Source organism: Psittacula echo (assembly GCF_963264785.1).
Source record: "Psittacula echo genome assembly, chromosome: 9".
Taxonomy (NCBI): domain Eukaryota; kingdom Metazoa; phylum Chordata; class Aves; order Psittaciformes; family Psittacidae; genus Psittacula; species Psittacula echo.
This window is the reverse complement of record NC_137745.1, coordinates 16,409,965-16,672,256: the sequence shown is the minus strand read 5'-3', so window position 1 is coordinate 16,672,256 and position 262,292 is coordinate 16,409,965. Positions and strand designations below refer to the sequence as shown.

General features: G+C 43.7%; 9 protein-coding genes across 16 annotated transcripts; 3 read left to right on the top strand and 6 right to left on the bottom strand.

Moving 5' to 3' along the window:
* Window positions 1-20,739: 20,739 nt before the first annotated feature.
* DCP1A (decapping mRNA 1A) lies at window positions 20,740-61,262 on the top strand (the record flags this gene model as incomplete). Its single annotated transcript, XM_080625512.1, has 10 exons — window positions 20,740-20,874; window positions 21,923-21,963; window positions 23,550-23,677; window positions 33,459-33,525; window positions 40,434-40,572; window positions 45,134-45,253; window positions 49,291-50,046; window positions 52,577-52,642; window positions 54,542-54,757; window positions 56,338-61,262. The coding sequence occupies 10 exons, from the start codon at window positions 20,740-20,742 to the stop codon at window positions 56,416-56,418; spliced, it is 1,749 nt and encodes a 582-aa protein (XP_080481638.1). The 3' UTR covers window positions 56,419-61,262.
* A 9,796-nt stretch (window positions 61,263-71,058) lies between these two features.
* Window positions 71,059-95,185, top strand: TKT (transketolase). Its single transcript, XM_080625232.1, has 14 exons — window positions 71,059-71,182; window positions 76,479-76,596; window positions 78,148-78,261; window positions 78,904-79,001; window positions 80,651-80,842; window positions 81,517-81,635; window positions 83,082-83,275; window positions 83,739-83,903; window positions 85,147-85,303; window positions 89,140-89,270; window positions 90,644-90,727; window positions 90,908-91,001; window positions 92,720-92,842; window positions 94,909-95,185. Exons 1-14 carry the CDS (start codon window positions 71,076-71,078, stop codon window positions 95,094-95,096), a joined length of 1,884 nt encoding a protein of 627 aa, XP_080481358.1. The 5' UTR covers window positions 71,059-71,075; the 3' UTR covers window positions 95,097-95,185.
* A 4,465-nt stretch (window positions 95,186-99,650) lies between these two features.
* TMEM40 (transmembrane protein 40) lies at window positions 99,651-113,575 on the bottom strand. 2 transcript variants are annotated; one of them, XM_080625779.1, is made up of 14 exons: window positions 113,060-113,575; window positions 112,638-112,694; window positions 107,742-107,798; window positions 107,023-107,159; window positions 106,282-106,435; window positions 104,996-105,103; window positions 104,273-104,326; window positions 103,355-103,390; window positions 102,941-102,973; window positions 101,560-101,622; window positions 101,166-101,237; window positions 101,009-101,083; window positions 100,223-100,285; window positions 99,651-99,765 (listed from the first exon to the last, which is right to left on the bottom strand). In XM_080625779.1, exons 1-14 carry the CDS (start codon window positions 113,190-113,192, stop codon window positions 99,746-99,748), a joined length of 1,062 nt encoding a protein of 353 aa, XP_080481905.1. In that variant the 5' UTR covers window positions 113,193-113,575; the 3' UTR covers window positions 99,651-99,745. The 2 variants fall into 2 exon arrangements, with proteins under 2 accessions (XP_080481905.1, XP_080481904.1); XM_080625778.1 differs by lacking the exon at window positions 99,651-99,765 and having other exon boundaries at window positions 99,951-100,285.
* A 2,524-nt stretch (window positions 113,576-116,099) lies between these two features.
* Window positions 116,100-119,705, bottom strand: BRK1 (BRICK1 subunit of SCAR/WAVE actin nucleating complex). The gene is made up of 3 exons (XM_080625396.1): window positions 119,518-119,705; window positions 119,351-119,433; window positions 116,100-119,276 (listed from the first exon to the last, which is right to left on the bottom strand). The coding sequence occupies exons 1-3, from the start codon at window positions 119,633-119,635 to the stop codon at window positions 119,250-119,252; spliced, it is 228 nt and encodes a 75-aa protein (XP_080481522.1). The 5' UTR covers window positions 119,636-119,705; the 3' UTR covers window positions 116,100-119,249.
* On the bottom strand, window positions 119,668-159,229 carry FANCD2 (FA complementation group D2). 4 transcript variants are annotated; one of them, XM_080625388.1, is made up of 44 exons: window positions 159,104-159,229; window positions 158,580-158,681; window positions 157,731-157,847; window positions 157,060-157,127; window positions 155,553-155,656; window positions 154,887-154,947; window positions 153,726-153,778; window positions 151,672-151,750; window positions 150,803-150,927; window positions 149,772-149,859; window positions 148,998-149,102; window positions 147,791-147,891; window positions 147,212-147,320; window positions 146,478-146,513; window positions 145,944-146,087; window positions 144,771-144,905; window positions 143,279-143,410; window positions 142,897-143,004; window positions 141,540-141,649; window positions 140,143-140,203; window positions 139,312-139,437; window positions 138,224-138,297; window positions 137,995-138,135; window positions 136,765-136,865; window positions 136,352-136,467; window positions 135,409-135,517; window positions 134,433-134,531; window positions 133,699-133,808; window positions 133,084-133,230; window positions 132,090-132,206; window positions 131,258-131,386; window positions 130,391-130,506; window positions 129,499-129,612; window positions 128,813-128,940; window positions 127,395-127,494; window positions 126,911-127,033; window positions 126,030-126,123; window positions 125,414-125,485; window positions 124,953-124,991; window positions 124,256-124,330; window positions 123,385-123,459; window positions 120,942-121,088; window positions 119,890-119,964; window positions 119,668-119,799 (listed from the first exon to the last, which is right to left on the bottom strand). In XM_080625388.1, the coding sequence occupies exons 2-44, from the start codon at window positions 158,656-158,658 to the stop codon at window positions 119,719-119,721; spliced, it is 4,323 nt and encodes a 1,440-aa protein (XP_080481514.1). In that variant the 5' UTR covers window positions 158,659-158,681; window positions 159,104-159,229; the 3' UTR covers window positions 119,668-119,718. The 4 variants fall into 4 exon arrangements, with proteins under 4 accessions (XP_080481514.1, XP_080481515.1, XP_080481517.1 ...); XM_080625389.1 differs by lacking the exon at window positions 129,499-129,612; XM_080625391.1 differs by lacking the exons at window positions 154,887-154,947; window positions 155,553-155,656; window positions 157,060-157,127; ... (1 more) ...; window positions 158,580-158,681; window positions 159,104-159,229 and adding an exon at window positions 153,224-153,333 and having other exon boundaries at window positions 153,726-153,970.
* A 59-nt stretch (window positions 159,230-159,288) lies between these two features.
* EMC3 (ER membrane protein complex subunit 3) lies at window positions 159,289-164,446 on the top strand. The gene is made up of 8 exons (XM_080625395.1): window positions 159,289-159,702; window positions 159,830-159,887; window positions 160,644-160,737; window positions 161,396-161,500; window positions 162,193-162,274; window positions 162,425-162,504; window positions 163,090-163,172; window positions 163,996-164,446. The coding sequence occupies exons 1-8, from the start codon at window positions 159,431-159,433 to the stop codon at window positions 164,122-164,124; spliced, it is 903 nt and encodes a 300-aa protein (XP_080481521.1). The 5' UTR covers window positions 159,289-159,430; the 3' UTR covers window positions 164,125-164,446.
* Window positions 164,447-166,571: 2,125 nt separating this feature from the next.
* Window positions 166,572-205,199, bottom strand: USP4 (ubiquitin specific peptidase 4; the record flags this gene model as incomplete). 4 transcript variants are annotated; one of them, XM_080625392.1, is made up of 22 exons in its annotated part: window positions 166,572-168,708; window positions 168,832-168,920; window positions 170,064-170,167; window positions 170,852-171,001; window positions 171,679-171,794; window positions 172,426-172,496; window positions 172,605-172,820; window positions 173,809-173,897; window positions 174,457-174,648; window positions 185,351-185,445; window positions 185,907-185,990; window positions 186,230-186,454; window positions 186,831-186,989; window positions 188,810-188,983; window positions 191,824-191,941; window positions 192,565-192,708; window positions 199,268-199,329; window positions 199,511-199,656; window positions 200,720-200,846; window positions 204,351-204,481; window positions 204,785-204,912; window positions 205,030-205,199. In XM_080625392.1, 22 exons carry the CDS (start codon window positions 205,197-205,199, stop codon window positions 168,607-168,609), a joined length of 2,892 nt encoding a protein of 963 aa, XP_080481518.1. In that variant the 3' UTR covers window positions 166,572-168,606. The 4 variants fall into 4 exon arrangements, 3 of the variants coding, with proteins under 3 accessions (XP_080481518.1, XP_080481519.1, XP_080481520.1); XM_080625393.1 differs by having other exon boundaries at window positions 186,831-186,910; window positions 188,821-188,983; window positions 205,030-205,151; XM_080625394.1 differs by lacking the exon at window positions 192,565-192,708 and having other exon boundaries at window positions 205,030-205,151.
* A 3,891-nt stretch (window positions 205,200-209,090) lies between these two features.
* Window positions 209,091-210,415, bottom strand: LOC308225131 (glutathione peroxidase 1-like). Its single transcript, XM_080625645.1, has 2 exons — window positions 209,804-210,415; window positions 209,091-209,705 (listed from the first exon to the last, which is right to left on the bottom strand). Exons 1-2 carry the CDS (start codon window positions 210,050-210,052, stop codon window positions 209,352-209,354), a joined length of 603 nt encoding a protein of 200 aa, XP_080481771.1. The 5' UTR covers window positions 210,053-210,415; the 3' UTR covers window positions 209,091-209,351.
* Window positions 210,416-238,533: 28,118 nt separating this feature from the next.
* On the bottom strand, window positions 238,534-239,863 carry LOC308225190 (glutathione peroxidase 1-like). Its single transcript, XM_080625757.1, has 2 exons — window positions 239,252-239,863; window positions 238,534-239,153 (listed from the first exon to the last, which is right to left on the bottom strand). Exons 1-2 carry the CDS (start codon window positions 239,498-239,500, stop codon window positions 238,800-238,802), a joined length of 603 nt encoding a protein of 200 aa, XP_080481883.1. The 5' UTR covers window positions 239,501-239,863; the 3' UTR covers window positions 238,534-238,799.
* Window positions 239,864-262,292: the final 22,429 nt, after the last annotated feature.

Below are 262,292 nucleotides of genomic sequence, written 5' to 3'. Positions count from 1 at the left end.
CCAACAAATGTCCAGATAAAAGAAGAAAGCAGGACTGAGCATAGAATCAAAATATCTCTTGTACTCCAACAGTAAGCCTTATACTGTAGGGTAGCATAAATTAGTACTGCCACTGAAAGAAACAATATAACTTGCCCCTCTGTTTCGGCCCATTTGCTCCTGGCTCAGCCTAAATACAGGTACCCATATAGATACAGACTGACCCAGAGCAAAGAACTGAGTTAGATTAAAACTAAGATGTGATGATGGGTCAGTTTTAACTTGGACAAAGCCCTGAGCATTCTCATCTGAGATCAGTACTGATGCCTGCTTTGAGCAGGGGGCTGGACTGGGTGACTTCCCAAAGTATCTTCCAACGTGTGAGAATCTCTGTTCCTATGGATCAGCTCATAGACAAAGTTGGAGAAATTTAGGACCACTTCTTGCAGTAACAGAGCTAGCTAATGCTATGTTAAAGTGTGTATAGAATTACAGTATTAGTTATTAATTTTTGTATTTTATTATTTTTTTTTTTTTTAGTTTTTAGCGGGTTCAATTACTTCCATAGAAAAGAGTAACAAAAATATCATTACTGTTACACAGACTTGGGGCATTGCATGGTTTATTCACCCCCTATCTTTGTCAGTATATGCTGTGGGACTTCGCACAAGCCATTTAATTTTGCTTCAGCATCAGTGAAAATGCTTCTTATCTTTAAAAAGCACTTTGAGATGAACTGTACTATCTGTGCAACACATGATTGCTATTATCTCAGTAAATTTTTATGAGAATTTAAAGAATTCCAGTAAGTCAAAAAAAAAAAAAAAAAAAGGTACTTAGTTCCAATGTTCAGAATTAGTTATAACAAAGACTGTAAGATAAAAATTATATAGGTCACCTAATCCCATTGATTTTGTTAGGGTAGCATCTACCTTGACTTCATAAGTGAGTGCAGGTTTGGACTGCGATGTACTTCCAGCAACTCTTGAAGAAGGGCAGCAGTGCATCCTTCATAATGTATGTTTGAGTGTTGGAGAAAGTCTAGTGCATCATTCTTAAAGCAGTGCAAGTACTGAACATGGGAAAAAATACATTTTTTATATTTTTTTTATATTATATTTACTTATAGTATGAGAGCTGTGACTGTTGTGCGGCTCTGATACAAGGCATCTATTATTCACCCTTTTCAGATCAACCTGTTCCCTTTGTTTAACACTACCCTGTTAATAGAGATATATATATTTGGAAATATTAGGTTACAAGTATGCAGAATTAACAGGAGAAGAGTCTGGTCTTTTGAAAATGGTGGTCTTCATTTCCTTCTAACAGGACACTAGAATGAAGAGTATTGTCTTCATCTTCTATCTGACCATACAGCTCCCCGAATCAAAACATAGTGCTATGTAGCCTGTTGCTTCCAGGTCCCCACTGCAAAGTCTGGCACAACTCTTCTGTGCCACTGATGCCCCAGATACCACCTGAAGCAAGATTTTTAAGTGGGGTTAAGTATTCTTGGGCAAGGACCTTAGACTGCACTGACTCTTTATACAAGGGTAAAGCTTATAGAGAGTAAGAAAAAGAGAAAATGGGTGGAAAGTCTTCAAGGCAGCATTCAGGTTGGGGGCTATATTTATCCACTCACTAGGCATGAGGAGCAAATAGCCTGTTCTTACCCACAAGTAAATAGGCAATAGCTGCAATACAAAATGCAAAAGATGACCTCTCCTATGAGTGAAGGATTACTGAAGCTCAGACACATTCTTACATTTTTTTCAGACCTCAAGCAGCTGTTTCACATATTTCAATGAGTACAGAAAGGAAAGAGTGATGCTCTTAAATACCAGTGTGTATGTTAACATGGGAAGAGGAATTATCAGGTGGAAAATAAATTATAAGCTCTTCAAGCGTAGGTATTAAAACATAATGCTAAGAAAAGCACTGCAGTGGTCTATAGTAACAGTCCAAACATTACTGTCTAAAAATGTTACAGAAATGTTTACGTAACCAGATCTAGGGACCTAATCCAATGCTCACAGACTTCAGTGAGACTAAAAATCTTGACACAATGTCTTTTTTTCTTTAAATAATCCCTTGGAACTGTAAAAACAGTACTGTGCTACGTATTTGGAAGCCAAATGCTTTCCACTGACAAAAAAGCCCAGAAAAGCCATCATTTTTTGAAGTTACTAATGCCTCTGAAGGTTAATTAACATTTTTTTAATTTAGCCTTAAGGTGAAAAGAAACATGCTTGGTTTTTTGGTTTTTGTTTTTTGTTGTTTTGTTTTTGTCTTTCATTCTTTTGATTTTAAACAATGTGTCACTGACACACAGTTCTTTATGCGCTACACATTTCTTCTGACCTGACAGCTCTCACGCTTTGATAGTCAAGGCTGCAAGAGGAAAAGCACTGCTTTTTAATAAGGACACAGATCTTACTTTAGCAGCTCTGTGGCAAACCGCCTTTAGTTAGAGTAATAAATTGTCTATCCTTTGGGAAATTCAAAATTTTTTTTCATCCTAAGTGGATACAAAATATTGAAACTCCAAAAAGTTCAGTAAAATGTGAATCGCGCTGTCTTTAAATTTGGAAATATCAACCAGACCCTGTTGAAATATTTTTCCAGTAGTATTTAAATATCTGAAAGTTTGAACATGAAAGAAGATCCAAATGGAAAATGGAAATGTTGAAATAGAATATTCAATTTTTTTCCATATCAAGTCCTTCTTTCATATTACCAGAAGATATTTTTAATTAGGTATTTTCCAATGGTAAGAATTATTTTTTCTACATTTTCTACATTTTTTGGAAATTTTTATTGTTATTAGCTTTCAAAGAAACTGTAAAATTAAAAAGAACTACCTGAAGCTGCCCTGACTTTTAGCAATATGTCTACACTTGCACATGTTTTATAAATCATACAACCCGTATCTGTCAGCTGTATCAGGAAGGAAGGAAAAAAAAGAGACTAGAAGTAGCTGCTACTATTTTAATGCCTATATCACATTCAGAGACTATGAAGTTTAAAGGTGCTTGAAAGCTAATGTAGTGAGCATTTTCTTAAGTCACTATTTTACGTTAACAGAAAAAGGAATTACACTGTCACTCCTGAAAAGATATGAACAAATATTTGTTGGTTTACAATCTTCTTCCTCGTGAACTGCTAAAGACACATTAAAGTTGCTTTTATTCCAAACAGAACTTCCACATCACCTGTTTTTACACAGCTAGTTTCAAAGCCTTAAATGACCTACCATCCAGTCAGAAATGTGTGTCATATTATTTAGTACCTATTTTTGTGCTATCCTCTGAACCCCAGATTTTCAATTGTGATTCTAAGTGCAGCTGTAAAACATCTGTAAAACATAGGGAAACAGGCTAGTTTAAAGGCACCTTTGATCCCCTACCATGTAGAAAGATCTTGTTGAAAATAAAGATGATATGGGACAGGACTATGAAGATAATCAATTCACTGGAGAAAGAAATAAAAAAGACTCCTAAGTTTGGCAGTCTTTCTTATACATATGGAGTGCCTGTGCATCATAAAGTGTGAGTGAGATCAGTCAGCATGTTCATTACTAATGAATAATGGGAAATACAAAGGAAAAATCAAAGCTTGGATGCAGTGGTCAGTGACAGCTTTGATGACTTTTTTATCTCAGAACTTTCAGGTGTGCTTTCTAAGGTATCAGAAATAAAACTGAGTTACAGAGTTCCCAATGCAAGATGCAAATTTTATGCAACATAAGGAATACAAGGAAATTGTTCTTCTCAAAGTCATCCTCATCATGGCTTGACTTCGCGAACGAAGATTTGGGAAGGGCTTTACCCACACTTACTACAAGCGCACTGATGACTAAAAAGGCCAATGTGGGATAGGCAAATCTGGTTGCAAAAAGCACAGTGAAAGGTCTCCTTGGGTGGTATAGGCGGGGCACGATTCTTTCTACGTTGTCTTTTCTCCTTGAGACTAATTCTGCATGTGTTCCAAAGGAGACAACGGCATTATGTATGGTGTGTCTCCAGGACTCCTGATTGGAGGCCAAGGTAGACCACTGGTGGTAGTCAATATGACCAAGGCTGAGGTATTGTTATTTGAAACAATACCTCTTCTCAAAGTAATGATTTCATATATGCTGCTGAAATGCTTGGAAGTGTGCATCAAGACAGTGTAAATAAAACAGGAAATAAAACTTCAGCTAGTTTAGCAAAAAAAAAAAAAAGCAGCTCCAGCTGTCAGTGAGATACAAGTGCTGCAATAGTAAACACTCTGATGACAGTCCTTTGGATGTTCATAAAGAGCAAACTGGCACCACTATCTGAAAGTTTTCTGAATTCAGTATTATTATCTAATATCACTTAATCATTTAGCTAAAAGCATTCTAATAGGCTTTAATAACATTGCAGTTAGGAGATTTCTTTACAAATAAGAAAGGAATCACCATTGTTTCAAAAGATCATTACTAACCCCTTCTGCCTTGAAAATTAACTACTCCTTTAAATAATAATAATTAAAAAATTATTTAGAAGACCACGAGGTCCTGCTTCTCCTTAACCTCTAAGCCTACTTCTGTTTTGCTATTCATATGCAAAATGTTCTGAGCTGACTCAAGGTCAAGCCTGCCAAAGCCCAAAGATGATCTGGTCTGTGTTGTACACGCCCGTGATTTCTGATTTGTAACAAGAGGATGGTGCAATGTTTCAGCTCTGTTCTTCAACGTATTTTAGCTACAGTGTGAGTTAGTTGCCTAGGTTATAAAAAAAAAAAAAAAAATATTTTCTGTGCTATTTACTGCTTTAATATCGTAAAATTGTGCGATGAAACAACAGTAAAACTGCCCTACCACGAACAATTCTCGAGAATGGAGAGATGTTTACTGAAAGAAAAACTAACAGACATCAAAACTTCTCATATAGATCTCTGGCTATTATATACAAATATCTAAAATGCTAGTTCATTTCTTTGTACCATACACATTTCATTAAATACAAAGCTTCATGATTTTACACAAATTCAAAATGTTACAGAAAAGTTCTAGGTAAAACTAAAATGTAAATTATTGTATCAAATAGACTACAGATTTTTTTAATTCTTCTATATGACCATACCATGAAATAGCCATATGCATTTAAACTGGAGTTATCAAGCCAGGTCCCCAATTTCATTATATTTGCTTGTCTGCCTACTACTTCACAATAAGGGGTTTCTTCAAATTAATCTTCTGCAGCACATTAAATTATTCGGTATACTAAAATATGGAGTTAATCCTTGTTTTCCCTGCAGAAAGGCTGCAATAGATGAACTGCAATGTTGTGTAGAATGTTTTAACAGTTGTGTGTCAGTTTTGTAGGAACCAAGTATTGGAAAGGAGCAACTGAAAACTGGAGTGTATTCCTGCCCAGTTAGCACAACCCAGCATTAAAACTTAACATTAGTATTACTCATTAAGTAAATATACACAGGAAATACCTGTGTGTACCTTTTGTGTACTAAGATACCTTAAATATGCTGCAAGGATTGTTCCTAAAAGAACAGGGTTAGACCTAACCGTTGAATCTACTGACCTTCCATTTTCACAATTTATACAGTAGTATATTATATACATATAAACAGCAAATTATCTGCTAAGGCATCAATGCAACAGAAAGCTTGTGCTTTTTTGAAATTGCAGAGAAGAATGACTATGGTACATAGCCTCTCTTTTCAAAATAACAGCTGTCTCTACCCTGCGGGAAAGAGGAGAAAAGAACTTGGGGTTTTGAACTCCAGCAGGGGTTTAGCAAAAAGGATGAAGAGCTGGCAATTTCACAATGCTGTCTTAATACATACCTGTTCACACTCACCAGTAGATTATCTGTTTTTAAAACAACATCAGCTGGGGGGGAGAGAGGGGGAAAAGTGTGGTGGTGTGACTTGAACTGACAAAATGAAGTGTTGATTCCAGACCATATGTACTGAATTCTCCCTCAGAAACTGAAAGAACAGTCACTGAGCCCATCTGGTCTCTGTACCACAGAATAAAGCCTCCTTTGCTCACAACACTTGGTGCAGCACATGTATGTGATTTAACTTTACCTTCCTGCAATTATCTTCGTACATTCCCCAGAAAGCTTGTCTTATCCACTTGACAGCTACCAAGTGATCTGGGCAGACCCCAGCACTCCTGCTGAGCCAGTGGCATGTTAATGGACAGCCGCACCACAGATGTGACAGGGGAGCGAAGCAAAAGGTTTATCATGCATTTCCTCCACAGATTTCCCAAGCCACTGCACAAGCATCAGCACTTAGTGGGGCTGGTTCTCCCTGTCTAAGCAGTCTTCCTAAAGCTTCCTGAGAACAGTGATTTCTGTTTGTAACATCATGCTGCTTTCCCAAGAAGGCCAAGATTGCATTAACTGTGGAAGAATAAAATAGAGTCAATAATTCCCACGAAATTATGCCACATCCTTGCTTGAGGAACAACTGAATCTAACTCACTGAGCTCTGTGATCCAAGATCTCCAATTGAGAATATATGCCCTGTATTTCTTTACATCCTTTTTTGCTATTAAATATACCAATTAGAGCTTTGTTTTAAAATACTACTGGGGCTGCCTAAATAGTCTTGTAGTCATTTAATAAATTACTTGGCAAAGGAGTGAATTTAGCCAAGCATCCACTGGTGAGGAGACTGCTAATTAACTGGTACCCAGGCAGGCAGCAATTACCCTTCTCCTCCCAGACAAAAATAATATCTCTATTCCAAATACATGTCCAGAAAGAATTAAGAGCTCTGAAACATACATCTCTTCCATTAGGAAGTGATTTGGAATGGAGTAGCAATCAAACCAAAGACCTCAAATCATTTGAACTAAATACAAAACAAGATAAAATAAAGAATCTGTGCTTTATGAAGGGAATGAACTGGCTTCAGAAATAAGTTTCCAGCTGGGACCAGATTGCAAATGCCTTTATTCACTCTGCAGGAGTAGTTATTCATGCAAACAGTCCCTGTAAAGCCAGGGAAACAAACTCACATGAGCATGTAGTCATGGCTGTGAACATGAAGCTTGCCATCTGACCTTCAAAACCAGCAGAATTTTGTGGTGCTTTTACTGAAAATACTATAGGGGTGTTGGGGATTACTTTTATTTTCCTTGAATATTTGTTTGTTGTAATTTTATATAAAATGTCTTAGAAGAAAATTAACTGATTTCATTTTAATTTATGGAGAGTTTTTCATTCTGACACATTTGATCAAATAAAACAATTTACAAGCTGGTGTCTCAGCAACAGATTTGTAGCAAACAGGATCCTGGAATTTATCAGGCTTGCACTCATTCTGACTTTTTGGAATGTCCAGCCATAAAGCTGGCTTCCTGTGGCCAAATGGGCTGAGGCTCAGCTGATGGGCACCCACTCACTTGCATGGAGGCCAGGAGCCACCCTACAGAGAAGTGTGAGCACAAAGGCAACCAAGTGACTACCCATGTCGAGCAAGAATCAAGGGTTCCTGGAGGAGTGTCCAAACATCTCTGCATCCTCAGTTTAATGACCCATGAAAGAAAGGATGCACTTAGAACAGAGCTGTTCTGATCACAGGAGTTGTGACTCATTTACATAAAGGCTAAAAAAGAAATGTAAGAAGTATGATTAGTGCCCTAAGGGAAAGATTTCAAAAGCACAAATAAGATGTAAGTGCCAAGCTGCAATAAGCAGTTAGAGCTAATATCCAAAACCAGAATCCAAGCCTAGGATGAGAAGTGACTTGGCACCCAAAGACCAGCAGTCAGGCTAAACATGAAAGGTAAAAAGCTTGAGTTGGAAACCAAGATACAAGCCAAAGGTTAGGACTGAAATAGGTCCTGGATGCAAGCCGAAGGTCACAAAATGAGCATTTTCAAATAGCCACACACCTCAGCCACTAACTAATCAGAGAACAAATTTAGATGCGCCCTTAAATAGCACCAGTGGACATTCATAGGGATGACCACAGTCATCATGACTGGACTTGCTGAAAGGGTCAGCCCAGCCACCAGCCCTTAACAGCCCACCACTGAGCTCAGTGTGGGTCATTTAGATCCAGACTGAGGCTCGTAACAGCTCCCCTGATGACATAGATGACTGAAGCCCGTAATAGCCAGAGGCATATGTTTGCAAAGTTTCCCATTGACAAAATAAGTTACGGATATTTGTAATTTCTGTCTTTGATAAGCTCAGTGGAAGTGAAAAAAAAAAAAAAAAAAAAAGCAGTTCCAGATGAAATATCAGAAAAAACTGAGCCCCAAGGAAATTGTAGAAGCTTCAGAAATCTATGAACTAACAGCAGATCTTGCTACAGACCTACATTTTAGTTACATTTTTCCTCTACTACCATTTTGCTGATTATAATAAAAGGATACACACAAGCCCTGCTGCTACTGTACTCCTATGGCTACATACAAATAAGCAAGCTACCTTCTATTGATAATTTTTCAGGGTAAAATTTTCTAGTACTTTTTATATTTCTAAAATTTTCTAGTATTAGATTATTTCTAATGAGAAAAAGGTAACAAAAATATAGAAAATAAACCTTTTATGTATAAATTAAAAGAATAACTTCATCTTGATATCACATTATATGCCTCATTAGCATATCCTCCAGAGAATGTTTGACTGGCTTTTGGACCCTTTTAAGAACTACTACAATGTTGCTTATAATGACAATTAAGAGATATTTTAAATAATAATCTCAGTGAATGGTTTGCAAATAGGCTATATACTGGAGTGCATTTTTGCAAACATTAATTGTTAAATTCAGGCTACAGATGAAAATGAAAAACAAACTTAGAGACATAGACAATTTCTTTAGCTTCCTCTCTGATTCTTTGTCAAGGTTATAAAGAACTAATGGGGATTACAGTAAGTTTAATAAGCCTGTCTGTGCTCTGCTGACATGATGGTAACAAACAAAATACATTTGTACCAATACCTTAATTATTGTATAATTATTTTTTTCTGTCTCGAAGTGTTTGACAAAGTGTCCTTATACTGGCAGCCATGCCTACCTCCTAAAGTCAGTGTTTCAGTTACCAGCTTTCACTTGCACTGTATTTTGCTTAGTAAGTCTCCCATTATTTAAAAACAGTTACTACCCTTCAAACTTCTCAGCAGCTGGCATGGTGCCACTAAGCAATGGAGAGCACTTTGCAGAAGTGTGACCATTAAATAAGCACCATGAAGTAGGTTAGGGCCTATAAAAGGCGTATCTGAAGTTGAATAAATGTAAAAACCCTGATATTACACAGTATTAATTTGGGGGTTTTCTAAAGGAGCAAGAATAACAGATTATTGCTCCTTTAACTTAAGCATTCCCCATGTCTGTTTGTAAGCCAACAGCATTGCCTGGCTGTCATGTCAAAGAAGCTCATGAATCACATGGTGGTCCCAAAGTCCTAAATATTGCTAAATATCAAAAGTTTACACAGCCTACTTAGCCAGTTCCCCAATAGCTGGAACTTGAGTCTAAATAAAAGAAAAATCAAAGCAGACCTTAATGGGAGAATCTTCAAAAAAAAAAATATACACACATGATATTTCCAAAGTCAAACAGGCTCCTTCCCAGACAAATATATAAATACATTGCAAAGACATGGCTGTCTTCGCCTGCTAAGTCCTTCCTTCAGCCTGAGCTCCCCTGCGACTCCTGTGTGGATACTCTCACTACTGAGAGCTAAAGCAAAGTGCAGGAGGAGCAGCCTGCCTTCTCCCTTGGCTGGTCTCACACTTCCCTTCCACACACTGCCGGTACACCAACAGCTCTCCCTCCATATTCAGCTCACCTCCTAGACATCACCACTCATCAGTTATACAGGTGACAAGTTTGTCAAGAAAACTGAGCTAATGAGAATTTTCTTTAAGGCAAAAAAGATGCCAGCTTTATCTCAGAGTGAAAAAATTTTACAGAGGCAATTTTTTGTTCTATTTTTGGCAACTGGTTTTGAATTTTTTTTCTGTTAGGGTAAGCAGGGCACTCTGGTGATTTCTGCCCTGTAGGATAGTTCATCACTTCAGGAACTCAGTTTTCTTGATTGGCAGGTCTGTTTTGTCATAGAATCTGAATAGAATAGAATAGTTAGGGTTGGAAAGGACCTTAAGACCATCTAGTTCCAACCCCCCTGCCATGGGCAAGGACACCTCATACTAAAACCCTGTCACCCAAGGCTCTGTCCAACCTGGCCTTAAACACCGCCAAGGATGGAGCACTCATAATCTTAGCCACAGGGCTCCCCAGAGGATCTTCAGCAGACAGCTTTATGGCTGTCTTTTGAGTGACTACAGCAAAGGAATTCTCCATCAGCCAGAACTTAATTGGTGAAAAGAAGCCAAATAAGAGGTTAGGATCTCACCTAGTTTATTTACTTAGTCATGATATAATTGAGATTCACTTTTTGCCAAGTATGGTGACTCCTTCCACTTAGCCTGTCTTCCTTACACCCTGGAGGAAGGCAATCCCATCCCAAACTGGGTGGATCTGCCTATGAGTTTCAGTTCAAAGCAGAAACATGTTATGGATTCTTGACTGCAACTGTTAGGGGCAGAATTTGGCCCTAACATAATACATCCTGCAGAAAGCTGACAAAGTGAAGAGCAAGAGGTACAGGAGCTTACACTAAGAAATAACCACCACTGTGCCTCAGGTCTCTGGCTGCAGGTGTGCATCTCTCAGTGTGCAGCCCAACACCAGTAGGCAGGTGAGCACCCAGAGAAGGCTTTAGGTGGCAGGGAGGGGCCTAAGGAATTGACCCTGCCAGAGCATGGAGCAGAGCTCCTGAACCTGCTCCTTTGCCAGGCCTGCAGCATTAGGATGACAGCAGTTAGTGCAGCTACTATCTGCAACTTCTACCAAGGTCTTGTGATAGATACATCAGCAATCCTTCAGGTCTTCCCTGGGACTTCCCAGCTATGCCTGCTGTTCCTATTACTCTTCAACAAAGTATTTCAATTAAATTTATAATGATGAATAAATACATTGTACTCATTTTATGTCTGGGAAAATGAAGGTACAGAGAGCTGAAGTTGTGTAATAACCTATGAAATGAATGCAAGCTTCTCATTCTCATTTTGATTCCCATTCCCCTGGCACTGGGCAACCTAAGAAGCATCAAAAGCAATCAACATCATTTGGGTGTTTTATATTACATTTGTTCCCAGTCATGTCTGAAAAGCTCTAGAAGCTATTTACTCTCAGAATTGTGTTGCATCTTCTTTATTAGTACTGTACCACATCAAGAAAAAGCTATCGAAAAATACACATTTGGTCATAAAAAATCGAACCTATTTTAAAGATGATTGCTCTTATAGGTGCATATTCTGCAGGAGGATCAGCTAAAAATATTTAAAAGGAAATCTAACTTGTATTTTACAGCAAGATTTCAGAGATAAAGAAGCATATAAACCTACATTTTAAAATGTATGTGACAGTCTCAATATCTAAAGGGCTAGATACCTAGAGGTATCAGAAGTGGCTCAGGAACCTTAAAGGACACAAAAGGATGCTTACAAGAAAACAAAAACATAAGCACAGAATAATGCCATAAAACAGACACAGTATATGTAAGGCAGATAACTCAATAATAAAAAAATTGGCTGAGTTAAAAACTGCCATAGTTCTAGTAAAGTAGTTTTCTCAAGGCTCAGGATATCTACTATGATGCACAAGTATTCCTGATGTATTTCTTAATTCTGTATAGAGCAGAACCTTGATAATCTAATTGCCTTTTTTTTTTTTTAACTCTGCAATCTGTAATCTGTACAAGACAACTTAGGAGAACAGGCTGTTCTGCCTTGTGATAGTAATTGCATGTTGTTTTTCCTAATGTTATTATGCCAATAAAATGGAAACTACATGTAAATTCAAACAAGCAATAGAGAATCCTGATGATGAACCTTTGCTACTGCAACATTTTGTCCAATTCCTACTTTACCACAATGGAGATTTGCAAAAAGTTCATTTTCAGTAATGGAAATAGTACAGTTCTAATATATTCAGCAGCACACCTTGAATCTATTGTTGGATAAAATATAACAAAATCAGCTAAAGATGCATGCTCAAAGCCCTATATATTGCATTAAGTATATAACTCAATAGAAGTCAGGCTATACACCAATGTCTAATGTACTTACAGAGGCTGTGATCATTGAAAGGTTTGTATCCAAAAATAAGTTGCATTTAAATTTTTGGACAAATTTAGTCAGGAAGAACACATTACTGGATATTTATGCAAAATGCAGAGTCCCAAGAATAAAGTTTTGTCTCTAGTTCTGACTTACATAAGTGATAAACTTCTTTCTTTACTCTGTTCAGTGACAGATTATAACTAAGGGTGAACATGATATGATTTCTGAGCCAAACCTGTGTGCTCTAGTGAAAAAAAAAGTTAGTTTTACCTATCTAATTTTACTACCTACCTTCGTCAGAGAAGAGATGTCATATTTTGATGCAAATTCCAGCAATTTACATGTTTCAAGCTGGCAGGCAATGTCTTCCTAGAAAAAATTGCCACCCTTCCACAATCCCCTGTGAAATGGCAAACCAGGTTAGAAAGATAGAGGAGATTGGATTACCTGTCTGCGCCAGATCATTGTTTCTAGGAGATAATCCATAAATGATTAATCCTTCTAATGTTATTGAGCAATGTAAGGAGGGCTGTTTGTGACCTATTTCAACCTCTTGCACTGTTGTTGTGGGAGCAGCTTTACTGTATAAATTGAATTGAGCATTTTCATTCTCTTGGTTTTATCGATTTGCAAGTGTAATTTAATGCTTTTTCTTTGTTCAAATTTTTTTAAAGAAAGTCATCCATTCCTGTTTTCCTGTCACAGAATCATGACTGCAACCATTACATGACAAAATGAGACCAATGTAATTTCTAGTTAAATCCAGATTTAAGTATTGCAACATCTGAGAAACTCAGGTACTCCACAAAGTAGTTATGTGTTACCTCTATTTTAAGTACAGCACAGAAATAGGAAAAAAATCTCATACCTACAGCTGGGTAAGCCAGCAGTCCCAGAACTATTCTCCTATACCTTGTCACTTCAATGTGATGACCCTTCAAAACCAGGAGTCACTTTACACACCATCCTATCCCCCTGGACTGTATTTGCAGATGTAGTCAACCCTGTTGACAAAATCAAGGCCAGAAGCTGTCACCTTTGGTATGAAGAACTGTAGAAACACATGGTTGGTTTATTTAATAATTCTCACTTAAATAATTGACTTGGCAGAAATGAAGGGGTACTGCTCTCCTGGGAAAGGTGGGAGAGAAATGACACAATAGCAAAATGGAGTAATTACCTTAACTAAAAGGCTCTGCACAGAGGTAAGAACAAGTATGTAAAGATCATCCTTGACAGGTATTGTATCATCTTATCCTAAAAACCAACACTGAAGGAGACCCCAGAACATCCTTCAGTAAGTTGTTATATTGCTTAACAATTCCTATTGATCAAGATTGTTAGGATCCGGACTAATTATTTTTGCTGGACATTAACCTGATTTTATTTTGTCCTTTGCCTGTTAAGTATGAAGAAACGATTTTTGCAAAAACCTTTCACATATCAAATGTTTAAACTGTCTTTTTTTTGTGGGTTGTTTTTTTTTGTTTGTTTGGTTGGTTTTTTTCTCTTTCTTTGACCGAGCAATATAATACTTTATTTTGTTTTCTCTTACAAGGCATGCATTCAAAGTCTTTTGACATTCCTTTTTCCACAGTGTTCTTAGTTTGTCTACAATTCCTTTTTAGTGTATCACTCAAGTAGGACATTATGAATTGACAAATTCATCATGGAAATAATTAGCAAAAATAAAGAAAATTATATTAATTGTGCATTTGGTGGAATTTTATCCTGATGACAATCAACAAGTGTTTTAACAAGTTCAGTTTTGTTGCCAGAGGAAGAAGGATAAAAGGAAACTAATTTGGTGACCAATAGATAGTGCAGAGTATCCAAATATTTAAAACTTTCAGGTAAAAAGGAAATATTTTGCTGCCCTATAGACCTGTAATGTGTAACAATTCACAAAACTTTTCCTCTAAAGATTTTTCACAGCTAAAAATAAATATCTGTCACCATGAATATGCCTGTGGATGCAGCATTAGTGCAGAAAGAGCACAGTGCAAGTTGAAACAACTATGGAAATCTTATGATTCATTTGGCACTTTTAAAGAGCAGAGTAATTGCCAGGAAAGGTAACTTTTCTTTATGTACATACATACAGTATAAACTGCTGTTGCATGCAAGGCCATTTCTGTGCTAATCCTCAAAAGGTACATTTTTTACAAATCTCATTTACAAAGAGATGGGTCAGAATTTCTAACTGCAGCAGTTTTCAGTTATCTTCTATAAGCTTGGAGAATCATCATTGGAAGAACTATTTGTACAGTGAGGTATATTAAGGCCACTGAGTATCATGAACTGTCAGCCTCACCAATAGTAAAGATCAAATGTGCATTCACAGTAAAGCAAAGAATACAACTGAAGTAAACACTGTAATAAATAATAAGCAAATAAAAATGCTCAAGTAATGCCTCCTGTGAAATAAAATGAGTTTCAAACAAAATGGCAAACCTTGCAAAATTCTAGCATCCCCTCTTGTTGTTTTAACCACTTTAAAACAGAGAGAAATTCATCTCATAAAAAAGACAGGCTAAAGATTTGGAGGCTTGTTCAGCAAATTAAATTGAAAATAAAAGTTCATTAAGTTATTGATTAAGGAAGTTATTATCATCAGGACAATTTGCCCTATAAGGGTATATAATAGGACTAAGCCCAAATAAACAGTCTGTAGAATTACAGTCATTACCACTGAAATTTCAGGTATAGGTAACAACTACTATTTTTATTAGCAATTATTAATCAGTAGACCAAGAATTGCTTGTTATTACAATTCAAGGAAAAACATTTAAAAGCAAACTAATAAAAAGTGTGTCACTTGCAAAATATGTCATGAAATCAGAAACTTATGACAACTCTTTCAAGTGGAAAACAGTAAAGAGAATATGAGTTCTATGAGTCACTCAGATTTGCTGGACTCCACTGGACCTTAGTTCAACTTTAAGAAATAACAGAAAATGCACTGACTGGGAATGCTTACTGCACTTCTCCACCATATTAACAGCAGCAATATATTCTTTCCTGATGATATTCAGCCAGCAAGGGAAAAACAAAGGGACTGAAGACTGAAATAGACTTTCTATATGAAGTCTGAAAGGAGTGACTGCAGACCAAATGAGCTTTGCGAATATATAAGGAATGTGCTGTGTAAAAAAAACAGAGGCCAGAAAAATAGTTTGAATAACACAACTGCAAACAGCAGAGCTGATATCAATAGATAGACTAGACTGAGCCATGTTGTTACAAGCAAATGAAGGCATAAAATAAGGTCTTTATTATTTCATCTACCTTAATATTAACATATATCAAGTAGATGATAGCACTTGGGGTAATAAATCATCATATTCTGTCCTATAAAACCCTAGCTGAATAACTGAAATACACAACATAATGTTCTCTTAACTTGTTGAAACACAAGTGGAATCTGTCCCCGTAATCACAGAAAAAGCATCAAAAGGGCATCACCCCACTTCTGCCTGGTTCAGTGCAAGAATCAGGAACAGAGACTGACAGATGAACATCTCCCCAGCAGTAACTGCTGAGTAACTTCAAGAGAGAACAAAGATTTGCAATATATACTAATCACAGAACAAGCCTGAATGGATACAAGATTTCAGTTTACACTGAGGTCACAGCTTGAGTCTAAGTATACTGTATACTTTGGTGTACTTCAAGGTTGAGGAAGCAGATGGCAGACCATATGACTCATTTTTGGTACAAATTATTTTATTCTGAGGCAACAACAGTGAAGAAGGGCAAGGAGAATAAATTCACTAAAATGCAGAACTGGAATTAGCAGATGAGGAAAACAATCCATAACCAGAAACCCCAGCTTCTCTTTCTTTATCGATGCTCCTCATGTTTCAATTTTAATTGAAGTTGAAGCCAAGGAGTTTTCACACTTGAGAACAATTCACAGCAGCAGACTGTCCTTTGCCAATAAGCTTCCTACTTTGAAAGGGACCTTTGCTTTACAATAATCGCGCAGAAAGGAGGGTTTGCTGTAGATATTTAAGATGCTGTTTAAAACCAGCTGTTAGAAAATTTTTTCTCATTTTCATTCTGTTGCATTTGAGCCCTTAGAATGTTGTCTTTTTATGAATATTGTTTTCAAACTTTAAATTCCTCATACAATCTTTTCCCTAATATGGAGTGTTAATGAATAAGAACCAGACATTTTATATCTAAATATTTTTGACATCATTTATAACTGTCATTGCCCTTGATGGAAATAATTTTATGTAGTTTACTAACAGAACTAATGAAACCTCAAACTTTGTGGGGCCCTCCTGCGGTAAAACCCTTAGAAGAGGATGGAAGATTAATGAAGCTCTAAGACATTCTGTATGATTTTTATATTTATTTATATTTTTTACTGATGGGAGGTCTTGGGATTCGGGGTGAGTAATTGGGATGAGGTATACAAGAGTTTTGTGTCAAGATTATATATATTCTTTTTTTTAAAAAAAGAAATCTCTTTTTATTTTCTAGCAGAACTTTCTGACATTGGAACAGACAAATTAATGTTCTTTCCAAAAAGCTTAACTTCATATTGGAACTCACCATTTCCACTGCTTGTCAGGAAGACTTTCTATGGAATCACACAACTGCTGCTGGATGCTTACTTATAGCTTGTGCATTATATGTCTGCCATTGTGGGAGAGAATTATATTGTAAAGATGTATTAAAATAAGAAGTATGTCTACCTGCAGTGGTGAAGAACATGACCTGTCCACACAGCTTAGTAGAAATTCTTCACTTTCTCAGAGGGTCAGAAGCTTTCCACAAAATTGGTTTTGTTTAGAAATTTACAATCCTGTTTTTTTCTGTCAGATAACACAAAATGCCACAGAGGTAGCTAAACCTCAGTGGTCTGTCTTGGAAGTCATTCATGTCTTAGCCCTAACAAATGTTCCACATTTTCCTGCTCCTAAAACCCACTAATGATAAAAAAATAAAAAATGAAAATGCAGGAACAAAGCTCAGTGCACTGCATGTTACCTTGTTCTTGTTCCAGGAAACTTAAACATGTACTGCATAGAACAGCTGATGTATACTATACCTGAGAAAACTATGTTAGTATAAAAGTCTATATTACAAACATATACCATATTTATATACTAAAATATACTATACCTTTAAAAACATTGAAAATTCCATATCTCATGCAGACTGTAAACTATTGCCAAGTTAATAAATGGTTAAAAGGATGGTGTCATAGTCAGGGGTTTGGGTGTCTTGAACATGGGACCCAAGTTAGTAGGCCAGGTCTAATGGGGGCTGGTGGAGCTGGTCTGACAAAGAAGGGGAAGAGCGGTTTTGGTAGGAGGCTTGCCAGACTGGTCAAGGATGCTTTAAATTAGATGTGTTGGGGGAGGGGGGTATAGTTTCATCCCAACACACCCAGTCAGTTGCCAGCACCTATAATAAATGCTCGGAGCAATGCAGAGATATTCCAGCCGCTCCAGCCAATGAGCCGGCTTCATTTGGAGCTCAGCTCAGATGCCTCTATGCAAATGCCCATAGCATGGGGAACAAAAAACAGGAATTAGAGATGTGTGCACGTCTACGGGGGTATGATATAGTAGGCATTCAAAGAAACATGGTGGGGTGGCTCCTACGACTGGAGTGTTGGAATGGAAGGTTACAGGCTCTTTAGAAAAGACAGGCCTGGCAGGCAGGGAGGGGGAGTTGCTATTTATGTTAGGGATAGGCTGGAGAGTATGGAACTCTGCCTGGGGACAGGAGAGCAGTCAACAGAGAGATCGTGGGTCAGGGTTAAAGGGAGAACAGCTATGGGGGACATTATTGTGGGGATCTGTTACAGACTGCCTGATCAAGAGGATCAATAAGGGGAAATCCTGCCTGACCAATTTGGTGGCCTTCTATGATGGGGCTACAAAATTGATGGACAAGGGCAGAGCAGTTGACGTCATCTACCTGGACTTGTGCAAAGCATTCGACACTGTCCCACACGACATCCTTGTCTCTAAATTGGAGAGACATCAATTTGATGGGTGGACCGCTCGGTGGACAAAGAACTGGCTGGATGGCCGCACACAAAGAGTTGTGGTCAAAGGCTCGATGTCCAGCTGGAGACCAGTAACGAGTGGTGTCCCTCAGGGATCGGTGTTGGAACTGGTCTTGTTCAACATCTTTGTCAGTGACATGGACAGTGGGATTGAGTGCGCCCTCAGCAAGTTTGCCGATGACACCAAGCTGTGTGGTTCGGTTGATACGCTGGAGGGAAGGGATGCCATCCAGAGGGACCTCGACACGCTTGTGAGGTGGGCTGATGCCAACCTTATGAAGTTTAACCATGACAAGTGCAAGGTCCTACGCCTGGGTCAGAGCAATCCCAGGCACAGCTACAAGCTGGGCAAAGAAGAGATTCAGAGCAGCCCTGAGGAGAAGGACTTGGGGGTGTTGGTTGATGAGAAAATGAACATGAGCTGGCAGTGTGCGCTCGCAGCCCAGAAAGCCAACCATATCCTGGGCTGCATCAAGAGGAGCATGACCAGCAGGTCGAAGGAGGTGATCCTGCCCCTCTACTCTGCTCTTGTGAGACCTCACTTGGAGTATTGTGTGCAGTTGTGGTGTCCTCAACATAAAAAGGACATGGAACTGTTGGAACAAGTCCAGAGGAGGCCACGAGGATGATCAGGGGACTGGAGCACCTCCCGTATGAAGATAGGCTGAGAAAGTTGGGGCTGTTCAGCCTGGAGAAGAGAAGGCTGCGTGGAGACCTCATAGCAGCCTTCCAGTATCTGAAGGGGGCCTACAAGGATGCTGGGGATGGACTGTTCATCAGGGACTGTAGTGATAAGGCAAGGGGTAATGGGTTAAAACTTAAACAAGGGAAGTTCAGATTGGATATAAGGAAGAAATTCTTTACTGAGAGGGTGGTGAGGCACTGGAATGGGTTGCCCAGGGAAGTTGTGAATGCTCCATCCTTGGCAGTGTTCAAGGCCAGGTTGGACAGAGCCTTGGGTGACATGGTTTAGTGTGAGGTGTCCCTGCCCATGGCAGGGGGGTTGGAACTAGATGATCTTAAGGTCCTTTCCAACCCTAACTATTCTATTCTATTCAGATACCAGATATTGATGAACACATGAACAAACAGCAACACTTCCAAAGTACTGGAAGATAATTCCTCAGGCCTGTGACCCAGCTCATTGCACTTCATATGCTAGCCTGGAGTAAACTCAGAAGCCTTTCTATTACTAACATCAGTATATAACTAAGTGCCTCTTACAGTATAAATAATACACAGATCGTAATCAGTTCAGTTGAAACAAAGAAGCTATTTCCCATTATAGCATGCCCAGATGTGGAGAGACAACTCAGAATTTAACTGAAAATCTCATAAACCATTGTCCTGGGTTCAGCAGTAGCAGTCATTTTTTCTACTTCTTAGTAGCTGGTGCAGTGCTGTGGTTTTGACTTTCGGCCTGGGAACAGCGCTGATAACACCGATGTTTTTAGTTACTGATCAAATGTTTAGTCTGACCAAGGACTTTCTGAGCCTCATGCTCTGCCAGGGAGGAGGGGAAGCCAGGAGGAAGCAGAGACAGGACACCTGACCCAAACTGACCAAAGAGGTATTCCATACCACAGCATGTCATGCCCAGGATGTAACTGAGAGTTACTCGGAAGGGCTGGTTCACTGCTGGGTGGGGCTAGTTATCGGTCAGTGGGTGGTATTGTATTGTCTTGTTATTTCTCTTATCATTATTATTATTGGTGGTAGCAGTAGCGATTTTTGTTATACTTTAGTTACTAAACCATTCTTATCTCAACCCATGGGAGTTGCATTCTTTCAATTCTCCTCCCCATCCCTCTGGGAGCGGGGGAAGGAAAGAGGGGGGAGTGAGTGAACGAGCTGTGTGGCTGGGTTTAAACCACGACAGCCATGCTCAAAGGGCCAAGTACCAGGAACAGAGCTGGATAAGCTGGCTGATAGGATCCCTTCTTCGTCAAAGTACGTGAAGTCCTTTCCTCGCAGCGCTGCATGAGCTGAGCGATGTATTTTTGGATGGAGCTACAGCCAGCTTAAGTTGTGGGGAAGCGGCAGGGAGGGAGTACAGCTCTCTTGTTTGGCAAGGTATGGCAATGGTATCTGAGCATCTCGTGGCATGGGAGCATGGAGGCCATCGCTCAGCTGTGCCAGCTGCCATCGAGGAGCTTGGCCAAACCCGCAGCTGGTGGAGGCCCAGCGAAGGCGGCTGCCTACCGCCTGCTCTGCTGGTGCCATGGGGAGACACGCCACAGCCTGGCTGCCACGCATCTGGCTGAACCCCGAGAAGCAGTTGGGCCGGGGCTGCCTCAGGCACAGTCGCTGTCCAAGCCCCACGGCCAAAGGAGCTGAGAGGTGGGGAAGACGAAGCCCACGGACACGGGGAAACGGCTCCGGATCACGAGAGGGCGGGAAAAGCTCCCCTCCTGCGAACTGGCGGGATCCTGCTGCCGGTAGTTACTGCGGCGAAACCCTGGGGACGGCTAGTACGTGGGCGGAACGACAGGCACGGGGCTTGGCGTTCCGGCCGGCGGCGGGGACGGGTGCACCGGTGACACCACGTGGCTGCTTCTTGGCCTCCGCCGCGAGTGGTTGCTGGGAGTCAAGATGGAGTCGGTAAGCAGAGCGGAGCAGGAGATCAGTCTGGCGGCCCTGCAGCAGCACGACCCCTACATCACCAGCATCGCTGATGTGACCGGGCAGGTAGCGCTCTACAGCTTCAGCCCGAAGGCCAACGAGTGGGTAAGTCCGGAGAAGCGGGCCCGGCTCTTTCAACGCCCGGGTCGGACCGGGTGGCGGCGGCGCAGCCCTAGGCAGGGCATTCGCTGCCGTGGCCGGGGCTCCGGTCGCCTGTGCTGTCGCTCCAGCAGCCGCCCGGACCGGGACCTGCTCACGGGGTTCCGGCGGAGGCTGCTCTCGACCAGAGGGAGGTTTGGGATTTGGGTGCCTGACCCCGCCGGGGTGTCGGCCCCGAAGGGCGCCTATGCTCGGAGAGAGAGACGGTGCCGGCGCGTCGTTCGTCACCTCTGGGTAGCTGTGACTGAAACAGCAGTGAGGCTGGAGGATTCTTTTGCTCTTGGATGCCGTTGCTGCGTTTACTTTTTGTTGTTTGTCTTTTAATTGTAATTTGTTGTTGTTGCTCATGTGTGTTGAACAGACCCCTGATTTAGGAGTGAGATTTGAGAGGTGTTAGTGTTTGTCATAGCATTAAAATGCGATTTTTGCTTGGGTACCAGTTTTATCATAAAACTATAAAAATGAAAATATGTGGAACTTCACATTGTCATGTGCAGCACTGAGGCTGCACTCAGCTTTTGTTGTTTGCAGGTCACAAGCACATGGCAAAGGTTGCCTTGAAAACTGAAGTATGAAAGAGCTATAGTCCGTAATTGTTTTGGTGTTGGCTCTGCTGTCATTGCTGTTGTGGAATACTACCTGTCTAATATTTTTAGACTAATGGACTGTGGTCCATATTTAAAATAAGTAGTTGTGAGAAAGGTGTTCAGCTGTGACCCATGAGGCTCAGCATAGGAAGGCTGTAAACTACTGTATATCCCACCATCAGGTTGAAAACATGAGCAAAATCTTCTGGAAATTGATTTAATTTCCTACCTTACTTATTAAAAACAAGTCGTCTCCAAAAGTAAGAGATCATACTTTTAATCTTATGATGTCAAACCTTATGGAAATACAAGGATATTGTAAATCTTGGTAATTAAAACGCTATACAAAAGTTATATAACTCTGTGAACAAGCATATGCCTGAAATACAATTGCTGTCTTTTTTTAGGAGAAAACCAACATAGAAGGGACCTTGTTTGTGTACAAAAGGTAAAGGTGCTTTGTTGCTGGTCGATTGGGGTTTTTTGGGAGAGGGTGGGGTGGTTCCCTTCCATAAGAAAATAAACCTCAGGTGTCTTCATGTGTGGCATTCATAGTGGATTTACTGCATGCAGTAAACTCATAATTACTAATTTGTCCAGCTGTTAATGTCTATATACTCACTTGAAAAAGAATAAACTCTGCTTATAAGTGAATAACTGACAAAAGCACTTAAAAATGCTGCTGAAACATTGTGAAACTTGATGAACACTGCATACATAGCCACACAAAAACCTAGTTCATTTTGTTAATGCAGGAGCATTTGTTAATGTATTGAGTTAAATGTTGAGTCTTTTTTGTCTCCTGAAATCCATAAAATTGATTGTGAAAGCAGTACAGATGGCACTTTAAATAATCTGTCCTAACTTACTCTCAGAATATGGCAGAAATTTTTGTAAATAAACAAAGTTGTCTAAAGGCTGGAGATCTGCTAGTGTATAGTTTGGGGGGGTTCGTTGATTTTCTCATCAAAACCATGGAAGAAACTTCCAATTATATAGGATAGAGAAAATGGGTACAAGGGGAGAACCAGCACATAAAACCAACCACTGATTTAAGTTTTAGATTACGGGCAAATAAAAAAATCTAACAAAGAAGTCTCACTGTTCAATGTGAGACACATAAATAATGCAGACCTGACACAGACTGCCACAGGCTAGGTCATTGCAGTATTTTATAATGGCACTGTGAAGGGATACAAGTAACCAGTTCCTGCCTACTTTACTTTAGCTCCAAGCGTGAAAATACTTAGTGTAAGAAAGCCAACCAAACTAAAACAAAACAAACAGACATAAAAAGCAAAAAGTTTCCCTGTGGCTGTTTATTTTAAACAAGTTCTGTTATGCACATTAAAAGACTGACTCATGATGGTAAGAATTGCTTGCTCAATCCATAGATTTTGTTGCTGGCCATTCAGTAAAGGTGGCTGTATTGTTACAGAAATCTTAACATTTACTGTCTAATTATATCTGGTTTTTACCCTCCCTTCACCATGCTGCTTTTGATTATGTCACTGCTTACAGGCACAATTGTGTGTGCTGACAAGACATTCATGTGGCAAGAGAAAACAGCTCTAAAACTGACTTGAACTTGCAGTGCTTGCTTAATGTTTTGTTTTACTACCTGGTGTCTAGCAAAAATCTAGATAATAAAAACTGTTTCACTAAGCAATTCTAAAATGCCTCAAAACTATCTCATGTGAAGTATTGAACACACTTGCATTTTAATCCTGGACCTGCCCTAGTTTTGGGTTTTTTTATAGATTTTGGTTTTTTTGAGGCATATCTGTGATTCAGCAGTTTAGCAGTGTAGAACTGTAATGTTAATCCTAATCCTACTTTGAGGTAAGCATAATTTTAAATTGAAATGAGTCAGCATGCCAAGAAATGGCATAGACAAACAACTGAGCTTCAGGACTGCTAAAGCTTCACCTAATAAAGCAGTAGGGATTTGAAAATTAATTCATAAATGCTTCAGAAAATAGTATACATTGATGAAGGTATTAATTCTTGGTTTTGTTTTAATTGAAACAATAGGTCAGCTTCTCCTTATCATGGCTTTACGATAGTGAATCGACTGAACATGCACAACCTGGTTGAACCAGTAAATAAAGATTTGGAATTTCAGCTCCATGAACCTTTTCTTCTGTACAGAAATGCTAACTGTGAGTTTAACTTTCTGTAATCTGTATAAGTTTCATGTTCTGTTTTATAACCTAGACCATTTCTGATTACTGCAATGTCTGTTTCAAGTGTAATGTGATGGGGCAGGTTCCAGTGAGATGTCTGTTGATGTTCTAAGGGCTTTCTCTTTTGCAAGTTAAAAAATAAATATTAGTTGGTTGCTGCTTCAAGAATTTGAGACAATTGCTTAGTTCTCGGTTGAAGATTTTCTCCCCAGTAGGTTCTGGACTTGGGAGATAGATGTCTATGCAGAATTTCCTGGAGTCTAGACTCCAGAAAGTTTGGATGTTGGGATAGTTGTTGTACAAATGAGTGGTAAAATAGTAGTCAGTGTCTTCTTGCTGCATTTTGAAATCAAATGTTGGACTGTGTTGGAACATCAGTCAAGCTTCAGAGTCCTAGTGTACTGTGTTCCAAGTAGGTTCACATGAAAAGTCCTGCTACTCCAAAGAGCTCAAAAATATAAATTATGTAGCCCTTACAGAGAGGAAGAGGGAGTATGTGTGTATATGAAATTCACAGTAGGTTAAGTAGATAAATAAAAGGCACCCTACAGAGTAGAGGATCCCCGATACAAAGGTACCATTTCATGTCGTCTTTTCTAGGCAGAGTTCTTCAGACTAGTTTGTTGCTGTCTTATGACACTTTCCTCTTACTCAGTTACTCGCAGAATGTGCCTGTATGCTGTTTAATTACAGTACTTTTCAACACCATATCTTCTTCCTGTCAGAATATGCCCTTGAATTACAGATAGAAACACTGCTTTGGCCATGCTTCAGTGTAGCCGAAAGAACAGTAAAGTGTTAATCCTTTCCTGTTTCCCCCTTGGAAAGCCTCTAGGGTCTGTGAGCAATAGTATAGATTCTGTTATGGTGACAAAGAACAGCATAAGTGGTCTCCTCTGTTTGATAATCTTGGCAATCCTGCTTCTGTATGCGTCATTGAGAGGAAAAAGTCAAAACTTCTCAGGAATTTGAGAAGCCTGGACGATTAGGAAAGTAAATGACTGAAAAATCGTGGCTGTCAGGTGAAGTTCCCAACGACTGGAAAAAGGGTAATATAAGCCCCATTTTCAAGAAGGGGAAAATGGATGACCTAGGGGATTACAGACCAGTCAGTCTCACCTCTGTGCCTGGCAAAATCTTGGAGCAGATTCTCCTGGAAGGCATGCTAAGGCACATGAAAAACAAGGAGGTGGTTAGTGACAGCCAGCATGGCTTCACTAAAGGGAAATCCTGCCTGACCAATTTGGTGGCCTTCTATGATGGGGCTATGGAACTGATGGACAGGGGTAGAGCAGTAGAGATCATCTACCTGGACTTGTGCAAAGCGTTCGACACTGTCCCACACGACATCTGTGTCTCTAAATTGGAGAGACATCAATTTGATGAGTGGACCACTTGGTGGATAAAGAACTGGCTGGATGGCCACACACAAAGAGTTGTGGTCAATGGCTCGATGTCCAGCTGGAGACCAGTAACGAGTGGTGTCCCTCAGGGATCAGTGTTGGAACTGGTCTTGTTCAGTATCTTTGTCGGAGACATGGACAGCGGGATTGAGTGTGCCCTCAGCAAGTTTGCCAATGACACCAAGCTGTGTGGTTCAGTTGATACGCTGGAGGGAAGGGATGCCATCCAGAGGGACCTCGACACGCTTGTGAGGTGGGCTGATGCCAACCTTATGAAGTTTAACCATGCCAAGTGCAAGGTCCTACACCTGGGTCAGAGCAATCCCAGGCACAGCTACAGGTTGGGCAGAGAAGAGATTCAGAGCAGCCCTGAGGAGAAGGACTTGGGGGTGTTGGTCGATGAGAAAATGAACATGAGCCGGCTTCAGTGTGTGCTCGCAGCCCAGAAAGCCAACCATATCCTGGGCTGCATCAAGAGGAGCATGACCAGCAGGTTGAAGGAGGTGATCCTGCCCCTCTACTCTGCTCTTGTGAGACCTCACTTGGAGTATTGTGTGCAGTTGTGGTGTCCTCAACATAAAAAGGACATGGAACTGTTGGGACAAGTCCAGAGGAGGGCCACGAGAATGATCAGGGAACTGGAGCACCTCCTGTATGAAGATAGGCTGAGAAAGTTGGGGCTGTTCAGCCTGGAGAAGAGAAGGCTGCGTGGAGACCTCATAGCAGCCTTCCAGTATCTGAAGGGGGCCTACAAGGATGCTGGGGATGGACTGTTCATCAGGGACTGTAGTGATAAGGCAAGGGGTAATGGGTTAAAACTTAAACAGGGGAAGTTCAGATTGGATATAAGGAAGAAATTCTTTACTGAGAGGGTGGTGAGGCACTGGAATGGGTTGCCCAGGGAAGTTGTGAATGCTCCATCCTTGGCAGTGTTCAAGGCCAGGTTGCACAGAGCCTTGGGTGACATGGTTTAGTGTGAGGTGTCCCTGCCCATGGCAGGGGGGTTGGAACTAGATGATCTTAAGGTCCTTTCCAACCCTAACTATTCTATGATTCTATGACTGGCAAGAAATGAGGTGAGGAAGAATACTGCATTGAGTTGTATGTTTTAGCAGGTTGCTTGGTCTGGGAGGGAGAAGGTGGTGGTGGTGGTGGTAGGGGTAGGATGGCCGATGAGGTGACAGTAGAGGAAAGAAGTGCCATTGTGAGATTGGAGAGTTGTGGGATAAGGGAAGTAAGAAGTTGATTCATTTGTTTTTTGAAACTGCTGGTGGTATCAGGGGAACAGGAGCTACTGTGGAATTAACATGGTGTATGATATTGGGAGTGATTAGAGTATCACTTATAAAGGAAGCAGTCAAAGAAGGGGGGCTGTGTGTGAGTTCATTAGCAACCCCTGAAGCTAATTATGTGCCTTTTTTCTTTGTTGATGAAAGCTCCCTTCTTCCAGTGGAATGCTATTGTGTAATATCTATGGGAGGTAGGATAGAGATGACATAGAAGGTACAAGGAAGTAAGACATTCATACAAACATGTGCAAGGAAATTATTATAGACTTTATAGACTGGATACAGGAAATAATTGCACTATCAAGGAGTTGAGAGTGTCCTTTCTTACCACCCCCCCCCCATCCTCCATCTTTCCCATTTTCTAAGGCTCTTTTAGGGACTTTAGTCAGAAATTATTCTTTGTTTCATCACTATATCCTGTCTCCTGGAAGAGGGTGGAAGCATGTCCAGAAACGGTCTGTGCTGATTGCAGATTGAAAATGCTCAGTGTAGTTAGCATGTCATAATTTATTTCCCCAAGTGTCACAAATAAGCAGATGATCAGGTTTTGTGTGTTCTGCTAGTGTTCATTTTGTTCAAATACAAGCTTAAATGCATAGAAAACAGTATCTAAGCTTTTTATTCCTTAAGATTTCAGCACAGCTAACTCCCTTATGTTTTGTATTTTGCTGTGCTTGGATTCTCTTTCTTATGTACAGTTTCTAAAACTTTCTGACCTCAATTCCCTGAATTGGTTAGAAAAAAACAAATTATATGATTGAAATCTTCAGTGTTAAAGCTGTTTGCCTTTATCTGCAGAGTGTTCATGAAACTTAGCAAAAAAACCAAACCCCAAAAGCCAACTAAAGAACACCCCCACAAGACCTCTTTGGGATTAATTTGGATTTGCAGATAAATTTCAACATGTATGTTTTATTTGTATGCATAGATTTGGAAGTATCCAAGTTCTCTTCATGCGGAAGAGTGCTTCTGCTCAGCTGCCTGCTGGCATGAAAAACTGGCATTTTTGGACTAACTCAAACAGGTTTAAGCCAGGAGTTAATGGAATGTGTATCTTGAAGGGCTTAATGTGAAGTTCTTTTGAAATCCTTTAATAACTGAAAGAGGAGGGACTACTAGGTTGTACAAGGAAAAATTACCTCTTACACAGAGGGTTGGCAATGGGTTGTCTGTTGTAGTGGGATTTGTTGTTGGTTGGTTGGTGGTTTTTTTGTATCCTGCTTGGGGAAACCAACTTGGATCGCTGTAAACTCTTAAGAGTAAGTTGTCCTGTGAAGATTACTGAATGATTCAACTGATGATTCTGTTTCCTTACAGAAGATTCCTTACAGATTGGGAATGGTTCAGACTATCTGATTAAAAACCTAACATAGTGTTCATTAATATTTCTCTTTGGCAGAGTCAAATATATTTTGTGCCTATATATTTAGGTTGTAACAGGATCAGTGGCAAATCTGGGTTTACACTTCCAAAAAGCATGGCAGAAATAGTAGAAGATGATCAAAGCAAAATTATGGCACCACATACACAGGGAAGGTTCCATGTTAACAATCTTTATAACCTAATATGATACTAGTGTTTTATAAAAACTTTGCTCTGGGATTCTGTCTTGACTTAAGATAGTAAGGGTGAGGTTATAGTTATATTTGCCAGATACATATTATTTTATATATACCTCATAGATATATATATCTATATATATTATTATATGTTATATTTACCAGATTGGATCTCTGACATTTCTGTCTTGAATAGCATGAGATCTGTTCTGAGTATATCATGTAACATACTCCAGTCTGTGCAGAGCTTCTGACAAGGTATGTGAGGAACTTTGCAAGCAGTATATAAATATTATTTTTGCATGGCAGGAAGCTGTAAGAATGAATAGCCTTTCATGCCAGATCATAATATTTTTTTTGTAGGTTTTATAATTCTTTTGTAGTTTTATTTGTTCAAAGCTTATTTTTAATATGCAATGGAATTTTTGGTTTGCATACCTGAACAAACTTCCGTTAAGCTGTAGACATGAGATCCTTTATCCCTCTGTTTTTGCAAAGTGGGATATGAAGGAGTCTCATGGATGTTCTGGAAGGAGAATAGAACAAGTGATACAGTGGCTTTCTTAAGTCTAACTTTTGTTTTGTTCACTCAGTGGAATGGAAGATATTTGGGTCTATTTGTTACTCATTGTTCTGGTTAGATGTTAGACACATAGAGGTGTTTTTCCCAACCTTTCAGTATTTTAACCATTAATTGGGAAATCTTCCTTAAATCCAGATTTTTTTAATTTTTTTTTTTTTTTTTCCCCCCAAAGTCAGTCTGGCTACATAACATGGTTCAAGCCCCAAAAGAATACCTAACCCCAAGTCTTTGAGAAAGGCTGTATCTACTTTAAAAGTTGCATATAATGCTGCCTGAAAACTTAGGCCATTTATTCATTATTCATTACATCAGATCTTAAAGCACGTGGTCTGGGGTGTGGCTGAGAAGCCCCGAGACATTATACCAGTTACAGTGGTAAATAGGAAAAAAAGGTATTCTGCTTTTCATTGTTAGAAAGAACTGAAGAAAGCAAATATCTCTAAATGTGAACAAATAAATTGCCAAAATGAAATTGTTTTGCTTAATGTAACATTTTTTTCTGATTTAGAATTCATCTTAAAAGGTAGATTTTATATTTTCTTTAGATTATACTTCATACTTAATGTGCTGTTTATTATTTCTTAATCTGGAATGTGTGTTGCTGGATCCCTGTGATCTTTGTATAACTTTCCCTGTGGACACATGCATGTTCTTTAGAATATTTGTTCATGAAGCATTGAATCTTACTGGCCATTTTTTTAAATGAACCTAAGCTTATTGCCTTTCGTCTGTGTTTTATGAAGTCCACTAAACTCCAATTGAAGAAAAAAAAATACAGTTCTGCCAGTAAAAGTAATAATAGACCACTCTGAAAGTTCAGACCTGTAATATCGGAGTTTGGTGATGATAGTTGATAGTGTGATTAATAATAGCGGAAAATTAGTTGAAGTTTTAAGCAATGGTCAACTTACCTCTTAAAGTCTGCAAGAAGTATTCCTCTTAAGTCTTTCTCACTTACAACTTTTCTGCTGTGTCGGTAGTGTTGGTCTTGCTGAAAAGGCTTTCTAATCCAAGCTAGTTCACTTGCAAGGTCAGGCAGATTGATTTCCATGGTGCTGAAAAGACAGATGCCAAGTGTGGAACTTGGGTATTAAAATAAATGGCCCTTGTTTGGTGTGGGGTTTTTTTGTTTTCTCTCGCTTCTTATTCCTGTCCAAGGATAAGAGTTAGTAAACCAAAAATAATGGATTTTGGAAAGGCTTGTGTGTTTAAGCTGTAAACTAGATTACAAAGTGCTGTCTCCTGGGCTTGTTGTATTAGTATTAATTACCCAAAGTTATATTCAGAATGTCAAAAGCAAGAAGAGTTCCATAATGTCAATTAAAATTATTTGAAAAAGCTCCTGAGTGATTTCAAACCAGGGCATCTTTGCTGGTAAGGAAAGTCTCTCGTTATCACCTCTGTTCCCAGCTGGCAATGCAGTAAGTATAACATATCTCTGCGCTTGCTGAAGCTGAATGGCACTCCAGCAAATGCATTAACCCAGTGGTTCAGGCTGAGATAAGAAGGGAGCCTGTTCTTAATGCCTCCACAGCAGAAGCAGCAATGAAAGCTGTAGGGGGGGGAACCATTGAAAGCTGTTAAGTTCTAAAAATACTTTGTTTGACCTGAAAGATGGCACTCTAACTGGAAGGGGATTTCCACTCTGGTTTGGTGTAGCAAAGTAGCAATCACTCTTTTTTCACACTGTACTTCATCAGGTGGCATTTGTTAAAGGATTCCTGGTCTTGCTTGCCACCTGCTGAATTACTCCAGTGCAACTGCTTGTGGGACTGTGCTGTGAACTATATTTGTGAGATGCATTTAGATATTCAAAACAATAAGAAAGGGAGGGGCTGCTTTATTATTAATTCTGGTGATTTATAAATCTATGTGGCAGGCTAATATTTAAATTGAGGAAAATCTGAATAGTGAATGAGGAATCTCAGTGAAGAAGGTATTACAGCAGATTGACTGAGGAGAGGTGACATTTCAGCTAACCTTGCTGTTAGAAGAACCATGAGCTTTGAGAGAGATTGCTTTGTGTACTTTTGTCTTAAACTCTATTTGAAGTGTAAAATGATGCATATACCATGTCAATGATGTGTACACATGCTTTTCTTTATAGATGATTTCCAGTAGGATGGGTTTCAAATTGAGTCCTTTGTTTCTAGCGACAGCTTGAAAGGCTGTTATTTGTCCTCCCCTTCTAGTTGTTACTTTTCATTGAATAGCAACATCTAAATTGGAACTGTAAAATAAAACTTCTGTCTCTTCTGTCAACTCTTCCAGCTAGTTAAGGTAACTTTTAAACATCATCTTTTTGAATGAGATGAAGCCCTGTCTGCACAAATGGCTGAACTGCCTAAGGCAAGAGAGTGGTAATGTCTGGAATTGCTGAAACTAGCAGTGCTGATGAGTCCCATGTGCACGTCTGCCCTGGTATTCTCTGACTACAGTTTCATGAACATTTTAACAGTTTTGCCTTACTGTGCTGCTCCCAGCTTCTTGTTTCTATTCTCTCTCTTGTGCTACATGGCATGTTTGTGAACTAGAGGCACAAATAGTATCAAGGAACTATTCTGGACTAAAATGTATCCAGTTGACATGAGGGAGGAGTGAACTGGGATAGCATGAGTTAATGGCAAAGTTGTGGGAATGTAAAAGTGGTGACACCACTTTTTTCTGCTTAGTTAAAATGCAAACTGAAGTGAAAGTACAGCTTTGGGACGCAAATTCATTTTATATTACCAAAGAGTGAGGCCCCCACCTCACTGTTGCTTTTTGCTATCCACAGTCTTAATTCAGATCTGCTGTCTGAGCAATATTGGTACAGTAAGCTGACTGCCTGCGGGAGCAATGGGAGCTTGGTGCTGAAGAGACCAAGACTTTCCTTTTGGTGTCACCCCACTGTTAGGTTTGAGCAGGAGGACTTCCATAATGCTTTTGTTTTCTCAAAATCTCTGTTTTCCCATAGCAATTTCAATCAAGTTTTAATGATTGACCTGGTCAAGCTTGGAGAGAAGTTGAATGTTGTGTTTAGATAAATATTTGTGGGTCAGTGTTTCTAATAAGAATTGCATACGTCAGAGAAGAGTGTAGATGAAGATAACTGATGACTTCTTTTCATTTTATAAAGTCTGATTTGTCTGTGGTATGGATTACTCATTACTTCTTGTGTGTTAAAATGTATGTGAATCCAACTGAAAGATATTGCTGATGATGATTACAAACTGCTTCTACTTGATTACTAAAGATGCTGCCCAGCATTCAGTGTAGAAAAACTGGATAAAAAGTGTTGAACTAAATTGAAAAAATGAGTCGCATAATTTATTGGCTTTGTTGGATGAAACTCTTAGAAGAATTGCAGTTGAAAGATATGCCATTAGACTTATGAACATTCAGCTGAAGATTTGCTGGGTGTAGTAGAAAGATCACATATATACATAAAAATAGGTAAGTACCAGCTCTCCTTTAAATAAGGATGTTCATAGCTAAAATTGCATGCACGCATAAAGTATGTCAAATATAGTAATGGAGTTGGGAGACACATACTTCTAGAGCAAGGGAGCTGATTGATCATTCCTCTTTTGAAAAGAGGGAGGTAAACATTCCAGCCTGTTGGACCGTATCTAAGTTAATGCCCAAGTTTACTTGTTCATAATCTGCTGTACATTGTTGTAGTACTCTTAATGTTTTGCCATGACTCCCTCTGATTGCTTGCCAGTAATACAAAGTGGAAAAAAACCTGATAGTCTCTGTACCAAACAGAGGTTTTATTCTACTTCTGGTCTTGTGTAGGCTTGTTCTGGCAGAATTGAGTGTGACTTTTATGATTTGTCATATGAAGATATCATTATAGGTTCCTTATCTTCATTTCTTCAGCAAATATGCTTTTGAAGAAGCTTTCTTCTCTTGGCAGTTTGTCTGATAATGAAGTCGAGGAAGGGAAAGAGCTTTTCTTCAATGCTGAAGTATGCTACATGACTACAGAAGTAGCTCAAATTAGAAACATTTTCATGTTTCTATCCAGTAGACAATGCAATTGTATCAAACTGTAAATATTAATAAATATTTCATAAGCATTGGCTACATGTCTGAAATGCTTTTTTAATTGTTTCATCTTTTGTAAGATGAAAGTTCCTTAAATTGTGCTATATAGATTTGTGTCTGTGATTTGAAAAGCTTTGTTGTCCGTTGCTTAAGCTATAACCTGAAACAAACACCCAGATGAATATAGTTGTTAATAAAAAAATGAAGTAGAACTTCAGTTTGTCTTAGGATATTGCTATAGAAATTAAGTGTGGGCATGACTGTTTGAGGGTTTTGGTCCAACACAGTAAGCCTAGGATAACTGGAACGTCTAAGGAAAAAAGTTAGGTAAATAATTGCTGTCTTTGCCATGGCTTGAAATGATTTTGAATGGGCTTTGAGATTTTTGACTGTACAAGTACTTCTTTTACAAAAATAATTTGGAGAGGAAACTACCAGAAAGCCTCTGTCTAAACTATCATACTGTAATTCCAACTTTAACATTTTTGTTGACTTTCAAAAATTTGATAAATTTAAAAATGAGTGCTTAAAAATTAGAAAGGATATTCTTTAGCCTAGTTTAAATGGTGAAGTCAGTAATTCCAAACAGAAGGTCACAACTGTAGTGAGAAGACATCTGATAGTTCAAACTTAATTTTTCTGTCACTTTTAGTTACAAACAGTATCAACATTTTGTAGTTATTGCATTTAAACTGACTGAATTGGATTTGTGTTTGCACATGTGCTATTTCTGATTACTTTATAAATACTGGTCAGTCACACAGAATATTGAGTGGAAACTGATGTAATTCATATGTTGCAGATCTAAGGGGTTTCCTACTGATTTGATTTTTTTTTTTTTTTTTTTGCTTAAACCTGTCTTACATTTGCACTTTTTTTTTTATCTTCAAGTGTCAATTTACAGTATCTGGTTTTACGACAAGAATGACTGTCATCGAATAGCAAAACTCATGGCTAAGTAAGTACTGTGGTCTTATTCTGTAATTCTTTTATGCAGTACAGAAAAAAGTGAACCTAGTGAACATGTTTGGGTTTCTTTCTCATTCCTTAACTAATATGGTAACAGGGTTTTTAGTTATCAAAATGCTGGGTTTCTGATAAAAAAACTGCAGCCTTAAAAGTTTTAGTCAAAGGATAAAAAAATCCGTTTAAGCATTAGTTTGCATTTTCCAATGAAAGCAAGTGTGAACACTGTTTATTTTATTTTGTATGGGGATGCTGGCAAAAGATCACTCTGCAGAAAGTGTAATCAAATGATGGCCAGTGTTTTTTTAATTTTGTGATTTATTTGGTGGTGGGCTTGTTTTTGTTGGGATTTGTGGGGTGTTTTGATTTTAAGGGTTAGTTACTATTTCTGACTCAAGTGAAGGGTTGGAGAACAGTGGGAGAAGTAGGTGGAATCTTACAGAATTAAAACAATGTTGGGAGAATAAGGAAAACTATGAAATAATAGGAGCCTGTTGCTAATTTCAGGATTGTTTGATTTTTTTTTTTTTTTTTTTTCCCTTTCCTTCCCCTCTAGAGATAGTTGGTTTGTGAAGCTGCCGTGTCACTTGCTCTTATTTGTAGTTTTAAGGGCTCCTGGAGATGTCATGCAGCAGGAAAATTTTGGAAATGGTCTCAATTTAAAGAAACTTTAAAAGACTCTATTTGCAGTAACGTGGGTTTGTTAGTTTGAAGCTGCTGTTGCCACAGCAGTGTAGGTAGTGTATCTTTACTGTAGATGGTTGCACAGCTGGAGGGCTTAAGCCTGGAGAACAGCAGGGATCAAAGGAGGGTGGAACTGGATGAGTTGATGATGTGGCATAAAGTCTTTGAAATGCTGTGACTGGAGGCTGTTCTTGCACCTTTCTGTTCTTTCAGGGGAGCTGCCTTGCAGACTAAGCCAAGATGTTTTACTAATAGAAGTGGATGAGAATTAGCTTCAACAAATCTTCAGTGTCCTTACAAAAGGAAAGAGCTTGAATTGTTTGATAGAGTAGTTACACTAGGAAAGAAGCAAAACTGCAAAATGCAAATGTACTACATAGGATATCTTGTCATTCCTTGTTCTCTCCTGTGCTTTTCTTCATTATTTTTCCTGAACTTTCATTTTCACGAGGATGATCAGGGGACTGGAGCACCTCCCGTATGAAGATAGGCTGAGAAAGTTGGGGCTGTTCAGCCTGGAGAAGAGAAGGCTGCGTGGAGACTTCATAGCAGCCTTCCAGTATCTGAAGGGGGCCTACAAGGATGCTGGGGATGAACTATTCATCAGGGACTGTAGTGACAGGACAAGGGATAACGGGTTCAAACTTAAACAGGGGAAGTTTAGATTGGATGTAAGGAAGAAATTCTTTACTGAGAGGGTGGTGAGGCACTGGAATGAGTTGGCCAGGGAGGTTGTGAGTGCTCCATCATCCTTGGCAGTGTTCAAGGCCAGGTTGGATGAGGCCTTTGGTGACATGGTTTAGTGTGAGGTGTCCCTGCCCATGGCAGGGGGATTGGAACTAGATGATCTTAAGGTCCTTTCCAACCCTAACTATTCTGTTCTATTAATCAGCATGTTGTGTCTTGCAAGTTGGGACATCCTGAAGACAGACAAAACTTGAAGGCAGGCCAACACTTTGACTAGTTTTCATATACTTAAGCAGAATTTCTTGGTCTGGGATTTTTGCTTTGGGTTGTTTTTTCCCCACAGAAGCCATGTAAGGCAAGACAAATTATGGATTTTGATATAAAATTCTTTTGCTAAATTCTTGGTTTTTTCTCTCATCCTTATAAGCCTATACAGTTCCTATTTCCCACTTCTTCCTCCTCCCCTCCCAGCTGCATTTAACTTCTTGCTCTTATTTGGCTTTTCCAAATACTGAGGTCGATTCTAAGGGTTAATTGAAAACAGTTGTGTGAAACTGACTCTTGGAAATTGTTACCAAAACAAAGAAAATGTCTGTTGTCTCTCCTTTGTATAAGCAGAGCATCAGATGGCCATGGCTTTCTTCTTTTAATGCATCTTTTAAGACAACAATTAATGTTTGAAGTGCGAGAAAAAGCTGAACTCTTTGAACTCTACCATGTTCTTATTCTGTCATAGAATCATAGAATAGTCAGGGTTGGAAAGGACCTTAAGATCATCTAGTTCCAACCCCCCTGCCATGGGCAGGGACACCCCACACTAAACCCTGTCACCCAAGGCCTCATCCAACCTGGCTTTGACCACCACCAAGGATGGAGCATTCACAACCTCCCTGGGCAACCCATTCCAGTGCCTCACCACCCTCTCAGTAAAGAATTTCTTCCTTAGATCCAATCTGAACTTCCCCTGTTTAAGTTTGAACCCGTTACCCCTTGTCCTGTCACTACAGTCCCTGATGAATAGTCCATCCCCAGCATCCTTGTAGGCCCCCTTCAGATACTGGAAGGCTGCTATGAGGTCTCCACGCAGCCTTCTCTTCTCCAGGCTGAACAGCCCTAACTTTCTCAGCCCGTCTTCATACGGGAGGTGCTCCAGTCCCCTGATCATCCTTGTGGCCCTCCTCTGGACTTGTTCCAACACTTCCATGTCCTTTTTATGTTGAGGACACCAGAACTGCACACAATACTCCAAGTGAGGTCTCACGAGAGCAGAGTAGAGGGGCAGGATCACCTCCTTCGACCTGCTGGTCACACTCCTCATGATGCAGCCCAGGATGCGGTTGGCTTTCTGGGCTGCGAGCGCACAGTGCAGATGGAAGTGTCGTATGGCAAAACTTGAGTTCATTTGCTATTAAACCTAGTCCATATAGCATGAATCATGGGCTAGAGATGCTTCAGGGATCTTTAAAAGTGTAACAGGCAACATGTCAGTCTAGCCATGGCACAGCAGTCCATAAAGCACATCTCACCTTTTTGCTGGATTCTGTAATATTCTGGAAATAACTGTAACCCAGCAGGGTCCTTTAAAGTCAGTCTGGGAATAATCTAAGCCTTTTTGTCATCTCCTTTGTAAGCTACTGTAGCCTGCCTTTTCTTGGGTCCCTGATACCTGTGTTGCAGCTTTACTGAAACAGAGAAGCAGAAGTGCCAAAAGTAGTGTTACTGCTTCGCTCCCGTTGATGGTGTAGCTATTCATACACTCTTGTGACTGTAGCATCTCAGCCCCCTAGAAAGTTTATGAGATTACAAATTACTTTGGAAGGTCAAAAAGCTGAAATGCATTTTTCAAATGTTAGAACTTTTTATGCTAGGTGTTGGAATGACTGTGGATTACAAGTATCTTTGAAACTGAAATTAAAGGTAATGTATCAAGCAGACTTTGGAGAACATGTATTGAGCTTTGTCACTTCAAACTTATGCAAGTGGATCTAGAGCAATCAAAAGTGTACTTTGGATATTGACCCCAATATAGACAAATTTTATTGAGCTGGCTAGGACCTCACTTTAGTATGATTTTTAGTCTTTGCTGCTATCAACTTGGTCAAAAATGATATTAAGTGACTTTAGCTAGTGTAAATGCTAGTAGTAAGTCTTTCATTATCTGAGCACTTTTTTCATAAAGTCATCATCATTATTGGATCACCAAATGTCTCAATAGTTCTATTTCTTTTTTCCTTTAAAGTTGTGTATTGATTTGGGGGTAACAAAAATATTGGCAGAGGCTATTTCTGTACTCAGAAAGGTATTTAGAATAAGTCTATTTCCTTGTATTTGTTGAACGAAATCACACTTCGTTTGGTACCATACATGTTACAGCTTCTGAGTATCTAAAGGTTCATATTAGTGAAAATGAAATGAAGGCGTTCTAGTTGCACGTTACTGTAGGATGGAAAAGCTGCACTTCTGAGGCTGCTGTTAGAAACTTGCTGAAAAGTGGATTGATACTATTTTGCTGACATCTGTTTCTGCAAACATCAAGCTTTTTCTCCCCCAAGATGTGTAGAGGCAGTCAGAAGAAAAGTGAAAATGCTGATGCTTTTGTTGCTTCTCTGTGTGAGGGAGGCTGAAATTGCAGGAATTATTTCATCCTGGGATGAAAGATGTGTTTAAGAAAACTTAAAATATACTCTTTAACTTAATAGAATAAAATGGAATCTTAGAGAAGAAAAGCTTCATTTCAGCATGTGGTAGCAAGCTCTGTCAGGCTTAGTTCAGTATGTTTTGAAATAAATATTTACATTGTCTTCCAAGAGCATTAATTTTGTTCCATAGTTTTGTCTTAGGTGGAAAAATTTTTGCGCTGTTTAGGTGGGGGGTTTATTACTGATAGGAAAGAGTACTGCCTTTATTGTACCTCTGAGCTTCAAAAACACAACCATATAAGGCTTCAAGGAGATTTGTACTCTTTTTCCTGCAGCTTAACTTGACCTTATTGTGCCAGACTGAGTTAACAAGATTGCAGACCATCCATTTATATTTTGGTGGCTTATCTTTCAAAAGAAAAGTAAGTTAATGTTCATAGGATTTGCAATCACAGACTTCAGTTCTCACATTCTCTCTGTCCACTCCGTTCCCTTCAGTGAGGTTATGCCAGGTATATTTTCAATGCTGTAACTGCAAATATTCTTACAGAAACTGTCACGGCAGTGACTGTATCCGTGGAGGAATGTGTGCCTCTTCCACTGCCTGATATAACTGAAGGAAACAGCAGGCCTTGCTTAAAAAAAGATTTAATCCTGGATTGTGTAGAGAGCATGCTCAGTGTACAGATTTGCATTAGTTGACTCTTTCCCCAGCAGAGGTTTTCGATTTACATAAATTTTTTCTTAAAAAAAGAAAAAGATCTAGAATTTTCTGAAACTAAAAAATATAATGGGAGTCATCAAACTCCTGACTTCAAAAGGAATTAAATTGGGTCAAGGTGATTGTTTGGGGAATGAGCATTCTAGATGCAGTAGAACAGAAACCAGGGTTTTCAAATCTTTGTGAAACTATTGCATTCTGATGTGTAAATTCATAGTGGGGTTTATAGGTTAGTTTACAGGCTTGTTTTTACTGTGTTTCAACAGTCAGACCCAAACTGGCTTATGAGATACAGGCAGCAAGCTCAAAGTGGAACAGTATTGCGGGGAGTTTGGGGGTATAGTGTTACATATTGACCCCATCACCACCATCTAACTGTAACCTGCACAAGACAGAAGATGGAGGAAGAGCTATTAGACACTTCATCTGCATGAGATAATCTGTTCTTAAAAAAAAGAATGTTACGTTTAACTGAAGTATTTATTTTTCTGATACAATTATGCCAACATTTAAAACCTAAGCAAAGTATTCTGGTATTCTCTTACCTTGCCCTTTCTCACCCCTAGTTTTGGAGTTGAATTTAGACAGGTCCTAAGTCAGGGCTGTATGATGGCGTGGGGTGCTGGAACAAAATGTTCTCTCAGGGTGTCACCATAGAAACATTTGCACAGTGTTGAGCTGCTTCATCCAAACGAGCAAATACTGCAGTTCTTAGAAATTGTCATACAGTGTAGATTGGCCTGCCTGTTCTGAGTTACCATTTGCAGGTGAATGCTTGCTTACAGACAGAAAAAGCTGTGCTAATAATGAGAAGCTGGTATGATTTAAAATTTTCAAAGTAATTTTGAAGAAGGGTTGAATTATTAGAAGCCAAATCCAGTCCTTCTTCAAATAAACACAGCTAAACTAGTGATGTGAAGAGGTTTGGTTGCTAGAAAACTGAAAAGAAACTTCCAAAACTTGAACTATTCCTTTTTTTTTTTTTTTTTTTTCCCAGAAATGGCAACATAGAGGTGCATATAAATATCTAATTACAGTCTCCCAAATCTACAGTTTGTCCTGAATCTGAACTGACCCAAAGAAACCAGAGGCTGGAATGATTGGCACTTTCTGTGATTGTTATGATGGCACCTTTTGGCTCCCCCATCAGCCATTAGTTCCACATCTTGAGAAGTCTCAAGTGCCACACCAGCTCCAGAGCTCTGCCCTGTTTACAGTGCTGGTTTTTTCTTAACATATTTCATTAATGCAGGCTTAAAAAAGAAGAGATTACAGGCTGGTGTGTGTTTATTTCAAGAGGATAAGCTTTAGTGCATTGCACAACCGTGTATATCTTGTGAATTGTGAATGGATTAGGAATAGAAGTATATGCTGCCTTTACTTTTATTAGGGAAATGTACCACGTATACGTCTTCTTGGATGTCTTAACCATCTTTTAAATTGAAGCGGTTTGATACTTGAGGCAGGTAGGGGTGGAGTAGAAATGGTGAATAAACTGTAGGCACCAAAGGCCAGAGGAAAGGATGTGTTGTAGACCTGCAGGTAATTGGAATGACAACAGTTAAAGAAGAAAATGGTGTCGTTCGTCCCAGAGCCTTAAGTGCAGTAGTAAGGGTTGACTTGCTGTAAGCCTCCTTGCTGGCTGGCTCCCGAGACATCTGGTGTGAGCCAGCTCTCTTCTTTACCACTATCTTTGTGGTGTTGTATAATGGTAGGCCTTGTCCTGAATCAGAACTGTGTTATAATTGATTTTGTTGAATAACATAGCTTGACTTGGCTAAATATGGAAAAAAAGCATGTTGAGAAGTAAGTCTGTGGTATAATACATGTGCTCTTTATATATTGTATGCTTGGATGTCCACATATTTTATTGTGAAAATGTCTAAACATGACAGTTTCACAGAAGCAGTATTTACTGTAGGCAAACTCTGTGAGAGACAGACCAGTGCTGTCTGCAGCGGAGATAAATCGTACAGACTATTTGACGACTTGTATAAACCTTGTAGCAAATGAAAAACCTGTGTAACTTTGGACAACTATGTGTTAGGCTTTTATTCAGGCAGAACAAAATGTGTTTATAAGCTGGAAGTACTTTTTTCTTTACTGCTTTTTGCAAGATGTTAACTTCAGATAAAATTCTGAAATTGTGTTTCTTCTTTGCTGTTACAGAGTGGTACAACAGGAAGCTCAGAGATCACAACAAGTTTCCCAGGACAGAAAAAGTCCTACCAGAACCAATGGCTGCAACGAAAACAAGCCCATTGACATCCTGGAAATGCTTAGTAAAGCCAAGGATGAATATGAAAGAGTAAGGAAATGTCTTATTCCCTCCCTTTTCTTTCTTTTTCCCTAACCTTATGACCAACTAAAACCACTACTTCTGCTTCTGAATAAAGGGCTTAGGACATCATATGAAGTGCACTGTCGTAGTGTTCCCTGTGATTTCTGAGAGCAAAATGATAGAGAATAAATCTCTCTTGTCCTATGCAACACACTCTTACGCAAGATTGCAAAGTAATGCACCTTATCTGTAATTTAATGAGCCTGTATATTGTGATGTTTGAATTGCCCCCTTTTTTAGGGGTGGGGGAGAAATACAGTTTTAACAACAGATACCTGGAGATGCAGACACAACAAAATGTTTTTTGAAAACAGCTGTGTGGGCTGCTTCATGTCAGTACTCATCTACTGTCTTGTTTTGTGAGTTTGTTGTCAAAGAAAACAGGAAAGATTAGGTATCTGTGACACTGCAGATGTTTAGTACCACTGACCACCTCTGCTTTTGTCAGCCACTATAAGTAACATTAAAAATAAGGGATTTCAAGATGACAACTTGGGTTTTCATTTTTTCCTGCATACTGAACATCACTGGAGGAGATCTGCTGTGATTCATGCCATAATGGAGAGCATTCGTTGAGCTGCACACTAAAATGTTTTGGCAAGTTGAATAATATAACAGAAGCCCAGAAACTTTGTGAGCTATCCCCTGCCTGTGACACAAGCACTGATGTAGAATGACTTAGAGAGAAGGGATCGTATGGGAAAAATTCATGTTTTAAAACAGCTTGGGACTTATATGTTGTATGAATTATTAAGCCTATCTGGAGACTAGTTTTTAACATACCAGCTGTGTTTTGTGTAGGGAGCAGGCATTCTCTGCTCTTGTTTCAGTAGCCTTGTTTTAGAGATGGATGTCTTGTTCCCTCCTTCAAGTACACTATGCTAGGAAAGAGTCTCTGATTTCAGGCAAGATAGGTTGAATATCCATCATGTGATCCAAATTTTTTTTCTGGGAATATGAAAAACAACTGTACCCAACAGTGTGTGTCTCTTCTTATCTCAAAAGACATCTTCTAGTATTAGAGATCAGAGATTCATTCATTCAGTGTATTTGTAGACTCTGGGAAGCATATTTTTAATAGCTATACATGAAGTATAACAATACTGTTCTGCTGTTGTTCTGTTTCCCAGTTGACTGCTTCTCTCCTCTGTATCTGCTATTTTAATGAATTAATTGACTTCAGAAGGATGAGTCTGGTATCTTTAGCTAGTGTTAAATTCACAGATTTACGTAATGGAGAGTATTAGTTCTCTTAGGAAAGAGCTACTGTGTGTAGTCTTAAGGACCAAATTCATACATCCAGGACAAATATAAGGGTAATATGTGGGATTAAAAAACCCAAGGATTCTGAACATGCCTCTCCCGGAGTATAATACTACAAGAATGTGCAATAGCAAAATAATGTGTATGATGTTGCAGAACTGTGGTATGGGGTTTTGTGTCTGTTCTGGTGGGAGAAGAGTTGGCACATGAGTATAGTGCTTGATTCCTTACAGAAGTCTCTTGTGCAGCAGAGTTCCTTTGAGTACTTGAGGTTTGAGTCTTTGTAGGATTCTAGATTGTCAAAGGAGAAAAGAAGAAATGTGTAGATTAAGCCTTGCATGAACCAGTTTAACTTGTCACTTTCTGATGTAAATGTGACAAACCATACAATGTGTGTGACCTGGGCTAGATAGTAGCTTCTGAAAATCAATGATGTGTGTTTTCAATGCTTTAAATACAGAATTAAAAAAAAAAAAAAAAAAAAAAAAAAGAAAAAGAAAGAAAAGAAAAATAACGAATGCTTTTGATTCTCTGAGCATCAGTGCTGTTCAGGGAGAAAGTGTCTTTGTACAAAGGCCAGCATTGTTAAAATAGCAGCTTTTGTAGGGGCACAGGAGGAAGCATCAAAACCTGAATGATTCCTCTGTGTTGTATCAACTGTGATAGGTTTGAAATAGTTGAAGGCTTTTGGGGAATTAAAAAAACACACACCACAGGAACTCCCTGTTTTGGTAGTGCCCTCTTAGGTAGAGGTGAAGCCTTCCTCCCTCTTTGTCCTTGTAGTATTGGATAATACATGTTTCCAACAGATGGCTCTTAAAAATGACTTGAGCTATTCCTGCTTCTCCTCTCCCAGTTCTCAGGTCTTTTCCATGTGAGAGTACTGAAAAGCTTTTGCTAGAAATATAGTTCCTAAGTATGATGTCTGAATCTCAGTAGACAAATACAGATAAACAGGCAATTGTATACAGATTTTGTGGTGTAATACAATAGGGAAATCTGCAGGACATGGACTACAGTAGAGCTGCTGAATAATTGGGGGGTTTGTGTCTTGGTCTTCATTTGTTGATGGGTGTCTTTGTTTCTTGATGCTTTAGAACATTAGTATAACTAGAATAATTACTTAATTTTCTTTTTGTGTAAACTGAATCTCTTCCAGTATAATCCCATGGCCTATGACTGTAGTTATGTAGAAGTTGCCAGATAAACAGAATTGCACAATGTTGGTCACATTTCAAGCAAACTTCTTTGGAGGAATGTTCTGTTGGTTGCCTCAGCTTTAGCAACAAACCTCTGGCACATTAATTTTGGAATTCCTTGTAGCCAAAGTATGTCAATGTTAACTTAAGTAACCAGCTTGCTTTGAAGATGGCTTTGAGAGACCTTCCCTGTCTTAATTTTTTTATTACTATTTTACAGCAGTCAGTAATTATGCATGAATTTGTATTTAGGAGTAGAAAGTATTTATCTGCCTGGTACATTCCAGATGGATCATACAATAATCCTTGTGTGCAGCCCACATGTGATTGGCAGAATGTCAGCATGAGAAAGGGGCAGAGAGAGTGAAAGAGATTTATGAAGGTCTGAGTGATTTAATCTAGGATTCCAAAACAGCTTAATCCTTCAAGTACTCACTACATCAAGTCCATATGTGAAGATGAATGAATTCTGAGATTTACTTTTTTTTTTAAAGAGGTGAATGGATGCTTTTTATAGTGTAGTGTTTTGTGAATGTGTTTCAGAATGAGCACAGAAACATACTGCAGCGCCTCCTCTAGTGAAAAGAAAACTATGTTTTGTTTGATTTTTTTTTTTTTTATTTGATTTCTTTTTTTAGGGTTTTTTTTTCCATGTGTGACCACAAGGCATCTGGCAGTTCAGGCACAAAAGGCTTTGACCTTCAAGTCAGTGACTAAAAGTCAGAAAGATGAAGTTTCTTCTCATCCCTGTCCCTAAATCACAACACATAGTTTTGAATTTTGTATTTATTGTTGTCAACTAGAAACTGAAAAAAAAAGAGTAATAAAGTTCAGTTTTGTTTTTAACTTGTTGGTAAAAGTTCAGCTCATATTTTATTGCTGTAAGCAGCCAGAGCAATCGTGGTGTCTTATGCTAATGTTCAGCTGCATCAGGTGCATAAGCTGTAGTTTACCTATTGAAAGCTTGACAGTTCTACAGTTTGGGTGTTTTCAGTGGTGATTGAAACTGTAATACAATTTTTGTGTTTGTTTATGTGTATATTTATTGAAGATTAAAGTCAACTTGATCTGTAAGCATACTGTTTGTTACAATGTAGCTCTTGTCTGGTTTCACCTTGTTCACAGAAAACCAAATTAGCACCTTCTGAAAATATACGTGCATAGTTAATTACAGCCTGTGGAATTAAGTTGGTGACAGGCTCTTTTCCCAGCCACTCAGGGTGATTTCTGAAAGGATTTTTTTTGTTAAGCTGCTTCTAGTTGGGGTTCTTGAATTAATGAAGTGTAGCAAACCTCCTCATTAGCAGCTACTGCAGATATAGGATGTAGAAAAGCCTGCCTTTTGTATATCATTTTCCTTCTTGGCCAAGGAAGTGTGATGCCAGTTGTCAATTTTTTTTCTTTTATAATATAAAGTAAAAGCTTTATGACAACATACTAAATGGTGGATGTCTTTGTATAATCTTTGTTTCCTAAAATTCATGAATTCCGCAGCGTCTTACGGACTATGTACAGAGTACTGATTTCTGTATTTGAAAGTGTCATGTGAACAGGATTGCAGTAGTGGGTAAATGTGGACTTAAAATCATGAAGACAGGCTGAGAAAATTAGGGCTGTTCAGCCTGGGGAAGAGAAGGCTGTGTGGAGACCTCATAGCAGCCTTCCAGTGATCTGAAGGGGGCCTATAAGGATGCTGGGGAGGGACTCTTCATCAGGGACTGTAGTGACAGGACAAGGGGTAATGGGTTAAAACTTACACAGGGAAAGTTCAGATTGGATATAAGGAGGAAGTTCTTTACTGTGAGGGTGGTGAGGCGCTGGAATGGGTTGCCCAGGGAAGTTGTGAATGCTCCATCCCTGGCGGTGTTCAAGGTTACGTTGGACAGAGCCATGGGTGATATGGTTTAGTGTGAGGTGTCCCTGCCCATGGCAGCAGGGTTGGAACTTGATGATCTCAAGGTCCTTTCCAACCCTAACTATTCTATGATTCTATGTATTTGGGGGGGGGGGGGGAGTGGTGTGTTTTGTTTGTTTGTTTATTTTTATTTTTTTTTTTAAACCCACAGAATCAGAATAATGATTTAAGTATTGTATCAAGGTCTGGAATGCAACAAAATGCAAATCCTCCAAAGCCAGAAAACACAGAGCCTTCAGAACAGAAAATGTCAAAACAAGTGCAAGAGCAGGTAAGTGCCATCCAGCTGTAAAAAAGGTGCTGCTGCTTTTTTTTTTTTTGCCCCCCCCTTTTTTTTTTATTTATAAAAAATAAACTAATGTATTTGGAGACCATTAGTATCCTGAATTCTGTCTTTTTGATTTAGCATTTAATATATGAGGTTCTGTCCACATTACTGTGAATATCCGAGTTTATATGGGCTAACTTGGATTCTGGAAGAAGTCAGTCCACGGTAACATGCAGGATCACTTGCAGAGCCAGGAGGCAAGAAAAAATTCTCTGCCACATTATTGAACTGAACATGGCATTATTTGCAATCTTTTACACATGAACTTAAGCCCTGTTTTCTCACATTTGAGACATAAGGTTTGTCTGTGTTGCCTTCAAAGTTGCCTTCAAAGCTGCAGTCCTGTTAACTTACATCAACAGTGAATTGTTAACCAAGAATTAGCTTCAGTCATGGCAGCACCAAATTCTCATTGTCGTAACTGAAAGTGTGTTTATCTGTCTTCTCCCACACTTCTGTAGCTTGCATTGAACCTTTGCTTGTATGACTGTTTGGTAATAGGATCAGTTGGCTTGGCTGATTCCTTCACGCTTAGCTTGTAGAAAAAGTGTGTGTTGCTTTGCTTTGGAGTTTGTTGTTTTGTTAGTAGCAGGGGAATAATGTTGTTTGGAGGTTTTTTTCTCATGTTAAGAACTTTCTGACAGTATATTCCTTCCTCTGCAGGAAGGGAAACACTGTTTAAAAAAATAAATAAATAATCTGAGTGTTGTTGGGGAGATACGTTGCTCAAATTGTAGTAATACGGCTGTTGAGATCTGTTTCAGATAAGTGTTAGAGAAAACATGTTGAATTTGTATGTATCCAAGTATCTACAAATTCTAAAGCTTGGTGTTACTACTGTAATAAAAGTTTAAACTACAGTAAAAATGCTAGTGAAAAAAACTCTGCTTCAGGTAAATGTTTATCAGCAATGGGAAACTTGTTTAAAAAATACTCAGTATCATCGCTGGAGTGGTGGTGATGATTTGAGTTCAGTATCTGGCTCCATTTTCTAGCAAGCATTTCTGCACAAGGAAGCTGTAGCTTCGTACATGACTTCTTAAAGATAAATGTAGAAAAAAAAAAACTTATGCAATAACGAAATTTTCTGTAACATGGCCCTGCGTACAGTGACACCCAGTGGGCACAGGTAGGTAAGTAGTGGTTCTCAGGAAATACTCCTCTTTAGTAAGCTGCAAGGCCTGCCATAGTTTACTGTTGTGTTTCTGATGTAATAAACCACTGTGTCTGAAAAATGCCCTATGAAAATATGTGCAACCTCACATTTAGTATTGTAAATGAAATACTTAGTTTGTGGTAGTAATAATTTCTAGCACAGTTTATGGTGAGGGTGTGGGCAGCAGGAATCTGTTTTAGGGGATGAGGTAGTAACAGTTCATGGATTAAAGTAAGGGGTGGGGAGTTTGCTGGGGTTATTTGCTGTCACAGTCCCCTCCACCCCCTCAGCAGCACCTCTGTTCTTGGATCAGTGTGACAGACTGAGCCCTGGCAGCCAGCTTAGCTTACTGCATGCGTGCTCTGGAGACCTGCAGCAGGGTCACCTGAGGCTTTGATTTAAAAGATGTTTTCTTTTGGGTCACTCCATGTAGACAGAAAGCAATCAGCTGAAGTGCCCCACCTGACAGCACATGGAGTTGCAGAACAGAAATCAAATAACTAGTAAAGGAAAAATTGGAAAGAAAAATTGCTCTCAGGTACTTAAAAGAGGAATAGTGAATTTATGAAACAGGTAAAATGGAATATTTTTAATTCTGTTGACCTAATTAAAATAATAGCTGCAGAGATATTGGTAAAATTTAATTGGTAACATAACTGATACATTTTTTTTTTTTAAGCTAGTTAACTGGGTTCAAATATATCGCAAATGTGTTTGATCTTAATGACGTTTTTAATAACATGAACAACTGAAGGACTACTGGAAAAACAGTAACAACTGTTACAGGCCAACTGTAAAAATACAGTTTTTCATCTAATTGAAACAAGTGACCAGTGAAATTAAATAATAGTATTTATAGGTAAGTACTGCGAGATTCATAAACCCCTGCACTCAAAATGTCCCACTTGCATATTGAATGACTAACTTAATCTCATGCTAAAGATATCACAGATCTGGAAACAAAAAATAAATGTCTCTTCTGTGATAATCTCAAGTTTGAGATTTTTATCTTGGCAGTTCAAAATGAAAACTGGTTGTATCATGAGATGTTTTTGTGCCAGCAATCAGCAAAACTGAAACAGAACATCACGAAGTGCCAGCTCTGACTGTTAATTTGTTTTTCAGTGTATCTGAAATTATTTCTGGAGAAGCCCTCTGACCAGCGCTCTGTTCCTATCAAGTAAACTGATTGTGTTGCCTTTTTGCAGCCCTTGCTGAAAGGGTCTTCATAACACACTGAGCTGATGATACACTCAAAGTACACCTCAGCTAAAGATGGGACAGGCAAAAGATTTATTTTATACTTCAGGCTGGAAATTAACTTCATTTTTGAAACTGTATTCGCATAAGGGGCTAGTCTGACTTGGATCAGATCATGGTAGACATTTCTGTTTATTACTTAACTCTTGTAATATAGCAATAAAGGAAAGGTAGTTTTAGATTTTAGATTTTTAGAAAAATAGATTTATCATACTGAAGTGAAAAGCTGAGTATGAAATGAGATGGAATAGTGATTTTTCTCTTACTGGAATCTTTACAATTGAAGGACAGGTCTCCAGAGCAGTAAGATCAGTGGAAAAAGTAAGAGCAACATTCTAGGAAGAATCCTAACATCATTAACAAGGATTATAAACTACAGAATGTCTCAGCTGCAAAATGAAGTTGGCCTGAGTTTAGGCTAGCTAAAACTGAGTAACAGCAATGACAGTAGAGGTTAGTAACCTGGGCAGAAGTCAATGTGATTTCAAGCTCAAGGTTTGGTTTTTTTTTTTTGTTTTGTTAAGCTACTTTCATGCAACCTGTACTGCCATACCTTCACTGCTCTTATCTAGTAAAATTAGAGCTAGCATAGCAATGTCATGGTGCAGTAGCTGTCATTGTGAAACAGCATCTTTGTTTAGACATACCATCAGAATGCCCTGGAATTGTGCTGCAGGCCATTCAGTCTTCTGAACAGAATGTTGTATTTTAGTCTAGCTTTTTTACATAACTTCTGGTTCTGTGCAACCTTTTAAAAGAAGAAAAGGAAAAAATAAAGGGAAATTTTGAGATGAAGGGTGTTAATAGATATTCCTTTTCTCTTTAGTGAAACATGTTTTAAAATATTATCAGCAAAATAGTAAGAAGATTATATCCTTAAAATTGGTTTGTTTTTTTGTTTGTTTGGGTTTTTTTTAAGTGTCGGTGTAGGCTAGATGTATATTTTTGGGAGATACTAAAGGACTGTTAGATGTAACAATGTGTATACATACACACTTTTCAAGGAGATACATATACATGTGTTCAGGTTAATACATGGGTTTTTACCTAGTGCAACATCTGTTGCCATGTTAATGAAAATGGTGAGAACTGTCTAGGCATGTATTGCTAGATGAGCTGTGTGCTTTCAGGTTTCTCTGTTCCTTTGCCATCTTTTAGGCCATTTAGTTATTTCCAACTCTATAAATTCTATGTGGATTTTGTTCAACACCTATGTTCTTCTTCTGCACTGCCCCCAAGGGCCTGTGTAGTTAGGACTGATTGATAGATGATGGTGGGTGCCATCTTAATGAGAGAATTTATAGCCTTTCCCCTTCTTTACTTATAGTGTACAGTGCATCCATAGAGGGCTGTAAGAGAAAAACCTTACGTAGACAGGATGTTCCTTGTAAAAGAAAGGGATTTCAAAATCCATGTAAATAGAGCACACTTGATATCCAAACTGTATTTTAAATGCATTTGACCTAGTTGTCTTTCATAGTTTTATTGAAATTGTAACAGACAGTGTGAGATGCACAGTGGTATGTATGTTCCTAAACTGAAAACTTCTTTTTTCTCTTTCTAGCCAAGGCAAAAACATCTGACTTTGGAGGAACTGTTTGGAACCTCTATATCAAAGGAACAACCAGTAGCTCTGTATCCCAATCCAGAGAGAATGGAGAAGTTGCAGACAGATGCCTCTGCCAGAGAGCAGCACAATTTGTTCTTGCCTTTTAGTTTTGACCAGTCAACAGCAATACAACAATCATTAGGGAAATCTGAAAGTCCAAGCATTAAAACCAGTGCCAATCCTTTGAATCAGCAAGAATGTTTAACACCTATGCTCAGACCTCCAGCTTCAGTTTCCCAGCCTGATATAAAAAATGTTTCAAGCTATTCAGTTTGTTTAAGCCCTATTCTTAATTCAGCCTCAACAGTGGAAGCTGCCTCTGCTCAGATGCTTCCTGGCCTCAAACGAAACAACAGTATAATGCAAGTTATGCAGCAAGCTGCCAAGCAGATATCTCCACTAGTGAATCAGCCGCCATCTGAAGTGAACCATGGTCCACAAAATCTAATGGCTGGCCAAAGTCAGCTTACAGCACCCTTGACGTCAGCAAATACAGGAACTGTCTCAAATACATCCCATACAAGTGTTGATCTTCTCCAGAAACTCAGGTTGACGCCACAGCATGACCAAATGCAGCAGCAGTCTCTCGTGAAGACTTCCTTAACGCCAAACATCTCTGCCTCAGTTGGCCAGCTTGCAACACCAGAAAGCTTCAGAGAATCTCACAGTAAGCCATCAACCTTGAACAGCAAGATGACCTCTCCCCTTCAGGTATTCTGTGGGCTTTTGTATCCATAAAGCTTTAGACTGTTCTTAGGCTATGTGTTTGGGTTTTTTTCCCTGGAAAATGTGCTGTTATATATTAACCTTTTAAAAATAATTAAGGACTTCCATTGTGGGATATTGATTGAATTGCTAACTTGGAAATCCAGTTCCATTAGATTTTAGATCATAAGCATCTGCTATCAGTAACAGACCTGCCTACAGAAAAGGAGGCTTTTCAAGCTGGTGCTGTTAGGGGATGAATAAGTCCTAAAGAATTCATCTGTACTTGTGCCAGAAAAATACTATTAAGAACTGATAATCGGAGAAGGGACAGAAAGTTACAGACTGATAAGTGTTAGGAGAGTTGATGATGTGGATGTCTGGCCTGTACCTTTTTTGAAGGTACAAATGAACAGTTTCCTGTTTCTGCTTATTTTGCTTTGGATGTTTAGTACTCCTTCAATTTTTACCCCCTTCTGCTGGGATACTTGTGGGCTGCATCTAAATACTGTTGGTTATTTAGTAAAATAGATTGTAAACTGATTTATTTTGTCTTAATTGATAACCCTGGTTTACTTTATACTAGTATTGCTTACAAAGGACCTCTTAAGCTTTATTTCTTGGAGGAAAATCTATTGTCTTTGCCTTAATATCAGCCAAAGCAGTAAATTTGTTTTGAGAGACTAAGTGAAAACATCACTGCTAGTCTGTAAGGTTAATGCCTGTGGCTTTGTATTATAAATTATTTCCTATCGGTTAGTGTTCTGTGCTGTATGATTGGCTACCTCAGTAGTAAGGACATTAATGAGTTTGGGTTATTGGATTTAATTTTTTTTCCAAAGGAAGTAACTTTCTGTAGTGCTTTGTTGCATTACTGTTTTATTTTATAGATGTTCATAGAGTCTAAGCCAGTGCTTGATCATGTCTTTCTGCATCTTGGGTACAGTGATAATGCAAGAATAAAATACACCAAACAAAACTACTTACAGCTATATCTGCATGAATTGCCTTGGGTTTATCATTATCCAGTTTTGTTTTGGTTTTAACAAGATCTTTGGTAGCCATGTCTGGGTCAGCTGCTGCCGTTTGCTATTAATATGGTGATGACTTCCTCATAACAGAGAGCCAATTAAAAGCTCAGTTCTTCAGCCTGTAACTTGTACTAAGCATTATTTTAGAATACCCTGTATTTAAAATGGGTGCTTTTCTGCCCTCAGAAAAGAGGGAGTTATCACTGTCCTAATGTATAAGAAATGGGTGTGTGTTTATTGTGCTTTCTAGTTACCTTATTTCTAATCTACTGCTGTTCCTGACATTTTTCAAAATGGCTGTTACTGGTAGGTGCCAGGATTATTTTACTAGAGATCACCTTTTTGAGATGTCTGAACTGATTGATTTTTGTCGAGGGAATACAAATTGCAGAAGTACAAACTGAGCAGTTCTCTTGATCTAATATTGAAGAACTGTATGTTCTGAGCAGTATTTTTCTTTAGTGTAATACTAAACCTTGGTACAGATTTGCTGAAGGTTGTAACATCTTTGAGCATTTAGAAGAACAGGATGCTTTTATCCATAACTGCCCTTGACTGTGATTTATTCAACATCTGCTGGATAGCCTTGAAATTAGTGCTTCATAAGCTAACCCTTGTTTTCTTCCACCCTGTCCACTGTAGGCACATATTTTCATTAGACAAAATTCTCCATAGTCCAAATATACTCTCAAACTAGCAAGATTTCTTAACTTTTAATTCTTAAGACTTAAAGAATTTGATCTTGTGCTTGTTAACACTTCAAGAAGCTAACTTTATTTTTGTCATCAAGGCCTATCAATTCCCTGAGTGTTTTTCATTGTAGTTCAAGTAAGCTAAGAACTGTCTGTTGCAAAGGGGTTTTTCCAGTTCTGTGTTGCCAAGAGGTATTCCGTATGGCTATAACAAGTCCTTTGAAGAATGCCATAGAAATTAAAAGTATCTGATCTACATGACTTCTATTGTGTTTTCTGATATTCTGTAATATTTGAATTTTATTATATTATAGTATTGAAATCTGACTAATGAAATACCTGGATGCTGTTTGCAAAGCTATGAATACTTTTAGCAAAAATCTAGCAGAAAGCAGCATCTAATCTTTTGCAGAGGTGATTAAACTCATAGAAAAACTATACTGAACTTAACCTTCCTGGCAATTTACCAAACTGGTTACAGGGTTCTCAACTCTTCACTTTTTTAGCATCTGTTTTGTTCCTAGTTTCAGTGTTTTAATGTTTAGATTATTTTTTTAACTGTAGTGGTGTTTCTTCAGAAGCATTTTGTTACGGCTTTACAGGTTTGCTGTAATACTGAAAGTATGAAATATAAATTCAAATATTTTCATCTTTTTCCAACTTCCCATTAATTATATCAGTTCTACAAAATGGAACAGATTATATCTGCTGTCTGAAATATGCATTTTTGTGCTTTCATAAAAGTAGAGAAACCACCCCTGGAAATTGAGCTGTGGATGCTAAACTGTCGATTATGCTTTCTTTTCATCTTAGCCTGTACAACAAAGCAAGGAATCAGAAGTATTTCCACAGCCGAAGACTTTGTCTAAAACAAGTCAAGTAAGTGAATAAATACTTCTGCTAATTGTTTATTGGGTTTCTTAAATAAAAAAGAGGAGGGAGGTGTGAAACTGTGGTAAGCAGTTGGTATCTTAAGTAGTCGTTAGCCTCTGATCATTTTTGAAGTGCTGTTATGAAGCATCAAGCTGCCATCCTGAAGCAAGTGAGAGTTTCTGTAGCCTTCTGTGAATGAGTACACTTTTTATTGTACAAAAGCCTCTTATTGTTGGTGCTAATGTAGAAATTACAATACATTTTTTATCTGAGTCTTGCATTGAGTTTGCAAGGCTCAGGTAAGGTTAGCTTGCACCATCTGAACTGGTTTTATTATCTTATAAGCAAGCAGTACTAATGCAGGAGGGTTTATTAGCATTAGCCCAATCTTCAGCACCCCAGAGGCATAACATGCAATCCCTGCCTTGCTGTGTCTCTCAGTTTTCCTGAGAAAGCTTGTATTTTATGAAAAAGATAACAAGGAAAAAAAAAAAAAAAACCAACACAAAAATAACAATTTCTAAGTGCAAAATTTTCTAATAGCTAGTTTTAGTGATCCAAATACAGATTTAGCATTATTAGAATTGCCTTTGAATAACAGTTCAAAAATAACTGGTAATAGTCAAGTCTTCAAAAATTTTTAATCACTTTTTAGTTATGTATTCTTTTCAGGATACCATCTGTAACTTAATTCTGCTTTTTCTTTATCCATCCCCTCCATTTTCAAATCTGTTAAATTGCCTCATTCTTGTCCAACGTGCACTGCATAAAACCAGTTCTAGTGGCATGCCCAGATCTGATTCTGAAGGCAGTAAAAATGGTCCTGCTTAACGTAAAATGCTGTTGTAGCTACCAGCCTGCTCTAAGACAAGCTATACAGTCTGTTTGTGACACAGTAAATAATTACCTAAATAAAAGCATTTTATGTGAATTTCGGAATTTCAAGAAATGTGTATGTTGTATGGTAAACTGCATTTGTGGTTATAAATGTGTTGTCTTCAGCTGAAATCCCATGCTGTAAGTCTCCACAGTTTTGACTGTAACAAAATCAATTTGGTAGTTCTGCTGTTGTTGCTGTTATATACACATTAACTTTAGATGACTTTGCACTTTTTAATTCAGAAGCTTTTTGATTTCGCAAGGGAAACTTTTCTGTATTAAATATCTATGTATCACATTCAGTCTTAATTTCTTTTAAGTGAATAATAATTGCAGTTATTAGGAAATGTCAGAGTTGCTCAAAGGTACTGTTTATTCATGTCCACTTTATGCAAATGTAGTATTTCTCATACATTTGCAATTTATGCTTAAAAGGAGATGTGGTAAGGGCATTGTGTGGATGTCTGTAATGAAATGCACACAAACCTGTGGAAGAATGAGGAGGGAAGATGGTCCTCAGAATATGATGTTCCCTCTCCCCACATGGGAAAATGTACTTAGAATGAGAATGTTTTGGTGTACTCCAAATGACTTCATCAGTCATTTTAAGTATCTTTGAGATACTTTACTTCCATTTATAAGTTTATGGACGTATGGGAAGCGGGACTGGACTTTGTATAAACTCCTAAGGAAATAATAACCTGCAAAACAACCACAGGCTCCTTTTATTACCAAGGTGAAAAGCTCATCTTTTATTCAGTGTGTTCATGTTTCAACATAAGGAGGAAGGAGTCTGGAGACAAGAATATCAAAGACTTGTTACCTTTTTCAGCTTTTAAAATGAGAATTACTAGTAATAGTGATCTTCATAGGTAGCTATTTCTTCATGAAAAGCAGCTATTCAGCAGTATCTGACTTAAAAAATAGTGGCTACAATTTGTTACCTGTATGCTTGTCTCTCTGCCCTTTATAACTGCATTCATTCATACTGGACACAGTGCTTATTAACTTTCTGTTCTTTTGCAGGTTGCACCTCCACAGTTTGTTACAGCCACAACTACAGTAACGCCTTCAATCCTCTTGTCTCCTAGTGTTTTTCAGCAATCGGTTACAAAACCTACTGAAGTGGAGAATAAAGCCAGTTCTTCGCCTTTAACACTTGGAACAACAGACATTCAGGCTATACCTCCTACTGTTCTCAGTAGGTCTCAGCTTCAAGAAGCACTGATACATCTAATAAAGGTCCTGTCTTTAAAGAGCTCAATTTCCTAGGGATGGGGTTCTGAGTGCAGTAGCCAGTCCTGAGAAATTCTGTACCCCAAATAACTCATTTTGCCCTGAAACATCACAGTTCTTCCTTACTGTTGAAAGGGGTATATTATTCCACACTGTACACATAGTATAGCACAGCTTGCTCGTTTTGGTGGTAAGATGTAAAACTTAATAGGAAAGGGCTGTACAAGTGAGGAGAAAGTTGCACTAGCAGAAGCCCTGGTATGGAGTTGGGTTGGTTTTATTGTCTTTGTAAGTGTTTCTTGCTTTCCCAAGGAAGGCTTTCCTGCTTCCAGTTCCCTAGATCTGTTCCTGATCTTTACCTAAAGTATGTGTCCTTGAAATGGAAATTGCAGAGGTCTAGTTCTGTTTCTAGGGACTCGGAAGTTCAGCTGAATTAGATCTGTAATGTTGTGAGTAGCCATGTATTGAGATCATTCTGACCTGTGATGTCATGGTGAAGTTGCCACGAATGATAAACTTTTAACTCGGGATTTAACTTTTAACTTTGTTAACTGGGGATTGTCTTGCCCCCTCCACACTGATGTTAGAGCTTACACCCAAAACCCAAGTCTAAAAATAACAAACGGTATCACAGTATGCTAGAGATTGGAAGGGACCTCAAAAGATCATCTAGTCCAATCCCCCTGCCGGAGCAGGAACACCTAGATGAGGTTACACAGGAATGTGTCCAGGCGGGTTTTGAATGTCTCCAGAGAAGGAGACTCCACAACCCCCCTGGGCAGCCTGTTCCAGTGTTCCGTCACCCTCACTGAGAAGAAGTTTCTTCTCAAGTTTAAGTGGAACCTCTTGTGTTCCAGTTTGTACCTTCCCAGTCATGAAGTTGTTGGGACCAGAAAGGGCCACTACCAGATCCCATCATTAGCTGGGCTGTCTGCTTTACCTGTGTTGTTCCTTTTTGCATAACCTTTTCATATATTGGTGTTTATGGTTGTTTGTTTGGCTTTTAACTCTTTAAAGACTTCAGCTAGCTTACTTCTAAGTCTTGCAGCTGAGCTCAGCTGCCGGAAATCTTATTCTCATTAGAGATGCAGCACACTGATTCTCACCCGGTAGTCTGAAGAACATTACTAGTGACTTTAGAGAGATAATTGGGATATTTGTCTCCAGTCTTATCTGTATATAGAGATAGCTGAATGAAGACCAGAATACATGTACCCTGCAGTATGGGAGTGCTTGTGCAGTGCTCCAAGCAGGATACCAGTTTTGCTGTGCAGATCTTCTGAAAAGAGTATTACATCTTCAAGCTAGCTGATTAGATACTAGTTTTGTAAATTTGTCATTTGAAATATTGTTACATATTGTCTATAGCTTAATCTAATTCACTTCCCAGTCACCCAGTTACCCCTGGTTTGCTTGGGTGAGCATCCAGTGTGCTTGGTGATCTCTTTAGCTGTCTTACCACCTTCATGGTTCAAAATCTTTATGTAGTCGAAAGAGCACTGCCTTTTGTACAAGTATGCAGCTAGTTCCCTTTGCACCTTTTAAGTAATGTTTCTAATATGTTTGGTTTTTTTTTTCTCCTGCAGAATGATTCCCATTTTCTCAGCACTATACATGAAGTCTACTTGCAAGTCCTAACCAAGAATATGGACAACATTAAGCTATAACTGAAGCTAAATCTACTTAAAATATATCAGTTTTAGAAACTACTATGCCTCGAGTATAAAAATTAATATTTTTGTAAAAGAATATTTACTTTTCAATGTCTTGAATTTGAACCTCTTAGGAAAGACTATTCCTTAAATACTTACGAAAATAATGTTCTCAGAAGTGATGGAGGTTTTCACTGTGATCATCACCAGCAAACCTTTTTCTTTTTTTTTTTTTTTTTGTTTTCTTAACTAGGGAGGGGACATAAGTTGCATTTGAGCTCTCATTAGCATGAAGTGAATGTGCAAATGTTTGCTCTGGCTTTCATTCCTCGCTGTATTCACTGTCTAAGGATTACAGACTCAATGCTATTTAAACCAGCAAATAGTACAGTACACTGCACAACATTGGAACAAAATTCAGTTATGGGAACCTAGTTGCAGTTTGAAGGACTGAGGAAAAGCAGAGCAAAATGCCTTGGGATGAAGTTGGCAGGTGTGGGGAAGGAATGGATCTGGAAGGCAGGCCTTTGCAGCTAAATCTTTAATGAAAAGTTTAAAAATGTGATTTGCTCAATACATTGACAGTCTCTAGCTAATGCACATAAATCTATCTTTTAAATATTCCATTAATCTTATTTGCTTCTGCATTGCTGACATTAAACAGGTACCCAAGTGAATGAGGCCACTTTCATTAAAAAGGCAAAATTTGAAATATGCAAAATCCTCAGTGATTGTATCTTTTTTTTTTTTTTTTTTTTTAAGCAACGGAGCAGTTCTGTTGAGTGTTGAAGTTCTCTTGTTTCACATTTATAGTTAGGAGGGCGCTGCTGGAAAACCCTCTTCCCCTTTAGCAGTGTTTGATACAATTGAAATACTTTGTTTCCCTTTTAGCTTAGGGATGGACCATGTCATAGTTGGCTTTCATTCCTCAGTTGTGTTGGAACTGTAGTATTGAAACTGCAGATGGGGAACAAATGCATGCTTTTCTTCTGTTGCCTTCTCCCCAGATTGTTAGTGTAGACTTCATAGTCTGAAGTTTCTCTAATTAAAATGTTACTGCTTCATGTATGTGATTTAATAATTCCCTATTCACTAACATACAAATTTAACTGGATACTTTCCCACTTGAAGTCAGAAAATTTCTGATAGTTTCTTATGCTGCTCTGGTGGTTTACTCATGGCCTCTATTTATTTTCTGAAGGCATGCAAAGGTAATTAATAAGACTTCAGCAATAGTAGTTTTTAAAAATGCTTTTTCAAGTAGAAAAGTTTTGGTTTATTGAGTAAAAAGATAATCTCTAGTGAGTTGTAATGCACTGCTGCTTTCTTCTCTCTCAAGCACTATTGAAATATCGAGAAAAAGATTGTTTGGCTCCTTACAACATGTATGTGTGTATATATCCCATGGATTAGTTAATGTTGACATAGTCAAGGTGCATGGTCATTTCATTGGAAGCTAGTAATTGAGCTTTAATTGTGACTTGTTCACATATCTGTATGCTTTAGATTCAGCAAATATTTAAAATTTTATGTATTTGATCTATTTTAGGTTTTTTCATAGCATTTTAGTGGAAAATATATTTTGTTTAGCACTACCTGCCTTCTGAAAAGCTATTCTCAGCCTCTGAGTTCAGTGTTTCCAGTTAAAATATGTAGTATTTTGTTAAGAAAATGTGCAAGATTCAGGGAAATATGCTAACGTCATGCACATTCATCAAGAATTATATTGGCTTTAATGGTAGCATTTCAATTCAGCAATATAAACTCTGCCTTGGTAAGGAAGATAGGAGCTTCCTGCATAAATTCTAGAGGTATAATACTGTGTATGCATATAAACAGTGAGACTCGAATGAGACCTAATTTAATTTGTTTTGTTGGGGTTTTTAGGAAAAGTTTTGCTAAAAGGGACACACCAATGAGCAGTTCCTCTAAACAAAAATGGATAGCCTAAACCAAATAAAGAGTTGCTTTTTCTCTGGGTTTAGGCAAAGATGAAGTCCATAACTCTCACTTCTTATGGACAGTTTCCAGTTTCTTCAGAGGAAGAATTGATAAAAGCTTGTAAGAATAGACATACTGGAAGCTGATAGTGCATATCTGTACTGTTTGCTAAATGCAGTCATATCCAAAGATCTATAGATGATAGGAAGGAGTTGTATTTTGAGTTCTTCAGTCAAGTACTGTTGACAGAAGTAATACTGTGTGGAGTAGCAGTGCTGTTACAGAAATTTGACTCCACTTTGAATATGCTTAACTTGTTTCCAGCTGTCCACCAACCCCCACAAGCAGTTGGCTGATCCTTACTTTACTTTGTAGTCTACTGTTAGCAATACATTATTGTTTACTTCCCTTCCCTTCAGTTTTCAAAATGAATTAGAAGAGAAACAGTTGAAATCATAGTCACTAAGCATTTTTACTACAAGCAAACCTGTTTGTCTCAAACACCTGCACACATTTGTTCTAACCTCTCAATGTGTAGCCAACAGGCACCAGAACCAACCGAAGTGCCATCCAGTACACTGCAGAGATTGATGGCAAGTGCCAGGGCAGTGGGTTTAACAGATAAACCTCTTTAAAAGTTGCATTGTAAAACAGAAGCTCAGCTACACTGTAAAATTTTAATATATTTTTTAAAATGTGGACTGTTATTTAACTTTTTATCCCCAATTATTTTAACTTTTTACCCCCAATTATTTTAACTTTTTGCATAAATCTAAAATTACAGCTTGTTGAAAGTGCTTGATTCATGTTATCCTCACATAGGGATAACAGTGTATAGCAAGTTGTTGCCGTGGGTCATCACAAGAAATAACTGTGACCATTTTCAAGTTGGTTTTTTTGGGGGTGTATTTTTGTTTGGGTTGGGTGAAACTGCTGTCTTAATGGGATTTTACCTATTAGTTCTGAGAATTAAAAGGTCATTAGTTTAGACTATACTCCCTAAAGTCATTGTATTACCTAAGCTTGTGTTTTGTCTCTAGTGTTGTCACTAGGAAACAAAAATTTAAAAAGGCTTAAACCTAATAAAAGACAAGTTTCTAAAACCTACAGCTGCTGAATTGTTCAGGAAAAATCAAAATTCTCAGTTTTGTAGTTAGACTTTATCTGCTGTTATTTAATAATGCAAAGTTTGTATGAAAGGTGCCTAATAGCCATTACTTTAGAAGCAGTTTCGTCTTTCCAAATTAAACAGGATTTGCAGAATGTTTGAATAGAGATAAAAATATTTAAGTGATTCATCTTAACTTCATATAAAATGTTTAATTCTGTGTATAAGCACTCGATATTTAAACACTGCTGGATATATCTTTTTTTGCTTGCATTTCTAATTGCTTCCTTTTGGTATGTTTCTGAAACCTATTATGTCATGTGTAATCACTGATATAATTTCTGAAATGTTGTTAAAAACAAACTTAATTTGGGACTTGTTTTTTTTTTACATCTGTTCTAAACAAATCAGCCACCTTTTTGGCAGGTATTTGGGTTGCTTTGTACAGCGTATCTTAACAGGAGGAATGTGTGCAATATGTATCACCTCAGTTTTCTCTGGCAACATTACAAAAATGTTAAGATGCAATATCTTCACTTCAGAGATACTGCAATTTTTCCAACTTGATTTGGTGGCGTATTTATTCAGTGTATGGGCATATGGTTAGTTGTGGGATTTATGTACATTATGTGCTTTTAGTGTAAATTTCTGAGTTTTATCACTTTTTGTGGATGCATCAGTTGTACCCATTCGCGTGTTCCTTCAATCTGAAGATCATGGGGAAGGGGGGCTTCAGGAAAGATTTCTGAAAACCAGAACAAGAATGATTTTGAGTCAATAAATGTGGATACTGCATCATTAACATTTTTGGTATGGATTTTATAGCACCTATGTATGTTTGCAGTTATTAAGTTATTGCATTAATGTGTAAGAACAAGCATTTTTTCATCCAAAATTTTGTACGTTTGCAAATATATTTTTGTAATAAAACTTCAAAACAAATGTTTCAGCACCTCTTAAAATCTTCCAATGTTGCCTTTTATTTCTAGACCTCTAGTAGTCTCCTAGAAGGGTAAGTTCAGATCTTATTTAGGGTTAATATTTTCCAAAGAAACTTGAACTCCTTACTTCATACTGGGTGCAGAATGAAATTGCATTTGTTCTCTAAAGAAAATGCAGCATGCCTGCTTGAAGGACAGTTGAGAAATAGTCATTTGTAACAGCTTCTGACCATCCACTGTATTGCTGTAACTAGGCTTGCATTTTGAATTTGATAAACAGACCAATTTCCTTTATGTTCAGAAAGATGGCTGCAAGTTCACTGTCATAAGTAGAGCTGCAACTGGGTTTAGTGCCTTTCCTGCGCACTTTGATTTATTTTGTTTTTGGTTTTTTTTTTGTTTTTTTTTTTTAATGATTCTCCTTCTTACCCATCCAGATGTGGTGTATGGTACTCAATGGACATTGGTCTTTGATCATAGATTTGGTAATTGCAGTTGTCCTCTTACAACATCTGGCTTGTATCATGCAACTGATTGATCCAAATTTCACAAAGTAAAATAGGGAAGCTGCTGAGGAGGAAAACCGTAGTGAAGTTCTGTTGGAACAGATCTTGAAATTAAACAAAACCTTATGCCAAAGTCTGTTAATCTTAGGTAGATTCTTATTCCCTTTCTAACTACCCAGAAGAGTCGGATATTGCAAGGCATTCCATTTGTTAGGACAGGCCACTGAAGAATATTTGCTGCTCAGGTTAATATTGAACTGGCTCCTGTAGTATATAAAAAAGCAGATTCCTTTAATAGAAGACTACCATGCAAAACAGGTACAAAAGTCATGGATTTACTGTAAGGTAATAGAGAAAAAGTGGAAAAACCTAAGGCCTACAGTCTATCTGCAAATTCAGATGTGTTTGAAAAATACTTGAAGTGTTTTTGTCGTTGTGGTTGTCATTAACCTTTTTGTCTTCTCTGGACCCAGGTATTCCTGGTTACTGTTAATCCTCTGAAATGCTCCCCTTCAGTGTGGAAATAATACTTCTGAATTACTTTGTGTAGCTGCAGATACACATAGGCACTGTACAAAAAAATTTATGCAGACAAAAATCTTTCTGATCTTTTCTCACTATTGTCTGTGCTACAGTCATGTTTTCTGAGAGTGCATAAGAACATAAAAGTCAATTCCTGCTATTATGGTGATACAGTACTAGATAGAATCAAGGAGTAAGCATTAGGCTTCCTAAAACTCATCCACTAAAGCTCAAATTTTATTTGCAGGCTTGCAGAAAGAAATAACACAACTTGCTTTTAAACAACATTGTAGCTCATATTCATGGGCCAAATAAATGAAAGACAGTGGATTCATGCATCTGGTAAGGATTCAACTGTACTTCTCTGTATACAAGATACTGGGAGGGGGGGTAAACATTAGGATAGAGGATAAGAAACCTGTCATTCATATAACTTTTCTTCATTTATGAATAGGATGCAGTCAAATCACTAAATACAATCTAGTATGGCTGAGGTAAATTTCTCCTAGTAACCTATCCTGAAATTCAAAAGATTTGAAATTATAATGTATATTAAAAAATTTTGCAAGTTATTTTCAGTGCCCAATAGTGGAATTCCAAGTGTGAATCAGCTTTTTTCTTTTATCCAGATTTTAAAACTGAGGGATTTACTTTTGAACAGACATGCTAATTTAGGAGAGTTAAACTTTGGTGATAGAACTGTAACTGAGGTATGGTTTTTTTTTAGCTGTGAAGCTCATCCTCATCAGTTAGGCAACAATTTTTCACTTCCTCTTAGAATCCTTCATGTGTGACTCCTAATTAGGTTCAAAAAGCATTGGGAAAAGAGGGCAGTGAAGAGAGAGTATCAGTTACTGCATTTTTTTTGAGAGAGCACTTGCAAGCAAATGAAAGGGAAAGGACCAATAAATAGAAGATCCCTTAGAAGTGAACAAGGGAAGGAATAGCAAAATAGTGTAAGTAAATGTGAAAAGGAATGTTATAGACAAGTGTGGCCTCTGAAGGTATTTCCTGAAGCATGGACAAATTCAAGTTAGTTTTTTGTACCTGTACTACTGTATGTTGTCTTCTGGTATTCGCAAAGCTGAAATGTGGCTTTCCTGAAAGAATCTAGAATATTTCAGGGTGTCTTCAAAACCAGCCTGGTTATGTGTTATTTCCTTGCTCTAATTCTTAAGGTAGCAATACATACTTTGCCAGGTCTGCTGTGGGGCTTTTTAACCTCCAGCTGTGAAACAGCATAATGGAGTTGGCTGATTCATAGTGGTACTTAATTTTTGTCTTTACTTCATGGCTTCATGTTACAGCTGAAAATATGCTACACAGAGCAAGGCTGCTCATACCTAGTTGCCCTTTATCTTTCATTTTAAATAGACCATTAAAAATACTTCTACCATAATCCATTCTTTAAAATTCAAGAAGCTCCGTTTTTACAAAATAAACCTTAGGAAATATAGCCACAGAAGAATAAGGAGGTTTTTATATGCTGGCTGAAATGAAAGCCTTTGCCCTTAGGCCTTACTTGAAAGCATGCAGGTATGTGATGTAAATGCACAAGTTGTGTTTCTTTTCTCCTCATAAATAAGTCAAGAAGCTCTAGGAGTATCTACAGAGCAAAGATCTCCCAGCCTGTGTCCTGCATGCAAAGCTCTATGTGGTTCTAATTTAGAGAGCATATGGCTTGCACATCCTGCTTGGCTTGTTGTGGCTCGTAAGAGGGATGGTAAAGGCTTGACAGGTTATCCATCTGACTTTCTTGTGTAGGCTTCAGATTTATGGATAATGCTAAATGCCTTCTCTAGTTTACTTTGTAAGTATCAAATTAGTTTCTGCTCTCAGGGCAGAGTTCTCACATGTAACAAAATAGCTATGAAGGAAGCTTCTGCTTCTCAATTCTCACAAGAGTGGAGATACAAGGGTGGAAGTAAAGCCTACAGGATTTGGATGTGTGCAGAATCTGTTGTGGTTTACAGCAAGCCCTTCTCCTGGTGTAATCTTTGAGACAGAGGTCACAGGGCACCTATTGTGAGGAGAAATCTCAACTGTCCAATGCTTGAATAGGAAAATCCTGCCACAACAGGAGCCCTTAAAGAAAACCCAGAGGCTTTGTTAGAAACACATGCAGTACTTTTAACAAGGGGTTGAAAATAAATATAAATCAATATTCTCCAGATATGAGGGAGAATGTCTGAAGAAAACTGCTAATGTAAGAGATATATGTGCAAGTAATACAGGTTGCATACTATTTAGTGGCTGAGCCTGCTCCCGTGATGCAGTTATCTGTAGCTTCATTTTAGGTAAGAGACAGACTGATGTTACTACTAAACCTGTACCTGTTCCCATGCAATACGTGTCATTATTTCTTGGAATTTTTGATGCTATGTTGCACAGAAATTTGAGGGTTTTGTTGTTTTGGGTTTTTTTGTTGGTTGGTTGAGTGGGTCTTTAAATTTATTAGCAGCTGAATAATGTTATTATTGAAGACCAGCAGAACAATCTGCTCCATGTATAACTGAAGTCACTGTGATTTTGCACATGTGGAGGGATGTGCTGGTGATGCATAATGGTCTGCATCATTAGGGAATGCTTTGGCATAAATCCATCTCATCCACTCTTGAATGGTTCCCTTCTTGAAGGGCTTCTAAAGCAGCTGTTCTTTCAAAGGGCAAAAAATAGTCAAAGCCTGTTGTGTTGCAGAGGACAAGCTGAAGAAAATTTCTTTCCACTTCTTTCTTTTCATACATATTACAGCACAAATCCTGCTTTATTGGGTCATAGCTGTCTCTCCTACATTCTTCCTAAATGTACACAACCTATGGAAGCATTGCTATTTGAGAGATTTCTCAGCATAAGTAATTGGTTATAACTTTATTCTTTTACCAAATTCAGTTATTTGAATACTGATACTCATTTAAACAGAGTCTAAAGTGACTAATATTAAACTCCCCAGCTTGTTTGAAGAGTAAGTATTCTGGAAAGTGGATTATTAAGAATCAAATGGAGAAAGCAAAAGTGATGAAAGAACTGTGGAACACTGATGTATTCAGTAGGCCAAGCAGAGATGCAGGCAAATACCTCAAACTTCTACTATATAAATATTTCATATTTATGTTGAGATAATATGAAGAAATTGCAGCAAGTGAAAGTTCAGTTTGTAAATTTACAAAAATTTTGTAAATAACAGTAATGTTAGCAATTAGTTAAACTAATCTGAATACCCTCAAATACTGCTGTACTAGCATTACAAACTTCAATTTAAATATTCATAGAATGGTTTGGGTTGGAAGGGACCTTAAAGATCATTATAATCTTGTTGCATTTTTAGCAGAAATATACTTCCCTAAATAGCAGCAAAGAGCGGAGCAATTACCAATGCCAGTCCCAGTGTTGGTAATATTACATAGTCCTTTTAACACTGTAAAACATGCAATGATTTGGTTTTTCTCTAAGCTATGTGTTACATAAAAGATGTCTCTTTGTATAAAACTTGTCTCATCATTTGGCCTATTTGGTTTAATTTGAACATTATTCATGTATCATAAAATTGCAATCATATTTTGGAAACTTTGCATATTTTGGTTTGGTTTCCGGTCTTTTTCCTAAATAACATTTTATTTAGAGGCAGTATAAAAATTACTATGATTTTAAAATTATTTTTATTGAATGTTTGGCTGCCTGTAGCTCAAAAATAGTCTGTTCATTATGAAGCTTTCCATGAACATTTTGCCTTTTGCAGATTACTTTGTCAGCTGTATCTGAGGAGAAGGTTATAGTTGAGTTGAACTATGAATATAGTCTGGATTTATATAACTTATGTCTTGCTCTCATGGACTTCAAAGGTGAATTGATTTCTGTGTCTGGATATTTCTGGGTCAGGTGCTGCATAAGAACCTTACACTTTCCAGGTTGCTGGTTATAGCTGTTGATAGCCTGTGTAGCAGAGACAACTGGTGTTCTATGGAAAGTTCCAGTATAGGTTGGGGAACGACCTGTTAGAGAGTAGTGTAGGGGAGAGGGACCTGGGGGTCCTGGTGGACGGCAGGATGACCATGAGCCAGCACTGTGCCCTTGTGGCCAAGAAGGCCAATGGCATCCTGGGGTGTATTAGAAGGGGGGTGGTCAGTAGGTCGAGAGAGGTCCTCCTTTCCCTCTACTCTGTCCTGGTGAAACCGCATCTGGAATATTGTGTCCAGTTCTGGGCCTCTCAGTTCAAGAAGGACAGGGAACTGCTGGAGAGAGTTCAGCGCAGGGCAACTAAGATGATTAAGGGAGAGGAGCATCTCCCTTATGAGGAAAGGCTGAGGGAGCTGGGTCTCTATAGTTTGGAGGAGACTGAGGGGTGACCTTATTAGTGTATATAAATATATAAAGGGGGAGTGTCACGAGGATGGAGCCAGGCTCTTCTCAGTGGCAAACAATGATAGGACAAGGGGTAATGGGTACAAACTGGAACACAAGAGGTTCCACTTAAACTTGAGAAGAAACTTCTTCTCAGTGAGGGTGACAGAACACTGGAACAGGCTGCCCAGGGAGGTTGTGGAGTCTCCTTCTCTGGAGACATTCAAAACCCGCCTGGACACATTCCTATGTAACCTTATCTAGGTGTTCCTGCTCCGGCAGGGGGATTGGACTAGATGATCTTTTGAGGTCCCTTCCAATCTCTAACATACTGTGATACTGTGATACTGTGAAAAAAGTAAAGGATGTTTAAAGTGGTTTTTATGCTCCAGTGAGAACTCCAGAGCTGATCATTATTTCACAGTCTGCTGAATATTGTTTTCATAGGGTGTTTACTTGGGTGTGCACTTGTGCTTAACTAAAACCATTTGCTGTCATTGACGAAAGAACGGAACTTATTTTGAGCCAGGTGTGACACTATGGAGTGAATCTCTGGAAAAGTTGCAGCATCAGATTTAATCTGAGAATTTGCTGTATTCCCATAAATCAGACTATAATGATGGGAATTCCACCATATAACTTGTCATTTTTTTAAGGTACCCTGCAAATGAAATGAAACCATGTACACTATAGGAGATGTTCAGGACTAAAATCCATGCCAGCTGACTGGCAAATTGCCTTTCAGTTTAGAATCCATACAGTGCTTAAAGTGCAAATGCACAGCCCATTGTTCTCCTCCCATTCTTCCACTCATTTTCTTTACTCATTGTTTGGATTCTTTAGATGGTGAGCTACCTAACCATTCAGTGTTCTTACTGGAGTTTGATTTTGGAATTCCTTTCGAGAACAGTTTTTAAGGTAAAACTGGGGACAAAGCAAAAGAGCCTGAAATTTCAGCAGTTCAGAGCACATGCAGCTATTGCTTGGGTAAACAGGGTTGCCTGTACTTACATCAGCAATGCATTTTTGTGGTGTCTTGGCAAATGGCAGCCATAACTCGGCTTCTGTGCTTCTGCTGCACATAATGCTCTGTCTGTGAAATGTGTGGAGGAGGGGATGGAAAAATGCCATTGTCCTGTGTATGTATTTAAGAAGCTGTCCAGTCTAGTAGTCAGTAGTGAAGCTAATGAGATGTGATTGTATAGCCTGAAGCAAGACCTGTCCTTACATTTGCATCCTTGTTCTAATAATTTCTTATGTGGTTTCAGAGGCAAGTGCCAAGAATGTAGAAGAAATGTGGGCTCTTGTACCCAGTGTATACCATGACTTTAGCTATTGCTTTACAGTTCATCACACTTGGTCAAAGTTGCAGAAGTAACATGCCAATTCAGTAGATCAAAGTGGAGGCACTGACACAAGGTGGAATTTCATCCAGTGTACGCTTGAACTGCTGTTTTAATAACACAATACAGTACATAAGCACTCGGTGGTGCAGCATGTGGATTCAGGGAAAGGAGGGTGAGTTGCAGGCAGTAATCTCCCAATGACATTATCTAAGCTAAATCTATTTTAAAGTCTTTCTACCATCCAGATAACAATGGAGGAAACAAAGTAAGTTGTGAGCCACAGTAATACTGGTCTTATGCAGATCATCCCCCTTATTTTCTTACAAGAGGGAAAAAAGAAAGCACCATATGTCCAGCCCCTGAAGGCAATTGGTACAATTGTTATTGATACAGTACATTTGGGAGAGTGTTAGGGAGCCATCCTTACAATGGAGATTCAAGAGCAAATATTCACTTTAATCACAGGGACTTCATCACAGGCCTTACTCTTCAAACAGAGAATTAAATCAGTCTGGACCAATAAAGCCAAAACTGAGGCTATGATCTATTTGGCTTATATTTAAAAGAACTGTGAGGAAAAACAAAGGACATTGACTAAGGAGCAGAGAGTGACTAAACTCTGTTTTAGTTGACTGTTTCCTCACTTTGCCACTACAGATGATGTATGCAGACAGAAACAGTAACAGCCTGGCAATGCTTATGTATGTCTACTAGAAGCAAAAATATGGTGCAGAAATTACTTGGTTATTCTCATGATACCTGTTTCCACTATATTTTTCTACTGTTTATACTATAAGCCATCCAGAGAGATGAAGTACCTATAGCTCTAATTTATACTTCTTTTTTTTTCTTCCTGATGGAAATGTGTTTTGGAAGTTTAGGGAAACTTACTGCCTATAGCTGAAACTGGAAGAGTGTAAGCCATACATTCTTTATGTATCTGCAGTCAACACTATAGCCATTATTTCACTTATGCTTAGCTTCATTTGAAGAACTTACTTCATGCACTTCTTCTAACCCACAGATAGACCAAGTTATCCTGCCTAGCCTTGCTCAACTGACATGGTTATTCATGTCACTGGGATGGTTGTTGAGCCATATGTCAACATCAGTCTAAAGAACAGTGTTTAAACAGCAGAGCTGATAGAAAACTTGCCATTCACTTCCGTAGCACAGCCAATATTTTAACAACTGCTCTTAATCAGTGAGTATGGAGCAGAGCTCACGCTGATAAATGCTGCTGTGCTAGTAACATAGTTCTGTGCCTTCACCTACATCAGCAGATGGGAGATACCAGTATAGCAGGTCTACAGAGCCCGTAAGACTGTGCTGAAGACTCAACATATGCACTACATTTGTGTGTTTGAATTCTGCCCCAAACTCACTCTTGTCTGTCCTGTTGGACTGAATTAATGGCTGGGGCATATTAGCTGCTTTCTCAGACTGCATCTTCTGTTTCATATTTATTTAAAAGGAATCCAGTTCACAAGCTCCAAAACTGCTCAGCAGGGCAAGGCAAACCACAGTAATCAGGAGATTTATTCCAGAACAGTACTTCTGGCTCAAGCCAGTTTACACTTACCTTCTGACCATATGGCTGCAGACGGAATCAAATGTAGTGTTGCCTTGAGAAAGACCAAATGGTAGTGGAAAGGATGCAAGTAAGGACAAGGAGAAGAGGGGAAGTTACGTAACTTCCTTGAAGAGGTGGGTAATGCTCACTCTACAAGATTAGAATTATTTCAGACATATTTGAGGCTATGGCACAGACAGATCCCTAGCAAGATATCTGCTGGTCTATAGCATACAGCATATAAAGTTCAGTTGAGGATCTTTTAATGGGAGCCTAAGCTTACTTTTACTTCTCCAGTAGTTAAGGTAGGTTTTATAGTAGAAAATCTGAAAGGAGGAGCCCTAAATTAGTAATTCTCTTGTAGATTCTACTTGTAACTCTTGAGATCCTTCATAGTCCCTTGCTGAACATATTCCTTTGGGTACCATCTCCCTGGGAGGACAAAACTGTTGAACTGAAGTGGATTTCAACAGGAATATTGTAGGGAAACTGCTACTAAGAAGGCGGTAAATTCCTTCTATCATGTGTGTCATTCTATCATATGTTTCCTCAGCTAGGATCTCTTTGTTATGGCTTCCTACACCTACTAGCTAATTTCTAGTTATTGAGTATTATTTAATTTCCAAGGGGGCATTGCTCTGCTGTTGGAAGCCCTTGGTATTATAGGCCACATCTGCAGAGTTCTTAAATTTAAACCAAGGCTTATGTGATTCTCATCAAGCTCTTCCATATCCCAATTTTATTGTCTGTATCTCCTCAAAGTGTATCACTGAAATTAAAAGATCGGGGTAACTGGTTCTGCAAAAGAAAAGGAAGTAGTTGGCATACCTAATTATTTTAAAGTAAAATATAAATGAGAGAATAGGAAATGGCAGTTGCAGCAACTAGCCTTTATACAGTGCTCTGAAATTAACTGCACTTTGCTACTGTCAATTCCTGTTCTTTGACTTGTTTCTTTGACTTCTCGCTGGCATACAGCCTATTTCCAGTCTAGTTTTTCTTCTGAGTTTTTTTTATTTAAAGAATTTTTTAAAAGACAAATGATGGAGGAGTTAGAGGGAACTGTTAAGCTAAGGGAATGGTGCCTTCTTTTATTTCTTCCAGTAAACTGGTTAGTTTATGGAAGAAAGTGTTCCCTTGCCTTGCTAAGTGTTTCACATCCAACTTTTTAGTTGCAGTTTGTGAGGTGTGTATGGATGGATACTCTCTAAATAAAGGTGGCTTCCTTTCAGTCTGAAACCCAAACTCTTCAGAGTCTTAAAGACAAAAGTGTAGATTTTCTAATGTAAATGACACACACCACTAGTGTCTTCTGAAATTAGATGATTGCCGCAATTTGCTAGATGTAACAGCTTACACTTAAAACAGATTTTAAAGTATATTAATACTTTTAAATTACACAATACAACCTTCTGGACAAACTACCAATGGACATAACACTGAAATACATGGGGAGTGTAGTGCAGGTATGAGCAAAATGTGAGGTATTTGATATTTTTTGGTTGTCTGTTTAAACTTTTTTTTTTTTTTCAGATTGTCACTAGTGCTGCTTGAGCTTTCTAGAACACATTTGAAATATTCAACTTTCTGGTTAGGTTTGTAAGCTTTAATATCACTGTGTTCAGAATTGCTAAAGAAACTGCATTTCGTGATTGATGGCTGGTGAAGTCCATCTTTTACGCAAAAGTGGGTTTGTCAGATTTTTAAACATATAATTTTTTACAGCGCTGGGGGCAGGCATTCACACTCCGCATGCACACTTGTGGGTACAGAGTCAAAATTCCTTATAGTCAAGCCTTTTACATATTCACAGGACTGAGACGAAGATGAACCCCAACTCCCGACCGCAAAAGTTCCTTGTTCCTCTTTGTTCCACAGTTCCAGGAAACTACATACTTTCCCCTGGCCTACACGATTGTGCTTAGGCAGGCTACAATGCAAAAAGACAAAGCAAGCTTTGCTGAAGCAAACTACTTCTCTTACTGATCCCAGAAGAACAAAGTTACCGTTCAGGGGCGCTGGATGCAGTCAGTTCTCTTACAGATAGGAGCAGGCTGGAGCCGGAAACCCAATGCAGCGTTATCAAACAGCGTTCTGGACAGTGAAAAAACCCTGGCCTCGGGACACCCCCCCCCCCCCCACTTCACCGTCCGGGGCTCTGAAGGGCCGCCGGGCGAGGCGGGGAAATAGCGCCTGCGCGTGGCCACGGGCGGACGCCCGGAGCGCCTCCTGGCACCGTCGGGGGGCGCCCTGGCGCAGGCGGGAGGTAGGGCGTGAGGCCGCGCCTTCTTGTACGCTGCCTGTGCCCGCCCCGCGCACGGCCCGGTGAGCCGCGCTGCCTGCTGCCGCCGTGCCTGCCCAGCGCCGCCGCCTCTGCCGCCCTGCTGCTTCGCCTTCATGGAGGATTACCACAAGCCCGACCAGCAGACCCTGCAGGCCCTGAAGGACACGGCCAACCGGCTCCGCATCAACTCCATCAAGGCCACCACTGCGGCCGGCTCTGGGTGAGTGAGGCAGACGGACTGCGCCCCAGCATTGGCTGCAGACCGGCCCCGCAGCTCACGCCACTCCGGCAAGCCGCGCTCCCTCATCCCGGGGCATGCATCGAGGCGGAGCGGCCGCAGGAGGGGCTGCGCCGCGTTCCCTTAGCCCATTGTCCGCTGCCTAGGGCCACGCTGTTGGCTCCGAGGGCAGAGATCCTGTTCCCTCGCCCCTGTCCCTGTTTTATGCCCGTTTTGCAGGACACCGAGCAAGGGATGCTGCGGCCCATCCGTTCCCCGCGGCTGCCGGGAGGACTGAGGCTGCCGCAGGGTGGGACGTGGGCTGCGCGGGGAAGGGGATCCAGACGGTGGGGGTGATGCTGCTGTGGTCACGGCCGAATCCCGCTAGAACCCCTACCCCGTAACACCCATACTGTCCCCGGCACGTCGGGGGCCCGGCGCGGACCGGGTGATGTGGAGGTGCTACACTGGGAAATGGCGGCTGTGGGCCAGCAGCGCGGTGCGGTGCCGTGCTCCCGCGGGTAAAGGCCGCCCGGTCCGGGGCCGGCGGATGTTGTGACTGCGGAGAGGGGCCGGGAATGAGAAGCTGGTGCAGGGCTGGAAACCAAAGAATTTGTGCTCGAGGCACAAACGGTTTCTTTTTCATTCCGTGCCCGTCAGTTGGAACTAATTCCGCACAGAATTTCAAGTGAGCCCAAGTGGGATTATCTGTGAAATGCCCGCGGTCTCCAATGGGCAGTTTATTCAGGCCCCTGGACAGGATTTAGCGGAGGCTATGATGTGTGCAGATTCCAGAGTTATCCTTTCTTTGATCGTGCTTTACCTATGGAAAAAAATCTCTGCAAACAATCCGCATTTACTCATGTAAAATTAAAGCCTTTTTTTTCTGCTTGAATAACGTATTTGAGTGCTTCCACGTGGAGTGCCGGCTTTTTTTCTTCCTTTTTTAATATATCCCATCTTGTTGCAATTTCCTCCTTTGGACTCCTTTGAAACTGGCTGTAGCGTTAAAAAAAAAAAAAAAAAAAAAAATCCGAAGAAATCCTGGAATCCTTCTAATGCTGAGGTTTGTGTGGAGAAGGTGGTGAATAAAGTATTTTAAAGCTGCTTCTTTGAATTGCCTTACAGTGCCCACCCTGTGTCTGGCATGGGCTACCCACGTGGCCCTTTCTCAAGGCTTACAGAAATTGAACTTTACTTATTCCTTTTGCATGCAGCAAATGGAAACGCTGCTTTGGTTCTTAATGTAAAATGCAGTGGGGACACAGAGAAACTCTTAGCCAGCCACAGGAGCAGGTTTTTACAAAGCCGCGGCTTGTTTGTTCCAGTCTGGAAAGGGAAGTGCAGAATACCCGACAATTGCTCTTTTAATGCTTGATTTGTTTCAATGCTACAATGTAGAGGCAATGTTACACAAGCCTGTGTGAAACTGTAAGTAAGAAAAATTGTGCTAAATCTGCTTAGTAGAGCTTCAGCTTCAGTGTTGATCTTCTAGAGTGTATTTTAAGCAAGCCCCGGAGCTTGGATGATATCACTTGCTTTATCTACAGATAAAATTATTTCTGTTTTGTCAGATGTGCTATAAAAGAATAAGGGTCTTGCTACAGCCTTCTCTTTTGTGGTCCATGAAATTCGATAGTAAAACCATTTTCCCTATACTGATGAAGAAACAGTAAAAGTAATTTTACTCAAGATTTTTATTCCTGTTTCTTGTATGCTACAATACTGAGTACTTCTTGCGCAAAGGCATTTCATTAATTGCTCAAGTTTATTCTAGCACTAAAGTTCTGTAGAGTCTGAAATTATTACACAAGCAGATTATGAAAGATGGGTTCTGCAGGGCAGATTCTGTTGACAAGCCATATATTTTCTTAACTAGTAATATTTGGTTATTGAGATGATGGTGTAGTAATGTGCCTATAAGAAAAAGACATTCAGAGTCAGTTGCGGTTACATAAATTGTGTACGTTTCTAAAACAGCTTCTACACATTATGAATGTGTGGTCCAAAACCTGAATGAGACAGTAAGATTTGTTTAAGTTGCTGGTATACATTAGAAGTGTAGAAAAATGTTTGAATGCAAGTTAAATTTAAGTAGAAGCTTACAGTTAATAAGAATTGTCATGCTTGCATTGAGTCTGTTAAGGAAATTTGTGTTTGTTAAAGGTGCAGTTTGTAAAATGAAGGAAATACTTGCAATAAAAGCACTTCAAACAAAACGGGACCTGCCTGCTACTCTCAAGGAAGTAATTTCCATAAACTATGACATATGTTGCAACACAGGTGGTTCCCTGGTAGATCTGACCCACCAGTTGTTGCAGTTTCCACTTGTTCTAACTTCTGTTAAGTTGTGGCCTTTGTCTAGACAAGACCAGGCAGTCTGATCCTGAAGATGCTCAAACATAGCACTTTGAGTACTTTATCAGGCACAGTGGAAAAATGCAGTGAGCTGGAAAAAAAAGTTGTGCTTAAAAAGCCCTAGGTGGGGAAATGTTTGATTAAGTTGTAAAGATTGAACTTACTTGCTTTTGGGTGTGGAAGAGTTTTTCTTTTAGGTAAGAAGTGCAGACATTTTAATCAAAACTGGTAGAGGCTTTTTGGTAGCTAATGATACATTTCTGATACTGTGAAACTGTTACTGGCTTCCTAGAATTAGATATTTAAATTCTCAAAAGTGGAAGTTGCAAGGGTTTCTTAAGAGGCAGTTAAGTTTCACAACATGTGGTATCATCTTTTATTGCAGGTAATTTTCTTTTTTTCTTTTTTTTTTTTTTTTTTTTTTGACTTTTGTCTTTCAGTGTTCAATTTTAACATTCCACCACTCTTCTCTTTAGTTGAAATGTGTAGATGGAGCTAATATGAATTGATGTAGAGTAATAAAAAACCCCCACAAAACTATGTTGGAGTAATTATTTTACCCTTGATTTGTGCGGATCTAGAATTTTAGTGTTCCAGTGTACTTTAGTTCGGTTTTCTACTAAAGGGATGTATTTCAAAGTTGAGGCATTTCTTCAGTAGAAGCTATCTGGCAGAGAAGCATGTTAATGGGGCCACTGCTGTAGAGTTCTGGATTGTTCACCAGTTGGGAACAAAATGTGGGAGATTGTGTGACGATAGTGGCAATGACTTGCTGTGTCTTTTTCTCCCCTTGTACAAAGTATTCCATATACACTTTGCTAGGCTTAATAAGGAGTTCTCTTAACAGAACTTACTAGAAGAGTATGAGCTAAGAGAAGACCAGTACATGTGGTTCATATGGCTTTATTTAAAGAAAATGGTGTAGTTATTTGTAAAATTATTTCTGGTATCCAATATGTAGTTAAATTTTTGCTATTTTTTGTTAGTAGAAAGTCATTTAACTTGTAGTTTTAACAAAGTTTAATATTATTATTTTATTATTTTCAGGTAATTTAATAAATTTTTCTACTTTTTTATTTCCACATGCTACCATTTTAGGTTGTTTAAAACTTTTTTTACCGAGACCAGGAGTTCATAGAAGTATGGTTAAGTATAAAGTTAATAAAATTAAGGGAATGAAAGCTTTAAACAAGCATGTAAGGCTTATTGATTAACTCAAATACATATATATTTACTAATATGTTTGAACCATGGTTTAAAGCTAATACTTTTGGTTCTCTGTGTGTGAGTACTTACTAAGGGATGGACACTAACCATAATTCAAATTATGCTAGTGTTTTGCATGTTTTTATTCTCTTATTACAGCACTGTTGGGGGTGGGTGGAAGGTTCATTACTACAAGAAGAGAATATTAAAGTTTTACTGAAAGTGTTGTCTAATCCTAACATGCATGGTAAATGTACATGCGGGAAAAGAAATGTGACACTTTCATAATAAGTTTGTGCTATTTTACAAGAAGGGTCAAATATTTTAAGAATATCATGTTAAAGATGAAAAATAAATGTTGGTAGAAGAGAAACCAAGATGAGACTGCACGTTATTGTCAAGGCTGGTGCAGATTTCTGCAGCCATAACCTTTCTACTGTTCATCATTCACTGTTCTGTACCTCAGTAGCAATCACTGATCTCAAGAATGATCCTGTTTACACCACTAAAATCTGAAAAATGCTACTTTCTGCACTCAGTAGAGGTTTTTAAAGAGACTTCTAACTCCTTATAAGCTTTATCATGATTGAAAAGGCAAGGCTAATACACAGGTGGTCAAGTATTGCTGTGCCTTCAAGGTGTGTAAGAGCTACAGTCATCGTAATTTAAAATCACAGTGAAGTAGATAAATAAAATCAAATGTATGCCCTCTGCTACACTTCAGATTAAATACCTACCTTGTCTTGGAATGACTGAATATTTGGCACTTGGAAATAACTCTTTTCATGTAACTTTGCATTTACTTGTTGCTACTATATGGAATACTTTCTTCTGAAATGAGCCTTGTGTATTTCTAAGCCAAGTTATTGTTGCAAAAGTTATCCCAGATAGTTCAATGGGAGAGACTATTCCAGATACTTACAAATGTTTGACAAACCAACTAGTTCAGTATTTCAGCCTCATATAGATGTAAATGTAGAAAATGTTGGTTTCTCTCTTAGCCAAAGGTTAAGCAAATTAGTATTTTACAATGTGCTTCTTTCTGGGTTTTTACTGGAGATAGCAAATCTTTGCTTCCAGTTTCAGTAGAAGATGAAGTACAAGAATTGTATTACTTAATGTTCTCTTTAGAAATCAGCATTCTAGTTCTGTCTGCTTTAGCATGGTAAAAGAAAATGGTACCCTATGTGATACAGTTCTAAATATTCCAGAGCTTTCTGCAAAATATAATCTTGCATTACCAGTCCCTGCCTCTGCAATGGGGCCTGAATAAGTCATGATGCCACGTTTTTAATTCCTTTACTCAGTGAGTGGCTAAAATACTGTAGAAAGCTGTATTTGTTTCCTCTGCACCAGTGTGAATTTCTGCTGTCAGATAAATCAGTAAAGTATGATTTCAAGCACAGGGTCATACTGCTTCCTGTGCTTCACAGTCACCGATTAGTATGGTGTTCCTTGGCATGAAGAAGAACAGATTACTCCAAAAGATACGTCCTTGAACTGTCACCATGCTCTGTCTTTTAATACCCACTTCAACTAGATAAGAGGGCTCCCTTTGTCTCAAAGTACAACTAATTGTCGTTAGGGTAATGGTAGATGGGATGGGTTATCAAAAACACTTAACACTGTGTATAATGCTGAGGAGTAGGGGACTTGGTAAAGTGGTATTTTAAAGAGATGATCCTGAACAAACAATAATGAGAAGTTGTAATCTTGGGTCTGTCTTGACTTGTAGCCACCCTACATCATGTTGCAGTGCAGCAGAGATTATGTCTGTGCTGTTTTTCCATACCATGAAGTACAAAGTGCAAGATCCCAGAAATGCCAGCAATGACCGGTTTATTCTTTCAAAGGTAAAACAACAACTGTTATGCTATACTGTTGCTGTCTGCTAGCTGTCTATCTAAATTAAATCAGGTTGTCTTCCTTGACTTAATGCTTACTTATGTTTACATCTACTCAGAAGTCTATTGGAAATATTTGAGAGCTTGGAATTTGTTTACTTCAGAAAGACAAGTAAAAGCTGATTAAGTTGAAGCATAACAAAAATATTTAAAAAGTGTCTGTATAATGTGTCTTGATAAGTCTTAACTTCACTGACTTCAGTTGTTCTAGTATTAAATAATAAATGTTATATTCTCTATGAAATCTATCAAGAAATATTAACAACTGCTATATTTAGGTTTAACCAATTTTCTAATGAGTAAGTTGCAGTTAGCTTTTGTGCTCTACTTGTTAAATGCAGCTGTGCTGATATGCCTACAGTCACGTCACAATGTGCACTGATTACTGTCAGCTTTTTAGGAAGCATTACATGACATAGTTATGGTAGGTTAGTGAGTAGTTGGCATTCCTACTGTGCCAGTATGATATTAAAGTCAGTACTATTTCTGAAGCCAGTGTGGTTCAGAAAACAGATAAAACTACAACCTGGACTGGCCATTAACGTTTCTATCTTTTTTGCATTGTGCCCTTGCAAATCACAAGGACGTTTTGATCATATGACATAAAGGCAGTTGAAGGACCTTCATGAAACATAATGATGTGAAAAATGGCAGATTAAGTACTCCAGTGAAGCAGGTTCCATCTTTGAGTCAAGTTTCTCACATGGTGGCTTACAATAGTGTTGCATAGCTGATAGTGTATATCTGAAATAAGTAATTAGATAAGAAGCAAACAGCTAATGCTGAGGTGGTTAAGCAATGACAGTCGCTTCTTCATGTTTGCCTTACCTGTCTCTAATGAATAGCAGTTTCTTCCCAGAGTTGATAGATGGCTTCAAACCTCTGCAGGCGTTTTTGACTTCTAACAACCCCACAAGCAGAAGATAACTACTACTCTGCAGTTGTTCAATCAGACCTGGCTACAAGGATCCAAGTGTTTAGAGCTTAAAATTTTTCCTGTTGTCACTCACTGCATATTACCTTGAATACATATGTATTGAAGAAGATTTAATGGGCTAATGCTTGCTCATCCATCTGTTTACACTAGTTTAGTGTACAGGGAGGGCTCTGTTTTTGAAAGTAGTACCTAAGCAGATTGAATCAAAGAGGTTTATATGGATACCAAAACTACTTCTTGGAATTGGAAATGCATGGCTGCCAGAGGCCTTCTTAGCCTTCCATGTTGATTTTCTTGAGGACATCCTAAATAGCCCTTGAGAGTGCCGCATTCTTTCTTTTGTAGTCAGCTGTCTGGGGTGCTCTAAGCAAGGGCATGGAGGACTTGAAAACAAGCATCAGTATGAATGTTGCATTGTAAAAAAAATTGTGTTTTATAACTCAGTGTCTTCCTAGTTGACATAAGAACCTGATTCTAGGGTTTGTCAGTTTTGCAGAATTTTGTCTTGATACTAGGATATTGTGAAAATTGTGCTTTGCTTAAAGTTTATGTTTTTTTTCTAGGGTCATGCAGCACCAATTTTATATTCTGTTTGGGCAGAGGCTGGTTTTCTACAAGAAGCAGAATTATTGAACTTGAGGAAAATTGATTCTGTCTTAGAAGGACACCCAGTGCCAGTGAGTGCTTATAACCTTTGATATAAGATGGTGGATTTTGTAAAACAAGTAGCACATATATCTTGCAGCAATTCTTGGTTGCCAGCTATAGTACAAGAAAGATAAAGACTTATAAGAAGGATGGTGATATTTACAGCTTCACAACTGAATAAGTGTCTGTTTGAATGAGCATGTAAAAATGACCTTTACTGTTCTAGTAAAGTTCCCCGACAGTCAATATTTTCCATTTAAAACAAGTTCCTTCATGGCTTTTCTTGTCCTTTGAGAAGCTTTGAGTTATTTGGTCACCTCATTGGTCTTTCTGTTCCCAACCAAAGGTTTCAATTGGTCTTTTTTTTTTTTTTTTTTTTTTTTTTTACACAAAATCATCAATTCTTAACTGCTGCCATCCAAAGCATAGCTGAAAAGTTCCTGGGCCATTGGTAGCCTTCCCTCTCAGAGAGCCTAGTCAGCTTGTGATACTGATCATCAAGGTACATGCGCTGCAGGGAAAGAAGGGGAATGGCAAGATTTGGAGGCACTTATATGGTATTGTTATGCCTGAGAAGCTAAATTTTGATGTACAGTGAACTATCTTCTAGCACTGGAATTTAATTTCTCTATTTCTTCACTGTACAATAATTGTTGTCTTTTCTTTCTCAGAGACAAGCATTCACTGATGTGGCCACTGGATCCCTTGGTCAGGGTCTTGGTGCAGCATGTGGAATGGCATACACTGGCAAATTCTTTGACAGAGCCAGGTAATTCCATCATCATGTATTTCATGATTAGAGGCAGTCAATCAGAATATTTTGTGAAAAGAAACCATGTTCTTAATCAGGAAAAAATAAGACCCAAACCTTTATTCTCCATTCCCAAATCTGATCTCAAATTGAGGTCCATAATTACGGATTACTAGCCTAGATTACAAAGCCATTGCCAGTGAAACTACCAAGTATTTAAAGATTAGCAAAAATTAGTGCATACATATGTCCCTTTTTATACCCTTGCAGCATTGCAAGGTGATGTTCCGTAACAGAGAAGACAGTAAGATGTGGAGCAGCCTCTAATTTCCATTAGACATTTTGAGACTGGTATGTGTCCCTTTAGAAGGAAGATGCAGACTGGAGATGCATCTGTTCCAAATCAGGTGACTAATAATGGAGAACATATATCTAGATAAGGAACTGTTATGGTCGGTAATAGCACCACTGAATCATAAAGTAAGGCTTCAAAATGTTATCAGAAAGGCACTCAGCTCCACAAATACAAAAATGACTGCTTCTGCCATTTTTTTGTGCACAAGAGAAGTAGATGTCTAAAGGCAAATCTGTATGAGGAGGAAAATAGCCTGATATAGTTGATATATTTTATGTGACAGTTCTAGAACATTCAAGTACTGGCTGCCCAGTTAGTGTGTTCTACACTTCACTAGCTTGAAATCATTTCTGTGAAAGATGGCTTGCTGATTTTAATTGAGTTTAGCAGATGCTACGTGTGGAAAAAATCTAACCAGTGCTTACATGACAGAAGAAAAAGGTGGTCTTAGATAACAGTACTGGGGAGCAGCTTATGTGGAAGGAGTTCAGATTTAGCTGAAGGCAGGTGGGATTCACATTAGAAGTCTATTATAGCTTAATGTCTAGTTAAAAAAAAATCATTAACAGCCATCTTGGTTATTTTGTTTTAAAATTTTGTATTTGACAGCTGATTTATTTTAAGTTCACCTATAAAGTTTTGTCATACAAAAAAAGAAGGTGGCAATAAAAAACATACATTGCCTGAGTTCCATAGAAATCAGGCAGTACTGCTGCTACCTGAGTTTACCTAAGTAAAGATCTTCAGTGTTTGGAGAAATCGTCTACAAAGTCATACCATGTTGGTTCTCTTTTCCAGGAATTCTGAATTTGGTTATGCAACGTGCTTTAATTTGTAGCTGAGTTCATCTGCAATTTATAGATTTCCTGAAACTAAATTCTTAGTCGTCCTTCCAGAGAGTATATGGGAGGAAAGAAGCAGCAGACAGTAATCTTTCATGCATTGTTGACGATCTTGCTGAGTCACAGTGAAAGTATGTAATGGGCCTGTTCATTCAGGCCTTGCAATAGAAGCTTAAGATTTGTTTTTTGGTTTTGAGAGAAAATTTTAAAAAGGAGTATAGTATTTCTCATCTTATTTTTTTCATATGTAACAGCTCAAAAGTATTTACGTTGAGTAGCTACGTAAAATTATCTGATGTGAATGCACTGAGCAATGGGCATTGAGTTTGGAATAGAAAAAAGCAGTGAGTTCTCTCTGAATTGTTAGAGGGGTTTTGCTGTTGATTTAACTGTGCTTACTTGTGAAACCTTGTTTTGGGGTGTTTGGTTTGTTTTTTATTTCTTTTTTTTACTTTAATTTCTTCTTCTAGCTATCGAGTGTATTGTCTGCTTGGAGATGGAGAGTTGTCTGAAGGCTCTGTTTGGGAGGCAATGGCCTTTGCTGGGCTTTACAAGCTCGATAATCTGGTTGCTATATTTGATGTTAACCGTCTTGGACAAAGTGACCCTGCTCCTCTGCAGCATCATGTTGAGATTTACCAGAAACGCTGTGAAGCCTTTGGGTATGTGATCAGAAGAAGTTCGGTGTCATCTCCCATTTGAAGCTGTATGATTCATTTGCTTTGCAGAAATTTTTCATGTGAGCTTTCAGCTCTCAAGGATATTATCACCAAGAAGGATGGTCTTTTGTAATGCCTGATAGTGGCCATCTTTATTACTATTATTACAAAATTCTACAGCAGGAGAATTGGCAGAATTTTTTGTTTAGAGGAAGAAGAAAAGGATTGCTTACTCAGATAAATTTTTTAGAGGATTTTTATCACATTAAAACCAGATTTTGCAACTTTGTGTGACTAAAGGTACTGTCATAGCAGAAAGAAGGTCATGGAAACAATTACTGAACTTTCACTGTCAGTTTTTTAATTGATTTCTAGATGTCTGATTTGCTCTTGTGATTAAAAATGGCCATTATGTGTGAAGAAATGCAGGATAACTTAGCAATCTGTAAGCTGTGAATTTTGCTAGTCCCTCTGTGACTTATTTTGCATTATAAAAGAGGGACTATGGTATTTTATGATCTCAAATGAATGCTATTTCATGTTTCTGGCATAGTTTGGGTCTCTTTAAAAGACAGGGCATTGGAATTCTGTTAGTATTCGTTATTGTTATTGCTAACTACCAGAGACTGTCACATGCTAAAACCCTTTAGAAACAGTTGATCTGTTTGTGTTCTTAGCTGGCATGCAATCATTGTCGATGGCCACAGTGTGGAGGAACTTTGCAAAGCCTTTGGCCAGGCCAAACATCAGCCAACAGCTATCATTGCGAAGACTTTTAAAGGCAGAGGCATATCAGGTAATAAAACATCTATTGCTTTGCATATGCATGTATATAATAACATGTACATAGTGCTGCAATAAGGGTGCAATCATTAAATATAGAAGTTTAATGTTTCATACATTAGAAAAAGGTTGGTGTTCTATTTAAGAAGTCTTTTCTAGTCTGGAAGACAGCTAGGGGCATGGGAGAACATTGGACTGTATGTCTTGAAAATTGCCCTAGCACAAGCGGGCAACCTTCTTGGATTGCTCTTGATCCCTAGACTCACAGAGACTACTCTAAGAAGGGAGTAACTTTGTCATGGAAGCTCCCTCCTCCTGGTGCTGCAGACAACGGGGTCTGCTTGTTACCAGCCAGGCAGTGTAAATGCATAGAAAATGAGGAGGGATGCTACGTTTACAGTTTTGACAAAACTGTATGAGACATGGTGCATAAGCTACCTCATACTGCTAGTTATTTCATATGATCTGATGTGTAATTCGTCAAGATATAGGAGTAGTATAGAAATTTGAAATTTTTTCACAGGTTAACAGCTGTTTGACTTTTGGAGTTTATGTTGCCTCTAAAATCCTTTTGTAGTTTTCATGTAGTGTGAAACTTGCCCAAATGTCATTTTCTAAGGGACAAATGTGTATCTACACATTTGAGCAACAGCATGCAGGAATTCTTTCAAACTCTTATACTTCTCAGCAACAATAGTGCTAAGAAAAGGATTTGGGTTCTTGGAAGTGAGATGTGTGCTAGCTAATGAGCACTGTATCCACAGAATGGAGTAAATGCATATTCAGTGTGTCAAGGGTTGCCATGATTCTGTTCAGCTACAGCTTTTAGCAGCACTTTATGAATTTGCCTTTCTGACCAGATAAATATTAACAGGAGTAAATATATTTATTTCTTTTCATTGACTAAGCAAGGAGAATTCGTTATTCATAGCAATTTACTCAGTGAAAAGCAGCATATCAGCCAGAGAGGTAATTTTGCTGTTAGTGCTGGGTGCACTAAGATAAAAGTCATCAGAAGCTATTAAAATAAACCTGTAAAATGTCAGGTCTTGTTTGAATTAGACAGCTGGGTTAAAACTGTTGCTTGAAACTTAGCTGAGTTTAATTAGACCTCACTGTTGAAATTTTGTGTTAACTGTTAACACTGATTTACTGCTTGCGACGCTAAAGGACCAGGTTTCTTAGGTGTCAAGTTAAAAATAATTTCAGAAGATGATGCTGGAATTCCATCACTAGTTCAGAATATATGGAATTTTACTATTTCTCTTATGTATTTGAACATGTCTGTCTTAATGCAATTGAGTACCATTGTAATTGTTTATAGTGAGAATAATAAAGCAATTCTTCCTTGAGAGACTGTACTAGACTGTTACCCACTTCTATCTGGGTAAAATCTGCAGCAGAAAACTTAAGTAGTTTTTATATTTTCCTTATCTGTAATGTACTTTTAAATGCACAGGTGTTGAAGATAAGGAAAACTGGCATGGGAAGCCCCTCCCAAAAAACATGGCTGAACAAGTCATTCAGGAAATAGATGACAAAATCCAAAATAAGAAAAAGCTTTCTCCAGCCCTCCCAGAAGAAGATGCACCTGTGGTAAATATTAGGAACATTAAGATGCCATCTCCACCAACTTACAAAGTGGGAGAAAAGGTACTCTTTTCCTTTTTCACTATTTGTCCGATATCTTAATGAGTGGCAGAAGCCTTTGGGTGTTATCCCTTGTCCCGTTTTCAACTACCTACTTCTTTTCTCCTATTTTGAATATCCTGGTAAACACCTACTTCTGTAATCTGACACACAGACAGTCATCTCACTGGGTATTATCTATTAAAATATAAATACTCAAATCACTCTTCTTCATTTTGTGATCATTATCAGTTATCCAAACTATGTTATGCTTATTTAAAATTGAAGAAACTCTATGAGGTTAAGTGAGTTTCCATGATTGGAAACCAAGGTTTTCAAAATCTCCTAGCTAGATTGGTAGGGTGTTGCTGATTTCAGCACTGATGTCTGTCCTGATTGGTTTAAATTGTATGTGCATGCACTTATGAAAAAAAAGAGCTGCTAGAAACAAAGTTATAACAGTACTGCTATATTTTTCTTTTCCTAGTGGGCTACCCGCAAAGCTTACGGTGTTGCACTTGCAAAACTGGGCCATGCTAATGATCGAGTGATTGCTTTGGATGGAGACACAAAGAACTCCACCTTCTCAGAGCTTTTTAAGAAAGAACATCCCAGTCGCTACATTGAATGCTACATTGCTGAACAGAACATGGTAACGGGTTTCTTGGGTTTATGAAATACTGGTATTACACAGCAGGATCTGAGGTCATTCAGAGTTTTCAGAGTGGTATTTTAATATTTGCTCTTCATATGTGTATTCATGGATATTTAATTTGACTTGCTCACTTTTTAGGGAAAAGCTAGGCTATGGCAAAAACTGACAAATGTAATACAACAGGAGTGCTTCTGATCTGTTGTTCTTTCCTAAGTCACTCTTTTTATTTTGTTGGTCATATTGTCTGTTTCAGGACAACACAAGGAGATGGCAGTATGTAAACAGTAATACTTTCCAAAGTGTGATTTGTAGAGATTTAACTGAAAAGGCTTTTTAGAGCTTGGGTCTTTTTATTTCGCAAGAAAAGGAATGTTACAATCTGGCAGTGAGTTCCAGGCGAGACTGAGATATAAAGGTGAGGACAGAGAAACAGTTAATAAATTTAGCCTGATGTCTTTTGTCAAAAAAAAAATGGAAATAATTTGATAAGTCATCTGGTTGAGTCTTTGGTTGCCATCTGTATCGGTTCACTGAAGCAAATGAAATTAAAGACATAAATTCAGGCAGAAACTTGTTGCTGCCTTTAATGATTTATAACCAAAAAACCATGGACTGTCTCTTGCAAACGTTATACTAGAGCAGTTTCATGAGCTGGAGTTCGACATTTTGGATCTACAACAGCTTAGGAGAAATTTGCTATAAAAAGCAGACTAGTTTCTATGTAAAATAAATGTATGGGGTAATTGTAATAAACAAATTGAGGGCCTTGTTCTGATTTCCGTCTTGCTGAAGAAGGGCCCTTTTAGTAAATACCAGTCCAAATAACACAGGTAAATCCATTCCCACTTAGTAATGATATCTGATGGAGATAGTTTCACTATGTCCTTTGTATTGAAAGTGTAAGCCTTTGATCCAGGAAAAGATAGAAGGGGATAAGTCTTAAAACTCTGTTAATGGCTACTTGGAGCTGATAAAGAAAAGAAGCACTAGTAAGCATTAAAAATAACAGCTAGCAGTTGAGGCAGGGAGCAGAAGAGATGCTGGAGGATAGATGCTGGGAGAACTGCCTCCTTTCCTTCTTGTAAAAGTGAACAGTTAGGAGCAGGACTTAACAGAGATTTTTAAGCTGCATTGAGAGCTTCTCGCTGAAGTTTTCGGTAGGAAGTCCCACAGCTGATCTCTTGGAAAAAAAGTGATAAATGAAGAATTCACTCTTCTTGTACAATCTGCCTCTTTTCAGGTGAGCATTGCGGTTGGTTGTGCCACTCGTGACAGAACTGTTGCTTTTGCCAGCACCTTTGCTACCTTCTTCACAAGGGCATTTGACCAGATCCGCATGGCTGCCATCTCTGAGAGTAACATCAATCTCTGTGGGTCTCACTGCGGCATTTCTATTGGTAAGGGGCACTCTTGGCTTATTTATCAGCAGTTCCCATCCATTTAATGTCAAGCAGTCAAACTGATAATGCTTTGTGGAGACAATCAATAATATAGCTGTGATGGTATAACAATGGCACCATTTATAGAAAGAAGTCATGTTCACAATTTACCTTTATCAGACATGTTGTATTAAGAAAGGATGAGAAGGATTTCAAGCCTTTATCAGCTCATATGCCTTTTTTTTCCTCTTTTATCTGTTTGGCCTGATAAAAATAGGAGTTTTTCCTTGCAAGCTTTTCTTCTCCACAAGTATAGAGTGATATAAAGGAATTGGATTGAAAATGAGGAGCTTAGGTTCTTTTCTATCTTTACAGCTGATGTCCTCAGTGATAAGAATAGTCATGTACTTACTGTACCTTTGTTTCCCAGTCCCTAAAATGAGAAACTAATGAAAGTTATCCTTGCACAGACACTCTTGTCCACCAGTCTCAAAAGCACTTTGCAAGGGAGAAATATCTTTATGCCTTTGATCACCAATTTTAAATAATTGATTCAACTTCTGTCAGTATTTTTGACTACTGAAGCACTTGGTGTGTTCACTAAAAAAACCCAAAACCTCAAAATACTAATGAAATCGGCACTGCAAAACTGTTAGATAATTCAGGAAATTGAATTACAGGATCATAGAATAGTTTGGGTTGGAAGGGACCTTTAAAGGTCATCTAGTTCAACCCCCCCTACAGTGAGCAGGGACATCTTCACCTAGATCAAGTTGCTCAGAGCCCTGTCCAACCTGACCTTGAACGCCTGCAGAGATGGGGAATCCACAGCCTCTGGGCAACCTCTGCCTCACCACACTCATTGTAAAAAATTTCTTCCTTATATCTAGTCTGCAGAAGTCCACATGGATGACATCCATAGCTCTTCTGTTGTCCACTGATAGGCATGGTGGCTTTCAACTCCTCCTGTTTGTTGCCCATGCTGCATGCATTGGTTTAGCAGCATTTCAGCTGGGCTGTCAGCCATGTCACCTTCTTAGAGCATCTTCATTCCTTTGAGGTATTTCTCTGATGTTTCCCTGTTGGCTTCTATTACCACAGGAGCCCCAGCTCCTCTCTGCAAGACTTGCTGCAGTGTAGCCAGCACTTCTCGAAGCAACAGGCTGAGAAATTTTGCTAGCAGTACCTTCTCTGGTCTTTGGTTTCCATCATAACTATTTGGGAAGTGTTAGATCATATTGAAGTTTGATTCTGATTTGAGGGAAGAAGATAGTTTTGGGCTTTTCAAATGAAAAGCTTAGACATAACTCAAGAAAACAGGAGTAGACTTGTATACCAAGAAGGAAGATGACAGTAGACATTGATGCTGGAAAAACCACTAGGCATTTGTAGGGGAAAAGAAAGACAAGGAGAGCTGACAGGGGTAGTAAATTAAGGCTCTTTGCATGCTAATTTTACCTGTAATACTGGTAAAGATTTAAAGGTGCTTCATAAAAGTGTGTAGTCTTATCCAGAACCTCAAGCTTAACTTGCAGTGGTATGGAGCATGCTTTAGTAGTGGAGACTGTAGAGTATATCAGATTATGGCTTGTGTTTGTCATTAAGGGAGGGATTCTATTACAAGCCTCTTTTCTTTTTAAAATCAGTCCTCGCATCTCATCGTAGTCTAGTTTAATACGGTTTAAGTCTTTTAGTGAGCAGCAAAGGATCTTGATGCAAAAGCCAATTAGCTTTGATCTTCTCTCATGTTAGAAGACAAAACTCCTTCAGGTTACCTGGATTGTCTCCTAGAACTGCACTTCCAAGTTTCAATTTTCAGCACTTGAAAAGTTCTGCTGGGAGCTGTGATTGTGAAGCACAGGTTTATGAAGTTGTTTGAGTTACAAATCTGGTCCAGGCCTCAACTGTGATTCTCAAAAAAGGATTTGAACACCCAAAGTTTTTCAAACAAGTTGTGAAAGAAAGGAATTTAGAGAAATCTTTTAGCAGTTAGAAAATTCAATTTTAAATGGAAGGGTACAAATAAAATGTACTTCCTATTAAAATTTGGGTCTGCATGGAATTCAGAATCCTGACGGGATCTGTGGTGAAAATCGAAGTTTTATGAATGCAGTTCTAGATAGATCTGGGCTTCTGCTGCATTGAAATTTGGCCCCATTAAATCTGTGAGAAATAACTATCACAGTGACCTTCTGAACTTGTACTAAGTTCACTCCTAAAGCAGTAGTTGCTGACAGACCAAAACATTAAAGATGTTTTCAGGGTCATAAGAGAATAATGTAAAATTGGTATTTTCCAAACTGAACATATAGGAAAGAAATCATAGTGTAAATGTGTCAAAAATAGAAATATCAGTTGTTTAGGCAGTAGGTTTTATATTCCAGACATTTTATACTGTTCATATTAAGCACTCACATTTTTTATTCAGCTATAAATGTAGGCTGTGCAGATGTAATTGAAAATTATTCTCTGCATTACTTTAAAACCACGTAAATCAGGATTTTTGTAAAGATGCACTTCGAGCCAAACTCAGCGTAGTGCTAGTCTGTAAATTACTAGTATGAGCTGTGAATGCTGCTATTGGCACTGTTTTGGCAAAAGTAGGACAAGCATGAGTGCTGTCTTTATCTTGAGTAAGATTCTGATTGAGGTACATGTTAGTTTTGTTCTTAATTCTACTTTCTATGAATAGATTTTGTGGGTGCATTTTAGGAAAGGAAAATGCCCACTGAGGTCGCACTCACTCAGTCAGAGTGCACACAGAGTTAGAAACTGATGTTGAGGACTTTTTTTGACATCGTGACTGAAACGCTTTTCCTGCTTTGTGCCTACTTTATTAGTAATGTGTAGTGCAGAGTTCAATGATTAATTTGTTTAACACGTTTAAAGTTCTTCAGAGTTTTTTGCTGCCGTCATGAAAATACTCTTCTTCCTTGTGAACTCATCCTTCTTGAGTAACAGGTAGTGGAGTCGGGTGCATGTGGGAAGGCTTATTGCCCTGCTTCTGCTCTGCAGGCTGTGACATGCCTGCATTCAGAGCTCTTTGCACGGTTAGTTTGGAACAGTGCCATTCCCAAAGCACCGTTATGTAAGGTCACTGGGGGGGGGAGGTGGTGTGGTGGTTGTTTCTTTAGCTATGAAACTCATGGCATCCAGCACATGTTCTGGCTAACAAGTCTATTTTATAGATCTGCAGTGTAAGGTGCTTGAGTTGTTGAATTAGCAACATGGATGCCTTATTGCTCTTTGAAAGACTTTTTGTGGTATTGGAAAATACATACCCTTCATTTAGTCTTGAGCCTAAGAGTTTGTGAGTAGTTGTACCAAGTGGACTCTCCATTTTTGATGGGACACATGCAATTCTTCCACATTTCCAGCAGTTTAAATCTGGAGAAACACTATTGTCAAATACAAATTTTTGCTTGTGCAGCATCACTATATACATGTAGTATGTGTCTGAATAAAATATATTTATAATAATATAATAAAATATAAAATCTGATATTTTCTGATATCTTCAGATATTTTGTGACTCTCTTTCTATATCTGTGCCTTCCTACTTTGGTTATCTTCCGCTTGTGTTGTTTTATTGTTACGCTTTATTTCCCATTTTTTCTTTTTAACCTGAGTTCTCTTTCTTTCTAGTCTCTTTCTATCTTTATTTACTGTTTAGATGGTTCCGAGGTTAAGGAGAAGATGATTCTTTTCTCAAGCAGGTACACTTGCATGTCCTGTGTGTGCCTGATTTTATACTTTTTGGGGTTTTTTTCTGGTTTACATTGAACCTCACTGCTATATTGAGTGAATGTCAAAAATGCATTTACTCTTTTGTAACCCTGGTTTAATTCTTTTAGGTGAGGATGGGCCATCTCAGATGGGACTGGAGGATCTGTGCATGTTCCGGGCTGTTCCAAATGCCACTGTGTTTTACCCTAGTGATGCTGTAGCTACTGAAAAAGCAGTGGAAATAGCTGCCAACACCAAGGTTTGCATCGCAGCCTTTCTGAGCCAGAGAACTTTACTTTTGTTTGTTTGGTTGGTTGGGTTTTGTTTGGTTGGGGTTTTTTTACTATTTTTGTTGTTTCTGGCATGTTTCTTGCATGTTTCTACCCACATAAATTCTTTCAAAGGCTCCAGCATGGCAGTGGGATGTTTTCTTTGCGTGAAAAGGCTGCAGATATTCTGTCCAGGCTAGCACAGAATGAACAGTCTGGAATGCTGTGGGCCAGATTTGGGGAGATTTAAATGATTACACAGCAATTGCAGTTTGGGTCTAAATTGTCTTCGAAATAAGTGCAAGTGTAACTCTTGATGGTCTTTAGCAAACTTATAGAAAATACACTCCTAGTACGGTGTCTCTTGGGTCAAACTTGAAGCTGGATATAGAAAGATAAATTGATTTTGAGGATTTTGATCATGTGCCCATACAGTGTAAGGTTATCTATTAGCTTAGTGAGTCTACATTTTTGGAGATATTGAGAGCTGGTGCTTATACTGGTTGATGGGCTCTCTGGTCATCTTCTGCTCCTCTGTTGCCAATGATGGATTGCAGTTAAATAGGATACTGGCTGAAGAAGACTAAGACTTCCCGCGTGGCTATGGCACAGTTTCTTATCTCTCCTAAGCTTCAGCTAATTTTGCAGAGTAAGGGTCAAACGTCATAATTAGCATGGGTCAGGTTATCTCCTTGATCTTTGATACTTCTGGCTGCAGTAGGAGTTTACCTTAAGAAAGGAGCAAATAATCAGAAAATGTTTAGTCTTGATAGTACAGCTTTGAAGTGAAGGAGTGTGAGAATTTGGTGTGTAACAAATGTGAGGAGTGGTTTGTGGGGAAAAAAAAGAAGAGGGGAGGAGAAGATTGTAAGGTAATGTGAGGGAGGGATTAGATCTAAGCGTGGATTGGTTACTTCTTTTGGAAGGGCATCTGACTGGCGGAAAGCATTTTTCCTTACTTTCAGCTGAGCATTTCTTCTTTTGCTTTAAAGTAACTAGAGTAAAATTTGCACGTGTATGGCAAAGTTCTAAGATTCTAATTAACTTGAGTAGAATTCTCCATTTCCACAAGAGAGCAAAAGAGAAATAAAGATCTTGGAATCTGAAAGAAAATTGTAAGTTATGAGCATACTCTAAGAGGTTATTAACTCTATTGTAATGTCTGAAACAACCAGCTGTTGAAAAAGGACTAATGGGAAGTGAGGAAGGAGTTACTCAGTAGAACCAGAGGTAACATAGAAGAGTGGAAACAAGACAAATAGAAAAAGTTGTTTTGCTGTTATTTTTTTTCACAGGGTTTACAAACTAGAATGTCAACACGTTTCTGTTTTTGTAACTTATAACATGTTTACTTCGGAAACAGGGCATTTGTTTCATAAGAACTAGTCGTCCTGAAAATCCTGTCATTTACAACAACAATGAGGACTTCCATATCGGGCAGGCAAAGGTAAATATTGTTCAGATGAACAGAATCAGAAAAAAATATGTAAAGTTGCTCTTATAAAAGCCCTTTTCCTTCTAAAGCATTCCAGTGCCAAAGATTTGATCTTTTTAATAAAATATCCAGAAATGTTAGAAATATCAGGGAGATTTACTGTTAAAAATACATGGAAATATTTTCTTGCAGGTGGTTCTGAAGAGTAAGGATGACCAAGTGACTGTGATTGGAGCAGGAGTCACTCTGCACGAGGCTCTGGTTGCAGCAGAACAGCTGAGAAAAGGTGAGCAGATCATGGGGGTAGTTCTTTGGTTTGAGTTTCATTTTCCTTTTTTATCATATAATACAGCAAAGAAATCAGTACCATAACTGCTCACCCTTTGTACTGGTAAACATTAATTAAAGTGTTATAGACAGCTAGTCACCTGCTACGCTGATACAGTGCAGCACAGTGTCTATCTGCCAATCTTGCCTAGTTGAGTGGGGTTTAGTTATCTTACCAGCATTAGTAGCAATGAAAATTAGCAAATTGATCAGATCAAAGTCTTCTTAGAATTACTAATCTGCCTGGCAGAGAATCTCTGCAGGCAGAGTTACACAGGAAGTGTGTGAGAAGCAGGGTTGATCCTTTCCTGGCATGTTGTCTGGGCAGGATAAGGTACCAGCACAGTAGAATGCAACTGGGCTGGGGCCAGTTAATAAAATGCAGCTTGTCAGCTGAGCCATAGCTGCTGTGTGAGCTCTTACACAATGCTGTTGATATACAGTGCCTTTGTGTGTATATGGATCAGTGCTCACTTGGGTTTCTTGAATAAACGTATCTACTTTTAACTAGTGTGGGTGGCAATAATTCTGTGATAGTGCCCAAATGCACTGACATCTTACAGCAAACATAAATATCCTTCAATAAAATAAGAAGAGAAAGAAACAATCAAAAATCCATCTGTGAGTCAGTAGCCTGTGCCCAGGAGGAGATTACCAATAGTAAGAGATAATACAATTAATGCTGCCTGTATCTTATGGGTAGTTCTGTATGCTGTATGTAAGTGAACAGATACTTTGTACAACTGAAGCCATCAGGCTTAGGATATTGTGAAAGTTGTATTTTTAGAACTATTGTTATTTTTCTGCATTTACCACACTTTGATGCTCTGCTGATCTCAAAATGTGAATAACCAACTATGGAGAGAAAACCTCTTAGTGCAGAGGCAGAGTCTAATACCTTAAATATATTGGCCACTACAGAGCCTTCAATCACAAAACTGTCAGCGTAATACAGAGCTTCTTTATGTATAAGAATTGACTCAGTGTTCAGACGGACAAGACCAGAAAAAACCTCATGTAACTTACCATTCTTTATAAACAATCACCATTTGTACATAGCTTTAACGAGCAATCTGGGCATGCCTTGTGACGACAGGACAAATTCTGCGTTTGATGGCGACATTAAGGGTGCCATGATCAGGGCTGGGGCAGTTCTAACAGGCATACCTGATAGGTGGGCAGCTGCAGTGAAGGATTTGGAATGCATACAGACTGAAGAAGCAGGGGGAAATTCTGCTTGGATTGACAATGAAGTTAAAGGTAGAATGAAGGTCTGGGGAAAAAATTGTGATTGACAGTTTGAATAAGAAGGATTTCCTGGTGACTGAATTCTGCTCTTACCTGTTGGCAAGGCCAATTAGATTACTGTGCTGCTGAGAGGCACTCCTGGTGACCAGAAGTCACTTACCCAGGGCTTTTCTGCCTCAAGAGTCCTGTCCGTGGCATGGACAGATACTACTATCTCACCAGGTGCATGAAGAAATAATATACAAAAATTGGGGTTGGCTGGGTTCAGTGGTAGACAAGCCATTGGTACAGATACCTGGGGTACCTGTTCGTGTAGGCAGGTTTCATAATGGCTCTGAAAGATTGCAGAGGCTGCCTGAACCGCTTGCATTGTCTTTGTCTTGTGTTCTCCAGACTCATGTTGCAATTCATTTTGTTCCATTTCTGCAGAGAAAATTTTCATCCGTGTGATTGATCCTTTCACTATAAAGCCCCTGGATAAGAAGACAATACTGGAAAGTGCAAGAGCAACCAAGGGCAGAATCATCACTGTTGAGGACCATTACCATGAAGGTATGCTGGGTCCAGGAGGTCACAGTCCACACAGTTATTCCCCAGGGGTTGGAACCTCGCAGCTTCTAACCTGAGAGAGAAGTATGGGACCTGATGCTGTCATTTGGTTAAAGCAAAAGAGAGGTTTTATTCTTTCTTATTACTCCTAACAATTATAAGATGACACTGAGGATTGAAAGTTTCCTCAGATATAATGGGTTAATCAGGACTCCTTTCTGATCAGCTTGTGTGCCCTTCCGTGTGCTTGGTCCAAGTGAAGTCTTGAGTCATTTGTGTTCACTGTAAGTTCCTGCTGTGGTGCAGCGATTCTGCATGAAATGTTCTCAGAATAGCTTTTACAGCAGCTGTAGTTGTCGGAGTTTAAGTTCTGAGAGAGACCATTGCTGTGCAGGTTTGTTAAGTTTTTCCTGTATCCAAAAGGGCAATTCCAGGTTGCTTGAAATCAGATGATTTGGCAGTTTTCAGTCACTCTGGGATAAATTCCAGAGTGAATCTCATAGAATTGTCCTCCATTGACCCAGCCTGCCCAGATCCCTCTGCAGACCCTTCCTACCCTCCAGCAGGTCAACACTCCCACCCAGCTCGGTGTCATTTGCAAACCTACTGAGGGTGCCCTCAATCCCCTCATCCAGATCATTGATAAAGTTATTAAACAGAACTGGGCCCAGTACTGAGCCCTGAGGAGCACCACTCGTGACCAGCTGCCAACTGGAGTTAATTTGGTTAATCTGCTGCTGCTTGCTCTTTGACATGTCTTGCTGACACAGGTTTTCAGGAGCTTGCCTGTGCAAACATGTCCCGTGAAGATGAGACTGTGTGCGAAGAGCAGCGGTTGTGAATCTTGTCAGGCTTGATCTTCTTGGGGGAGATGGAGAAATTAGCAGAGGGGCAGCTGTGAGCTATGGCATTAGTAGGTATCTGTGATATCTACTAATTGAAATTAGTAGATATAGTTATGAGAATATTATCCTAATTTAAGGAGAGTGTCACTCTTGCCAGGTATGTGAAGTGAGCTGGTGTTTGCCATAAGTACTGGTTACACAGTACTTTCATTCCAGTGTATGGATGATAATAGCATCACTGAGCCTCACTGTTTTCTAGCTTATCTTACAACTCTGGACAAATATTTTACTGTAGATTTGCAGGATATCAAAATCATCACACTCTGAGGTAAGGAATGTGCAAATTATTGTGGCATGGCTCTCTGTGTGATGCAGCCAAGGAAGGTCAGGTGTACAAACCTCACAAGCCTGAGTGTGTTGCAGGCCCACATCAGGTTGATCTTACCAGCCACATCCATGGAGGTGGCTCTGGCTGGAGGCTGTTTGACTGGTTTAAATTACACTATGTCTAGAGCTGTGAAAAGCCTGATAGACCCTAACTGAAGTGGTAGGACCAAGGTATCTCTCCTACCAGGTCTCAAGAGCACATGCTCTTGACACTAGTCCTGTGCTTTCTTCTTTCCTCATAGTCCTGCTTTCAGTGTCTCTCCTGCTGCCACACAGTTCCCCATTACATCCTTTGTATGATTATGATTCAGTCTGTAAATCCCTGATAATGATTTGGTCTGAACTGAGCTCTAAGCAAAGGCTGTGAATATGTTGCATAACTCAGAGAGGTGCCTAGCAGCATGTACAGGCATTCTGAAAAGACAGAGCTCTTAAATGCCATAGAGATTGGTGGGAGTTCAGCCTTTCAGCACATTAAGTACTTGTAAATACTCCTCAGTCTAAATATATTTTAAACCTGGCCCTCTGTAGCTGATGCTGAAGTGGTGAGGTCTTCCTGACAGCTCTGTGCCCTTTGGAGGTACGTGTTTCTCACTGCCAATTTGCAAGTACTTCAGAAATGGCAGGCTGCTTGTCCTCAGAATGCCTTGGAAATAAGGAATTGTCTTCATTTCAGAAATGGGCAACTCAGACATATATTGTGATTGATGTTTCTCATAAGCTTGTGAATTGAGGATTTAGGTTGCATGGACCTTTGAATGAGATATACATGCAATCTGCATGTTGCCTGTGGTAACATGCCAAGACATGTCTTTTTTAACTTCCTTTTCTCCACAGGTGGCATTGGAGAAGCAGTGTGTGCTGTAGTGGTGGGTGAGCCTGGGATCACAGTCAATTGCTTGGCTGTATCTCATGTACCACGCAGCGGGAAGTCACCTGAGCTCCTGAAGATGTTTGGCATTGATAAAGACGCCATTGTGCAAGCTGTTAAGGTGTCAGTGTCCAAATCGAGAAATGCGGAATAGTTTGAAGCATCTTGTGCGATTACAGAACAGTGTTCAGAGAAGTACTGTAAGTTTAAGGCAGGCAAAGGTGCTTTATGTAGAGAGTTCTAATAAAAATACCAGCTAAAAAAAACCTTCTGGGTTTTAATCTCTGTTTTTGCCTGCGGAGTTTTGTGTAGTTGGGTTAACAGTCATTGGAAAACCTTCAGGTTATTTAGTAGTGTGTGGGCAGCAGCCCTTTGCCTGCCTGCTATGAGCGTTTTCTGCTTTGCAACTATCCTTCCCTGCTGTGAGCTTTGGCACTGGAGCAGTTGGGTGTTTGCTGAAGGTCTGATTGGGCTGTACTTCAGCAGGGAAATAGGTGTTGGCATTGCAGCCTAGAGTGAATGGAGTAACTTGTTCGGGTTTGGTCCAACTTACTGCTAAAGATTAAACTCATCTTGAAGGGGGTTCTGAAGAGGGTGTTAGTCACTGGATAGTGAAAAGCAGGAACATGGATTGCAGGAGGAGAGGAGCTTGTGACTTTGCTTCCACTCCTCCTGTTTTGTCCTTGCCATGTAAAGCCAAAGGTGAGGAGTGAAATACTGTACATGCTGGGTAATGTCAAAGCAGGGGGAGATGTACCAGGGGAAGGGGGAGGCCCAGTGGAGCTGTGGGACTGAACGATGAGCTGTGGGCACGGGACCACAGCTGGACCTGGAGAACGGAGTCTCAGTGAGCACAACCTCATTTAAGGGGGTTGAAAGTCTTCTGAACAACTTGTATTTTTGAGTGCTTGGCTAGTGTTGCAGTAAGGGTGATGCACGAGACCATAATAGGAGTGTTGTCACTGGGCAGCAGACAGGATGTTTAAACTGCAGAGATGGACTGGGGAAGGAGCTGAAAGAAGAGCAGGAAATTCCCAGATACCTGAAAGGATGCAACTAAATGTGTAAGTTGATCTTTTCTTTGGAACTGACTCTTATGTGAGCTGCTCTAAGTTGGGAGAATTCATCTCATATGATGGGTTCCACTGAATAAGTTTTAAATGTTTTGCTAGTTTTAAATGTTTTGTTATTTTACCCTTAAGCAGCTTGTTTATGAAAAAAGCAAATTTGAAAATATATTTAGTTCTAAAATATTTCTCATTCTGACTATTCCGCAAATTACCTTTCAGAAAGATGTTGCACAGCAAAGGAAACTCTGATTTTCATCAGAGCAGGGTAACTGTGCATTGACTTTCTGTTCACACAAAAACCATTTGACATTAACGCCACCATACTGGGCTGAGCAAGACTATTTGCAGACTAGCAACACAGAAGATATAGTACTTTGGTATGACAGGATTTCTACAAAGACATGTAAATGAGAATATAAGTATTAAAAATAAATTGTATTCATCCTTACTTGGCTTAACCCCTCCATGCTAGATACCTGCTGGGCTTTGTGGGTGCAGGCCTGCGTGCAACTGTTGGCATTTCTGGATGTGCAGATGGAACTCCAGTGAACAAGAACAATCCACACTGGTGCTTAGAATTAAGTGCAACTGAAAAGTAAGTGCGTGCTTTAATTTTCTAAGGAAGGCTTGAAATTGCTTCTCTAAAACTCTGGGTTGTTTGGGTTTAATGGCTTTTAGATCTACATTTCCTTATAGTTCCATGTTTTATGGCTCTCTCTCTATGACTTGGTGCCTTCATTTTTCTATAGGTATAATTGCGTTAGCCCTACAAATATAATGTGCAACATGGCCCTGTAAAATGAAAGGGATGTTAAAGTTTCACTTTCTTTTACTCAAAGAAAGAAAAATGTTGGGGAATGAGTTAAATCAAGCACTTATTTTTCCCCTCAGAAAGAGAGATGAAATTTGCTGCTCTTAATAATCTCATTCCTGCACTGTTATTGTTACTGCGTGTCACATCTCACCCAGCTTTCATGGGGTGAAATGATTATACGCCCACTGTATTGAGTTCTGCCACAGTAAATTAATCTGCTTCGGTGCTGTTGCACTGTTAGGGCTCAGCTGTGTAAGCAAGAGGCTGATGTGTGCCTGGATTGTGGCATCACACAGGGTGAAGGAAGAGGAGGCAGCTTTGTGACTGTCAAGATTCCTACTGAAACATCCAGAAACAGTAAAGGATAATACTGGTCATTGTGTTGATTTTGATACACCATAGGCAGACTAACATGGTTGCATGAGGGAGGGAAGGAGAATGAGATCCTCAGGATACTGAGGAGAGTGTGCAGCAAGCTCACTGCCCTGAACTTCAAGAGAGCAGACTTTGGCCTCTTCAGGAACCTGCTTAGTAAGGTTCCATGGGATATAGCCTTAGAGGGCAGGGGGGCCCAAGACTGTTGGTTCATACTGAAGGATCACCTGCTACAAGCTCAGGAATGTTGCATCCGCACTAGAAGGAAGTGCAGCAGGAGGGCCAGGAGACCTCCTTGGATGGATAAGGAGCTGCTCAGGAAAATTCAAAGGAAAAAAGAGGCTTATAAAAGGTGGAAGCAAGGACAGGTGGCCTGGGAAGAATACAAGGATGTTGTCCGGGAAGCTAGGGACCAAGTTAGGAAAGCTAAGGCCCAGTTAGAATTAAACTTGACTAGGGATGTTAAGGATAACATGAAGGGATTCTATAGGTACGTAGCGAATAAAAGACAGACTAGGGACAATGTAGGCCCCCTCCGGAAGCTATCGGGAGAACTGGCTACCCTGAATTTGGAGAAGGCTGAGGTTCTTAATGACTTCTTTGCCTCGGTGTTCACTGGCAAAAGCTCTGACTGCACCACCCAAGTCTTAGAAGGCGGACGCAGGGACTGTAAGAATGAAGACCTTGGGGCCACTGTAGGAAAGGATCTGGTTCGAGACCATCTTAAAAACCTGAACATACACAAGTCCATGGGACCTGATAAAATCCATCCACGGGTCCTGAAGGAGCTGGCGAATGAAGTTGCTAAGCCACTGGCCATCATATTTGAAAAATCATGGCAGTCAGGTGAAGTTCCCGAGTGGAAAAAGGGAAATATAACCCCCATTTTCAAGAAGGGGAAAATGGATGATCTGGGGAATTACAGCCCAGTCAGTCTCACCTCTGTGCCTGGCAAAATCTTGGAGCAGATTCTCCTGGAAGGCCTGCTAAGGCACATGAAAAACAAGGAGGTGGTTGGTGACAGCCAGCATGGCTTCACTAAGGGGAAATCCTGCCTGACCAATTTGGTGGCCTTCTATGATGGGGCTACGGAACTGATGGACAGGGGCAGAGCAGTTGATGTCATCTACCTGGACTTGCAAAGCCTTTGACACTGACCCATACAACATCCTTGTCTCTAAATTGGAGAGACATCAATTTGATGGGTGGACCACTCGGTGGATAAAGAACTGGCTGGATGGCCGCATGCAAAGAGTTGTGGTCAATGGCTCAATGTCCGGCTGGAGACCGGTAATGAGTGGTGTCCCTCAGGGATCGGAGTTGGGACCACTCTTGTTCAACATCTTTGTCGGTGACATGGACAGTGGGATTGAGTGTGCCCTCAGCAAGTTTGCCGATGACAGCAAGTTGTGTGGTTCAGTTGATACGCTGGAGGGAAGGGATGCCATCCAGAGGGACCTCGACACGCTTGTGAGGTGGGCTGATGCCAACCTTATGAAGTTTAACCATGCCAAGTGCAAGGTCCTACACCTGGGTCAGAGCAATCCCAGGCACAGCTACAGGTTGGGCAGAGAAGAGATTCAGAGCAGCCCTGAGGAGAAGGACTTGGGGGTGTTGGTCGATGAGAAAATGAACATGAGCCGGCTTCAGTGTGCGCTCGCAGCCCAGAAAGCCAACTGTATCCTGGGCTGCATCATGAGGAGCGTGACCAGCAGGTCGAGGGAGGTGATCCTGCCCCTCTACTCTGCTCTTGTGAGACCTCACTTGCAGTATTGTGTGCAGTTCTGGTGTCCTCAACATAAAAAGGACATGGAACTGTTGGGACAAGTCCGGAGGAGGCCACGAGGATGATCAGGGGACTGGAGCACCTCCTGCATGAAGACAGGCTGAGAAAGTTGGGGCTGTTCAGCCTGGAGAAGAGAAGGCTGCGTGGAGACCACATAGCAGCCTTCCAGTATCTGAAGGGGGCCTACAAGGATGCTGGGGAGGGACTCTTCATCAGGGACTGTAGTGACAGGACAAGGGGTAACGGGTTCAAACTTAAACAGGGGAAGTTTAGATTAGATATAAGGAAGAAATTCTTTACTGAGAGGGTGGTGAGGCACTGGAATGGGTTGCCCAGGGAAGTTGTGAATGCTCCATCCCTGGCGGTGTTCAAGGTCAGGTTGGATGAGGCCTTTGGTGGCATGGTTTAGTGTGAGGTGTCCCTGTCCATGGCAGGGGGGTTGGAACTAGATGATCTTAGGGTCCTTTCCAACCCTAACTATTCTATGATTCTTATGTGTTTATATTTAATGCAATTAATATAACCCTACATCCAGATTTTCTATGAGCTCTGCTGAGTCATGAATCGCTTCAGAAAGAGTAGGACCCTGTACTGTTTCAGCTTTATTTTTGTGGGGAAGGAATGATGTCTTTCTATGGTTTAACATTTCATTATTTCACATTAGCCATTAGGTTTCTGTGTTCACCTCATAAAGCAGCTCTTTTAACACTAGAAATTCGGACAGCAGGATTCTGTGGAACTCTCCTGAAATACTCCTCCTAGTCAGCCTTCCTCATACCTGCATGATGACGGAAAAGATGAATGTCAGGACTATTGTTTGCAAATTGCCACATATCTATACAGCTGTTCAGCATTCTTCATATTCTGTGTTCATGAACACAGATAAATACAAGCCTGGAGTCTGTCTGAAGACCCAGCATGAGAAACCCACTCCCTGTTTTCAGTTGAGATATAGAATTCTTATTCAGGCATTGTCAGGAAATAGTTAATATCCCACACTAGGCAGAGTATTAAAAATGTGAAAATGCTCTGCCACAAGGAGAGTCAAGAATATTTTTTCAACCCCAGGCAGCTGTAATGAACTAGAGTGAAATATTTTTACATTTTTTTCTTTATTTTTAATTAGGAAGATTGGAAATCATAATTTGGAGAAGTTCATCTTAAGACTTTACTAAAATGAAGCACCCAGAAAGATCCAAGGGCTATGCATGCAGTCAGTAACAGGTCACCGTTACCTGTTAGCCTGAATTTGTCAATCAGAGGGACAAAGCTGTTAAGTACGCTCCGAATTCGGTACACTAATGGCGGAAACAAACACATTGTGTCAAGGTGAGCCAAATAGCAACAGAAAACATAGAAAAATGGCAGAACCCAAACACTGGCATTTGCAGTATCAATGAACCCAAGATCCCTATTTAAACAAGCATGTCTGCAGTATCATTAATGAGAAAGTTGTGACCAGGCTGATTTCTGAGAACCAGCCACAACCTACCAAAAATGTTAGCCCACAATTACAGCAGTGACTGCTGTTCTCAGTTGGGAAGCTGTGACTTGCTGCTAGTTGCACCTTTCTTGCCACATCCCATGGGATTGCTGAGAATGCCCATATTTTTAATAGTATTTTCAGTAGCTGCCACCATCCTGGTTCAGCCACCTCAGTGCCAGGGGGTGAATGGCAGCCTGAGTGTGCAGCACCTTATAGAGCGTATCTGGGAAGGCTCCCCTGCTGCTAAAATTGTCTGTTGTCATGGCAACTTAGCATTCAGCCATTGCTGCAGGAAGAGGTGACTCAGGGTCTTATGATCATTGAGAATGAAAAATGAGTCAATCTTTCCCTTCATTGTCACTAAGGCATGTTTGTCTCTAGCCACACTGGAATGGTGGATGAGATGTTACAGGATCACTCCATGGTGACGTACAGCATCACAGCATGAGGCATTCTACGGATTTGCATTGCTCAATTACTGTGTGACCTTGTACCTTAGTGCAGATACAGAGTTGGCTGCTGTAGATAAACTTACCTAGACCAAAGTAGATTCCGGTGGTTTCCAAGGAAGCAAAGGTGACCAAACCAGTTCCAAGAGAAATAGTCCAATCTAAGGCAACAAACTAAAGGTTTGGCTTTGATCACTTTTCCAGTGTGCAACAATTTATCATTCTGTTGAAGTCTTGCCTTACCTTTGTAGTAGTAGTAGCAAATTAGTAAAGCTCCAATTGCAAAGCAAAGAATTACAAAATGAAAGAATTCATCTGAAATAGAGAGGGGAAAATTAGGTCACAACTGCAGGCATGGCCCTTACAAATACACCTTAAGATATACTGTATCTACGGCTCAGTTAATACAGTCTATTTCCACAAGATGTCTTGTACACCAGATTCAATTACAAAACATCCATGCACGTGTTACAAGAAGCTGTGATGATTTTCATCAAGAAGCCTTGATGCATTTCAACAAAGTACTCATGTCAAAAACAGAGGGTTTTTTTGAACCAGAGATCTTATTTACGGACTAAGGTTTAACAGGGTTGACATCAATTGAATTAAAAGAAAGAAATAGATTTAAAAAGGTTACCATCCTTCCGTATGCCCATCCATCGAACTGTCCACTGATGGAGGCGAGTGTTCTCGTCATATCCTACAAAAAAGAAATGCCTTTTATCACCATGGAATTCTGAAATCGATTCTCAGAACACAATAGATGTAAAACTGTTCAAAGGAAAAGATCTATGAGCCTTTCAGCTCAAATTATCAATTTTTAAATCACCCCAAAAAGCAGGTTGGTTGTTTTTAAAAAGGCATAATCAGATGGTTGCATTAACAATACAGAATTATTTCAAAGCACTCTTGAGTCTTTTCTATCTAGTCTGAGACAACTGGTAGTCTCAGAATTAGTGGGAGTAAAGCAGTAGTACAAGGAAGCTTCAGTCTGATTCTTGGGTGCTTTGCACAACCACAGCCACCATAATACAACCATCTTCATTACCAAGCATATAAGAACCATCAATCTACTTATGCCTGATGCTGCAGTATTTCTGTACCTCCAAAATTAAGAACTGTAGCTTAGCTAGCTTACTGGTACATGGAAAGAATAACATAACAACAAGCTAGATATTTTTAGAGGCTTAAATAGAGAGTGTTTTGCTCAATGCCAGTTGTGTGCAGTTGCCAAATTGCGTTCTTTTTCCAACTGTATTGTCCCCAAGAGCTCAATGTTTTACCAGATCGCCAATGACATGTGCAGAGCAGGCTTTTTTCCTTTTTCTGTTTGTTGCTTACAGAAGACCCCTGGGCAGGCTGCTGTGTGTCAGCTTTGGGAGTTGATTCATCACTAGTTCTAGGTGCTGATTTCACTTATACTGGTCTGCGCATACAGGCAACCGCTGCCTGGCAGTGAACTTAATTTTCTCTAAAGATGTAACAGGCGAGTACTGGAAATGTATTCCAAATGAGCTATAGGCTCTTGCTGCTGTGCTTTTAAACCATGAAGCAACTCAACTTTGCCAAAAAAGTCTGGTTTGGGTCACCTGATACTGGAGCCATATTTTTAATTTCTTGATTATTTCAGCATTCTGGATTGAACAAGTTCTGGTTTGGGGACAAACTCAGTTATTTGGTTATTAATGTTAACATAGTGTTGCACTAGCCTGACTAGTTCCTCTCTGCACTTGTATAAATGATCCACAGATGCAGAATTTATCAGAATACCAGTTCATGCTCGGTGAGTTCTGTATTATTCTGCCTCCTAAATGCAATAGTCCCACTGCACCTTTGTGTCATGGGATGACTTGCAGGGTATTTCTTCTATTAATGCATTTTAATAACTATTCTCAAATTTCCACCTTTTGATAAGGAAACATCTGGGTATCAAGGAGCCATCATCACTAATCAAAACTTACAAAAAAAACTTACAAAAAGCACCCACAAAAAAAAAGCTTCTGCTTGTTTGTACTTACCACCTGCAATTGAATCGTCTCTTCTGGTAATCTCTGAAAAGCAACATAGTTTCCTTATTTCTGATGGTAAAATACAAATACCTTGTTTCCCATCATTATCAGCACTAGCAAGCACAGGCAGTATTTGCATATTTGGTGACTCAGTATAGACAAAACGTTACTTGAAAGTGCTAGGAAATTAGGGAAGTTAAAAGAGCCCAAGAACAGATAACAATAAAACTGACTTGTCACAGTGATCCTGGGTCCTTTGAAACAGTTGGGCAGTAAGAGATTGATGAGCTCCGTGTCCAGTTGCTAGAACTGAAGCTAGAACCAAACTGGACGGGTGTTTTTTAATATATAAGCACAACAGAAAGAAGAAACTATAGTTAGAGTCTTCCTTTCAGGAGGATGAGGTTATGTGGGAATGTTTACCTGGATCTGTGTAGGGAACGACCTCTGCTGGTACACCTAAAATATTACACATAGATGATACTGATTAATGCCCTGATGAATACACATAGCTTGCCACCAGTCCTAGCCCATGCACCTCTATTGAAATTAGTGTGATTGTGTAAAAGTGGCAAGGCAGATCCCAGTTCCAGCTATTCAAGAGGGCATCTTAGCAGTGGGTTATGCAGTATGAAAGCAGGAAACATAAATGGATTATTAACCCCTCACATTCCATCTCTCAATATCTGGGGTCAGGTAGAATCAGACTCCTGTGAGAAAAATTAGATCTCCTAAAGTCAGTTTAAATGAGCCAGCCTTACATCTGAGCTCAGATCAATTTAAGACATTAAGTGACTAAAGCTTTAATTGTTTTATATATGTGTTTCTACACCGTAAGCTGACAGCTATTTCTGTGTGTTGACACAGCACATTTTCTTCATCTGCATAGTACTTATTTTCCATTTTTCCTTTGGGAGGAAAGGAAAAGCCTTGGGAAGGAGACCCAAGGTGTGGTTCTCACTGATCTCTGGTCAGTGCTGAGGGCTGACTGCAGCCCCCGTAAGTAGTGGCTGTGACAGGTATTTTCAAAGCTCTTTTGCTGCATTTCAATGGCAGTGGTGCAGATCCAGGCAGCAGGACTTCTCCCATCACAGCAGGTTTTGCTGTTCTCCTGGTTAAACTCTAAGCACAGGACATGGGTAAGCATTGGTATGACTTGAGCTTCATCTTGTAGGAAATGCCTTTCCTATGGCCAGATTCTGACTGGTCATTTTCCTATGTCTGTACAGGCTAATATACCTTTGCTCAAAATCAAACCAAAGAATGCCAGAAATTATCCATTTTTTCTTGTTTATATTGGTTATCTTTAGTAAAAACAATACTGTTGTGACTTTGTCCTACCTCCAAGTAATTGGCCTTCAGTCTTCTGTCTTCCTAAATCTTCCCCATCACTATCTGGGTAGACAAAGTGGGTTTTCATCAGATTGAAGAAAAATGTGCCAGCAGTATCAGAAACAACAGCACTATAGCTGTTTGCTCATAATATAATAATAGCTGTAGGATATGTAGGTAAAAATTAAGGCTTTGAAATGCAAGAATCGTTGTCAGGTGCTTTTGCCTCACAGCTCTCTGCCAAGCTGTCTGAATAGGAGAAAACCAGCAAAATCTGAAGTTGGAATAATTTGTATAAAGGGGTGTAGCGAGAAAGTTCTTACTTGAAACAGGAACATCAGCACTGTTCATGTAAGTACCATGGCACTGGCAGCTCCTACAGTACACTGACTGTTCTTTGCCTCCCCCTGTAACACAGGCTTCAGTTGGACTATAAGCACTGAAGATCATAGAAGTTACGACTTTTTATTTGGGAAGAAATCTTGCAGTAGAATTCCATGTTTCTGAAACCTCCAACTTCCACAAGAACAGGAGGCAGCCACTATTTGGCGATAATGAATCTGGACCTACTGATTGTTTTCTCTGTTCTCTCTTTTGCACAATTTCTCACTATTTTTTCCAGAGTTCTGCAGAATTGCTACAGAACTGCTGCAAGTCTGATGTGAATCTGTCATTGAAAGTGCAATCAGATTAAATTACGTATCAGTGAAAAATAAAATAAATCCTCTTTACCTTGTGTATCTTCATCTGTGGACTCCTGGGATGAGTTTTCAGTCTTTTTATCCCCTTGTGAATGCACAAGATTCCTTTCTAATCTCTTCAGGAGTTTCAGTTTTTCATCTGTTTTATCAATAGAGAAAAAGGTATTAGAAACAACTGTTCACATTTACTCTCTTTTACAATGACAGAGTTCACAATGGTTGAATTAAAAGTTGTCTATTGGGAAATCAGACCCTTAGTCTTATTTCAGCCATGGTTTTTGCACACAAAGAGTAAGTACAAAGCATTAGAGATTAAAACATCATACACACTACTGTTTAGACTTCCCTAAAAGAGTGTGGGAGATGCCTAAAGTTTCATATTCGTGCCTTTAATTTACTCATAATGCTACCTCTATGAAAACTCCCATTCCCTGAAGCAATAGCAGCTGCAGCTGAAAGATGCTTTAGTTGGAAAATAGTTGCTCACCCTTCCCTGGGTTACTTCTCCCTTCACCCTGACTTCTCCAAGATTGCCTGTGGTCATGCCGTAGTGCCAGCACCCTCTTGTGGCATAAGAGCAGAGCCCTCAAAGCCAGCCAGGCCAAATCACTGGGAGGAGAAACCTCCCCTTCATGAACATGTCTGATCAAGGCAAAAAGGGGAACAGAATCTCCTTAAGGGTATCCAGTTAAATTCGGGGTCATCTTAATGAGTGTAGCTTTGTAATCTATTAAAAAAAGACAATTAATGATTTTATGGACCCTGTGGAACTGCACTTAAGTTTCTTACTGCACACCCAAGCATGAGAAATGCAGTGGAGTCTATTTGACCCTTGCTGCCAGGTTTAGCACCCTGAGTGGCTCTATCTTCTATCCATTAGATGTGCTCCTACAGTCACTCGCAAAAATATTTTCAGTGGCTCAGCTTGGATTTCTCACCGCTCTGAGAGCTCAGGGAGGTCCAGGCTGGCTGGATAAAGCCCGTGCAAAAAAGTGTCCAAAGTGTCATGAATCCAGTTAGACAGGAAAAACCAGGACATAACTTTGAGTCAGAGAAATTTCTTTGGCATCACTATGCCAGGATATCCTCTCTCCCTGAATACATGCGGTTTTTTCCCTGAGAAGAAGTGAAATCAAACTAAAGTAAAATACTTTCTTTGGCTCCCATTATCACCATGCCTGACTTTCCTAAGCAGTACTTTAGACATTTTAGCTGTTCACTAATTTCACTTCCAAGCATTTTCAAACTAATGTCAAGTCCCACTGGCACTGCAGTAATTTTGACAAAATAGCTGACGTGCAGCTGGGTAGGACTCACCCTTTCCCTTGGAGCTGGGCAGCTGCCTGTATTCAGATGGGTTCCTTGTCTTCAGCAAGAGGTAGAGAACAGTCATGGCCCTCACTCCTTCCTCCTCTATGGCTCTCAGGCAGGTTTCACAGCCTGCAGGTGGGACATTGCAGTTGTTGACGAGCTGAAAGAAAAGTAAGTAAATGGCAAATAGTCCTACCAACAAAACATTACCTGTAAAAACATGCCCCGCTATATAAATGAATGTATCCTGCCCCATCTGTCGGAAAGGTAATCGCCTGATCCTACTACACAACAGGGAAATCAGGGACAGAGTAATGCCAAAGATGGGAAGAGAATGCAAAATCGATTCAGCAACTCATAGCTGAGCCATAAACTTGAAAAAACCCATTGTGTACAACAGTGAACTGTCTAAAGAGCTAGAGAAATACAGGGTGTGATAATAGACATGGAATCTCTGCAGTATCTTACAGCAAAAATGTCACTAACAATGGTCCTGCCTTGAAAACTAAGCTGGACAGATCCTGAGGAGTTTACACAAAGGCAGTTATTTTTGCACACGGAGAACAATGAAGGAAAAACCAGGGGCCTGAGTCTCATTTATCTAAGTGCCGTTCTACAGCACTTCCATATTTTAGATACGTTTTAGCATATCAACTAATTAGATTGTATGTTTTCTCTCTCCAAATTACAAAAGTATATCTGTATAACAATGTGTTTCAAAGGAAGCACGTGTCTTTAGTAACTTACACTCTTGTCTTCAGTACTCAGGACAGGTGGGTTGATAGTGGCTAAACATTTTACAAGTGATTCCCAGAAGGACTTGTTTGTTTTCTCATGATTCTGCAAGTAACTGGCATCAGCAGTAAAAGCCCTCCGGAAAATGTCTGGGAGGGAAAACAAGCAAATCACTGTGCAGCAATAGAGGTGGGTTGCAGGGCAGTGTTCTTACCATGCTCAGCACAGATATGATGACAGACATCAGACTCTCAATACACTGCCCAGCATCCGCACATGAGTGTAGAGGAAACAGCAGTGCTGTGTTACATAAAGCAACTCAGTCTGGCAGAAATCAGTAGAAAAATTTCAACAGCCCATACAAATTACTGATGCCTTTGTCTCAGAGAAGCAAGGGAAGTATTCCTGGCTATTTAATGGATATTTATTCTGACCATGCTGTTTTACAGACAGGCAGAAAGGGCTGGATACCAGGTTATTGAGACAGCTCATCAGGCATTTAATGCACAACAAAATCTACTTCAGTCATCTGAATTCCCACCAGCACACACCCAATGCCTGATGAGAAGCCTGTGGAATTGCTGGGAACTGACTGCTGGTCTCTTTTTACAAGCAAGGAGATGGAGTGTGTTTTTAGAGGAAACAAGTTTTCTTGACTCATAACCACTCTAGCAAACACTGCTGTGTAGTGTGAATGAGCCTAAGCTTTGATCTTTGTGCACTACACTTACCTTGCTGCTCTTCAGTGAGGTCTGGGAGTAGGACATTCAAGTTCTCCATCGCTGTGCCTGTTCAAAGAGTTAAAAAAAGTGTGTTAGAAACAGATCACTGGTTTTCTGAGTTAGATTTGATTTTTTGCAAACGTGGCATCTATCTCTAGGCACTTTAGTTTTGAAATCCCTTCTCTGTTGCAATGGGAGTTTTACATCATGATTCATTTACCTTCCAGCGACACCTCTGAGTGAGTCTCGCTGAGCTGGCCTTTGGTTATTAAGGAAGAACAAATGTCTGATCATCATGAGTAAAACGAAAAGAAATGACCTGATCATTCATGTTGTTTTTTTACAACGACCAAGATGTCTAATTAACTACTTACAACAGATAGAATCACAGAATAGTTAGGGTTGGAAAGGACCCTAAGATCATCTAGTTCCAACCCCCCTGCCATGGAAAGGGACACCTCACACTAAACCATGTCACCCAAGGCCTCATCCAACCTGACCTTGAACACCGCCAGGGATGGAGCATTCACGACCTCCCTGGGCAACCCATTCCAGTGCCTCACCACCCTAACAGTAAAGAATTTCTTCCTTAGATCCAATCTAAACTTCCCCTGTTTAAGTTTGAACCCATTACCCCTTGTCCTGTCACTACAGTCCTTGATGAAGAGTCCCTCCCCAGCATCCTTGTAGGCCCCCTTCAGATACTGGAAGGCTGCTATGAGGTCTCCACGCAGCCTTCTCTTCTGCAGGCTGAACAGCCCCAACTTTCTCAGCCTGTCTTCATTCAGGAGATGCTCCAGTCCCCTGATCATCCTCGTGGCCTCCTCTGGACTTGTTCCAACAGTTCCATGTCCTTTTCATGTTGAGGACACCAGAACTGCACACAATACTGCAAGTGAGGTCTCACGAGAGCAGAGTAGAGGGGCAGGATCACCTCCTTTGACCTGCTGGTCACACTCCTTTTGATGCAGCCCAGGACACGGTTGGCTTTCTGGGCTGCAAGCGCACACTGAAGCCAGCTCATGTTCATTTTCTCATCGACCAACATCCCCAAGTCCTTCTCCTCAGGGCTGCTCTGAATCTCTTCTCTGCCCAACCTGTAGCTGTGCCTGGGATTGCTCCGACCCAGGTGTAGGACCTTGCACTTGGCATGGTTAAACTTCATAAGGTTGGCATCAGCCCACCTCACAAGCGTGTCGAGGTCCCTCTGGATGGCATCCCTTCCCTCCAGCGTATCAACCAAACCACACAGCTTGCTGTCATCGGCAAACTTGCTGAGGGCGCCCTCAATCCCACTGTCCATGTCTCCGACAAAGATGTTGAACAAGAGTGGTCCCAACTCCGATCCCTGAGGGACAGCACTTGTTACTGGTCTCCAGCCGGACATTGAGCCATTGACCACAACTCTTTGCATGCGGCCATCCAGCCAGTTCTTTATCCACCGAGTGGTCCACCCATCAAATTGATGTCTCTCCAATTTAGAGACAAGGATGTTGTGTGGGACAGTGTCAAAGGCTTTGCAAGTCCAGGTAGATGACAACTACTAAATGTCAACTGCTCTGCCCCTGTCCATCAGTTCCGTAGCCCCATCATAGAAGGCCACCAAATTGGTCAGGCAGGATTTCCTGATGTGAGTAACAGGCCCTGTTCCATTCACAAAGCAATGTTTATTCTGTGCCTTTTACATCCTTATACTTACAATGTACTAATTAGGGAAGATAGATAGTGAAAATAGTTCATAGGAAAGCCCTACAAGATTTAGAACCCTTGGCACCCAGAAGACTTTGACACTTCAACATCTGTTCTTCCCACGCTGTCATGGAAAGAAGATTTCCACTAACTTTAAGTTTATGAATTACAAAATTGTGTCCATCTCAGATTTCTGGTATTTTCACAGAAACAAAGCTTTCTGACATCTCCAAAATTCAGTATTTCCTTTTGTTTTGCTAAACTCACCCCGAAATTTTGGGTTGAGGCTGTTTTATTCTGATGATGCATTTTTTGTGGTTCTGAACAGTTGCCTCTGCCCATCATGGTCCAGTATCCTGCTCTGACTGCATCCCCTCTCATACAGCATCTCAACTAAGATACTATTGTACTAAGAGATGCAAAAATTCTTGGGGAGCCTGAAATAGTTTCCACTATGCAGGGCGCAATAGAAAAACCGTTTATACCCCCACACATTTTCTTACAATACGACTTTTGAGTCCATTCAACAAAACACTTCCAATCAAGCAATTTGATACCTAAGTATTTCCTTTTCATTTTCCAGATGGAGAACTGTTTCTTTTCCAACAGGCAGTTTCAGTTCTTTAAAGCCCCATCAGATCAGTCAGAAAAATATTCTAATACAAAACCCAAACCAGGCCCAGAGAATACCTTCAGAAGGACAGTGTAACACACAAGCAAACCTATCTTCATTCTGGAAATAGAACAACTTTTTAGTATACCAGTTCTGAGATAAAAGAAATTGGACACAGAGACTCCAAAATAGCTGCAAAACCCATGCCTCCTTTGGAACGAGGGCAGAGGTCCCATATTCCTGGTATGTTGGTTTTTCCAGGGGCTTTCTTCTTTCCTAGCCTGCAAACGTGCTCTTCAAGTGATAAGGTCCTTAGTGTGAAACTCTTTTTAGCCACTGGTTTGCTGTTTGGTTCTGGGAAAGTTACACAACCCCTTTATCCATTTTTAAAGGCTAAGCCCAGAAAACTGCTTATCTGCCTTCCTAGGTCTACTGTGAGAAAACAATTTAAAATCTTAAATAAATTGTTCCTGATAATGACTCTATGCAAGATACCTAAAATAGCAGATAATACCTTGTATTTAACCACCTGATAGAATACCTGGAAAGACTGGCAACTTTTTGGACAAACAAGCTTTGAACTCTATCAATTAGTCTAATAGAATTTTTTACCTCTCCCACGAGCCCTGCCTGACTTGCAGCCTTTGCTGCTGCAGCTGTGGCAGCAGCACCGTGTGACAAAGGCTGGCAATGTGAGACTGTGAGCACCCCATAGGGAATGCAGGAAATGCATCTGTCCTCTCTGCCCTTGTAAGCAACAGCCGATGTTGAAACACAGGAACCCAACATACCACACCCTGGATAAACTTGTTTCTGGCTGCACAATAAAGAGAGTAATTTCTGTGTCATTGTGTATCCCTAGCTATGGTTTTCAGCCTTTCTCAGTATCTTTCTTGTCTCCCTATTTACTCATACCTTGCAACAATGTTTGCTTTTGTAAGCTATACCCTTTAGGCCTCTCTGTGGAATGCATGGTTGAAACACCAGGCCTAAAGGAACAAGAATTACTTTAAATATAAAAATTTCTTTTTTAACTGATGAATTGCCTTTCATAAACATATTTATAAACATCCACATATTTTACTATTGAGTGAAATTCAGGAGGTTTGTCTTTGGTGCTCCCAATACCTAGTGAAGGCCACTTCCATTGGCACATTTGATGCATGTTGCTATTCCTGTGACATGAACCTGTCGCAGCAGCTGCCTTATGCTGGCTTTGCATCATCCCAAAGACAAAATGAGCAGGTAGGCACTAGCAGATCTGTCCCACTACGCACAAAGAGTAGATTTAACACTGAAGGCAGATGAAACACTGTCAACCTTATTTGCTCTCAGACTAATTTACCTTAAAACCAGACTGCTCAGCTGTACCAGCAGCAGAAGCACATTTGCCTAATGCATTTATGCACCCCATTATGATAAGCCCCTATTGCCACAAGAGAAGCAGCCAGCATCTGCTCCCATCTCCCTTTCTGTGCCTCCAAGCAAAGCCCAGTCACCAAGGTTTACATCAATAAGGAAGTTGGGTACCTAATTTCTGTTAGACTATGGACAATTAATTCCCCTGTGGCTCTTCTGGAAAGAAAATCAGATCTAAACAAAGGATAAGTACAGGCACTTAATTATTGTATGTTTTTAAAGTGATTTAGTTGATTATACTTCATAATGAGAGAAAGATGATGATAGACTGGCATTCCAGCCTCACCATGAGCTCACTGAGGAATGACACAAGCAACAGACATCATCTTGCTTTCCTCCACAGTAAATCAGAACTTAATTGCAGTGAGGTCTTTTCAACATGGCAGAATAAGATTTGTGTGCAGTCAGACTTCTCCTAGTTGTTTAAAAAGTGAGGTTAATAACCACTGTACACAACAACTTTTTGCTTAGCTGCTGATACATATCTGAGTGAAATTGTACAATGGGATAGCAAAAAATACAAATAAAGTGAAATAAAACTGTTTTGCTTCAAGACAAAAACCAGATAATCCTAAACCTTTTTCCTTTGGAACTACTTTCACCTTTTATTTTAAGTTACATGATTACAACAGATCTTGCTAAATTTCACTTTAAATATAAACACTAAGTCCCTCCCTGCCCTCTTCTCACACCAAACCAAACCAACTTTATAAAGCACACCTGCAAGTCTCAGGTAGATCCTAGCAGCTGGTTCCACAGACGATGTCCTGGAGGGCTGTGGCTATGGTGAAAGCTGGTAGCTTCTTCCAGCAAGACAACAAAAACTGATCCGCACCAGCTCAGTCTGAAACTGCTCCTACTCTAGGCTCCTTGGGCAATGCCAGCAGCAAGATAACTGCTATTCATCTGCTTGCCTTCCTGTTGTCAAATACAGTTGAAATGCAACAGAGAAGTAGCAAAACTCAAAGACCTCTGTGTGACTGGCCCCGCGGAGTGGGGAGTAGTCATAGCCCATCCACCCCTTGCCACAGCACTGGCACTTCCTCCCTCAGCTCTCACAGCAAGCCCAGACATGGTGGCCACGCTGCTGCCAACCTGAGTTGGTTTGCTGCCTGTTTTCCAGCTGTGCTGGAAAATGAATGTCAGTGCTCCCATATGCATTTACATACACCATTTGAAATTACCTGGTTTGTATTTCTCCTTATGCACTGCGTGCTCCTCTCTGTAGTCCTTGGAAAGCTCTGAAGGGAAGAAAATGAGCTCATCAGAAGCCAGAAGAGCTCATGTTTGTAGTCTGAGTAAAGTTAAGGCAAATAAGTCTTCATCTACACATAAAGTGCAGGGATTGCCACAAGGATTTTGTAAAAAAACAAAACAAAACGATTTTTTTTTTTTTTTTTTTTTAAAGATAAATCCAGTCAAGAAGACACAGAGGTTACAGGGAAGCCCTCTGGCTCACACCCACAACACCACAACCCCTTGTAAAGCAGTGTGATACCTCAGGGAGTTACCAACAACCCAGCAGTGTACCAAGAGCCAGGACACAACCCTGAAATGCCCTTGGTCTCAACCACACGATGCTCCCAAACCCCTCCCTGGCAATTACCTGCAGGGCCATGCGGTGGTTCAGGATCCCGGGGCAGGCATGTGATAGCAGGTGGGCAGGAAGGCATCGGGGATAGCGTTGGGGCCTCACGTGGCCGTCCTGACTCACAAGGAGAGCAGTGGCTGCTCCACATCGTCCTCTGCCCAGCGGCAGCCACACTCCAGGAGTGGTGGGAGGAGCTGAGTGCCTCTACTGAAGCAGCCGAGGGCTGATCCCACTCGTGTGCTGCAGAGGAGCTGGGTGGCCTCCTGGACTAACACAGCAGTCCAGACTAGCTGGGACCCCCAGCCCTGCCTACAGCTGCTCCAGCACCGTGACCCTTTTGAGGCAGGAGGTCTGGGTCCACGGGGATTCCATGATGGCAGTTTGGAGGCCCGGGTATGATGACCTCCTGCTCAGAGTGTCCCGAGCCTCAGGCAATGCCTATGCAGGAAGGAAGGAGATAGGTGGGTTTCATACCACACTCATCAGGAATTGGACGTTACCAGCAGAGGTCAGGTCCAGCATGATCTCCTGCTGTGTTTGCAGCTGGCTGGGTTAAGAACAAAGTGGAGCAGCCTGCACTGAATGCCGGGAGCCACCCAGGTTACGAGGGGCAGTTTACTGCTCCTCAGTTTACCATTTACTCCCAGATCCACTCTGCTTGGGCCAGCCCTCAGCCCTTGGACACAATCCATTTCCCCAACCTGCTCTGCTTTAGTTATCAGACAGGAATCTCAATACCTGCATCAGCTGAGGCAAAGAAAATACTAGTGTTTCCTAAGCAAACCTCCCCAGCCTAGCTTTTGCTTTCACTATGACCAGGAGTCTCTCACGCCTCACCATGCACCCTTAGACTCCCACCTGAACCTTCGTCAGGTACAAAAGTTCACATTGAGGCATTTGTCAAATTAAGCTAATGGCTTCACCTTGGTGCAGTGTGCAAGAGCAGGTTGTGCACATTCCCTCTGATCTCCATGTACCAATTCTTCTGGAGTGACTGGGACATAGAGAAAGTAATTTGGACTTCTTGTAGGAGGTGTGCATTGAGCTTTTCCTTTGACAGTTTGGTACTTCTTTTTGATTGTTTGGGGGTTTTTAAAGCAGGGAGTTTCACCGGTTTTCCGTAAGTGCCCATTCAAGTGCTTTGTCTCACTTACCCTGACGTATTTAATTATATGTTATGTTTAACACTCAAAGCAGCTAATACCATCCCATCTGCTTTTGCTGGGAGAATATTATCTAATTTATTAGATTGCTTTATCATGCATTACGTGTTTACTTTGCCCTTTGCTGGGAACTGTCCTGTGAGTTATGCTAACGGTGAAATGGTGAACGTATGCTGGAAAAATCACTTCCAGGAGAGATTTAGAGACACAAAAGCAGCTCTCTGCTTGACAGTAATTGGAAACAGTGTGTGTGCAGGTCTGTCACCCAGGCAGATTGCATAAGAAATGCAGAAATACTCCTATGTGAGTGTAGGAGGGGCCCAGTGCTGGTACATATTCAGAGCAGTAATTGCTCGTTTAATCATCACATTTCTGACAGATTAAAACACTCCCATGACACGTCTTGCCCTACCCTGCTTTTATCCAGAGGGTTGCTTGAATTAGTCCCTTCTTGTGCATTTACTTAGTTGCTACTTTTTTTTCCCTTTAAATAAATTCTGCTTAAACAATTGTTGTGAGACAGCAAAGTAAGAGTAACTGAGGATTATGCTTCCCTGCCAGCTGCATCTTGCAGGCTACAGCTAGTCAAGAGATACCTTCCTGTTATTAAACTCCAAACACCTTTGAGAGAGAACAAGAACAGAAAAGCAACAAGTAGTAAGTGCACTCTCCTAACCCTCCACACTCTCACTGAATGAGTAACACCCTCTTATGCTGGGAGATCACAAGAGAGCAGCCATTTTGCCTTTGGCTCAGCTGAGAGGAAGTCCAAGGTTTAGCCAAGTAAGTTTTTGCAGAATCACATGGGAGTGGGTCCTGTTGTACCTTCCTGCTTTTGGAGATGATGTTTCTCATTCTGTCCCTTCTGTGGAATTACCTGCTATAATAACTTATTACCCTAATATTTCAAACCAATTGTCACATTTTTGCTAGAGCCTGTTAAATTTAAGAGCTAGGCCTTATTTAATTTTTAGCTACAAGCATTAGTTTCTTATCCTATACAGATCTTTTAGCATCTCTCCTAAACACCAAGAACCAAGCAGAACACTGTGCTTACCTCTATGGCTGATTGTTTCTTATTGTTTCCTTAAACTTTTACTTCTAGTCAAAATTACATTTTCTTTAAATTTGTTAGAAGCTTTCTAATATGATGTGTTGTAAGTGATGTTACAGCTGTATTCTTACAGTAAAATTTTCTTATTTACATTTAAAATGTCCAGTGTCTAATCACTACTGAAAAGTGGAAATAGAGACTGAAGATGCACAAGATGAAATTTGTGCATGCTGTAGACTCTACTGACAGACTCCAGAGAAACCTTGCTCTTTGATTCTCGTTACTGCCAGTGCTAACACTGCTAACAGCAGACTACTCTGCACTTTCTTGAGCCTCACAGGTTTTCATTATTTGGCTGAGCTACGGAGCTGTTAAGCAGCTGTCCTGTGTCTACAGTCTGCCCTGCAGACTACTGAGCTGCCCAGCAAAAGTGTCATTTCACAGCTCAGATTTCTTGTGGAAATGTGCAAAGTTTTTTTACACAGAAACTCAGCACATAAATGGCAGTCTGTCTTAAAGGCCAGAGAGGGGAAGGAGGCAGTGCCACCCTGAATGTCACATCTTCTCCAGATGCTCAGCCCTAGAGCACAAACCCCAGCTGATTAAGGCAGCTGCTGTTGAGAGTTTCTGCCTCTCTTATACTTGAAGCATTTGTCTGAAATGCAAAACCAGCCTGGTTCAGCAGGAGGAAGGCAGACCTGGCTCAGTCACTTTCCATGAGCTCTTTCTTTCCCTAACCAACCTCTACAACAAAAACGGCCTGGAGTTTTGGAGCTCAGGAAAATGCACTTCCTCAGCTCACACCAAGGTCTTTGCAGATACTGAAGGTAACTGGGGAGAACATTTTCCAAACCCTGACCAGAAACATGCCAGTTTCTAGTAAGTTTAAATTGTAGTTTATTACATTCCTGGTGGTGAATTTGAATAATGTCTGTTTCATCACATCTATAATCATGTCATCAGTGCAATTCCATTGTTACTACAGAAAATATCTGCCCTGCTCCCAAAAGGCTTGGGGTGCCAGGGATCTGAGGAAGAGGCTGCTGAGAAGTGGGGAACAATTAACTGCTCCCAGCTGCTGCCTGGCTGAGCCCTCAAGTCCTGCAGCAAGCACAGGGCATCAGCACAGAGTCTGAGGGCACCCTCCTGATACACCCCTCACCAGCCTTCCAGAAGCAATCTGCAACAAGACCTGCTCCCACTCAGTGTCTCTCCTCTTCCTCCAGTTCCCTGGGGTCCCCTCCCACCTCCATCCTCCTGGTCTAGCAAATTGGAAAAGATCTCAGTGAATCTGAAACCTTCCATACCCCTGTGAGTTTCCCAGCCCACTGACAACTCAGCTGTGTCCTAACACACTCCCCTCTTGAAATCACCTCATATCACTGAATTATCAGGTTCAATCACCTCAATGCAGAAGAGATGAAGATACATTTGGTTTTAAACACATTTCCAAATATCAAGGCTCTATCAGCACCCGTACTCAGAGAGCCCAAAGGTTATTTACTAGAAGCTAGGATTATTTGTGAAATCTGGTCCAAAAATATGTGCTTTTGACGGGACATTACAACCTTTGTGACATACGCAAAGCTTCTCCCTCTTGTGCTGACACCAGAAAAATAGTACCATAGCCAATACTGTATCACCTCAGCTCCTGCCCAAGATCAGAATTCAGTACTGCCACTCATTCCCAAACTGTTACTCAAATGAGGACTGCAGGATTGCTCTTGACCAGTCCGTGAGGTCAGGCTGCCTGTCCTGCAGGCAGCGAGCACTAGAAGCCCACTGCTACCATTTGAGTGCAAACCTTTCTCAAGCTACAGATGCAGCTCACGCTCTAATGGAACTGCATCATTCTGGCACCTTCCTAAGAGGTTTCAAACCAGCTTGTTCCGAGCCCGAGCTCTGGGAAAATACCTCAGCTACCAACAAAAATAGCAGCAAGGGTGTCCAAGCACCCAGCTCTCCCAGGGCAAAAGGAAAGCACCCTGTCAGCCCCTGCTACATTAAACGTACAGCAGGGAGAACAGCACCACTAACACAGCAAGTAAATCAATCTCCTGATGCAGAATACACAAATCTACTCCAGAAAAGTTTAATGTGAGTTCCTGGAACATCATATTCTGAAAAACACACAGTACAAGAAAAAAAAAAAAAGGCAAACAGAATTCCCCAGTCTTTAAAACAATCAGAGATCAAAGCTCCATCTACTAACAAGGCTGCACACCAGACCAGCTACCGTAAGCAGCAGTATCAGTCTAAGCACCAGGAGGCTTCCCCCCCTCCCAGAAATGGGCTGGAGTGAGCAGCACCCAGACCAGAAGCCTGGTCTTGCAAAGCCCAAGGTAACTACTGAGACTCTCTGAAAGGGAAAGGAAAAGGGCAGGACCCCAAACTGCAGCGAGCTGCCCAGCATCCCTGCTGGGGGATGAACCAGAAAGGCTGATCCCAGTGCTCCAGCTCTACGACAGCACATGTCTGGGGAGGAGCAGTACCCTCTGGAAGACAGAGCCCTACACCAAAACAGGTTTGGACACACCAATTGTATGGCAACACCTATTCCTGCAAGAAACACTGGGGTCAAAGGGAAAAAGGCGCAGCAGCCTTACAATAGCCTGTCAGAGAACCAGCAAGTGATCAGAGACACAAATCATACTACTAGCTGGGATCAAGAACAAGAAACAGATCTCGGGTGAAGACGTCAGCCTGGTACAGACCCCATCCCAGTGATGTCTGTGGTACCCTCTGTCTCCCATTCAGTCTTTGGGTTAAGAATCTTAGGATAATCAGGACTAGGGCCTCTGGTAGTCTCTTCCCCCTCAAAACCCACACACACCTTCAGTCAGAGATCAGTCTGCTCAGGGTCTTGTCCAGATCCACTCCAGCACATCCAGAATGAACAGCACACAGACCACAGGCATACTATTGATGCACCTGGGCCAGAGAGCAACTGCCTCTGAGGAAAGAGACAGGTGCCTTCCCTCTACCTGCCAGTCCTGTATGACAGCACTCAGTCTCATCATTTGGTATCACCCCCGGGCAAAAGTGCAATGATCCATGACTGCTACACTCCTTTAAGTTCTGCAGGGTTGCTATAAAGCAGTTATTTCTGGTGGGACTACACACCAGAAGCAGCCAAGCCTCCTGGATGTGCAGCCCAATTTGACTGTAAAGTGTAACTGGCTATGTGAGCTGACAGAAACACTGGAGGAGCACTGACTCAATGGAAAACACAGAGCATCCTACAGAGAACAAACTGTGAACTCAGAGGAGGGCCTATGCTGAGGAACAACCACCTGATGTCAACTGGAGAATATACCAAAACATTTAAAGCCTGCTGGGAAGTAAAGCCTTTACTGACACGAACTCCATGGACTCCCCAACAACCTAAATATGACCTGCAAGTCTACAGCTCCAGATGCCCAGCGAAAAACTGAAACACACAGCAGAGTGGTGGGAAGGGAAAAGAGTTTTCCTTCTACTTGCCACTTGCCTCCCGAGAGAGAAGGCACTCCCCTATGGCATGTAATGGGCTCCAGGCTAGGTGAACCTGTCCCCACACAGCCCTAACAGCATGCACACAGGAAGGCTGAAACACTCTCCAAAACCATCAGGATCAACAGGCTTCCTCCTGTGACCCCAGCAGGAGCACAGAGCACCTCAAAGGCTGGTCAGGTACTTCATGGAGCTGACAGTAACCAGGCCTGCAGCCCCTGCAGCGTGTTCCCTCCCATCACAGCCCCCATTGTGGCGAGGAACACAGGCCCGAACCCCACAGGTCAGGTAGATGGAAGGGCTGACTCTGGACATCCAGGATGGCGGCAGGGAGCCAGGCACACCGGGCCCAGCCCCAGGCAGGCAGGCAGAGAGCAGGCAGGGCAGGAGCACAGTGGTTTATTGGCAACACAAGCAGAGGCGGCGGTGGCGGCGGAGGCAGGCCCCGAGCAGGGCAGCGGTGCTCCGGTGGGGCAGGAACCGGGGCCACCCAGGCCTATGTCAGCGTCTCACCCTTGGTGACCTGCGGGAAGAGGAAACGACTCAGCCAAGGCTGGTTCAGAGACCGAACAGACCCCCCCCCGCACCGCCGCATACCCGGGCCTCGATGTACTCGATCCTGCGCTCCAGCGCCGTCAGCTTCTCGTTCAGCGTGGCCAGCCGGGACCGGCACGACATGTCTGTGGGGAGGCGGCAGTGAGACACCGCGAGCGGGCGCCCGGCCCGGAGACACCCTCACCCCGCCGTCGCCCCCCCGCGCTCACCGAAGGAGTTGAGGAAGTCCGCGATCTTCTTGATGGAGCTGGTGATCACCTCAATGTACTCGCGGTTAGCCCAGTCCTGGTGGATCTCCCGCTGCACGGGGTCCTCCTGCACCGACATGGCCGCCCCGCCGCCACAGCCGCCGCGCCTGCGCACCGCAACCCCCGCCCCGCGCCTGCGTGCCTCCGGCCCCGCCCGCGCCGTCAAGGCGCCGCCGGGGAGCCCGGACGCTCCGCTCTGGCCCCGTCGTCGTCGCTGGGGTCCGTGGTGCTCCCGCTCAGCTCCTGTGGGGAACAACGCCGTAAGACGCACACTCACGCCCCGCCGCCTCTGCGGTGTAACGAGTTACAACCGAGTCGCCCGAGCGGCGGTACCTCAGCAGGACTTTCTGCAGAGTCCTCCTCATCGGAGCCCCTCTCTCCAGAAGCTTGAGACAGGATTTCTTCTCCCTAAGGTGAATGCAGAAAACCGGTACTGAGCTTATGCAAGGCAGACAAAGCATGCCAGGGTGGAAGAAAGCAGCATTTTGTTACCATCTTAATAAAAGCTTTGAGTAAAAAGCAAGCTTTAGAATCATAGAATGGTTTGGGTTAGAAGGGATCTTAACGATAATCTAGTTATGGGAGACACCTTCCACTAGACCAGGTTGCTTAAAGCCTAATCCAACCTGGCCTTGAACACTGCCAGGGATGGAGCAACCACAGCTTTTCTGGGCAACCTGTGCCAGTGCCTCAGAACCCTCACAGAACTCTTCACAGAACTTTTTTCCTCAATATCTAATCTCAGTCTCCCTCCATCAGGTTAAAGCCATTCCTCCTTGTCCTGTCCCTACAAGCCCTTGTAAAAAGTCCTTCTCCAGATTTCTTGTCGCCCCTTTTTAGGCACTGGGAGCTGTTCTAAGGTTTCCCTGAAGCCTTCTTTTCTCCAGGGTGAACCAACCCAGCTCTCAGCCTGTCTCCAGAGCAGAGCTGCTCCAGCCCTTGGAGCATCTTCATGGCCCAGATTTGTTTCGACTGTCCTGCTTCTACAGTGAAAGATGAATAAACCAGCCAGAACTGGCTTCTGTTAAATCCACACCCCAGACCACGTGAAGAGGTGTTCAAGTGACCTGTAGCCCTGTATCTTTTCCCTTCTTTGCATGCAGTCCTTGTTACCAAGCAGAGGAAGTACCCCCACCCCTTCACCACAAACAATAAAACCTGACTGCTTCAGTGCAAGAGCTGGGCTGCAAGGAAGGCCCCAGAGACACAGATCCTCCATCCTGGAATAAAACACTTCCTCCTGTAGCACTAGACAAGACTGTAACACAGTCACACTGAATTTGGGCGTTTAGCCCTACCCACACACAAGGGCACAGTTGTATGGGCAAGATGAGCACTGTCCTGTCCCAAGTTTTAATTGCCCCAGGCAGGACAGTGATTCTCACCTGAAGATCCCGATTTTTAAGGACACCCATCCAAAATGCCTCCTGGCAGTGGTTGAATGCCAGCATTGCCTTCACTCGGTACACAAATTGTTCCAGAGACTTCTTCAACAAAGGCACGTGGTTGGTCAGTCCAATGTCTTGGTGAATCTACGTATGAACAGTAAAACATGGCTGTGATTGATTCTTGCCTAAGTATTCTGGCTATTTAAAAACCCACTGGTTATATAGGTGAGAGGGATGGGATGGGATCCCCACAAAGCTCACCCAGATCATGTCATTTCTTGGCCAAATTCTTGTATAGCTTTTGTTAAGCAATAAAACTCAGATAAGCATTTTTCTAGCAATAGGCAACCACACCATTCCAGTCCAAAGCAAAAAGCAATAGTACAAGTGGCCAAACTCCAAAACTACCCACTAGGAAGGGAGATAGCCACAAGCTGCAAGTTAATGCTGCAGGGAGTTTCATGTCAGGATACTGCCTAATTAATTCCCAAGCACAGAGAAGAAAGAATGAAAAAGGTGTTGAATAAATCACTGCAATGATAATCTTTTATTGCTCAGTGCCTGATGCAATTCCTTTACACTAGCTACATGGAATGTGTGTATGCTATAAACTCCAAAGGGAGCTTGTCCAGACCAAACAAGCACTAGCTTTTAGAGAACTAGGACAGGAGAGAACACATGGAGTTGCTGTAAGCAAAGCCCAGCTGAGGAAGGGCAGCTATGCCAGGTATTGTATGAGATGTAGCTCTCTGTGCGCACCTCTTTTGCTAGGCTTTGATCTGCAGTACACTATAGTCATTGCTAACAAGAAAACCTGCCAAGAACCATAAACAATTATTATGTGCGTAAGTATTTTCCTCTTTCATAAGCATACTTTGTAACCTTTTTTCAAATCACGGAAAACCTCACTAATGACACAATCAACGATCACAGTGCTCCCTTGGTCTTGGAACCTGCCCAATTGATTGCAGGCAGTTTGGAGACCACGGCGTTTGCAAAAATCTGTCTCCAGAAACTGTCCTTATGCCCAGCATTAGACACAGAAACAGGAGAGGCTCGATGTGAGAGGATAAATGACAAATACTTAGGAAATTATAAACAAAGCCCATTCCTGTTCTCTGGTGTGTGATGCTCTGAGCAGTCCTATCGAGGGAGAGCAGCAAACCCTAGGTAGCACTGCATGGTACCTCAGTGAGCAAGTGAAATCAAGACTGGTTTAACAAATGTTGGTGTCAACTCCTCTTCAAACAGGTTTGGAGCATTCATTGTATACATTTATTTGCCTAGATTCAGCTGCTGCCTCCTCATTCTTGCAAAAATGATTTGGCACAGAGACCTAATCAGATTGCAACAGATAAAAGGGCAGTGGTAAAACACAGGTGTTCACTAATTGCAGTTACATGCTAACAGGGACCATGGGCCATGGCACTTGAAAATGCTGGTCAAACGTGAAAGACAAGACATCAATCACAAGCTACAGTGATATTATCCTGTTTACAAGGTGAACTGTGACTTTAAAGCAGGCATGAGGATTTCACTGCAAACATGAGAAGGGCTTTTTAACATCTCCAGCATTTGTGCCAGATTCCGATTCTCCCCTATGCTGATAGCTGCAATGGCATATTCTGATCCCCAGCTAGGCTTTTATACTCCTGAAGCTATCTCTGGACTAAATGGGTAGCAGATCTAGCTTGGAGAACCATGCTAATAGCTGACTTTCTCCCTTCAACAAATTTGGCAGAGCCCCTTCTCGGACATGTGTTCTTCAACGTCTTAGGAGTCTAACAGGAACAAAGGAGCACAGATGAAGTTCTCACTAACTGCCTTTCCCATGTGATTCTCTTTCATGACAAGCACTGGCTCTCCACACTGTAAACAGGGTGCTAGTCCTCTCCTTCCTTACTGCCTCAAACCTTCTACAGAGACTGTCAGACTGCACATTCCAACGTTCCTCCTCTTTGTCCTCTTTCCTAGTATCAATGTAACAAGGCCAGAAAGGCACCTCAAGGGGATTTTGAGTCTTTCCCTTATTCACCTCCTGTAGCCGATTCTTCTGATCCTCAAGACTGTTGATCTTTGCCAAAGCTTCTCTCCCATATTATCAATTTGGCATCTAGACTTCATGCAAGGTCTCTAATATCTTGGCTTGTGTCCTCAGAAACACTGTCTTACAGAGGCCAATGCCCAAAGATGTCAAGAGCTCTGCCCTAAAAAAGTATGCTAACCTGACCAGACATCCAGGTCAGCTACTTCCAGACCAAATACGTAACTTAGGGCCATTAAGCCAATGCTATTGCTCCTCCTCTCAAGAGTTTTTGCTTGTATAGATACTGCTGGAAGCTTGCAAGTAGAACCAACCTATGCCTCGGATGGGAAATAAATCATTCTTAGGACAGGAGTTTGTCCTGCAATTCAAACTTACCTTGGAATTCAATCTTACCTTGGAATGGCCACACATGTGATGAAGTTGTCTGGTACTCAGCTGCAAGGTTTTCAGCAAACTCTGCACATCATCCTGCAATAAATAAGTAGACCAGCACATCATTCTACCAAAGTATTTTTCTGTAAGGGAAAACAATAGTGAGACAGTGTTCCCACAGTCCCAGCAATCCTTCCAAAGGGTTATGCGATAGAGATGATGCACGTATTCAGGAAACATCAGACAAACAGGATTAAGCCATAGGAGCCTTTCACTGTGCATCTAAGCAGCTGGTAATAAAAGTATGACCTCATGTCATAAGGCCAAGCACTTTGAACTGAAGTTGTGAAGGCTAAGCCAAAGACTGAGTCTCACTGGCTAGGCTGCCTCACAACAAAGGAGGGGGAGTAAGTGAACTGTTCTTGCCATGTAGTACAGCAAGGCTGGCCTCTCCATCTGCACCCATGCATATTGTCCTGCTCAAAGCTCCAGGAATTATTGCAAATGCACCAATGTCACTGTCCATCTGCACCACAAGCCCTCACCAACCTGACCACTCAAATGAGCTTCCTATTCTGTGACTGACACCTTTGTGGTAACTGATTTCGAAGGAGACAGAGATTGAAAGGGCTTCTTTTGCCAACAGTGAAGCCATCCAATGAGAAGAGGGTTGACAAGTTGGGAAACAGTGATCTGTTTGGTGAGAGAGCACTGGCTGTGCAAGTAAACAGGGCACAGCACAGCTGGGAGACATTTGATGTGTTTGTCATGAGGTGTCTGTCATAAGTGTCACATGTTGGTATGTTAGCATGACAAGACAGGACTCTTCATCTAGCAAGAATCAGTCCTGCTTCCCAGCTGGCTCCAAGACAGCTGTCTCCAAAAGGCTTACCCTGTGCTTTTTAAAGCTGTAGTCCAGGAGAGGCATGGCAAGCTTCAGAAATGCTTCTACAAAGAGACGGCCATACTAGAAAAGAAGGATAAATACATCAGAAGGGTAGTTCAAGTTCCTGTTCAAAGAACCATCACAAAGTCAGGTAAGATAACGACACATTCTTTCAAGCTACCCCAGAGACTATTCTCGCTTAGTAAAAGACTATACTCGTGAAGACTGTACTGGAATATATAGGATCAGTAAAGTGTCCCACTTCAATCACTGCAAAAAGAGGTAAGAAGGACAAGATCTCATTGTTGTACACATCCCTGGCTGTATTCACCACAAAGTGGGAATAAAACTGAACTAGCTACAAAATGTTAAAATCCCTATACATACATATGAGTCAGAAAAGGGAGAGTTGCAGAGGGACACAGGATCTCTCCGGGCTCTGAGGGAGACCTGTCTGCTGTGATGTCTCCTCTCATTTGGACTGCCAGGGGGAAAGGAGAAGAGGGAAAGGGTCTGAAGTCAGGAATGCCAATCGCAGTAAGTTCACTCTGGTCGAGTCACATGGTGAGGATTAGTGGAAGACAGTTAAAGGTCTCTGCTTCTTTCAGACAATTCAGTAACCACCTCTACTCCACTGAAGGCAAGGATTCAAGAAAGCTGGTTCTTAAACTGCTCTCTTCAGTTATTTTGAATTCTTGCTTACCTTCAGGCAGACGCCAAGTACAGGCCTGCTGTCAAATACCTGCTTGGTCGAGAGGAAAAAAGAGCCAGATCAGTCCACAAGTCTGAAGGAAACAATGTAAGCACATCAGCCAATTTGTTACATATTCAAAACCCGCCTGGACACATTCCTATGTAACCTTATCTAGGTGTTCCTGCTCCGGCAGGGGGATTGGACTAGATGATCTTTTGAGGTCCCTTCCAATCTCTAACCTACTGTGATACTGTGATACTGTGATACTCTCACTACAGTATGAAATCTGTTCTAAGGCAATCTTTCCTCAAGTTTCAACAGGGACCACATAAGCATGTGAAATGCAGTGCCTGTCAGGTGGAAGTACTTGGCAGGATGGCTGTTTGGTGATCTTTGTGCTCATGAACCAGGGTACACTGAGCTTTGCTGGGAACATGAAGGTAGAACCAGAAAAACAACAACAATCTCACCTTGACCAAGTTAATGAGGATATGGAAATTTCGCACAGCGATGTTCCACCGCAGCAGCTTCTCCAGTTGCACCTAATGGGATGCAAGGGGACAAGAACCCAAGATGGTGTATTTCCTCTCACCTTCCTGGATGCTCTCTCAGCATTTTGCTGCTGTTATTGTTGAAGACAGAGGAACAAAGCTTCAACACAGGAGATCTATCACAGCAAAAACACTTAATGGCAATTCCAGCCTGATCAGTGCCCACATGGCTTAAAATGCTGAGAGTTAACACACCTCCTTGCTCTCAGAACAGCTCCTGGTTGCAAAATAACTTCATGCTCCCACATGAGTGTGCAGACCAACTGCACAGCTCAGCATTTTGCAGAGTACTACTTGCTTTCTGGTTATAGCTTCTACTGGATATACTAGATTTTGACATGGTACAAACCAGTGAAAAAGGATGCTACTTATATGTCACCCTGTATATCAGTTTTGGCTGATGAATGAAGCTGTCTGGCTGTATTTCCTAGGCAAAGTTCAGAAGATCCTTTCCGGTTTATATATCTTTATTGTACTGTACAGTTTAACTTAGGTCTTCTTCCCCTCAAAGAGTCCAGTGCATTTATTTTCCTACCTCACTTGAGTCTGATGGTTTCCCAGCTGGGATGCTTTTCACTGAACTCTCTAGCTGAGCCATCATTACTCTGAAGAAAATCAGGAATGTCTGCCTGTGGAGACAGTGAGAGCAAAATTAAAAGCCAGCTCTGAGCACCAAGACAGGCTTCTTGTCCCCAGAACAATGTGGAAAACTTGAAGGTTACTCAGCTGGGCATTCTTTTCAATAGGAAATTGCAGGACTTTTCAATAGGAAATTGACTGTAGGACTCATAAGCATGTCCAGCTCAACTCCATTGCTCAGGCAGATGGAGAATCCTGGGAAGTCACTATCACTTCTCCAGTATGAACCACAGACACCTCTCACTCTGTAGCTCTGGGGGTGCACAGTGAAAGGTTTTCAGCTCTTCGCATAAGATGATTTTAACAGTTCCAAAGTGCAGGAATTTTGGCCATCCCTGGATAAACTGCATTTCCAAATTCTTATAGCAGGAACAGAAACACCCTGAGCTTGATTTTGCACACTGCATATCAGCCCAGGATTGCCTATAGGCACCCCAGGCCTCTAAGGCTGACTTTTCGAGTGCTTTATACCACCACAGTAGCACAGAAAGAGGCAGCGTACCTGACAACAAATAGCAGCCCATTCTCCAGTTAAAATGGCTCACAAATAATAAACTCAGCACTGTGTGAATGTACAAAGACATTCCACCTTAACATAAAGTTAACCATGTACTAACTTGTTGCATGCTGCCAAAAAATGTTTAAAAAAGCCTAGATTAGCCCACAGCAGTATTAACATGAAACCATAACAGACCCAAAATTAAGAAAACTAAATACTAAAAAGCAGAAATTGCCATTATTTCTCATGCAATTCAAAGTTTCTACTGATATAGTTACCTGGTTAGAGTAGGGTAAGTAGAAGAACATCCATCTTTGGCAGAGCTGATCAGTTCAGGGACACCAACACTGGAGATTTCTTCTATAACTTTCAGGATGTTATCTGTGTGCTCCAGGTAGACACTAAATCCAAACCCAGCTTAGTTAATCAGTAAATATTACACAGAATAACACAGCAAGTTCTTAAACACTGCCCTATTCACAACACATGGCCTAAAACTCATTCTTATGCCAAAGGCAATCATATGTACGAAATCCAAAGCAATACTTAGAACTGTCACAAGTAATGTCATTGAAAGCTACCAAACATGTTTCTATAGCCAATGGCTAATGGAATTCTTCCTATCACTCACTGTCTGTCAATGCAATGTAGGCCAAACTGTGCAAGTGTGAGGGTTATGACTGAGAGGGGTCATTCCTCTGTAGCAACAGGAATTATCAGAAAATGAGTGTCTCAGCACTGAGGCAATGGCTTGAGCCTTACCAGAGCAGAGTATGCAGTGCACTGTTGAACTGGCTGCCCTTCTCTCGATCTCCACTAGGTCTCACCCATGACTGGCAAAGGAACTGCTTTGCTAGTGAAGCTGTAAAAGATAGAGGGATAACTTACTGAAGAAAGAATCCAAGACCGTTTCTTTCTTCCCTATAAAGGCAGTGTGTCCAAATGGCTTTTTGAAAGGTTGCAGTACCGCTACTCCTCAATACGCCTGAACTTTGGTAAGTCAGAATGCATTTCCCATAAAAAGCAGTAAGAAAGCAAGGACACGTACCATAACAAAATATACGCACATCCAGTGTGTTCTGGTCTGGAATAGCTGTTCACATGAGATCCATGAGCCATCTCTGGACATTTCTTCCTGACAAGCTTATATTAAACCTTATTTGTTTGGTAGCTCCTACAGTGTGCCAACCCTTTCATTTTAATTAGGCAATATGCAATCCTTAGGCCATCAGTTTCTAGAAATGGAATTCCAATAACAAGTGGCTTGACTTTTTGGCCACAGTGCTGTAACAATAAACGTGAATAGCCAAGTTTAAAGTTTACAGATTCCTTAATTCAAAACTGCTAAGAAACCTGTTTCTCTCTTGCAGAAATGTTTCAAACCAGGAAATTATTAGTTAAAATTGGCTATTCCCTGCCATAAGCAGTGGGCAGTTCTAATGTGGGACTTTTAAAAACAGTAAAATAATCTCAAAGTAGGGAAGTCACAATTCCGAGTGACTATGGGGTTCTGAGGACAAATTCTAGAGATGTCTCAGTATGACAAGCATGGCTGAGAGAGCTGACTGTCCAGAGTCTTTATTTCAGTGTGTGACAAAGTGGAGACCCAATATTTTTCTTGTATATTCCCTGCAAGCATGTCTTATCTGTTTGAATGCTGTTCCTCTTACATAACAGGTCCTAACTCATGAGAAGAGCTCTCAACTGGAAATGTTTGTTGCACGGAGTTAAGAGCATGTAGGTTTTCCTCTCTCTGCTCTGAAGTAACAGCTGTATTTGAGTTTATTTCCATAATTTTTAGAAATGAGCTGTCATAGACATCTGTACTTACACTAGGAAGCTACATCGAATTAAGTTGATGATCACCTCCATAATCAGTGATTAAACTCATACCAAAATTGAACAGCAGGCTTGTTCTTAGAACTCTAAAAAGCTGTGAAGTTTTGGTTTTCAAAAACACCAGCTAAGAGACTGAGGCAAAGCAAAACAAATACCAAAGAAGATCCAATATATTTACTGCTATTCCTTTCCTAACAGCTAGGACTGTTCACCCAGCAAGATTACTAGGACACCATGGGAAATCTCTCCCTCAAAAGATGCCCTCCAGAGAGAGAACCCAAGATTTACAGGCAAAAACAGCATGAAAATGGATGTCAGATTAGAGGTGCTTCACACATTACCAATTTTCTCTTTCTTCCAGGCAGCCATTGGTTTCTCAGTGATGGCGATCAGGAGCTGAGTGAGGATGAATGCGCAGTGGAAGTTGGGAACACTCTGCTGGAAATTCAGCAGGTAGTGAAAACTCTCACTGGAGATGACAGGAAAGGTAAAAGGTAAAACTAATGTAGACAATCTCCCAGAAACATACATAAAAAGGAAGTATTAGACCACCTCGGATATGAGGTCTCCCTAGCCCACTATCTTGTCTCTGGCAGTGTTCTCCTGAAGAAGTGGTAGTCAACCACTAGTAGATAAAAATTCAGCCACTGAGAAATTTCTCTCAAGCCCCAATCACATTAAGTCCAGCAACATCTTTATATATTGCTTTTGCTTAGTGTTCCTGTAAGCATTTTAACTATCGAGAATATACTTATTCCTTCTGTGAATCCTACTAATCTCTTCATCTCAAATAGCATTCAAACATTGAGATCCATAGATTAATGCATATTTTATAATCCAGTAGCTTTTTTTCATTAGGTTTGACTGCACTGCATTCAATTACATACAAACCTCTGTTTGAAGCTAGCTAGCTCAATGCTAGCTCTATGAGAGGTCCCAAACATACATTTACCCATAATGCTCACACAAAACAGGGGAAACTGCTTGAAATTCATCCCTTTCAGAGCTTGGGAAATACTGACTCTACCTTATCAGATCCTCAAGAAGAAGAAATTCTGTCTCTCCTGGTTTTAGTCTGCCTGCAAGCACCTGGAGAGCTGACCTTAGCAAGTCAGTATTTTCAGACTGAGAAAAACCATTCCTGAGGGGGGGAAAAAAGAGATCCAGTTCATCATCAGACTAGAAGGAAGAGAGATATCAGATGCAAAAGCATCTCTGGGCATATTTTTGCAACACTAAAAATAAAGAAGCTGCATATGCAAGAAGAGCTCCGAAATATGAAAGTTATAAGGGGACACAAAAGAACGAAAACTGAATGGGAATGAAAAACCTTCTGCACACACAACAGAAACTTTTCAGTTCACAAAAAGCTTCTATGATGTTATCCTGGATTATATTAGCAGATGTAGAGATCAAACCCAGGTGCACCAGCACTACTGAGTTTTACACAAATGCAGCTAAAATGCAGCAGCAGCACATGGCTTTTAGTCAATGAAGTACAGATTCATCCTTTCCCATTGACAAAAGAAATTCTTTCATTGCTCAGGATTCAGGCAGTGACAGTTCAGCAAAGGATGAGGGAACCTGGTAAGAAATTCCAAGACCCCTAGGAAGAACAGGAGTTGCACAGCTAGGTCTGCCAGTATGCCACTCATGCTGGTCTTGATCCAAAAGCACACTGAATTCTATCCAGTTCAGTGCTTCATCACCTACAGTTTTAGTTCAGCTCAGGATCAGGCAGTGAAGCTTGACATAACCATAAAGTGCTTAAAAGTCTTCAGCCATCGCAGTGTGTTGTTCTGTAAGGCTGACAGGCCATTCACTGGGTACAAACACTTTAAAGATGATGAACAGGAGGAGGAAGCAATAAACGGACTTTGCTCATTTAGGTGACTATATACTTTTTTGTTTAAACTTACCAAGCAAATAGGGAGCAAAAAGTTAGTAACAGCTGTTGGTAACAAGAAGACATCAGCATGTGCTCCTGGATGTTCATTCCTGGTTCATCTTCCACACCCCGATTTTGTATAACTGCCTTTAATACAGAACAAATAATTCATTAAACACTAATCCAAGGAAAGATAATGGCACAAGAATCCATTTCCATAATTCCATGTTGTCCTGGGTTCAGCAGTAGCAGTCATTTTTTCTCCTTTTTAGTAGCTGCTGCAGTGCTGTGTTTTTCACTTTCGGCCTGGGAACAGCACTGATAACACCGATGTTTTTAGTTACTGATCAAATGTTTAGTCTGACCAAGGACTTTGTGAGTCTCATGCTCTGCCAGAGAGGAGGGGAAGCCGGGAGGAAGCACAGACAGGACACCTGACCCAAACTGACCAAAGAGGTATTCCATACCACAGCACGTCATGCCCGGGATGTAACTGGGAGTTACCCGGAAGGGCAAGATCACTGCTGGGTAGGGGCGAGGTATCGGCTGAAGGGTGGTATTGTATTCTCTTCCCTTGTTATTTCCTTTATCATTATTATTGGTGGTAGCAGTAGTGATTTGTGTTATGCCTTAGTTATTAAACTGTTCTTATCTCAACCCATGGGAGTTACATTCTTTCAATTCTCCTCCCCAACCCTCCGGGACCAAGGGGCAGAAAGTTGGGGGGTGGAATAGACTGCATGGTTCTGACTTATGGCCTGGGCTTAAACCACGACACATGCTTAAAAAAAATTGAAGAAAATTAAGCAGCTCTTTTTTCCCCACAAACAAAACTAAAAATACCTTTAGAAGTGACAACACTTGATAGTTTTTTGAGACAAAATTGCTGCCCACTCACCTGGAAGTAGTTGTGCATGTTCTCCATGTGATTGCACAGTGGCTTTAGTAGCTTGACTACACACATAGCAACTTCCTTGGGGGATCTCTGACACAGGTGGGAAAAGCCAATATCCTTGTAGCTTCTTTCCTGCAGCAAATAAAAAAAAAAATTAATTTCATCAGCCTTACTTGAGAATAACTTCACATCAAACTCTACCTCTAAGACTGCTTCTGAGCAGTGCAATTCCTGATGTCAATATCCTCTATGAGGAAGCATCACAGAGTAATAAAGTTGGTAGAAAGACAAGGAGAGAGAACACTGAATCTGATAAGATTCCATCAGGTTGCAGTGAATTTCTCATAGTTTAATGCAGTGGGCCACACATTTACTTTACTCCTGAAGGCATCTGCCAGGAATTCAAGGAGTCACTGCACTCAGGTGTTATTCTAAAGACTGCAGAAAAAGCAGAAGCATGGATGCAGTAGCTTCTGTTGGATACAGCAGCTATCTGGCCTGCCTAAGCTGAGCTGCCCCTTGAACAGTAGAGCCAGGGTCCCCAGGGAGGAGTAGGAAAAGGGTTGCTTGAGTTTTGAGGCTGAAAGGCTTTCTATCTGTTATATACCCCTTTCCTCAGACATGCAGAGAACCAGATGCTACAAACATTTCAGCAAGGGAAGTGGTACAGAAGTCTCTTTTGAAAGAGCAAGTGCTGCTCTGACACACAGCTGGACTCAGACTGCCAGTTAACTGAAAATTATTCTGAAAACCTTTTCTCTTGGGAAAGACCTGGAGGAGGCCACTGATGTGGCTCTGCCTCTGCCCTACACCCATTGGCTGCTGCAGTACTTGCCTTCAGAAAGGGCACTCTCCTTGTGGAGCTTGGGGTCAGCACATGCTCCAGCTTCCAACACAGGTCATCCAGAAGGAAGCTAAGTTCAGCAGGCCCCATCTGCACAACTTCACAAAACTGCAATTACGAGAACAGTCAATCCCAGGACCCAGATGTAATTGTAGTGCCTTAAAGCTCAAGTTCACCCTCTCCATTTCCAGTTATGACTTCTGAATTAGTTAACCTCAGCCAGGGACCTATTTGATAGATGCCATGGTTTTATGTCTCCCCCATTGCAGGTATGGAGCATCAGTTCTGGTAACTTGAAGTGTGAAGCAAGCCTGGTGCTCTGAACACAGCTGAGGCAACATCAGTAACAGAGAACTGATTTACATACATTGACACTGAAAATTAGCTCCTAAAGATAAAAAGAGGTTTAAGTCCAAAGAATCACAAAATTCACCAGTTGAATAACAGTCAAGAAGTAATTTGAAATAATGGCACAGAGACTTGTCAGTCTTCGACTGGCCTGTGACCTGCATGCACAGACACAGCTGTCCTTGGAACAGGCCAGGCTGTACTCCAGCCTGCCACGGCCTTTTCACATCTTATAAATCTCACTGTAGCCTAACACAATCAGACTCCAGATGGACTCAGCCTGCCTACAAAGCGAGTAACGAAAATAAGCACTTCTGTTTTCCACAGCAATGTAGTTTTATATAAGATGATAAACAGGACCCTGCTCACTGAGGGCACATCCATGACACCGGTCCTAAACTTGTGCTGCATTTCTGCTCTGTTTGTGCCTTGAGACACTCGGCTTTTTGCAACACAGGCTTTACTTCAATACAATAGGGTTTTTTTAATAGGCAAGCTTCCTCTTAGCAGTGTTCAATATTAAGGCCCCTTTCTTTACATTAGGTCTATACATGTTAATGGAACAGAAAGGGCAGGACCTCTGAGAGAGGCAGTTACATAAAGCCCTAGCAGTACAGTTTTACTCTGTTCCATTTACCTCTGTATGCATCTCTGTGTTCAAAACAGACTTTGTCAGCAGCCCGCAGTGGAGCACAGTGAACACCTCAAGGTCTAACTCTCGGAAGTACAGGCGATAGTTCTGCAGCTTTGCCAGAGGATTTTCTGTCTCTCTCTCAGTTGCAATCTGAAAAGTAAATGGCAAAACTAAAATTGCAACCTGCAAGACTATAAGACTTTCTAGCTCCAATAAAGCTATTTCTTTTACAAGGATTTCAACATTTTGTGGCAGGCTGAAGAAAAGACTAAGAAGAATTCACAATAGCCAGTAGAGAGACAAGCACTAGAATCAGAAGCATTTTAATTTTGAATTGTACAAGTCATTAAAAATTTCCTAGGGAAAATACTTAGGAAACTGGAATAACCTTTGCCATCTCCTTTCTGTGGACCTGTGGCCATTGTGAAACCCATTCTGGACTTGCACCTTAAGCACCCATAAGCACCACAAGGGGCAGGTGTCAGAAAGCAGAACTGAACCCCTTAACTGAGATTAACTTTTGAAATTAACAACCTCTCCCTCAGAGCTCTTGTTTATACTTGTATGTCATCTTCCCTAGTCTGTCTTTCTTGCAAGTTCTCAGGGGTAGACACATACCTTCTCCAGCTCAGAGAGCTCAGTGTCAGGCTGGTTTCCCTCAGAACTGTCATCTCCTTGAGAACGATCTGCAGAGCTGGCTTTGCTGCCATCAGTACTTTTTTTCTTTCCTTAAAGAGAAAAGCAACTTCAGAAACAAAGGCTACACTGTGCTCAACACCAGACAGCACCTGAAGCCAGGGAAAAGGCACCAGGTTTATTTTAATCAGCTCTAAGAATGCATGGCTCATGCACAGGTTATGTGTCATCCATAGGCACGATCACAGTCCAAAAGAGAGTCAAATGCATTTGGGGCTCTCACACAATCAGCTTCTCTTTTATAAAATCACAGTAAGAAATTAAAGCAAGTCTATCTGTTCTTGCTGTGGTTTAAACATTACTAAGTGACTGCAAAAATGAGTGGGACATCATCTTAAAAAACATCTGAACCCAAATTTAATGTTTCTTCCTCAGACACGTTATTGAGAAAGGAAGAAAATCTGGATAAAGAAAGTAAGACACAGCTACAGAAGGGACTTGCAGGGATACCAAGCCAACAGCTTGAGCTGTCCTAATGGCTCAGCATTAGTCCTGCCCTTCCATTCACATCTTTATTCTGTTCCTAGGCACACACACCTGACACTTGCCTTGCACTTACTCAGGAAGCCTGATCACTGGTTAAGCAGTCAACTTGTTAAGATAGCAAAAAACTAACCCAGCAAAAAAGTAAACAAACACTTTTAAATTTCCTTTACCAGTCTTTTTTCTTACTGGACCAGCAGCATTAGTGGATGATACAGCCTCCAGGGCTTCAGAATCAAAAATAGCTGGTGGTGGGACATATCCAGGGGTTGCTGAAAGAGCCAAAATATAGAAATTTGCTCCTGAATGACAAAATACGGGCAAACTCTAGAGGAGGTACTATATGTTTCATCATTGTGGTGAATGTCCATCTGCTTTTATGTTTAGGTGCATTTAGCTCAAAACTGCACTGGAATTACAGCACTTCGCATTCCTCCGGCAAGGGAGGAAAACAAGTGCTCAGATGCTGAAGGACATCTGTCCATGTTAGTGAAGCCTGAAGGGCTGTTCTAGCACATCTGAGCCCTTTCTGTGCTGGCCTTGCAGTGCTCTCTGAGCTGCAGAAGGGTGTTGTGGCTGCACATTTCAGATGAAGTTGGTCTGCTGGTTTACAAACACAGCTCTTAATGGATAGCTTGTGTAAGGGTATGTGGAAGATGATAGTGTATTCGTCATTACATTTATCTAATCAAAGAAATTTTCAGTGTCAAAGGTGATAATAGTGATGGGGGAAGCCATAAACAAGGACAGACACAAACCTGGTAGACAAGAGATAATGGAAACAATGCCAAAGACCAAAAGTCTCCAGCAGTTTGTAACTGATGTGCCATTAAGAAACTCCAGGCATGGCTTTAGTTGGACACCTGGACTACAAAGTCCAGGTGATAAAATGGGAGGAAACAGAGGAACTTGACGATTTGAGATATTCTGATGGAGAGGGAAGGATAGAACTATGCAAATAAATGCAGGAGTGTGCAGGAAAGTGGGACGGGGAAGAACTAAGAGGGGAATAGGCAGAAACAGTGTCAAAGGGACTGGCCATCAGTAAAGCACTGCTGGTCAGTAGAACTGACCAGTGTGCTCATCTGGCTGAACCCCGTGCCTGAGCAGCCTGTGCAGGCCCAGAATGTACAAAGGTTTCCTACTCACCTGCCAAGCATTTCCCAAGCACATTCTGCAGCTCTGTGATGTTCTGTAATCGAGTCAAAACTTTCCCCTTCATCTCAGCATCCTGTTGCTGGCAGAAGGCATTTACAACCTAAAGATAGAAACCAAACTCACTGACATAGGGAGATTTGTATCCACTTTTTCTTTCCTGAATAATATTCTCAAGTCCTGAATAAGCACACAACACAGCACAAGTAGCCTGTGTGACCAGATCCAGACTGCATGAACAAAGCTCTTCAGAAGCCCATGAGAACATGGACATAATTGGTGCAATCTACAAAAAGCAACAGAACAACTACAGCTCAAATATTAACTGAAGAAGAGGAATTAGCAGGCAACACATTGTTTGCTTCTGTGCTGCTTGTGGCTTTGGAGAGCCCCTGGCACTTTCCAGGTCTTCCAGGAAAGAGGCAATCCCAAGAGAAGAGCAGGAACAGGGAGGACTGGGGATGCAGAATTGCACCAACTCTAACAGAACTCATGTTATCAGAATCCCAGCAGGGAGCATTCCCACTGACCACCAATGTTAGCAAATACATGGGCAAATCTGCTTAAAGGCATCACATTTCACCCTTCTGTAAACTCACAGAGGTAAAGAAAAAAGCACAAAATCACAAACTTGGAAAAGCCACAGTCATCACAAACTGTGTACAAACTGCAGCTGAGAGGCAGATGAAAAACTCACATCAGCAAGGCAGTTCTTAGAGCCCCTGACCAATGAAGCAGAGCTGCTGGTAGCAGCAGGATAAAGGATAAACGATAATGAAAAGAAAACACAGAGAGATCATCAGGACTTTGCTGGAGAAGGTTTTCAAGAGGCAAGACTTTTCTTCAACAAGAATTGTACCCCTGAAGCCCAAGATTAGTGTTTACAAGCGCTACTCCTTAGTGCCACTCCAGCAGCTGAAGACAAGGCTCTACTCACCTCACGAAACCAGTTGAGAGCATAGAACAGGAGCGAGCACAGAAATTCCCGTTCCTGCTTAGACAGAGAGTCCAGCTTCCCTTCAACCTCCAGGTTTGTCAGGTACAGGGGGCAACCTCAGACAGAGCAGAAAGAGAACATGTTGGACTATGTTTGCTACCCACCCTTTGGTCTTTGTGTGGACAGTTTCTTACCAAAGCCTGTATCAATTCCAGTGGTTATCTGGAGAAAGCCTCATCAGCCCCTCTCAACAAAGCAATTGTCTCCCCTGCCTCCCTTCCACTTTGTGGACAACAGAGCATCCCACCCCTTCACAAACTGCACAATTCTTCCTACAACTGCAGGAAGTCTTTGCAGATCTAGGACAGGCACAAGTCAGCAGCCAGACTCCACAAAAGATCTATTTCCCATACCTAACAGGGCATCGATCTCCTCCAGGCTTCCACTGTTTTGCTCTGCAGTGTAGAACCTCAGCAGTCGGAAACAGGGTGACAGACATAGTGGTGACACTACCCTTGGGGGGAAAGAAAAAATACATGGAGCAGGTCCTATGTTTTATATATCTCCAGAATGTCCACCACTTTCTCATTATATCTTATGTCCTCCCTGTGCTACTTTGCATACACCTTCTACTCTGCTTCTTGCCAGTCCCAGCAAAACAGAGCAGGTATGCACCATTATGGTTAAAATAATAATACAAAAATAAAAGCTGGATCACCAGTTTTCTGGAAAAGCAGATACAGGCAGAAAACCAGCTGTAATGAATAAAAATGGGGTCAGAATTAGTGCTGGTAGAAATCAAATTTGAATAAGTCAGGATTAACTATACAAAATTGTGTGAAGCACAGCTGTGAGCAGTGAAGAAACATCCCTGAATGTTTTCTAGCACGCCACTGCTCACATTCTGAGTGAGGAAACTAACATTTTTCCATAGATGCATGTAAAGAGCTACCTGTTCTTTTATTTTAAAGTGATCCTTTTGTAACCAGAACTAAAATACCAACAAGATCTTACAACAATAAAATTACATAGGATATGAAGGTGCTAGTTAAAAAAAACCAAACAAATTCACAACTTATTTTTCACTTTGATGCCCTACTGTTTAACTACACTTTTCTTATTTTTTTTTTTTTTTACATAATCCTGTTCCATTTTCCAAAGACAGAGCCCTTATTTTTCACTCATATTTCACTTGTGGCTGCGTGTGTGTGGTTTTGCTCTGGAGCACAGTCTATGTTGTCCAAGTACAGCTGAAAGTGAGAAAAACAGTGTACTGTTGATACACACTAAGTCCTTAGTGACTCTATTTGAGAATCATTGCTGAAAACATGAATTTTGCCACCTCACAGTTGCCTATCCATCTCAATCTGGCATTCAGTATCACCATAACACCAGAAGAAAGAGCTACTCTTCTCATATACATATCTCATTTACCCAAGATCACCTAAACAGCCTGAGCCAGGACAGACTGTCATTTCCCAATCATCTTTCGCCTCTAGGCCTATCTAAACACATCGAACAGCAAGAGAAGGAAAAGAACACTGAGAACTGTTAAATTCTCTGCCCAGTGAAGCAGTGAAGTGCACCAAATGAAAACAATTCCTTTACCTCTGCAGTCATGCCATAGTTTAATGTCAAAGTACCTTCTACTGTGGCTGCTCATTCCACCAGTGACCCTTCCAACATTACTCTGTGACACCAATGGTAGGAGGTTAATGGCAATTGCTCCCTGAGTTTCATCTTCATCCAGATTATACAAGGACTTCACTGGGAATAAGAACGAACTGCAAGGAAAGACAGACAAGCTCTTGTTAACAAACTCAGTTCTCAGTGATAGAAGCATTACAAATGCTTAGCCTGTGATGAGCATACCCATCCACTGTGGGGCTGAGATCCACCACAAAGTCACTGGGAAAGTCCTCCACCAAACTCTTCCCAAACTTGTCCTATAAAGAAAGGGAAAAAAATCTGCTCACCAAAGGGGCTCTGTGAAGAAAGCTTCAACAGCAGCAGCAGCAGAAAGCACAGAAGGTAAGGCCAAATAAAAGTATCCTGGAGCAGTCACAGCAATGAAGCCAACTGCTTGCAAGGAGAGCAAAGGGCTGCCTTTAGAGACAAAGCCAGGAAACATTGCTAAGCATGCAAAACCAGTTTCTCCCCTGTTCTTTGGGTATGGGCTTGTCTACAAGTTCCCCAGTGATGCAGAGACAGAGCAGCTGGCTAGAAAAGGAAAGCACACATGGGAAGTTCTGGGTCCTAACAGCAGATCACCAGAATGAAATGGCTGGAAAATGCTCGCAAGATTTTATTTCACACAATGTGTCCCATATACTTCATGTGTTAGAAACAAGGGAGATGTAAAGTAAAAGGTTTGACAGAGTATGGACAGACAATGAAAAGACCAAAAAAGCCTGAACAAAAATTGTAAGAAGAACCTTAGCTTGCTCTGCATTTCAGTCTTGCAAGGAAGAAGGAGAAATGGCTTGTACCCTCCTGCCAAGTACAGACCACATACAGAGTCCCCAGGGAGAAGAAAGAGCTGTTCAGTGGCCTTCACAAACCTCCTCCTATTACCACAAATACCACTTATTTTTTTATTACCATAAATGACTGTGGCTTTTCCAAGTCCTTAGCCATCAGATAGCCTTAATAGCCTGACCAGAAGCCAATCTCAATAGTAAGTTTAAAGTTCTTTCAGATTCTACTTTTATCTATGAATCTTTAAAACAGGCTTTTAAAATGTCATTTAATTTCCTTTAAAAGGTTTCCCTATTGTCATTTAAAAGTCAACATAAAGGAAGTTGTTGAAGCACAATGAAGAATCTGCCACAACTGAGAAATGCTGACAGCTCAAAGAGGACTTTTTATCTGATCAGTCTCTTATAGACCTTGAGCATGCCTAGATCATATTTCTGAAGAATTAATTTAAATTATTAAGTTCAATCTACTATGCAACATACCAGGAGCTGCAAGTCCAGATTCCCCTTCTGCTTCTCAATCAAACTGGCAAATTCATCATAGTACAGAGCCAAGACCTCTGGTGTTTGCTCACAGCAGAAGCCCACAAGGTCCAGCAAGCTAGAAAGCTGAAAGGAGAGAGAACAGTTTGCAGAAATGGGCATGGTAAATGGTTCCAACTCAAGCTTTTATCTTCAGTCCCTTTGATACTAATTTACTCTGAGGCATATCCAAGCTTCAACTCTAAGCAACAGCCCATGGTGTTTTAAAACTCAGTTTTAAAAAGGAACATGGGTCTTTTAAGACAATGGTCCAGCTCCACTATGAAAAAAAACTAAAGAGTCTGCCCAGGACCACTCTTAAATAGAGTGCCAGCCTAGAAGAAGGCTCTTCAATGGGAATTAAGGAAAAACACCAAGGCCCAGCCAACCCTGTACAGCAGAAGTACTCTCTTAGATGGCTGAAAGGCACTGCTGCCAAGCCAAGAGGAAGGCAAAGGTTGCCTTTGGCTCACTGAAGCAGGTTGTCCTGTTTCTTCCCTTTGTGTCTGAAATAACATCTGGATAGAAGACTTCCACTAGATGGCTGCAGTACTGCTTGTCCTGGCCTAGCAGCAGGCAAGATCAGCAGGTGCTCTCTTAATACAGACCTCTGTTTCTCCAAAACCCTTCTTAGCAGATTCTTGTCTCTAGAGTCAATGGATGAGAATCCCAGGCTCAGTACAGCTAACTCCCAGACACATACACTACTTCAGTTAAGACTGTGTTTCCAGTCACACTTCCTGGCTGACCATATCCTCTCTCTCTCCACACTGCCCCATTTTTGGTACTCACCTGCTCATCACGCTCGCTGTTCAGCTCCAGTCTCTCCAAGGAACTACCACCTCCTTCATTCCTAAAAGCAATTGATAACCTTACTTTTGTTGCACAACATTTAGATATGCAATTCCCACCACACACACAAGGTTCTCCCTCCAGAAATTGGAGAATTATGCATGAAAAAGATGTTCTTTGGGACACTATTAGGAAAAGACCTACTGCTGTTTGGGACCTGTGGGACAACACCCAACATCAAGGATGCGCTTTTTTCTAGCTTGTTGAAACCTAGGCCCTCTAGTCACCCTCTCTTCTGAAAGCCAGATGAAGCCTCACCTTACCATAAGCCTAGTATCTGTAGTTGTACATTAGGATAGCTATTCAAAGTTCCTGCTGCTTACTTGCAGGGTTCAGAAAGGTATATTTTCCTCTGATCTTCCCTGGCTTTCAAGTCTGTCTCCTTCAATTTTTCTCTGAGGAAATCAGACAGGACTTCAGTAGGTTACATAATGATCTAATGTGATGCAAAGATATTTCTCAAGTGCCAGCAGACAGATTTTTCTAATGTGTTTGGATCAGACTTGAGTGGGAAGGAATTTCTCTATAGGTCAAACAGGTTTCCTGGGGATTTACTCCTTTTTCCAAGGTATAGAACATGCTCCACCTGCTGAGATCATCTGTGTGCACTTTACCTGGCAAACTCCCTAACAGACCCCACAGGCTCTTCTTTTGTTTGTTTGCTTTGCAGGTTTTCTTATTGTTTTTATTCACTTTCTAAAATTTTCTAAATCTCCTCTTGAAATAACTATATTAGCAAACACTGCTTAGACTTGAAGTAGTGCCTTTAAATTAGCAAGTCTGATGTCAGTGCTATGGCAGCAACAACACAGAAGTCCAGTCTCAGGGCCTGGAGCTAAGATGGGCTTTTCTCCTTTCATAATAAATAGCAAAAGTATTTTATTAAGAAGTGCAAAATTAGGGAGCTAAATAACACTTCCCAACACCAGTAAAATCTTTATTTCTCAAGTGCTTAAATCTTCACCACAGCTCTTAGCAGTAGGTTACCTGGTTTACTGCTGTTCATAAATCATTTATACAGTATATTGGAAATTGTCATGCCAATGCCCAGCACAGCAGGAGTACTCTCTTTACTTCTGTTTTAGTTTTCCCAAGCAATAGGTCCTGGTGGTGCTAGTTAAGACATCCATGAACAGACATTCACAAGGAATTCAGGATGTCTTTGAGATTAGCAGCAGGTGAGGGTTGTAACACCAAGCACTGCAGGAAAGTTTTACATTACTGGATTAGACCAGCATATACATGAGCTCAGAGGCAATGCCTCCCTTCCTTTGTTCTACTCCAGGATTGGTCTAAACTGAACATGTTAAATTCACCTTTGCTACATTCTCTCTCACCTTTTTAATGCCACACTGCCTATCATGGTAACAGCACCAATAATCCCCATTTGTTTGTGGTTGGGAACTGTGCTGGAAAGCCATTTCCTGATCACCATGTGCATATCATCCTAAAAAGAAAGACACAAGACCATGTCACCATATTGTTGGCATCACTCACAATTCTATTGGCATCTTCACGTAATAGCATCTCTAAAGGCTGCAGGGGGTGGTTTACTGGGATTACAGCCTTGCAAGAGGTACATGCACATTCTATGATTTCTGTTATTATGAAAATACTGGTCATAACTGGATCACTAATGATAGACTAAGAGACCTCCTGTCATAGAGAGCATGAAGCAGTTGAAGAAGTGTGATGCTTCAAGGAAGTTGGGAGACCAGTCTGTTGGATGAGAAGTCTTAATACTTGTCAAAGAGATCGAAGGCAAAGCACAGAAGAGTGTGTAGCAAATCATCCACAGGAATCCAAGTTGTACCTGCACTGCTGGCAAAGGAATGCTAATAAAGAAGTCATCACCTTGAGGGAGGAAGATGAACAGCCGAGGCTAAAACAGGGCAGGCATCAAGCGGTCCAGAATAGTGTCTCTGACAAAGGGGTATGTTCTGCCTGACCTCTTAAGCTGATAAACGGCAGAAACCTCACCTAAGCAGGCAGAGGGCTGCCAAGTGGGTCCTGAGCAAAGCTAAGGGACAGCTCAGCTTCCTGGTATCTAAATGAAGGTACCAGAAAGTAACTGATTTCAAAGCACAAGCTCTGACCAGAGAGAGGTCTTGAGACACAGGAGGTGAAGTATGCTTTGCAACCTACCAGTCCCAACAAGATCAAACTGGTAGCAAAGAAAATGACAGTACATGATTATGCTATCTTTTCTTGGCCTTCACTAGGCAAGATGCCTCTGGAATGACCTGTGCAGTGCAAAGACAAGTGCCTAATCTGCCCATATAGGTTCTCATATCCAAGAGGCATTGGTTTTAGAAGCACAGTTAAGAGAAGGCAAAGAGGAAGCTGGCTCCCAGGATACCAATTTCTTTGGTGATCTGCCCCTGGAGTCTTGGTATCACTGAGGACAAACTGCCAGCTTTGGATCCCCACAGTTACAAACTCTCAGCTCAGAATAAATTCTAGAGCTTACACTCCTACCCTTCTTTTTGCAATTTATGAGGAGGACAGGCAGAACATTTCTTGCTAATATTAATCACTTTTCATAGATAAGGCCATTATTTGCACAACACAAACTCTGGAAGTTAAGCAAAAAAGGACCAAGGCACAACCTGAACTCCCTTCTGTTGTGTTACAGAATAGAGTTAACCTTAATATAGCTTCCTTAATATATATTAAGGAATATATATTCCTTACCTGAATATAGCTTCCTTCTTGCCTCTGGCTAAATGCTAGCGTGCTGAGAATGTAGAAGAGCTTCCGGACCTGCCATGGGTGCAGTTTCTGTGTAGAGTCTAAAATGGTCTGTAAGACAGAAGCCACAGACTAACTCAGATGTATCAGGAATCCCTTTCCATATTCCCAACAATATATCAATTGTTAACTACAGGGAAGACAATTAGGTTTACCTTTTTTGTATATGCAGGGAAAAGCTACATTCAGATTAAATAAACATAAATGCAGAACTATTGCTCTGGCCTTAATTATGGCTGCTCATTTTACCAGAGGCTGAACAGGAAGAACAAGCTGACTACCATAACAATATGGGGTTTTTCATAGCTCCCTGAAATATACATACCTTCACGAAGGTGGCATAGCGCATCAGCAGGGATGTGTGCAGTACCACCAAATCAGTAAGCACATCCAGAGAAACATCCAGTTCTGTCTCATTTCCACTGCACACGTGAGTTACCAAAGCACTGACAACCTCCTAAGGGAAAAGCCCGGAAGAAACCATAGGTAGTATCAACAGAAAAATGTCTGCCCTGTTCTGCTCATAAAGAATATGTTGTTCAAGCACTATAATCAACCTGAAACTCAAACATATTATTCTAAGTCCCTTCTCAGTTTGCTCTTTAATTCCTGATATCCACAATATTGACCTTCTCCTTGAGAAAAGGAGTTCTAAAAGCTCTCCTGATTCCATAATGTAGCTTTTCACCAACTTTTTCTGCCTGCTTGCTAACACTTCTGCAGATTCTGCTTTTTTGCTACCAATATACAAGACTATACACATCTATGCTATTTCATTAGGCACACAGAACACTGCACCATACCCCAGAAAGATATCACCTCTAACTTCAGCAGTTCCTGTATCTTCACAACCTTTATCAACAGCACTTCAGAACTGCCTTTTTTGTTTCAAAATATTTTTATGGCCTTACTTCAGTTGACTTCTGGACATGGATCTCATTCCACTCCCATCCACTGCCTGAGGCTCTGAGTCTTTCCTATGTCACTAACTGCTAATCAGCCATCCTTAATTGAAATTCTTAACATCTAAAAGTATTACTTTAAGTACTTTGAAGTATACAAGGTATGCCTTCACCTCTCAGGTTTTTCCCAGTTGCTTTTTTTTGTGCACCTCCTTATTAAGTTTGCTGTAACAAGTAATGCAGGAATGCAAGAAACAATCTTAATTATAAAAATACTGTGCTCCAAAAAAGTACAAATACATTCAAAAGCTTGTGCAGGCTGTCTTAAGTCCCCAAATTTTCTGTCAGCATGTCTTTAGGAACTCATGCTCTGAGCTGAAAGTCTAGTCTGTGATTATTCAGAACTGCAGCAGGAGTCCAAGCTGCTCAGAGCATTGAGGGACATCTATGTAAGCTTTTTCATCACAGTAGGTTATCGAAGTAAAGGGGAAAAAGTTTCAATAAAAACTATAACAATGGCGTTTTAAAACAGAGGATGCTCAAAGCGACTAGGTAAGACAGAACAGGAACAAACCTCCTCTGTGATCCTGGAGCCAGTCCTGACTTCCTGGCTAGATCTCAGTCAACTTGTTTGCACACAGCACAGTCCCCTCTGATCCCTAAGTATTTTACATTCTGTCTCTTCCAACCCTTGTCTATTTGTTCCCTGCTTCTCCCAGCACTCTGTGCTTGAGTCACTTGCTACCAGAGTCTTGCTGTGATTATTCCCCATCTTCTGCTTGGCCTAATCTACAGCACAGACCTCTCTCCAAAGGCTTCCAACTGCCTGAAATCCTCTTCTCATAAACAATCATGACAAACTTTCTAGAGCAAATGCAAACACAAATACAACAGATGCCATCCATCACACTATACCTGCTGGCAGTAAGAATCAAAGGCTGCAAAAGCTTGTTTGTACATGCAGCTACCAAAGGAGACCACAGCTGGGTGTCCAGAGTGCAGAAAGGTCTGAGCAACTGCTAGGATTGAAGGGAAGAAGTCTTTGATAACCTGAAACACAGACATCATGAAAAAGGACATTATTGCTGCTTGTTTTCAACCCACCCCTTTCTCTAAATGAAGAGTGTCTATAGCTCATCCCAAAAGCTTTGTCTAGTTTAGTAGGTGCTTTCCTGCCTTCTCTGACTGTCCTCTCTCACATACATCTGCAAAAAGAGCAAGTAAGGCACACTGGGATGGGTTTCTCCAACCTTCTCCACATACAGGATTTACAGACTGGTTAAGAAGCCAACTTGCAAAGTTGCAGAGCTCACAGCAGCATATCCCTTAGGGATGACATGAGGGAAGTCACATTACAGCAGAGTACCACTAAATATAAGCCACAGGACAGAAACACTCTTGGTCTTACTTTACCAGAAGGACTCTGCTACATCAAGATACTAAAACATCTAAGTTAACTTTTAAACTCAGATTATTAATCACACATAGTGCCTTTGAACAAGAAGTTCATTCTTATTCAGATGTGGGAATGGCCTTATTTCCTTTATCTTATTTTGGAAGGGAGTTAAATTAGGACTGAATTAAACCCATTTAGAATAAAATGTGCCCACTTAAGGCATTATTATAGTTCAATTAATTCATTTTAAATTCATAACTTTCTCATCTGTCCTCTACCTCCAACAAGGAGTACTGCATCATTTTTCATTGATCTTTTCCATTTTCTCAAAGTAAATGGTAACTTAGATTACAAATATATGCCCAATATATATATTTAGACCTAGAAAACACTTGGAAAATGGTTCATGTAAAGACAGGAACTTCTAAAAATAATGTGGGAGATAACAACATGCCTGGAACACACAGTGGAGATCTTGGGCTAGGTCGCATCTCTTAGGCTGAGAGGTTTTGCACCAAAATAAAAAGCCCATCTAATTCTGAGGAAAGCTCATCTCTAAAACCCATGTGACAGTTACAAGAGAGGACATGTGCCTTCGTACACTGACCTGGGACCAAAAATTAAAACACAGAAGTGTACATAACTGGAATAAATCATCATCTGACAAGAGGTAAAAGAGAATCAGCACTCACAAGTGAATGATTCTGGAAGGCATTTTGCATCAGTTGTTCTGGCATGCAGCCCAGTTGGATTTTGCTCTTCAGTAATTTCTCAGCTTGCTTCCTGTACTTGGTGTTTGTAGAATGGATTAGCAGCAAAATCATCAGATCCAGAACCTTTCAGAGGAAATAGCCACCAATCATTACGCTGAAAAGATATTGAACAGTGCAGACAGCACTTTGAAATCAAAACTGAGAAGGAAGTCAAGAGCTCAGAAAGTCCCAACAATCAGAATTGTAAAAAACCTTATCAGCCCAGCTGGACAGAATTAAAGCAGGACAACTCTGTCCCTTAACATTTAGAAGGGATTAACTAAGAGTTAAAAAGAAAATGGATGGCTGTTATACTAGGAACAAGTCAAATGCCAAAAGAATCACCCCTGAAACATCACTGGCAGTTTCTGCTCCAACTAGAAAAATCTCTTCATTTACAACCACGAAAAAAGCCCTTGAGAACACCAGCAAAAGAGGACACTCCAGAGACAAGTGCAGAGTTAGAAGTATTACCTTATGGTCAGATACAGACGCGCTGTTCTCAATAGCCTAAGGGCAAAAGAACCAAGAAAGCTGTTACGCTACAGCACACTACTGTATTCCAGAACCAAATCAAAAAAAGGCAGACACCAAAAGAAATCCTGCTCACAGATTTCTCTCCTCTACAAAATGACAGCTGTCAAAGCCAGCAACTGGATCTTGCCAACAGCAGAGAACCCAGAAGGCACGCAAAAAAACAGCACAAAAATTCAGCTTGAACAAGGGCGCTCTCAAATAACATCAGGCTTGAAAAAAGAATGAAGGTACTTAGTAATGAAAGCTGAAAACAAGAAAACGGTCTCCTAGTTTATACTGAAATGCAATTTAAAATTAAATTTAGCCCAATACCAATTGATTTCTACCTGGACATTTTCAAGCACCTTAAGGCTTCACACAGCTCAATCTCACCATATAGGTACTCATTTTTGCTCTCATAAACCTGCAGAACCAGGTCTATCCTCCACTTCAAGATTTGAGGTCTGTACAGAGGAGCTCAGGGGCCATCCTGCAAGAACTGCGAAATTAGTAACTGAGGAAGAAAGCAGACTCCTGAAAACGCACTGCTAATCTGGAACACAGAATGAAATCTGTGCCAGTAAAATTAAGGGCTAACATTTGTCTTTTAGTATCACATTTGATTACAAGAAAAGTTCAGGCTCAACCTAGGAGTCTGAATAAGGAAACCACGACTGAAGCATGTATCTTACCTTAATCCATGCTTCAGAGACCTCTTTCTGAAATCTCACAGCTAACTTGATCACATCAAAAATTAGCTTCACACAATTCTGGCTGGTGGTTACTTGGCTCATGGAAGAACTGTAAATGATCAGAAAGGAGACTCAGCCATTGTAAATACTGTAGTAAAAGGAACAAGGCAGCCTAGCAGTCACAGCAATTACTTAGAGCAGCCATTTTCTAACAGGAATGCTCTGGCAAGGATAGGAAGTTTCAGAAGGGGTAGAAGCAGAGGTCACAGAATCAACCAAAAACCTACTGAGATTCAGATGGACTGGCAGCAACACTATTATACATGGAGGTGCTTACCCCCATGCAGACATGGATGCAGGTGGCTCAAAAGGAACTACATGCAGGGCAGGGGAAGTTGGCTGGGCAAGGACTAACCAATGTATTATATTAGCACCAAGTGGGAAGGAATAAAGGTGTCAGCACAGGATAAATTAAGCTCATGTATGTAACCATGTGTGCCAGAGAGACCATGTAAAGAAGAGCGGAAGTCCTCTCGTCCCATCTTACCCTTGGAAAATCATGTAAATCTGCTAAAATACCTGGCCTGGACTTGACTTTTAACCTTCTTCTGGGAACTTAGGATCTTCAGGGGCAGATCACATGATGACAGATCCAAGTTCTTACGAAGATCAGAAATCACCTGTAAAATATAAAGCCCTGCACATATAAGAGAGGAACAGGAAAAAGACGAGAAAAAGAAAACAATCTCAAAGAATAAGCTGTTTTTTTTGGGGGGGGGGTTAAGCTTTAAAAATAAACCAGCAACAGTTTGCTCTTCACCCATCATGTCACGATGTTGTAGATGCATGCAGAAAGCAGGAAAGGATTTCCTACAAGTTACTCTGTGAAATTCCCACCTATATCTGCTGTATGTTGCTGTGAACTAGTTTTATCCTGTTTGGCACCTGAGAAAGATATATGACAGCTACAGGAATTCTGTGGGATGTGAGTTTACCAGTCTGACTGCTGTCAAATTGCACTGTATCAGCAGAGACCAGCTTGTTGTTACAAGCATGCTGTTTTCACAGTGGTCTCTACAGACTTGGGCAGATCCCAATCCTCATCCGGCACTAGGCTGAGGCTTCCTCAAAGCATGAAAAAAACCATCTTCAGCAACACTGGCTCAACAAAATGTATCTAGTTAATTTTAAAATTAGTCTGACTACATTTCCTTAGATAAAGCAACTTCAAAACCTGAGGAAGCTTATCCCTTAGAATGAAAACTGTCCTCCAACAGGAGAACTACCCTTATAGGAATGTTTCCAAAACATGAACTCAGTGCAGAGAACAAGAGCATTATCAAGTTGCAGTCCCATGGATACATCTGGAATTTAAAACCCTTAAAAGTTCTGTACAATGCACAATTCTTAGACAAAACTCAGAGGCATAAAGCTGCCAGTTAACTACAGCTCTTCAGTCTGAGTTTAGCTCAAGAAAATTTGACTGCTTTCAGTTCTTTATGATGTTTACACCACCAAAAAAAAAAAAACCAACTCTAAAAACAAATGAGAAAACTTTACAATAGGCAGCAGAAAGAAAGACATTTCAATTCCCAGGCCTGAAGGCATAACCAAATCCCCATCAGAAGACAGATACAGTTTCTAACATGTGCTTTGATCTTTTGCAGTATTAAAGATTTTGCTTGACAACATTAAAGCATACACCTCTGTGTGTGAAGCAACTGCTCTCTGTCTAAACATGCACTGGATTATACAACTTACTGGTCTTTAAAGCAAAAGACTGTACCTCTACTGCATCTGCTGCTTTGACATTATGGAGGATGAATTTTACTACTACAGGCAAATCTTCCAGTTTTACAGAAGGCACAATGGTCATGGCAGACTGCCGCACCTGCAGAGAAAGCAACACTGGGTCAGCTGTAAGACCATGGTTCACAGAAACAGTTATGTTAGTGGGAAGGAATCTCTGGAGGCTTATAGTCCAGCCTTGTGCCCAGAGCAGGAATATTGTCAATACTAGATCAGACTATGTAAAACAGCAGTTAATGCACTCAAATGAACCAATTTTATTCTACACATAGGAAGCCTAACTGCAATAAGTGCAACAACCCAGCATGCTCAGAAGACCCAGGGCTTATCATGTCTTCTGCTTTTCCCAGCATTCTGCAGAGAAAAAACTACGATTGTGCAATTATTTAATCACCAGTCTGCCTTTACTTAGCATATAGCAGTGGTCAGTGTACTTCAAAAAGAGAAACCATGACAATAAACAGGTTTAAGACAGACAGTACAAAAATTACTGCAGCAGGATAAGGCAGATGCTAAAATACAGGTGTTTGAAATTTCTGAATGTGTACTGTAACAGCTAGAAAACGTCTCTCTGCTTCTCAATGAACAGTTTGAGCTTCCCTGACTCATTTTCCATTTCAGCAAGCTCAGGACTTTTGAAGGCCTATAGGAGTCAGGCTTAGCAAAATACTTTGAATGACCTAACAGTTCTAGGTGTTGTGTTGCTAAGCAGGGGCTGGGTTCTGCTCAGCTGCTCAGTAAAAACTCTCACCTCAGCCATAAGGTCTGCATCAAGATCCAGACGAGAAAGGGCATCCAGGATTGGAACTGTCAGCCGTCGGCCCTGTTTGAGTAAGCAGCTGATACACAAGAAAAAGAAAACAAATAAGCCTCTTAATAGAGCCATAAATGGATCTCTAGTAAATGATTCTAAAAAACCTCAAACTGACAACAATGTACGCCACTGGTATCATGGAAAACTTATTTCCTAAATTGTCACTCCTCCCTGAACATGCCAAATTGTGATTCTGTGGTTGCTGATCAGAAGCAGATAGGAAGAATCTACTTTTTTTCAAATCTCATAAAAACAGGGAACATAGACAAAGGTCTGGTACAAGCCCCAAACAAGAACTTTAAAACTGTAAAGCCCTGGGTTCACAATGAATAGAAAAAATAGTGAGATTGCTGGTATATGATTTAACCACAAACATGACTTGGGCCTGACACCTTCTAGCCACACTTCTGTTCCATGAACAGGCCACTAGCAAAGTGTAAATGAGACTGCCACACTCAAGCCAGAGACTGAATCCTCCTCATGTGCGACCTCCTCCCCAGTCAAAAGATTGGTCTAAGAACTGCAAACATGTAATGAAAGGCACAGTGGGTCCAACCAGAATCAGTTTCATCCATCATCCTCTTCCCAGCACTGGTCAATAGGAAACAGAATACGAATTGGACAAGTATTTACAAATGCTTCCTATGTAAACTGGTCTGGCTTTCTAGCAAGCTGTGGTTTGGCACCTCCTTGACCAAGGGACTGCAGCTACAATTCAAGAGTGTAATAATTTTTTTAGATAGAAGCACTTTCAAAGCATTTTGACCTCTATTTAAGAATATAACAGGACAAATTATACGTCCTCCAATATTAGCTGGCCCTGAATGTTACAAAACCAGGCTGTTGTCCTGCTACTTCAGTCAGTCCTGGTGCAGCCAACATTAATGCACAATGCCCTTTTCTGCTGAGTGCAAGGGGAAAAACAAATCAAACAACAAAATAGAAAAGCCCCAAACAATCGTTTGTACCTGAGCTCTCTGGCAACTTCACTTTGCTGGGAATCCTCCAGGATCTCGGGTAAACTGGTAATAATATCATGCTGAACTGGCACTGGAGAGACACTAACCAGCTGCATTAACTTCTTGACGAGATCCTGAAGACCAGAAGAATACTTGTAAAATGCTGAGGCTCACTGTGAGCAAGTGGTTCCTTAGTAAAGTAACATTATGTATACAAGGTCACTCTTAAGTCATTTGTCTGGATTTCTGCTAACTGTCCCTTAAATCATTGTCCTGTTGAAGTCGTGAATCATAGCACATACTTCTACAGAATAATGACATTTTACAGGTAGGATATAACTATCTTGGTGAGCAAAGGAAAATGGTAAACACAACAGCAAACTCCTCAGCGTATAGTGTGACTTCTTGATGCAGTTCATTTTCATTCTGGGACTCTCTAGGAAGAGCCGTCCAGTACAAACCCATAGAGACCAACTAACTTAGGGAGCGAAGAAAAAGAACCATCGAAGCAGGAACAGAGAATTCATCTCCAAGACACTGGCAGGTATCCAATATCTCCAGTTAAAATTAAACAAGGGGGGATTGTAACTTCCTACCAGCAAAACCTTTAAAATGGGGTCACACATGTGGACACATACGCACAGATACATATTTATGAAAAAGGAGACTTAGAGCAAGGGAAGAAGAAAGAGTAAAAGGGGATGTTCAAGTCACTGAAAGCAATTGTAATAAACAAGAAAGAATTAAATCTCTCCTTCAGCATGTGAATATGAAAACATCAGCTCTCATTAGCATAATAACTGATCTCATCTCACCTGAGAAGCATTCCAGAAGCTGACTGGAAAGAGCCTACATGTGATTGCACTGTTAGTACCCACCTGGCTGTCAAGAAGCTTGTCAAGCCATTTAAACTGACTGATGATGAGCTGGGGAAAATCTGTTCCAAAGGTGCCCACACTGAAACAGCAGAAAGTGAAACAGATTAGTCAGACCTACAGACACTCAAAAGCTTTGCTGCTGCTCAGCAAGACCATGAGATGCAATTAAAATTAACCAACTATCAAAACAATTCAATGAAAGTATCATTAACACACCTACAGATTTTAGCACTACCCAGGAAGAACCCTACTTCTTATTACTGGAATACTAGCAGCGTGTTTCAATACACCACCAACAATCTAAGGGTACAGAAAGCAAAATATACAATGTGACTTCAGATCTCCGGTGCCTCCTACTATGAGAGTGGCTATGCCAGCTTAGCCTAAAGGTCCTCTGGGGCCAGCATCCCTGTCCCCAACTGCAGTCAGTATTAGATGCTTTTGGGTAAGTTTTGTGTAACAGGGCATTCACAGAGCAATCCTTTCACAGAGTATCCATTCAGTCTCCAACAATGAGCAGTTCAGCAAATCTCCAAGGCAGAAGCTGGTACCCACTCCATGAGTGCTATCCAGCAGTACATTTATCCTCCCTTGATTTCCCTAAGCCTTAAAAACCAAAATACAACAAAAAAAAACCACAGACCCCTGTGTGTAATTTCTAACCTCTACATTCTCCAGCACTGAATTCCACAGGGTGGAAAAGTCTGAAACAGTACTTCTGTTTTTTTTCCTTGCTGCCTTCCATAGTTAGAAACAGTGGCTAAACCTTCCTCAGTTACCTTTCTTAAATCTTTCTTGCTTTTACAGACATCTGCGATTCTCTGCTAATCATCTCCCTTGAAGGCAGGCAGAATTCTATTTAGAATATTTTTCCCTACTTACATAGAAACTGCTCTATTACATTTTTGAGACAGCTTGACCAGAAGTGCATGCAACATTCAAAATGTGGTTGTACCACGCATTTAAAGTGACATGATGTTTTGCATTTTTCCCAGCTCCCTCCCTACTATTTTTTTTCCTGCTTTGTCTACCACTAAGCATGGAACTGATACGAAAGAGTAAGAAAAAAAAAGAAGCATCCATACAAGACACGTTTCCTCAAGGAAAACACTGAGTTTGTCATTGTCTTTATACAATCAGGATTAATTTTAGTCTGATTTTTTTAAGAAAACAAGGTTTATAGAGCTGTGCTCAGATGCCCTCCCTCTTCTGTAACTTCTGGTCACACTGGTCTGGGAGCACAGATGTAATAATAAGCTGGCTGCTGCCAAGTCATATGAATAAACCAAGTTCTCCCTACCCTTCCTACAGGGAGTCAGTACATTGTATGTCCTCTGTCCAGGCCCTGACTAGCATTAAGGTCTATAGGTCAGATCTGGGAGAAATTGGTGGGTCACACATGTGGTTATACATTAGTTGTAATGAATGTTGTTTCTTATCCCATAATTAAACAAAACAAAAATCAGTAGGAATTCCACTGAAAAAACTCTGTTGCTCTTTACAATTAGACTACATTACTCGGGGAATTTGTTACCATAAATTGTTCTCTCACTTTTCATTTCCTTTTTCATTTACAAACATGCTGAGCAATCAGATCTTCATGGACCATCCCTCTCCTTCTGCAATATGGACCACTCTCATTTCTTCCCTTCCCATCTTTAACTGGTCATTAATGCATAGAAAAAAAAAAAAAAAATCACTTCACTCTTCTTACAGTCTAACAGGAGACAAGTGTAACAGCATCCATTTTTAAGAGCACATTTAATAGCTTGAACACAATCTGCATTTTTAAAAGGAGGTCTGTTTGCACCCAGCAGCCTCCTAAAATTACCATCCACTTTCATCTTTTTCTACATCATGAAACACTCCATAGTCCCTTTGCTGAGATACTTCCCAGCTTGTGCCAATAGCTATGAAGAGTGTAATGAATCATGAGGTATGTCTGTATTTCACCATCCAGGTAAATCTGAAGTAACTGTTAAAGTCAAACAGCTGCTGATTGTCCAAAAGAAGAAATATCATTTCAAGGCAGAGGGAAGACAGTCTATACTCACATATCAAAAAAGAACTCAGGGATCTTTTCCAACAACAGTGTTATGACAGCAGGCTGGAAGAAAGGCAAAAGGACAGTGTTAGGATGATGACTTACTGCTTGTGCTGCAGAATTGCCACCAAACCTGATCTTTCTCAAAAGATTAAATATGCAGAGAATAAAATACACAAAAGGACCAATACAAATATTTCCTGTATAAGAAATCTCTTGCCAAATGCCAGAAAGGAGACATACAGCCTGGAAAGAGAAACCCACAAATGCTGAGGGTGATATAAACCATCCACATTATCTAACAGAATCAGGGCATAGGGGCAGGATATCAAATTTCTCTGGAAGCACTCCTTCCCAGACCCAGCTGAGTTGCTTTTCACTACACAGGAATTTAAAGCATCAACTTTAGACAAAATTGAAAACAAGGCCCACATGCATTTGCCATTCCCTCTGCAGGTCTAATTTCCTCCTCTCCCTCCCCCGCCTTTAATCATGGCCCAAATGCAATTCCAAAAATGTATTTAAGACAAGAACTCTTAAAACATTTTAATTATAAGAGGATTTAAATCCACAGCTGCTTAGATTTCCCATGCCTTGGCAAGATAGCTGTCAACTTCAATTCCATATACCTCTTCATGCAACTTGCATACAGCTTAACAGACCCTGTTCTTGCCAGCAGGTTGCTCAGCATCTTGCTCATTTTTAAACACTCCCAAGGTTCAAATTCCTCCAGCAATGGAGTTTCAATCACCTCTCTAGCCTATCTGTTCTAGCACTTAAAGGAAACATTCTCCACAGTGGAAATGGTTATATACTATCACAATTTCCTATGATTGACCTAAGCTGTCATGTCTCATCCTGCCCCCATTCACCTTTGAGAAGAATCTCACTCTATTTTCTCTATACCAGGCAATTATGTATCTGAAGACCACAAAATATCCCTTAACCTTGTTTTTAAGACTGAACAAACCCAATTCCCTCTGTCTCTTCTTGCATGCCATGTGCTCTCTGCCCTGAGCATCTTTGTATCTCTGAAGGAACAAATCAGACACTATTCCAGATGCAGCCTCCTCTGCCTCACAATGAGTTCTATTAATCCTCTACTTGAGAAGGCAAAAGAATCCCTAAATATATCAACACCATTGTAAAGAGCAAACTAAGGTGTCCATACCTGTAAGATCTTAATTCCCAGCAACAGTTTAATGAGGCTGTCACAATATGAGTGTAGAGTCCTGCAAGATGAAAGATTCCACCACAGTTGCAATAAAAACATAAAATCATAGAATGGTTTGGGTTGGAAAGGACCTTAAGATCACCTAGTTCCAACCCCTCTGCCATGGGCAGGGACACCTCACCTGAGACCATGTCATCCAAGGCAAAACATGTTTGGAGAACAGGCTGTAGTTCTTCCCACTACACACACACTTAAAAACTGCACTTCAGCTCTCAACAAGGTTGCTGTCTACAAGACTAATGTGAGATGGAAATGCAAAAGTGTCTGTGGCCAAGCTGCCTTGCCTGCAAAAACTGTCAAAAACCAGTTGACCTTTACCAGCCTTGTCAAATTGTTTTTCCCTTGTAGAATTTGATTCTTGCCATAAAATGCCACAGAGACCAACAAATACCCCAGGCAGCCAGTAAATACCATGACTTACCTCTTTAAACTTACTGCTGCTGAATAGCAGCGTATTACACTAACCACTTCTGCATAAGAAACAAGTTTCATTGTGTATCAGCTGGAACTATGGTCTTTCCCTGCACTCTGCTCAATGTTACATGGCATTTAACTAGAGACTGGCTCTGACTGAAAGGGAAGACAAAACACATGTTCTCTGACCTTGAACCCTCAGTCTGTGTGGGAGCACAGGGCAAGAGACAGTTCTTGAACTGGTTTCTGTCCTTGATGTGAGATTCCAAACCACTGACAAATTGCTTCACAACCTGCAAAGCACAGAGAAGTTAACCACTTCCTGAAAAGACACCCCCCTCAACTCCTGTGGTTTAGGAACAGATGATGAGGACAGGGAAGAGCTAGCCAGGGAACTGCAGACAGACAAACTGCTAGAAGGGATGCTAGATAATACATTAACTCTAGTCTAAACCATTTCCAAAAGGAAACACCAACTGTTTTACAAAGTAACTCTAAAGCAACAGTCTTATATTTTACTTTCATTTAAAAGAGGTTTGCCTGTCTTCCTGTTCAGCTGAGACAGAAACATTTGATGTAACAAGAGCTGCATCCAAAAAGCAGTTGCAGCATTTGATTTGCAAATCAAATCACTGGCCTCAGGATTCTCACAATGGCCTTGACTGCAGAGGAGTATCAACACTGGCAGTTTTAATGCTGACAGTTCCAAGCCAGCACAAAACCAAACACAACTTCCACTAGAAAGCTAAATAAATTACTTTTCTCTCTTAAGAGTCTCTGACTATTGAATAATATTGCCAATGAATTACTTTGACAGGGCATGGTGGTGGAAGTACAGAACTTTTGCTTGGAATTTTGCAAAACCAATCTTGGAACATTCAGCTGATATAATTTTCTTCTTGGGAGCTGGTACAGTGCTGTGCTTTGGCTTTAGTCTGAGAGTAAGTTGATATTATACTCATGTAAGACGTTTTAGTTGTTGCTGAGTGCTGCATACACAGAGTCAAGGACTTTTCTGCTCCTCACCCCAGCCCACCAGGGAGCAGGCATGGCATGGTCCAGACAGCTGATCCCAACTGGCCAAAGGGACATTCCAGACCATACGGCATCATGCTCAGCATATAAAAAGGGGGGAAAGCTGGCTAGAGGCTGCTGCTCAGGAACTGACTAAACATCGGTTGGTAGATTGCGAGTGGCTGTTAGTGCATCACCTGGTTTGTATGTTTCAGGTTTTTTTATCATTGCCACTATTTTCCCTTCCATTTTTGTTCTATTAAGCTGTCTTTATCTCAACCCAAGAATTTGAGCTTTTTTTTTCTGTTCCCTCTAGTTCTCTCCCTGATCCCACTGAGACAGGGAGTGAGCAAGTGGCTGTGTGTTCTTCAGCTACCTGCCAGGTTAAACCACAAGCACGCACATCAAGGCTGGTTTAGCAAAGGCACAGGCTGGTCATCTCTTTCTGACTGTTCAGACCTAACAGCTGAGATGAGACAGAATAGCAAGACAATGAGACCAAATGACTGGAACAGCAACACTGACAGAATTAGGGAACCTGGACCACAGAAACCCAAGATATACTGCTGTGCTCCACACTTTTGTATGGGACTAGCATAAACAGGTAACTGCATTTGCACCTTTTGCTACACAGCAAGCAGCTTTAAAGCTGGCTCCTGCCAAAGCATAGTCCGCTACTCACGCCTGGGTAAGTTGGGTGCTTCTCCAGGGCTAGGCAGAGCTTCTTCTGGAAAGTCATCTGATCCACAGCTAAGGAGAAAGTTTAAAAAGAAAATAAAGAACCAGATCATACAACATTATAACATCTGGTACACTGAGTACAAGCTCTTAGGCCCACCTGCCAATACTTCTGCATTTGTTTTACTGAGAAGTCCTGTCAGCAAAAGCCTAAATGGCATTACCACTTATGCTTCCTCCAGTCTGTCCTGAGAGTAGCTCATAGCACTAAAAAGGCTTAATATACAAATTCCTGAGGGCCTTGTCTGAGCTGAAAGGCAACAACATGTTTGTTATCCTGTTTCAAGGCTCCTGCCTCTGAAACTCAATACTCACCACAGATGCAGTCTAATCTTATTTCATATACCCCAAATAATCTTTCAAAAGCCTTTTGAATTTGCATGTATACACAAAAAAAGTTGCCATAATGAGTTTAGGTGCTGCACTGAATTCAGCAGGAACTGTGTAATTCAAGAGGCATGTAACAAACAAGAGGCCAGGTGTAGGTTTTCTTGAACTTTGGAACAAGCTAGCTCAAGCATTTTTGCTCTGCAAGTAAAAAGCATCTTGACTTTGTAGCAGTCATCTTTGCAGATTTTCAGACGCAAGCAGAGACAGCAAATGTTAAACTTGTACCTATTTCATTCTGACCCTCCCCAGCTTTCAGTACAATTCCTGACGTTCTAATGAGCTCTTCAAAAATTCCCTCAGTCTCCACTTCACCAGGGGCAGAAATCCGTGACTTCTTTGTTTCTGAGAAAACAAGACACTTTACATCAAATATACTCTGCAATAAAAATAACAAGGACCCTTCAAATAAACAACTAATTAAAAATTAACTTTCTAGTAAGAAACTAGAGGAACACAGGGAAAACACTTATGGGACCAGAGTAAGCAACTGTACTGCTATTTGACAGCGGTCATTATCCAACTCAGGTGCCAATGCAGGTTGTCCCTCCAGCATGTCACCAGAAAGGAACATTTCCTACCCCTTTAGGTGATCCACAGCCAAAGACAGCTAAGATACACCTGCAGTGGCATACTCCCATGGGAGACATACCCACCAACAGATTATGAGCACATACTTTCCTCTGGCCTGAAAAGCACAAATTTGATACAGGCTGTCCCACTGGACCCCTTTCTTGGGTATCAACCCATCTGCTAAAGCTGCAGATACAGAGAGAGGTCATCATGGTTTGATTTACAGATACCATTTTTAATCAGATGAGATTAATCTGCAGACTCTGAAGGCAGTGAAGCTCAAGATAGCAAACAATGAACAAAGGTATGAGAACAGAGGGACTAATAAGAAAAGATACAGCACTGCTTTTAGTGTTGTTTTATTGTGATTTTCTTTTTTTTTTTTTTAAGTATTTAAAAAACAACAGCATCATTAATAATTGGCATCACCAAAACTGTCATTTTGGCCTTCTGCCTGCCTGGGAGCCACTGCCTCTCCCAGAGGGTCTCCACATAAGACAATACCTGAAGACCTAGTTGGCAGATCTGCCTTGCCATTCTCTCCAGAAGCCTCAGCTTTCGACAGCTTCCTTTTTGAAACCATGGTAGCAAAACCTTCGTTGGTGCCTATAAAAACGCAGGAAAAAGACAAGTGAGCAAACCAGACATAACTTTAATTCAGATTTTTGCAAGCAAATCTAGAATGTGCCAGCAAATAGCAAAGGGAAATGCTCCACAAATTGAAATTACTCACAGAAAGGCAGATTGCTGGTTAACCAATACTGCACCACATTTTTCTACTGCTGAGACTGAGATTTTAGAGCTGTTCTGTTTAAATAGTGGAATACATCACTTTTGCTAAAATTCAGCTCCTCATAAAGCAAGGCTTGGCTTTGAACAGCTGTGTGGCCTTCACCTGCCCAACCACGCTAGCTGACCCCCGTGCTCCTCACCAACTGCAAGGTCAGCTCTGTCTACACAGACCTCCACCGGCTTGCCCTCTTCAGGTGGGTGGCAGTGGTTAAAAGGAAATAATAAACCTGGCTCACCTTTAAAACTTAAAAGAAAATGCACGATGAGCCTCCAGCAGCTGCTCGGGGCCCGAGGAGCAGACGGGCGGGGCAGGGAAGAGCGGAGTGCTTCACTCTTTACTGTGCCTGTGCCCAAACGCCTGGCAGTTTCTGTGTCTACCGCAGAGCGGGGCGATCCCAGGGCGGGGTCGAGGCAGGGCACGTCGAGGCTCAGCCACCCGCAGCCCGTAACAGCAGCTTCTATGGGAGAGGCCTCCACCTGCAGAGCGCTGAGCCTCGGAGGGACGCGCGACCGCAGCCGACTCCCTGAAAAGACCAGCCCGCGCTTCCCGCCACCGACACGCGATGACGTCCATTCCGCCGGTGGCGGAAGGGCTGGTCCCGGAAGCGGAAGCGGCGCCAGGGCCTGTGGCGGGCGGCCCGGTGGCGGCCGGAGCCGGGCCCAGTGGTGGTACCGGCACGATGAGTGAGCCCGAACTGCTACTGGACTCCAACATCCGGCTGTGGGTGGTGCTGCCCATCGTCTTTATCACCTTCTTCGTGGGCATGATCCGGCACTACGTGTCCATCCTCCTCCAGAGCGACAAGCGGCTCACGCAGGAGCAGGTGTCCGACAGGTCAGCGCTGCCGCCGGGCCCCTGCCCCTTCCTCCGTGCCCCGGCCACTCACGGTGCGCCAGGGAGGCATCGTTGGGCCCGTTCGCGCCTGCGGCCGCGCCGCTAACGCGACCTGCCTCTTTTCCAGCCAAGTCCTGATTCGGAGCAGAGTCCTTCGGGAAAATGGAAAATACATTCCCAAACAGGTAGGGAGCGCCGGGAGTGGCTTTGTGCTTCGCAAAGAGGTAACTCGGAGGCGCGCAGCCGCGGCAGTGGAGGGCCGTGGTTCGAGGTGTGCTCACGTATCCCCTGAGATCAGCAGACGCGGCTGAGGTTCCCCCTGCCCAGGAGCGTCTGGAAGTGCAGCCGGGAGCAGATGCTCCAGGAGACATGGTCACAGGACCACTGCACGTCTTTTCCCTCATATTGATGTTAGCTTCCACTACTCTGTGTTTTAACTGCATGCTACAATGAAATCTGTATCCAATCTGTTATGTTTAGTGTCTGCCAACAGATATATAGGGATTTAATAAAAGCTTGGGATAATGAGGTAGTTGTACAGTGTCAGCTTGCTGAACTAAAATTCAGTTGCTCATCTTGGCTCAGTTGCTGCCAAATATCTATATTGTAAAATCCAGAAGTCACTTGGAGGGAATGGTGATGTCTGAAGTACCAGTCAGTATCAGTGGTGAACCAGTAAAAACTTTGCAAAAAGCACTAAAAGCTCGTTAATGAACATAGATTCTTATTTAAATAATTCTTAGAATTATCTTAAGAATTTTAGAAAGGCAGAGAGCTGGTGCTCTGGAGCCAGGGAAACAGAAGTGAGCAGCTTTAGAGCATACGGGCACTGAAGTACCTCCCCAAGAAAGATGGATGTGTTGTGAAAGAGCTCATAAGATGTCTGCATGTCTGAACAAGAAATAATGTTTCTGTTCTGTCATTTCTTCTGGTGCTTTCAGTCTTTCCTGACCCGGAAATATTTTTTTAATAACCCAGAGGATGGATTTTTTAAGAAAACGAAAAGAAAGGTGGTGCCTCCTTCACCAATGACAGGTATGTTAAGGTACCATCAGTGCTGCCAGACAGAAAAACTCAACTTTCTACCAAGGCAGGAAGGTGAATCAACTTTGCAAAGAGCTCAGAGGATGTGAGGGAGAGGGTGGGACTGTGCCCCTGGGTTTTGGGGAGAAGGAAGGAGCGAGATCCCTCTCTTTGGTAGCAAGGTGTCACTTCATTTTGCATAACTTCAGCCTTCAGCTACCTGCAGCATTTCATGAGACCACAAGTACCTCAGTGTTGCCAGAAATGGGAAGTCCTGCTCTCACTCGTATCCTTGTGTCACCTTTTTGCACCAGCAGGACCTTCTCTAAACTGATGCAACTTATTAATGTGGCCAAAGACCTCAGCAGCATATTAGCTAGAAAGTTAGTTGTCCCTTTTTTAGCTAAATCTGCCTACAGAGGGGTCAAGCAAGTTCAGTGATCTGGAGCAAGGGATGGGGTCAAACACAGGCACAGCAGCTGGGCTCAGACATGGGAGGAAACACACCACCCTTTTGAAAGCAGCAGCCACCATAGATCTGGGATAGATGGTGGGACAGAACTGTTACCTCTCATGCAGTTTCTTAATTAAAATACTTGACCTTGGTGAAGTAATGTTGCTTCCCTTTATTGTGATACACTGCTACTACACATCAAATCTGTGATTGCAGATCCAACCATGCTGACAGATATGATGAAAGGGAATGTAACCAATGTTCTGCCTATGATCCTCATCGGTGGTTGGATCAACATGACATTTTCAGGATTTGTCACAAGTAAGTGTCTGAAATAACATGTCTGCTGTGTTTCTGATTATCTCGAGGGTCTGAGCTGCATCAAAGATTTGTTCCTCCATCTGAAAGCAGTCGACTGGAAGCAGTGTGAATGTGGCTTTTGGTACTGCCACTATTCACTCTGTGAGCTGCACTGATTCTCCTGCCCCATAGCAAAGGAGGGAAAAGAGTTTTCAGAGTACTGGCCACAGTCACAAGAAAATAGCTCATGTATTCAGGAACAAGTGTAGTCACAAATCCAGTATTTAAATTTATTAAAACTGCCTAAACTTCAACTTGATACAGTCGATTTTCCTCTCAACCTGTCCAGGGAGTTGGTTACTGTGTAATGCAGGATATACACATGAAAAATACTTTCTTCAGTGGATAGTTCTGGGGTGTTTTTTCCTACTGTTCAGGTGGTAACTTTTGCCTTAACAAAGACATTCCTGTGAAACACCACCCATGAGGGTTTGGTCATCGGGTTCAGTCCTTGGGTTCAATTTCAAAAAGTCTTTTCATACTGATACAAATACAGAGCTAGAGGTTTTTCAAAAGTACTTGTTAACCTGATGTAGTCTCAATACAATGCATACAAATACTAGATTTAATAAAAGCACTATCTACTTGCTTTGCCATTTGCTTTGCAATTTTGTAGCATCACTTTGTGAAACTGGGCTCTTTTCATCCTGCAGCAAAAGTCCCATTTCCTCTGACACTGCGTTTTAAGCCGATGTTGCAGCAGGGAATTGAGCTGCTCACTTTAGATGCGTCCTGGTAAGCCACATCCTCAGCAAGCAAGGTCAAATCATCACTTGGAAAATGCTGAATGTGTTAATAACCCTTGAATGGTCTGTGCATGCTTCTGGAATGAGGTCACAAGCCAGCTTTCAGCTGAAATCAACCATGCTTGTTCTGATTTATCAGGGTGAGCTCTGCTTCATGGTACTTCTTGAATGTGTTTGGACTCAGAAGCATTTATACTCTCATCCTGGGCCAAGATAATGGTAAGACACCATAATTTCTGTGAAAGAGCTGCTTCTCCTTCCCTGGGATGACTTCTGAGGGAGGCTGGGGAAGCATTTCTAAATTTCCAGCCAAAAAGCTCTTGAAAGCCTCTCGCACATCTGTGAGGTTACTCTCAGATTATGGCCAGGTTTGACACCACCTGCAGCAAGTATCCAAATCTTCTGTATCAGCTGTTGGCAAACTGCTCATGAACTTCCATGGTAATTGACCCATGTTTTCCTTCACATCAAATCCATGTGCAGAAATTTTGTTCTCAGGCTTGCTTTTCATTTTAGCAAGTATCAGTTTTAAGGAAAAACAGATTTTTTAATGCTAGATGTAGGGCAGGACAGATACTGTTTCTGGAGGTATTGGGAATGTGGGAGACCATGTTTCCTCAATTTGCCTGCATATTTAAGGTGAATTTAACTGAGATGTAGGGGGTGGGAACAAGAGGTCTTGTGAGAACTCTTTCTGGCACATTAGTATTGTATTCTCTGTGTTTCTGCAACTTCCTGTAGTTAGAAACAAGCCTGCTGTTTAGATGACACAAAAAAAATCAGCCTCTCATTTCTCTTTCGCAGCTGCAGATCAGTCCAGGGTGATGCAAGAACAAATGACAGGGGCAGCAATGGCCATGCCAGCAGATACTAACAAAGCATTTAAGGTACTATATTCCCCCTTGCAGTCCCAGTTGCTGTGAACTTGCAGGATGGTAGGTTGTACGTAACTTGGCCTCTTCCTGTGTCAAGTAAGAGAATTGCTCTGGATTGCTGTTCCTGAAATTAGAGCTTGTCCTGGGTCTGGCAGAGCCCCAATACCCTGAAGTAAACCTGATCATTCCTCATGGAAAAGGTGAATTCATGTGCCACTGTCTGCTTTGGCAGAGGAAGATTTTTTCATTTCTCTCGAGATCTAGTTCCAAAGCAGAAGCTGACTCCCAAAAAGTTGTGTGGAAAATGAGTAGCAGGGGACATCATTCTCATATTTAGGATGAAATTCTGGTCTTGGGCTGCTGTGAAAAACTGGTGCAATGAATAAAGCTCTGCACGTCCAGGGAGATTGTTGGTTGGAGAACAGTCTCATGAAGCACATGAAGTCTGCGATCAGTTGCAAAATTTTTGACCTGTAACTATTTTTATCAAATGTCTCTGCACTAAATAATTAACCACAAAGCACTTGAGTCTCCAGAACAGAATTGGCTGTTTCTAGAGACAGCTGTTTAGAAGAAATGGACAATTCCAGCTTAGACGGTTTTCAAAAAGCAGATAATGTAATTTTTCTAATTACTATGACATATTGATCAACTATCTAATACCCAATTAAGCATAAACTACTGATTTCAGGGAGCTGACAGGATTGCCAGGTTTTTAATAGAACTTGGGTTTTGTTGCCATTTTTAGGGTAAGCACTGTTTTGTGTAGTTCTTGTGTAACTACTGTAACAGTGTGTTGCTCTTCTTTCTCTGCCTCTGTTTATTGTCAATGCAGACGGAATGGGAAGCTTTAGAATTGACTGATCATCAGTGGGCCTTAGAAGATGTAGAAGAAGAGCTCATGGCAAAAGACCTCCATTTTGAAGGCATGTTTAAGGAAGAACTTCAGACTTCCATCTTCTGAATTTGAGAATATGCATTTGTCTCTTCTTGTAAAAGTAATTTGAAAAGAAATCTGTTACTTAAAACTACATAATGTATTTTAGAAAGGCTGGGAATAAAAGAAAACATGTTCAGAACTGCAGTTACCTCACTCTGAGTCCCAGGACTAAGGATGTTGTATTTAAGCCAAAGGCTCTTCATGTGGGTTCTAGCTGGGATTCTCTTTCTCTTCCTAGGAAATGTATGCTGGAGAAAAGATCTAACATTTCTAACAGACAAAGAAAAGCTTGCTTAAAGAACTTAAAACTTTATGAGACTGAAAAAGTAAAAGTAGTGCCCATGTTTCTGGTTTTAACTGTTTGTTTAAGCAAAGGCATAGCTAGGTATCATTTGCTTTTGAACATCATTGTGTTAGCAATTCAAAACTGACCTGGCAATGAAGTAACACATTTCAACAGCAGCAGAAGGATTCTGCTTCTGAAAGCAGTGCTTGGCCTTCCTCTCTGTACTCTTTCCTGTTGTAATAATAATTTGGGTTTGAAGCTTTCTCAGAAGAAAACAAAAGCAAGAGGGAGATACTCACCATTTGCTCACGGCAAAGCACAGGACAGCTCACCTTCCTCTCGTATCTGAGCCTGCACCCAGTGATGCAAAATCCCAGCTGTTTTCACCTGCCCTCCTCAACCTGCTGGTGAACACACCCGTGGTCACAGGGGCAACTTCTAGCCCCCTCTTTGCTGCTTTCAGCACTGGGCAGAGCAGCTCCTGAGAGGTCTCTGGGCAGCAGAGAGCCAGAGGTGGCATTTCTGTGCAGAGGCAGCAAATACATAGACTATTTCCCCATTAATTTAATCCCTTCAAGTCCATTTACAGACACCTCCTATACAGAGCCCTCCTGCCTGCCAGGATATACACCCAGCAAGGGTGCCTGGCTGTTCCCTGTGGTCCCTGTTCAGTTATATACTGTGTCAGGTTGGGAAAATAAACACCTCAGTTTAAGCCTCCTGCATCTTGGGACTGTAGAGAACAGAAAGCAACTTCTCCGAGCTTGTCCTTCTGCAGGAGCTCTTCAGATCTCTCTGCCCCAGGGAAAAGAGTCCTAACCTAGTGAAATGCTTAAACAGAAGCTCTTTCATACTCTTTGGCTGTTATTTTCCCCAACCTCTATATTCTGAGCCCTTTTTTGGGGGGTAAAATTGCACACCCTCTTCAAAGCGGGAGCTGAGCTGGGACTGAGACACAGTCTGTTTTCTGTTACCAAATTCATCTCCCCTCTGAACAGGAGCCTTAGCTCAGAGATGTTCGTTTCTGCCTCAAAGACCTCTTTTCTGAATGTTCATAATTGCTTCTCTGACAATACAACCTGTTTTTCAGGTTATTTCTCCCTTCCTTTTGCAATGGGAATTTCATTTCACTTCATTCCCTTGGCATTCTTGCATAAGCTGTTCTGCACTGACACACAACACCCCAACACCTTCAGTCCGAGAGATGCCACTTTCCTTCCCCTTTGTCCCATGATGGGTTTCATGCCACTCTGGGGAGGTCAGCATTCCATAGCAATGCTTACCATCTGCTGTTCTACATTACAGCTCTTCCAACTCTATCTGAGGCTCCAACTATTATTAGGCCCCTATGTTGGTGGAGCTTTAATTGAGTTTAAACAATACATTGCATTTAGCCTCAATTTATTGGTTCCATGACAGTATCTCCTGATACCCCTGGAGAAAATGGACAGAAGGAAGGCATGGCTTCCCCTAAGATCTGCAGAGGAAGAGGAATAACATGGAAGCTGCAGCCAAGGCTGCACAGTGCCACGGAAAGGCAAGGGGAGGCTTTGCTACAGCACCAATTATCAGTAACACAGCACCACAGGTGAGGAAAGCCAATCCTGAAGTGAGCATGAACTTCAAGGTGTACAGAGCAGTGCAGGCAACAGCTGCCTTTCTCTCAAATCCCTCCTGGCAGAGCAGGAGGGGTTGGTTTCACAGGACTTGCCCTCCCCCAGCCAGAAGAGCTACTGCAGCACCAGGCACCTTCCAACCAACAGTCTCAGGTCACACAATGGAAGCTGAAAATATAACAACTCAGTTTCAGTGCAAAACACTCTTTAATTTTCCTCTTTGTACAACAGAGCCAGCCATTTACAAAGTGCTAGTCTAAAAAACAGGTCTGATATTACAGCACACACACCAGCCAAAGCCCACCAGCTCAGGGGCAGAGAAAGTAAGAGCTAGGCCACTTTTTCTGCAGTACAACAGTCTGTTCAGCATCTGGGCATCAAGGATTTAACCCTACTAATGTGTTTGTTGGTGTCAGCACAGGTGGGGGAGATGAGGATGAGAACAAAGGCTATTTCAGATTAGGTTTTCTTTTAAAAAGGTCTTTTACTCCCCTCCCTTTCCTCTCCTCCCCATTTTGGAATGCCCACGTAATTTTCTTTCAGGGTTAAAATGAACAAAAACATGATGATCAGAGTAACTCAGTGCAGTGTTACAGCTTTTCGGATGCTCCCCTCAGTAACATGTTAAAAACCAAAACCAAACACAGAAATACAATATGAAGAGTTGTAAAAATCCCAAACCACCCCCAAACCTGAATGGCAGAAGCAATGAAGCAATTAGGACCTCAAAATTTAAATTTCAATGCTTTAAAAGCAAAATTCCACAGAAGAGGATCACAACACTAGCGTGCCAGGTAAAGACAGCCCTCCTCTCACCTTTCAGCACCCTAGCCAGGGGCTGCTAAGTGCACCCCCCACACACACATTGTTTAGAGCAGAACACAGCAGTAGCTGATTGGACTTTGCTCAGCTGCAGCACAGCAGAGGTGCAGGCACAAGCATGCAACAACTTCCTATGGGGCTTGTCATCAAGAGCTGAGCTGAAATACTGGGAGTTAAATGGATGACCGCTGTTCCACTGACCATCAGAAGATCACTGTCAGCAAAGCAGCAACAGGGACTGTGCACAGAGGACTGAGTGGCACTAAGCATGCATTCGGAGGGAAAACACAGAGCAGTAGCTTGTCTTAGCCTTTTAATCTGTCAACACACTTGGCTCCAAGAAAGAAAAAACCCTCCTGTTTGGTTCACCACCTTGAGCAAGATCTTTTCCTGAAAAACACACACTAAAGCTCTATGTTCTTCCCATTTCTCACACTGAAGACCAGTTCTCCACTGAGGACTGACCTGATCTAGCGCTCACCAGAGATCCTCATTCAAGAAGAAAGCCGAACTTGTTTCCTACAAGTAATACAGATGGTAAAGGAGGACAGAGGGAAGAACATTTGTCAGTTGTACCAAAAGTATGGAGTGGAACTACTGAACAGCTGAGGCAAAGGGAGACCTCAGACAGAACCATCACAGCTGCAGCCTCACAGAAGATGATGGGGTGCAGGACCTAAAGGGCAGTGCTCAAGTGAGGAGAAGAAAGGCTGAACAAGCAGTCAGGAAAAAAAATCCAAAAGTCACAAGAGAAAAGGCTGAAAACTCATACAATTCATTGCACTGGGCTGTCGTCCTCACAGGCAACAGCTCTGGGGACACAGTGCTGAGCTTTGCTGGCGAAAAAGCTCCAAGGAGTCACATAAATGAGCAAAGGAGGATAAGAACGCTGCCACTGCACAAATCATAGCAGAAGTGGTAGAGGCAGAAAGTGCTTACAGAGCAGTCTGAAAGCAAGGGGTGTAGGAGATGGATGGAGAGGAGAAGAAGTTGCCCAGCTGTGAAAAGATGACATTTTCTCTGCAGAAGATTGGGAGGCAGAGCAGCTGTGTCCTGTGTCACTGTGCAGATCAGCCTGCACACATACCATACTATAGGCAGGTACAATCTGCTTCCAGCAAAGTTTGCTACATTACAGGATTCAGTGTTCACATGAAAGAGGCAGTCAAAACTGCCCAGAAAAGCTTTAGATGTATCAGTGAAGGGTCACAAGAAAGAGAAACATTTGCTGCTTTGCAAAGTGACCAAGGTACAATGGCAGAGACCGCAACAGACAGGCCAGATGTACAGATTTGAATTGAACTTTCAGGCAGAGTGCAGCAAACCGCCCTGACACCAGCAGAGCCCAGCACCAACACCAGAGCCAGCAGGAAACCCCACACCGATTCACAGAATCATATCCCCTGTACTGCTCCCCAGGCCCCCACGAGGCTCAGCTGTGAGCTGGCCTCCAGCTCAGGCTGTGCTCTCCCAACCTCAGCTGCAACCCTCAGCCACAGCCCCAGCTCAGCCCTGACCCCTGCCTCTAGCCACACAGCTCAGCCAGATTTTAAAAATAACCTTATTGAAGCTCCAATATATATTATTTTTGGCCTCTAAATACCCAAGTGTCAGCACCTATTCCTGGCTCTCCAGTGCTACTCTGCAACCCCCAGCACACAATCTCTCAGTGCTAGGATTTTCTGCTTGACTCCTACAAGAAGGAAGAAAAAATTCAGGTGCTTCAGGCATGGCTTTAGAAGAGCAACTGCTAACGTGGTGGCTGAGCACTGGAGGTGATGCTTAGTTGGTATCCATGCCGTCATACTCTTCTTGGGGAGGAGATGGGGCAGTATGTTCCTCACTGCTTCGACGCTGATAAAACAGCACATACGCAGCTTTTGTCTACCAAACAAAGAAGAAAACCACCTGAAACAATCCACACAGCCTGGCTGGAAACATAATGCCCAAAGCAGGAAACCACACTTTGAGCACAAACACAAGACTGGCCTCAGGCCAAATACTCACCACTATTTGGTCTTCTGAAGCCATCGATACACTGCTGTCATCAAAATAGTACCACTTGTCATTCACCTTGTTCTTTGCATAAGCAGTGTCTGTCAGGAGAAGAAACTGTACCTCAGTGCTCCAGTGAGGACTGGCAGGTAATGCCCTGCCAGCTGCGCTGCTCAAGACTCAAACTGACTGTGCATGGGAGGTCAGGAGCCAGCTTTGACACTAACTACCCCAAACCTAGCTCATCAACATACACATCTTCTAGAAAATGTTAGCCGGTCCATCAAATGCCAGACTGATGCCCTGATAGGGCAAAAAAACTGAGGAAAGAAACTACAGTGTTTTGTTCAGTGTTTGCTGAACCCAAGACAATCCCCTTTGAGCCAGAGCTTTCCCAAGCAGTTTAAGACTGCATTTTCACATTTTTCAGATGAAAGAGAAGTTTTCCATTGATGATGGATCTGATCTAGTGCTTGCAAGATTCCTGACTCAAGAAGGAAGCTGGATTAAAGTCCTACAAAGTCTCTTCCAACAAAGACTTTAGTGATGGATCTCCAGTCTCAAACCATATCCCTCTTCAGCTAATGCTATTCTACAGTGGCGTACCCTTAAGTTGAGCACATAAACTGCCAAATGAATGGGGTTCATCATCCTCTCATAGTAAACCACTTCATGACAAGCACACCCTCTGCTCTGTCTTCCTGGCCTATGCACAATTCCTGCTCACCAGACCTTGTCTCTCCACTACTGAGGAACCTCGCAAGCTCCTGCTTGGCTGCAGGCAATCTCTGCTCTGTGACACTGCACCCACACTGGACAAGCAGCCACCCTCTAGCATGCTTAACAGCAAGAGGCAGAGTCTTGGAGATGAGCTGACAGCTTACACTGAAGACTCGCCCCAGCACTCTCCAATCAAGCTCCTTTCCACAATTTCACATTTGGCATTGAAAAAATCTTTAGTCCACTCATATACTGGGGAACACCACCAAACACTCTAATGATTACTATAACCAAGGTCCCACAGGCATCAGAGTCAGATCTTGTACAGCTGTAGACTACACAAACTAGCTAGCTGCTCTGCAAATCCTAATGGGAAGGACACAACCTCCAAATACAGAACACAGGTAAGTTTTGTCTAGACACCCTTGGCAAGGGCTCCTGCAGGTCTCCAGTGCACAGAGCTCTCCTCATGACCCTCCTGCCTGCATTTCCTGTGTGCAAATAACACAGAAGCAGTTACTCACAGTGGCCCACTCCCATGGCTCCATAATGATTGGAAACTGCAATGAGGTCGTAGACATATGAGCCTGCTCTTGGGTCGCAGACAAACTCAGACATGTTTAAACCCCTGAAACAAAAACCAAAAGTATCAGTGCACCAGTAACCAGTGCGTTCTAAAAAGTGATGCAAGACACCTGCGAAGCTCTACAAGCCAAGCCACATGGGTAGAGAAGGGCTGCACTCTGCTGGTCTACAGCCAGATATTATTAGTGTAAAGATAAAATGTGTTAGCCCTCCCACACAGGGCAGGTCCTGATAAACACATCAAGTGCTGCTAAAACATTCAGAGGGAGGTGCTGAATAAAATACAGTTCAGAGTGCCCCTGCGTAAGCATGAAAAGTGAGACAGGAGTAGTAAGGAATACACTTCATCCTGCAGCAGGATGCTGTCAAGCAGCAGCAGAGGAATGAGGAAGGCTTTCATCTTGTACTTGTGCAATCCTCAGTACAAGTGCAGCTCTGCCCAACAAATTTGCTCTCTAGAAGTTCTTCTGGTTCAGCAGTATCACACGGTTTTAACCTGATTTCAGAAGACACCCGCTGGCAAGTAGTGTTCTTTGAGACGTGTATAACTGATTAAGGTCAACAAAAAGCAAAAAAACAACCAATGCAACTCATGCCTGCTCTACTGCAGTTGAAACCCAGAACACAAACCTGTTCCAGTTACAGCTTTAATAACAAGCCTGCCCACCAGTAACACTGGGAGTTTTTTCTCAACCAGACTCTTCCTAGCTTGAGGGAAGAATCCTACCTGATAGGGAATTCCACAACAGTGTCAAGTTTATCCCTCCAGTATCTGCTGTATGAGAAACGTTTTAAATGCACTACCAAAATCCTGGGCAAAGACCACAAATCAAACTTCTTTGTGGCCTGTTGATGTTTCTTACAGTTAGGGCAGTACCTGTGGAAGGAGTAACAAACAAGGAAATGAAAGACTACATTAAATGAAAAGCTTCTGGCCTCCCATTAAGAAACGCCTCAACAGCACAGTAGTATTTCGTAAGTAAAAGTATGGCTTATAGGTCCCACTGCTAATTATTATCCCCTGACCCAGGTAACAGTTGCAAATACATCTATAGCATGCAATTGGAAATTAATAATAAACTATCACCTACTACAAGTTATTTTCTTACACAGCTAGCAAGCAACATCCTAAGATCTCCTGCACACACAGTAATCACGCTTTGGTCACTTAGGATCTACAGGTCAGGACTGGCTCAAGCTAGAAATAAATAATGGGAGATGAAACTTTAAGGTAGCCACATGCTTTGACCCTTTATTACCCCAACTGCTTCCTCTGACTCAGTCTGGAAGACACATATATGCTGGGGAATTAAAAACTGCTTGATCTTTGGAAGCTACATGCCCACTGCTAGACTTGATTTTTTGGTTTTCTTTTAGTAAAGGCAGGAAGCAAATGCTTTTCATTAACCCACATCTGCAGCCTATCGAGTTAGTGACTTAACAGAACTGACAGACAGGTGAATACAAAAGGACAGACCTGGGAAATTATCAGATTCCCATGGCAAATACTGTGGCATTTTACAATAAACCTGGCAGGCAGACAGAAGCTCTTACCATGGGTCATGTTCACCAAGTGTTTCCATAGTCGTGAAGAGCTCTATGCAGTCTCTGAGGGCTACCACAGCTTTCTTCTTCTGCGGCTGTAACATACTTCCATGTTTTTCAAATGCCTAGTGAAAGAGACGAATGCTTTATTCAATTCCATGTAATCTTTAATCCCTGACATCATGGAAAGGAACATACTTCACCATGCTGCCTAATATCTGTCCGTTTCCCCCCTTTCTCCCCCCAATCATCTTGAGCTGTCAAACACTCATTCTTGTGGTACAAACAGTCCATAAGAGTAATACAGTGTGTCCTTACTTCAAAGTTGGTGGATTTGGGGTTTTTTTCAGGGGTTTGGGTTTTTTTGGCCAAAGAGTATCAAGAAATTATTGTCACAAAACACGATTAATAGAACCCTGGCAGAAAGAACACTGAGCTCTCTATTAGGCTTTGTGAACTTGGCTTCAGGTTTCTTTAGAGTTTTGAGGGTTTGGTTGGTTTGGTTTGTTGAGTGCACTATGAACTAGACTACTTAGCTTTGAAATTAAAACATCTACTTTTAGAACACACTGGAAACAGATCAGCAGCTACAGAACTATGTATCTTGTCATTAAAAGACTTAAAGCAAACATCTCTCATGCTGGTGACTCCAATTTTTATTAAGGGAGCTACACCTACATGTCATCATTTATTGTCATCTTTTAAGTACTATGCACATTCACATACAGATTGTTTACAAATAGAGCATACTACAACCTGTGCCTCCTGTTCATCAAAAAGTAGCCTCCGTGTATCAGAATCCCAGTCAATAGCAAGTGCAGAAAAAGCTACAAGAAACACAAAGACAAAACACCAAAACATTTATTGCAAAGGAAGAAAGAGAACGAAGGGGGGGAAAAAAAAAAAAAAAAAAAGGACAAGAAGACAATAATTACCATTCAGTTTTAAGATTTTTCCTTCTACAATGGAGTTTATTTCAGAGGTCCCAGATGAATTCACAAGGCTAAAAGTAAAATGCTGCTTCTTGCAAGGCTGCAGGTCTCTTGCTGACTCAACCTGCATACAACCCTCAGAGTGGCAGGGATCAGCTTCTGCCAGCTTGTCCTTGCCTTCCTCTCCACCATCCTGATGCTCCATCTCTTCAATGTCACCTGACAAAATTTAAAACAAGCACAGTATTCAAGAGCTTCAGTGAAAGTTTAGACTAACACATCACGTGAACAACTGTTCACATAAGCCTGTTACAACACAGACTGATTACTCAGAAAGAAATGGACAGACACACACAAAAAGAAATCAGTGCTTGCCAACCATATCTGAAGTTGATTTTTTCCCTTTAGCAGATGCCAGGTAACGTGTTGGACTTTACATCCTAGTATCAGACATGATGGACAATGCTCAGTTCACATTACGTTAACAATCACACCTTCTGAGAGCACACCCTAATAAAACATCCCAAGAGAGAATCAGCAAGGTTGCAGTCAGGTGTCCTTACAGAAGGGAATGTGTAAATCTCCAGGGAAGTTATTTCCATTCTTGGGGAAAAATGGGCAGATTCTTTTTCCCCATTTAAAATTTCCATTTAACCTGTTCCAGCTGTTACTCACTGTAGCACAAGCGAATCATTTCAAAAAGGAAAATGAAACATTCACTTGCAATCAGCATTAAAAGCCTTCTTTAAGCATCTAACCTAGGAACAAGACCTTGTGTTTCTCGAGCCATGAACACAAAACACTGTTTCCACTTTATTTCTCCAGATTTTGTCTTTATGACTTAACAGGCCTGTTTTCATCAAGCCAAAGGGCATTATTAGGAAAGGGGTTGCCTCTGGAGGGAGGCACCTGAACACCTAATAGGAAAGGAAGGACTTCCCTCTTGTTGGTCAAGATGAATGTACACCACACCTTGCTCTCTTGCTGCTGCTTACGCACACCTGATCTCACTTGGAAAGAAAATGGTCTAACAAGAATTCTCACCATATCATGCAGTCATCCTATGCAATATTTGTGTAATATCTTACGAATCATTGTGAGAGAACAATCTGCTAGAGCTTAAGTCAAATACACACAGTAAAACCCAAATGCTCATAAAAAGCTGCAAGTGCTGAAAAGCTTCCAACCAATGCTGCAAGGACTTTACCTTCAACCACACCATTTGAGCCATTGCAGGTTCCTTTGTCTGTGCAGGGGGTAGAGTATTCTTCTGCCAAAGGGAGTTTCACATAGCGGCTAAACAAAGAGGGAATATGTTTATCACACAATCATACCAAAGCTGTTCATCAAAACAGCAGCATCCCTTCTCTGTCATCAGTCTATGCTGCCCAAACCCCCTCAGCAAACCAGAACCCAACCCACACAAGCACCATTTAAAGATCAAGAACTCTCAGAATGAGTCCAACAAGAGCAATTCAGTAAGTCACTGTTCACAACTGCTTGTTCCAAATTTTACTGGCAGCAGATGGAAAAGGCAAAAATAAGTTATGGTGGCCCCATCTGAGAGCCCTGAAACGTGGTTTGAGTTTTTGCTTGCAATGCTAAGCAGACAGCTTCCCTTGTGACTGTCACCAGCATTATCTTCCAGTCTGCTTTTACAGAGCCCCAGAAACAGGACGCTGAAATGTCCCTGGGGCCTCCAGACACTAATGCCATGCAAATCCTGGTTTATAAGCAACATAAATCAAGTACAATTCTTCCCATTACCAAGGATGCAGTAATCCTGTTACAGTGTAGCTGAACAAGCGACCACTAGAACTTTGAATAGGATTCAAAGGTAGAAGACATGACTTACTTGATCTGCTCCAAAACCACACTGTACAGGTGATCCACAGTGAGCTTATGTTTCGGCACAGATATTAACAGTGGCTGACCAAAGAGCACAGTCCCTGAAGTATTGCTGGATTGCCTCATTGTCTTCTCCCGAAAGTAAACAGAGAGAGTAACATACTCTGAGCTGTCCTCACTTGGCTTGCAAACTTCATACCTGTTTGAAAGACAGGTATTTCCTCAGGTTATTTCCACTGCCAAGAAGCACAGCAGGTAGAACCAATATGAACTCTGTCTAACAAGTCTCTCCACTAGGTCATCCCGAGAAGGACAAGAAGGGTTGTACTCTGTCTTCATGCTACAGAGAAGTTTCCTGAACATTTTCCACAGCTCAGAATGGCATAGGACGCAAAGCTGCTACCAACTCAACTGCCACCTTCCCTCTGTCTTTACCCCTAATTCACACCTCTGGGGCTACTCACCTCTCAAGACATTACCCTGACAACCACATGTTGCTTCAACCAGATCCCAGCATGAGTGAAGAATACTAAATGCACTTTGAAATCCCTCAGACAATGTTTGTTCCCTCTGGAGAAAGAAACCCTCTTGACACCTTGGGTCTTGCATTCTCCCAGCCTCTTATACAGTTAATGGCCTGAGCTCGTATCACTGAGCAACCGATCCTTCAGAAAACTAAGTTTAGAAACTTCTGCTTTACAGAAAAATGCAAGGACAGTAAACACACACACATAAAACAAACCAACATTCTGGAAGAAAACAAACAGCTCTGGATAACAGTGAGGAGACTGAGACAGCCTGTGCTACAAGGCAAAACGGCAAATGAGGTATTTGCAGATGTCAGGGTCAAAAGAAACCATGTGGTCCAATACTATCACAATGTTAGCTTCAGGGCTACTCATTACAAAAGATTCATTTTCAGGAATGCCAAGTCACACTGTTCTTTAATTTGGCAAGTCACCTGCTTCAGACTTATCTTAGAAACTGAAAAAGGAAGATTTCATGAAAGATGTCACTATGCACAACGATCAAGACCACAATCATATATCTGAAGGTACCAACTCATAACAGCTCTCTTACATTAAACAAGCCATTTCCCTTCTCTCAAGAGCCAAGAAACATTTTCATTCCCATGTTCAAAATGCCCTTGTAGAGCAGGGAGAAGAACAAATTTCAGAGTTGTAGTTCCACTCCATCCTACTTAAACACAAAGGGATCCCAGCCTGGGGCTTGTACTGAATCAGTAGAGTACATGAAGAAAAATAACCTTCCAGAGAGTCCCAGCCCACAAAGAACATCAGAGATGAGTCAGCGTAAGACAGCCCATCACAAATGGCTGTTGACATTTTCTAGGCTGTCAGTGCTGTTGAACTGGACACTAGCAATGGATACAGTCCACACTTAATAGTTTCCTGAGAAACAGCACCACAAAGACATGAATTATTTTACTTAGTACTATTTAAACAACAAATGACCATACTTGGGTCCCAGAATATCACCTACAATGAACCCAAGGTCCTAATGACACTGCTATAAAACAGATCAGTACACAGCAAGCACACGTTCCCTGACATTCTTGTGACTGCCTCTCACACCACCTACACTGCGCTCCCCAAGCAGTAATTAACACAGCCCTCATCTATACTCCACTCTCGTGCACCTAGATGAAGCCCTGTCCATGCGATGGAACAGATGGAACAGAAAGGAAAAGCTGAGTATTACCCACAGGCAGGTGTCACCTGTCACAAGCAGCCGGCATACTGTACACTCTGCAAAACACTCTGCAAAAGAGCATCTCACACTTCTCACTGAAATGTAACAGAATTGGTTACTCAAGTGTCCTTCTACCCAATCCACCTCGGAACAGCTTTTACATACTAGTACTAAGAGGCAGATGTATCAGAATCAGGATCTGTCATTTTCTGAATCTCTTGAGCAACAGTCACCTCTAAGGAAAAAAAAATAAACCTAAGATACTTTATCTATAGTTTAAGGAGGGATATAGATCTAATAATGGGAATTAATAGATAATGGATTAGAAATGGATAATGCACTGTAATTCTGTATCTTACAACTTAATGGAAATAATAGAACATAAAAATTATGCTACATTGGACTACACAACATAGTTTTTGATGTCAGTCATTGGCTCAGCTGCCACCACACTGCTGGATATCGAGTCCTTGCCTTTATCATTCATAACAACTCTGAAAAAGCTCTGAAAACTGCTAAGAAATAGGGTAAGACTTGACCAGTCTTATTCAGGATTATGAAGGCCTGAAGATCTGTGGTTATAATCCAGAAAGGAGGCAGTGAGCAATGAAGTACGTAATTTCCATTCCCTCATAAACTAAAGTTAAGCAAGTGCACAGGAGCATGAAAAGCTACAGAAAGACAAGGCAGAACTACACAAAAACTACAGGCACTGAAAGCAAAAAGTGCTCTGAGCTGAACACCAGGCTATTATGTATGTTGCATGCTACTGAAACATACCCCCAAGTGCTGCTATTTATGATAAATTTCTCCACTTGGAAAACACTACGTGGACAAGTCAGTCTGTAGCAACAACTAAAAAAAGTAGTATGTTTTGTAAGAGAACAGAGAAGTGCAGAAAATGCCACTGCAGAAGCTGACACACAGATCCATCTGAACAGGATTATCACTGCACACCAACCCAGAGATGCTGCTGTGAAGTTACAATAGGTTCAGAAGCTGACAACAAGAATTAACAGAGGAAAAAAAACTGGGTGAAAATGCTGTGTGTATTTCTAATCTCTTCTATGTAATGGAAATATTACTGATCTCTTTCTTTTACGATCCCAGAACACATACAACAAGTAAACTAGGAAGTAAGAAACTGCAAATGTAACTTCTTCAGATAACAGGTTGTTTGCCCCATAGAATTCAGTCATAGGATTTTGACAGTCTTACACAGAAGCAAGGTAAAAAAGGATGAGGGAATTCAACCAGCAAGATTTTTAAAAAGCTTATAAAATACAAGCTCATTTTGGAAATGACACAAACCCCTAATTTCAAACAAGAAAACACCAATTCCAGCAAGCGAGAACAAACTTCCTGTATCAGTCTGCAACAAGGTCTCATCCATCTAAAACATTCCATACAAAACTACTGGACTAGCTGGTTTGCTGACTTAATTAAGTTCAGTAATTGTTGTAGCCCCAGTCACGTTAACCAACCTGACATTTCTGCAGCCAGTCATGGTTTCTCAAGACCACAAACTCATCTAAAGAATATACAGCATGTTGTAAGAGAAGGCAGAAAGCATGGTATATATGGCAAACTAAATATGTCTTGTTCAACTATGCACACTTTTATAGGTTAAAGGTGACCTGCAAATCAATTTGTGAAACTTTATCAAGGCAAACAATACATATTATATGCCCCATTAGCCAGGCTAAAAGAACAGAAGTATCTAGTTTATCCAACCAAACATTTTCTTCTTAGGCCTTCAGAACTAAGAAGAAATACAGGAAGTGATACCCTTGAAGTGGGCTGTGGGGTTCATTCTTGAGTGGTGCTTACCTGACCCCTTGTAGGCCGGCTCCAAGCTCCAGCAGGATCCCTGGGTGATGTGACATCACCAGCATGGTGCATGGGAGGGTGTTACATTGGAGCGGGAGCCGGAGGTCCTAGTGGGGCTGGGCTTCCCAGAACCTAAGAGAAAGAAATAGTAAGCGTTTCGGTTATGTGCTGAATGCTGGTCTCTGATTAGCCTGGAGAATGAGAGCATTCAGCACAAACACGGAGCTAACAGCATCAAATTGATTTGCAGACCACCTTTATGGAAGTGACTTCCTGACCATTTGCCACAGATCTCCCTGTCCTTTCCTGGGAACAACATGCCTTGAGAGGAACATTTACAATGCTGTTGAGAAGCAGGCTAGTCCCACTGTTCTTTGGCTGCACTGCCCCTACACCTAGTGCCGGTGATCTTGCTTCAAATCTTATATCAAACACCTTTGTTGCTACAAGCATCACGCCTCTTATCTGATGCTAAATATTAACACATCTTGTATCAGGACTACACTAAAATTCCAAGCCTGCCATAATGAGAAATGGGTGAATCCAAAGCCTCATGAAAGTACAGGCTTGGAGAATTCTAGCCGCAAATTCTCCTTGCTTTCAGGTGACCTAGAAAAGAAAATGTATAGTTTTGTCCTTTTGTGTAAAAGGAGTCAGGTTCATTTTGGGATACATCTGAGTTGAAGTCACTTAAGAAGCCCAGTAACATTCACATTTCTTCTTTCTGAAATTTTAATATCAGAAAGCACAAAAGGCCAGGTAATATACCACAAGAACTGATAAGCCAGAAACTGAGCAGCTGAAAGGGAAAATATATCTTAGCCATGCAGGGCAGACTTCCCCTTCTTTCCCCCCCGATTACTCTGTAGTCAATATATGTTCCAAATGGAGTCTGATTCTCACCCCACCTCCCAAAGAATCAGCACCTCCCACCACTTGGGACACAACAATTCACAATGTATGTCTCATGAGGTCCAAGGTGCCTCGCAAAAATCACAGAAGGCTGAACATGTCTTCCCTCATATCCATATGGTGAAAACGAGACCAAAAATACAGCTTTTCCAACCACTGAAATCACCTAAAAAAGGTGCAATATTCTATACAACCCATATATTGCACGTTTCACAAATATTTATCTGTACTACACTGTAACTACAATACCTGTGGCTGCAGACCATGTCCTCTGTCAAACAAACAAAAGAAAAACAGTAAAGCACATTCCAACTATGCTACTCCTACTGCAACCTCCTGTGTGATTTCCTGCTCAGTGACATTTACAACAGAAGCAGTACTCTGCTCAGTAATCAAGCAATACAGAGCCATAAATCAAAAGCTGAGACTTAACAGACATTGGTGTCGAAAGCAAGGCAACAAAACAAAAGTACTTTTTTTTCAATCACATCCCTGCTGGGGCACAGATCTTCTACAGAATTAGATCGTTCCTTGAATTTTTAATTGAGACGTATGTTATTAGCCGGCTAGTGTGCAATACTCCAAAATCAGAAATCTATCAAACCAATGAGGATACTGTCGTCATATGGAGGCCCAGCTCTGGCTATAGCTTTCAACAAAGCAAAGCTGGAGAAATACTGCAAGAGACTGACCATTTATATTTAAATTTTTCAGTCCTGAGACAACTTAGGGAGATGCCAATAAACGTACAGAAGGCAAAAACTGCCAGTTTAAGTTAGTTCAAGACCCTAAAGCTTCAGAACCATTGAAGCAACTGATTTCTGTTACAGAAGACAGTCACCTAGTGATCACAGTTGGAAGACCTACTGGACTCCATGCAAACGCCTGTTAAGATGGGGACAAAGAGAGCAAGTAACAATGGAATAATGTGACGGCAACTGTTCACGAAACCAGAGGCTGGAGGCCTTGTAGCTCCCTCCATCACCACACACTCATTCTTTGCATTTTCAGACTAGCAAACAACCACAGATGATTATTAATACAATCTTGTTTTGCTTCCCAGAGGAAGAGAACTTTTCAGGTGAGGAAAATTTTACAGCATTATTTAAACACTAGCAGGAGGCATGGAAGGGTGCTGGCTTCAGTTTATCACAGCTTCTCCCAACATTCTCTAAGTGTGGCTGTCAAAAAGGAACACATGAAAAGACCTGCAAGCAAACCCAAATGACAAGACTAGCCAACAAAATCTCTCAGGAAAACACTTCAAAATCAATAGGACCTACTGACAAGTCTGCAATTTTAAAATATAAGTTTGGGGAATGTATATGTAGGCAACCTATTTCTGAATATACTGTACTGATTTAACTCCATTTTTAATTGCTTACTTCTTTGCACTTCATTTTCTATCCAGTAAAAGAAACTTTGTGTCTAACTTCAATTACTTAAAATAAGTAGTGACATTTACATATTAGTTTGCCAACAGGGAAGTCTTGCCACTAGACATTACTGGAAAATAAGAACAGATGGTCAGTATATAAAAGGGATGGAATCAATAAAACATGAATTAGGGAAGAGTTCAAGTATATGAGACAGTGAATATCATGCTAATTTAAGTACAAGAGATGTTTTGATTCTAGAAAACTCCCCATTTAAATACAAACTATTAACTAATGGTCCCCACTCATATCCCAGGTTGTTTATTATACATCAACTTTAAATACATCTAGTTAACATTTAGTACCCAAGAACACACCCTGCAAAAAGCACCACAGTTACCAGAGATCCCTCTCCAGTTTGATACCTCTTACTCAGTTTTGCTGCACTGTGTGCACAAGATCCTGAAACGATGCCGTTTTCCCTAATGGATTTGTAACATAAGTAATGCTACCAAAAACATCATCTTTTCAGTAACCTCTGTTCTCCTAGTACAGAAGCTGATACGTTCCAGTCTCACTACACAAGGCAATAAAGTGATTCAAACAAATCTTAGGAAAATTTAGGCTTTCAAAACATGGTAGGGAAGCAGCTTCCAAAGAGTTCCTTGCTTATAAATCAATTATATTATTTTGTCAGCCCAACTTACTGCTTTAGAAAATTTCCTTAGGAGTTTATTTTGTGGCAATATCCAGTATAAATGAAGTGCAAATAAACTTCTGACGAGTTAGCATGATTTATTAAGTCTTTGTTTGGTTATTTATTTCAATTGTGAATTTTGAGTGAAAATATGGGTCACTATAAAACATTACAGTTATGCTTTTGAATAAAAAGCAGCTGTTCCCCTTCATTAATCAATATAAAGACAGTTTTCTTTAAGGAACAGAAGAGATACACATTACTCTGTGTAACTAGTGATACACCCCACAGCTATGTCACCAGCCAGGACAAAAGGATCTTGTCCAAACTGAACATTTTGTGGCCTACAGAGGCACACAGAGCCACCCTTCAAGTTATAAGAAGCAAGTCTTTTCCTGACACTTGCCTAAAGAATTGGCCTTATATTAAAGCCAAAAGAACAAAATGCTTTTTACTGGGCACTCAAGTCTTTGTAGTTGACTTTGGGAAAATAAAACGCTTCTCAACTATACACTATTTCAGTCACAGATTTTTAGTTTCAAGTGGAAGCAAGTCTGTTCTTTAAAGGGGGAAGATTCCAAAAAAGATTTTTTTTTTTTTTTTTTTTTTTATAAACAGCAAGATATTTGGCTGTAATCTAAGAAGGTAAATTGTTGGGGTATCAGAAACTCCTGAAGTTGCCAGCAGCATCAATCTGAACATACAACTACCATACGCCTCAAACAGCACCTTCAGGAAGCCAGCAAGCCCTGATCTGACTGCTGATAACTTCTGCCAGAAACGTTAACAGCTTGAGGAGCACTTGAGAAGCTTGTTTAATCTGCCCGAACCCCACTCTTGAGCCATTTCCACCAGGACTGACATGTGCAAAGCAACACTGGACTCCATGCCAGAAAATGAAACAGTTACTAGAACACTGCCCTGCATCCTGATGCAAGTTATCTTCTAGTTCCAGCTACATCAACCAGCTAAGGTTTAAGAAAGATATGAAAACATAACACGTGCAGTGACAAAAAAAAACCCTTCAGCATACCCCTAATGTCATCAGTTTGCAAGAGCCCAGTGAACCTAGTCTCAAACTCAACCACATCCTTCCAGTGACAATTGTCAAAGTTTCTCTTAGTTCCACTACAGTCTCGCGGCCTGCTTACCTCAGGCTCTGTAAGTAAGTAACAGCAAAAACGCAAAAATCCCTAAAGAATCAAACTTGCAGTTCAGAAATACCAAAATGAAGACCCACTCTGATCAATCGCACCTTGTACTGATCTTAACACAGAACTGCTACACTGTCAATCCCTCCTGTCACACTCACTTCAGCAGATACAAGACCTTAATAGATGGAAACAGAGTATAATTTAAGAACCTTCACACTACTATTACCATTTCTTGCATGACTGAATTAAATTTTAAAACACCTATGAGCAGACTTGTTATAACCAGATAAAGTAAGCAGATTGTCAGCAATAAAAGTAATATGCATTTGCCTTTAAATAGCAAGTTCTACTCTTTATGAAAAGCATTTCTCTGTTGTGTTTGAGACAAGACTCCCTTTCAATAAAAGAATGCTGTTTTTTAAACTGTAGGTTAGAATATTACTTTACATATCTTTTTTCCAGGCAGCATCACCTATTAAAGGGAGCTCCTATGAGCAGATTTCTCCTAATTCTTGCCCTGGTGCCTGGTTGCTTGCTCTTGCCCCACAGTGCTGAAAACATCTTAGAGGGTGTACATGGAAAAACGGGATTACCAAAACTTCCTCATGCTACTGCCTCTCTTGCTTGGAGGGTTATTTTTAACCCAGGTCAATTCACTGTGACTCACAGCATCACCTCATTTACAGTTGTGCCTGCACGTAAAAGGAAACGATGACTGCAAAGGAAAATACATGTGGAACTGCTGTTCAGCCAGTGCCCCCCACCTCCTAACCCAGAGCAGACCTGATTCAAACATAGCTGTTTTCTGTGGAGGGAAATGCAACATGTTACGCCTGTAGGAAAGTGGAGGAATTTTGTAATTACCATTGTAATATCAAACTTCTTGATTTTTTTTTTACAAAATTTTACTAGCTTTGGAGGTGGAGCTTTACTCACAATCTAACACTTTACAATCATAGAATCATAGAATAGTTAGGGTTGGAAAGGACCCTAAGATCATCTAGTTCCAACCCCCCTGCCGTGGGCAGGGACACCTCACACTAAACCATGTCAAACAAGGCCTCATCCAACCTGGCCTTGAACACCGCCAGGGATGGAGCATTCACAACCTCCCTGGGCAACCCATTCCAGTGCCTCACCACCCTCTCAGTAAAGAATTTCTTCCTTAGATCCAATCTAAACTTCCCCTGTTTAAGTTTGAACCCATTACCCCTTGTCCTGTCACTACAGCCCCTGATGAATAGTCCATCCTCAGCATCCTTGTAGGCCCCCTTCAGATATGGGAAGGCTGCTATGAGATCTCCACACAGCCTTCTCTTCTCCAGGCTGAACAGCCCCAACTTTCTCAGCCTGTCTTCATACGGGAGGTGCTCCACTCCCCTGATCATCCTCGTGGCCCTCCTCTGGACTTGTCCCAACAGTTCCATGTCCTTTTTATGTTGAGGACACCAGAACTGCACACAATACTCCAAGTGAGGTCTCACGAGAGCAGAGTAGAGGGGCAGGATCACCTCCTTCGACCTGCTGGTCACACTCCTTTTGATGCAGCCCAGGATACAGTTGGCTTTCTGGGCTGCGAGCGCACACTGGCAGCTCATGTTCATTTTTTCATCAACCAACACCCCCAAGTCCTTCTCCTCAGGGCTGCTCTGAATCTCTTCTCTGCCCAACCTGTAGCTGTGCCTGGGATTGCTCCGACCCAGGTGTAGGACCTTGCACTTGGCATGGTTAAACTTCATAAGGTTGGCATCAGCCCACCTCACAAGCGTGTCGAGGTCCCTCTGGATGGCATCTCTTTTCTCCAGCGTATCAACTGAACCACACAGCTTGGTGTCATCGGCAAACTTGCTGAGGGCGCCCTCAATCCCACTGTCCATGTCACCGACAAAGATGTTGAACAAGAGTGGTCCCAACACTGATCCCTGAGGGACACCACTCGTTACTGGTCTCCAGCCAGACATCGAGCCATTGACCACAACTCTTTGCATGCGGCCATCCAGCCAGTTCTTTATCCACCGAGTGGTCCACCCATCAAATTGATGTCTCTCCAATTTAGAGACAAGGATGTTGTGTGGGACAGTGTCGAACGCTTTGCACAAATCCAGGTAGATGATGTCAACTGCTCTACCCCTGTCCATCAATTCCCTCACAAAACAGATTTCACAGAAGCCAAAGGTCCTTCCATGGCATCCTAACATGCCACACCTTTAGCTGCAGCTGAAGAAAACAACATTACAAGAACTTGCTGAAAAACTCAGATACTACATCTCAGGAACAAGGTGATAACAGCATGACAGAATAGCATCAAGCAGTACGTCACAGCACCCCACTCAGTGAAAGGTACACACTGCACCAGAGCGTATCAGTGCAGGACTTCACATTGACACAATTTTATGAAAGCAACATCCTTGCACTGGTTTATTCTCATATGAGGAAGACTGGACTTGTGATGAAGGGCTGGATTTGACCTCCTCAAGTCCCAGGTTCAGGTGTGAGCCTCAAAGGCTGTTTTGCACTTCATGTGCAGCGTTTTTCATTTTCCAGCTCCAACAGAGGAACATGACTTTTTGCTTTCCTCACCGGATTTCACAGGTGACTGGAGACATATCATCCCATCCACCACACATACACAAAACATCAACCACAACCTAACCCTCAGCTTTGCTGAAATTCCTCAAAAACTGTAGTTAAGACACAAAAAGTGTAAGCATCAGTCAAGAGCCTACCAAGAACCTCCAGTCATGGTTAGCTGAGTGCTATAACTATTATGATGGGTTTTGGAAAGGCAGAGTACAACAGCTTAAACTTCACACTATGCTAGTAACAGCTCCAAGGTTTTTGGCCCATCTGGAGCATAAGAACAGTAAGCTTGAGCTCGCCTAATAATGCCAGTGAAAGTGTAACTGTAATCCAGACATCCAGATCACAATCTCAGAAAAAAGCTTGGAGAAAGTTCCAAGCTGCAGAACACAGAGCAAACACAAGCTTCATTGTTATCCAGGGCCATGACTTCCTTTGCATTAGGAAAACACTGAACACCAGACATGCCGATCTGCTGCTAGAAGTGCTGCATTACTGCTAAATCTATAAAAGGTCTACAGGAAGGCTTATGTTTGAGAGGGAAAAGGTAAAAATAGGAGTAATCAGGTTTTACATCCTGAAACCAAAGCAATGTTTTGTAGCACTCGTCACATCATGGCATCTTCTCACTTTACTCACACAAAGATGTCATCTTTTGGCATGATATGATTTAAACCTTCATCCATTTGGAAGATTTTGTGGAACCGATGATTATACACGTCTGTCACCACCATCTAGAACAGCAAGTGATAATTGCAAAGAAATTATAATAAAAGCTTATGTAAGTTTAAGCAAACTAACTTGAAATTAAAATAACATTTTATTCCTATTCTTTATCAGAATTTTCAGCACAACATCAGCACTGTTTTCTGTAACAGCACCCAGCAGCTAATCAGCTGTATTTGTTACGACAGATCAGAAAAACAAAGCAAATAGACTGGGTCCACAGAGGTATGGAAGAGATGCAACTCCAATAGCTTTCTGCCCCTTCTCTTACATCTCTGTACTGCAATGCATATATCAGAGTAAGCAGAGATTGTTTCATGCATCTTTTTTATTTCACAATCAAAGAAAAGCATTCAAACTTGTTAGGGTTTCATCACTATTCCATTAAGTGCAGCTTATCACTAAAAGCTAAGCCACCAAAATGCTTCAAGAACAAAAAGGAAAAATTACTGTCTGCATTTACCCTTACATTTTCTGCAGGAACACCAGAGAGTCTGGAAAGCGATTCACACAGATCTGAGATGGCCCCCATCATCGGCACCACAACCCGGTACTAGAAACAAAGACAATATCATGCTTATACCAGGCAAAATAAACCTAGTCTCACGAACTGAGATTTTATAAAGCCACTTGATTTCACATGTTCAGTTCCCAGTTTTTGAATAAAAAAACCCCATCCTACTTCACCCAAAGGTAGACAACAAGGTCCTCTACATCACTTGCAAAGTCTCAACTTTAAAACCTAAGAGAAAGACTCAGATTATTTAAGTTTTTGTCTTCAACATGCCTCACCTGGACAGGCCTACGCTGTGGGTCTGCATATACCAAAGTGACTTCCATAAGACGATCTCTCCTCAAGGGCAATGGAAGGGTTAAATAACAGAAAGGATCAAAGGTCACAGAAACTTTAGAGCATTTGGGACAAACAAGAGTAGATTTGAAAAGACCATGAAAAATATCCACAATGATAGAATCATTCCTCAGCCTATGATTCTCCCAGGCCTCTTTTGCCACTGCCTATAAAAAGAAAAAAAAAACAAAACATTAAAAGCTATTTCTCACAAACACTCAGGGATCTCACAAGCACAGGGATTAAAGAAAACTCAGAACATTGATACTGATGTCAATATTGCACCATAAGCACATCTTCCTGCACAACAGTACAAGAACACACATTCTGCTGTAAGACTGAACAACAGCAATATGTCACGAGGTGTCATGAAGAGTGAGCCAGGCCATAAAGCATGACAGGGTTCTCCCCTCCCAGATAGACTGCTTTGCAAGGACAATGTTTATGTGGCCGATGAGCTGGAAGGCCAGGAAGTGTCACAAACCACAATTAAACTCCCTGAGAAGCACTACCTGCCCTACCCTTAAGTAAAGGGCACCATACCGAATCAGGTCTGCCATTGGCATCCTTCAGCTCCAAGTAGGGCTTCTTCTTCACTCTGTTCAAATCCTCATGCAAGCCATCTAGAAGAAAAGCCAAGAGCTCCTGAGAATCTTGCTGCTGGTATCCTGAAAACTGAGGGGCAAATCTGCCAACCTGCGTCTGAAACATAGAGACAAGAGTCAGAAGGGTTGAGCATTACCTATGTATGAAAGACAAGCATAAAAACACTCATGTCCTGCCTTTTGCAGAGATCAACTCCATGCTACCTTATGCTAGCAGCAGATCACAGTGAAATGGATTCTAATGCAGTAAGGATGCCAGTACAATTTTCTCAACTGTTTTTATTTGCCCTCCTAGTGTTGAGAGGGAAGAATGCATTCAGTGCTGTGATGCGAGAAATCTAAGTTATTAGTATTAATTCAGGAACCTCCAAAACAACTAAGCACGCAAAACCTATCTGCCGATACAGATGTTGTACTTTAATTTCTCTTTCAGAAGCTTACAGTTCTCACAACGCAGACTTGCTGTAAGACAGTACCCTGAAGCAGGTGGACTGGAAGACTCAAAATGTTTGCAGAAGATATTTATGAGCTAACAAAACTGGCTTAAAACTAAGATTGAAAATCTCACCACAGTAATCTCTAGGTACTCTGAAGACTGTGATATGAAGCTAAGAAACTTAACAGCCTGAGCTAGCAAGAGCCAGAAACAGCATGCCCTTACACTCCTCTTATCTCGCAACACTGCCATTTAGTGTTCCTGCTTCTGAAACAGCAGTAGGAAGGGATCCCAGACAAAAACCAACAATTAACTGAAGGAATGGTCAGTCCTATGACCATCACTAGTCTTCCCATAAACACAGAGTCCAACAGACTTGCAAAATTATGCTTAGCACATTTTGAACACTCAAGGTAACAACTGCAAGGAAGCCCAAATTGAAGGGCTGCTTATATAATGCAGATAGTTAACACTGTCACTGAATAAGCAATAGAAAAATCACAACTGGTACTGTACTAGGAAATAAAGAGTAATTCCTATTCCAGCCTTAAACAAGAACAGACCACATTAAGGCACTTTTACTGATGTCCACCATATATTCATATATTTCCTCTGAATGGAAGTTTACAGACCAACTTTCATAGTGGTGGATGATTTGCCAGCAACTACAAGTCACAGAAATTAAACATCCTGTTGATCCAGATCTACCTATGACTCCAAAGAGGGCAGATTTCTATAGCCCATCAGACTTCTGCTCCAGGTCTCAAAAGCATATACCCTCAACTGCAAGACTATACCACACAAAACCTAAACAGTAACAGGACACACATTTACATTAATATCAGATCACTGCTTATTTCATGCATTTGGGAACTTAATCTTTCACAGCATACCGAGATTGCACTACAGAAGCAAACTCTTCGTGTTCCTTGGATGCTTTATTCACTGTTCTGCACTGGAGCATCTTCGCATTACACTTAAAAGACATAGCTACAGTTTTTCTAGAGGTTCATATGCAACTGCTATATTGCATTATTTCAGCTGAAAGCAGCTTTTTACACTGAAGCACTGGGAACACTGCATCAATAAATAACATTATAGACAAGGGGATGCACTTTGTTCTCCACTTTCTAATTTTATTTTTTAAAATTATAACTTTCCTTTTCCCACTGATTAAAGTTCACAGCAATTCACATGACCTTGCCTAGTTTTGCGGCAAAGATCATTTTGATGCATCTGTAAACAGCTCCAAGGCTGCAAAGTCATTTACCAAGTAAGGCATTTCACATTAAGGAGCAGTAACCAATTCTGGGGTATGACTACTAGAAAGTCTCTCCCTGTACCCTGAGAAGCAATTGCATAAAACGTGAAACAACAAATTGTCATTGCTGCTTTCCTAACACTAGCATATGTGGAAGGCATATTAGCTTCTGCTGTTTCTTCTGTCAAAAAGCTATGCTACAAGAAAACAGAGTACTTACTTTAAACATACGTGGTGCCACATGTGACTGTCTTCCAGACCACATCTGTTTAATGAGCTCTGCGTAGGCTTCTGCAATTTCTCCTCTCATCCCCAGTGGATTGTTGTGATTTATTTCAGCTTCATACTTGTCTTCCAGAAAATAGTCAGTCAGAGGAGGGGTATTGCTTAGACACTGAAAAAGCATTAAGAAAATGAATTTACTGCACAAGACAATAAATCAGTGACAATAAAATAATAAACCCAACTTTCACATTAGAACATGTACTAAGTTACTAACAAAACCCAAGAGACTGTGGGATACTGTAACCATTGCAACTCAGAGCAGGGCTAAAATTAAAAACCACCTCCACCAGATACTGCAGTCAAAAAACTAACAGCTCATTTCTGAAACATGGTTTCTCTCACAGGTGTCACACAGATTTTTGTCCTCTGCAGCATATTTGCCCCCAAGTGTAGGCTCCTCCTCCAGAGCAGACTCCACTGGTTTATTTAGCTTAAGGCATAGGCTCCACAGCTCCACAGCCACTCGGTTCTCCTTCAGAAATTTCTTTAAAACTGGCAGCACATTTATCTCCTTCCATTCCTTCAGTGCAGAATAATTTTAAGTACTCATTTAAAGTTAGTGTATTTAATAGCTCAGGAAAGTAAACAGCAACCAACCTTCTGGGGAAAAAAAAAAAAAAAAAAAAAAAAACCAAACACAAAACCCAAAACCAAACCAAAAAACAAACAACCAAAAAAACCCCACAGCTGCAGACTTTCGGAAGGAAGATATCTGCTCTTGGTTACTGTCCCTCCACATTTTGTTATTTTGTTTGGTAACTTCCATTGACACTTCAATTTGGCTAGTCTCTTGGTGTAATGCTGAGATCTGGCAAAAAAACAAGCCTGCAAGTGCCAGAAGAGTAAAGATTACAACCACAGCCCTGCCAAGACTCACCTGTTCGTATAATTAATGTATGCAGACCTGTTTTTCCACAGGTTACTGGGGTGGTAGGGCAGGCAACCTTACATATGAATTACATATAAATCTGCACAGAACAAGTATGGAAGGTCTTTAGAGATACCACCTTAATGTCCTCAAGCCTATATCCCATATTCAATCTCCAACCTTGAAATTTTAATATGAGGAACAGTGGGAAGAAAGGTGTTTGCTCCTCCAAGAAGTGAAACACAAGCTATGTTTTAACCTACAAAGGACCAAACATCATTAAAAAATACCCATCACAAAGTTAGCTATTTAAAGATAGGAAGAATACTACTCTATATCTACTCTTCTGGCAGTGTTCAAGGCCAGGCTGGACAGAGACTTGGGTGACATGGTTTAGTGTGAGGTGTCCCTGCCCATGGCAGAGGGGTTGGAACTAGATGATCTTAAGGTCCTTTCCAACACTATTCTGTGAATCTACGATTTATATACTCATTAGCAGTGTATTGTGGTACTGACTGAACACATCCCGGGAAATCACCATAAACCTCAGGACACAACTAACACAGGAAGTAGTTTTGCTAATTCAGTAGTTCAAAGATTTTAAGCTTATAGCAAGAAGTGATGCTCGGATAAGTAAAGTAAGACTTCGATGTGAGAACAAAGCTAATTCTGAAGTATGATCAAAATTACTAGGGCTTCAAGGCACTGTAGTATCAAGAAATATTAAACTGGGCTCTTTCTGAACACCTGAAATTTCAGGACCTGTAGCAGATGCCTGTACAGTGCTTCACCAATTAGATGTAGGTACACAGCTCTCCCAGCAGTTACATACGGCAATCCAGAGAGAGTCAGCAGTCATGCCCTTTAGCCACCTCCACTGTCACTGCCCTGATGTGTAGCTTGTGGAATTTATTTCCTATCAAATTCTTCCAGTTCTAGTGTCCATGTGCTAAGTATCTTTCTCTGGACAGATGACACTAAAGTGCTTATTGATTGCTATGGTTTGACACCAGCCTCTCACTGGGAAACTGTTGCTAACAAAATTCCACAAGCCTCAAAAAATTAAGTCAGAAATTTGCATTTGAGAGACTGATGTCTAGAAAATTAAAGCCTAATAGTAAATACAAGAAAGTTTTTCATCCGATTAGTTTGTATGCAAAAATTAAAATTAAAGCGTGTTTGGATTAAGTTACTTTGACAATTAAAAAAATAATTCTAAAAGTTGTCTCTTAGCTGTAAAGTTCAAGAGAATATAATGCGGTGTAAGGTTACCATGATACAACTAAAAATAAAGTCATGCTGAACAAACAAGTAAGGCAGCCCAAGTTTATTCTGGTATCCTGAATACAACATGCATAATGCATTATAGTTATTTTAAGACCTGTTCTAGCTTTCAAAGCTACCACAGAATGACAGAAGTCATTACACAGCACTTGGACCACACTAAAGTTCATACAAGTTGGCTCATATTTTGTTTGAAATTCTTAGCAAAAAACTATCCTTAACAAGTTGGGGTTTTTTTAATGAACCAAATAAACCTAAGAGACTAAGTTAAATGAGTATGCCAGTAATTATTATCATTGCATAACTGACACAACCTTAACACCCACACAATGACCATGAACCCTTCCTGTGGCTTTTCACACTCCTCATTTTGGAGGAATCTTTAAACATGGACCCCAGAACTGCCTGCAGTGACCTGCTCATATTACTTGTGCGGCCCACACAAGTCACAACGTCCTCCATGTCAGCCCATCTTTGTCAGAGCACAGCACTCGGATTTTACAGTTGGGCATCTGTTTAGTATTACTTCCCCCGCAGTCTTCCAGAAGTCACTGGATCATTTCAGATCCAGTCCTTTATACTGTTTATAGAACTAATGTGCTATGCATAAGTCAAACTAAATATGAATTGATTTTTTTGTTTGGAGTTTGTTGGTTGGGTTGGTTTTTTTCATTCCAGGTGCAGTCTCCTCACTGAATCACATTAAAACATCTTTTTCTTTCCACAAGTTTTAACCCACAATCTTTGCAAGACTGCTCTTTCATTTAATTCTAAAGAGGGCTCTTCCAAAGTCTTACCTGTAATGCAGAATTCATGAAGCAGGTATTTCCAAGGTTACTGAGTCCACAGAGTCCAGGTTGTGACAGGGAAGCATTGTCCCTGCAACTGTAAGAGTTACAGACAAATCCAGAACCTCTGGAAAAAAGACAACACAGTGGACTGCACAGTGAGCTTACTGGATCTCAATACTGTTTAAGAGTCACACCAAATAAAAGTCAAAAAGATGTTTAATGAAATTGTTTAACCAGCATGTTACATGTTTGTGCTGCTTCATAGTGGCTAATGATGAATACCAGGAATGTGAAGTATATGTGCTAACTTTAGAAACATTAATCATTACACAGTCTATTATTAATTTATGGCTCATAACACATTATTTTCCTCTGTCAGTAAGTACACAGCACTCTACCTTAATGCAGCAAGAGTTTGTATGATATTACTGTAACAGTTAATAAAAAAAATGATCTCTACCTGGAAAGGCTTCTATCACAATCACAGATGGAGAAAAGAAAGTAATCCCTTCCCTCAAATTCCCAATCCCCTCAAATCAGGCAATGCCCTAATAGTAAGCTCTGGAACATACGCTACTTTTGCAAGTGAGCAAGGAACAGCAGAATGCAGGAGTTTCAAAAGCGAAGTTTGATAAAGAGATAGACAAGAGTAGCAGAACTCCTCATCACACTCTTTTATACAGGCAAGGATGCACAGGATTATTCACACGAAGGACGAAGAAACAAAAAGAACATTCCTGCTCTTACCCCCTGCCCAGGTGGGAGCTGTTCAGTCCATAGGAGTTACTGCTATCACCATTAGTAATGACAGAAGTGGCAGACACTGAGGAATAAGAACTTGCTGATGATTTTGAAGAGGTAGTAAAGTTTCTGCTAGTTGCAGTGCTTGATCTGGGAGAAAGGAAAAAGAAGTAGAAACAGTGCTACTACTTTTTTCATCCCCAGGCCCACCTCCCACAAAACTCTACAGACTTGCTAAGCTACAGTTACTTCCCACACAGAAATTTACTGCTTTGATCTGTGTGATCACACTTTCAAACACTTGACTAGAACAGCAACATCAGACAATAGTATCAGAAGCAAGAGTAAAAATCCTTGCTTGAAGCAAAATCTGGGTTCCAGACTGAAAAAAGTAGGTAATTCAGACGGTGAGTGACAGAGAAGCAAGCTTTAAGTTCATGTGTAAACCACCTTGAGACAAGCAAGCAAAAAAACTCCCAATCTTAAAATCACAAAATACTCACTCTATGTTAAAAAACAAAGTCAGTCCTTCCCTACCTGAAACTCCCACCACCCACTCAAACAGAACACTTTCTAGCAAGAAGATAACCAGGGTGGACACAAAACTGTTACTAAGCCGAGTTGATACAACTATATTGTACCTGCAACCCAGAGGCAAGACACACCACTGTGTACATATGGTATGCATAGCAAGCCTCAGCATTTTGAGGCTTAGAGATACTGGAGTGGATTAAAAAAGTTACTAAGCCTCAAGTCTATCCAGTTGTGGATCCTAGGTTATCCCACACTACTAGCCTCCTGGTATGGAAAAGAACCAGCACACAAAAGTCACCAAAAGATCAACAAGGCACTAAAATTCTATGACAGTGTTCCGTCATAGACAGCTTTGGTTCCATAAAAAAAATGAAAACCACAAGGCAGCACTACATAAATAAGCTTAAATAAACTACCTTGATACTTGTTAATATTTCTATAGCAAGAGGTAACTGGGAGATGGTCTATTCTCTCCATCTTTGCTCAAATAAACATGTAAAACTGAATGCAAAAAAGGTGTGAGACACCAACAACCACAAAACAGTGGCCAAAAGCACAGTAGAGGATGGTGCCCTCAAGCTTTAGCTTGTTGGTGTATCTCTTTGACAGGCGCTTCCAGATGAAAATGCAAGCCCCAAACACAGACTAAACCTGACGCATGATAAAGAAAAACACATCAAACATCAGCCAGCATAACCAAAAACTATACTGCAAAGTATACTAGAAAGAATGAGCAGATCTACTGGAATAACTAAGAACCATTTCTAGGGCAGTACATGTCCTTCTGGTCATTGCATGTTGGAGGTGGAACTTCTCAAGACTACCTGGACACAATGATAACATAGAAGAGAGAACAAGAGGGTCCAGACTAAACAGCAATTACCAGACTTATGCTCCACAAGCAGGCATTTTAAGGGTTAAGATAATCACACTAATAACGGCATGTAAATATATTAAGAACATACTTTGCAAAGTTTGAAGAAGTGAATTATCTAGAAGCAAAAAAAAAAAAAAAGGCACTCTAAAAAATGCTAGACTTGAAAATGAAGCATCTCTGCTTGACATGTTTGATCCTGCTGAGAGAACAGAGTAAGATGCCAAGAAAATAATATGAAGGAAATCTAATAAGGAGAAAAGAAAAGGAGGTCAACAACTTAAGGGATTTCAAACTTTTTCAACAGAAGCATCAAGGCAGTGCAGAATCCCAAGTCAGATGGCAACTGAAGAGTGCCCAGAAATACTTCAGGAATATCCTATACACACAAAACAGCTAAGAACTTTGGAAGAAGATTAAAAAAAAAAACAAACCAAAATAACAATTTTTTTTTATGAGAAAGTAAAGATAAGAGTCAAGTCACATGGAGAAAAGTCTACCTACAAAGTTATCAAGGATCTTGAGGGAGTTCCTGTTAGAAATTGGAAAGGATCATGTAAGAAGTAAAGCAATGAAAGAGAGGCCAGCTTTCCAAAAGAGGAGAATAAAATAAATCAAATACTCTTGGGAATATAAATGTAAGCACTCTTACATGTTACAAGTTACTCGTCTACCTGTAATAACTGAAGAAAGATTGAGGATTTATGATGGATAGCTGTTCCCCCTCATTTCACAGCATGGTCACAAAGGTAACTATGATTCCAGGTAAAAGGCACAGATAGCAGCTTAGAAAAATTGTTTTCCTCTGAAAGCTTCCATTTTTAACCCCAGGAAGCTACTGTTAATGACCCCACAACACTGCAGGCTCTCAAGGAGACTGCCTCATTTGCACAGAAATGACAACAGAAGTCCTGGATGCAAAGCATTTATCCCCAACACCCCAAAAGTGTTTTTTTGTGGAGCTTGCAGACTTTGACTAGCCAAAGCCACCTGCTTCCCCCCACTGCCATCTCTCACAATATTCAACTTCTGCTCCCTTGGAAATGGAGGCCCCAACACCTCGCTGTGAAGTAAGAGATAAACATTATTTCTTCTTTTAAGTTCATGACTTAGAACCTTCCAAAACATTCTGGGCTACTCAGTGGGTTACCACTGAAACTCTGCTGAGTTTGGTCTCTGTATGCACAACAGACACTAGACTGGAAGGTGCCACGCTCCTGTAACTTCCCTTTGATCACAACTATAATGTTTCTGACAAGGATAAACACATTCAGTTACATTTCATCAACAAAACCTATAGAGAAGTAAACTATATTGAAGACAGACTTCATGTAACCATGCTACAGTTCAGGGATTTTAAAAAGAAAACAATCATTTCACAGGTTTGAGGATGAGACTGCATCGTATGACTGCTCAATCAGTTCTCCTGCTTAAGCACAATTTAAGTCTCTCAAAATAACTCCTGAGTTCCAGAAAAATCTTCCATCATGGTTTCAGAATGGCCAACAGCAATCAACCCAGACCACAAACTGTTCTAGTGACCAATAACCCTTATAGTCAGAAGAAACTCATATTTCATTTGCAGCATGAGTACCTGGCTTCATCATTTGGACATTAGTTTGTGCTCACCTCCACCTTCTGCCGGTATCTATCTCCTATCCTACAGAAGCTTTTAAGTGTTAAAATAATCTTTTACATTTCTCACTGATAAAACATTTTAACTTCCACGTCTCCTAGCACAAAAGACATGCTAATTCTTCAACAATTCACTTGGCTCTGAAACCTCTCATTAGTCTACTTCTCAAATCTGTTGACAGCGTCACAGGACATGACAATAAACTGAAAAATGTGCAGTTTTATCAGTGTGCCAGTTATCAAAATCTTTTGATGCACACTCAGCATTTCCCTACTGAAGCACTGAGGTTGTTTTCATTGGTTTTGTCTCAAGGCTGCTACATGATCTCACATCCAGGAAAACAAACCAGGACTGGAATCATATTCCTACAGAGCTCAGCATGTATTTCAGGCTCATGACCTTCATCCCCACATACACAACTTCATGCTTCACAATACTGATGCACGTTGCCCCCTGTTTGCCAATTAAAGACAGCAGCAGTTTCACATCTTGCTAAGCAACCTTTCAAAACCCACACAAATGGCAAGTGAGAAGAAATCTGGACACTTGCAGCACAAAAAGGACAAAATTAGATTAATCTAGTCCAGAAACTGTGAAGCCATATGGTCGATAAGAAGAAAAACTGCTAAGCTGAACAGCTTCAAAAAGTACTGTAAAAGGCCTTCAAGTGTTTGGAAAATAGAGACAGAAAAAGTGTTTCAATTCAGTTGAAGCTACCTTCAGAGGATACAGCAGAATTAGTCCTCCTTTAAACTACCACTAAATACATACATACATACATATATATATATACACACATACACACAGTGACAAAACATTTCTGTCAAAGCTAGACAAGGCAGGACTTACATTTAATTGGCAAAGCAGAGACCTTAATGCATTTTCATTTAGAAAGTTCTTACATGCAAAAGCCTCCCTGACTTATCTTACATACTTGACGATACTCTGAAAGCACGCAGCACCTACTGCAAACTCAAGCACTTGAAAGTCACATAATAAAGAACTCCCACAAAATATATAACCCAGTTGCTGAAGGGTTCCTCCTAAATCGTGAGCACACAAGGAACTGGGAGAAGGACATCAGTTTTAAATATGATAGGGCATTTAATTATGGTATTACATACCTACAAAATACATATCAACCATAAAGGTCTTAAAACTGTACAGTAATTCCTGGCATGTAATATCATGGAATGTTGTTTCAAGTTGAACAGATGCCTAAATCAGGACAGAGTATAGGTATGCTATACCATATAGGTGAACTAAACAACAACTCCTCAACACTTTTACTGAGGAGAGTAACAAGGAGAGAGGGGAAATGGTTCACCACGTATACACTGCCATCAGTAAAAGGAAGAGCAGGAAGAAGAAACAGCATGAAAATTACAGCAGAAACCAAAGAACAAAAAGTAATTCTACTACTGAGTATTGCAAAGGGAGGCAGACAGCTACCAGGCAGATGCTAAAAACAACTTCACTCCTGTTTTCAAATGCAATACCTGATGGAAAAGGTTCTGTTATTACAGGTCTGACACAATTTCTTGTTCATTTCTGCTAAGAAAATGATATCCAGGATAAAAAAAGTGTGTTCTAGGACTGAGCTGGAACTCTGCTAGCTCAGGATTTTATTTTGGGAGTCTTGTCAGTAACAATCAAAGAGGACCAAGTTCCACAGAGTCTTCGATAAAATCTCCCTTCAGAAACAAAGCATGCTTCCAATTCCAAAATTCCTACAATAAGTATAATCTATTCCCTCTTCTGAAACCTTGTCTAGTAGTAAAAGCAGTTTCAAGCTACAACAAGAAAGCACTTTGTTCCCTAGGGAGAAGCAAACTAACATACAAATATACCACCCAAGGACTGCTGTGATGTTTAATAGCATGTTTTCTGTTAAATGTCAGCCAGCTTGATGGCTGGGAAATAGACTGAGGGCTGCCAAACATGGGGAAAAGCTGCCTGCCTGGCAGGAGCCAGTGCCTCTGACTAACACCAAATGGTGGGGGAAAATCCTCACAACAGGGAACTCCCCCACGTCACAGTCACCTTGCACGCACATATCCTGAGTAGTGACTGACATGACCTCCCAGCTTTCCAAGGCCTCTTTTGGCACACAGGCAGTGATGCAGACGCTCACCATTCCTCTACCAACAGCAGAGCGCTCTCCATCCTGTTTGGTTTATGGCATCAAAACTCTAAATACACAAACTTTCTCATAAGCTTTTAGTATTAAAGTGATGCAGCCTAAAGAAAAAAAACTCCAAATATAAAGTTCCTCATGGTCTTGGCTAAACGGTGTTTTCTCCAGCTGAGAAAGAAATTATTAGAGCAAAATATTTGCCTGAAATAGGATTAAGTACAAGACAACGCATAAGACACAGATAATGCTATTCATATAACTTAACACAATTCTTTCAGTCACCATTATCAGCATCAAGTCAAACAATTTCACAAGTTTTACATTATAATAAGCAAATGTTTATTTCCATGTCATCAGCAAACACTAATCTGTGTACCCATAACCATTTCCATTTAAGTATTTCTAAAGGTTGAAGTCTTTACATAGCAGAGTAGCTGACAAAAAAAAAGGGAAACACAGGCCTGGGAATGCACTACAGAGCTCCTTTTTAGCTTTGTTTCATGTGGAAACAACAGCTTATGATCTGGTCTTGCATGGCTCCCTCTCTGACTGTCAACCAGTACTTGATTATGTATATGATATGAATGTTTAGATGCTTTTCACACAATGCTCTTTGTAATATGATGGACATTCTCCTGATCCATTTACCCAGTATTATCTCTCAGAAGTAGAGAATTGTTTAAAAATAGGTTTCACTGACCTATTTGATCCTTTCTTCAAGTTTAACACTAGTGAGATCTTGATCTCAAATGAGAACTTGGCAACAAGCTCTGGAAGACAACCATATTGTACAGAAAAGCATTTTCTTTATTATGGCCTACTCATAAGACTTGGGATGAGCAGTTTCTTACCACTGCAAGCAACTTTCATTCTACACGATTCACTCTATACATACAGTATTTCATTAAACTCTTCTAACTAGCTCTTCTCTAAATTAGATAGTAGACGTATCCGTGCAGTACTTACTTGTAGAAGGTTTGTATAATTGCCTTTGTGGCAAGTGGGGTTGTTCAGCTTAAAACTGAAACAATAGTTTCAACTGAAACAACAGAAAGTATACTTCAATACACTTTTTAAGGGGGAATTACAAGAACTCCAAGCATTCACCACTAGCAGCTTTAGAAATATACCCCAAGATCCTTTTTGTTCTACAATGGCAGAAGACTTTATTTTTTTTTCCCTCCACTGTGCAGCTTGCAGAGGTAGCTTTTTAAGTAGACTAACTCAACGTAAATAGCATTTGTGTCTCCTAAGAACCTAAAGGTCCTAGAACTTAAGGTACTTAATCCTTGCACAATCTATTTGAAATAGGTGTTAAAACAGAAGACATTGGCTGAAGACAAGAAATCAGCAACAGAACCTTGGAAGAATGTTTATTTTTCGAGATTTTCTCTCCTTCAAAATAGCCAAAACAAAGAAATCCACAATAGCCCATCATAACCAGGCTCCCAGAGAGAACATGTGGTGGCTACAGTCTAGCAAACAAACTGGACAAAACAGCAGAAACATACAGAACATGCTAGCTTACTTTGCCAAGATATGCTGTCCAGGCCACGTGCCATCTTCATTTCTCACTTCTATTAGAACCATCTGAAAGACAGTTCAGGTAATTAAGAAAGGTAACTGCAAATCTGCTACATATTTTGCAAAATCATTAACAAATCACACTTTCAGTGTTTGCTCAAAGTACATAAAAGCAAGTGAAAAAAGAAAAAAACAAAAACCCATAGTAGAGAAGCAGTACATGAGAATCAAAAGTTATGCCCCTTACCTGACCCTGATAGAGCCCTGCATCTTGGACTGTGCTATCCAGCTTGCAGAGCTGCTCGTAAGTGTTACTCATATACCTGTTCCATAACCTAGTTTCCTTCTCAGCGGAGATATTGAATAGTTTTCTCATTTCTTTCTCGATGGTAGCTGTTCAGGGGGAAAACAACACCAAAATTCCTAAAACATGAGTGCTTTTGGGAAAAAACCTCATAAGCCAGACATTCAGCAAAGAGGTACATCACTGATCCTTTCAGTCATATGCTTGCCTGTCAAGCCCTCAAACTAATAATGTTCAGAACACACAGAAATTTCTGCCCAAAGGCCAGCTGCTGCGAAATATTCATCATTTGAAGGTTCAAGAAGGAAGTGTTCTCAGTTACTATTGGCAGGTCAAACATCAGCAAACACACACAAAAAGTATCTCTATGAAAATATGATGGCTGACAGTCAGTATTTTTACACAAGAAAATATAGCAAAGATACAGAGAGAGAGAGAGAGAGAGAGATGGGCCAAATTTCAGGCAGAAGTGTAGGAGGAGACATTAAGATGTCTGAAATAGTCGTACGCTACGAAGAAGGAATCATAGGAGAACCAGAGACAGAACTACTGTACGTGAGTGACATGGATGTTTCTTAAGGACGTGAGTTAGTTAGAAAGGTATCCCTCAAAGCTCTTAATCACAGCTCCCTGTGTCACACACAGAATCACTATGGCTGGAAGAAACTCAGGAGGTTCTTCATTTAAACACTCAAGGCAGGGTCAACAGTGAATTCAGATCAGGCTGCTCAGGGCTTATCCAATCAGGCATTCAAAAATTGCAAGGCAGGAGATTCCCCCACCCTTCTGGGCCCTATTCAAATGTCTAGCTGTGCTAATACAGAAAACATTTTAATTGTATTAGTTGGAATCTGTCCTGTTTCAATTTATGACTATTGTCTGTTGTTTTGTTGCTTTGTGACTCAGTAAGTAGCCTGACTCCGTGTTCTCAATAACCTCCTCACAGGTGCTATGAGGACCCTCAAAGCCTTCTCTTTTCCAGGCTAAACGTAGCTCCCTCAGTCTCACACATCACATGATCAAACTCTGACTACCCTCTTGGTACTCATTAGATTTGCTCCAGTTTATTAACACTGTTCCTGTTCTGGATGGCACAAAATATCTCTTGAGGTAGCCTCAGAGCACAGCATCACGCATCAGAGAACTACTTACCAACAGTATCTGCTTTGCTAAAGTGACAGCTGATTACATTGTCAGGATCACTGCTCTCACACAGCTTCAGCTCAAGAAGATAAACTTCAACCTTATAGTGCTTCACAAACAGACCATATTCCACTACCTGCAAATAGAAGGCAGATGTGATAAACAAAACAACAAATACTGAGCAGTGCTCTGTAAGGTGCACTTGCCTAAATATTTTAAGATATAAGTCTTGCAAGTCAAGCCATAAACTGAACACTGACTTGCTTCCAAGTCACAACCTCTTGTCAGCTTGTTTTGAAGTTTTTGTTTTCTAAAACATAAGAAACCACAGTGCTTTCTTTCCAAAGTGCAAAGTTCCAAAGTTCCATCATCACAGCTGAACTGACAGTGCCAGTAACTACCCATGAAAAATATTTGACCATTCAGAGCACTTTAGGAGGATGAAAAAAAAAAAACAAAAAAACACCTGCTTCCAGTCTTTGCCTAAGGTTTGCTTAAAAAAAGAAACAAGCCAGGAGCACCAGAGCAAAAACCTTTCTATTACAAGACAGTAAGACAAAGCATTCATTACTTTTCTGCATGATACACAGAATGTGCCTCATTAGCCTCTCCTTGCAAAACAGACAACTCCTCAAAACTTGTTTTGATGACACTGCTTTATTTCAGAGTCGTTCTTAACTCAATTTCACATTTGAGAGAACACTCCAGTAAGTACACCTACCCATCCACTAGCTTTCAGCATATTTAGAGAAAGGTATTCTGTAAGACCAGACACCATGCTTTACCTGCAGAACACAAAACACATCAGACCAGAAAGAAAAGCACACTTCAGGGGCCACTTATGAGACAACTATGATGTAACTGGAGGAAGAAGGGGGGGGAAACAGCCAAACAAAAACAAAAGAACCCACAAAACTCCACAAAAAAACAACCAGAACACCAAACACCACAGCACAATTCCCTTCACAGTTCTTTACCCGTAAAATTGAGATCATAATTTATTGAACCATCTGGTGTAATTTTTAGAAGTAATAGTGTTTCAGAGGCATTTGGACAACAGCCTTAATAATCTCCTCTAACTTTTGATCAGCCCTGAAGTGATCAGGCAGTTGGACTAGATGATTGTTGTAGGTTCCTTCCAACTGAAATATTCTATTCTATTTGAGTGACACCAGACACATGACCTACATCATGCTCCCCTCTTCTGAGCTTTTATAGGGCTGTATTAGGTTAGGTAAGGTATTTTAAAGGTAAATAATTAACAAAAACATTTGGAAAGTTCTTCAGTATTTTGCTGTTACAACAGAAAGTAAAACTCTCCCTCTTTAAACACCTTTGACAGGAAAATCAGTCTCTTTTTTTTGCTGGTTTGTTTTTTTGTTGGGTGTTGTTGGTGTTTTTGTTGGCATTTTTTTCGGCATTTTTTTCATTGGTGGTGTTCGTTTGTTGTGGGTTTTGTTTTTGTTTTTTCTTTTAAAGAAAAATTATGCAAAGAAACCAATTCACAAGTTCCCTATTTCTTTTTCAGAAGGAATTTCATTAAATGGGACATCCCATTTTCCAGTATTCCATAGCAAGAAGCAAATAAATAAAAACCATATTCAAGAATGGAAGAACTCTCTCCAAGAAGTTTCTGATGAGCTCATTGTGTCCATTAGCACACATAAATGACAAAAAAGAGTCTCTAATTGCCTGCAGATGTCCTTTAAAGAGTGCCTGACTAGCTGGCTCGTCCTGTGTCACAGTAAAACCTGTCCACCCCATTGGACAGCAACCTGAGCTCAGCACTGTGGAAGTACACTGGCCTGCATTTTGTACATTTAAACACTTTGGGACTCTACGGAAGACTGCACAAAAATATGGTTTGAGATCATCAAAAGAAACCTGAACCACAAGTAAAACTAATCTAATCCTCCTGTACTTGACTCTGATCTTTACACACATAGAGGTGGAAGAAATACCAGCTTGTAGAATTACAAAGATGCCTGAACACTACTTTCCAAATTCTACTTTTATGAGTATTTTGATGTATGAATTACAATTGATCCAGCTTTAGGAAAAGGATTAAAGCATTCAAGGACCACCAGTTTAAGTGCCTATCTTCCAACACTACCAGGAGAATACTGTAACCAAATACTGGCCATGTTCTGCTCAGGTGCAGTGCTACAGCTTGTGTACCCAAATGACCTTTTCACTTTGTTTTTATAAGAGGCTGGAACATCCCACAAACCTAATGTTCTGCTATATTTTAATACTGAAATATAAAAATCCACTTCAGTTACTGGATTAACAATAAACAGGAACTGGCACTCTCATAGCAAGTCAAAACTTTAAGAATTTACTCTTAACTGGGCAGCAATAACTTGGAATCTCACACCCGTAAAAAAGCCCCAGCTCTAAGCTCTAGCCCCCAATAATTACAGTGTTGAATAGTGGCATCTGATACCCCAAGAAAAAGGGGCTCACATGGTTAAACCTGTCATCCAAGTGTTTCCCCAACAGCATCCATACGCACTGTCCAACTTCTGAATTTTTCAGAAAAAGGAGTGTCTAACATGCCAGGCTTTGTGAAAATAAAAACATGTTCACGAACAAAAGCTTTGTCACTCAGAGGCACTGATGTGCATTGGTTCCAGCTTTCCTTCTCAGTACAGATTTTCCTATTCCTCACTAAATTATGCTTACTAAAACCACATTTCCTTTACATGCTATAATTCTTTTCCACACACCTCCACTAATGGTTTACACAGGAGTTCCTCCTACTCAGCAGAGTGAACCTGTAAGCATTCATGCTTTCTGAAGACATCAGAATTTTTCATCCCATATGTTTTCTAGCCCACACTGAATGACAACGCTCCAGTAGCACTCATCAGCAGTGGGCCTGCAAGAGAGGGATCTTACTTCCTTTTACCATTCCAGTGCTACACTTTCTTGGGCCTTGCATTCCTTGAAGCAAGCCAGCATAATGCTACTTAAAACTTAAGCAGTATTAATGCTGTACATTATATCAGCACTATTTACTTGGTGTAGTGCCTAACGACTCAATTTAGGCAGCGCAAAAACCTAAGACTAAAATACCAACAAAAAAAACTTTGACCCATAACCAAGTGTCTGATACATTTCCAGAACTGAAACTTACAAATTTCACTTTCTGGAACAGAATTTTGGAAAACAAGAACTGCTTTAAACTCCAGAGGAAGTCCCTAAGCTGCTTGTATTAAAACATAATCTATTCCAATGCCCCTGTCTGCAAATAATGACAACTTTAATTTTTCAAGAAAGTGCAAACTATTCCATGCAACATAAAACCACTGCACTAGTTTGAACTGTTCAATAATAAGGCAAAAATAATAAGTTCAATAATAAGTTCAAATAATAAGGCAAAAAGTTAACCAGAATAAGGTTCATGGCTCTTCCCACATATAACCCCTCAACTGAGAATCACTGAAAATTCAGGCACTTGAACTGTAGCACTGGAAGATTATTCTTTCAGACAACACGACAAAAGACTTTATGTTATTATCTCCACAAAGCTGCTGAGGATCCTGTCCTAACTCACATCTAGCAAAATAAACACTAAGTTTGGTAGGGATCAGACAATAAAACCAGGCTGAAGAGAACTGGGCTCATTCATACTTACTTTTCTCACAATAGGCTGCTGTCCATCCATGCAGCCATACCACATCACTAACTTATTCCAGGCTTCGGTTGGAATCAACACATAATCTAGCTCATCAATGAGGTGTTCTTTTAAACTCTGAGTTTTTGGATCTAAAAGGAGACAGACATGAGAAAGCACGGCATCAAACAGAATCCTTTATTCTCAAGACCTACACACACACTACCCGTGATGCTGAGAAATGCCAACACTCCCACGGGCAGATGGAAACCGCATCAGCCTCCTATTCACAAGGCCGGGACAGCCGCTTGTACCCTCTCAGAGCGCACGGCTTCGAAAACGAAACCGCGCGACGAGAGGCGTGCACACAGGAGTGACTAACGGGAGCCCGGCCGCGGCCCTAGCCCAGCCCCCCGCCCAGGACCCGCTCTCCGGCGCCGCCAGGCACCACTCACCGCTAAAGAGCCCCGAGTTGTCAACAGGCCCAGGGAAGAGGCTGGGATCACCAGCGCCGAACATGTCCCAGCTGTCGAAGCCTACATACTTCTTCCACTGCTTAAACCAACGGCTGTCCACCAGGTACCTGCAAGACATTGCACCGGCCTCAACGGTCCCCTCAGTGGCGGCCCGACCCGCTCCCACAGGCCCCACCGCCCAGAGGGAAAGAGAACAGAGAGGAGGGCTAGCAGGCTACTCTCACCAGGACTCCCCGGGCCTGAGGGCCGTGGCCAGCAGCGGCCCCAGCTCTGCCCGTTGCACCGCCAGGTCCGGCCTCACCCCGCTACCGCCGCCACCACCACCACCACCCTCGACCGCCGCCATGTCAATGCGCGAGCCCTGGCGCGGGCGGATGTCGGCCCGCGTACGCATGCGCCCTGGGTGCGCCAGCGGCGCTCGCTCCGCCCCGCTGCGCGCCCTCTGCGGGGTGGGCGGGGCTAATCTCAGGGGCGCGGCGGGCGGTGGTGTGAGCGCCGGGGCGGTGGCCGCAGTCTTCTCATTACCTCGCGCTATCTCGCGCTAACCTGGCCCGTCCCGGTGGCTGTGGCAGAGGCTGGCTCGGGGCAACCCCACGGCCCTTCCAGGAAGGTTCCTGCCACCGAAGCAGGTGGCACAAGCGTTTGGTGTGTGCTGTGTTACTTCAGTGTTACCTGTGCCATTTTCTCCCTTTACTGACTTCATAGAGCCCTCTGGCCAGGGTGTTGGCTAGGGAAGGAGACTCCAGTTGTCACAGGAATAACGCTCAGGAGTTTTTAAAGTGTCTGTAAAAAAAAAAACCTCTAACCGAAGAAATCTTTTTACCTCACAGACAGAAAGGCAGTGAGGGGTGATATGGTGGGTCATGCTATCTGCATAGGGAAGTGCTCTCCCAGCAGCCAGTGTCTGATGGTGCTCCATCGCCTGCAAGCAAGACTTGGTGGGGCTGCAGCAACCCAGGTTAAAATGCTAAAGGCCTTTAGATTTTTGAGAGCAGGGCAAGTCCAGTTAACACTGAAAAAGACAAACATTTTCTCTTTCCAGCAAGAGCCAAGTCCTGTTACTTCTGCTTTTTCCAAAGGGCAGGGCCCCTTTAGGCTTCCAGAAGCTAACACACCCTGTTATAGCAAGACCGCGTGTGTTTTTAAAGTGAGTCAGCTGTTCTGAGATAATGCTTATGTGGCTGACCTCACTCTGCTAATGAATTACCTTCTCCTAACAGAAAGTGTGTTAAACAAATGGTTTCATTCAAAGCTTTCTGATTCCGTAGTAGCAAGTGACATTGTTACGGTTCCACTGTATCTTGGGGTCTTGTGTTCTCCTGTCTCTTCAAGCGCTTTCCTTCCAGCGATTCCACTTCCTGCCCTTGTCTCCAGGTGAACCTGTCGGCTGCTTGTTGTGAGAGTGGCACAGTGACAGGAACAAAGCCCTTTTCAAGTGCCACCCTGTTGGAGCTGAGGCAGATGTTTCCTACCAGTGATAACAAACAGTGACTAAAAGCTATCTTAAATGTTAGTAGGTGCAACAAAGCTCAGCAGGAGAACAGGATTTTAAGTAGCTGAAAGAACATTGAACAGGCAGAGTAACAAAGGCCATAGGCTCTACTTGATGGCATTTCTGTGGAATATACACTTCTGAACAGCACATCCCATCAGCCATTGCAGCCGGTTAACACTCCTGACAGCTTCAAATATCTGAACATATTTACAGATTTAAAAATTTGATGCAACTATCAGCAGCTAAGGGGGGGGGAATCACCAGGGGGGCCAAACATTTGCTAGAAAGTGGGGGACTGATATGTTACAGAATGGAAAAGCAGAGTAAGCACTAACAGAGGGATTAGCTGTTTGCAATAAAAGCATATAAGCAGAAAAATAAGTGTAGGAGTGTAGATGTGACAGACACAGATGTTCCAAGGACAATGTCCCCAAGCCACGGCAGCACTGGAGTATGCTGAAGGAGTATTTATGAGCCCGTCTGTTTCTCTCTGAAATTACAGAAATAGAGCTGGGCCATTTTATAATCCCTGAGGAACCACCCGGGATTCTTCAGGTCTACCCTCAGCATTAAGCTGCTGTCTGCACTGAAACATCTTCTGGTCATGACACCACGTAATGTTTGGGCACGAGAGCCTGCATGGGGGCTGCACTTGTCTGCCCAAAGTCCCGCAGGCTGCCCTCACCACCTCAGCTTTCCCCCAGAAAACAGCTGCTCTGGAGAACTCCAAAATGAGACAGGGAATAACGAGGCGGGGAGGCCTTTCTCTGCACTGTAGAGTTCCTGCTGGTGTGCTTACACTGGGAATTGTTCATTTTTCTGCTGGCATGGCTAATTTTCATCCTGGAATCACATCACTGTACTTCTGCTGGCGTGGTTGTATCTGTTCTGGAGCTGCTGTTTGTTTTTCTGCTAGCACAGCCCCAGTAGCCAGAAGGTAAAGAAATCCTTTGGCCCTAGCACTGAGTAAGCACGGTGTAAGGTGCCTTTGACCGGCAGGCTCGGCCGGAGATCCTTTCAGGCAGGGTTGCTGTTGGAACAGCTGCAGGCGTTGGGGGCTGCTCCCCTGCGGCAGCGGGGCTCAGTGCAAGCTGATAGGGAGCGGGCAAAACAAAGCAGTTCCCATTGCAACGGCTTGAGACTGATGAGTCGGGATTGAGGAAGTGCCACACGCAGCTCGTGTCGAGAAAGATTTTTCAGTGCAGTGAGTTCCTGCTGCCCATGATCCTCTCTACTCCCCACATCTTTCAACATCCTGCGTTAATGAGGGAAGTAGGTTTCACTGAAAAAAATTATCTGCCAAATCAAGCAGCTTCTGCTCCCAACCTGCAGTAGCTACTTAAAACATCCTGGGTTTTTTCCACGAAGCTGTACAGGAAGTTAAGAAACAGCTCGGTGAGGGTTGTGCAATGCAAGTTCAAAGCCCGATGACTCAGAGGTGGAGCTGGCATAGGTTTTTCCTCAGTGTCTCTCCTCAGCCCAGAGGGGGTCTTGAATGTAGGTACAGTAACAAAGCAAACCTGAGAAGGGGGGGAGGGGAGCTACTGGCAGAAAAAACCCCAAAACACAGCAACCAAAACCTCAAATCCCAAGCGCTTTTAATTTTGAAACCCGTACACATACCCGTACACACGTACATAGCTTGAAAGTGCTATGCCTTCCCTGTGAAAGCCTGAGTTTGTAGTCTGTGTTAGCACTCCTCAGTTCAGCACCAAGTCCTGTTGAGGCCTTGCGAGGAGTGGCTTGTTGAAAGTTTATGTGCAGGAGGAACTGAGCCACTGGGCAGAAGGATGGCAGGGGAAATTTAGCACAGGCTCGCTGTTTGCCAGGGGAAACCAATCCTAATTCCAGCCGTTGAGCAGCAGGCTGTAAAACCAGGATTGCTATGCAGGAACATGTGTCAGCTCCATGTCAGCAACTCCCCCTGTCAGCTCCATGGTTGGCATGAGTTAAAAAAGTGTTAAGGAAGGAGTGAAAAAGACAATATTGGCTGAACCCTGGCACACGGCACGTGTACTGTCACTTGCAATTCCTGTGCCCAAAGGGCAACAAGGACACTCTGGGGCGAGGCACAATTTCCGTGGCAGAAGTGGTTGAATAGGGAGGTACTCTGCACTGGGAACACAGAAGAACCGGCACTTGGTGTGATTCCCTGTGTTGCAAGGTTTTGGGGATGCATAAAGGCTATATGGGCTTCGTGTAGGACAGGGCAAGATCCATGTTGGGCTGCCACTGATGCAAATGGGATAGAGCCAGGGGCAGCTCAGTCATCGAAGGAGCAGTGGCTCAGGAATAAGGGGACGGGCAGCAGATGCTGCTTCTGTTCTTGGTCTCCCCTGGGCATCTGCCAACAGAGACCAGATAATGAGATGAGCCTTGGCCAATGGCCTCTTCTTTCCCAAGCCTGCTGCCAGCGTGGCAGCACCAGCACAGGCTGGAATCACTCATCTGCCTGCCTGAGCAAGTATTAACCTGTCTCAACCTGTTGTTGATAGTGTAAAACCACCCCCAGGCCATGTCTTTCCTCTGCAGGCAGTTTGTCCCAGTGCTTCTGTGCTGTACTGCCCTCCTGCTCTACCAAGCTGGCAAAACACGGGTAGGACACAGCACGCATTCAGTCTGCAAAGCTCGCAGACGCTGCTCACCCTTATGCTGCCCTGCATTTGCATTCACATTTCCACCCAGTGATTCCAGCCCGCCCCTGTGACCACCCACATGAGCTGCGGAAACAAGGGCCAGGCCACCAAGTTTCACCCAACTTGCCCACACTGATCAAGCCACAGCCTTAAAGCAAGTACATCTGTTTGTTTATTCAGAGAATCACAGTAATGTAACTCAGACTTGTAGCCGCTTTCCCCAGCATAGTTTCCCAAACATCCACATGCAGCTTTTAAAAACATCAAGTACACTTCAAGAATTTGGAAGATGCACCATCAAAAACAAAATCTGCATGAGACACTGGGATTTCTGCAAGAGCAGCAGCCCCCTGCTGAGGAGCATAGGCAGGCACGCAACAAGCTAAGCAGGTAGTGGGCGCTGCGGCGCTCCGCTTTACTTGGCAACCCTCTTCAGAAGCAATTCAATATCATCCTGGATCTTGATGGTTTCGAAGTGCCGGCTGTAGCGTTTGAAGGGCACGCCGTCCGGGCCAATGAGGAACTTCTCGAAGTTCCAGGAGATGTCGTTGCGGCACACTGGGGACCAGATGATGTACTGCGGGTTGGTCATCAGTGAGGAGGGGTCATCGTGCGGGAAAGGTAGCGCCTCTTTCAGGAAGCTGAAGAGAGGGTGCGCGTTCTTCCCGTTAACCTCGCACTTCTCGAACATGATGAAGTTGGGCTTGTACCCCTTCCCAGGACGGACATGCTCCAGCGACAACAGGATCTCCTCGTTCGTCGCATTTTCCTAGGGGGAACAAAAGCAAAAGCGCCCCGAGCGAAGCCCGTGAGAGCCCCGCCGGACGGGCGGCTCCCCCCGCTCCCCAGCCCCGCCGCCGGCCCTACCTGATGCCCGAACTGGTTGCAGGGGAAGGCGAGGACCTGCAGCCCGCGAGACCCGTACCGCTGCTGCAGGTCTCTGAGCTGAAGGAAGTCTCGGGTGGTGGTGCCTCAAAGCGACGCCACGTTGACCACCAGCAACACCTTTCCCTGCAGCGAGCCGAGCGACAGCGGCTCCGCCGCGCCCAGCGGCCGCGCAGACATGCCCCCGAGGCCCGCCGCGTCCCCACGCTCCCCTCCTCCTGTCGCCGCCATGGCCAGCACTGCAGGCGGGCGGGCCCTCCACCCGCTTCCCGCTCCTCGCCGCTCCGCCCCGGACCGCCCCGCCCGCTGGTACGGGGGTTCAGTCAAAAGGGGACTGCCCGCCTTCGAGGCACCTTCTCGGGCAGGTTGGGAGTTGTGCTCGTCGGTTCGCAGCTGGAATCGGCGGTTTCGACGTCCCCGGGCACTACAGAAGGAAGTGCTACCGGTCCTCAGAAACTGGAGGAAATCAGCCCAACACGTCGTTCCCGGGAGCTTCCGCGTTGGCGGGACAAAACCTCCGGGCACGGAGGCAGCACCGTGGAGCTCCAGGGGCTTCTCTGCATGCGCCAGGAGGAGGCACAGGGGGAACAAAGAGGGGCCATGAATTCTCCTCTGCGAATTTTCCTTCACCCCTCTGAGGCTGGTGGAGCCTCCCTGTGCTGCAGTGGCTACTTTACCCCATGCCTGGCTATTCTATTTCTTCCTGTACTGATTTAGGCTAGTTTAGGGAGTCTTAAATCCCACAGTAGCAGCTGCTCTTTTCCTCGGGCAGGTGGTTCCCAGCAGCCCCAGGTGAATGATGCAGACTCTTGGAGTACCCACACAGGACGCATAGCCCCCTGTACCTCCATGGGGCTTTGTGCCAACACTAAATCCTGCTCCACAGCCCACTGGGAAGAGGCAGGCCTCAGGGTGACATCCATGGTGGCACCAGCAGGGTCTGGGGGGCAGCAGGGACCAGGGGCCTCAGCTTCAGCACAGCTCCCACAGGGACAGGGAGTGTCCCGCAAGGGTTGGTGCCAAGTCAGCTCCATGCACAACAGCCCCAAGGTCAGAGAGTGCTTATCGGCCCTGGCCTCCAGCCAAGGCTGCCTGGGCCCCAGGGGGTGTGCCCAGGGCCCCTCTGCTGCTGGCTGATCTCTTCCATGCTTGGTAGCAGGGACTCATTGGGAACTGCCAGCTGCCACTAACAGGCGACCACATAATGCTGCGTTTCTGGTCTGGGTTCCCAGGACACTGCAGGATCCTGGAGGTTTTGCTTTGGGCCACTCTTAGCACCTGCCCCTGCAACTGGGAACTGAATAGTTCCTGGCTGTAGCCAGTTTTGGGGACTCATTATTTTGCACCCTTGTGAATCTACGATTTCTGTGGTGTGTTGCAGCGCCGATAGCAGGAACACCTCTTTCACTCATAGTTTTCGCCTACTAACTCATTGAGTTAGTAGGCTAACTGAACGTAAATAGCATTTGTGTCTCCTAAGAACCTAAAGGTCCTAGAACTTAAGGTACTTAATCCTTGCACAATCTATTTGAAATAGGTGTTAAAACAGAAGACATTGGCTGAAGACAAGAAATCAGCAACAGAACCTTGGAAGAATGTTTATTTTTCGAGATTTTCTCTCCTTCAAAATAGCCAAAACAAAGAAATCCACAATAGCCCATCATAACCAGGCTCCCAGAGAGAACATGTGGTGGCTACAGTCTAGCAAACAAACTGGACAAAACAGCAGAAACATACAGAACATGCTAGCTTACTTTGCCAAGATATGCTGTCCAGGCCACGTGCCATCTTCATTTCTCACTTCTATTAGAACCATCTGAAAGACAGTTCAGGTAATTAAGAAAGGTAACTGCAAATCTGCTACATATTTTGCAAAATCATTAACAAATCACACTTTCAGTGTTTGCTCAAAGTACATAAAAGCAAGTGAAAAAAGAAAAAAACAAAAACCCATAGTAGAGAAGCAGTACATGAGAATCAAAAGTTATGCCCCTTACCTGACCCTGATAGAGCCCTGCATCTTGGACTGTGCTATCCAGCTTGCAGAGCTGCTCGTAAGTGTTACTCATATACCTGTTCCATAACCTAATTTCCTTCTCAGCGGAGATATTGAATAGTTTTCTCATTTCTTTCTCGATGGTAGCTGTTCAGGGGGAAAACAACACCAAAATTCCTAAAACATGAGTGCTTTTGGGAAAAAACCTCATAAGCCAGACATTCAGCAAAGAGGTACATCACTGATCCTTTCAGTCATATGCTTGCCTGTCAAGCCCTCAAACTAATAATGTTCAGAACACACAGAAATTTCTGCCCAAAGGCCAGCTGCTGCGAAATATTCATCATTTGAAGGTTCAAGAAGGAAGTGTTCTCAGTTACTATTGGCAGGTCAAACATCAGCAAACAGTATCAAAAAGTATCTTTATGAAAATATGTACAAAAAGTATCTTTATGAAAATATGATGGCTGACAGTCAGTATTTTTACACAAGAAAATATAGCAAAGATACAGAGAGAGAGAGAGATGGGCCAAATTTCAGGCAGAAGTGTAGGAGGAGACATTAAGATGTCTGAAATAGTCGTACGCTACGAAGAAGGAATCATAGGAGAACCAGAGACAGAACTACTGTACGTGAGTGACATGGATGTTTCTTAAGGACGTGAGTTAGTTAGAAAGGTATCCCTCAAAGCTCTTAATCACAGCTCCCTGTGTCACACACAGAATCACTATGGCTGGAAGAAACTCAGGAGGTTCTTCATTTAAACACTCAAAGCAGGGTCAACAGTGAATTCAGATCAGGCTGCTCAGGGCTTATCCAATCAGGCATTCAAAAATTGCAAGGCAGGAGATTCCCCCACCCTTCTGGGCCCTATTCAAATGTCTAGCTGTGCTAATACAGAAAACATTTTAATTGTATTAGTTGGAATCTGTCCTGTTTCAATTTATGACTATTGTCTGTTGTTTTGTTGCTTTGTGACTCAGTAAGTAGCCTGACTCCGTGTTCTCAATAACCTCCTCACAGGTGCTATGAGGACCCTCAAAGCCTTCTCTTTTCCAGGCTAAACGTAGCTCCCTCAGTCTCACACATCACATGATCAAACTCTGACTACCCTCTTGGTACTCATTAGATTTGCTCCAGTTTATTAACACTGTTCTTGTTCTGGATGGCACAAAATATCTCTTGAGGTAACCTCAGAGCACAGCATCACGCATCAGAGAACTACTTACCAACAGTATCTGCTTTGCTAAAGTGACAGCTGATTACATTGTCAGGATCACTGCTCTCACACAGCTTCAGCTCAAGAAGATAAACTTCAACCTTATAGTGCTTCACAAACAGACCATATTCCACTACCTGCAAATAGAAGGCAGATGTGATAAACAAAACAACAAATACTGAGCAGTGCTCTGTAAGGTGCACTTGCCTAAATATTTTAAGATATAAGTCTTGCAAGTCAAGCCATAAACTGAACACTGACTTGCTTCCAAGTCACAGCCTTTGTCAGCTTGTTTTGAAGTTTTTATTTTCTAAAACATAAGAAACCACACTGAGTGACAACATTCCAGTAGCACTGACCAGCAGTGGGCCTGCAAGAGAGGGATCTTACTTCCTTTTACCATTCCAGTGCTACACTTTCTTGGGCCTTGCATCCCTTGAAGCAAGCCAACATAATGCTACTTAAAACTTAAGCAGTATTAATGCTGTACATTATATCAGCACTATTTACTTCGTGTAGTGCTTAATGACTCAATTTAGTCAGCGCATTCTGGGATCACCAGCCCTGCACATGTCCCACCTGTCGAAGCCTACATACTTCTTCCAAAAGAGCAAAAAGTTAACATCAATGCTATTTGGAAACTGGTGAGATTCGATCATTTGATGGCAGGCAAAGTAAATACTGTAGGATGCTATGGAGAGTAGTGTAGGCCATGTATTAAGTTAAGCAATTGAAAAATACCAATACTAAATGGGTTTTTCCTTTATAATGCAATCTGAACTCTCAGTGGAATACCTTCTGTTGTTAGGTGGTTTGCTATTTTAAGCTCTATTCTAGATGTACATATTAATAGTTTGATTCCTTGTGAAATGTGTATTCGTGTATCAATACCCAAGTACTGGTGTCTGAGGAACATGTTACTGTGCCTTGGTAACTTTTTCCATTTTTTCATTAAAAGTAGCAAAACCACAGGTCAGCTATTTTTGTAGCATTTTATATACCAAGGGACAACCTTTTAGTTGTGATGCAAGAGAATTAAAAAATTGGGTGCATAGAGAAGTGGTGATACAGCATGTACAGGGCTTGTACTCTCTAAAATTTATGCTACATTTTTAATACAAATGTAAAGAGAAAATAGTTTGAAATTAAACACTAAACAGGGGAAAACTTGACTCTGCCCTAAAGAGGGTTCGCACATTTGAATAGGAGAAATAGAGAAAAGACATCTTTTTTTGCAGAAATATTTTCCAGGTATGCATGGCTGTTTTTCATTAAGTGGATTTGTCACTGAAGTTAGGTGTTTTACCTTATGCCCTGACTTGCACAGTGGTTGCCCTCATTCCCATTTAAATACTTGAGCTTTTGAGGACAACGTGTCTGTGCAGTGCTGGCATAATATCTTGTATGGTCCAGTCTCTAGCTAGTTTGCTGGTTTCCAGTAAAATACCACATAAAAGTTCTGACCCTGAATTAAGTGTTCTATACAAGGTACTCCTCCTCCAGCCACTTTAATGCTTGTGTGTTGGGCTTTTTTTTTTTTTCTTCTTTTTCTAATTATAGTGTGAAATTGAAATTCTAAGATGCCACCATTCCCAAAGGCCAAATGAATGTAATCTCTTTGGTGGCAGACTGGCTTTTGACAGCAAGGACCATGCTGACAATGTGAGCATATACATCCCTTGTCAGTTTTTATTTAGCATGCAAAATACATTTCCAATGCTGCAAGATTTCTGCACAAGCTTTAAAGCTATGATAGGAATTATGTGTTAAAGTCTCATTCTGCATTTTTCACAGAGACAATACCCACTGATTTTGACTTCAGCAAAGCATTTGACACAGTCTCCCACAGCATCCTCATAGCTAAACTGAGGAAGTGTGGCCTGGATGATCAGGTAGTGAGATGGACTGCAAACTGGCTGAAGGACAGAAGCCAGAGAGTTGTAGTCTATGGGGCGGAGTCTAGTTGGAGGCCAGTATCTAGTGGAGTGCCTCAAGGGTCAGTACTGGGACCAGTATTATTTAATATATTCATCAATGATTTAGATGAGGGAATTGAGTGTACTGTCAGCAAGTTTGCTGATGACACTAAGCTGGGAGGAGTGGTTGACACACCAGAAGGCTGTGCTGCCATCCAGTGAGACCTGGACAGGCTGGAGAGTTGGGCAGTTCATCAAGAAACTTGATGAAATATAACAAGGGAAAGTGTAGAGTCCTGCATCTGGGCAGGAACAACCCCAGGTTCCAGTATAGGTTGGGGAACGACCTGTTAGAGAGCAGTGTAGGGGAGAGGGACCTGGGGGTCCTAGTGGATGGCAGGATGACCATGAGCCAACACTGTGCCCTTGTGGCCAAGAAGGCCAATGGCATCCTGGGGTGTATTAGAAGGGGGGTGGTCAGTAGGTCGAGAGAGGTCCTCCTTCCCCTCTACTCTGCCCTGGTGAGACCGCATCTGGAATATTGTGTCCAGTTCTGGGCCCCTCAGTTCAAGAAGGACAGGGACCTGCTGGAGAGAGTCCAGCGCAGGGCAACTAAGATGATTAAGGGAGTGGAGCATCTCCCTTATGAGGAAAGGCTGAGGGAGCTGGGTCTCTATAGTTTGGAGAAGAGGAGACTGCGGGGGGACCTTATTAGTGTATATAAATATATAAAGGGGGAGTGTCATGAGGATGGAGCCAGGCTCTTCTCAATGGCAAACAATGATAGGACAAGGGGTAATGGGTATAAACTGCAACATAAGAGGTTCCACTTAAACTTGAGAAGAAACTTCTTCTCAGTGAGGGTGACAGAACACTGGAACAGGCTGCCCAGGGAGGTTGTGGAGTCTCCTTCTCTGGAGACATTCAAAACCCGCCTGGACACATTCCTATGTAACCTTATCTAGGTGTTCCTGCTCCGGCAGGGGGATTGGACTAGATGATCTTTTGAGGTCCCTTCCAATCTCTAACATACTGTGATACTGTGATACTGTGATTTATTCAAACTGAAGCATCTTTAAAGCTCTCCATAAGCATTCATATTTGTTTTGACACATGTTCCGTGTTACTTTTTTCAGTCAATTGGGATACCAAAGTTGACTTGTTTGTAGTTCTTTGGGCATCACATTTGAATCCACTGTAAAAGTTTGCAGTGCTGAGATGCAGAGATGGCATGTGGCTTTGGGAGAATTAACTCCAGGAAAATTCTCTCCATACTTAGCTGAACAAGTTATTTCATAAAGCACGTGAAAACAAGTATGAATGGAGACATGCTGTAAGCACATTCAAGGCTGCTATGTAATTTGCCCAGTTCACATTCACTGTGTTTGAGTGACTTCTGGAAGACAAATAAAAAGTGAACTGATGGAAGGTGGAGAAAGTTTCATGAATAGTTTCACAGAAGACATAAATTAAAATAACTTACAGATTTTAAGTTCGCAGTTAGCTGCAGTAAAAAACCAAAACAAAATCTGTTGTAAATTAAAGTATTCTGAGCATAAGTCGGTGTTGTGTCCATGCTATATTTTAAGGGATTTAGTTACATTTCACTCCCTTTGTTTGTTAGAATTTTTATTTTGTCAAGAAAATGATTTAAGAAAGTGTCCTTGTTTATTCTGTTTAAGTTTTGATCCCATTGAAGAAAAGGCGTATATCTAGTCTATAATTCTTTTTTCTATTTTTTTCAAAGGTCTCTGCTGGGGGCCAAGCGCCACCTCCTCCATGCCCTCGGCAGCAATGAGCGCAGCCACTGTAGGCTAAACCTTGAACTCGTCCTTCTTTCTTCCAGCAAAAGGACGGTCTGAGTCGCCAAGGAGGAGACCAGGGGGCTGGTGTCTTTTCTGGGGCCTTCAAGGACTGCAGGGACAAAGCAGGAGAGGTGAGGTGACAGCCCTGTGTCCCCTCCAGGCAGGGCGCATTACACCCCATGATGCCCAGGGCTGGGAGGGAGCCAGGGAGTAGGTGGCTCAGCTGGAGGCTGCTGGTCAGGAACACCCCCCTCCACAAGCACGCTCTCCCTATAGACGTGCTGGGAGCAGAGCCCCCCTCGCCTGGGGCAGTTGTGTGCCAGACTCCTTCCTGCTCCCCACTGCCCTCGCTCACCCTGTTTGATGTACTCTGTCATCTTGCTCTCATCCATGTACTGTCCGATGAGCCCTGGGGGGACACAGTATGTTGGGGAACCCGCTGCCTGTCGGGGTCCCCAGCACCCAGCCCGCCTGGCCACACAGCTCCCCAGGGAGGGCTGACCCTGGGGTGCTGTGTCAAGGAGGGGATGAGCCTCCTGCCAGCCCAACGTGTGCAGGCAGGAGTGGCTGAGAGGGGGCCAAGGGATGCTGCGCAGGTCCTGCGTTGGGATGCAGGGACCCTGTCAGAGGGAGGCATCCGGGGCTCACGGCTCACCGATGAACCTGACAGCGTCCTGCCTCAGGGTCTCCTGTGGGCTCTGCAGGTAGGCCTCGCTCTGGTGCAGAAAGTCCTTGATCATCCTCCTCTTCCTCTGCAGCTGGAGGGAGAAGGGTGCAGGGTTGGCACAGAACTGCCCCTTGTGTTGGGCTGTTCCTCCATCCAGGGCCACCCTTCTTCTCCCCAGCAGGACATTCCCAGCTCTCCACCGTGTGGCCTTCGGGTTCAGAGGGAGCACAGGGCTCGCCACTGAGGCTGGGGTGCCACTCTGGTGGCAGGGTCCCCCTTGGGACCCTGGGGATGAGGACAGCCTGGAACAGAGCCTGCTCCAGGAAGGTGCATACAGCTGCGGGACACAGCCCTGCGTCCTCCCCGCTGGGCATGGGGCAGGGCTGTCCCGGTGCGGATCCCAGCAGCGCTGGGGCTCTGCTCACCAGGCACTCGCTGATCTCTCGTGGTTCCGCAGTCAGGACCAGCTCTCTCAGTTCCCGCCACTTCAAGAGCAAGCCAGCAAAGTAGAGGGCTTCCTGGGCGGCCTGAGAAGAGGAAGAGATGCCACCCCCAGCCCTGGAGGCACAGCACCCTCTGTCCTCCCTCTTAGCAGGGCTCGGAGCCTGTCCCAGTCCCCGTAGGGAAGATGTGCGAGTTGGGCACTGGTGCTGCCTCCAGGCTCAGCACCACAGGAGAAGATAAGGCCAGCCACCCTCTCTGCCTGGAAGCCCCTTGGGGCTGCAAGCTTTTGGCCTTGGTGGCCCCGGGCTGCTGTGGAGCAATAGCCTTGTCTCTGGGGCTGCAAGGGCCCTGTGCCCCATGGCAAGGGCTGTGTGGAGGGAGCTGGGTGGGAAAGAGACCCACCACCCTCTTCATCCGGGAGGCAGGAGGAGAAAGGCAGCAGTGGGTGAGGGGGGGCTCTGGCTGGTCCTAGGGCCTCAGCAAGCTAGACCTCATGGTAACACATGTTTGAAGGCTCCAGTGTCACCAGCACCATGCCCAAAGGACCGATCTGGTTGGGAATCTCACCTTGGCCACATTCTCTTTCTGGTCGTGCAGGTGAAAGACCAGCGGCAGCAGGCTCTTCCACACCTCCTCCTTCATCTTCTTCTTTTTAGCACCCGTCACAAGCCCCATCACATATTGGAACAAGCAGATGGAGAGCTGCCTCACGGCGTCTGACTCCTGTGGGAGAAGGACCTCAGCCCCAAGCCCATGGCGAGCAGGGGGCTGACGTGGAGATGGATGTTCCCAAAACGGCCTGCTTCAAATGGAAGCGAGCTGCAGCATGCAGAACGTCTGCCCAGCGGGGCTGGGGGACACAGCAGGAGACCCCGAGCGGGCTCAGAGATGCTGCCAGGGCAGGCTGGGGCTCAGCAGCCCTGCTGCCATCCTGCCACCACCAACTCCTGCAGCAGGGAGGCCAAGCCAGGCTTACTCCATGCGGGGAGGGGATGGGGGACAGCACAGAGCCGCCGAGGGCAGCGATGGGGCAGTGGGGCAAAGCATCCCCCTGCAGAGCATGAGGCGGGGGTGGGAGGTGTGAATGGAGGTGCCCGGTGCAGGGGCACAAGTCTCTCCCCCAGCCTTACGTTGTCAAAGAGCAACCGGAGCTTGGGAGCGATGGCAAGGGCACTGAGGATGCGTGTCTTCCCCTCCAGCAGCGGGAGTAAGTTGCCGAGCACCAGCATGGCCAGAGAGATGGCATCATTGTCATCGGTATTGTCCAGGCACGCCACGATGTTTGGCATCAGGGTGAGGATTTTCCCTGCCTGTGTGAGACATGGCACCTCGTTTTTGTAACACAGTGACCGATGACAGGAGTGAAAACCCTCTCTGCAAGCACCGGCCTCCCCGCTGGCTTCTCAGCAGGCAGCACAGGTTATGAGGGCGAGCATGAGTCCAGCAGACAGGGCTCACCGGCATGGCCAGGGGAAGAGCAGGGCACAGAGGGGAAGGACAGACAGCACGGGCTCGTGCTGCCCCTTCTCCAGCAGAGCCCCTGGGCAGCTGGTGGGTGCCTGGCACTGCCTGGAAAGCTGTCAGAGGTGCTGCAGCCCCTGCTGCGAGTGCTGCATTTCACCCCACGGCTCAGCACCTCACAGCCCGGCTTTGCAGACCCCATGCTCAGGCTGGTGGCTGTGCTGCCAGCACCCCTGTCGGGATGTGCCAGCAATGGTAGCCCCTTCCCACACCACAGCCTCTCTTCTTGCAGGGCACAGCCATGGGGCAGTGGACTGGGCAGGCACAGAGCTGGTACTTCTCCCGATGCCCAGAAACACTGAAGCCACCGTGTTACCCAGCAGCACCGCTGCGCCCTGTGCTGCTGCCCCGGTGACCCCTGCGCACCATGTCACGCCTCTCGGAGAGCTCAGAGAGAGTCCGGAGCACCAGTCTTGACATCCCCATGCGCTGGCTCTGCAGGTACGGGGGGAAGATGTCCACAGCATAGTCCAGAATATCACTGCTCTTGGTGCGCTTCAGCATCTGAAACACACAGGAGGAGCTGGTGAGGTGCGGTGCTGGCTCCAACCATCAGCTCATGGCAAGGATGCTGGGGCAAGAGCAAGCTCAGACGGAGGTGGCAGGGACTGCAGAGAGCCCCCATGACCCACAGCACACTGCACTGGTTGGTTGCCTGCTTCTCCACGGTACCAACCAAAGCCCACCCACCACCCCAGCTCTGCCCGCAGCACTGTGCTGGGCATGAGACAGCCGAGCATCAGCGGCAGCCTGGGGCGCTGGCGTCGGGCTCACCTCAGTGAAGGTGACCATGGCGACCATCTCCCATGGGGGGTCCTCCACAGTAAGGAGATTCACCAGGTGGTCGAATAGCATGCAGCGCAGGTGTCTTGGGATCTTCATCATCTCCCTGGCAGGGGGAAGGAGGCACTGTCAGGCCTGAGGCGGGCAGGCTCATCTCCCTGGGGTCTGCAGCAGCCTGGACATCACCAGTCTGCAGCACTTTCTCTGAGCCGCGGGGACCCCCCCGCCATCAGCCCCAAGGGAGCGGGTGCTGTGGGGCGCGCGTTCCCCGAGGAGCGGGGAGAAGGGGCTCTCACCGGGCCACGATGCGCACTCCCTCGAGGTGGTGTTGGACATGGAGCAGGTTGTCCCAGCCACCCCGCTGCTTGATGGCCAGGTCCTCGCTCTCATAGCCCATCTTCCAGAGCAACAGTCTCATGGACTGCACTGCTGACCTGCACAAGGAGAGACGCTCAGCTGCCACCGGGAGCCTTGGCTTGGCTCCGGGTGGCCAGCAGGGATGAGAGGACAGGGACAGAGCACCTGATGGGAGTGAGCTGATGCTGCTCGTTCTTCTTCCAGCAAATGAGCACTTCCTTTTGCGTCAGCTCCGTTGTGAATGACACTTGGAGCAGCAGTGCAAGGAAAAGCTGAGGGAAAACCTCCTCCACCTCCTTTGGGCAGAGGGACTGCCTGAGGATTTCGTGTATTGTCCTGCATGCCTGCAGAAGACACCCAGAAACTGAGACGTCCTCTCATCCCTGGGGGGGTCAGGGCTTGGGTGGGCAGGGAAGAGGTGGGGGAGCCCCGTACAGCTGAGAGCAGCCGCGGGGGACAGCAAGGCCTCATCAAGCAACTCACGGCGAGGGACAGGATGCGCGGGTTGTCCACGGTGGCGGGGGAGACCTTGTGCAGTGACTGATTTATCAGTGTGCTGAGCAGCTCCCCCAGCACCTTTCTTGCAGCTTCGGGCTCAGAGAGCATCATCTTCCACATGGCCATGGCGTTACTGCAGGGACATGGGGCTCTGTCAGCGGGGACACACTGGAGGATGGGCGGGCTGCAGGCCCTCAGGAGAGTCTTGGGGCCCCCGTCCCAGTGTGAGAGGAGCCCCAAAGGCTGCTGGGCCCCATACCTGCTGCACGTTGGGGAGCACTGCAGCACGCTGGCCACCACCTCTCTGGGTTTTTTGTGTGTCAGCACCAGTAGGGCCTTCTTCAGGCTGTTGCAGGCTATTTCTGTGCTGATGGAGGGCAGGTTTCTGTAGATGGCCCACGTGATGTTCCGCACCTGCAAGGGACACATGGGTGGCAGTGGGGAGTGATGTCAGCAGGGTGAGCGTGGCTGTTTCCCCAGCGCCACCTGGGTGCTGCTTCCATTCCCAGTGTGATATGCCAGCTTGAGATAGCATCAGCGCTGGCCAGGCACAGAGCCAGGACAAGAACAGTCCCCGGAGGGTCGGTGCCTCAGCCGTGCCACCACAGGCTGCTCACCTGCCATGTCTCAAAGTCAGCGTGTGGCACAAGGACGTCCACCATCTGGGCAGCCATGCTGATGCTGTAGGCCCCATGGCTTGTCAAGGTCTTCATGGCCATGAGGATGATATCTGTCTGCTCAGAGAGCTGGAGACAATTTGCAGACATCTGCGGGATGAAGGAGAGGGAGGACCGTCACCTAGAGCATCCTGGCTGTGCAGCAGGAGCGGGACGCAGAGCCAGGCCGTGCTGGGAGGAGACCAGCGGTGGGGCTCAGGGTCCTGCGGGGAACCCGAGCTCGCTGGGGCCTTTGCCCCTGGCCCCTGCTCAGGAACAGCACAAGCCCCGTCACTCCCATGCACCGGGTGTCCCTTCACTCATGCTGAGCCCCAGCCAGGAGCCAAAGGCACTTCTTACCGAGAACATCTGTCTCATGTCTCTGGTTTTCAGCAGCTCCCAGTTGTGCATCTGCTCCCAGGTCTTCTGGAGCTGCTCCCGCCTTGTCTTCGGCAGACAGGTGTACCTTCCTGGGGAGCAGCAAAACCAGGGTGCTCAGAGAGAGGGTGCAGAGCTGGAGGTGCAGCTGAGAGTGCTGGGCTGAAAAGTCGCTGGCAACGAGAGGCCTGGACCCACACAGGGCCAGAAAGCCCATGGCAGGTCCAGGGCTAGTGCTAGTGTGGGCGAGGGGAAATGGCTCTTTGGGCTGCGGGCAGGCAGGTTGGATCTGGCTTTCTCTTGACAAGAAGAGTGGCCCCTGGCTGCCCATGCCCGGGGAACCCAGCCCCACACGGCTTCTCTTACTTAGATGCTGCAGGGTGAAGCAGTACATCTGAAAGAGAGCTTCTATAGCCTCATCGGAGGTCCCCTTGTTCTTGCCTGTGCAGCAGAGGGTGAGGTGCCCCACCAGCTTCCCCATCACCGCAGTCTTCGAGCACTGACATTGGAGCTCTGGGACTGGCACAGAGCAGGAGCAGAACTGGGGGAAGATGGGCACAAGGTCACCTGGGCACAAGGAGAGCCTCAGCCGCTCCCAGAGCACCCAGGCAGCAGCCCAAAGCAGGGCAGGGATGCTGGCCCCAGGCTGCTGCCTGTGCCCTGGGAAAGAGCACGGACAGGGCAGAGCAAAGCCCCTGCTCCTGAGCTCCCGCAGACCGAGTGCTGCTGGGGCTCACGGGCACAGGGCTGGGGCACTGGGGCTGCCCAGACCAAGAGCTCAGTACCTGTGGCAGGGGGCAGGTAGTGAAGAAGCTGGCCAGCTGGGCAATCCGTGCCACGGCCCTGTCCTGCACCACGGCTGCCTCCGAACAGATGAAGGGCAGCAGGAGCTGGGAGGAGAAAAGCTGTCGGTGTGCCTGAAGGTGGGGTGGCACAGCACAGCACCTCGGCAGTGCCTGACACAGGGTACGTGTCCTTCTTGCCCCTCGCAGCAATGGGCTGTGGCCAGGCGGGTCCCCACATCCCACTGCTGCTGCTGCCGCCCTGCTGCTGTGCACTCACCGCCCCTCAGAAAAGGTCCCTCCCTCCACCCGCTGCCCCTGAGGACCCCGAGGTTTTGGGGTGACCTCTCCCTGGGGACCTGCGGTGGGGCTCTGGGATATGGCCCGTGAAGCCGCAGGGGGAGAGCGCCAGGGCTGGGCTCCCCTTTCCAGACAGGCAGCTGCGTCTGGAGGGTTGTGCAGTACAGGCAGTGGGCGAGGACCAGGGAGCGCTGGCGCAGGAGAAGGGGCTGTGGCAGCAGCCTGCAGGTAAGGGCTGGGGGGGGGCACCGCTCAAGTCGGAGGTCACTGCCCGTGGGGCCCCTGTGCCAAGGCCAGACCTTGAAGATGTTCTGCAGCTCCTGGATGCCGAAGGTGCTGGCACTGCACACCAGCACCTGTAACATGCTGTCCATTGCCGACAGGGTCTGCAAGGGAACAGGGTCTCGAGGGCAGCCCTGGCAGCCTGGGGGAGCAGCGCAGCTGTGGCCCTGCTCTGAGCAGGAAGGGGCCTCGGGACAGGGAACTCCCTGTGGCTCACACCAGGGCATACCTTGCAGTAGAGCCAAGCCTCGGGGCCCTGGCTGTCCTGCGGAGGCAGGTGGAAGACGCTGCAGAAGCAGGCTTCCAGGAGGCCGTTCTTCTCCTGCAGAAGCAGCCCTGCTCTGCTGCAGGGACATGGAAGAGCTCTTTGGAGGAGGCAGGGAGGAGGCAGACCCAGGGGTTGGAGACCTGGGCTGATCCCTGCGTTACAGGGGCCATCTGGACCCCTCCTGACCCTGACATTGGCCTTTGGGGGGAAATCCCTGTGCCACCCCCTGCCCTGCTGTGTGCCCCCCTCTCAGTCCCAGGTCTGTGGGTGCCCCTGGAACAGGGCTGGCAGGGCACTGGGCGCTGGGACGCCGAGCTGGGGCTGGGCAGGTACCTCATGGCAGCGATGGTCAGCATGACTTGCTGCCGCACCGTGGTGTCCAGGCGATCAACGGGCTCCTCATGCAGCAGCACCTGAGGGGCACAGCAGTGTGGATGGGTCAGGACAGGGCAGCTCCTTCATCCAGCAATAGCCCGTGGGGCTGTCAGAGCCCATCCTGGCACCCCCAACCATTAGCAGTGGTCCCAGCCACGTAGCAGGAAGGGCTGCGGCCATCACAGAGCACAGGCTGCCCGAGGGACCTGCAGCCGGGCCATGCAGGTGGCTCTGGAGCATCGCCAAGGATGATGCAGGCCCAGAGCGGCGCTCACTCCCCTCGCATTCCCTGCCTGGCTGAGCCCTCTCCTGCCCCACGGCTGTGCCGCTGCCCCTGCCTCAGCCTGACCGGCCATCCCCTCACCTCGAGGGTCTCCGCCAGCTCAGGGTGGAAGAACCACAGCATGTCCCACAGGGAGGAGTGCATGCTGGTGGTGATGCAGATGGTGCAGACGGCCTGCAGAAACTTCAGCTTCTGGTCTTCTTGCTGCCAGCCGGGGAGGTGACAGATGGACAGACATTGTCGGGCGGGAAAGACAGATGGGGGGTCCATAAGAGCCCCCAGTGCCTTCTGAGTATGGGACGAGGGCAGAAAGACTGTGCAGGAGACACAGGCACAGCCGCATGGAAGTGGCCGTGGATACCTTTGGTCTTCTCTTGATGGACGCTACGATGATGTCCAGGCTGTTCTTTTCCTCACTGGACACATCCGCAGTAGAGATGCGTGAACCTGGCCAAGAGAGAGCAGGCAGGGCTGGAGGGCAGGCAGTGGGGAGTACACGAGCCCTCTGCCCAGCTTCAGAGATGTCCCCAGCCCTGGCTCTAGGCTGGGACACGGGTGCCCCCCGTGCACCCCAGGGGCGAGGGTGCGATGCGGCAGGGCAGCAGGGGAGGCAGCCCCAGCGTGCCCCACGGAGGAGCACCCGGCAGCAGGGGGAAGAGGGAGTTCCTGGCCCAGGGATGCTGTGGTGGGGCTGTTCCCTGGGCTCTGCGCTGCGGGACCGATGCCTGGCTGGGGACTGCAAGAGTGGGACAGGGCAGGGCAGGGTGGGCAGCCCCTGCCCGCAGCACCCGCACACTCACCTTTACCCATCTCATTGCAGGTCAGCCCGGAGCTGGGAGCCGGGCCAGCTTCGTCCGTCTCCACCCAGGCCAGCCTGGGTTGGCTGGGGGGTCTCGTCTCCATCCTGAGAGAGGGAGGGAGGAAAGGGGTGAAGGGGACCCCCCACCACCAGAGCTGCCCTGCCAGGAGTGGCGGGGCAGAGCGCTTGGGGGGCTCCTTGCTCCCACCATGTCCCTGAGACACTCTGCAGGCAGGGCTGGGTGACAGAGCGCCCTGATGTCACCCCTGCTCAAGCTCCTGATCCCCCCCTCCTCAGCACCCCTCCTGTGACCCCAGAGCCCCACGGAGCCCTCCTTGCCCCAGGGCGGTGGCACTGACTCCACCTTCCTCCTTCTCCCGGCACAGGGTTGGGGTTCATCTGAGCTGCAGCACCCCCTTGTCACAACCCCACTGTCCCCTTGCTCCTGAGGACTGGGGCCACCCTCACCTGTGGCTGGGCTGGGGCGCAGCCCGTGGCCCTCAGGCACTCGAAGGCTCTTCCCTCTTCCACAGGAGGCCCTGGACACGGCCCAGGGTCTCCCCTCACAGAAAGGCTGCTGACCACACAGGGATGCCGGGTGCGCACCGTGCACTCGGCCACTGCTGCAGCCGCAACTGACCTGAGGATGCTGGGGTCCCCCTAATATAGCCGGTCCCCCGGTTACGGTTGCCAGGGCCATCAGTAATGGGTCAATTATGAGTCAGTGATGGCCCCTGCCAGGGATCCCTACCCACCTCACCCCCGGAAACACGGCCCGGTTGGCAAAGCCCTGGGCAGCGGGAGCGGGCTGGAGCAGGAGGGAGCGGGAAGGCGCGGCAAGGAGCGGGTTGGAGTGGGCAGCCGCCCGCTGCGGGGCTGGGGAAGGCCAGCGCTGCCTCCTCTGCCACCAGGACCCCTCGTGGGTCAGCAGGACACGCCATGGCAGTGAGCGTGTCACCGAAATCCGGGAAATAAACTCTCTAACCAGAATGACAGGTTAGAAACCCGACATTACTTTGTTAGGGTACCGGGCGCATGGGGAGTCACTCTGCCTGACGCACACAGACCGAGAAGGGGCAGTTTACAGCTCAGACATCATCGTTACATCCGTACTCATTGTAACGTGTGAAATGCCCACCCAATTCTCGTTACTGATGCATGTGGTAATTTGGGCAGGTAAGGCCTTGGCGCAGGCGCTGGGCACTTGAGGAGTGGTCTCTGGGGGTTGTGCTGCTCGTCTGAGGAGAAATCCCCTGACTCGTTTTACACTTCTATGGAAATCCCTTAGTCAAGGGCATTGGAATGCGTGTTTAGTCTTTCCAACTAACTACATGCTCTTGTTCGCTCTAATTTACGACCCTGAGAGGCTCCTCGAGGTGTTTTCTTTTGCAGCCGTGTACCTGTTTCTCAGGCTTAGCAACAGGAGGAACCTACACTGGGGTGAGAGAAGACATCTGGTTCTGCTGTTGCAGCCTGCCTTACCCGGAGAACTGTAGCCTCCAGAGACAGTGAAACACCAGTTTAAGCATCCTCGTCGCCCTGTCTGTGTCTAAGTCTCTGTATTCAGAGAAACCCCAATTTCATGTGGTGCCAGTGGCGGTGAGCTCCGCCCGGCGACGCGACACCGGCCACCGGCCACCGCGCGCGCCACAACCGGCGGGGAGAGGAGCGCGGCCTCCGGCCGCCAAGGGGCGCGGTGCGGGAGCCGAGCGGTGACGGCGGCGGAAGTGACCCCGCGGCGGCGGAAGCGGTGGGTCCGGAGGAGCGGCCCGGGGGGCGAGCGGAGCGGGAGTAGAGGGGGGTCGGTGATGGGCAGAGGCGGGGCAGGGAGGGGGCAGTGATGGCGTCAGTCATGAAGCCAGTGATGGGTCAATAATGGGCCCATCATGCAGGGGATGGGTGACGGGTCAGTGACTGGTCGGTGGTGGGTTGATTCGGAGAAAACTCCAGGAACTCGCCAACGAAGTTGACAAGCAGGTATTCTTTATTGCGGCGCCGGGAGACATGGGGGATAGCTCCTCCAAGCGTGTTTCTGCCAGGCATCAACCAGGCTGTGATTATATTGTCATTAAACATGCATATTCATTAGATTACATACATTACATCATACTTTTTAGAGAATGCCTCCTGTATGCATACAAAAATGTAGTAGTGGGCTTTCGGACCCCCGGTGGTTATTTCTTCATCACTTTGTTTTAGGATCGTTGTCATATCAGTAACCACCAGGTGGCTCTGGCAAAGCTTATCTTAGTAACTTTCTTTTCTCTATAGTGCCTAACAAAGCCTAACATTCTTGAGGTTACTTATTTACAACCCTATTCTTCAATCAACCCCATTCTTCAGGGTCAGTGGCGGATAAGGGATGGATCAGTGATGGGGTGGAGGCAGTGATCAGTTGGGTGATGCTGTCCAGGTTTGTGGACCTCGTGTGGGTGCAGTGTGGATTGCAGTGATGGGAGATGCAGTCCGGGTTGGGTGCCTTAGCAGGGGGCTGCTGACAGTAGGCCCTGTCCACCAGCGTGGCTGCCGCTCTTTCCACTGAGCAGCCTGGAGAAACTGAGGCTCACGTGGCTGGATGGGCAGCGGGCGAGTATGGCAGGGCCCCCTGCAGTGTGCTGCCTGTGGGGTGGGCAGCCAGGTGCACGTGTTGGCATGCCCGAAGGTGGGGTGGCACAGCACAGCACCTCGGCAGTGCCTGACACAGGGTACGTGTCCTTCTTGCCCCTCGCAGCAATGGGCTGTGGCCAGGCGGGTCCCCACATCCCACTGCTGCTGCTGCCGCCCTGCTGCTGTGCACTCACCGCCCCTCAGAAAAGGTCCCTCCCTCCACCCGCTGCCCCTGAGGACCCCGAGGTTTTGGGGTGACCTCTCCCTGGGGACCTGCGATGGGGCTCTGGGATATGGCCCATGAAGCCGCAGGGGGAGAGTGCCAGGGCTGGGCTCCCCTTTCCAGACAGGCAGCTGCGTCTGGAGGGTTGTGCAGTACAGGCAGTGGGCGAGGACCAGGGAGCGCTGGCGCAGGAGAAGGGGCTGTGGCAGCAGCCTGCAGGCAGGGGCTGGGGGGGGGGCACCGCTCAAGTCGGAGGTCACTGCCCGTGGGGCCCCTGTGCCAAGGCCAGACCTTGAAGATGTTCTGCAGCTCCTGGATGCCGAAGGTGCTGGCACTGCACACCAGCACCTGTAACATGCTGTCCATTGCCGACAGGGTCTGCAAGGGAACAGGGTCTCGAGGGCAGCCCTGGCAGCCTGGGGGAGCAGCGCAGCCGTGGCCCTGCTCTGAGCAGGAAGGGGCCTCGGGACAGGGAACTCCCTGTGGCTCACACCAGGGCATACCTTGCAGTAGAGCCAAGCCTCGGGGCCCTGGCTGTCCTGCGGAGGCAGGTGGAAGACGCTGCAGAAGCAGGCTTCCAGGAGGCCGTTCTTCTCCTGCAGAAGCAGCCCCGCTCTGCTGCAGGGACATGGAAGAGCTCTTTGGAGGAGGCAGGGAGGAGGCAGACCCAGGGGTTGGAGACCTGGGCTGATCCCTGTGTTACAGGGGCCATCTGGACCCCTCCTGACCCTGACATTGGCCTTTGGGAGGAAATCCCTGTGCCACCCCCTGCCCTGCTGTGTGCCCCCCTCTCAGTCCCAGGTCTGTGGGTGCCCCTGGAACAGGGCTGGCAGGGCACTGGGCGCTGGGACGCCGAGCTGGGGCTGGGCAGGTACCTCATGGCAGCGATGGTCAGCATGACTTGCTGCCGCACCGTGGTGTCCAGGCGATCAACGGGCTCCTCATGCAGCAGCACCTGAGGGGCACAGCAGTGTGGATGGATCAGGACAGGGCAGCTCCTTCATCCAGCAATAGCCCGTGGGGCTGTCAGAGCCCGTCCTGGCACCCCCAACCATTAGCAGTGGTCCCAGCCACGTAGCAGGAAGGGCTGCGGCCATCACAGAGCACAGGCTGCCCGAGGGACCTGCAGCCGGGCCATGCAGGTGGCTCCGGAGCATCGCCAAGGATGATGCAGGCCCAGAGCAGCGCTCACTCCCCTCGCATTCCCTGCCTGGCTGTGCCCTCTCCTGCCCCACGGCTGTGCCCCTGCCCCTGCCTCAGCCTGACCGGCCATCCCCTCACCTCGAGGGTCTCCGCCAGCTCAGGGTGGAAGAACCACAGCATGTCCCACAGGGAGGAGTGCATGCTGGTGGTGATGCAGATGGTGCAGACGGCCTGCAGAAACTTCAGCTTCTGGTCTTCTTGCTGCCAGCCGGGGAGGTGACAGATGGACAGACATTGTCGGGCGGGAAAGACAGATGGGGGGTCCATAAGAGCCCCCAGTGCCTTCTGAGTATGGGACGAGGGCAGAAAGACTGTGCAGGAGACACAGGCACAGCCGCATGGAAGTGGCCGTGGATACCTTTGGTCTTCTCTTGATGGACGCTACGATGATGTCCAGGCTGTTCTTTTCCTCACTGGACACATCCGCAGTAGAGATGCGTGAACCTGGCCAAGAGAGAGCAGGCAGGGCTGGAGGGCAGGCAGTGGGGAGTACACGAGCCCTCTGCCCAGCTTCAGAGATGTCCCCAGCCCTGGCTCTAGGCTGGGGCAAGGGTGCCCCCCGTGCACCCCAGGGTCGAGGGCATGATGCTGGAGGGCAGCAGGGGAGGGTGAAGCCCGAAATCAGACTCTGCAAGTCAAAGAGAGTTATAAAGCAGGTACGTTTATTACGGCGCTGGGTTCAAGGGAGATCGCTCCTCCTAACTTGCACGCCGAGGGGTTAAGCAGGCAGATATTTATTACACTCAAACATGCATATTCATTAGGTTCCCGAGAGAGCGGCGGGGATATTACATTTAGTTTAGGTACTCATTATCATAAGTCTTCTCCCTTTTGGCGCTTGCGCACTGCCTTCCGACGGTCGTGGGCAGGGGTCTTCAAGATGAAGTAAGGAGTCTTCCTCACGGTGCACTTTTCACTTTCGGCACAGTTGGATTCTCCAGTAATCACAAAACTATCTGAAACCAGCCAGATCTGTAAGTTTCTGATAGCTGGTGAAGATTTAGGACAGTGTGACCTTCGTACAAAATTTATTGCAAGCAGAACAGGGTGGGCAGACAAGGAGTATCCTAAGCTAGCAGATGTTCGGGAGGCACTGCCTCCAAACTAACTGATAATTAGAAGGATGGTAAGAAATAATTCCCTCATTAGAAGAATGGAAAGGAAAGAAATAATTCACTCATGTTAGTAAGACTACTAAAGTCTGTTATCACACCAGAGACTTACAACACATTGTTCTCTATATTAGACCTAAGTTAAGTTAAAAGTATCTTAACCCTATGTTTTCCAGGCACTTGCTTTCCTTATATGAAGTCCCCCCTTTTATTTTACCTTTGCAAATTCTTTTGTTATGTAACTCCATTTTACTCAGGAGTTCTGGCAAAGTACTTTCAACCACTTTCAACTTGTCTAACTTTATGTCTTTTCCAATCTTCATAATCAGTTACAGACCTTTTACAACAGCAAAAAGAACACTGTATCATGCCACAAGTAATCAGTGTTAATTAGTATTAAGATTCCTGCAACCAGTTGCCTCAACTAGGAGAGATTAGGTAACCATGAAGTTAACTTTTTCCATATTTCTTCAAAACCCCAGGAGGTGTCATCCTTGGCCATTTCATGAAATATTTCAGTTTGTTTCCAAATTTCCTCCAGATCTGTTTCAATTCTGCCACTTTGATCTGTATAGGAACCATTGATTATGGAACAAACCCCTCCTTGTGAAGCCAATAATAGCAAGATTGGGTACCACGGCACCTAAGGTGCATGCCCTCTTCCAGTTGGGGTAGAGTCTTATGAGCATTTTCTCCACATAACCAATACCATCCTTTCCCTTCAGGAACAGGCCACCGCTGAACTACCATACCATCTATATTAATAGTGTGATTGCAGTTTGAATAGTGACCTACACCTGTGGCATTTCTTTGTACACAGGTATAATATTCTTAAACCCAGTCTCCAGATCTGAAAGGGTGAAGCGGATAAACCAAACCTGTCGCTCTTGTCCCTAATATTCTTTTTAACACCAACAAATATCAATAGCCTCCTTTTCTCAGTAATTCAGAAATACTTATTTTCCACTGCTGTCCTGGATAACTTCCTCTCCCAATTGTCCCAGTTTGATTTCTATTTTCAGTTTTAGGATTATTCTGAAGACAGAGCTGACATTGTTTTGTCACTAATGGAACTATGGTGTATAGATTCCTTCCTATAATTTGTATATAAAGAGTTGCTACCCAATGAGTTTTATTATGTTCTTCCTGAACTAGCTTCCAGAGTTGATTATAGGGAATTACAATTCGCCCATCTGAACCCAACCGTCTTTGTTTTCCTGTCCTTTCAGATCTTCAATCAACTTTCTATCCTCTTTTGAATATCTAGGTTTAGATTTCTCAATTGTTAGTTTGCCATCAGGGATTAAGGACATGATTTTAGATTGTTCAGATGCTCGTTTGGCTTCGAAATCAGCCAAATTCTTTCCAGTTTTCTGATTAGGGCCACCTTGTTGATGCCCTCTACCATACATAGTAGCTACTTCCTCAGGTAGCTGAACCTCAGTTTCTGTAGCATGTTTAATCTGTTTCCCTTGCACGTTCGAAAGTCCTCGTTCTTTCCAGATGGCACCATGTGCACAGACCACGACAAATGCATATTTAGAATGAGTCCAAATACTTATGCTTTTGTCTTTAGCCAATTCCAGGGCTTTCATTAATGCTATTATTTCTGCCTTTTGGGCGGAGGTGTTTGCGGGTAAAGGTTTAGCTTCTATTACCTGTGAAGTGGTGGTAACGGCACATCCTGCCTTTCGTTCACCATTTTTCATGAAGCTACTACCATCAGTAAACCAAGAATCAAATCTGGTCGGCTTGAATATACAGTCCCTACAGTGGCCAAGCAGTTGTGTGTTAGTGGTTCTGTCGGTTGTTCCTGCAAAAAGGATGCTGGATTCACAGCATTAGTGACCACAATTTCTGTATCATCTTGTTCCACAAGGGTGGCCTGGTATTTTAAAAAACGTGAAGGAGATAACCAGTGGGCTCCTTTCTGTTCCAGGACTGCTGATACAACATGGGACACCAGCACAGTAATCTTTTGTCCCAGGGTGAATTTGCAAGCCTCTTCAATATTCATAACAACTGCTGCCACAGCCCTTAGGCATCCGGGCCATCCTTTGCTCGCTTCAGCCAGCTGTTTCGAAAAATATGCCACTGCCCTTTTATAGGGTCCTCGTTTCTGAGTGTGGACCCCCAAGGCTATTACTTGTTTTTCATAAGAATATAGCCAAAAGGGTTTGTTTACATCTGGAAGTCCCAGAGCTGGAGCTCTCATTAGCTCTGTTTTTGAATTTCTAAAAGCCCCCTCTGCTGAATCAGTCCACTCTAAAGAGGGAGGATTTCCTTTTAACAGTTCATATCGTGGTCTTGCCAGAACACCATAATCATGGATCTAAAGTCTGCGGCATACAGTCATTCCCAGGAACATCCGGAGCTCCTTGATGGTTGGCGGTTGTGGAGTTTGGCAAATGGCTTCTTTTCTAGCAGCTCCAAGTTCTCTCTGTCCTCCTGTTATTTCATATCCTAGGTAGAAGACTTGGGTTGGAATTAGTTGGGCCTTTTGTTTGAATACCTGATAACCATTCAGTCCCAGAAAATTCAATAATCCCACCATCCACTGGACACATTCTTCCTTTGTTTCTGTGGCAATTAATAGGTCAGCCACATATTGTAACAGAGTCCCCATATGAGTGGGTGGCTTCCGTGATTCTAGTTCCAGTGCTGACTGATTTCCAAAATTGTTGGACTGTTTTTAAGCCCTTGAGGTAATACCGTCCAAGTTAATTGAGTTTTCCTTCCCATGTCAGGATTTTCCCGTTCAAAAGCAAATAAATTCTGGCTTTCTTTGGCCAATGGTAGGCAAAAAAAAAAAAAAAAAGCATCCTTTAAATCCAAGACAACAAACCATTTCGGATTATTATTCAGTTTAGTCAGTAAGGTATACAGATTAGTTACTACTGGATGAATATCCTCTACAATTTTGTTGGTTGCTGTAAGATCTTGAACCAATCCGCAACTTTTCCCATAATGTATATTTTAAAATTTAACAGTGATTTCTTTGATTCCTTTTGATCTTCTCATTTTAAGGGATATTGTTTAATTCTAATTGGGCAGCCCCCCCTCTTTTTATTTCCACTATAACAGGCAAAGCATTTTTCACCTTACCTGGAACTTCAGATGCCCATACTCCCAGATACACCTGATTAAGGATTTCTTCTATTTCAGGGAGGTCCTCTTGTTCGCTTTTCTGTTGAATTAAAGATAAACTCACAACTGTAATTAATTGATCGTTTTTAACTCTTAATTCCATTTTGCCTTCTTTAAATGTTGCTTCTTGCCCTAATAAAGATTTTGGAGAATTTGGCATGCATAAAAAATTATGCATTCCTAGTTGTTTTCCCAATTTGTACTCTAAAAGTTTCAGAAAGAATGCCTTTTTTTTTTTAGTTCTTGGCAGCCGGTAGCTCCTACAACTGTAACAAATTCTTTTCCCTCTGATTTAACGCTGAATAAGTTGCTCCTGTATCCACTAAAAATTCCACTTTATTTCGTCTAGTCCCTAGCTTTAATTTAACCAGTGGATCTGCTAGGGTAGATTCCTCAGGTCCCCATCAATCTAGTTGCAATTCAGCCACTGGAGCCACCCCATGGCACTGCCCCCAGGGCAGCCTCACTTCCAATGTCCAAACTCCCCACAGCACTCACACCGATCCGGTAAGAACCCACTCCCTCACCTCCACCTGACATCCCTCCTCCACCTCTACCTGACATTCCTCCTCCACCAGTTTCAAAGCAACCACGGTAGCCGTGGCTATAGCACGGCTCAGCTTTTTCTTTTCTACCTGTTCCCAATTCCTATACGCTCTCCATACTTCCTCCTTCACTCCCGTATCCAACAAGCCGTCAGTCTCGTCTGTCAAGGTGTCTGTTTCCACTTGTCCGCCTGCCCCAGCACTCATCCCGTGCTTAAACACAGGAGCTGTGCGAGCTCCCCTCCTTTCCCCCCTGGTTTTCCCTTTCTTTACCTCACAGTTGCTCACCCTGCCCTGCAGCGGCTCCAGATGCCTGCCTCTGCAACAGCACTTCTGTTTTAACCCCTTCTTAACTCTGAATGTGAATCTGCTGCTTGCTGCCAGCGACAGCAATCTCTTCCTCTTTATCAATATCAGATAGGACAGATGCAGAGGGTGCTTCTCGCAGAGGTACCTGTGATACATAATTTTCCAACCTATCTTCCTGATTACTCTGGGTTTTTGTTTTTGTGGGTTTTGTTTGTTTGTTTGTTTTGTGGTTTGGTTTTGGTTTTTTTTTTTAACTTTAAACATCATTCCCCCAATATCACAGGCTGAACAACATCTCTCCAGCTTAGCTTTCTGTTTTCCCCTGTCCTTTTCCAAAGCCAAAATTAAGGGATCTGGCAGAGCTATGCTAATTTCGTATTCCGTCTGTCATGTCGGGTGGTTTCTTAAAGTGAAAACCATACCTGCATACATCACTTCATCCCATTTTCCTTGTTGCTTTAAGAACAACATCAATTGTAACAATGTATTATAGTTCAGAGTTCCATTTTTAGGCCATTTTTCCTATGTTCCTAAGTATACAAAGGCCACCATTGGTTACAATATTTTATCAATGTTTTCTTCCGAGCCCCCAGGAAACCATCTCAGTCCTTTCCAATGTGCCAAAATACACCCTAAAGGACTCTTTTTCAAGATTTCTCCACTCTGTTGATTTCCCATTATCAATCTCACATTCACACACACACACTAGGGATCCCACAGACACACTCCACACAGTTACAACACTTGAGACAGAGACAGAGACTAAACTTCTATCAAAGAAACAACAATTAATAACACAGTTTCAAAGAACATCATATGCTTCATCTGTCTCCGGCCGCTCTCCTTGCGGAGAGCACGGAACTGCGGATCAGGACTCCACACTCACTTCATAGCTATGCCATATCTCACTCACATGAAACACTCATTCACACAAGGGCCTGTCTCTCAATCACCCACTTCATACAGAATGTTGTCTAAGCCAATAATTGGTAACATAAATCTTAAGCCAGTGTTTACCCACACACCAAACCAACCCTTGGCACGGGCACCCGCGCTCTTTACCTCACGTAGGACGTCTCCTTATGACTTATAGGTATCCCCTTTACCTGATACTCTTGTATCGATACCCTACCAAACCAAACCAACCTAAACCTCAGGGCGAGCACCCGCGCTCTTTACCTCACATGAGACGTCTCCTTATGACTTATAGGTATCCCCTTCACCTGGTTCAAACATACCTGACGATTCACTAGTAATGGTCCTTGTCTGCCCCCGTGGTGATCTGAGTAAGTGGGGGAGTAAGTCTCCTCCCTTCTGGCACTTGCGCACTGCCCTCCGATGGTCGTGGGCAGGGGTCTTCAAGATGAAGTAAGGAGTCTTCCTCACGGTGCACTTTTCACCTTTGGCAAAGTTGGATGCCCCAGTAATCACAAAACTATCTGAAACCAGCCAGATCTGTAAGTTTCTGATAGCTGGTGAAGATTTAGGACAGTGTGACCTTTGTGCAAAATTTATTGCAAGCAGAACAGGGTGGGCAGACAAGGAGTATCCTAAGCTAGCAGATGTTCGGGAGGCACTGCCTCCAAACTAACTGGTAATTAGAAGGATGGTAAGAAATAATTCCCTCATTAGAAGAATGGAAAGGAAAGAAATAATTCACTCATGTTAGTAAGACTACTAAAGTCTGTTATCACACCAGAGACTTACAACACAAACATTGTTCTCTATCTTAGACCTAAGTTAAAAGTATCTTAACCCTATGTTTTCCAGGCACTTGCTTTCCTTATATCAGGATTAGCTGTTTGCAATAAAAGCATATAAGCAGAAAAATAAGTGTAGGAGTATAGATGTGACAGACACAGATGTTCCAAGGACAATGTCCCCAAGCCACGGCAGCACTGGAGTATGCTGAAGGAGTATTTATGAGCCCGTCTGTTTCTCTCTGAAATTACAGAAATAGAGCTGGGCCATTTTATAATCCCTGAGGAACCACCCGGGATTCTTCAGGTCTACCCTCAGCATTAAGCTGCTGTCTGCACTGAAACATCTTCTGGTCATGACACCACGTAATGTTTGGGCACGAGAGCCTGCATGGGGGCTGCACTTGTCTGCCCAAAGTCCCGCAGGCTGCCCTCACCATCTCAGCTTTCCCCCAGAAAACAGCTGCTCTGGAGAACTCCAAAATGAGACAGGGAATAACGAGGCGGGGAGGCCTTTCTCTGCACTGTAGAGTTCCTGCTGGTGTGCTTACACTGGGAATTGTTCATTTTTCTGCTGGCATGGCTAATTTTCATCCTGGAATCACATCACTGTACTTCTGCTGGCGTGGTTGTATCTGTTCTGGAGCTGCTGTTTGTTTTTCTGCTAGCACAGCCCCAGTAGCCAGAAGGTAAAGAAATCCTTTGGCCCTAGCACTGAGTAAGCACGGTGTAAGGTGCCTTTGACCGGCAGGCTCGGCCGGAGATCCTTTCAGGCAGGGTTGCTGTTGGAACAGCTGCAGGCGTTGGGGGCTGCTCCCCTGCGGCAGCGGGGCTCAGTGCAAGCTGATAGGGAGCGGGCAAAACAAAGCAGTTCCCATTGCAACGGCTTGAGACTGATGAGTCGGGATTGAGGAAGTGCCACACGCAGCTCGTGTCGAGAAAGATTTTTCAGTGCAGTGAGTTCCTGCTGCCCATGATCCTCTCTACTCCCCACATCTTTCAACATCCTGCGTTAATGAGGGAAGTAGGTTTCACTGAAAAAAATTATCTGCCAAATCAAGCAGCTTCTGCTCCCAACCTGCAGTAGCTACTTAAAACATCCTGGGTTTTTTCCACGAAGCTGTACAGGAAGTTAAGAAACAGCTCGGTGAGGGTTGTGCAATGCAAGTTCAAAGCCCGATGACTCAGAGGTGGAGCTGGCATAGGTTTTTCCTCAGTGTCTCTCCTCAGCCCAGAGGGGGTCTTGAATGTAGGTACAGTAACAAAGCAAACCTGAGAAGGGGGGGAGGGGAGCTACTGGCAGAAAAAACCCCAAAACACAGCAACCAAAACCTCAAATCCCAAGCGCTTTTAATTATGAAACCCGTACACATACCCGTACACACGTACATAGCTTGAAAGTGCTATGCCTTCCCTGTGAAAGCCTGAGTTTGTAGTCTGTGTTAGCACTCCTCAGTTCAGCACCAAGTCCTGTTGAGGCCTTGCGAGGAGTGGCTTGTTGAAAGTTTATGTGCAGGAGGAACTGAGCCACTGGGCAGAAGGATGGCAGGGGAAATTTAGCACAGGCTCGCTGTTTGCCAGGGGAAACCAATCCTAATTCCAGCCGTTGAGCAGCAGGCTGTAAAACCAGGATTGCTATGCAGGAACATGTGTCAGCTCCATGTCAGCAACTCCCCCTGTCAGCTCCATGGTTGGCATGAGTTAAAAAAGTGTTAAGGAAGGAGTGAAAAAGACAATATTGGCTGAACCCTGGCACACGGCACGTGTACTGTCACTTGCAATTCCTGTGCCCAAAGGGCAACAAGGACACTCTGGGGCGAGGCACAATTTCCGTGGCAGAAGTGGTTGAATAGGGAGGTACTCTGCACTGGGAACACAGAAGAACCGGCACTTGGTGTGATTCCCTGTGTTGCAAGGTTTTGGGGATGCATAAAGGCTATATGGGCTTCGTGTAGGACAGGGCAAGATCCATGTTGGGCTGCCACTGATGCAAATGGGATAGAGCCAGGGGCAGCTCAGTCATCGAAGGAGCAGTGGCTCAGGAATAAGGGGACGGGCAGCAGATGCTGCTTCTGTTCTTGGTCTCCCCTGGGCATCTGCCAACAGAGACCAGATAATGAGATGAGCCTTGGCCAATGGCCTCTTCTTTCCCAAGCCTGCTGCCAGCGTGGCAGCACCAGCACAGGCTGGAATCACTCATCTGCCTGCCTGAGCAAGTATTAACCTGTCTCAACCTGTTGTTGATAGTGTAAAACCACCCCCAGGCCATGTCTTTCCTCTGCAGGCAGTTTGTCCCAGTGCTTCTGTGCTGTACTGCCCTCCTGCTCTACCAAGCTGGCAAAACACGGGTAGGACACAGCACGCATTCAGTCTGCAAAGCTCGCAGACGCTGCTCACCCTTATGCTGCCCTGCATTTGCATTCACATTTCCATCCAGTGATTCCAGCCCGCCCCTGTGACCACCCACATGAGCTGCGGAAACAAGGGCCAGGCCACCAAGTTTCACCCAACTTGCCCACACTGATCAAGCCACAGCCTTAAAGCAAGTACATCTGTTTGTTTATTCAGAGAATCACAGTAATGTAACTCAGACTTTTAGCCGCTTTCCCCAGCATAGTTTCCCAAACATCCACATGCAGCATTTAAAAACATCAAGTACACTTCAAGAATTTGGAAGATGCACCATCAAAAACAAAATCTGCATGAGACACTGGGATTTCTGCAAGAGCAGCAGCCCCCTGCTGAGGAGCATAGGCAGGCACGCAACAAGCTAAGCAGGTAGTGGGCGCTGCGGCGCTCCGCTTTACTTGGCAACCCTCTTCAGAAGCAATTCAATATCATCCTGGATCTTGATGGTTTCGAAGTGCCGGCTGTAGCGTTTGAAGGGCACGCCGTCCGGGCCAATGAGGAACTTCTCGAAGTTCCAGGAGATGTCGTTGCGGCACACTGGGGACCAGATGATGTACTGCGGGTTGGTCATCAGTGAGGAGGGGTCATCGTGCGGGAAAGGTAGCGCCTCTTTCAGGAAGCTGAAGAGAGGGTGCGCGTTCTTCCCGTTAACCTCGCACTTCTCGAACATGATGAAGTTGGGCTTGTACCCCTTCCCAGGACGGACATGCTCCAGCGACAACAGGATCTCCTCGTTCGTCGCATTTTCCTAGGGGGAACAAAAGCAAAAGCGCCCCGAGCGAAGCCCGTGAGAGCCCCGCCGGACGGGCGGCTCCCCCCGCTCCCCAGCCCCGCCGCCGGCCCTACCTGATGCCCGAACTGGTTGCAGGGGAAGGCGAGGACCTGCAGCCCGCGAGACCCGTACCGCTGCTGCAGGTCTCTGAGCTGAAGGAAGTCTCGGGTGGTGGTGCCTCAAAGCGACGCCACGTTGACCACCAGCAACACCTTTCCCTGCAGCGAGCCGAGCGACAGCGGCTCCGCCGCGCCCAGCGGCCGCGCAGACATGCCCCCGAGGCCCGCCGCGTCCCCACGCTCCCCTCCTCCTGTCGCCGCCATGGCCAGCACTGCAGGCGAGCGGGCCCTCCACCCGCTTCCCGCTCCTCGCCGCTCCGCCCCGGACCGCCCCGCCCGCTGGTACGGGGGTTCAGTCAAAAGGGGACTGCCCGCCTTCGAGGCACCTTCTCGGGCAGGTTGGGAGTTGTGCTCGTCGGTTCGCAGCTGGAATCGGCGGTTTCGACGTCCCCGGGCACTACAGAAGGAAGTGCTACCGGTCCTCAGAAACTGGAGGAAATCAGCCCAACACGTCGTTCCCGGGAGCTTCCGCGTTGGCGGGACAAAACCTCCGGGCACGGAGGCAGCACCGTGGAGCTCCAGGGGCTTCTCTGCATGCGCCAGGAGGAGGCACAGGGGGAACAAAGAGGGGCCATGAATTCTCCTCTGCGAATTTTCCTTCACCCCTCTGAGGCTGGTGGAGCCTCCCTGTGCTGCAGTGGCTACTTTACCCCATGCCTGGCTATTCTATTTCTTCCTGTACTGATTTAGGCTAGTTTAGGGAGTTTTAAATCCCACAGTAGCAGCTGCTCTTTTCCTCGGGCGGGTGGTTCCCAGCAGCCCCAGGTGAATGATGCAGACTCTTGGAGTACCCACACAGGACGCATAGCCCCCTGTACCTCCATGGGGCTTTGTGCCAACACTAAATCCTGCTCCACAGCCCACTGGGAAGAGGCAGGCCTCAGGGTGACATCCATGGTGGCACCAGCAGGGTCTGGGGGGCAGCAGGGACCAGGGGCCTCAGCTTCAGCACAGCTCCCACAGGGACAGGGAGTGTCCCGCAAGGGTTGGTGCCAAGTCAGCTCCATGCACAACAGCCCCAAGGTCAGAGAGTGCTTATCGGCCCTGGCCTCCAGCCAAGGCTGCCTGGGCCCCAAGGGGTGTGCCCAGGGCCCCTCTGCTGCTGGCTGATCTCTTCCATGCTTGGTAGCAGGGACTCATTGGGAACTGCCAGCTGCCACTAACAGGCGACCACATAATGCTGCGTTTCTGGTCTGGGTTCCCAGGACACTGCAGGATCCTGGAGGTTTTGCTTTGGGCCACTCTTAGCACCTGCCCCTGCAACTGGGAACTGAATAGTTCCTGGCTGTAGCCAGTTTTGGGGACTCATTATTTTGCACCCTTGTGAATCTACGATTTCTGTGGTGTGTTGCAGCGCCGATAGCAGGAACACCTCTTTCACTCATAGTTTTCGCCTACTAACTCATTGAGTTAGTAGGCTAACTGAACGTAAATAGCATTTGTGTCTCCTAAGAACCTAAAGGTCCTAGAACTTAAGGTACTTAATCCTTGCACAATCTATTTGAAATAGGTGTTAAAACAGAAGACATTGGCTGAAGACAAGAAATCAGCAACAGAACCTTGGAAGAATGTTTATTTTTCGAGATTTTCTCTCCTTCAAAATAGCCAAAACAAAGAAATCCACAATAGCCCATCATAACCAGGCTCCCAGAGAGAACATGTGGTGGCTACAGTCTAGCAAACAAACTGGACAAAACAGCAGAAACATACAGAACATGCTAGCTTACTTTGCCAAGATATGCTGTCCAGGCCACGTGCCATCTTCATTTCTCACTTCTATTAGAACCATCTGAAAGACAGTTCAGGTAATTAAGAAAGGTAACTGCAAATCTGCTACATATTTTGCAAAATCATTAACAAATCACACTTTCAGTGTTTGCTCAAAGTACATAAAAGCAAGTGAAAAAAGAAAAAAACAAAAACCCATAGTAGAGAAGCAGTACATGAGAATCAAAAGTTATGCCCCTTACCTGACCCTGATAGAGCCCTGCATCTTGGACTGTGCTATCCAGCTTGCAGAGCTGCTCGTAAGTGTTACTCATATACCTGTTCCATAACCTAGTTTCCTTCTCAGCGGAGATATTGAATAGTTTTCTCATTTCTTTCTCGATGGTAGCTGTTCAGGGGGAAAACAACACCAAAATTCCTAAAACATGAGTGCTTTTGGGAAAAAACCTCATAAGCCAGACATTCAGCAAAGAGGTACATCACTGATCCTTTCAGTCATATGCTTGCCTGTCAAGCCCTCAAACTAATAATGTTCAGAACACACAGAAATTTCTGCCCAAAGGCCAGCTGCTGCGAAATATTCATCATTTGAAGGTTCAAGAAGGAAGTGTTCTCAGTTACTATTGGCAGGTCAAACATCAGCAAACAGTATCAAAAAGTATCTTTATGAAAATATGTACAAAAAGTATCTTTATGAAAATATGATGGCTGACAGTCAGTATTTTTACACAAGAAAATATAGCAAAGATACAGAGAGAGAGAGAGATGGGCCAAATTTCAGGCAGAAGTGTAGGAGGAGACATTAAGATGTCTGAAATAGTCGTACGCTACGAAGAAGGAATCATAGGAGAACCAGAGACAGAACTACTGTACGTGAGTGACATGGATGTTTCTTAAGGACGTGAGTTAGTTAGAAAGGTATCCCTCAAAGCTCTTAATCACAGCTCCCTGTGTCACACACAGAATCACTATGGCTGGAAGAAACTCAGGAGGTTCTTCATTTAAACACTCAAGGCAGGGTCAACAGTGAATTCAGATCAGGCTGCTCAGGGCTTATCCAATCAGGCATTCAAAAATTGCAAGGCAGGAGATTCCCCCACCCTTCTGGGCCCTATTCAAATGTCTAGCTGTGCTAATACAGAAAACATTTTAATTGTATTAGTTGGAATCTGTCCTGTTTCAATTTATGACTATTGTCTGTTGTTTTGTTGCTTTGTGACTCAGTAAGTAGCCTGACTCCGTGTTCTCAATAACCTCCTCACAGGTGCTATGAGGACCCTCAAAGCCTTCTCTTTTCCAGGCTAAACGTAGCTCCCTCAGTCTCACACATCACATGATCAAACTCTGACTACCCTCTTGGTACTCATTAGATTTGCTCCAGTTTATTAACACTGTTCTTGTTCTGGATGGCACAAAATATCTCTTGAGGTAACCTCAGAGCACAGCATCACGCATCAGAGAACTACTTACCAACAGTATCTGCTTTGCTAAAGTGACAGCTGATTACATTGTCAGGATCACTGCTCTCACACAGCTTCAGCTCAAGAAGATAAACTTCAACCTTATAGTGCTTCACAAACAGACCATATTCCACTACCTGCAAATAGAAGGCAGATGTGATAAACAAAACAACAAATACTGAGCAGTGCTCTGTAAGGTGCACTTGCCTAAATATTTTAAGATATAAGTCTTGCAAGTCAAGCCATAAACTGAACACTGACTTGCTTCCAAGTCACAGCCTTTGTCAGCTTGAAGTTTTTATTTTCTAAAACATAAGAAACCACACTGAGTGACAACATTCCAGTAGCACTGACCAGCAGTGGGCCTGCAAGAGAGGGATCTTACTTCCTTTTACCATTCCAGTGCTACACTTTCTTGGGCCTTGCATCCCTTGAAGCAAGCCAACATAATGCTACTTAAAACTTAAGCAGTATTAATGCTGTACATTATATCAGCACTATTTACTTCGTGTAGTGCTTAATGACTCAATTTAGTCAGCGCATTCTGGGATCACCAGCCCTGCACATGTCCCACCTGTCGAAGCCTACATACTTCTTCCAAAAGAGCAAAAAGTTAACATCAATGCTATTTGGAAACTGGTGAGATTCGATCATTTGATGGCAGGCAAAGTAAATACTGTAGGATGCTATGGAGAGTAGTGTAGGCCATGTATTAAGTTAAGCAATTGAAAAATACCAATACTAAATGGGTTTTTCCTTTATAATGCAATCTGAACTCTCAGTGGAACACCTTCTGTTGTTAGGTGGTTTGCTATTTTAAGCTCTATTCTAGATGTACATATTAATAGTTTGATTCCTTGTGAAATGTGTATTCGTGTATCAATACCCAAGTACTGGTGTCTGAGGAACATGTTACTGTGCCTTGGTAACTTTTTCCATTTTTTCATTAAAAGTAGCAAAACCACAGGTCAGCTATTTTTGTAGCATTTTATATACCAAGGGACAACCTTTTAGTTGTGATGCAAGAGAATTAAAAAATTGGGTGCATAGAGAAGTGGTGATACAGCATGTACAGGGCTTGTACTCTCTAAAATTTATGCTACATTTTTAATACAAATGTAAAGAGAAAATAGTTTGAAATTAAACACTAAACAGGGGAAAACTTGACTCTGCCCTAAAGAGGGTTCGCACATTTGAATAGGAGAAATAGAGAAAAGACATCTTTTTTTGCAGAAATATTTTCCAGGTATGCATGGCTGTTTTTCATTAAGTGGATTTGTCACTGAAGTTAGGTGTTTTACCTTATGCCCTGACTTGCACAGTGGTTGCCCTCATTCCCATTTAAATACTTGAGCTTTTGAGGACAACGTGTCTGTGCAGTGCTGGCATAATATCTTGTATGGTCCAGTCTCTAGCTAGTTTGCTGGTTTCCAGTAAAATACCACATAAAAGTTCTGACCCTGAATTAAGTGTTCTATACAAGGTACTCCTCCTCCAGCCACTTTAATGCTTGTGTGTTGGGCTTTTTTTTTTTTTCTTCTTTTTCTAATTATAGTGTGAAATTGAAATTCTAAGATGCCACCATTCCCAAAGGCCAAATGAATGTAATCTCTTTGGTGGCAGACTGGCTTTTGACAGCAAGGACCATGCTGACAATGTGAGCATATACATCCCTTGTCAGTTTTTATTTAGCATGCAAAATACATTTCCAATGCTGCAAGAGTTCTGCACAAGTTTTAAAGCTATGATAGGAATTATGTGTTAAAGTCTCATTCTGCATTTTTCACAGAGACAATACCCACTGATTTTGACTTCAGCAAAGCATTTGACACAGTCTCCCACAGCATCCTCATAGCTAAACTGAGGAAGTGTGGCCTGGATGATCAGGTAGTGAGATGGACTGCAAACTGGCTGAAGGACAGAAGCCAGAGAGTTGTAGTCTATGGGGCGGAGTCTAGTTGGAGGCCAGTATCTAGTGGAGTGCCTCAAGGGTCAGTACTGGGACCAGTATTATTTAATATATTCATCAATGATTTAGATGAGGGAATTGAGTGTACTGTCAGCAAGTTTGCTGATGACACTAAGCTGGGAGGAGTGGTTGACACACCAGAAGGCTGTGCTGCCATCCAGTGAGACCTGGACAGGCTGGAGAGTTGGGCAGGGAGAAACTTGATGAAATATAACAAGGGAAAGTGTAGAGTCCTGCATCTGGGCAGGAACAACCCCAGGTTCCAGTATAGGTTGGGGAACGACCTGTTAGAGAGCAGTGTAGGGGAGAGGGACCTGGGGGTCCTAGTGGATGGCAGGATGACCATGAGCCAACACTGTGCCCTTGTGGCCAAGAAGGCCAATGGCATCCTGGGGTGTATTAGAAGGGGGGTGGTCAGTAGGTCGAGAGAGGTCCTCCTTCCCCTCTACTCTGCCCTGGTGAGACCGCATCTGGAATATTGTGTCCAGTTCTGGGCCCCTCAGTTCAAGAAGGACAGGGACCTGCTGGAGAGAGTCCAGCGCAGGGCAACTAAGATGATTAAGGGAGTGGAGCATCTCCCTTATGAGGAAAGGCTGAGGGAGCTGGGTCTCTATAGTTTGGAGAAGAGGAGACTGCGGGGGGACCTTATTAGTGTATATAAATATATAAAGGGGGAGTGTCATGAGGATGGAGCCAGGCTCTTCTCAATGGCAAACAATGATAGGACAAGGGGTAATGGGTATAAACTGCAACATAAGAGGTTCCACTTAAACTTGAGAAGAAACTTCTTCTCAGTGAGGGTGACAGAACACTGGAACAGGCTGCCCAGGGAGGTTGTGGAGTCTCCTTCTCTGGAGACATTCAAAACCCGCCTGGACACATTCCTATGTAACCTTATCTAGGTGTTCCTGCTCCGGCAGGGGGATTGGACTAGATGATCTTTTGAGGTCCCTTCCAATCTCTAACATACTGTGATACTGTGATACTGTGATTTATTCAAACTGAAGCATCTTTAAAGCTCTCCATAAGCATTCATATTTGTTTTGACACATGTTCCGTGTTACTTTTTTCAGTCAATTGGGATACCAAAGTTGACTTGTTTGTAGTTCTTTGGGCATCACATTTGAATCCACTGTAAAAGTTTGCAGTGCTGAGATGCAGAGATGGCATGTGGCTTTGGGAGAATTAACTCCAGGAAAATTCTCTCCATACTTAGCTGAACAAGTTATTTCATAAAGCACGTGAAAACAAGTATGAATGGAGACATGCTGTAAGCACATTCAAGGCTGCTATGTAATTTGCCCAGTTCACATTCACTGTGTTTGAGTGACTTCTGGAAGACAAATAAAAAGTGAACTGATGGAAGGTGGAGAAAGTTTCATGAATAGTTTCACAGAAGACATAAATTAAAATAACTTACAGATTTTAAGTTCGCAGTTAGCTGCAGTAAAAAACCAAAACAAAATCTGTTGTAAATTAAAGTATTCTGAGCATAAGTCGGTGTTGTGTCCATGCTATATTTTAAGGGATTTAGTTACATTTCACTCCCTTTGTTTGTTAGAATTTTTATTTTGTCAAGAAAATGATTTAAGAAAGTGTCCTTGTTTATTCTGTTTAAGTTTTGATCCCATTGAAGAAAAGGCGTATATCTAGTCTATAATTCTTTTTTCTATTTTTTTCAAAGGTCTCTGCTGGGGGCCAAGCGCCACCTCCTCCATGCCCTCGGCAGCAATGAGCGCAGCCACTGTAGGCTAAACCTTGAACTCGTCCTTCTTTCTTCCAGCAAAAGGACGGTCTGAGTCGCCAAGGAGGAGACCAGGGGGCTGGTGTCTTTTCTGGGGCCTTCAAGGACTGCAGGGACAAAGCAGGAGAGGTGAGGTGACAGCCCTGTGTCCCCTCCAGGCAGGGCACATTACACCCCATGATGCCCAGGGCTGGGAGGGAGCCAGGGAGTAGGTGGCTCAGCTGGAGGCTGCTGGTCAGGAACACCCCCCTCCACAAGCACGCTCTCCCTATAGATGTGCTGGGAGCAGAGCCCCCCTCGCCTGGGGCAGTTGTGTGCCAGACTCCTTCCTGCTCCCCACTGCCCTCGCTCACCCTGTTTGATGTACTCTGTCATCTTGCTCTCATCCATGTACTGTCCGATGAGCCCTGGGGGGACGCAGTATGTTGGGGAACCCGCTGCCTGTCGGGGTCCCCAGCACCCAGCCCGCCTGGCCACACAGCTCCCCAGGAAGGGCTGACCCTGGGGTGCTGTGTCAAGGAGGGGATGAGCCTCCTGCCAGCCCAACGTGTGCAGGCAGGAGTGGCTGAGAGGGGGCCAAGGGATGCTGCGCAGGTCCTGCGTTGGGATGCAGGGACCCTGTCAGAGGGAGGCATCTGGGGCTCACGGCTCACCGATGAACCTGACAGCGTCCTGCCTCAGGGTCTCCTGTGGGCTCTGCAGGTAGGCCTCGCTCTGGTGCAGAAAGTCCTTGATCATCCTCCTCTTCCTCTGCAGCTGGAGGGAGAAGGGTGCAGGGTTGGCACAGAACTGCCCCTTGTGTTGGGCTGTTCCTCCATCCAGGGCCACCCTTCTTCTCCCCAGCAGGACATTCCCAGCTCTCCACCGTGTGGCCTTCGGGTTCAGAGGGAGCACAGGGCTCGCCACTGAGGCTGGGGTGCCACTCTGGTGGCAGGGTCCCCCTTGGGACCCTGGGGATGAGGACAGCCTGGAACAGAGCCTGCTCCAGGAAGGTGCATACAGCTGCGGGACACAGCCCTGCGTCCTCCCCGCTGGGCATGGGGCAGGGCTGTCCCGGTGCGGATCCCAGCAGCGCTGGGGCTCTGCTCACCAGGCACTCGCTGATCTCCCGTGGTTCCGCAGTCAGGACCAGCTCTCTCAGTTCCCGCCACTTCAAGAGCAAGCCAGCAAAGTAGAGGGCTTCCTGGGCGGCCTGAGAAGAGGAAGAGATGCCACCCCCAGCCCTGGAGGCACAGCACCCTCTGTCCTCCCTCTTAGCAGGGCTCGGAGCCTGGAAGCCCCTTGGGGCTGCAAGCTTTTGGCCTTGGTGGCCCCGGGCTGCTGTGGAGCAATAGCCTTGTCTCTGGGGCTGCAAGGGCCCTGTGCCCTGTGGCAGGGGCTGTGTGGAGGGAGCTGGGTGGGAAAGAGACCCACCACCCTCTTCATCCGGGAGGCAGGAGGAGAAAGGCAGCAGTGGGTGAGGGGGGGCTCTGGCTGGTCCTAGGGCCTCAGCAAGCTAGACCTCATGGTAACACATGTTTGAAGGCTCCAGTGTCACCAGCACCATGCCCAAAGGACCGATCTGGTTGGGAATCTCACCTTGGCCACATTCTCTTTCTGGTCGTGCAGGTGAAAGACCAGCGGCAGCAGGCTCTTCCACACCTCCTCCTTCATCTTCTTCTTTTTAGCACCCGTCACAAGCCCCATCACATATTGGAACAAGCAGATGGAGAGCTGCCTCACGGCGTCTGACTCCTGTGGGAGAAGGACCTCAGCCCCAAGCCCATGGCGAGCAGGGGGCTGACGTGGAGATGGATGTTCCCAAAACGGCCTGCTTCAAATGGAAGCGAGCTGCAGCATGCAGAACGTCTGCCCAGCGGGGCTGGGGGACACAGCAGGAGACCCCGAGCGGGCTCAGAGATGCTGCCAGGGCAGGCTGGGGCTCAGCAGCCCTGCTGCCATCCTGCCACCACCAACTCCTGCAGCAGGGAGGCCAAGCCAGGCTTACTCCATGCGGGGAGGGGATGGGGGACAGCACAGAGCCGCCGAGGGCAGCGATGGGGCAGTGGGGCAAAGCATCCCCCTGCAGAGCATGAGGCGGGGGTGGGAGGTGTGAATGGAGGTGCCCGGTGCAGGGGCACAAGTCTCTCCCCCAGCCTTACGTTGTCAAAGAGCAACCGGAGCTTGGGAGCGATGGCAAGGGCACTGAGGATGCGTGTCTTCCCCTCCAGCAGCGGGAGTAAGTTGCCGAGCACCAGCATGGCCAGAGAGATGGCATCATTGTCATCGGTATTGTCCAGGCACGCCACGATGTTTGGCATCAGGGTGAGGATTTTCCCTGCCTGTGTGAGACATGGCACCTCGTTTTTGTAACACAGTGACCGATGACAGGAGTGAAAACCCTCTCTGCAAGCACCGGCCTCCCCGCTGGCTTCTCAGCAGGCAGCACAGGTTATGAGGGCGAGCATGAGTCCAGCAGACAGGGCTCACCGGCATGGCCAGGGGAAGAGCAGGGCACAGAGGGGAAGGACAGACAGCACGGGCTCGTGCTGCCCCTTCTCCAGCAGAGCCCCTGGGCAGGCTGGTGGGTGCCTGGCACTGCCTGGAAAGCTGTCAGAGGTGCTGCAGCCCCTGCTGCGAGTGCTGCATTTCACCCCACGGCTCAGCACCTCACAGCCCGGCTTTGCAGACCCCATGCTCAGGCTGGTGGCTGTGCTGCCAGCACCCCTGTCGGGATGTGCCAGCAATGGTAGCCCCTTCCCACACCACAGCCTCTCTTCTTGCAGGGCACAGCCATGGGGCAGTGGACTGGGCAGGCACAGAGCTGGTACTTCTCCCGATGCCCAGAAACACTGAAGCCACCGTGTTACCCAGCAGCACCGCTGCGCCCTGTGCTGCTGCCCCGGTGACCCCTGCGCACCATGTCACGCCTCTCGGAGAGCTCAGAGAGAGTCCGGAGCACCAGTCTTGACATCCCCATGCGCTGGCTCTGCAGGTACGGGGGGAAGATGTCCACAGCGTAGTCCAGAATATCACTGCTCTTGGTGCGCTTCAGCATCTGAAACACACAGGAGGAGCTGGTGAGGTGCGGTGCTGGCTCCAACCATCAGCTCATGGCAAGGATGCTGGGGCAAGAGCAAGCTCAGACGGAGGTGGCAGGGACTGCAGAGAGCCCCCATGACCCACAGCACACTGCACTGGTTGGTTGCCTGCTTCTCCACGGTACCAACCAAAGCCCACCCACCACCCCAGCTCTGCCCGCAGCACTGTGCTGGGCATGAGACAGCCGAGCATCAGCGGCAGCCTGGGGCGCTGGCGTCGGGCTCACCTCAGTGAAGGTGACCATGGCGACCATCTCCCATGGGGGGTCCTCCACAGTAAGGAGATTCACCAGGTGGTCGAATAGCATGCAGCGCAGGTGTCTTGGGATCTTCATCATCTCCCTGGCAGGGGGAAGGAGGCACTGTCAGGCCTGAGGCGGGCAGGCTCATCTCCCTGGGGTCTGCAGCAGCCTGGACATCACCAGTCTGCAGCACTTTCTCTGAGCCGCGGGGACCCCCCCGCCATCAGCCCCAAGGGAGCGGGTGCTGTGGGGCGCGCGTTCCCCGAGGAGCGGGGAGAAGGGGCTCTCACCGGGCCACGATGCGCACTCCCTCGAGGTGGTGTTGGACATGGAGCAGGTTGTCCCAGCCACCCCGCTGCTTGATGGCCAGGTCCTCGCTCTCATAGCCCATCTTCCAGAGCAACAGTCTCATGGACTGCACTGCTGACCTGCACAAGGAGAGACACTCAGCTGCCACCGGGAGCCTTGGCTTGGCTCCGGGTGGCCAGCAGGGATGAGAGGACAGGGACAGAGCACCTGATGGGAGTGAGCTGATGCTGCTCGTTCTTCTTCCAGCAAATGAGCACTTCCTTTTGCGTCAGCTCCGTTGTGAATGACACTTGGAGCAGCAGTGCAAGGAAAAGCTGAGGGAAAACCTCCTCCACCTCCTTTGGGCAGAGGGACTGCCTGAGGATTTCGTGTATTGTCCTGCATGCCTGCAGAAGACACCCAGAAACTGAGACGTCCTCTCATCCCTGGGGGGGTCAGGGCTTGGGTGGGCAGGGAAGAGGTGGGGGAGCCCCGTACAGCTGAGAGCAGCCGCGGGGGACAGCAAGGCCTCATCAAGCAACTCACGGCGAGGGACAGGATGCGCGGGTTGTCCACGGTGGCGGGGGAGACCTTGTGCAGTGACTGATTTATCAGTGTGCTGAGCAGCTCCCCCAGCACCTTTCTTGCAGCTTCGGGCTCAGAGAGCATCATCTTCCACATGGCCATGGCGTTACTGCAGGGACATGGGGCTCTGTCAGCGGGGACACCCTGGAGGATGGGCGGGCTGCAGGCCCTCAGGAGAGTCTTGGGGCCCCCGTCCCAGTGTGAGAGGAGCCCCAAAGGCTGCTGGGCCCCATACCTGCTGCACGTTGGGGAGCACTGCAGCACGCTGGCCACCACCTCTCTGGGTTTTTTGTGTGTCAGCACCAGTAGGGCCTTCTTCAGGCTGTTGCAGGCTATTTCTGTGCTGATGGAGGGCAGGTTTCTGTAGATAGCCCACGTGATGTTCCGCACCTGCAAAGGACACATGGGTGGCAGTGGGGAGTGATGTCAGCAGGGTGAGCGTGGCTGTTTCCCCAGCGCCACCTGGGTGCTGCTTCCATTCCCAGTGTGATATGCCAGCTTGAGATAGCATCAGCGCTGGCCAGGCACAGAGCCAGGACAAGAACAGTCCCCGGAGGGTCGGTGCCTCAGCCGTGCCACCACAGGCTGCTCACCTGCCATGTCTCAAAGTCAGCGTGTGGCACAAGGACGTCCACCATCTGGGCAGCCATGCTGATGCTGTAGGCCCCATGGCTTGTCAAGGTCTTCATGGCCATGAGGATGATATCTGTCTGCTCAGAGAGCTGGAGACAATTTGCAGACATCTGCGGGATGAAGGAGAGGGAGGACCGTCACCTAGAGCATCCTGGCTGTGCAGCAGGAGCGGGACGCAGAGCCAGGCCGTGCTGGGAGGAGACCAGCGGTGGGGCTCAGGGTCCTGCGGGGAACCCGAGCTCGCTGGGGCCTTTGCCCCTGGCCCCTGCTCAGGAACAGCACAAGCCCCGTCACTCCCATGCACCGGGTGTCCCTTCACTCATGCTGAGCCCCAGCCAGGAGCCAAAGGCACTTCTTACCGAGAACATCTGTCTCATGTCTCTGGTTTTCAGCAGCTCCCAGTTGTGCATCTGCTCCCAGGTCTTCTGGAGCTGCTCCCGCCTTGTCTTCGGCAGACAGGTGTACCTTCCTGGGGAGCAGCAAAACCAGGGTGCTCAGAGAGAGGGTGCAGAGCTGGAGGTGCAGCTGAGAGTGCTGGGCTGAAAAGTCGCTGGCAACGAGAGGCCTGGACCCACACAGGGCCAGAAAGCCCATGGCAGGTCCAGGGCTAGTGCTAGTGTGGGCGAGGGGAAATGGCTCTTTGGGCTGCGGGCAGGCAGGTTGGATCTGGCTTTCTCTTGACAAGAAGAGTGGCCCCTGGCTGCCCATGCCCGGGGAACCCAGCCCCACACGGCTTCTCTTACTTAGATGCTGCAGGGTGAAGCAGTACATCTGAAAGAGAGCTTCTATAGCCTCATCGGAGGTCCCCTTGTTCTTGCCTGTGCAGCAGAGGGTGAGGTGCCCCACCAGCTTCCCCATCACCGCAGTCTTCGAGCACTGACATTGGAGCTCTGGGACTGGCACAGAGCAGGAGCAGAACTGGGGGAAGATGGGCACAAGGTCACCTGGGCACAAGGAGAGCCTCAGCCGCTCCCAGAGCACCCAGGCAGCAGCCCAAAGCAGGGCAGGGATGCTGGCCCCAGGCTGCTGCCTGTGCCCTGGGAAAGAGCACGGACAGGGCAGAGCAAAGCCCCTGCTCCTGAGCTCCCGCAGACCGAGTGCTGCTGGGGCTCACGGGCACAGGGCTGGGGCACTGGGGCTGCCCAGACCAAGAGCTCAGTACCTGTGGCAGGGGGCAGGTAGTGAAGAAGCTGGCCAGCTGGGCAATCCGTGCCACGGCCCTGTCCTGCACCACGGCCGCCTCCGAACAGATGAAGGGCAGCAGGAGCTGGGAGGAGAAAAGCTGTCGGTGTGCCTGAAGGTGGGGTGGCACAGCACAGCACCTCGGCAGTGCCTGACACAGGGTACGTGTCCTTCTTGCCCCTTGCAGCAATGGGCTGTGGCCAGGCGGGTACCCACATCCCACTGCTGCTGCTGCCGCCCTGCTGCTGTGCACTCACCGCCCCTCAGAAAAGGTCCCTCCCTCCACCCGCTGCCCCTGAGGACCCCGAGGTTTTGGGGTGACCTCTCCCTGGGGACCTGCGGTGGGGCTCTGGGATATGGCCCGTGAAGCCGCAGGGGGAGAGCGCCAGGGCTGGGCTCCCCTTTCCAGACAGGCAGCTGCGTCTGGAGGGTTGTGCAGTACAGGCAGTGGGCGAGGACCAGGGAGCGCTGGCGCAGGAGAAGGGGCTGTGGCAGCAGCCTGCAGGTAAGGGCTGGGGGGGGGCACCGCTCAAGTCGGAGGTCACTGCCCGTGGGGCCCCTGTGCCAAGGCCAGACCTTGAAGATGTTCTGCAGCTCCTGGATGCCGAAGGTGCTGGCACTGCACACCAGCACCTGTAACATGCTGTCCATTGCCGACAGGGTCTGCAAGGGAACAGGGTCTCGAGGGCAGCCCTGGCAGCCTGGGGGAGCAGCGCAGCCGTGGCCCTGCTCTGAGCAGGAAGGGGCCTCGGGACAGGGAACTCCCTGTGGCTCACACCAGGGCATACCTTGCAGTAGAGCCAAGCCTCGGGGCCCTGGCTGTCCTGCGGAGGCAGGTGGAAGACGCTGCAGAAGCAGGCTTCCAGGAGGCCGTTCTTCTCCTGCAGAAGCAGCCCCGCTCTGCTGCAGGGACATGGAAGAGCTCTTTGGAGGAGGCAGGGAGGAGGCAGACCCAGGGGTTGGAGACCTGGGCTGATCCCTGCGTTACAGGGGCCATCTGGACCCCTCCTGACCCTGACATTGGCCTTTGGGGGGAAATCCCTGTGCCACCCCCTGCCCTGCTGTGTGCCCCCCTCTCAGTCCCAGGTCTGTGGGTGCCCCTGGAACAGGGCTGGCAGGGCACTGGGCGCTGGGACGCCGAGCTGGGGCTGGGCAGGTACCTCATGGCAGCGATGGTCAGCATGACTTGCTGCCGCACCGTGGTGTCCAAGCGATCAACGGGCTCCTCATGCAGCAGCACCTGAGGGGCACAGCAGTGTGGATGGGTCAGGACAGGGCAGCTCCTTCATCCAGCAATAGCCCGTGGGGCTGTCAGAGCCCGTCCTGGCACCCCCAACCATTAGCAGTGGTCCCAGCCACGTAGCAGGAAGGGCTGCGGCCATCACAGAGCACAGGCTGCCCGAGGGACCTGCAGCCGGGCCATGCAGGTGGCTCTGGAGCATCGCCAAGGATGATGCAGGCCCAGAGCAGCGCTCACTCCCCTCGCATTCCCTGCCTGGCTGTGCCCTCTCCTGCCCCACGGCTGTGCCGCTGCCCCTGCCTCAGCCTGACCGGCCATCCCCTCACCTCGAGGGTCTCCGCCAGCTCAGGGTGGAAGAACCACAGCATGTCCCACAGGGAGGAGTGCATGCTGGTGGTGATGCAGATGGTGCAGACGGCCTGCAGAAACTTCAGCTTCTGGTCTTCTTGCTGCCAGCCGGGGAGGTGACAGATGGACAGACATTGTCGGGCGGGAAAGACAGATGGGGGGTCCATAAGAGCCCCCAGTGCCTTCTGAGTATGGGACGAGGGCAGAAAGACTGTGCAGGAGACACAGGCACAGCCGCATGGAAGTGGCCGTGGATACCTTTGGTCTTCTCTTGATGGACGCTACGATGATGTCCAGGCTGTTCTTTTCCTCACTGGACACATCCGCAGTAGAGATGCGTGAACCTGGCCAAGAGAGAGCAGGCAGGGCTGGAGGGCAGGCAGTGGGGAGTACACGAGCCCTCTGCCCAGCTTCAGAGATGTCCCCAGCCCTGGCTCTAGGCTGGGACACGGGTGCCCCCCGTGCACCCCAGGGGCGAGGGTGCGATGCGGCAGGGCAGCAGGGGAGGCAGCCCCAGCGTGCCCCACGGAGGAGCACCCGGCAGCAGGGGGAAGAGGGAGTTCCTGGCCCAGGGATGCTGTGGTGGGGCTGTTCCCTGGGCTCTGCGCTGCAGGACCGATGCCTGGCTGGGGACTGTAAGAGTGGGACAGGGCAGGGCAGGGTGGGCAGCCCCTGCCCGCAGCACCCGCACACTCACCTTTACCCATCTCATTGCAGGTCAGCCCAGAGCTGGGAGCCGGGCCAGCTTCGTCCGTCTCCACCCAGGCCAGCCTGGGTTGGCTGGGGGGTCTCGTCTCCATCCTGAGAGAGGGAGGGAGGAAAGGGGTGAAGGGGACCCCCCACCACCAGAGCTGCCCTGCCAGGAGTGGCGGGGCAGAGCGCTTGGGGGGCTCCTTGCTCCCACCATGTCCCTGAGACACTCTGCAGGCAGGGCTGGGTGACAGAGCGCCCTGATGTCACCCCTGCTCAAGCTCCTGATCCCCCCCTCCTCAGCACCCCTCCTGTGACCCCAGAGCCCCACGGAACCCTCCTTGCCCCAGGGCGGTGGCACTGACTCCACCTCCCTCCTTCTCCCGGCACAGGGTTGGGGTTCATCTGAGCTGCAGCACCCCCTTGTCACAACCCCACTGTCCCCTTGCTCCTGAGGACTGGGGCCACCCTCACCTGTGGCTGGGCTGGGGCGCAGCCCGTGGCCCTCAGGCACTCGAAGGCTCTTCCCTCTTCCACAGGAGGCCCTGGACACGGCCCAGGGTCTCCCCTCACAGAAAGGCTGCTGACCACACAGGGATGCCGGGTGCGCACCGTGCACTCGGCCACTGCTGCAGCCGCAACTGACCTGAGGATGCTGGGGTCCCCCTAATATAGCCGGTCCCCCGGTTACGGTTGCCAGGGCCATCAGTAATGGGTCAATTATGAGTCAGTGATGGCCCCTGCCAGGGATCCCTACCCACCTCACCCCCGGAAACACGGCCCGGTTGGCAAAGCCCTGGGCAGCGGGAGCGGGCTGGAGCAGGAGGGAGCGGGAAGGCGCGGCAAGGAGCGGGTTGGAGTGGGCAGCCGCCCGCTGCGGGGCTGGGGAAGGCCAGCGCTGCCTCCTCTGCCACCAGGACCCCTCGTGGGTCAGCAGGACACGCCATGGCAGTGAGCGTGTCACCGAAATCCGGGAAATAAACTCTCTAACCAGAATGACAGGTTAGAAACCCGACATTACTTTGTTAGGGTACCGGGCGCATGGGGAGTCACTCTGCCTGACGCACACAGACCGAGAAGGGGCAGTTTACAGCTCAGACATCATCGTTACATCCGTACTCATTGTAACGTGTGAAATGCCCACCCAATTCTCGTTACTGATGCATGTGGTAATTTGGGCGGGTAAGGCCGTGGCGCAGGCGCTGGGCACTTGAGGAGTGGTCTCTGGGGGTTGTGCTGCTCGTCTGAGGAGAAATCCCCTGACTCGTTTTACACTTCTATGGAAATCCCTTAGTCAAGGGCATTGGAATGCGTGTTTAGTCTTTCCAACTAACTACATGCTCTTGTTCGCTCTAATTTACGACCCTGAGAGGCTCCTCGAGGTGTTTTCTTTTGCAGCCGTGTACCTGTTTCTCAGGCTTAGCAACAGGAGGAACCTACACTGGGGTGAGAGAAGACATCTGGTTCTGCTGTTGCAGCCTGCCTTACCCGGAGAACTGTAGCCTCCAGAGACAGTGAAACACCAGTTTAAGCATCCTCGTCGCCCTGTCTGTGTCTAAGTCTCTGTATTCAGAGAAACCCCAATTTCATGTGGTGCCAGTGGCGGTGAGCTCCGCCCGGCGACGCGACACCGGCCACCGGCCACCGCGCGCGCCACAACCGGCGGGGAGAGGAGCGCGGCCTCCGGCCGCCAAGGGGCGCGGTGCGGGAGCCGAGCGGTGACGGCGGCGGAAGTGACCCCGCGGCGGCGGAAGCGGTGGGTCCGGAGGAGCGGCCCGGGGGGCGAGCGGAGCGGGAGTAGAGGGGGGTCGGTGATGGGCAGAGGCGGGGCAGGGAGGGGGCAGTGATGGCGTCAGTCATGAAGCCAGTGATGGGTCAATAATGGGCCCATCATGCAGGGGATGGGTGACGGGTCAGTGACTGGTCGGTGGTGGGTTGATTCGGAGAAAACTCCAGGAACTCGCCAACGAAGTTGACAAGCAGGTATTCTTTATTGCGGCGCCGGGAGACATGGGGGATAGCTCCTCCAAGCGTGTTTCTGCCAGGCATCAACCAGGCTGTGATTATATTGTCATTAAACATGCATATTCATTAGATTACATACATTACATCATACTTTTTAGAGAATGCCTCCTGTATGCATACAAAAATGTAGTAGTGGGCTTTCGGACCCCCGGTGGTTATTTCTTCATCACTTTGTTTTAGGATCGTTGTCATATCAGTAACCACCAGGTGGCTCTGGCAAAGCTTATCTTAGTAACTTTCTTTTCTCTATAGTGCCTAACAAAGCCTAACATTCTTGAGGTTACTTATTTACAACCCTATTCTTCAATCAACCCCATTCTTCAGGGTCAGTGGCGGCTAAGGGATGGATCAGTGATGGGGTGGAGGCAGTGATCAGTTGGGTGATGCTGTCCAGGTTTGTGGACCTCGTGTGGGTGCAGTGTGGATTGCAGTGATGGGAGATGCAGTCCGGGTTGGGTGCCTTAGCAGGGGGCTGCTGACAGTAGGCCCTGTCCACCAGCGTGGCTGCCGCTCTTTCCACTGAGCAGCCTGGAGAAACTGAGGCTCACGTGGCTGGATGGGCAGCGGGCGAGTATGGCAGGGCCCCCTGCAGTGTGCTGCCTGTGGGGTGGGCAGCCAGGTGCACGTGTTGGCATGCCCGAAGGTGGGGTGGCACAGCACAGCACCTCGGCAGTGCCTGACACAGGGTACGTGTCCTTCTTGCCCCTCGCAGCAATGGGCTGTGGCCCGGCGGGTCCCCACATCCCACTGCTGCTGCTGCCGCCCTGCTGCTGTGCACTCACCGCCCCTCAGAAAAGGTCCCTCCCTCCACCTGCTGCCCCTGAGGACCCCGAGGTTTTGGGGTGACCTCTCCCTGGGGACCTGCGGTGGGGCTCTGGGATATGGCCCGTGAAGCCGCAGGGGGAGAGTGCCAGGGCTGGGCTCCCCTTTCCAGACAGGCAGCTGCGTCTGGAGGGTTGTGCAGTACAGGCAGTGGGCGAGGACCAGGGAGCGCTGGCGCAGGAGAAGGGGCTGTGGCAGCAGCCTGCAGGTAAGGGCTGGGGGGGGGGGCACCGCTCAAGTCGGAGGTCACTGCCCGTGGGGCCCCTGTGCCAAGGCCAGACCTTGAAGATGTTCTGCAGCTCCTGGATGCCGAAGGTGCTGGCACTGCACACCAGCACCTGTAACATGCTGTCCATTGCCGACAGGGTCTGCAAGGGAACAGGGTCTCGAGGGCAGCCCTGGCAGCCTGGGGGAGCAGCGCAGCCGTGGCCCTGCTCTGAGCAGGAAGGGGCCTCGGGACAGGGAACTCCCTGTGGCTCACACCAGGGCATACCTTGCAGTAGAGCCAAGCCTCGGGGCCCTGGCTGTCCTGCGGAGGCAGGTGGAAGACGCTGCAGAAGCAGGCTTCCAGGAGGCCGTTCTTCTCCTGCAGAAGCAGCCCCGCTCTGCTGCAGGGACATGGAAGAGCTCTTTGGAGGAGGCAGGGAGGAGGCAGACCCAGGGGTTGGAGACCTGGGCTGATCCCTGCGTTACAGGGGCCATCTGGACCCCTCCTGACCCTGACATTGGCCTTTGGGAGGAAATCCCTGTGCCACCCCCTGCCCTGCTGTGTGCCCCCCTCTCAGTCCCAGGTCTGTGGGTGCCCCTGGAACAGGGCTGGCAGGGCACTGGGCGCTGGAGACGCCGAGCTGGGGCTGGGCAGGTACCTCATGGCAGCGATGGTCAGCATGACTTGCTGCCGCACCGTGGTGTCCAGGCGATCAACGGGCTCCTCATGCAGCAGCACCTGAGGGGCACAGCAGTGTGGATGGATCAGGACAGGGCAGCTCCTTCATCCAGCAATAGCCCGTGGGGCTGTCAGAGCCCGTCCTGGCACCCCCAACCATTAGCAGTGGTCCCAGCCACGTAGCAGGAAGGGCTGCGGCCATCACAGAGCACAGGCTGCCCGAGGGACCTGCAGCCGGGCCATGCAGGTGGCTCCGGAGCATCGCCAAGGATGATGCAGGCCCAGAGCAGCGCTCACTCCCCTCGCATTCCCTGCCTGGCTGTGCCCTCTCCTGCCCCACGGCTGTGCCCCTGCCCCTGCCTCAGCCTGACCGGCCATCCCCTCACCTCGAGGGTCTCTGCCAGCTCAGGGTGGAAGAACCACAGCATGTCCCACAGGGAGGAGTGCATGCTGGTGGTGATGCAGATGGTGCAGACGGCCTGCAGAAACTTCAGCTTCTGGTCTTCTTGCTGCCAGCCGGGGAGGTGACAGATGGACAGACATTGTCGGACGGGAAAGACAGATGGGGGGTCCATAAGAGCCCCCAGTGCCTTCTGAGTATGGGACGAGGGCAGAAAGACTGTGCAGGAGACACAGGCACAGCCGCATGGAAGTGGCCGTGGATACCTTTGTTCTTCTCTTGATGGACGCTACGATGATGTCCAGGCTGTTCTTTTCCTCACTGGACACATCCGCAGTAGAGATGCGTGAACCTGGCCAAGAGAGAGCAGGCAGGGCTGGAGGGCAGGCAGTGGGGAGTACACGAGCCCTCTGCCCAGCTTCAGAGATGTCCCCAGCCCTGGCTCTAGGCTGGGGCAAGGGTGCCCCCCGTGCACCCCAGGGTCGAGGGCATGATGCTGGAGGGCAGCAGGGGAGGGTGAAGCCCGAAATCAGACTCTGCAAGTCAAAGAGAGTTATAAAGCAGGTACGTTTATTACGGCGCTGGGTTCAAGGGAGATCGCTCCTCCTAACTTGCACGCCGAGGGGTTAAGCAGGCAGATATTTATTACACTCAAACATGCATATTCATTAGGTTCCCGAGAGAGCGGCGGGGATATTACATTTAGTTTAGGTACTCATTATCATAAGTCTCCTCCCTTTTGGCGCTTGCGCACTGCCTTCCGACGATCGTGGGCAGGGGTCTTCAAGATGAAGTAAGGAGTCTTCCTCATGGTGCACTTTTCACTTTTGGCACAGTTGGATTCTCCAGTAATCACAAAACTATCTGAAACCAGCCAGATCTGTAAGTTTCTGATAGCTGGTGAAGATTTAGGACAGTGTGACCTTCGTACAAAATTTATTGCAAGCAGAACAGGGTGGGCAGACAAGGAGTATCCTAAGCTAGCAGATGTTCGGGAGGCACTGCCTCCAAACTAACTGATAATTAGAAGGATGGTAAGAAATAATTCCCTCATTAGAAGAATGGAAAGGAAAGAAATAATTCACTCATGTTAGTAAGACTACTAAAGTCTGTTATCACACCAGAGACTTACAACACATTGTTCTCTATATTAGACCTAAGTTAAGTTAAAAGTATCTTAACCCTATGTTTTCCAGGCACTTGCTTTCCTTATATGAAGTCCCCCCTTTTATTTTACCTTTGCAAATTCTTTTGTTATGTAACTCCATTTTACTCAGGAGTTCTGGCAAAGTACTTTCAACCACTTTCAACTTGTCTAACTTTATGTCTTTTCCAATCTTCATAATCAGTTACAGACCTTTTACAACAGCAAAAAGAACACTGTATCATGCCACAAGTAATCAGTGTTAATTAGTATTAAGATTCCTGCAACCAGTTGCCTCAACTAGGAGAGATTAGGTAACCATGAAGTTAACTTTTTCCATATTTCTTCAAAACCCCAGGAGGTGTCATCCTTGGCCATTTCATGAAATATTTCAGTTTGTTTCCAAATTTCCTCCAGATCTGTTTCAATTCTGCCACTTTGATCTGTATAGGAACCATTGATTATGGAACAAACCCCTCCTTGTGAAGCCAATAATAGCAAGATTGGGTACCACGGCACCTAAGGTGCATGCCCTCTTCCAGTTGGGGTAGAGTCTTATGAGCATTTTCTCCACATAACCAATACCATCCTTTCCCTTCAGGAACAGGCCACCGCTGAACTACCATACCATCTATATTAATAGTGTGATTGCAGTTTGAATAGTGACCTACACCTGTGGCATTTCTTTGTACACAGGTATAATATTCTTAAACCCAGTCTCCAGATCTGAAAGGGTGAAGCGGATAAACCAAACCTGTCGCTCTTGTCCCTAATATTCTTTTTAACACCAACAAATATCAATAGCCTCCTTTTCTCAGTAATTCAGAAATACTTATTTTCCACTGCTGTCCTGGATAACTTCCTCTCCCAATTGTCCCAGTTTGATTTCTATTTTCAGTTTTAGGATTATTCTGAAGACAGAGCTGACATTGTTTTGTCACTAATGGAACTATGGTGTATAGATTCCTTCCTATAATTTGTATATAAAGAGTTGCTACCCAATGAGTTTTATTATGTTCTTCCTGAACTAGCTTCCAGAGTTGATTATAGGGAATTACAATTCGCCCATCTGAACCCAACCGTCTTTGTTTTCCTGTCCTTTCAGATCTTCAATCAACTTTCTATCCTCTTTTGAATATCTAGGTTTAGATTTCTCAATTATTAGTTTGCCATCAGGGATTAAGGACATGATTTTAGATTGTTCAGATGCTCGTTTGGCTTCGAAATCAGACAAATTCTTTCCAGTTTTCTGATTAGGGCCACCTTGTTGATGCCCTCTACCATACATAGTAGCTACTTCCTCAGGTAGCTGAACCTCAGTTTCTGTAGCATGTTTAATCTGTTTCCCTTGCACGTTCGAAAGTCCTCGTTCTTTCCAGATGGCACCATGTGCACAGACCACGACAAATGCATATTTAGAATGAGTCCAAATACTTATGCTTTTGTCTTTAGCCAATTCCAGGGCTTTCATTAATGCTATTATTTCTGCCTTTTGGGCGGAGGTGTTTGCGGGTAAAGGTTTAGCTTCTATTACCTGTGAAGTGGTGGTAACGGCACATCCTGCCTTTCGTTCACCATTTTTCATGAAGCTACTACCATCAGTAAACCAAGAATCAAATCTGGTCGGCTTGAATATACAGTCCCTACAGTGGCCAAGCAGTTGTGTGTTAGTGGTTCTGTCGGTTGTTCCTGCAAAAAGGATGCTGGATTCACAGCATTAGTGACCACAATTTCTGTATCATCTTGTTCCACAAGGGTGGCCTGGTATTTTAAAAAACATGAAGGAGATAACCAGTGGGCTCCTTTCTGTTCCAGGACTGCTGATACAACATGGGACACCAGCACAGTAATCTTTTGTCCCAGGGTGAATTTGCAAGCCTCTTCAATATTCATAACAACTGCTGCCACAGCCCTTAGGCATCCGGGCCATCCTTTGCTCGCTTCAGCCAGCTGTTTCGAAAAATATGCCACTGCCCTTTTATAGGGTCCTCGTTTCTGAGTGTGGACCCCCAAGGCTATTACTTGTTTTTCATAAGAATATAGCCAAAAGGGTTTGTTTACATCTGGAAGTCCCAGAGCTGGAGCTCTCATTAGCTCTGTTTTTGAATTTCTAAAAGCCCCCTCTGCTGAATCAGTCCACTCTAAAGAGGGAGGATTTCCTTTTAACAGTTCATATCGTGGTCTTGCCAGAACACCATAATCATGGATCTAAAGTCTGCGGCATACAGTCATTCCCAGGAACATCCGGAGCTCCTTGATGGTTGGCGGTTGTGGAGTTTGGCAAATGGCTTCTTTTCTAGCAGCTCCAAGTTCTCTCTGTCCTCCTGTTATTTCATATCCTAGGTAGAAGACTTGGGTTGGAATTAGTTGGGCCTTTTGTTTGAATACCTGATAACCATTCAGTCCCAGAAAATTCAATAATCCCACCATCCACTGGACACATTCTTCCTTTGTTTCTGTGGCAATTAATAGGTCAGCCACATATTGTAACAGAGTCCCCATATGAGTGGGTGGCTTCCGTGATTCTAGT

Bases quoted from the DNA above. Each gene is read 5' to 3' on its own strand.
- TMEM40 (XM_080625778.1), bottom strand. From the start codon at position 113,192: ATGTGGAGCAGCCACTGCTCTCCTTGTGAGTCAGGACGGCCACGTGAG. The intron at 112,695-113,059 runs GTAATTGCCAGG...TCTTCCCTTCAG, and splicing joins ACCACCGCATGGCCCTGCAG to AGCTTTCCAAGGACTACAGA. The intron at 107,160-107,741 runs GTAAGTGTAGTG...TTTCCCTCCCAG, and splicing joins CCTCACTGAAGAGCAGCAAG to ACATTTTCCGGAGGGCTTTT.
- TKT (XM_080625232.1), top strand. From the start codon at position 71,076: ATGGAGGATTACCACAAGCCCGACCAGCAGACCCTGCAGGCCCTGAAG. The intron at 83,904-85,146 runs GTAACGGGTTTC...GCCTCTTTTCAG, and splicing joins ACATTGCTGAACAGAACATG to GTGAGCATTGCGGTTGGTTG. The intron at 91,002-92,719 runs GTGAGCAGATCA...CCATTTCTGCAG, and splicing joins AGCAGAACAGCTGAGAAAAG to AGAAAATTTTCATCCGTGTG.
- BRK1 (XM_080625396.1), bottom strand. From the start codon at position 119,635: ATGTCGGTGCAGGAGGACCCCGTGCAGCGGGAGATCCACCAGGACTGG. The intron at 119,434-119,517 runs GTGAGCGCGGGG...GCCTCCCCACAG, and splicing joins GGACTTCCTCAACTCCTTCG to ACATGTCGTGCCGGTCCCGG. The intron at 119,277-119,350 runs GTATGCGGCGGT...CTCTTCCCGCAG, and splicing joins TCGAGTACATCGAGGCCCGG to GTCACCAAGGGTGAGACGCT.
- FANCD2 (XM_080625388.1), bottom strand. From the start codon at position 158,658: ATGGTTTCAAAAAGGAAGCTGTCGAAAGCTGAGGCTTCTGGAGAGAAT. The intron at 136,468-136,764 runs GTATGGGAAATA...GCTCTGTCTGAG, and splicing joins GGAGATCGATGCCCTGTTAG to GTTGCCCCCTGTACCTGACA. The intron at 135,518-136,351 runs GTGAGTAGAGCC...TTCTATCTTTAG, and splicing joins CTCTCAACTGGTTTCGTGAG to GTTGTAAATGCCTTCTGCCA.
- EMC3 (XM_080625395.1), top strand. From the start codon at position 159,431: ATGACGTCCATTCCGCCGGTGGCGGAAGGGCTGGTCCCGGAAGCGGAA. The intron at 159,888-160,643 runs GTAGGGAGCGCC...TGGTGCTTTCAG, and splicing joins GAAAATACATTCCCAAACAG to TCTTTCCTGACCCGGAAATA. The intron at 163,173-163,995 runs GTACTATATTCC...TTGTCAATGCAG, and splicing joins ATACTAACAAAGCATTTAAG to ACGGAATGGGAAGCTTTAGA.